Here is a 288,358-nt window from a genome sequence, read left to right as displayed (position 1 = left end):
TGGAAAAATGTGTGATCATATTAAATACTGCATTGTAATGCATATGTATGAGTAGGACAAGATAAAATTGTAAGAGATTGTACAAGCAACTGGAATCATGGCATTTGCTAACGTCTGAGTGCTTGATCTTGCAAACTTAATTGCCTTTTAATGCAGTGTTCTGTGTGTAATAATAATATGTAGGAGGTCATTGAGCTATCCTAATTTATCCTCTCATATTCAATAGAGTTAAAGGCATAACATGTGTATAATCAAAACAATAGAACTACCTGTCAAAAGATGTTATTGATTCAAAGAACTTAGAGCTTAAAGCTTAGAGAGAAGGGGAAAAAGCATGGTTATAATCAAGAAATAAAGATGACAAATCAAGAGAGTGGAATCTCAGTCATTGTGGTATCTCAATTCATTACTGCATCACAGAAACTAACTGGGAGATTCTGAATATGTTTACTCCATGCACATCTTCAGTTTTGTGGCCAGAGTCCTAAAATTATGTGATGTCACAGACAGATCTATACTTTTGAAAAGAGGGGTGCAGATGGTGAGATGCATCATCACATATAAAACAACACATTTTTCTTCAGTTAAAAATAAACTAGGAGTTTTACTAACATGTTAGGAGCCTAGGGATATATTATTCAGTTTAAGATTGAAGTAAAAATAAATATAACATCATTGGAATAAATTTAAAAAAACAATCCACAGGGCTGTGAAACAGGAGTTTGATTACTAGAAGCAGCTAACAGACAGCAGAATGGCAGAACAAAAAATAGCTTGATGATGGAACATCAAGACCATTAAGAAGAGAAAGGGCTATTAACACCTGTGGAATGAAGTGTTTAGAAAGGATCAGATAGATTATAATGAGCGGTGAAGTCAAGTAATTCCCTCAACACTACCCGACTTGAAATACTGCTGCCACTCCCAGGCAGTTAGCTTGAAATTTTGGGAGGAATCAAAGTGGGGGGAAGGCAGGAAATGGGCACCAGTGAACCCCGCTGGATCATCCCCTATGTGATGATATAATCAATTCATTTAAACTCTTATTACAGCATCAGTTGTTTTGTACTTAAATTTACCTGTAAGATAGCAAGCAAGCTATAATCTGTCCTGAAAAGCAGACAGTTTGGGATGTCTACAAATCAAAAACTAACTCCAGTTCCATCCATTGTGCTCTAAGAAAGAATTCCACAAAACCCAAAAAAGGGTTCCTGCTTTTTCAAGAATACCTTTTACTTTTTGTCAGTTATATCCCTCAGACAGGGAACATCCCTTAAGCTTCTGCATGATGGCTACTCAACAGAAATTGATGTTGAAAAAATTGATGTTTGTGGATAAATCTTAAACATTTTCTGTAAAGATAAGCAGATTGAGTTGGATAAATTCTATCATGTTAGAAACACTGCTATCGCTCACAACTTAATTGAGAGCTTTGCAATAAATATTATTTAACTTAAAGCTGAACTCCTACAGTCTTGTGGCCATGTGAAAATCTCAGTTTTCATTTAAATAAAGAAAGCATTTTTCTAGACCTCATGGTTGTGGAGAGGTAGGAACATGCTCCCCAAAAACTAAAAAACTGAAAAGAAAATAAACAACTGAACCCTCATTTTTTCAGTTGTCATGTTTTTTAAGTTTTGAGTGCATCTTGACTCATGATATTTGAATGTATGACTTGAATAATATTGTGCTAGATCTTCAAGCTAGTCCAAGTTAAAGTGTGTTAGGATGTTGTTAGGTGCTACAACATGCACATACTAACTTTAAGCAATGTTTGACAGTACTAAGATTAGCACCTGCCATGAGTTAAGAGTCAGTACCCTCTCTAACATGCACAGCCCTGACTTGCTGCTAGAGGGCTGCTGAGCAGAGGCATGGCTAGGAGCTCCTAGGTCTGCCCCATGGCTGCCTGGCTCTCTAGCCCTCCAATGGCTCCCTGCTCACCCACCCCCTCCCCATGAGTCCCTGCTCACCTACCATCCTCACATGGCTCCCTACTCACCCACCCCGCTCCACCCCATGGTTTCCTACTCACTTGTAAGTACCCAGCTTTCACTGGATCACTGTCAGTCTGGGGCAGTAGAGTTCTGGGTGATGGATTGTACACATGGTGCATCCTGGGATACTGGAGGACCACAAAATGCTAGTAATGACCCTGTGGGGCAGATTTAAGTTACTGCAACATGAACTACCTAATACCAGCTGGAGAGAATCCTGACTAGGAACAGATATTCAAAAAGCTGGAACCTGAATTGATTCAACCTTTGCAGGCTAGTCTAACCTGCCTAGACTGAACCAATCTGCAACTGAATAGACATTTGCTGTTAACTCTGAAAATGCAGGCAGATGCCTGAAGTTGCTCAGGCCAGAAGCCAGGGGATGCTAGAGCCACCCTTGGCTGCAGGGAAGCTGTACTGAGGTCAGGGGGGTAAAGGGTGTGTGGCCAGCCCCGGCAGTAGCCAGGAGTGAACTGGCCAGGGAGGGGGCCCTCCCTGTTCCATCAACACAGACCTGAGCCAGGGTCTGCCTGGCACTTCTCCCTCTCTGCTGCAGTGGTGAGGGTGGGGGCATGGCCAGATGCCAGCCAGCATGGCTCCTGAGACAGGGGGCAGGGAGGGGGACTGCAGGGGGGTTCTTCCACCACCCTCTCTGCCCCTAGGGGACTGCAGGGGGGTCTGCCAGTCCCAACTACAACTGCCAATCACTCCCTGTGCAGGTTGAGCAGTGGGATAAGCCCCCTCCTACCCTTCTGCCAGATACCAGAGGGAGGAGGGAATAACCCCGCTCCCTGCCCCCTCACCTAAGGGAGACCTGCCACCTGGCCTCTGGCCATGCCCCCACCCCTGCCACAGGAATGGTAAAGGGCAGGAACCATGATGGAGGCAGCATCCCTTGTCATGGTGTCCAGGGAATACAAGCCTCTTCCCTGCATGGGGGGCCATGAGTGGAGGGTCATGGCTGCCATGGACTGTGCGGCACGAGCAGCAGCACTGGGGCTCAGAGTTGAGGGCTATGGCCAGAGTGGTGGGCAAAGCCCCTCCCAGCACTGCCACTGCTCTCCCTTCAGTCTGCAATAGCTTTCCCTGCCCTGTAGCCCCTGTCATCATCATTGCCCCCTCACTGCTCCAGCAGCAGGAGCAGGGGTGTGGCCAGATGCTGGCCAGAATGGCCCCTTAGGTGGGTGGGGGCAGGGAGAACATTATTCCCCCTTCTGCTCCCAGGGGACTGCAGCTGGGATTCTGCCTACCTTGACTGCTGCCACCATGTGCTTGCTCCCTGTGCAAGACAAGTGTCAAGATAAGTTCCTTCCTATCCCTTCCTCCAGATGCCAGAAAGAGGGGGAAATAACCCCCCTCCCTGCCCCCTTGTCTAAGGAGCCATTCTGTATGGCCTCTGGCCCTGCTGCTGGAGCAATGAAGGGGGAGTGACCATGGTGGGGACTGCAGCCCCTGTAAGGGTGTCCCAGGAATGTGAGCCTCTTCCTGGTGGGGGAGAGAGTGTGCTGCAGGGTGGTCACAGCTGCTGCAGGCTGTGCAGGGTAAGAGGCAGTGGTGCTAGAGGGGTTTTGGGGGTTATGGCCCCCTCTGAGCCCCAGTGCCACTGCTTGCCCCACACAGTCTGTGGTAGCTCTGACACCACCCCCATTCATGGGCCCCCCAGGAAGAGTCTTGTGCTCCCCAGACACCATGACAGGGCGTGCTACCCCCATCAAGGGTGCTTGCCCCCTCACAACTCCAGCGGCAGAGCAGGGGTGTGGCCAGAGGCTGGCCAGCAGGGCCCCCTTAGGCAAGGGGGCAGGAATGGGGGTTATTCCCCCTCTCTCTGGTGTCTGTTTGGGAAGGCAGGAGGGGGGTTATTCTGCCACTCACCCTGCACAGGGAATGAGTGGCAGTGGCAGCAGTCAGGGCTGGCAGACCACATCTGGGGTCAGAGGAGGAAATACCCCTCCACCCCTTTGCCTCATGGGGCCATGCCAACCAGCATCTGGCCACACCCTGGCCACTGCAGCAGTGAGTGGGGAGCGCCCAGCAGATCCCAGCTCAGGTTCACACCAGTGGGACAGGGAGTGGGGAATTAAACTCTCTCCCTAGCCAGCTCAGGGCTGCCAGGGCTGGCCACACTCCCATCACTGGAGCAGTCAGTGGAAAAATGCTTGGCAGGTCCATGCTGGTTGAACTGGGGAAAGAGAGGGTGAATAAACCTTTTCTCTGCTCCCTTGTGGGGTCAATGTCTGACTGGCCCCTACCCTTGCCAATCCCTTCAGCTAGTGGGCAGAGAGGTGGAGCCATCCCTGCTTCACTGGAGCAGAGAGCCCAGCCCAGAGAGCATGATGGGATGCTGGGGGACTCTGGTTTAACTTAAACGAGGAAGGTGTCTGGGACAGAAATTGCATAAATCAGTTTAAGCTCAATCAGTTAAGTACAGTACTACATTCAACCAGGTTTATCTCATACTGATTTCGTCCATTTTGAAACTGGTTTATGTGCACTAAAGCTTATGTTCTGTTACAGGTTTAAACCAGTTTATGTGCAACTTCTGTCCCTAGCCAAAGAAGCATAACTTTGGGATGGTCAGAGGGCACTTAATCATCTTTTCCTGCCTTAACTTGCAAACGCTCCTGCCCCAAGATATGAGAAACGTAATATCTAATATAACATGCTTAGGACGTCTCCAGACGAGTGCGCACATGCTTCTTGTGGTGTCTCAAAATCACGCACTCCCAACACTTTGAGGGGTAAATTCACCCTGGAGTAGTGACTTACACTAGCATAGAGCTATATACTGTGCATCTACTCCAGATTTACACCACTCTAAGTGTGTTTTGTGTCTGTACTCAGAGATGTCTTTCTTTCCCGCATCAGTATCAAGGACTAACAGTAAGTTTCTGGTAGACTCATTTAAAATCCTGTACCCTTCTCTTTGGATTAGCTGACAGTCTCCTGCATTATCATTATGCTAGCTCTCCAGTCAGAAAATCATCAAGACTCAAGCTTGTAATGAAACTAGTGACGGGGCAGGGTCAAAACTTTTAAAGGTCAGACATCAGAAAGCAAACACACAGTACAAACCCACTTTTTCTCATTCAAGTCACTTTGAAGCTCCAAAATACCTTTCTAGCATACTCATATAGAAAATGAAGTCAAACGAAGGTGACGTTGCATACAAAGTCACATGTGAAATCTATGTATATAGTTGTCCATCATTTCAGCATCCAAGTGCTTGGGTCAGAGTCTGAGCTAAGAAATAAGCAGCCAGGACTGTCAGTAGGAGTGTATACAGAAATTGCTTTTTTTATCATTTAAAAGCACTTTACTACCATGACTTAACAGAAGTGTACAACTTTACATCACTTTAAAAATGCATACCACACTTTAAATTAACCCATGTTAAATGGGGTATTAAATTTAAAGCATTGTATTTTAAAGAATTTTAGCAACCTGCAGTGTTTTAAATAACTTGTATATGCTAGTCAAATGTCTGGCCAGGGGAGAAGCCCCAGGAGCGCACCCTGCCTCCTAGCCTGGAAAGGGCAGGAAGACTCAGAGTGCCCCTCACCTCCAACCAAGCACTGCACCTCTGTCATGTTTAAGAGTGCTGTAACTTAGTGCTATAAAAAGTGTTCTAAGGGCACTGACAGATGTGCAGCTCCCCACTAACTCATGGCACTTCCCAGAAGGCACCAAAATTTAGAGCACCTCTCTCCACCCACCCAACAAACCTCCACTCTTGGGTCAGGGGGGTTGGGAGGCTGAACTCTACTGAACTCTACTTTGGAGCTGATCCAGGAGTAGCTTCCTGTCTGCACCTTCTGGAGGATGGTCAGGCAGATTGGAGCTCCCCATCCAAGGCAGGCTGCCTTTCTGCAGACACCCCTGCTGTTCCTGTGCAGGGATGCATAGAAGTTAATGAAGGTGCTCCACTTTGAAGTGCCTTCATCTGAACCCTTATTAAATGATCATTAATTTGTTACACAATTGGGCATTTTTAAAGCACTCTGCAACCCTGCACTTCTGTCAGGGCATGGCTGTAGAACACTTCAAGAGGCCCATCATGAGACACACCTTTTACCAGGAAGTTGCAAGCTTGAATTTCAGTCCTATGCATAGCTATTCTGTGAGGTAATGCAGTGGTTCTCACCCGGGATCCCAAGATGCTATGAGGTCCCCATCATATGTGTCATTGTGGCAGCAGTCAGGTAAAACTACCTCACATGCTCCCCTTGCACTAGGGCTCTCTAATCAGCCTAAAGCAGACAGACAGCAAAGCTGCCTCACTCTGTGCAGCGCTTCTTGGTCCACTGGTCCCTATACTTTTCCCAGAAACCACCATGGGTAGAAGTGTCCCATCCACTTCTGTTTCTGGGAGAAGTGTAGAGGGAACCAGACCACATAGGGTTATACAGCATGAGACAGCTCCTGCCTGTTTTAGACAGATTAGAGAGCCCTAATGAAGGAGGAGTGCATATAGTTGGCACAGACATTCCCAGGCTGGCTGTGCAGCAAGCAGGCAGGGCAATTTCATCTAGAGGTAGTAGAACTTGGCTGAGAAATGCTAAGGTAAAACAGGGAAGCATCAAGAATGGTTCTCAGCTGGGGATGAAAAGTGGAGGTGGGGTGCCTTGATTCAAAGTTAATGATTTTGTTAATCAGTATTGTATTACAACTGCATCCTCCCCCTGGCTTTTCAGAAGTTGCAAATCAAAGCTAGCTAATGAGATCAGTTCAATCAGTGCAAATGTTCTTTGCAGTGTTGTATTTATCAACTATTTTTCTACATAAAATCAATGCTAAAGTTGCAGTTGAATATATGCAAAATACATTCTTGCTTCACCTGATGGTGTGAGTTTCTAGAGCAAACTTTTATACTATAAGCTTATTTTATGTTAAGGTTTTGTTGATAAATTTTAGCAGTTTGTTAGCATCATTTCCCTCCTACCATGCAGTTAAAAAAAAAAATCCAAACAAAAAACCCCTTAAAACCAAAAAGTAGCATAGGAGAATTTGCAATGCATATAACTACATTATGACTGGAACTTCTAAAATAAACTGGCATTTATTTATTCATGCACCACACGTTTTATGCTCCCCAGGGAACAAAGATGTGTGTAGATTAAGATGCATTTAAGAGAGGAGGCCTGTTCAGTAACAACATGCTATCATATAACTTTGACTCAATATGCACATACTAATATTGGTTCCTTTGTTATAAATAAGCATTTCATCTATATTTTATGGATAAAAATAAGTGAGATTTGTATCTATATAGGATCTCTCATCACCATTTTTAAAAATTGGGACTATTATCTTTTCATTCCATTGCTTAGGATAAATTTCTTCTAAAATAATTACATTAAAAAGATTTGCCAAAACTGGGCACCAGCAAACAATGAATTGCACAAAGATTTCTGGGAAGAAAATCAAGTCTAAGGGTCTTTCCATTACTCAATAGCGATATATAATCTTATTTGAGATTCAGAGATGAGGTACTGATGACCAGTTCCACTCAGGAAGCGGCCATCATTTCTCTCATCAGCAGGCTACAAGTAGGTTGTTTAACTTATTTTAAAACAACAAAATCCATGTTTTTGTCTGAAGAACATGTATCAGGGATTATTTTGGGGTTGGGGTTTTTTTTGGGGGGGGGGGTTGTCCTTTTGGTTATAAATGCTGATTCTCTTTATTTTTCCTTATGTCTATCAATTGTTTCCAAAGCCTCATTTGCTACTATTTCCTCTTTCTAGTAGTCTTTTATAATTTGATCAGATCATTTGATCTGTTTTTATATCATCATATATCATGTTCCACTTTATTTTTTTAAACTGGTAGAATGTGTAATCTTATGGTATGCTTCTACTAATAATCATAAAATATATGATCTTATTATTACATATATATATAATTGTCAATTTTACTGCATTGTTTTAGTAGAAGTTTGAAATAAACTACTACTGCTACTACAGCTATGTGCACATTTTTCTCCTCCCCTGGGAAAGAACTTTATAAAACATTTCAAGATTTATATAGGATTTGTACAGCTCTTTCCTTATTCAAACAATTGTACAGATATTAACTAGTCAGACTCCACATTTGCAAGATCTCTGTGCTTACGGGAAATCCCATTTAAGTCAATGATGCTCCAGACATCTGCCTGTAGAACTCATTGTAGGACCAGTGCTGCATCTTGACAACTTCCCACTAAGGAGACGTATAGGTATGATCCTTCCCCTTCATGTGTAGGGAAAGTGGGGCAAAAACAGAGTATGAGCCTTACACGGAGAAATTAGTAGCACAGCCTGTTACAGTTTATGACTTCTTTTCCACCTCTACCATGGACCTACTGTTTCCATTTGAAAGAAAAGGTTTGAAGAAAAACAATTTATAAATAGCAGTTTGTTTGGTTTTAAAATTTACATATAAGCCATTTTGAGGAACCAATGAAACCAAATACACCCATGAAAAGAGTACAATGAATTACTACCATGCAAATAATTCCTTTAATTACTATTATTATGAAACAGTGTTCATAGTATGAAAGATACACACCCCTAAAAAAATCTATATTTTGAGGAAAAAAAGAGAATGTTAAGAGGAAAGGTAAAAGAGGAAGAGTTTCTTCAAAAGGTGGAAAAATTACATGCACAGTATCATTTAAATATGCACTTGTTATAGCAGTGATCACATTGTAACTAACCCAAAAGAATACTCTATCCAACTTCAGAGGAGCAGCTTCACCCAGCAAAGACAAAATGCCAGACACTGAGAAAGGTGACTTTTTTTGGACAAACAAGGAAACTTAATGAATTCCCCACTCCACAGACGGCTGTGGTATATGTTAGCGCACCTGCTGCAACTCACTTCATATCACATTGCGGTTATGAAAAATAGTTTGCTATTTTGGAACCCCCTGGCAGCCAGAGTGAATCACTGAGGGCCCAAAGCTCATTTATCTTGTGTCAAAACTGAAGCCAAATGAATGCCATCTTGCCCAGCAGCTGAAGAATGGCGGGGGAGGGGGAGAACCTCTTCGCAAGTAAAAATAACCAAAGGAGTACGCAAGTGCTACAGAGACAAGCGACTTCTGGCAGGTAATATAAAGCTTTTCACAACTCACTCAAGCTTTTTAGACCACTATTTCTCAACAAGCTCCTGCCAAAAAAAAAACAAACAAACTTGTTTTGGGGAGATGAGGGAAAGTTTGATCTGTGATCATACATGTCTAAAATATTTGGTGAACTATGTGGTTCACACTTATTAGAAATACAATTTTTTAGCTCTAAATTCCATCCCCGACTTTGATATCAAGCAATGGGGACAGCTTTGAAGTGTTGTTATTAGATCAGACTGCCTAAGCAGTACTCTGACCATGCCGAATGCTTCCTCTTTTCCCAGAGGGTTCCTACCTCTTCTGCTATGACCCTCTAGTGGCTACCCATCATCCAATCCTGCCTTCAGCCTAGGGTCCATCAGGGAAATTGGATATGTGCAGTGACTCTCAGTTGTGAAGGGAATACGGGGACTGACTTGTAAAGGGGTCATGCCCCCTCTTTCATAGCACTGCTTAAAAATTCCCAAAAGAAGCTGCCTATCAGGAATGGCACCGGACCTAAGCTCTCTCCTCAATCAACCCCATACATCAGTTAGGAGCAGGGTAAGAGACCTCCTATAGACCTGCCATTCACTCAGCTTTTTACATACACGCACAGTTCTAGCTCCTCTGCCCCACATACGGTAGGTACAGTGTGTATTGTTTTAAAGTATACTAAGAATAGGCTACAAGCTAATAGTGTGACTGCTGCAAGGGGGAAGGGGGAGGGCAAAAGCCTCGGTTGCCGCCTTTCTGGGAAGGATGCAAAAAAAGTCATTGTTGCAATATCTGCTGATTGCACCACTACAATTCGGCATGGCAGAAGCTGCTGTTGGCCTGGCTGCCAGGTGGCTGCCCTGAGCATACAGCTGCCCTGCTACACCTCTGTTTTAGGTTTTATTTTCCACTAATTCATGGAAGAGATTTAGGAACAAGTAGGCACACCCAGTATGCAACTCCAGTCCATTCTTGTTAAAGACTGAATGGGTCACACTGGAATTTGTTACTTCAAAATGCCCAAAATTAGGGACACAACGAAGAAGCAAAAGAGCACTGAAATTGTGTAATATTCAAATAATCAACAGTAGCAAAGTTTTCATTAGACAATGGGAAGTAGCAGCAATGCCAATGGCACTACCATATGTACTGTGGATATAGTCTTCTAAATAACTTGAGTTACTTGATTTAACAAACTAACAAAAGAACCCTGTACTACACAGCACTTCTAGGGCATCTGGAATGAGCACGTCCTAATCCAGTGATTAAGCCCTGTTCCACTGTCATAGTGATAGCGTTGTCATATATCACTTGCACAAGAGTAGACAGTGATAGAAATTAAGGCCCTGTTACTGGATAAATGTTTGGCAAAAATCTTTCAATAAACAAAGCAGTATTTCACAAATGGTAGGAAATCCTGTTCAATAACATGCTCCAAAGGAAGAAATCTAGTCAATCCCATTGACTGAAATTGAAATTAATTCATGTTAGAACATAAGAATTCATACATCACACTTCACCCTATAATATTTTTATAATTACCACCGACCAGTGAAATATAACCTTACATCTCTCTACCAGAATCCACTCAGATACTTTGGCTACTGCAGCTCTCTACTGAAATTTGTTCTTTTACCACAAAGGTGTTGGCTTCTCACAGACTTGTTGTACCCTCACACAGTGACTTTAAACAGTGTTCAGAATAAAGTGGCAAACCTGTTATATATGTCTATAGCCAACAGTATCACATCAATACATATGTTTTTATTTTTGAATATTTACTGTAGAACCTATATCTGGAAAACTCTGGAAAATGCAAACCCTATACATTGTTCTCTGGGCAGCAGGTGGGGAACAAATAATGAGTTCTCTGGGTATCAACCTTTAAAACATTTTTTCAATTAAAAATATATTGCAATTTTTTTCTTTCTTGTGACAAAGTGAATGTGTTTAGATTTAGTAGCCTGCCATCTGCATTTAAGTATTTATTTATTTATTTTGTTTTTTCCCCCAAGGTGCCTGCAATTAAACCATCTAACAGGGTACATTACTGTGACTTACAGTGACATATTTATTTTTCTTTTATACTTCCTTTTAACAGTTATAAGATAGTATCTTAATTATTTTCAGACCTAGATATAAAAGCATACTGATTTACTGGGGGATCCAGGTAGGGCAGCCATGCTTTACAAGCTCTTCAGTAAAAACTGGATAACATTGTGATATTTCTTCCTGACAGCAGAAGGCCTCTCTTATAGTCTCTAGAACAGGGGTGGGAAATTATTTCAACCGTAGGGCCACTTAATGAGTTTTGATGAGTTGTCAAGGGCCTCAAAGGTAGCCCCATCCCTTGACAGGTGCCCCTCCCCAGGTTGCCATCTTGGAACCAGAAGGCCCGCCCCGTAACCCCTGACCTTTGCCACCAAAAATCCCTCCCCTTGTCCCTAGAAGTACTCCTTTGTTGGGGGGAAAGGTTGTCTTCTTGGAACCAGAAAAAACCCCAAATGTGTGCCACTGTGGGGTAAGCCCTGTGCAATGGAGCCAGTGGCCACCACATGCAGCTGCTGAGACTCTGCTGCAAGTGGAGGGAAGCCCCACCCCATGCTTCCCAGTGAAGTCCCAGCAGCTACACATGGCAGCAGGGAGCAGGGAAGACCACTGGCTCTACGGCACAGGGCTTTCTCCTGGTGGTATGCAAGTGCAAGGAGTTGCACGTGCCTGCCTGGCTCCACTCCCTACCCCAACGTGCAGCTCCTGGAACTGGCCAGACCTGCACGCTGCAGAGTGGCAGCACCTGTGTGGGCCATGAGCACCCTGAGGGTCCGCCTGCTTCTGCTGGTGGTGGTGGTAGGAGCTGTGTACCATGGCAGGGCATGTATGTGTAGGGGGGTCCCCTTACACTCCCCACCCTCCCTCACACCCAACAAACCCCATACACCCTCACCCTACCCACCTGAGCTCCATGCTTCAGCCACCCCCCGAGCATAGGCTCCAGGCTCCATACTCCCACCCCGCTACACTTCCCTACCTGTTGCCTGGAGTGAGCACTGCGGCAGGGACAGGAGGAGGAGCTGCTGGAAGGTGGGGAAGCTGAGCTGGTTCCTCAGTGGCTGCAGCAGTGGCAACAGCAGCCCCACCAGGAAGCTTTTTGTGCTGGCTGGGCCAGGCCCTTCTGCACACAAGGGTGGAAGTGAGGGGTGGGGGCTGGGCAAGGTACAATTAATTGGTGGGTGCCCGTGAGCTGGATGAGATTGATTGGCAGGCCAGATGTGACGCACGGGCCATATTTTGCCCATCCCTGCTCTAGAAGGAGCAGAATTAAAACAGACTTGCTCCAAAGGCTTTATCTTTTGCCTCAGATAAGACTGAAGGGTATCAACTGGTGGTAGAATCACGATACTTCTGACATCCATGATTATGATTTCAGTACAGAGCGGGGTACAAAATAAAGAACTTGTACCACGAAGTTGCTATCTTTACTACTTTTACGTCTTTGCAGAAGAGTTTGAATAAAGTTGTTTAGCTGCATTACAAAGGACCACTGACCACCAGCTAGTACATTTAGGCCTGATTTATTTCTTGACTCCTATTGACTTCAGTGAAAGTCAGATTGGGTCTTTTAATTAGATGCTATCCTTCATCACTCCCAATTTTATATGACTTTAAAACATTTGTCATTCTAAAATATTCCTTTCTAGTGATGGTGACTAACAATTTTATTCTCATTGTACTAAAAGAGCTCCACAAGATGGAAAAAAAATTCTCAGAAGGGGTAATACAGTAGCAACAAACAAGTGACAAAGCATAATTATAACTAATAAATAAAAACAATGAATACTGAATTATAATCTGCAGATAAGCACAACAGAAAATCCTGATACAAGTACACCGAGGACTGCTTTGATATATTCATGATTCATTGTCCTTTATGAAATCAAGGTGAATGTGGCATGTTTATGTTTATGCCAAATGAACAAAAAGAAAGACTGTCTCATGGCACTGAACTCTTCATGAGGCAGAATCTGCAAAAAAACATTTAGACAGCATCGATGGTCAGTGAAATCCTACATGCAATGGCACAAAATTCAAAATTAATTAAATGTTAACACTGAAAACCAAAACAAAACACCAGTATTGTACTAAATGATCATTCTTTCTATGTAGTGCTTGAAATAAGCAAGGCAGGGACTTTGGGAAAAAAATGTTTCTCTGTACCAACTTCTTTGTTATACAGATACTACTACAAATCTACAAACCTGAGCTAACAGTGACCCAATAATTATTCCTCAATCTGGATTCTCCTCTGGTCAAATATTCTGACTCTACCCAGTTTATCCATATATCATGCAGAAAATGGAATGAGCAATGAAGTAGCAAGCTAAGCAATGACAAAAATGCTTTTTAGGATTGCATCTATTGGAGAAGCACATGAGGAAATATAGAGTGACCTAACTACACTAAGGGTTTGTGTACTGACATTCAGGGAGGTTAGAGGGATTAAAAATTCCCATTCAGTCTAAGATAAATTGGGATGGGAGGTTTGGGGTGGGGGAGGTCAGAAATGGGAGCATCTTGCAGGATGGGATGTTTGGCAGGCTCAAAGGTGGGGCTGGCTGGTCTGTGCAGGGTGGTGGGGACAGGTGTTGTGTATTTCAGGGAGGGGTGAGTGGCTAGGGAGCTAAAGATTGCCCAGTACCGGGGGGGGGTAGGTAGGAAAAGTACAGCCTTGGAGTGGGATTGCACTGGGTACTATACAGAAGTTCAGCCAGATCTTTCTTGCCTGCCTGGTTTAAATTAGACTACCTCTGAGGTACAGTTAACTTAGATCAGGTTGGCCACTTTTAGACTGATGTAAACATCTGGAACTTCTGTACAGTTCGCACTTGGATCCTTAGTTAGGTCAATCTAAGTTAAGGTCTGTACCTAGGCAAACTCAGTTAGATTGGGTGGCCACTTTTAATTCAATCTGACTTCCCCTTAAACCTCCCCAAACATCTCTAACTAGCCTCACTGACAGGAGTGGAGATTAAATTTAAGTACAGGTAAATGAAAAACAACAGACAGTAGAAAGATAAATTTGAGCTAATCAGATACCAGACAGGGTTCTAAATTAATCACATAGCCTCAAAGGGGGAAAAAAATATTGGTGCATAACTGGGCATAACATACTGGGATCAAAACATAAAATAAAAAATTAAGATACGGAAGACTTTGAATGGAAAATATCTTGGAAAAATATTAGGAATTCCACTTATAGCAGCATACCACTTTCATCTAGAATACTGTGTTCAGTTCTTAACTCCTCAAGAAGCATATAACACTAATAAATGGGCACAACTGATGAGTGGTGAAAATTATTAGAAATATTAGAAATGTCTCCTGTGAAGAAGGAATTGAGAGATGATGAAAGTATATAAATACAAATAAGTGCAAAATATAAATGCTATAAAGGAGAGGGATAAGAAATTTCTATTTATGCACAGGAACAAGGTGATTTATTTTCTTTTTACCTATTGTGATTTTATTTTCTACAACTCTCAATTACCCTGGGAAACTTTGGGCTACAAGATAGAAACCAAAGACCTTAGCAAAATTCAAATAAGAACTGGAAAAATTACACAAACAAAATGATTGGGACTTTTGGAACTGACATCATCATCACTTCAAGACATTGGCCAGTGCCTAATTATTTTTCCGCAGTGGTCATTTCTTATACCATTCTCTGAAGTAGCTGCTTGAAGCCCTGTCAGAGATAAGACATCGGCCTAATCCAGTGTGGCAAGCTTCATGTACAGCAAATTTTGTTTCTAGCTTGGTAACAGACTTCCTATGTCATCATATTGTGTTTGAGCCTCAGGTTTTTCTAATAAAGATAATCATAATAATTCTCTGCTTAACATGAAGTTGTGAAAATAATTTCAGCCACTTCTGCAACATATTTATCAATACAGTGCCACAGAGAAGATAATAAATGAAACAACAGATTTCACATGCAACCCAAAGGCTGTCAAAGGTAGTTACAGCAGGTAAAAGTACTCACCATACTACAGATACTTGTTGAGGTTCTATACAGAGACTGAACTCTACTTCAGCTTTAATTTTCTCTGCCACTGTCTTAAATCCTTATAGCCAAGATGTTTCTAATGTTGAAATGTATACAGAGCATGTCCTGCTATGAGGTAACTATTCCTGTAGTGAATAGCCAGATTTAAAATTCCACTGCAAAAGCGTAGTTAAACAGATAAACACTAGGGCTTTGTGATGCTTCAGCCCCTGATTCTATTTGGCAGAGATTTGGGCCAATTTGGTGGCCAAATTTCCAAGTCCGAATCGAATCAAAGGACCCTTTAATCTCTCCAAATTGAGAGATGCTCTATCTGCCCCAGTATTGCAGTGTTCATGAGCTGCTCCTGGTACCTCGAGTTTGTAGAAAAAACATTTAAAGTTGTGTCTACAGCTGAATTGCTGCTTCTCTGAATTGGCATCGAATCTTCAGATTCAGATTCAGCCAAATTGAATCAAGGACAGTGATCTGAATCAACAAATCGAATCACTGTCCTTGATTCAGGCCAAATCCGAATTGAATAGGACCCGCTTTGCACACCCCTTCGCACACTTAAGAACCACCAAAAACACCAAGATCCAGGAAGAGCACACACAAACTGCAGATGCTTCCTCAGCCTGGCAAAGGGTATTTAAACTGAAAGCTTGCTAAGAAGAATTTTTCCAACTACTTGAGCTGGTCTAATAAAAGATATCAGATTGACCCAAAGAACCTTGTCTGCCTATGTCCTTAGACCAACATGGCTACAACCTACACCCCTAAGAACCACCAAGGAATTTTACAATTAGTTTGCAATTTTCTCATGTCCTTTAATACTCTGATTACTAATTATCCTTTTCCATTTGATGACTATAGCCCATTTACAAACAACTCCATCCTCTCCAGGTTTTTTTTTTAAAAGAACTTTCCAACATTAAAAAGAAATTTAAATACAAAAACAGCTTCAGGTTTAAAACTATACAGAAAAATACCTTTATTTTTCATGGACTGATGGCAAGTGTGCCTCTTGTAATTGTTAACTGTATTGTTAATGGAGGAAGCACAAAGCAAGACTTAAAATTCACTAATTTCTCAACTATAGAAGTGATCCTTAAGTCTGAATGAGTATTTACACTCCAAATAGCCGCCGTTATCCAGTAATACTGAAGTATGTTAAGTTGAAGACTAAAATTTTGAAGGTCTCTTTATAGCTCATTGGAACATACAGCACAAGCCTAGACAGGTATATACACAAAGGTGGCATAAAGTAAGGGGCACATCCTGTTGTGCGCTGTTGGCAAAGCAAATCATGGGTTGAGGACTATTATAACTTTCACTTTCAGATGATGGTATACTGCAAGAAGGAATCTGTGTCATATGGGTGAGACAGTTTGTTTTCCCCCTATTATTTCCATCTGAAATGTTACCTTTAAACCAGACATGTGATGCTATAGATAGAGATACCTCCACTCTAACACAATTTGTTAATGGAGAACTTTCTAGTACCTACTCAGGCTCTCAAAGGAAGCCAACTGAAGCAAGGCAATAAAGTGTCAATAGACTTCAGACGAAATGAGTTCCTCGAGGTCCCAATAATCTTTTTGTTTACACATACTAAGGTTTGTTATCGGTGTATTCCATGATCGTTCCTAACTCTAGAGTGAGTGAATTGAGAACTGTTAATGCACAGACATCTTCCAGCCACTGAGTAAGTTATGTTTAAGGAATTTACTGGGATGTTTAACCACCGCTAGACATTTTGGACAGAATTTTCAGTACCGTTATGCATTGGGAGAGTGAGGGGAAGTCATCTATAAGGAGAAAGAGAACCCCAAAATAATTTCAACCGCTATTCTTTGTAGCATACAGTCAATAAAATGGGGGTTTTATTTATTAGTTTTTACTGTATCTGGCATTCTCATACTTGATCACTCTGTAGGTGCTTAATTTACACACAGTGCCACCATACTTCCCCACCACCATTTTTAGCTAAACAGCCTGAAAAATAAGATGTTTTTTCCACAGACTTTTCTATGATAACATTCATTTTACAGCTGTTTTGGAGTTCTAGAATTAATATGCATGACCTTCCCATAAAACAGGTATTTTTCATACTGAAAATATATAACATATTCTGTGTGTATTTTATGCTAATTGATTTTATCTATGTACAATAAAAGCCTTTTCTTAGGGCTTTATTCTAAAACCATTTAACATCCACACTCCACTCCAGAAAGAGGCTGGAGGATGAGATTTAAATTTGCTTGGAAAATAAAGCATTTATTCATTCATGAAACAACTTTTAAAAAATATCTTTAGTAAGTCAGAATATGGCAAATATTTGGACAGGTAATCTTGATCGTAAAATGTTTAAGACATTTGCTATCAATACACCAGAAGAGTAATAAAAATACCAAGCCACAGTTAAAGAACAGATCAGAAGACATCAATACTTATCCTGTTAATATAGTTATTTGACATGGAGCTCAATTCAAGGCAATTCACAGCTATAGTACATGGGATTTTGCAAATTACATTCTGTGCATGTGGAGAGCATAGCAAAGATGAAAAATCCATTGTGCTACTAAAATACTGAAGTTCTTTCACATGCAAATATGTCGGGCAGCAGTGGTACCCCAAGGGGACATGCAAAAACAGCAGATCAAACAGGTGGAGTGAGTTGTTTAGCAGAGGCCTGTCCTCATCAAGAGGGCAATTGAAAAAGATAAATTTTTTAAGGGATGCTTGAATTACACTGTGTGCTGATAAGGAAATTTTCAGACACATTTTTTTCACTAGTAAGTGCAGATTAAGTCAAAACCCAAACGTTTTGAAGGAATGTTGCACAAACGGTGGTTCGTTTCCCTGGAGGCGCGCTGAGATCACAGACACACAGACATCAGTCGGCACAAAAGGATGTATTTGTTTGCAAACAAAGGTTAGAGTGGAGCAAGCTTGGTGCTCAGATCACCTCTAACGAACTAATTGTGTTTGCAAGTGGCATTTATCTTCTCTCTCCTGGGCACGTGTGCAGACACAGGAGTTCCTGCAGCCTACTTCCGTTTCATACAAACATACATGTAACTACATCATCGCATACATTGCATGTATAATATAATTAGCTATTTGAGTATACGGGGCGGAGAGGTAAATATGCAACAGCTCATTAAGCATGCTCAAAACCACAAGAGTTCATCAAAGGTTCATTCCCCCCCCAAGGCCATGCAGTTTCTGTAATCAGCATGAGAAAGACTAAGGAGGGACTGGGGGAGAGAAGACTTGGACAGTATTTCTTTCTTATCAAGAGCAAGATGTAAGCTGTGCAATTCTAACAGGAACATGCCTGTTTTATCAATATTTTCACTGGAAAAAGGGTTTCTCATAACCACAAGCAAATTTGGCATTTACCTGGGATGCAGGAAACCTAAAGATTTGAATGAAGGGCTCCCATACTTCAGGTGAAGGCCCTGACCACTGGGCTATTGGCTATTTTAGTGAAGTGGGGGTGTCTCTTTCCTTGTGAAAACACTGAAAGATCTCTTTGATTCTGAAAGTTTTTTCGACTTTGCAAAAATAATTCCCCTCACAGCCCTCCCCCCACCTCCCCACACACATGAACCTGTACAGAATAATATGTTGTATGTTTCTTGGGAATTTAAAAGATTGGGAACACAAGGTTCTTTGGGTAGATTAGACCAACTGAGTATTAGACCAACTGAGTAGTTGGAACAAAGTTCTTTGCAAGCTTTCCTTTCACCATGGGATAGCACCACAAAAATGCCCTCCAGAGAAGGGCCCATCTACACAAATCATTAGCAAACACTATTACTCTAGGTTTCTATATAATTCCTTAGCAAAGGATTTCAAAATATTTCATGAACAAATAAGTTAGGACTTCAGTGAGGTTAAATTAAAGCCACTTGCAAGCAAGAAAAGTGAAGTAGGAAGAGGCTAAGTGACTTATCCAAAGATACACAGGAAGTCCCTAAAGGAACCAGGAGCAGAAACTACAAATTCATAATTTCCGATTCCATACTTGAAACACAAGGGCTTTCCTTGAGTACTGCATATATCTTAGTTTGTTGGTAGTTGTGTGGGCAGGGATTCTGGTTTATGCTGTTTAATGTTACTCTGTCGCTTTCTCCTACAGAAAAGGCTTTTTCTCAAATGGTTTTAAATACCAAACATCTGCTGGACGTGTTTCTCATGCCAAACAAATGTCATATCAAGAAGGTCACTAACATAGTGCTAACACCTTAATAAGTCATTCTTTCTTCATTTGGCATGATGCTCTAATACTTAGAGACGGTTTGAAGTTTTCCACATTATTAACAAGCAGCTTGCTCAGAACTACAGAAGTGAAGGTTACATTGAATATGTCCTTTTACTTTCCAACAGAGATCATGTGCAATACTCCAAAGCAGTCTACGAAGCTCAGCCCTCATTAATCTAGGTTTCGACTCTGAAGGGAGAAAAAGGAAGAAAAGCCTTTCAATACTGCATTTTGCCTATACTCTTTAATATCTTTCCTTCCATTGTCTTTTTTCTCCCCCACTGTAACTTTGTACAGCATTTCGGGAAACAGATTAAAATAGATACTTCTAGATTCTGACTTTTGGGGAGGGTGGGAGGGCTTAGGATTTTTCATTTTTTTATTCCCCCCATTTTTATAATGCACATTTTTTTAAATAGCATATTGTAAGCAAGGGAGAAAGCAGAACTATAATGGTGGGGGAAGGGAGGGGAACAACTGGGTCCGCAGCAGCAGGCAAAGCCTTTGTTAAGGAGGGAGGGGGTTGCAAAAATAGCCATCATCACAATAGTGGGGCTATAATCAGCACGGTGGCAGCCTGCACTGCCCTGGGCATCTATGACTGGCCCAGGCACAGAGCTGCCCGGGTTTGCCTATGGAAGAAAGAACTGGCTTTATATGAATTTGTGACAGTCACACACAGGTTATGTTGCAGTGGGGCAGGCTATATTCTTAATGGCATGGAAATACTTCCCATTAAGTTACAACACAATGATCCATGATACATAAAGTGAATAATTTGGCATCCTGTTTTGTTGAGCTGGCTCTACCTACAGAATGCGACTTTGAAACACCACCCTGGTGGCTTCACTGGGCTTTATAACAGCACAGACAGGACATTTGGAGAACTTTCTAGGCCAGTAAAGTGAGAGAGAGAAAAAGTGATACAGGGCTACCTCTAATGAGGTAGTATACAGCAGGGTTGCAGTTTCAACCCTCTCAGTGGGTAAAACTGGAGAAACTGGACTGTAATACCAATGCCGAGGGGTAATGCTGAAACAATCACTCAGTCAGCCATTCCAAGGTGAATTTGGGTAATTGAGGTTTTAATAATACAAAGACAGTTTCATATTTCACAGAGCAGAGCCCTACCTGCCTAATTCATAAAAAACAGTGGGTCCTTTAACAGGAACTAAATCTCTATTATGTGGGAGAAAATGATGAAATCAGCTTAAGTAAATATTAGTATTAATATTAACTATTAACAGTAGTTAATTTTTTTCTCAAAAAAATGTTAAGGCATAGCAATTTCTTCATATGTGTGTACCCAACTCCCACTGACTTTGGAAGGAGTTACAGAGTAGGGGTGTGAGAAATGGGCCATATTTGATTCGGATTCAGCCCAAATTGGGGACAGTGATTCAAATAATTGATTTGGATCACTGCCCCAGATTCAATTCGTCTGAATCCGAATCTGAAGACTTGATGCTGATTTGGAGAATCAGTGATTCGGCCATAGGCACAGCTTTAAATGTTTTTTCTACATAACTTGAAGTTCCAGGCACAGCTCGTGAATGCTGCGATGCTGGGGCAGATGGAACATGCCACAGGAGCGAGGACCCCCACGTACTCGGTGGCAAACCCAAAAGTGGACTGGAAGTATTTCCAGTCCACTTCTGGGTCTGCCAGGGAGTGTACTGGCTCCCCCCCCGCAGCTTGACAATAAGCTGTGAGAGGACCCTGGGTGCCCCTCAGACCCAGGAGGCACCAGTCGCAGACCCAGAGGGGTGCGCACTCCCCAGTGGACCCAGAAGTGGACTAGAAGTGCTTCTGATCCATTTCTGGGTCAGCTGCCAAGCGTGCTGGGGAGCTCCTTCAGTTCCTGTGGGATGCTCCATCCACCCCACCATTGCAGCACTCCCGAGCTGCCTAGTACCTTGAGGTATGTAGAGAAAATATTTAAAACTGTCTGTCTGAATTGTCGAATCTTTCTGAATCTCTCCAAATTGATTTGGATGGCTCCACTTCAATTCCAAGAGATTAAAGGGTCTCCTGATTCAGTTCGGGTTCAGAGATTCAGCCACTAAATCAGGCCAAATCTCCACCAGATCGAATCAGGGACCAAAGCTTCGCACAGCTCTATTACAGAGGTGTTATTTGAGAGCAGAATGCCTTTCCTGCCTTCTGTCCTTCACTGTCCCCACATCCTTACATTAAAAAGGACTGTATTTTCCAGTAAATATATGGCGTATTATGTTAGAAAGTAGCACTTTGTACCATTATTGAAAAACACTGCAGTATTTTCAAATACATATACAAATATTCTTATTTTTAATTTACAGTTTTCTTGTTGGCTTAAAATTGAAGTTTATTATAGCTTATCTAAACAGTGATTGTTGCACGTCACAATTCATTGCTTTGAAAACATGAATTTTAATTAGTTTTTTAAAAGTTAACATGATCTAATAGAATGACTATTAATAGGTATGGGGGAAAAAGCAAAAATGCAAACTACTAAAGAGTGAAAAAAAAGTAAAAGGGATCAAAAATAAAGGAAAAAAATCCCAAGATACAACTTCTCTTCAAAGAGACTGTTTGAAGAAAAGGCTTTCAGTTCCCATAAATACAAACAGAACTCAAATGAAAAATGGCATAATATGTTTATTATTTTCATAACTATAAAGGAATTAAATAGGAAAGAAGACTAACATATTTTAAAAGGAATGTTGCAAGAATTCACTGGTAGCAGTGGTGGTAAAATACTATGTATTACCTGTCATTGGTTCATAATTAAAGTTAGCTTTATGTGCAAGAGGTCACAAATCAGAACCCCCTTTTGGACTGTGGGAAGGGGTGGGGGAAATAGATTTGGGTCCAAACAAATCTATATCTGTACTTCTCAGCCAGCCAGGGATGCTTTGTACTTCTGGAAATATTTAATTCCTTGTTTAAGAAGCCAATGGAAAGATCAAGGATATTCTTAAATACGTATTTTTAATTAGCATTCACTTGTAGTGAACTGGAGACACGGCCAATGTGAAGCTTATTAATACCATATGAAACAGGAGACTTGCTTTGTTTATTTGTATCAGCTTGAAAGCTATGTTTTGAATGCAGAGGATTTTTTTTGTGCTATCTTTTCCATCCCAAATGGGCTAAAACTTGTTAAAGGTCACAAGAAACATAGGAATGAGGGTTACTTAGCTTTGGTAATCATCTATTCAAGTGAAGCACCTTAGACAAAAGGGATAGCTACTGTCCAGACAAACTGGTGTTTTGAGCCTGAACTCCATGAAAGGGAAATAACAAATCAGCTGATGGGGAATTATGATCACCTGACAAGGGTGATTAAAGAGTCTTCTGGCAAAGAGAGCTTAAGGTTCTATTTTTAAAGAAAAAGGTCTCACTGCCCATGTTAAAGGAGGCTTCAGGAGGAAGGCACTGACTTTAAAGATTCAGAAACAGAGACTGCAGGATTTAAAGGAGAAGTTATACATAGGGGAGGACTCTTTCTCAAGTCCAAAGTGCTTTTAAAGATACTGAAGCAGGGAAAAGAATTCTGGCATTTGTTTTGTCTGCTTCTATATATTTCTTGTGCTATCTAGGATGACTGGGTTCAGGAACACTCACACAATCTATTTGGCTCTTTGTTTCCCCCATCCTGTATCACTGAAAAGGTAAATGGTAAACCAGAGTGCTCACAGGTTTGAAATTGTTGTAAAGAACGTTCTTCAGCTATTGGGGGGAATGAAGAATCTCTAGTAGTCCTAGGGACATTGGGGATCCTATTTCTACAAAGGCATGTATCTGCTCTTTTAGGTACATCGGCTGTTGCATACACAGACAAAGGGAAGCTTCACATCACACAGCTCTAAGCTCTTGGGGCCAGCAAAGTATCCTGAGGACTGTCCTGCTTAGAGACCTCTGCCTGGGCTAGGTTAGCATCCTATTCATTTGAGCAGAATTGGTTAAATGGTAAATGCCCTTATGGATTCCACAGACATGGCCTTAACTTCCAGAACATCACCTATAGTCCAGCCTTCATCCAGGCTGCATTTCACACCACATCCCACATTAAACTTGTACGATTTGAGACTACAGCACTGCCGAAGCAAAAAAAATATTCCCTGGTAAGAGGATGTGCTTGGGCTGGCACAAACCCACCCAGCTGTGACTTGGCTAGTTTAATATAAAAAGGAGCTTACTTTAAACTCCACCACTAATGTATGTGAAAGTAACTTCTGCTTATGAAACAATCAGTTAGATAATGATTGCCAGTGTTCATTATTAAAATGCCTAATGTACTGGAAGCCTGATTTTCCAATGTTATTAAATCCTGTCAACTCCAGGGTCATTTACTACATAGTCTTTTATCTAGTTCGGGTGTTGGCAATGTTTTTGGGCAGAGTGCCAAAAACTCCCGCATCCTCAGCTTTTAAGCTGTTGGTGTGCCGGGGTTGGACGACAGAGGAGCTGCAAGCGGCCCAATTCTTGTTGTGGCAGTGCAGCCCCAGCTCCTTCCCTGCTGTACGCCCCGAGGCACACGTGCCAAGCAAAATGCCATTGTGCGCCACACTCTTGCGCCCGTGCAGGGGTTGCCTACCCCTGATTTGGTTGTTCTACAGCAAGACACACCCTGTGAAATAACCATTAATATCATTAACTCATTTAATATCTATCATTTTTGCTACAAGAACGTAGGCACTTGTGTCTCCTTTTTATAGCAGTTTTTTAAAAAAATGCCGTTTCTTGGAATTACAGAATGGGTCCTGGAGTTACAAGGATCCAGTCACCCTTGATAGGTTACCTCATAACAGAAGGGTGTAAAAGCAGTTGTATAGGGTAATAAAGGCACAGTTTGGCCAACTGCTGTTCTATTAGAGATGCATGCATATAGTAGCTGAGCTAATCTGCCCTTTGTGCAAAACTCTTATTGACATTGAAGGCTCTACACACACGGAAGAGTAGCACAGAGTACAAAAATAAAGCTCCACTGTCTACTGAAGTTCTCTGTTTTCTTGAGCATGTCAAGGCTTTGTTACCTGGCAGCTTTTCATACAATATTTATTATGGCTGCAATTTTTCCCTATTAACATGTTTTAAGCCAAAGAATGTCACTTTCACTTATTAATATACAAAGTCTGACATTTTTAAGTGAGCTTATTTTTGGTAGATCTTTTTGTTCTAACCCTTTGTGGGGATTTTTTAGATACTGCTTGCATCCTCTGATGGTGTTCCTTTGATGTCTCTACATATTCCCTGCATTTGGGGTCTATGCGGTACACAGATTTTCACAACAGACGGGAAATCAGAGTTAGTGCTTAGGCCATAAGCCATTATTGTTCAAACTAAAAATGAATAAAACACTTCTTCAGTAATATCAAAGCTAGAACAAGTCATATATCAAAGAAATGGGTCAGAGCTTACTTTCTTACTTTGGGCAGCCTAGATTCTGTCTGGTGTATCAGCATTTTGAATTAGCAGGTGCACATGTGTGCAGTGTATACAACAAATTGGTTAATCTGCTGTTTGATAGACTTGATATATTAGCATTTCAGTCACTTCGCATAAACATAAGTTTATCATTTATTGTACTACATATGAACTACGTTACAAGCAACAGAGGGGAAAAAGACCCACAAACATGCCATAAGAATTCTTTCAGACTTCACCAAAAGGCAATTTCCTCCAACTATTATTTCTTTCCTGTCACTTTTTTTAAAATAGTCAACTCAGACAAACTGAAATTTGTATCTGCTCATCTAGAGCTCCTGCCATGCATCAGAATTGAAAACATAATTTTCATTCCTTCTACATGAACAGAATTGTTGTTATTATCCAGTTTTCCAGATGTGAAAATCTGTCATCTCTGTCAAGTTCTGTGCATCTAAATTTATATTTCAGCAGTCTGGCTTACAGGTCTGAAATCATGCTGTGCATCTAAAAGGAAAAGGTAATGTCTTTCCCTCCTACAACAAATATCCCATTGTTACAATCCAATTCTTCTTCATGAATTTGTCACTATTATTTTTTTAATTATGCATGTAGTGTATCTAATATACCATGTAGTCTTGAATTCCTTTCCTACGCTATACTATTTGATATTAGAAATATGTGATTTATCATTTTAATCATTAGCAGAGCTGTCTGGATTGTTCACAAGAATGAATTTTGCCCTATTAAAATGTTGTTTTCCAAGACACAAAAGGTTTGAAATGGGAAGAAATGTTAGCAACATTTGCAATTCCTTAACAAAAATTTCACAAGGAAAAATGTACCATTAATAAAACTTACCAAACTGAGGTGACATTTTTAGGCTTGCAAAATAGTCAAACAGACAAAAAAAAAAATCAGACTTTAAAAGAAGAAGCTCCAGCTTCTGACACTGGCATCTCCCAGAGTAGAAGACACTTTTCTCCAGTTTTAGTGTTCTGAGTTTTTGAAAAATGTCTCTATTGTTAACATTTCCTTTAAACCAAGGAAGAGCTTTAACTGAGTCTACCCTAATCAGCTTTTTTCTCTGCGCCAAATGTAGTTTGGCACAATGAAAACTCATTCACCTGATAAACACAAACCAAATTCTATTTACTACAGTATTACATTTTGTAGTTAAGTAGAGACGTTATGAGATACAGGGACATTTCAATTGTCTCTTGAAAGTTCTCGGGACAGCACATGAAAATTAGATAGTGCTCCATGGTATCCCAGAAAGAAAAAGCTGGAAGTACATGGACAATTATCGATGTAATCTCACTCTGGATCCTACCATTCAAAAAAGAGCCAATCCACCTTCATGGGGTTCCATCTACTGCCAATGAGGCCCACAGGCTTTTTCACAGCACTTCATTGGCAACAATATCCAAGACAGCTGAAAGAAGCAATAAACTCCGTATGGACACATCTCTGCCTATAGCAAGGAGGAGATTATTCAAGAATTCCACTAATACAAATTCTGTCCCACAGCCAGCTGTCAACTCAGATTGACCAGAGTCAAGGAAATCCGAATGCCGAAAATATGCTTTGCCATCTCTTTTCTCTGTATCTTTCCCCATCGCTAGATATTTCTGCTTTGCCCGATAGCTGGTGAGATATTCAGCATAAATTGGCAATTTCTTGCCATTTCCTTCTTGAGGACACCTGGTACCCTGCTATCAGACAAGGAGATGCTGATTGTCAGACCACCTAGCCCCCATTTTGGTAATCTCATTCTTCAATCTGGAATGTATATTTCAAGTCTTCAAATCTAAGGGAAATGATAATTGGCAGAGATTGATACCTTTAGGGATTTATATCTGGAGGGCTTACCCAGTACATTGACACCTTCAACAAGTCACTTTAATTTGAAACAATTAACCATTGAGCTTTTACATAATGAAAAACTTATCTGTATTCTGGTACACCTAAAGCACCCTAACCCTTCCTTACATCTCTCATTAGGAAAACCTACCTATATCCTGCTCCTACAAAATCTCAGATTTGTACTGAATAATGTTTGGATACCTGCTTATGTCTTCCTGGCACATTAACACTCTGCATAATGAGACTATAAGCAAAACATTTCTCCTAAGGAAGGGAAAATACCAAATATTGAGCACTCTAACAAGATCTTCAGGGAGTCCCAAACTAAAGACTCAACAGTTTTTAATTATTGTAAAAATTAATTGGTCTCCTGGACACTGATGCAAATTAAATCTATAGACAATGATGAGAGTTGGCAGGTGGGGAAAGAGCTATGTAATTCACCACACTAACTTTGTCTAAGCCTTCCAATTTTTCCTAAAGTTCCGTGATGTAATACAGTACTAGTAGGAGGAGCTTTCTGACTAGGAGGGTGATCAGGTATTGGAAAAGGCTACCGGAAAAATTAGTGGATTCTCCAAGTTTGGAAACTTTCAAAAGCAGGTTAGACAGACACTTGGCAGGGATGGTTTATTCAGGGATGGTCCTGCCTTCCTGCCTTATACGGTCTTTTCTAGCCCTAGTTTCCTATGATCCTATTTTATAGCATAAGCTTGCAGCCATTGCCAACTGCCCTTGCATGTTACCAAATACCTCTTAAAGAAATTTGGAAGGCGTACGTGTCATGCCTACATTTAAAAGCAGAGATCATAATATACATGACTTGTAGAAAATGCAAGCAACCTCAAAAGACAATCAGAACATTTCAGAAGATGCTTGGAACATGGCAAGATTAGATTTAACTGAACAACTGTCCTATTAAAACTTTAATGCAGATGCATCCAGAGTAGATTTCATTTACATTCTGTGGAAGAATCCATATCCCTTTATTCTGTATTTACTTAGAAGAAAAAGTTACCCTCCATTCTTGCTCCTCAGTTAGTCAGATGTTCCTTGCAACTGGGAGATAACACATGGGTTTAACGGTTAGCCTCTGGCTGCAATACTGATTTGGCATTAATCTCTCTTTTCCCAGCGCTGCCATTAGTAGAATGGGTGGGTGCATAACACTTAATTACCAAACAAGAATGCTGGGAAACTTATTCTATTCATAGATACATGAGTGAGAAAAGTCAGTATAAAACTAGGGGTCTACTCAACTAAAGGAGACAGCCGGTCAATTTCAAAGGGAGTTCACAGGAATGGACACCATTTTTGCAGACTGATTATGGTAGCCCCCCCTCCACATGCACACACACCTCTGATTGGCCAAGGTGCCACAATGATCCTGCCCCTTGCTGCTGATTGGTTGCAAGGGCTGTCTGTCATCAGCCCCCCCCCTTCCCCCCACCAATTGGTGGAGAGGGGCGGGGTCGCACAACAGGGAATCCTCTCAGGCAATCAGCAGTGAGGGGCAGGCATGGCAGCCATCTTGGGTTCTCCTTCATGCTGGCAGGCCCCCTCCTGCTTCCCTCTCTTCCCCACTCCAGCAGGCTGTGCAGCCAGACCACAGCTTTATGAGGACTGCTGGCTTCCTCTGTAGAACCAGCATTTGACTTTCAGTAAGTTGGGTTTTTTCACAGATTTTGCAGGCATTGCCCAATGTCACAGGCAATGTTAGATTAGACAATTGGAAAAGGACAAACATAGTGCCCATATTGAAAAAAGGGAATAAGGAAGATCCAGGGAACTACAGATCAGTCAGCCTCACCTCAATCCCTGGAAAAATCATGGAGAAGATACTCAAGGAATCCATTTCCAAGCATTTGGAAGAGAATACAGTAATTAGGAATAATCAACATGCATTTGCCAGGGGCAAGTCATGCCTGACCAACCTGATTGCCCTCTATGATGAGGTGACTGGCTCTGTGGATGTGCAGAGACTGGTGGACATGGTGTACCTTGATTTCAGCAAGGCTTTTGATACCATCTCCCACAAGATTCTCATAGGAAGCTAAGGAAGTATGGGCCAGATGAATGGACTGTAAGGTGGATAGAAAACTGACTGGATCATTGGGCTCAGAGAGGAGTAATCAATGGCTTAGTGCTTGTTGGCAGCTTATATCAAGTGGAGTGCCCCAGGCACTGGTCCTGAGACTGGTTTTATTCAATATAGTTTCATAGTTTCTAGGGTCAGAAGGGACCTCAGCAGATAATCGAGTCCGACCCCCTGCCTTGGCAGGAAAGAGTACTGGGGTCAAATAACCCCAGTAAGGTGTACATCTAGCCTCCTCTTAAAGACCCCCAGGGTAGGAGCCAGCACCACTTCGCTTGGAAGTTGGTTCTAGATCCTAGCCGCCCTGACCACCTCCTGATATTTAAGCCTAAATCTACCCTCTGCCAGCTTGTGACTGTTATTCCTGGTCACTCCTGGTAGTGCTCCGGGGAACAGCAACTCCCCCAGTGCCTGCTGGTCCCCTGTGACTAGTTTGTAACAGGCCACAAGATCCCCCCTCAGCCTTCTCTTCTGGAGGCTGAACAGGTTCAGGTCCCGTAGCTTCTCCTCATAGGGCCTGCCCTGCTGCCTCCTGATCATGTGAGTGCCCCTCCTCTGGACCCTCGCCATGTTGTCCACATCCCTCTTGAAGTGCGGCGCCCAGAACTGGATGCAGTACTCCAGCTGTGGCCTGACCAGTGCCACATAGAGGGGGAGTATCACCTCCCTGAACCTGCTCAAGATGCATCTGTGGATGCATGACAAGGTGCGGTTGACCTTCCTGACTGCATCCCCACACTGCCAGCCCATGTTCATCTTGGAGTCAGTGATGACTCCAAGAACCTTTTCTGCCTCTGTACTGACAAGAAGGGAGTTCCCCAGCCTGTAGGTATGGTGCCGGTTGTTCCTCCCCAGGTGCATCACTTTGCACTTGTCTGTGTTGAATCCCATCCTGTTCTCATCCGCCCACCCCTGTAACCTGTCTAGGTCCGATTGCAGCCTATTCCTCCCTTCTAGCATGCCCACATCCCCCCACATCTTAGTGTCATCAGCAAATTTGAACAGGCTGCTTTTTACCCCCTCGTCCAAGTCACTGATGAAGATGTTGAACAGTGTGGGCCTGAGGACCGAGCCCTGGGGGACCCCACTGCCCACATCCCTCCAGGTCAGAAATGACCTGTCCACCACCACTCCCTGGGTGCGGCCTTCCAGCCAGTTGGCGACCCATTTGACTGTGTAGTTGTCGACACCACAGTCCCCCAGTTTCTTAATGAGAACGGGGTGAGAGACAGTGTTGAAGGCCTTCTGAAAGTCCAGAAAGACTATGTCCACTACTACCCCTGCATCTAACGATTTGGTGATCCGGTCACAGAAGGCCACCAGGTTGGTCTGACAGGACCTGCCACTAATGAACCCGTGTTGGTTGCCCCCAGGTATAATCTCCCCTGCTGGCCCCTTGTGGATATGCGCCAGAATAATTTTTCTCATAAACTTGCCCAGGATCGAGGTAAGGCTAACTGACCTATAGTCTCCTGGGTCTTCCTTCCTCCCCTTTTTGAAGATGGGAACCACATTGGCCCTCTTCCAGTCCTCTGGCACCACGCCAGAGCACCACGAGTGCTCGTAAAGCTGTGCCAGGGGTCCTGCAATGACCTCAGCCAATTCCCTCAGTACTCTAGGGTGGAGATTGTCCGGACTAGCTGATTTGAATACATCCAGTCCCTCCAGAAGTTCCCAAACTAGTTCCTCAATAACCCTTGGCCTAGGTGCGCCTCCCTTAGGGTCTAAGAGGGGTGCAGAGGAGGGGGTGGCTGTTCCGGTCCCTGCTCAGGAAAATGGAGGCAAAGAAATCGTTTGCCTTTGTCATCTGGTGTGACGACCAAATTTCCTAACATGTCCTGCAGGGGTCCCACGTTACCCGGAACCTTCTTTTTGCCCCCTATGTATTTAAAAAAAGGACTTCTTGTTGTCCTTGATCCAGGAAGCTAGTCTGAGTTCCACCTCCGCCTTGGCCTTCCTGACTTCCCCCCTGCATCCCTGAGCAACTGCAGTATAGTCCCCCTGGTGATGGCCCCTCCCTTCCATTGGGTGTACACCTCTCTTTTTGCTAGGAGACGTTCCCAGATGCTTATGGTGAGCCATGGGGGCTTATGTGCCCTCCTGCTCTGTTTGATCTGTGTTGGGATTACCTCCCTTTGGGCTTGGAGGATTGTCTCCTTAAGGAGCGACCACTCTCCTTGGACACCTAGCTCCCCTCCCCTCCAGGACCTCAGTGCTTCCCTGACTATTCTCCTTAGTTCATTGAAGTAAATGAGTATCTTCATCAACAACCTAGAAGATGGCATAGAGTGCACCCTCAGCAAGTTTTCAAATGACACCAAGCTTGGGGGAGTAGTAGATATCAGAGCAACCTAGACCAATTGGATGACTGGGACAAAAGAAATCTCATGAGGTTCAACAAAGACAAGTGCAAAGTCCTGCACTTAGGACAGAACAATCCCATGCACCAGTACAGGCTTGGGGCTGACTGGCTGGCCAGTATGTTGTGTGAAATGGGCCCTATTCAATTTGGATTCAATCTGTTGATCCGGATCACTGTCCCTGATTCGATTTGGCTGAATTGAATCCGAATCTGAAGATTTGATGCTGATTCAGCAAATCAGCAATTCAGACACACGCACAGCTTTAAAAGTTCTTTTCTACATATCTTGAAATACCAGCACCGCTTGTTATCGCTGCAATGCTGGGGTGGATGGAGCGTCCCACAGGAGCACAGAGGGTTCTCCAGCATGCTTGGCAGTGAACCTGGAAGTGGACCAGACATACTTCCAGTCCACTTCTGGGTCTGCTGGAGAGCATGCTAGCGGCCCCCCACCCCCCAACTCAGCAATCAGCTGCAGGGGGACCCTGGGTGCCCCCCCAAACCCAGTAGGCACTAGTCGTCGAGCCAGGGAGGCACGGGGAGGCGGGCCCTGCATGCTCTCCAGTGGACCAGAAAGTGGACTGGAAGTGCTTCTGGTCCATTTCTAGGCCTGCTGCTGAGCATGTTGGGGAGTCCCACATGCTTCTGTGGGACATTCCATGAGCCCCAGCATCCCAGGACTCGTGAGCTGCCTGCTACCTAGAGGTATGCAAAAAAAACATTTAAAGCTGTATCTACATCCAAATTTCTGAATCTGTCCAAATCTCTCTGAATCAATTTGGAGGGTTCCAATTCAATTCGGACAGATTAAAGGGTCCTCTGATTCTATTCATATTTGGAGATTCAGCCACCAAATTGGGCCAAATCTCCACTGAATACAATTGAGGACTGAAGCTTCACACAGCCTGACTGGGCAGCAGCTCTTCAGAAAAGGACCTGAGGGTTACAGTGGACAATAAGCTGAATATGTGCCAGCATTGTGCCCCTGTTGCCAAGAACTCTAACAGCATACCGGGCTGCATTGGCAAGAGTGTTGCCAGTAGGTCAAGGGAAGTGATTATTCTCCTCTATTCAGCACTGGTGAGGCCATATCTGGAGTATGGTGTTTAGTTTTGTCCCCTGTTTCCCCCCCCCCCCCCCCACACACACACACACACTACAAAAAGTATGTGGATAAACTGGAGAGAGTCCAGTGGAGGGCAACAAAAATGGTGAGGGGGATGGGGCACATGATTCATGAGGAGAGGCTGAGGGAAGTGGGCTTATTTAGTCTAGAGAAGAGAAGACCAACAGGGGATTTAATAGAAGCCTTCAGCTACCTGAAGGGGGGTTCAATAGAGGATGGAGCTAAACTGTGGTGGCAGATGACATAACAAGGAGAAACGGTCTCAAGTTGTAGCAAGGGAAGTTTAAGTTAGATACATTAGGAAGAATTTTCTCACTGGGAGGGTAGTAAAACACTGGAAGAGGTTACCCAGAAAGGCAGCAGAATCTCCATCCTTTAAGGTTTCAAGACCCGGCTAGACAAAGCTTTGGCTGGAATGATCTAGTTGGGGATGGTCCTGCTTTAAGGAGGGGGATGAATTAGATGACCCCCTGAGGTCCCTAGCAACCCTAATTTTCACAATTTCTGTGAAAACCACAAAATCATGATTTCAGTAGCTCCCTCCATATAATGCTTGGATAGATACACCACCTCAAGAGGGAAAAAACAAACAAAATATAGTGCACACCAAGGGAAGATGACCCTAAATTTGACTAAGGTAAAATCCCCAAAGTCAGCTGTTACTTACAGGTTTCAAATCTAATAAATAAAGTCAGAGTCCTAGAAGAGCGTTTAACTTTCTGGCTAAAGATGAGAAATTTAGCAAAAGGACAGTGTCAAGTCAGAACAGAGCTTGGCACAAACTTACCCCAAGTTCATATATTAGAGGAGACTGTGATTTATATCAACAGAGTCATGAATCAAAATGATACAAACCTACCTCTAAAAAAGTTGGTAGGAAAATTCAGAGGAAAAAGCCTCATCAAGATTTTCACATCCGCAAAAATTAAGACTGTAAATAGACACTGTCTTTGGAGTGGCATCAGTTGTGCTGGGATGTGTCCCACCACAACTGATCCATTTTGCTGGTATCTACAGAAGACACTGGGGCCCTTGTCTCACAGCAGCCCTTGTCTTACAGGTTCAGGAGCCTGATCCTGCAGGACAATAGTCCTGGGTATTGCACAGTGACTTGGGGCACATGTTTACAGTCAGAGAGATCCCCATGAGGGTCCCTTGCTCCACATAGTGAGCTGCCACAACCCATGGAGGTTGCCCGACCTGCAGACCCCTACCCAGAGTCAGGGGGCAGGAGCCTAATACATGTGGTGTGGGAATCCTCTGCATGGGGATTCCCATGATGCACAATCAGCAAATAGACACCCTCCCATTTAAGGCATTGCAAGCTGTGATTACCTTTGGTTGTGGCAACATTTTGGGGCATTTGGAGTGTGACAAGAGCTAGGACATCTGTTTGCTCTCAACTTGAACAGCCATAAAAATTTTCATGTTGACATAAGGGTGATGATGCCTGTTTACACCATAGAAATACCTGCTCCCTCTAACTCACACTTGTCAAGTGTGGCTCATCACCCCCCTCTAGGGGCTAGATAAAAGTATAGAGCTTTATGAATCTGCTACTGTCAGAGAAAGCAGTTGAAGTTCATACTTTTTGACCTCTCAGTCCTGGGTTCAGTTATTTCAAATGATACAGCCAAAGGTCATTGTTATCACACAAACAGGCAGTCTACAAAACAGTAAACAATAGGAAAGTCTGTAGGAGCCAGATTTAGTGTACTGTAAAAGGACAGATGTCAAAGACATGAAAAAGATCCAGAACTAATGGATGAATCAATTACATCACAGTCAGCACTGTGACGCTGCTCTTCATGCCCTACATTTAGCTAACCAGCTTTATGAAGTGATCTATAACAGCACCACTCAACAATATCACAGACCAATGCAATATATATTGCGTTAGAAACATATATTGTGTTTCTTATTCTATTACTATTTACACGTTTCTACTCCATCCTTTGAACTGGTGGAGCTCAACCTCTTAGAGAGCAGTCTGGGTGCTTGCAACTGAATCTTGTTCATGTTGCACTTCCCTTTGAAAGGGGAAAGGAGAGAGGGGGAAGGGTGGTGGCTGCCAATGTCAGAGGGAGAGGAAGGAGAAAGGAAGGGAGCTCACCTTCAGCTGCAGGGGGAGATCATCAGCACAGTGCAGGGCAGGGTGGGGAAAATGCTGGGATTCGCTGCTTATGACTGATCCCTCACATGGTGCAGGCTGGATCCAGTCACTCCAAGATTTAGATCCAGCCCACAAGCCATAAGTTGAGCATGATTTCTCTAAACAGTATGTAAGTAAATATGTAACTTATTGGCTAGGCTTGAGATGCCATTTCACCTCACATTTCCTTCTCAGTCTGTGTGTACATAAGATTCTTTACTGCACAGTAAACTAATCTATTGCACAGTAAAGCATCACCATCTACATGAGTGCAGCATGTACTGCACAGTAGATTAGTCTACTGTATGGTTGCCTACTACCTGTAAATACAGGCAGTACAGGCAGTCCTCGACTTAAGACATTTCAAGTTACAACAAATGGCACTTGCAACGTTTATAAATTGACACACCATTTGAATTTCTGACCTCAGTTTAGACTTTACAATGTTCAATCCAATGCCACATCGTGCCAGGGAACAAGTTCGCTGCATTACCCATCTCCCTGGAGAATATCTGTCCAAACTTCCTTGGACACTTTTGTTAAAAAAGACGACAAGACTCCAGAAAAACCTGCAGCCAAGACTCCTGAGCAGCCAAGAACCCTTCAAAAAGTCCAGCAAAGTCACCTCAAAGAAGTTCTTTCAAATCAATATGATTTACAATATAAATACATTAATGTAGCTATATTACTCATCTATAATTGATTGAGTACAAAATTCTGGGTTATTTTTGGTGAAAATAGGGTATTGGGCCTTGGTTCAGGAACGAATCCCCCATTTAGAACATTGTTTCCTACGAGAAAAATCGGTTATGAGTTACAAGATTTTGACTTAAGATGCAGTTTTCAGCAACCAATTGTGCTGTAAGTCCAAGGACTGCCTGTGGATTAACCATGCAATAACTACCGCATGGTACTGCACATGTAGACTGCTGAACAAGAGCAAATTGCTCCTGTCAGCCCAGATAGCAGTGGGTTAGGAAAATGTCCCCTCCCCCAGCTGCTGCTTCCCAGTTCCATGTTCTGATTGGGGCATGCTCCGATCAGGGCATGAAGCTGAGAAGCAGCGTCTGGGGGTGGGGACATTTTTCCAGAGCCAAATCCCAATCTGCAGATTGGGGCACAGGCCTGGGAGGCAACTGCCCTGGAGACAGGACAGCTTCCCCCACCCCGATGGAGACAAGGGCCTGACTCCAGTGCCCCCTGTCAACCCAGGACTGGCACCCAGGGGTGCCTGAATCTCCCCCTGGATGTATGGGGCAAGGGCTGGAAAGCACTGAACTGCTCCCCCTGGAAGCAAATTTGCTCCCAACCGATGCGCATACAGACGTCCTGCTGGGGAAAGCTTACTGCACAGTAAGCTTACAGCACATTAATAACATACGTAGGTGTGCCCACTGTCATGATAACTTTTGACTGTTGTGTTTGATCAGTACTAATATTGCAGGAATGTCCTATGCAGATGGAATCCTTTGTATAGCATGGCCACAGGTTCAGGGATCTCTGTAATTGTCCAGAGAACAAATAATTGATATCACTCAATAACTTCCATCCTAATGGTACCAATTTTGTCCTTGCCCTTACTCCTGATAGGAAATGACATGTTGACACCCCACATAACTAAGCTTGCAGAAAAATAGTGATGGAGAAGGGGATAAGGGCATTCACAGGAATTCCTGTAATAGAAAAGAAGTACAGCTAGAGTATGGTTGTAGGAAAATGAAGTATTATTTTGTTATTATCCAAAATAGAAACATACAAGTACACAATAGGAGTACACAACAGTATAACAAAAAAAAAGGTTTGAGGACCACTAGTAGAGTTAATTAATCAATATCCTTGCTTAACTTTACAGATGTTTTAACTCAGCATTTCAAAGCCTGCCCTTAAATATGGAAAACAGCTTTACTATGGTTAATTTTCCACTATAAATATGTTTTAAACCCATTAAACATTCCACCTGGGTCAGGTATTTTGTCCACCTTTTCTATTCAGAGGATAGGTTAGGGGTGAAAGGTGAGGAGTGATGGCATGTTTCAGGTTAAATGGTTAAGGTACCCTAAAGGTAACATTGGAAATCAACCTTGCACAAACCTGCTCCTCAGTTGTGATCTTGGGCTCCCTCTACACTGGCAAGTATGGTGCAATTGGGATCTGGTCCCCAGTCCCAAAACTGCACATCCTGCCATGCATTTGAGGCGTGACAAAAGGTGCAACTGTTGAGATCAAGACTTCATTTTACCTTTAAATGAATGTCTGCCGGTGGCAAAAGACCCATGTCCAAAAATCAGGACCCTTACAGGCTAAATACAATGCTCAGTTAATTAGGAATCAGGGCTCTGGGAAGCTGTAGGTAGTGATTCAATTCAGAGGAGATTCGGCCTGATCCGGTGGCTGAATCTCCAAAGCCAGGGGTGGGTCAGGGGGCCCATGACAGTGCCCTGACACTGGAGCAGTGGAGGGCAGCAGGGGTTGCCCCCCCAGCCCTGCAGCACCCAGTGAATTGGGGCTTTTTTTTTTTCCAAAGAGCTGGGGCAGGCAGAGCAGCCATTGCCAGGCTGGGAGAGCAGGCAAGGGATGGAGCCCATCAGATTCAGGGCTTCGGCAGCAGCTGAATCACTGAATCAGATTCAGCTGAACTGATTCAGGACAGTGATTTGAATCACTGTCCCCCAAATCAGCCAAATCCGAGTCTGAAGTGAATACTAGTCACTTTGCACAGGCCTATTAAGAATGCCTAGCAAGAACAGGAGCCCCTAGGTATACAAGTACTGTAAAACCTATCTTGCTTCAAAAGTGGTTTGTGAGGAATCTTGTAGGATACCCTAGGAGTTTATGAGGTGGGATTTCATAATAGTCTTCAAATACCTGAAGGGCAATTATATAGAGCAGTGGTTCTCAACCTTTTTCACACGGGAACACATTAGCATAGTTAGCAGTTAGCCACAACCCTGCAACCCACAACTCCCTGGCTCCAACCCACACAGTCAGTCTGTCAGGCTGTCTCTCCCTCCCTCACCCCGCTCCTCTAGCTGCTGCACCCAGCCCCCTCCCTCCTTCTCCGGCTCCTGGGGCTGTTCTTGAAACCCTGCGTGCTTGTCACACCAGCTCCACATAGGCTGCCAGTGTTATAGCCTGCATGGGAAAAAAAGTGCGATTCCCTGGGACCTCCCCACAACCCTTTATAAAGTTCTTGCGACCCATTTTTGGTTCGCAACCCACAGGTCAAGAAATGCTGATGTAGAGGATGAAGCTAGACTTTTCTCTGTGGCTCTAGGAGACAAGACTAGAAGCAAATGGTCTCCAACTGAAGCAGAAGAAATTTAGATTGGAGATTTGAAGGAACTTTCTGACTCTGAGGGTGGTCAAACACTGGAGTAGGCCACATAAGAGAAGTTATGGAATCTCCGTCCTTAGAAATTTGCAAAAGCGTGTTTGGTAGACACTAGAAATTCTTCAGTCTGGGAGCAAGGGGCTGGACTAGAAGACCTCATGAAGTCCCTTCCATCCCTACTTCCCTATGAACAATTCTCTTCAATGCCAAGAGCCCTCATCCATGGAGTACTGTGTCCAGTTCTGGGCGGCGCACTTCAAGAAGGACATGGAGAACCTGGAGAGGGTCCAGAGGAGGCCACTCATATGGTTGAGGGCCTCCGTGGCCGGCCCTCTGAGGAGAGGCTGAGGGACCTGAATCTCTTCAGTCTCTGCAAGAGGAGACTGAGGGGGGATCTTGTGGCTGCCTACAACCTTATCAGGGGCCAGCAGCAGGGACTCGGGGAAAGTCGGTTCACCAGGGCCCCCCTTGGAGTCACCAGGAACAATGGCCACAAGCTGAGGGAGGATAGGTTTAGGTTAGATATTAGGAAGAACTATGTCACTGTAAGGGTGGCCAGAGCCTGGAATGGGCTTCCCAGAGAGGTGGTGCTCTCACCTTCCCTGGAAATCTTCAAGAGGATAGGCACCTGGCTGGGGTCTTACGACCCCTGCCACCCCCAGTGCTCCTTCCTGCCCGTAGCAGGGGGTCGGACTAGATGATCTGTCCAGGTCCCTTCCCACTCATTGATTCTATGATCCAAACTTGCCTTACAATTTTGAGTCCTAAAGCTAGTTCAGGCACTCCTAGGGTTGTGCATGTTTTGAACTGGAATACAGTGGAACCCAAATTCTATACAAAATATTAACCATATATTTAATATCCTTCTGCAGTTATCATTTTCTAGTCTGTTACTTGTTACTGTATTTATTTATTCTTTTTATTCTAGTTATAGTTCTTAATCTTTATTCTTTGGGCTGGGCTCTAAAGCAGGGGGAGGAGGGATTTAGACATTAAAAAGCAGAAAGAGGATTTCATCCATTTCAAATGAACCAAGTGCTTACAGCTGATCAAATCCATTGTCTTTGTTCAGCCAAGGGATTGTGACTGAATCCCTCACTTGTTCTTAACAATGCTTCTTTTCTGTTCTTGTTGTAAATTAAAATCTGTTTGTTCCTCTACTTCTTGGGAAATCATTTTAAGAACAAGTACTTACATTCAGGATAAAACATGTACACAAACATTTTAATACGGTGCTCACCTACCACCCATCATTCAGGTTATTGAAGGATGTAGATACTTCATCACCTAAATTACTGAATATCAATAACAATCTGAGCCTGTTGTGTCACAAATGTTACATAAAAACACATTAGTCTCGCTCTTCAGCTCAGAAGATTAGGTAATTAAAAATCTACTCCAAGGCAAAATAGGGAGTAAAATGTCACAGCATTTGAAGCTTCACAATAACATTTTTACATGTACTTAAGAGCAAGTATAGTCTAAGCTGTATTAAATTACATATATGTAGACATCACCAACATATCAGCTGTCATCTTCCTACAACATGCACATTATAAGTTAAAGAACAAATAAAGAACAAATGAACAATCTCTCTTGCCAGGAAATAGCCAAGATGAAAAATCACCGCCAGCTTTATGCTCTACCTACTGCAGAACTGCACTCAAAATTAAAAAGGTTCTAAAGCTTTAGAATTAAAATTCCAGGAAATCCAAGCTGAAATTCAGAGCAAGACTGAGCTAGATTTGTATTTACTGAAAAGAAAAATAACCACCTTTATTGTTGTTCAGCTTGTTAGCTGAAAGATGACAATGCTCTTGCAGTGATCAGAATACAGGGCCGATAATATAATAGCTCCCTGAAAGAGTTTACTACGTGGATGTTGTTTCAGAGGAGATGTAACTCAAGGAATAAGCTTATGGACTCTGCATTTTTATTCATGCAAAACAATGTTTTAAATAAGCAGGCAAAAATTTTTTGGATTTTATTGGACCAACCAGATGACTGACTTAGACAAGCTTCATGGGTCTTTGGGAGAGAAGCAGATACAGCAAAACTAAGTAGCAGATGGAACAAAAGCTTGGATAAGCCATTCAGTTCTCTGTTTAGAAATAGGAAGAGCAAGTGAATGTTTTGCAGACATTAACCTGAACTGAATGCTTCATGCATCTTTTTTCATTTCCTATGACTTTGCATGCACAAAAAAGAATCCTCATAGCCTTCCTCTAGAAAGGCCACATTTTATAGCATGAATGCTCAGTCAAGCATCTAGTTGAAAAATTCCAGCATCCACAAGGCATGTAAATAAGCAAGCCCCCAAGAACTTCTAACCCTCAAAGTGGGCACATCTACACATGTGCTTTAATGTGCAGTAGCCTATTTTAGAATGTTACAGCAAAAACTGTGATAACACACTAACAAGCATTAAAAATAGTCTACTGCGCAGTACACATCACTAAAAAAGCATGTGCTTTCACTACTGTGAATTAGAGAAGCCTAATGTACATTTAGTTAGTACCTCACATTAGAGGGTGCCTGTACACGAGCGCGGAGGCTGCAATAACATGTTGTAATTAATTGAGTCTGCTGGAGCATGGTAATTACCGCACTCCAGTAGCCTCCAGCATCTCATGTGTAGTGTTCCTACACTTAAAAATGTCGAAAAAGCTTTAGTTCAAATGCCCCACCACCATTTTTAAGCACAGGGGCACTGATACACGAGATGTTGCGGCGCTTTAATTACAGTGGCTCTTTAAGCTATTCTAAATCAAGTGTCATTCCCCTCCCCGCAACCCCTGGAGCATATGTAAAAGTGCCCAGATGCACTCAAGTTAATGCACAGTAGCAAAATTACATTAATATATGTGTAGACACACCCAATGATTCTTCAGCTGCTTCTAAGAGGGATCTAAGGAACTACCCTATGATTAGAGCTTCTAAAAGAGCCCATTTAAAATCTTAAGTCATTAATGACTGAACATTTGAAGCCAGTATGTAGCAGTTTTGATTAATGATTGAATTTTAAATAGTTGTGATTGATGTAGTATAATTATGCAAAAGACTGTATGTAGTACTACTTGTCATATGCGTCTCACCAGGACACTGCTGAAAATGAGATATCACAACTGGTTATATTCTTGAGCTAAAATATTGTAAATTAGAGAGAGCAAACTATAACAAAAAGGGCCAATTAATTGGTTAAAGGCAATTCAAGATGATTTTCACAAATGAAATATTAACTTGGCTACATACATAGGTCAAATCTGATATTTGCAACATTCTAACAATAGTTGGGTCTTCATGCAAATACTTTCAATATGTTAGTGTTTCTTTAGCAAGCAGGACTGGAAGTTTGCTATCCGTTATTCAGCAGTTTAAAGAGTTTCAATCAGCCAATAAGGGACCAGATTCTGTCCAAAATGCTTTCAGTGGCCAATCACACTACATGCTAAAGCAAATGGCAAGTAATTTAAAGAGAACTATTTTTCCAGTTATTGTATCATGGGCATTATTTTTCCAAACATTTTGCCAATAATTCTTATCACCCTGGCTGGGATGATTCTTAGGGCTTTGGATCATGATTCAGATTTGAAGATGATTCAGATGATTTGGAGGCCGAATCTACAAATCTGAATCAAATCTCAGGAAGCTTTAGGCTTTCTGAATTGATTTGGAAAAGATTCAGAGATTCAGTGATAGGGTATAATGGGGAATCAATGAAATAGCTATAATTTTTTTGTCGTTTGGCTGATTCAGATAAAACTTGTAGGAATAGTAGCCTCTGCTGAGAGCACAATACATGCCAAGTTTCAAGGTGATTGGTGCAGGGGGTTCTGAGAATTTTGCAAAATTCTGAAAGCAAAAAACTCACGTCGTGTGTGTGTTAAGCCACAGTGGGGTGAAAACTACAGGGATGGTAGCTCTTGCTGAGGCCACAAAGCCTGCCACATTTTAAGTAGATAGGTGCAGGAGTTTGGGGGTGCTAAGTTACTGTGTTACCAATCAATCAGGTTTCACTCAGGGACCACCTCAATACACAGTAGCTAGGTAGTAGCTACTAGATAATGAATTAATGAGCAAGGATTAACACCTACAAAACCACAGAGTAAGGAGAGGAAATAATCCATTCAGAGCCGGGAATTGCTTCTCCTCCAAGACAGAGACAGTCAACTGCATAAGCACCCATGTCATGAGCTTTGCCTGTCAGGAGATAGGGGTGCAGGGCCCCAGAACTCAGAAGCCCTGCACTGATCTTCTTGACAGCTGGCAGACTTCATGGCCACAGCAGGGGCTAGCGGGCCTGCAACTTTCACCCTGCTGCACCTTAACACACACAGTGTCACCCATGTCACAAGTTTTGCTTGTCTGCAGCTTGAGGTACAGTTTCCCCCAAACCCCTGCACCTATGTCCTTGAAACTTGGCAGGCTTTGTGGCCTCCTGCAGTTTTAACCCCACGGCATCTTAACACACAGGGTCCTCTATGTCACGAGTTTTGTCTGTCAGCAGCTTGAGGTGCAGTTTCCCCCAAACCTATCTCCTGGAAACTTGGTAGGCTTTGTGGCCTTACCAGGGGCTACCATCCCTGCGGTTTTGCCTCACTATGGCTTAACACGTACACGTGACATAAGTTTTGCTTTCAAGAATTTGGGGTGTATTTTCCCCCAAACCCCTGTATCTTTCTCCTTGAAACTTGACAGGCTTCATGCTCTTAGCAGAGGCTACCATCCAGGCAAGTTTCATCCAAAATGGACAAAAACCAACAAAGTTATAGATATTTCATTGATTCCCCATTATACCCTGTGGCCGAATCTCTGAAAAAGCTCTGAAGCTTCGGAGCCAATTCGGCTGAATTGAAGCAGGAAACCGATTCAGAGCTCTGAATCGAATAGCTGGCATACGAATCAGCGAAATCCAAACCCAAATTGAATAGTTCCCTATCTGCACAGGCCTAATGATTCTTTGATGGATCCAGAGCAATGGCCATTCAAGTGAGCACAAGAGGGACAACCCAAGAAGGAGAGGCTGGGGCAATGTTATATGTCTCCCCTCCCCCATCTTTCCTTGGTCTTTCATAGATTTCATAGACATTTGGGTTGGAAGGGACCTCGGAAGATTGAGTCCAGCCCCCCCGCCCAAAGGGCAGGAAGTCAGCTGAGGTCATAAGATCCCAGCAAGCATCCAATTTTCTCTTGAAGGTGTCCAATGTAGGTGCTTGAACCACCTCCGAGGGCAGGCTAGTCCAGACCTTGGGGGCTCAGACAGTAAAGAAATTCTTCCTCATGTCCAGCCTGAAACGGTCTTGCAGTAGTTTATGACCGTTCGACCTCGACATCCCTTGGGGCGCTCTGGTGAACAAACGCTCCCCCAGATACTGGTGGTCACCCTGATAAATTTATAGGTGGCCATCAGATCACCCCTGAGACTGCGCTTTTCCAGGCTAAAGAGCCCCATGGCTCTCAGCCTGTCGTCGTAAGGTCTGTTTTCCTGACCTCTGATCATGCACGTGGCTCTTCTCTGGACTCTCTCAAGCTTCTCCACATCTTTTTTGAATCGTGGGGCCCAAAACTGGACGCAGTACTCCAGCTGCGGCCTCACCAAGACCGAGTACAAGGGGAGAATGACATCCCGGGATTTGCTTGAGAAGCATCTCTGGATGCAAGCCAGCATTTTGGTCACTTTACTAGCCACCGCATCGCATTGCAGGCTCATGTTCATCTTATGGTCAATGATGACACCCAAATCTCTTTCTTCCATAGTGCTAGCCAATGTAGCACTGCCGAGCCTATAAGCATGCTGCAAGTTTTTCTTCCCAAGGTGGAGAACTTTGCATTTTTTGGTGTTAAACACCATCAGGTTCTTGTCCGCCCATTTATTGAGCCTGTCCAGATCAGCCTGGGTCACGTGCCTGTCTTCTGGTGTGGATGCTTTGCCCCAACATTTGGTGTCATCGGAGAACTTGGCCAATCTGCTTCTGACTCCAGTGTGCACATCATAATAAAGATGTTGAAAAATATGGGTCCAAGGACAGAGCCTTGGGAGACCCCACTTGTCACAGGGCACCATGATGAGTGACTTCCACTAATTACTACCCTTTGGGTCCGACCACAGAGCCAATTTCCCAGCCACTGGATCGTGGTGGACCCAAAGCCATAATTGGCCAGTTTCACCAAGAGGTGGTCATGGGATACCAGATCAAAGGCTTTTTTGAAGTCAAGATATATGACATCAACCTCTTCTCCCTTGTCCAGGAGATAGGTCACCTGGTTGTAGAAGAAAATGAGATTGGTCAAGCAAGTCCTACCCACAACAAACCCAGGCTGGCTATCCCTTAGGAAGTTGGCGTCTGCCAGTCCATTAAGGACAGCCTCTTTAATAAACTTTTCTAAGATCTTCCCCAGGATAGAAGTCAGGCTAATGGGCCTATAGTTAGCTGGATCCACTTTCCTCCCTTTCTTGAAGATTGGCACCACATTGGCCTTCTTCCTGTCTTCGGGCACTACACCAGTGCCAGGAGTTTTCAAAGATCCGTGCCAGAGGCTGGGCTATGATGCTTGCCAGCTTCTTGAGTAACCTTGGTGTAAATTGTGAGGGCCAGCTGACTTGAAAGTGCTCAGCCTCTCAAGGTGTTCCTTCACGAGGTCAGCATTGATGGAGGGCAGGGGATCTTCCTCACCTGGACCTCCCTGTCCCATAGCGGGCATGGGTGTCCCATGGGACTCATGAAAGACCAACGCAAAGTACCCATTTAATAGGTTGGCTTTTTCCTGGGCGTCAGTTGTCAGTTGCCCCATCTGGTTCAGCAGGGTCCAATGTTGCCCTTGCTTTTTCTCCGGCTCCCCACATATCTGAAAAAGTTCTTTTTATTGTCCTTGATGCTCAAAGCTAATTGGAGTTCAGTTGCAGCCTTGGTTTTCCTGGTTTGCTCCCTGCAGGACTGGACCAGTGCAGAATAATCCTCCTTGGCGGTGAATCCCATGCTCCATCCTTTGTAAGCCTTTCTTTTTAGCCTCAGGAGGTCTGCTAGGTCCCTGGAGAGCCAGGGGGGCTGCTGTGCCCTCTTGCTGCCTTTCCTCCAAGATGGAATAGACTTAGTTTGTGCATTGAGGATTGCTTCCTTGAGGAGCAACCACTCTTCTTGAACTCCCCTCTCCCTGGGGTCATGGTCCCTTAGGGCCTTGCTGACCAACCTCCTGAGCTTGTCAAAGTCGGCTTTCCTGAAGTCAAGGACTTCCGTGTTGCTGACTGACTTGCCAGCTTTACGGTGGATAGTGAAGATGATCATCTTGTGGTCGCTATCACCCAGCTTCCCATCGATCACTAGGTCACCGATTAGGTCATCCCCAGCAGCCAGTACGAGGTCTGGCAGCGCTTTGCCTCTTGTTGGCCCATAGACTTCTTGAGTCAGGGGTGCCCATCTCAAGTGGCAGTTAGGTAACAGAGACTATATCACCACTTCTTCTCCCAAGAGAAAGCAGCATCATGATGAGCCAGATAACCAGCTCTTTCATGCAGAGGTGGAGGGAGGAATGGCTTCTGTTCGCTTTTGCTAGTAACAAACAGCCCTTCTGGGCTATTTGTTCTTGCTATGCAAGTGTACCCATTTTGAGCTCTGTTGCAACCTCATGTTTATTAGTTCCTAGGTCTATTATGTTTATGAGGGTTAACCTGATTGACAAGTTTTATTTTATGTGTTGAAGGGATTTCTCCCTTATGGAACCACTGGCAAGGGTCTTCTCCCTCTCTCTCTCTTTTTTTTTTTTTTTGGCCTTCCATTCAGCATCCTGGAGGCTTCTTCTGGAGGGTATAAATGATGTTGTCTTAACTTCAGTGTGTGTACAAGAATCTCACATTAAGTCCCTGTAATCCAGGGGTGTCAAACTCAGAGCCATGGACTCCTCATTTCCCTCCCTCACCCTCACATGCCACATCCACTGCACATAGCACCTGCTCTAGCAGTTCTGGGATCTGTGCTGCATTTGGCACCCACTTCAGCTAGTTCAGGCCCTGCACCACACATGGCTAGAACAAGCACCACACGTGGTGTGCATCCTGGGCCCTGCCCGTGAGGCAGTAGCCCTTGTGGGTCAACTTGGACTAGGGGTGGACAATTATCTGGGCTGGAGGGTGACTGAGGGACATGTGGTGAGCTGTTGCAGACCAAGTCATCACCCTGCACTTCCCTCCATGCTGGGGCAGCACCTCTCACCCCCACCACCCCACAGCCTGCAACAGCTTACCAAAAGTCCCTAAGTGGTCCATGAGTGCCAGACAGAGCAAGCAGGCAGGGTGTCCATGGAGACCAGCCCAGGACCCCCATGGGCAGGGTGCATCAGCAGGGTGGATGGAATGGGGCTCCAGGCAGGCAGGGAGTAGTGTCCAGGAGCAGGATGGGTAGGCATGACCAGGATCATGGGGTGGTGACAGCACAGGGCTGGATCTGGGGCCCAGGGCAGAGCCAGAATCCACTCCCTGAATGACCCCATGCTCTCATCACTGTCACCCATCCCATGTGTCCCATCAAGCTATGCCCTGACTGTGGGGGTCCTGGGCCAGTCACCGTGGAGACCCTTCTCCCCCCTCCTGCTCTGTCCAGCACCCATAGTAGAGGGTGTGGAACAGACAGCCCAAGGTGCCCAGGCAGCTGGGCTGGATCCAGCAGTAGCAGCTGAAACGCTGGCAACAGCAGCCAGAAGGAGCCTCCGCCACCAGGGCTGCCCAGAAGTGGAGCCCAGCCACCACACTGCCCCAGCCCCACTGCACACACAGGGGTGACAGGACCAGCCACATGTGCCACATGTGCCACAGCCCAAGCTGCCCCCATGCCTGGGCCAGCAAGGCCTGAGGGACTCACTGCAGGCCAGGTAAAATCCCTTGGTGAGACAGATCTAGCCCACAGCCTGTATTTTTCCCACCTCTGACTTGGATCCAGGAACCAATTGATGGGGCTCCATGGGCTGGACAAGGCCTGTAGGCCTTATCTTTGATGCCCCTGCTGTACCCCAATGGGCTGTTTGAATTTGAATGCCACTGTAAAATGAGAAGGTGTGCTTCCAAATATTGTGCACTGTGCACTCATTTCTTATCTCCTACCTTCTGCATGCAGAAGGGAAACAGGTTGGAACTCTGGCTTCCATCCAGGACCTTAAAGGTGAAAGGAAGCTAAAGGAGCATCATCCTCCCAACTTTCCCTTACATTTTTAGAACATGGGGCTATTGGTGCCTGCTTGACATTTGCCTTATACTTGCTAAGGGACTTTAGGTTGCATCATTCCTATTTAACACCCTGCACAATACATGTCTCATTATTTCTGCGTCAATAGATCTGTTTCTAGAAGTCAAAATTGGTTGGCAAATAGCTTACATATCAATAAAGGGGCCATCTATTTGTTCTTTTTAATACAAAGCACAGAACAATGAAGTCTAAGTCCATCAGACAGGTAGGAGCTGTTATAGTATATTTTTCATGGGAAGAAAGCTTTTGGATCAAAAATGTTTATCCAATCAACTTAACTCTCTATTGCAAACTAAACTACAACGTTCAAATCAATCTCAACCTCCACTTACCTACACACATTAGAAAGTGCATACATTTCATTCCTGTTTTTACTGTTGCAGCTTTTTTGAAAGACTGAAGATCAGGCGTTAAGTTGCTTGCATCACAAGCTTTAACTCAACTACTATTAGTCTTTATTTCTGTATCACCAGGTGTTAATGAGAGCCAAAAGTCTCATCCAGTTTCTCTATAGCTTTGGTGAGTATGGAGCTTCTGAACAGATATTTTATAGCTTCTTGCACCAATATATTCAATATCTATTTCCATCAGTATTGGTAGGAAACTACCAGTATATTTTCCCTTTTGGTTCACTAGCAAAAGAAAAATATTGTAAGCTGTGCTAAGCTGCAATATTATCATAGAATCATAGAAGTAGGGTCGGAAGGGACCTTATAGATCTTCAAGTCCGACCCCCTGCCAGGGCAGGAGAAAAAAAACTGGGCTCAAATGATCCCAGCTAGCTAGGCATCAAGCCTCCTCTTAAAGATCCCCAGGGTAGGAGCCAGCACCACTTCCCTTGGAAGTTGGTTCCAGATCCTAGCAGCCCTAACTGTGAAGTAGTTCTTAAGGATGTCTAATCTAAACCATGTAATCCAATAACTTGTGACCGTTATTCCTTGTTATGCCAGGGGATGCTAGGGGAAACAAGGTCTCCCCCAAACCCTTCTGGTCCCCCCAGTGAGTTTATAGACTGTCACCAGGTCCACCCTCAGCCTTCTCTTGTGAAGGCTGAACAGGTTCAGGTCCCGCAGTCTGTCATTGTAGGGTCTGCCCTGTTGTCCCCGGATCATGCCGGTGGCCCTCCTCTGGACCCTTTCAATGTTGTCCACATCCCTCATGAAATGGGGCTCACAGAACTGGACACAGTACTCCAGCTGTGGCCTGACCGGTGTTGCATAGACGGGGAGAATCACCTCCTTGTCCCTGCTAGAGATACATCTGTGGATGCACAACAAGGTCCGGTTAGCCCTGCCAACCGTGACCTCGCATTGTCGGCCCATGTTCATCTTGAAGATCCCTTTCTGCCTCTGTGCTCTCAAGAAGGGAGTTTCCCATCTTACAAGTGTGCTGCTGGTTACTACTGCCCAAATGCAACACCCTGCACTTGTCAGTGTTGAAGTGCATCCTGTTTTTGCTAGCCCACCCCTGTAACCTATCTAAGTCTTGCTGCAGTCTTTCCCTCCCTACTAGTGTGCTCACCTCACCCCAAATTTTGGTATCATCAGCGAATTTAAACAGGGTGCTTTTCACTCTGTCATCCAAATTGCTGATAAAGAGATTGAACAGCGTGGGCCCAAGGACCGAGCCCTGGGGGACTCCACTGCCCACTACTCCCCAGGTTGAATATGACCCACCCACCACCACCCTCTGAGTGTGACCCTTCAGCCAATATTGATCTATATCAGAAAAGCTCAAGACTTGAAATGCAAGTTCTAGAAGTTAGACCAAGTTCATTTTTTGTTTTAATTCTAAAGTTATTTTCACTGGGATAAAGTTTCTTATACATTAGCCTGCAGTACAGTTTTAGATCTGGGTTGGAATCCATTAGGATATTGATTCACCCAGCAGGTCCTAACATGACCCAAAATATTGAACAATTATAAATCAGAGTGATGCATCTATTCATAATCATCAGAACTAAAATTCTTTTATTATTTAAATGGTTCATTCAGATTTTAACATTTATCTGTAAGAGTTTTGTCAATTTTCAAATACATTTATCGATATTCAGAAATTATTTTCTTCTGTAATAAGGAATATATAAGGATAATATTCTCCAATGGTGTCTATAATATCTGTTCTTTTTGTGTAGTATTAAGACTGGGGATTTATTTATATTTAGGTTTTACCCAAGAGAAAGATTCTTGTATAATTCAGTGCTACACTTAGACAGCAAAAAACCTCTAGGCCACAATATGTGGTTAATATTCAGAATTAAGTCAATTTATTATGCATCAACTGGTAGGTCAAATTCAGCTTTGTGTGTCATAATTTATAATACAGCTTTGTGCCCAAAGCTATATGGAAGCCCTAAAGCAACACTGTGAATTATTACAGCTAAATCTGAACACTACCTGCCAAAATATATGCTGTTTCTTATACTTCTATTGCATGCAGACTATAAACATGATTTCAGATAGTTCTATGCTGCAAGGACATCTAAATAAAATATCAGTTTCATGACCAGTGTCAGCATTTAGCAGCTTACTTCCTTTAGTCTTAGGTCCTGCAATCCCAACTGCTTCCGTTGATTTAACTACTTGAGAAACTGTAATTTAAGAATGTTTATAGCTTTCTAACAATTAACATATTTTTCTTCTGTAATGGTATCAAAATTAAAATCTGCTTAGACAGGAATCTTGAATGGAATATTTTATAAGAAAAATATGGGGAATAAATATTGCTTTCAGTATTTGAACTTCAGTAACTCTCCGTATTTTAACTTGTTATTATACTTCCCTCTATTATGCTTTGTTAGACTTCAGCTTCTACCCAGGCTTCAGCCTCTATCCAGAATGGGGAAGAGGAAAACAATGGGAATTGGCCTGAGGAATCTAGGCCTTTCTGAAGGATAACTCTTAAAAGGCATCAGGAGAACCTCATCTCTAGAGCAGGAATCATGGAGCAGTTACAGTCTCTCTCCATACACTAGAAGAGACCACTATTCCTTTTCTCATACAAAGGCTTGCTAAGTAAATTTGGCCATACACTGGCCACTCAGACAGCCTGCTTATAGCACAATTTGGACTGAGCAATAAATGTAGCATTATATACTAACTATATCTATTGCCTCCACTGTGCTAGCGACTGGACAGACTGTGAATTGTAAACATTTAGAGGCCTGGAATCCTTCTGCAAAATATTTGTGACAGGAACACCCATTGCGAGGATACCTTCCAAGAGTCCCCAGCTGGAACATGTTACCTGGAAAAGTGTTTCTTTTCTATCATTAAGTAAAGAATGCGTGTACCTCTGACTGATCTAGCTATTGCATGTCTATTAACTGTAAATACTATATTACAGAAATATAAGAAAAACCTGATTGTATGATCTCCCAATAATTACATTCTGTATATGGAAAATTTGATATACTATTCCAGGTATAGAATCTAATTATTTGGAGGCTTGTCTTGAATTTGTCCCTCTCCCACTACTACAGGGGGAAAAACAAATCTGGAGAATCAGGTAGCCCCTGTGCCATCTTCCCTCCACCCCCAACAAATTCTTCCCCCGGCAGCCTCTTCCCCCACTCCTTACTCTCAGACCCTGCTCCCCCTGAGCACATGGAAATGAAGAACAAGTCTGAAAAAAATGACCTTGAAATAAACATAGCTATAGCCATGCGTGACTGGTGCTTCCAGAGTCTGGGGGGGCACCAGATTGCTGATGAGGGGGAAGTCCCCAATGTACAAACTATGCATGATATTAGTCCAAAGCCAAAAGGCTGATTTGTGATTTACCACATAGTTAATTGGGTTTGGCCTCAGCAGTGTGGCAGGGCACTATGTGTGCCTACCACTTTAAGGCCCTGGAGCTGGCTGCCTCCAGGTGCCTAATGAGGGCAGCCATTTTAGGCTCAGGCCTGCCTATATAAACAAGGCAGTTTGGCTGCCTGGAGAAGAGGTAACAATATTGTTTGGCTTGAAGGTTGTTGAGTTTCCTCTGGAGGTAAGGGAGGTGCTGTAAGGGATGGTAGGAGGCTCCTGGTCCTGGGTACGACTGGAATCTACACCCTGATGGGAGTGGGTGGCCTGGTGGGACTCCCAGTGGTGCAGGAGCCCCCAGGAAATACCAGGCTAGTGATCATCCTGGTGAAAGGTGGGTTGGGGTGCCCTGACCCCTAGCCCTCACCTTATGGTGGGTTGTGGTACACTGGAGGTAGTTGTGGGGGTTTGAGACCCTGAGGAGGAGAGGTGGGGCCAGGCATGGTTATGGCCACCTGAGCCCACCTGTGGAGGGAAGCCCTGAGACCCTGAGTAAAGGGCTCCCTTCCCCCCATGTCGGGGGGGTGAGAGAGCTGAGTCCATACCCTAATCAGTCCTCCAATGCTGGGAGGCAGAGTTTGGGTCAAATATAATATCTGAGCCCCAGTTGAGAGGAGGCCAGTGCTGTGGAACCACAGCAAGGTGGAGGGCAGTGATCAGAAGCCCCTGAGAGAGGGTGATGTGAAGCCCTGTGAAGGGAGAAGGGCTCAGCCAGAGAGTGAGAGCTGAGCCCTGACCCCAATAAGTCCTCTACTGTTGGGAGGTAGAGTGTGGGTCAAAGATAACATTGGTTGTAGCACCATGACCTGCTTCCCAGGGGGGGAGTGAAACTCCCCTGTGAGACCCTGAGGCCTCAGTCATGGTGTGAGGTACCCCAGCTCCCCATGTCTGTAAAGGAGGACCCAGAGAGGGGGACCCTGGGATAAGAGTATGGGTCATACATCAGGACCTGTCAGAGCTTCCCCTGACTGGCCCAGGTGGGGGCCAGGACCAGGAGGGTCAGAAGGGCAAGGAGGCCCACCGAGAGGGACACCCAAGAGCCAGGGGCCTGGGGTCCTGACTGGCCTGGAGGTGGGCTGGGGCTAGTGGGAGCTGAAGGTCCTAGTGATGGGACCACACCTGAAGGGGAACCAATGGCAGGGCAATATATGGCCTGGTATGATGGCAGCAAAGTGTGCCTGAAGGGAGGAACTTGGGGGGTGGTCATACAGCAGGATTCTGGGCCCCATTGTGGGGGACTGGTTCATATGAGAACATCATGATGTCATCAGTGAGGCTTGGGCTGTAATGTAGAGGAGGAATAGAGCTGCAGATAGCTCCCCCTAGCAGCGGGGCAGAAAATGGGCAGCCTCCTGCCTAATTACATCTATTAATTAATCAATTAAGACCAAGGCATGGCAGTTGAGAAGGTGGCCCAAGAATAGGTAGGCAGGCCTCACAGAGATGGGCCTCAGTAGCCCCCCTGTTACAAGTAGAGTCAACAGCATTTCAAGCCATGGTAAACCTATGTAGTGAGCAGATAAGCACTGCTCAGTATCTGTGTATATTCCAGACCCGCGCCCCCCCAAAAAAATCTGTGTGCTAATTAGCACCCCCAATCATGGCTGGAACTAAATGTTCCTGTCATGAGTCCTGGCATCTCCAAAAAATTGTATGCAGATGAAGTACAGGGCAACCATACCTGGCTTCACCTCATGGAGGACAGGGCCACACTAATCATATGTGACAGGCCAAGAGAGGGGGCAACAGAGGGATTCTGGGTAAACTGTTTGGGGCCCCATTTGGTGATGTTTACCAGAAACTGAAGGCTAGTGAAGAAAAAGGAATCATTGTAAATGGGGAAAGAAACCTAGAACTGAGCTGTGAGAGTGAAGAGGAGGTTGAAATGTATGCAATGTAGTGGCTCACCATAACTTGAAAGCATAGGAGATGAGGGGGACTGTGCTCAGTGGGCACTACTATACATCTTATTTAGATGAGCTGCACTTATTGTCCTTGTGGTAGGTTCCTATCAACATGTTTGCCCCATATGGGTTACATACTTTATAGTCATGCTCGGTGTTAACTACATTTAATCAACTTCATAGTTGGCTTCCAGTACTAAGCATATGATACTTCCAGCAGCAGTTCAAAAATAGGCAATGTATTTAATGCAGCTTCTTTGTATGTGAATGTAAGCTGAGGAGGGGCTTTTTATCCTTGGGTTGATTTTTTTGTTTGTTTGTTTGTTTGTTTGTTTGTTTTGGGGGGGGGGGGAAGGGACCTCATCTTGTATTTGAGTAAATATAGTAGCTTTTTCCTGTTTCAGTCCCAGTAACTGCTTCCTTATTGTTTCCTTGCTAGAACCCCCAAAACACAGCTTGTCACAGTGTAAATCTTAAGCAAATTGTAAAACTAGAATTGCTTACCATGTGATATTGGCTAGGTTCAACTGGTTCCCAACACTTGGATAGCTTACCTAGCAAGAAGCCAATGCATGACTGTGCACATGACAATCCTTACTCATACATTTCTTACAGCAGCTTTTTGCTATTTTAACTACAGACTTCATTATTGTAGTCCAAGAGTTCAGTTACACTAGTTTGAGTGATCAGAACCAGTCCCAGTAGGTTTAGACATTACCTAAATTAGCTCTCATTGTGAAAGAATTTGAAATCAAGCTAATTGGGGAATAATTGGCTAATATCTACCAATTAATTCATGTTGGGGGGGATGTTGTAGCTATGATAGGCCAAAAAAAATATGAGATGAGGACTTTTGGACCAGTTGTATAGTTGGAAGGGACACAGGCAAGCTGTTGGTTAGTATGGTACCCTTCCTTATTAATTAGGGATTATTCATTGTTTACATAAGGCAGTGCTTTGAAGATGGACACTGTTTTATATGTATTTTGGTCAATTAATACCACTTCAACTGCTCTATGACAGCTAGAGGCAAAGTGATAGAGGAGTGAAGGCATCTTGCTGTGCCTCCAGGGGCTCTGATTTAAGCCTTATTTTGAACCCTCACCAAAGTTCACACCAGTCAGCTCAGCTGTAAAGGGGTTACTTAGGAAGCCAAAGGAACCTGGCCATGCCACTCCTTTGTATGTTGTTGGCAACAGAAGCCAGCATGCAATAAGTTTGGGCTAGTAGACTTGGGCAGAACTTTGAATGGTTTTAGTGTCCATCTCTGACATCCTACACCTCCTACATCTAAATTCATTGTTCTGTGTGCCCATTGGCAGCAATTATATACTGGACCATGCCATCTCCTAGAATAACTCTCTGGGGAAAAGTGTACTATGTACACATGCTCATCTCAAAGCTAGACCTGTAAAAACAGAGTTCCCCCTCCAACTGGGGAATCACAAGGGACATAACAAAGTAAATGGTTGACCTTATTCCTAAATAATTCCAGAGGGAGCAGGGTTCTCCTCAAGGCTGTGATCTTCCACCCCACCCCCACCTCCAACTCTGCCTTCAGAGGGTCTTCTCTCCCAAACATCAAAACTAGACAGAGTTAACCATATTTGTACAGAAGCACCTATTCTGTAGATATATAGGTATGCATATGCACTTTTACCTAAATTTTCCATTTTAATTCCACTTGGATAAAATATTTGTATCTTCTTGCCCTTAACTGAAAGCAAACAGACACTATCTAAGAGCTACTTGTGCAGCCACTTTTTGGGAGAACACTTCTGAGGTACATGGCAGGATGTCTGTATCATACATTTGGTATAACATTTATGAAGTATATTATATTGTTTTATGAATTCAAGTTATTCCCATTCCCATTTTTCAACCTAAGCATATGGTTCCATCTCCTCTTTGGTGTGTTTTCTAATACTGAGCAGTTCATTAGCAAGTTCTGGGTTATAAAATAAAAGCTTTGGTCCAGTTTGTAGATGGAGAGAAGGAAAAATTCTCTCCATAATTAAAGTTGAAATGCAAAATGCTTGCATTACTATTCCCATTTAGAGCATAAATCAGGTGAAAGGCTTTTAGAAGAGTCACCAGGACAGTGCAAGTTAATAACCTTCACTGAGCATGTACAAGGTGCGTCTACATGTTCATTAATGCACCATAGATATTGTGCATTTAGTTTAGTACTTGCTTAATAAAGTACTAACTAAATGCACAGTAACTAGAGTTACTATGCAGTAGTGCCAGCACGGTTATTTTGTGATGCTTACTGCTCATTACCTTAATAGCACTGTTATTAGCATGGTTTTTAACCACCACACTACTGCACAGTGGTATTAGGCTAATGTTCAATAAGCATCTAGTGTAGACACACCCACAGATGTGGAAAACCATATAATTTAGTACAAAATAAATGATAAAACAATGGTTAAAACAATTTTCCAGGTTTATAGACTAACCTACCAATATGCACCAGCCCACAGTCTTAGTATAAAAAAAACCTCACAACAATAACATTACAGCGAAATTATGCTGAGCAAATATAAGATGAGCCAGTACTGTACTAGACTTTAGAGAAGGATCTGGAACAGTTTGCTGGAAAAACAACCTTGATTCTTCAATATGAGCAAGAGAAAAACTTTGTGGTAAATAACTTTGCCATAGGAAGAAAGCTCTGACATCCAATTCCTTCCCCACCAAAAAAACTCCAAACCAAACCCTCGAGTTCCAAAAACAATGGAATTTCAAGTAAGACAAACATACTGATCAGTGATTTTTTTTTTTTTTAAGGACAATTACAGGTCAGAAGTAGATGATAACTAAGAAAAGCTGATCTCATAGAAGATCTACACATGAGCAACTACTGTCCATCAGGCCTCTGCAGTCCCCTACTCTGTTTCCAAGTTACAAAAGAAAAAATATTGCAAAATAATAATGAGAGACTTTGTATAACTCACTCAAAAATAAGCTCCTCAGCTATGCTTCTGAACTTTCCCTCTTGCCACAGGAGAGCTCATGACTAGCCCACAGCATACTGTAGTTAAGTACCACTGGGAGTGATTAACTGAACCAATAAAATCTTTCAGGTGGTTGCAATTTCCACAGATTAAAACAGTTATATCCTCCTGACAGTTTAAGACCATTTCATTTCACTCTTATAGGAAATGCAACAGCTGGGTGCAACAGTTTTTCCTTCCTAAGCTTAAACAATGCAAACAATAATTGGGCAGACCCAAAATGGAATTTCATTTTGTTAAATGAATACAGGTTCAACAACATATTTAAAATGCTCTACTCATCTGGTACCTTGGCATTTTGTATGAGAAAATATTGCTTATACTTCTTGTAACAACAGAGGCAATGGCTGCTTAAGCTACTTAGTGGAAGCTAGACCTCACAAAATAAAATAATTCCTTGCCAAACTCTCCTTTTATGAGCCTTTAAACCTTGCGGACGGGGATGGGTGAAAGACTGGAAACATCCATGATGAATTTTGGATGTGCATACAAAAGCTAAACAATTCAGCCCATGTAAACCATATCCCCTGTTATAAAACAATATTTAAAATGCAAAATAAAAATATTACTTATAAGCATACTTGATGTAAAAGACTTTTGGCTCAGTTGTTCCTTGTTGATTTGTGGGATATGTCATTCATCTTATTCTTACTCTCATGTCCAACAAAACTGTCATTATAACTCACTGAGCTTTGCAGTGTCTAGACTGTGCTGACAACGATTTCAGCTGCAATTATTGCAAGGGATAATTTGAACAAAAAGGCAGGTTTTGACTGCATTTCCTGGCTGGTTGTGCCTTTTTTGTATCTGCTTCTCTCCTTTGGTTCAACTTTGCAGGCAGAAGTGGTTCCCTTACAATAAACTAATTGGAAGCAGCAAAATATGTACTCCCTCTGCAGCAGTCTCCTCTGTACCCCCAGAACAGCTGCTGAGTGTGAAAGTTTTCAGAGTGCAGATTTTTAAGAGCTTGATTTGTCTTCCTCCAAAAAAAACACTGGGTTTCTGGTACCGACTTTCTATATTGTTTCCAATACAGGGCTGTATTTTCACAATTTTTAATTTCTTCAATTAAGTCTACTTGAATGGCTTCTTTCCCCACACAGTCATAACTGTGAATCTCTTTGTCTTGCTCAGAGGAGCAAATCTGGCAGCTGAGACATCAAATCCTCCTGATACAGAATGTATTACCCTGGCGATGGTTATCTGTTTCCATCACTCATGGATCTCTGTTACCTAGGTGCTTTGGAAGTTCGTGCCTGGACCTTTTCCGATTTATTTTCTCTTGTATAGAATGCCTACTTCCGGAATACTTAGGATACTACTTTCCCAATCTATACACACCTGATAATTTTCTTGAACAATGCTAGATGGTAGCATTTGCCCTAAATGTGACCACATCCATATCACTTCAATCACATGCAGCCTCTTCACTGCAAAGTGGGCAATAAGTTTTACCTTTTTAAATCTTTCTCACCATAGAATTCCTAGGTAATACATGATAGGAGATGTGTATAGTTTTAAAGTATTTCTCCCAGATCTCTGAGTTCTCAGTGTCTCTGATCAATGCATCCATCCTGTAAAGGTATGGAACACTTGCTGTGCACATGATGAAGGTCCCTTCTCCTTGGTACCTGCTGTAAAAGTGCACTGAAATTCAGCTGAAAAATACAAGAATTCTCCAATATTTATCTACATTAAAAACCAGTTTTCTACAGGCACACAATGCATATGAGCAAGAAGTTTTATGGAAATCAAGGCAGAAGGAAAATGGAATGCAAGTCAATTCTTCTTAAAAAGAAAAAAAAAAATGTAGCTAGCCTGTTCATTTTTTTTTAAAGAACCAGCATTATTTATCCTGACTACTAGTGCTTGGGGACATCAGCTGCCATCAGCTTTGCTTATTCTATGGCCTGATATGACATGTAATAAGAGTCTTTGACCAAAAGTACCCATAGTGTTAATAGGCAGATTGCCCAAAAGGTAAGAACAAGGAGAAATGCTCATTGTGCAGACCAAGAAATATGACATACAGAGAAGAAGATATTTGCCCACTTTTGCATAAGGAGTGTGCATCAGATCCAGAAAGAGTCTGGATTATCTGAAATCCAGTCCATGGCCTTACCCAAAAAACTGTCATGCCTCCTTGGCCTTCAACAAGTCCATCATTACCCATAATTTATGGGTTACAACTGATAAAATATTCTGAAAAGAAACAATGTACTAAGTAATACTTGTAATATGCTGGACATTGCATCCAGTGCACTAAATGCCCAGATGGAAAATATGTACAGAGAAATCAAGCAACAACTAAGTACTAGGCTCGTGTGAAGCAGCTAGTATTTGCTTCAGATTTGGCTGATTCGGGGGACAGCGATTCAATTTGGTAATTCGAATCACTGTCCAGAATCGATCTGGCTGAATCTGATTTGGAGATTTGTCTTCCACAGAATCAGCCAAATCTCTGAATTGGCCCCATCCCCCACCTGGCCCCAGCTCTCGGCTTTTTTTCAAAGCCCAGCACTCACTGGCTGCTGCCAGGCAGGGGGGCAATCCCTGCTGCCGCACTCTGTATGGGGGGCTCTGTCATAAGCCCCTATCTCCCACCCACTCTGGTAGGCCCAGCTCTTTAAAAAAAAAATGCCCCCACTCACCAGCTGCTTCCAGGCAGGGGGGAAATCCCCACTCCCCACACCATGTAGAGGGCCCTGCCATGAGGCCCCCCAACCCTGCCTGCTCTTCCAGCCCCTTTCCCCTCCCCCATGGCTGCCCCACCCACCCCAGCTCCCAGATCTTAAAAAAAAAAAGCCCCCATTGACCAGCTCCTGCCAGGTGGTGGGGGGAGATCCCCACTGCACTGCACTGCACTGGGGGACTCTGCCATGAGCCCCCAGAAGTCCCAAGGCTGCTGCAGCAGTCAGGGAGTGCAGGCCTTTTTTTTTGTTTGTTTTTAAAAGAGCCAGGGGCTGGGATGGGCAAGGCAGCCATGGTGGGGGCTGGAAAAATGGGATGCGGTCAGGTGGCTTGTGGCAGAGCCCCACATGCAGTGTGGGACAGTGATGAGTGTCATGGAAATTTTTGAGTATGTGCTGCCAGTACAGAAGAGGTTAAACTGACATGCGCGGTTTGAAGCTGTGAGTGGAAATTTCCAAGGCTCACCCAGTCCTTGCCCCCTGGGTGACCTGCGGAGCTGTCAATCATTGCTGACCTACTTTCCCCACAGACGCATGCTCAGACTGTGTCAGCTCCTGACTGAGAGCATGCTCAGTCAGAACCTGACATGAGGTAATCGGACTAGAAATTTCTCTGCGGAGAGCACGCTGATTGGCTACCAAATTGATATAAAAGTTCTGTGAGCCCCTCCCTCGGGGGGAGATCGCGTGGACCAGAGACAGAGGCTGCTGCTGCAGGGACTGTTCTCTGAATCAGGCTTCAAGGCCTATTGATCTCCTCCTTTGGCTCCGTGGCTTAGTTCTTCGTATTACTCATTGTATTGCGGTTTTGACTACGATCATCTGGCTCCTGACTTACCTTTTGAACCGATTAACGGCTTACGATTTCGGATCACCCTCTGGACTTTGTTTAACCCGGTTCTGGATCATTGACCTCGGCTTTCTTCACCAGCTACGACTCTGCTCATCCCTCCAACTGACGTCTCCGCTGCTGCATCTTCTGGCTACTGACCTCGGCTTTTCGTACTTGACCACCCGATTTGTCCATTGCTGTGGACTGGCATCACGCGGTTCATCATCACCGTGTTACAGTTCGTTTTTGTTGTTTGTGATCCCCATTTATGAGCTGTTGACCAGCCCTGGGACTAGGTCTTCGGACTGAACCTCGTGGGCCAACAGACCCCTTTGTTGTTAATTGTTTGTTTGTGTTCCAACTGTAACTGAAGACCTTTCTGCCTACGCCTGAAGCGTAAGTCAAATAAATTCACCTGTTTTCCTCAACCGGCTCCGAGTCCCTAACTCCAGACTCTACACCGCTAATCCCACCTGTCCGTATCTAATTGCCACCCCGGCCCACCGTGACCTTGGGGCCCGATCCTTCGGTTTTCCCCGACAATGAGCAGTGGGGATTACCCTCCCCCCCCCCCCCCCAACCGCCTGGCAGCGGCTGGTCAGTGGTGGCTTTTTTTTTTTTTTTAAAAAGAACCAGGAGCTGGGACTATATGAGGCAGCCATTGGGGTGTGGGGCTGGGACAGTGGGCAGGGGTTAGTGGGTGCTCAGGGGGGCTGGGGGAGCAGGTAGGGGATGGGGGCTGGCACAGCTCCCCCCATGGTCCCTTCCCTCCTCCAGCCCTCCCTCCCCAGCCCCTACTTACCAGCATGGAGTCTGAGTCCAGCTCCCTGCTGCAGTGGGCAGGGACTGCCAAATCTCCTTTTCTGAGTAGATTCAGAGAGCTTTGAATTGAGTGGGACCTTTTAATTGTCTCCTGATTCAATTCAGATTTGGAGATTCAGCCACTGAATTGGGCAAAATCTCCTCCAGATCAAATCGGCACCTGAAACTTCACACATCCCTACTGAGTACCAGAATGAATGCACACTGAAAAATCTATCAGTGACGAGAATACCCAATTACCTGTAAGGGCACATTTTTCACAAGAAAACTACTCTCCCCCCAATCTCTCAGTTCTAATCTTCAAAGGAAATTGACAAAATACCTTTTGCCTAACATTTGATCTGATACCCCAGATAGCCTCTCTACTATTTACCAGCTACATCTTATCACCAGGTCTACATTTCCCTGCCCCTTGTTTCTCACCTATGAACTGCTTTAATTTGCATTTTCACTGACTAGCATTCTTTCATACTGGCCTCTGGCTTCTATTCTATTTGAACCCATCCAGGAAGAGCAAAGAACATCTGCAGATACTTCCTCAGCCTGAAGGGTGTTTGTACTCAAAAGCTTGCAAAGAAGTTTTTCAACTATTTTATTTGGTCTAATAAAAGATATTGGATTTACCCAAAGAACCTTGCCTAGGTATGTCCTTAGGCCAACGCAGCTGCAACCAATATGAGCCACCAGTAAAATGTCACAGCCGGTAAAGCAAGGAAAGCTCTGGCTTGATCCATAGATGCTTCTCAAGCAAATCCTAGGATGTCATCCTCCTGCTGTACTCAGGCTTCGTGAGGCCACAGATGGAGTACTGCATCCAATTCTGGGTTCCACAATTTAGAAAGGATGTGGAGAAGCTTGAAAGAATCCAGAGGAGAGGCACATGCATGATCAGAAGGCAGGAGAACAGGCCCTGTGATGAGAGGCTGAGAGCTATGGGACTCTTCAGCCTGCAAAGCACAAGCTCAGGGGTGACCTAGTGGCTGCCTATAAGTATATATGGGGTGTATGCATTATAGGCAGCCTGTTCACCAACGTGCCCCAAGGGATGACATGGTCAAACAGTCACAAACTCCTCCAAGACCATTTCATGCTGGACATAAGGAAAAACTTCTTTACTGTCCAAGGCCTGGAATAAACTGCCTCCAGAGGTGGTGCAAGCACCTATTCTGGACTGTTTTAAGAAACATTTGGGCACCTATCTTGCTGGGATCCTTTAACCCTAGCTGACTTCCTGCCCCTGGGAGAGGAAGCTGGACTCAATGATCTTCCAAGGTCCCTTCCAGCCCTAATGTCTATGAATATCCCTGGACACTTCTCTCTCATACCCAGTCACACATGTCTGCCTAAGTGTCTCGTGATACAGGTCTTAAAGTAAGGGTCTTTAACTTGCTCCAAGTAAAAAACTGAGGTTACATTTGTAACACCCATGCACACTTGGCTTTTGTATGGTAAAGTGTGTGTTTTTGGTGGTTGTGTGTTGTGGGTTTTTTTGGTATGTGTGTCTTTTTATGTAGGTAAGTGGCCCCTGTTATTCTGGCCATGTGCTCTACACAAACAGCAGCAGGTATATCTCGGCAAAATATGTAAAATTCTCGGGCCTCACTGGCCTGAGGAAGCAGAAGATTGTGGGGGAGGTGGACATGCTAGAAGGGAGGGACAGGATACAACTGGACCTGGACAGGTTACAGAGGTGGGCAAATGTCAGTATTGAATCCCATCCTATTTACAAGTGCAGAGTACTACACGTGGGCAGGAAGAACCTACCTATAGGCTGGGGAACTCCCGTCTTGAAAGCACAGTGGCAGACAGAGATCTTGGAGTAATTATCAATTCTAATATAAAAATAGGCCACCAATGTGAGGATGTGGTCAGCAAGGCTAACTACACCTTGTCATGTATCCACAGGTGCATCATGAACAGGTCCAGGGAGGTGATCCTCACCCTCTACGCGATACTGGTCAGGCCACAGCTGGACTACTGCGTCCAGTTCTGGGCGCTGCACTTCAGGAGGGATGTGGACAGCATCAAGAGGGTCCAGAGGAGGCCGCTCACATGATCGGGGGCAGCAGGGCAGGCCCTACGAAGAGAGGCTAAAGGGACCTGTTCACAAGAGAAGGCTGAGAGGGGATCTAGTGGCCATCTATAAACTTACCAGTGGGTCCAGAGGGGAATGAGTAAGACCCTGTTCCCCTGAGCACCTCCCAGAGTAACAAGGAATAACGGCCACAAGCTGACCGAGAGTAGGTTCAGACTAGACATCAGGAGGCACTACTTCAGAGTCAGGGTAGTCAGGATCTTGAACCAGCTTCCAAGAGAAGTCGTGCTGGCTTGTACCTTGAGGGTCTTTAAAAGGAGGCTTGATAACTGCCTAGCTGGGATCATATGAGCTTAACTTAACGGGGGTCATACGAGCCCAGCATTCTTTCCTGCCATGGCAGGGGGTCAGACTTGACGAGCTGCTCAGGTCCCTTCTGACCCTACCAACTGTGACTCTATGAAAGTTTCTTCAGAAAATTGAGTAAGAGAGGATGAAGTGTGGCACTCCCTAATTGTACAAGGCTTGGGTGATGTCACACCAGGTATGCAAGAACAGCTCACCTAAGGTTTCTCTCTTTCTTTCTCCTAGGGCTGCTTCATGGCTGAATTGGGAGCCAGAAAAACTGCTCCCATTGGTGTGGGGGGGAGTCCTCCCTCCACTCCTTCTTCACTACAAAGGTGAGTGAAAGCCATGTGAAGGGAAAGCCTCAGGTACAGGGAGAGAAAGTCTGTCTCAGAGTTTGAGACCCTCTTTTCCTCCCTCTTCCCCCCACTATTTTGTGAGTGAAATAATACTGTGGGGATATTAATACCCAAAGCAAACTGATCATGAATGAAGTCCTGGCAGTTTTGGCCACACAGGTCTTGCATGGAATTATACCATGAGGCTATTAATCCCTGCAGCAGACTGATGAAGAATGGGTCCTGGCAGTTACTGGCCACATGGGCAATATATGACCCCCCTCTATTTTGTAATTGTAGTGACTCAGCAAGTGGTACAGTGGCTACAATCATAGGTCTGGGCCCTTTTTGCTGTTTCACAGCTCCTGCGTTTCAGCCTAGCTGTGTGGCTAAACCCCAGACATATGTTTGGCTGGCAGATTTGGATCAGGGTAAAGCCTGGCATGGTTTGAGCCAGGGTGAGACCTGGCACTTCCTCTTGTTAATCCAGGCCTCAGTGCAGTATGGGCTTAGCCTGCTTTTTCTGCCCAGTTCAGGCCCAGTGAGATAGTCCTGGGCCTCCTTTCGTACTTTACGTAGCCAGGTACACCCAGGGGGTGTGCCCTGTCCTCTGATCACAGTGGTGGTGGTCAGGCAGGGTGCTGAGGACGGAATCAGCTACTAGAGCAGCTTTCTTCCCTCGCTGTAGAGCTAGGCTGAAACCAAATACTTAACTATGTATAATTCATTACAAAAATAAATACAGACAATATAAAACATAGAATATTTACAAGATTTAACATATAATACTATATATAATATTCCACAATTCACATACAATACCAAATATGAACCAAATAACATACAACCTATACAACACAATTAATACATGGGGATATTAACCTATATAACCCAAGTAAATTAACAATAATATTCCTTTAAACTTTCACAAATAACAGTACCAATACACACATTGACACATTAACAAATAAACCATATAAACCCCCTTAAAGAATACCCCTGCTACATAGCCTTTAACACAACAACCTCAAAATAGGGAGTGCACTCAGCACCTCTGCAAGGGGTTTCCCTGAAGCCCCTCCCCTTTAGGGCCCTGGGATGTGGACACACCCCTCCCTAAATGGAGGGTGGAGGCAGCAGACCCTCCTCACCCATGTCAGCCTCCCCTGCAGGGCCAACTTCCCCAGAAACTCATGCTTCCTCTCTGGAGAAGTCAAGGCTTGTCCCCTGATGGCCAAGCCTCTCCCCAGTGGCACCTTGGGCTCTCCTCAATGGCCTGGCACCCTGCACTAGGCACCCAGGGCTTTGTCTGTCTCACAGGAATCAAAGGCTCCCACTCTCCAGTCTCACCCCAGGGGTTCTCCCCTTTCCTGGGCCCTGCTCTGGGCACTGGGGCTCTTTTAGTTAAAAAAAAAAAAAGTGGGGCTCCAGTCACTCGGCCTAGGACCGGGGATAATGTGAGCAGCCACAAGCTGCTTCCAAGGCAGTTTTCCATGTACCAACCTGTGTACCAGGTGAGACCCGAGCAGCTGTGAGCTGCACCCAGGGCCAGCTCTCCATGTGCTGATCTGCACATAGACTGCCCAGCCGCTTCCTGGGTTTGTAGGCTCAAGCAGCTCCTAGAGCCTGATCCCCATGCGCCAATTCGCACACTGCTGAAGCTCAAGCAGGGTCCCAAGGATGGCTGTCTCTGGAGCTCCTCTCTCCTCACCATCCCTCCCCAGCCTGCTGAGACTGCTCCCCTTTTACAGTCTTCAGGGGCTCTGCCCCTGAAGTTCTCCAGATCTGTCTGGTGCAGATCTGTCTGATTCAGGTCCAGCTACTCCTTGCCTCCTCCCTTTGGAAAAGAGTGGGGCATTGATTCCCTTGTGCTGCCTCTGGATTGCTGGGTGGGCTCCACCAATCAAACAGCAGACCCTTGATCCTGGGATTCAACCCAAGCTCTGAAGATGTACGCCTGCTACACTTATGTCCAACCAAGTGTCTTGGTTGGGTGCTAGTTGTAGTTCAGGCCCAAGCCAAGATAACCTGGCCCTTCCTTTGAGTTCTTTTGTAGTGTTCTGCCCAGTAGAGCTGGTATAAATTTATGGCGTACCCTGAAATGTAAACCCGGTCCTTTTTGCTGCTGACTGGTGCCTAGCAGAAGGGTTTTTACATTCATGTTAGTCCAAAGCAGAGGTTCCCAACCACTGGGCTATAAAGGGTTGGTTGCCATGTCATGGCACGAGCCTCCCACTTGGACCCCCGTCTGTCTACCCGGGCAAGTGGCTTCTGCCACTGGCAGTCACATGTGGGGTTAGAACTGGATGGCAGGGCCAGTCCATAGTATAAAAAAGGTTGAGAACCACTGCTTTGAAGTCACCACTTAAGTTAAAAGCAAAGAAACAGACAGCTCCCTCCCCCTCAACACACACACAACACATATTCAAAAGAAATTATCCCAAGGTTTGTCCTATGGCTGGGACATCTCTTCCTGCAGAGTGAGGGAAGTTTAATTGCTCTCTTTTTAAGTCTAGCATTGACAAAGGCCGAACCAGCCTGTAAAAGTCCCATTCAGAAATGATTTTGGATTGTTTATGTATTCTTTTACCAAATTTGTATGAAGGACAATCTTGAGCCATCTGGTGCCTATTTAATTTTTAACCACCTCTCACTTAGAATATTTCTTTCTTTATACTTATTTTGTCTTAACAAATTGGCCATAAGCTAAACTGCACCATCTGTGACTTCCAGTAAATACAACTGTTGCTAATGAAATTACCCAGCTACATCATTTTGATTTAAATGCATTGCCTGCTTTTTTCTATGACCTTTCATTGCTTGCCATCAAATCACAGCTTTCACACATTTAGATACACACTCATGTAGGTCAGGCTTCAGGAATAAATCTTATCTGTAAATCTGAAGAAACTTGGCCAAGCTTGCTCAGCAGGTTGGCATGAGATACCACAGCCAGAGCCATGCTAAGAAATCATTACAGCATTTGTGACCATCCAGCTTAGGGGCTGAACTCAGTATGCATCATGCTCTGGGGCAGATCCCCTGCCATGTGACCAATTGGTCACTGTTTCTTGTTTCCTCTCCTCCCATTTGTTAGACTGACTACATTAATGATTCTGGATGCTGAACCCCATTCTTCTGGCTACTCATTCTCACTTTCAATCACAGAACTAATTTGACTGGGTCAAACAAGGGAAAAAGCCATAATAAAGTTTAGAAAGCTCACATTGGAAGGAGTATGCTATTTACACCAGAACTAGATAAGGGAACATATGTTTTAAATGAGTGACATAGGATTTAATCTAATTATTTCATGGTAATTTTCATATCTAAGTATTCCAGTGTAATTAATATGTAATCTTATGTAATGCATATGTAGGAATCAATTCACCTATCCCCAGCAATGCAGGCATTTAATGGGTGGAAGCCATCAGTTGTCTAACAGTACATAAATAACTATATCTGAAATTTAGAACAGGAAGTGAACCCATGGTGGGAATTTATCAAAGTAATAATGTAAATTACTCAAATTGGCACTTGGCCAGGACATGCATTTAAAATCCTTATTTTTCTGAAGAGACGCACTAGGATTCTGTAATGAACTACATCCCAGTCTTCTCTCTCATCTGAATGAGAGAACACTAGCAGTATTGTTATTCTTGTTAGAATCTATAAGTGTGCATGGTATTAACAAAACAAAGTCCAAATCCCAAGCCCAGAGGGATTTTAAAATGCTATTAGACGTGACAAAGGAAGAAAACCCTCATATAAGGGTCATGTTTAACAATATAGCACCCATCCAGAATCAAAGAGTCACTTGCTCCAATTCCTTCAATTTTGGGGGCTATCTGTGGCGTATGCGTTCACCATTATAGTATAGATCATTGATTATCATGTGACAGATCCTGAAATCACCGCCTGGATTGTCATGACTGCTGACAGATATTTTCATCTACTCACATCTAGAGATACACATTTCTACATAGCATTTAAAATCAGCCAGCTACTGAAAATTATTTTGTGGTTCATGTAACAATAAGTGATAAGCACAGCACATGTCCCCCCCGCCTCTCCCCCCCCCCCAAAACACAGCAATGCATTGGCAGCTATTGTCTACACTGTCCATTCTATACACAGATGGAGCAATCGCACATGGCTTCCCACCTGGATATCCTGGAGTCAATAGGCCAGATTCTTAGAGAGGATAAATATATTTTGGTGAAGACAAAACAGCTACACAAGCTTACACCGATAAGGATCTCTCCTCACCAACAGCAGCCTCCAAAAATGCAATACAACTCATAAAATCAGGTGCAGGAACAATGGAAAAATAAACTGGAATACTCATTCTGATTGCTCTTTCAGATACCAGGATTAAGGTTCAGTACCAAGGCAAACTAAATCCACTCTATATTTTAAATCCAGGCATAAGTAATGGAAGAAATTAGCATGGTAAATGTATCTCTTTAATATTAGCAAAAAAATATTTAGAAACTTACGACTCTCACAAATTTAGTTAAAATCAATTGTTGCTTTGAAATTTGGCAACTTCCACTCTGAAGCCATGACAGAGCAGATATACAATGTTGTTTTGTAAAGTGGCATATACACAACAGTTGTCTTCTGTATGATTTTCTGTTGCCATTAGCAGATGCCAATTGCAATAGCTACAGTGGACCAAATTTCTAGAAGCACATTTAAGATTTGCATATCCAAGAAATAGACACATAGCCACTCTGTACTTTGTATATATACGCACGTCTATTTCACTAAAGTTTCCCTTTTATTCAACTCCTAATTGGGTTCATTTAGTGATGTCACGTTCTAATGTTTACATTACTGCTGGTCTGATGAATGCATCATGATGCCACAAAAATGTTATTTGTACCAATAATGACTAAAGCTGGAGAGCTCAGCAGGAAGTAGGCAAGTTGTATTTGTACAGAACTACCTTGGTATCCAGATGGAAAAGGGCAAACTTCATAACAGCAGATGGCAATTATTCATGGAGGTTTTTGATAAAATATGAAAAGTTTGTGAGGTTTGTCAGACTGAGACAGGGCTTGTGTAAAGAATATGTTTAGCACTTTCTTCCCTTCAAGGAAGGTGAATCACCTCTGTAAGGCTCATAGGATCACAGGAAAGTAGGGCTGGAAGGGACCTCACAAGGTCATCTAATCCATCCCCGTTCTCAAGTCAGGATCACCCCTGACTAAATCGTTCCAGTCAAGTGTCTGCCTAACCTGCTTTTGAAAGTTTCCATGTATGGAGATTCCACAGCTTCTCTAGGTAGCCTCTTCCAATTCCTAACCACTCTTTGTCAGGAAGTGCCTCCTAAGCACAGCCTAAATTTGCCTTCCTAAAGCTGGAGCCATTGCTTTTTGTCCCTTACAGCCACAGAGAAAAGCCCATCTCCATCCTTTCTATAATCATCCATCAGGTGTTTGAATACTGCTATCAAATCCCACCTCAGTCGAATCTTCTCCAAACTAAGTGTCCCTAGTTCTTTCAGTCTTTCCTCATAAGTCTTGCCTCCAAGGCCCTTAATATTTTTTTGTTGCCCTGCACTAGATTCTTTCCAAACTATACATGACCTTGATGTGTGGGGCCCAAAACTGGACCCAGTCCTACAGGTGAGGCCGCACCACTGCTGAATAGAGAAGAAGAATCACTTCCCTTGATCTGCAAGTAAAACTCCTACTAATATAACCCAGGATGCTGTTGGCTTTCTTTGCAACAAGAGCACACTGTTGGCTCATTCAGGTTATGGTCTGCTGCAAATGCCAGTTCCTTCTCTGAAGTATTGCAACCTAACCAAACTTTCCCCAGTCTGTCTATATTTGTGCATGTGGTTATTCTAGCCCCAGTTCAGCACTTTGTACTTGTCCTTGTTGGATCTCCTCTTGTTGGCTGTGGACCATTTCTCCAATCTATTCTCTCTCCTCTGGAGTGTCCACAATTCCACCCAACTTGGTGTCATCTGCAAATTTGTTATGTGTGCACTCGAACCAATCATTCAACATTCAGATCGTTAATTAAGATGTTGAAAAATACTGGATCCATAACAGACCCCTGGGGAACCCCACTTGATACCTCCTCCCAGGTCGACAGAGCCATTGAGGATTACTCACTGGGCATGTATACACATGCATTTACTGCACAGTAAGCAGGAATAGAGCAGCGTCTACATGTGCAGGCAACCTGAAACCAGATTTAGTCCCAAGTCAGAGCAGCCTGCCATGTGCCTCTGTGGCCACTGGGTGGGGGAGCTCCAGCCTCTAGTCATATGGTTGCCAGAACTTGGCAGCCATCTTAAAAGCAGACCCCTGCCCACTGATCCCTGCCCAGCACCTCCCCTACCTGGGAGTTACATGCTTAGAGCAGGGGCAGCATACAGCAGCTCCTTCTCTTCCCACCCTGCCTCCCTGCACCACAGGTGCTCCAGCCTCTACCCCTGCCAGCAACAACCAGCACCCTATGCTGCTGCTGCCATGGTACTGGCCCTGCTTGCCTCACCAGGCCCCCCGCTGCCCAGGCCCCAGGACAGCCATGCGCCTGCCAGCTGGGCCCAAGGCACCTGCTCAGGAAGGCTTTGGCTGACCCCCTGATCCTGCACTCCCCACTCCAGCTGGCCTGCCCTGCTACCCACACTCCCCTGACCCTCTGCCCACCCCCAGCACCACTCCAGGACACACACATAGGACAAACTGTACAAACTTTATTAATACAACAAAAGCCCCCTACATCCCTCCTCCCTCCACATTCAACAGCCAGCCTCCCTTCCCCCTGCCTCCGCGCACACAGTGACTCCTCCACTACCACCTCACCCACCAAAAAAACAAAAACCCTTTCCCCAAAATTAAAAGGCACTTCACATGTCTGACCCCATCCCCAAGTCCATTTTTGAGAGACTGAAGGATGGAGCCACCCAGGATGGACATCCTGACAGCAGGCAGCCAGCACCCCAGCTGCAGACAATTCCCCTGTGGGTCTAGAGGCCAAAGTGAGGGTTGGGAATGCTTGCAGACAGCAGGAGCTGCAGTACCGTCTCCAGGGTGCTGCTGAGGGCTAACAGGTGGGGCCATGGAAGGGGGCCAGACATGGGGGGGGTATGGGCACAGCCTCTGCCAGGTGACCCAGGGCAGCCAGCAGCTACTCCAGTGGCTTCAGGGTGACCAACTTGGCCTAGTGCGTCTGGTATGCCCAAAGTTGTACCTCCTCCTGGGTGACCTCTGCCTGCCATGCATGCTGCTCCACCACCCAGTCCTCCACTGCAACCACCAGCTCCTGGAGCACATGGGTCCCCTCCCAGCTGTGCTGCTCATGCAGCTGGTACCTTTGGGCAGCTCCAGCATTGCGTGGCAGCAAGCTTTTGCCAGCAGTCCTGTGGGCCCCTCTGGTCTCTCCCCCGTGTCCTGATGTTGGCTCTGAAGAGACAAGAGACAAAAGCCTTGTGTGTGAGTTTGCAACATTTGAGAGATAAGATGCTCTGGTCCAGGGGCCCTGCGCTGCCTGGTCTCAGATTAGGGGTCAGCCATGTGCAGGTGCCCAGGGACCATGGGCTGGTCAGGCAGGCTTGGGCTCAGATGGATGACACTCAAGTCCCCCATCCCAGCTTTTTCCTGAGGGCTGGCCACAGACCTCCTGCCTCCCCACTTCCCAGGATGGGCCAGGCCAGGCTGCTGGCTCCAGTTCCTGCAAACCCCACCTCACCCCTGCAGACCCACTGGTGTACTGTGCTGCCACCTAACCCCTGGCACCTAGTGCCAGGCTGCATGGGGCTCACAGACACCTAAGACTAGGGGCTGGCTATGCCCTCTCCCTCCCTGCTGGGGGCCTCTCCAGGGAGCTGCCCCAAGGCTGGACCCCACCACACCACCACTGCACCCCAAGTGTGCCCCTGCTGCACATGCCATGGGCAGTGCATGATGGGCTGTTTGTGCAGGCAAAGACCACTATGCCTTGCTGATGATTCTGCTGGTGCCCCGGGCACACCTGCACTCCTGGATCAGGACCCTCCCGGGATGCGGGACCCACCTGCTAGGATGCTATAAGGCACAATCCCAGCCTGATCTAGAACCTCTGCCACTGTCTGGAGGACCATCTGTTGCAGTGCTATATCTTCCTTCCCCCAAAATGCTGAGGAGAAGATAGCTGCTGGGATGGATGCCTTCCTTGACATGAGAGGCCTGCGCCCACCCAGCTGGGGGGACACAGGTTGTTCAATAAAGGTCTGATGTGTGTCCCACCTCTGTGTGCTGGAGCGGGGGGCGAGGGCTGTGGGCAAGCCAGGAAAAGGAAGTAGGACAAGGGCCAGGGCCAGGGGCAGAGGTGGGAACTGAAGATGGGAGGGCCTGCCCCTGCAGTGCAGCACTTATTATGACTCCAGAGCCAGTGAGACTGGTGGCTCAGCATGGGGTTCCCTGTGCCAGGCAGCATCTTGTTCCACCCAGTGTCTGTGACCTCCAAGTGGGCTGGGGGACACTGCCCAGGCAGGGGCCCCTGCCATTGAGGATCTGGTGCTGCTGGCAGCAGCCTCACCAGCTGCTGCTTATAAGCAGCTACAGGTCAGGGATGAGGCCAAGAGAGCTGCTAACCAGGGCTCCCCAAGATGCCACTTGACAGCGGCCAGGGAGGACTGCATGGCAGGGCACTAAAGGCCTGCATCCAGCTTACTAAAGGCCATGTCACTGGAGGTGTCAGAGTGGGACACAGGTGCAGGTTCCCAAGGTGCCAGAATGTGGGTCAGCTCCCACATGAAGGTAATGGTCCTAGATGCCCCACCAGACTGACAATTGTGGCCCATCATGGCCATCTACTGGGCAAACTGCCTCAGGACATTGTTCTCATTCCAGAACGCCATGAGGGTTCACACCTCCTCCCAGGTCCAGTTTGGGCCTCTGGGGCTCTGGACAGGTGGGCATATATAGACAGGGCTGGGGCTGAACAAGGGGGAGGAGGAGGATGTCATGCTGGCCCTAGAGGGCTGGCAGCAGCACTCCCAACCGGGGCATAGCCAAGGAGTCACAGCTGCATGGCTGAGGCACTTCACCCTGGTCTTGGAAAGAGAGACAGGTGTAGGGGGTGAGCAGCAGTGGGGAGCAGGTGGCACAGCCTTAGGGGGATCTCAGGGCTGGACAATGGACACAGCCAGCTGCAGCCCTTTGCTGCATTCACCTGTAGCCAGAAAGCAGCTTGGGAGGACAGTACAGGCACACAACCAATGGGCTTTCCAGGGAGCACACAAGGCCTGATGGGCTCCTGGACAGAAAGAAGCTCCTTCAGGCTCCCTACGGTGTGTAGCCCAAGGGAAAAAATGGCTTCAGGATTTTCTACCCTGCACCGAAGTGCTGTCAGAGAGCAGCTCAGCTCAGCAGCAGGGGAGGGGGCCAGGCTTGAGTCCTGGGGCTGGGCTCCAGCTGGCCCCCTAGTGGCTGGGCAGACCCAGCCAGGAAGCTCCTGTGCTACTGAGCAGTAATGTGTCTACAAACGCATTACTGCATAGTAATTAATCAGCTATAAATTTACACCCAAGTCTGTGCAAGTCTCCATAGTTAGTTACTGTGCAGAATGGGAGCACACATGTAGACACACACCTGTACTGTGCAGTAATTTTCAGGTACTGTGCAGTAACCTAAATTACACATGTGTAAACATACTCACCAAGTATGATGATCCAACCAATTATGCATCCAGCTTACAGTACTTTTATCCAGTCTGTAATTCCTTAGCTTGCCAATGAGAACTTTGTGAGAGACATGTCCACTGTTCTCCCGTCATGCACAAAGCTTGTCACTATCATAAAAGGAATCAGATTGGTCAGGCATGACTTGCTTTTTCCGAGTCCATGCAGGCTGATCACCTTGTTCTCTTCTAGGTGTTTCACAGTGGATTCACAAAGAAGCTTCTTCCTTTTGCCTATTTTCAGGAAAATGTTAATTGCTTAATATATAGTGTGACAGTCTCCAAATCTGGCCCTTATATGTGACATTTATTACTTAACTGACAACAAGGGGGGGGGGAAATCTTAAGAAATTTTAAAGTTAACAGTAATTAATTGCACAGAAATCTACAAGCACACTTTTCTGTTACTCCTGGTATCCCAAATTACTTTACCAAGGATGCTGGAATATGTTTTCTGGATACTGGAATAATACTGGGATTGTGGATTTCAGCAACAGAATATGATCCAAGATGTCTGAAGGCATGGATATTTTTAAGTGTCAAATCTAAACACAAAGATGAGACTAATGGGAGGAGCATAACAGGTGTTGCCCATTTAGAAAGATTCTGGAGGAAAAAAAAAAAGTCAGTGGAAGGTTTAGCATACAGAACATGAGAAGAGTTAAGGCTGGCCATAATAAACAAGGGCTACATTGTCCTTGTGGCATAGACTGGTTTTGGATATATCTGAAGAAACCAAATGCTAACTGATCTAGAAAGTGAGAAATCAAGCAAAAAAGAAAGCCAGAATATGCCTCTATCAAACTTCTGTTCACACATCTTAAATATGCAATATTTAAATTTTGCATACTTACTTTGACAGACAAGGTTCTTTGGGTGAATCTGATATCTTTTATTAGAACAACATAAATAGTTGGAAAACAATTTTTAAGCAAGCTTTCAGGTTCAAAAACCCCGCATCAGACTAAGGAAGTTTCTGCAATTGGTGTGTGCTCTTCCTAGATGGAACAGAAAGTAAAGAAGCCAGAGGCTGGGCTGGTATGCATACAAGACAGGTAGGCAGTGAAAATGTAGATTGAGCAGTCAATGGGTGACAGACAAGCTGGGAAGGGGGGGAACCTACAACTACACCCCTACATTCCTCACGGGAGGAAAAGCAAGGGCAACATTGGACCCCTGCTAAACCAGATGGGGCAACTGACAACTGACGCCCAGGAAAAAGCCAACCTATTAAATGGGTACTTTGCATCAGTCTTTCATCAGTCCCATGGGACGCCCATGCCTGCTATGGGACAGGGAGATCCGGGTGATGGGGATCCCCTACCCTCCATAAATGCTGACTTCGTGAAGGAACATCTTGAGAAGCTGGATACCTTCAAGTCAGCCGGCCCTGACAATCTGCACCCCAGGGTACTCAAGGAGCTGGCGAGCGTCATAGCCCAGCCCCTGGCACGGATCTTTGAAAACTCCTGGCGCTCTGGCATAGTGCCCGAAGACTGGAAGAAGGCCAATGTGGTGCCAATCTTCAAGAAAGGGAGGAGAGTGGATCCGGCTAACTACAGGCCCATTAGCCTGACTTCTATCCTGGGGAAGATCTTAGAAAAGTTTATTAAGGAGGCCATCCTTGAGGGACTGGCCCAGGCTAACATCCTGAGGGATAGCCAGCATGGGTTTGTTGCGGGTAGGTCTTGTTTGACCAATCTCATTTCCTTCTACGACCAGGTGACCTATCACCTGGACGAGGGAGAAGAGATTGATGTCATATATCTTGACTTCAAAAAAGCTTTTGATCTGGTATCCCATGATCACCTCTTTCCCAAACTAGCCAGTTGTGGCCTTGGCTCCACCACGATCCACTGGCTGGGAAATTGGCTCCGTGGTCGGACCCAGAGGGTTGTAATTTATGGCAGTCAGTCATCGTGGTGCCCTGTGACCAGTGGGGTCCCTCAAGGCTCTGTCCTTGGACCCATATTGTTCAACATCTTCATTAATGATGTGGACATTGGAGTCAGTAGCGGACTGGCCAAGTTCACTGATGACACCAAACTTTGGGGCAAAGCATCCATGCCAGAAGATAGGCGGGTGATCCAGGCTGACCTGGACAAGCTCAGCAGATGGGCAGATGAGAACCTGATGGTGTTTAACACCGAAAAATGCAAGATTCTCCACCTTGGGAGGACAAACCTGCAGCACCCTTATAGGCTCAGCAGTGCTATTCTGGCTAGCACTACAGAAGAAAGAGACTTGGGGGTCATCATTGACCACAAGATGAACATAAGCCTCCAATGCGATGCTGCAGCTAGTAAAGCGACCAAAACGCTGGCTTGCATCCATAGATGCTTCTTGAGCAAATCCCGGGACGTCATTCTCCCCTTGTACTCGGCCTTGGTGAGGCCGCAGCTGGAGTACTGCATCCAGTTTTGGGCTCCAGAATTCAAAAAGGATGTGGAGAAGCTTGAGAGAGTCCAGAGAAGAGCCACGCGCCTGATCAGACATCAGAAAATCAGATCTTACAATGATGGGCTAAGAGACATGGGACTCTTTAGCCTGGAAAAGCATAGGCTTAGGGGTGATCTGATGGCCACCTAAGTTTATCAGGGGTGACCACCAGGATCTGGGGGAACATTTGTTCACCAGAGTGCCCCAAGGGATGACTAGGTCGAATGGTCATAAACTCCTGCAAGACCATTTCCGGCTGGACATAAGGAAGAATTTCTTTACTGTCCGAGCCCCCAAGGTCTGGAATAGCCTGCTATCAGAGGTGGTTCAAGCACCTTCAAGAGTAAATTGGATGCTTATCTTGCTGGAATCCTATGACCCCAGCTGACTTCCTGCCCTTTGGGCAGGGGGCTGGACTCAATCTCCCGAGGTCCCTTCCAGCCCTGATGTCTATGAAATCTATGAAATACTTACTTTTACACTCCATGTGTGCATACATATTTACAGAGCAGTCAAGATCATGAAAAGGTTCCATGGCCCATTCCAGGCCTGAGGCTGTGGGGGAAAAAAAATAGGGCAGGAGCCAGGCAGGGCAGGCAGTGTGAAGTGCAAGTGCTGGGGACAGTGTGGGGTGGGGGAGGGAGGCAGGCAGCAGGAGGCAAAGTGTGGGGGTAAAGGGGAGGAATCAAACTGCTCAACTCCCCCACCATTGAACCCCCCATTACTTCCTTCCCCACCTGCCCCCCAACTGTCTCCACCACCTCTACCTCGTCTGCCTCCCACTGTCTGCCACCTTGCCACTGCTTTCCCTGCTGCAAGGGTAAGGGGAACAAATGGAATATGGACCTCCAATAATTAGATTCTAGACATGGAAAATTATAACACATTTATACAAGTTCCATGTATATAATCTAATTATTGGCGAGTCATTGTAAATTCAGGATCACCTTGGATTTGAGTAAATATGGTGATGGTTTTTAAGACTGCAAAGTAAGACATTTTAATTTTAAATAGTATGTTTGATGTGGGATGGAATGCTGGGAAAGGAAAATGACCAAACAATTAACTTGCAAAAACCTAGGCACAAACACAATTATACTCCATACAGTGAAAGTTATGAAAATCCTTTCTGTAATTGTGTGCTATTGTGGCCAAAATTAGGGTCTGGGTCTACGCATAAGGATGAAGACACTATGGTACCACAGGACAAATGGAAAGTGGGTTACCAAGTGAACTGTGAGTGACCTTGCCTCATGAAAGATGATGCAAGACCCCTGAAAGAGGTGTTGTGTGAAGATTTTGGGGCCGAGTACAGAGCCACCTAGGTAACGTGTGCACATAGCCTATAAAGGGTGTGTGTGGGCAGAGCTCAGTGCATGTGTCTGGGTCTGCGCGTGGTTTTGAGCGTGTCTAAGCATCTCTAAGGGATTGTGTGTGGCTGTGAGGTTTTGGGTCTGCGTGTCTGAGGGCATGTGTGTGTAGTGTGGTCAAGGGAGTGAGACTGATTGAGACCTGTGTCAGAGATTGACTGAGATGTGAGAGCATAGGGAGAGACTGACTGAAGGAGAGGACAGGCACTCGGTGGAGGTTGTGCTGTGTATACTCCAGAGGCTCAAAGTCTCTATGCACTTGTTCCCCTCCAGATCCATTTCTATACCAAAGTAGATAGAGTCGGCTCCCCAGACTTTTCCTCCTCGGATGTATGCGTCTTTGACAGAGAATGGCCCTTTTACTTTATTAGTAAGTATTGTCTCAATCCCTCCCCTCCTTCTGTTCTTTTGTTAGTTAAGCACCCTTGTTCGAAAGGCAGCAAGATGGGAGCTAAGCCACCGCTGACCTGTACTGGAGGACGGATCGCTGGTGACTGATCAGACAGCAGCAGGAATAAATAAAAGTACTCTCGCCTCTCTGTAATATAGTCCACTCCTTTCTCCCTGTTACAGGTAATTGATTAATGTTTGTTTATTAGTAGTGGTTAATATTACTTGTTAAATGTTGTTAGTTGCTCTTGTTATTAATAAACCGTGTTATTCATTTCAGTGCTAATTGCATGTGTGTGGTAGTTAACACAACTTCATCTAATTGCCTGGTAAATTGGGTAGTGATAGATATACCCTGGCTTACCAGCTAATTGTCTCAGGGCCAAGAAACACCTCCCTTTATGTGAGTGGGCAGTATAAGGTACAGCCCATTGAGCGACCTCATTTAATTAGGCACTTAATTAAGTCCCTGCATAACAGTGCCAATGATTATAGTAGCAGTAACAGATCATTTCAATACAATTTGATATTAATGAAATGTGATTCCACATAACATAACATCTTCCCAAGCTGCTCGTTAGAGCAAAGGTACACATGTGTACCTGATAATTTATGAGGCAGTCATATGCATTTCATATCGTATCAACATGCTATCTTCAGTATAAGATATCACATTTAACTTCATTCAACTTCTGTATCTTAGAGCTGCAAGCATTTTCTGGAAATGCTTTTGGCAAAAGGTGTTTACAAAATATTGAACAATATTAATCCGGTTTCTCTCTCTAAGGTTCAAAGTCTCATCTTCTTCTTCAAGATAACAAACTATGTATGTATGCATGTAGCTCTCAATCTAAGAAGAATAAAATAAAATTTTATTTTTAATTGTTAACCACAGCTAAGATGTCACTTATAAATATCTGAGTATCAAATATGTATAGAAAAATGATCACAAACAAGTATGTACAGAAAAAAACTTCAGTCTTGTTCCAGAAATTTGAACAATTTATATCAGAAAGTTGATTTCTTCTATTCTGCAAGCCAGAATATATTGATATCAGACTTAACTGATTTGGATCAAACCGGTTTATGCAATGTCTGTCCCAGACCCCCTCCTGGTTTAAATTAAACCAGAATCCCCCAACTCCCAGATGCTTTGCAACTCTAGGAGAGGCTCAGTTCTCTGCTCCAGCACAGTAGGGCTCACCCCGCCCCCCCCCCCGCCCCCCCGCTCCCTGGCTGGAACTATGACAGAGACAGCAGTGTCTTATTGGCTTCCTCCTGCTCCCCCCCAACACTCCCTGCTCAAGCAGGTATTTTCCCATCCCCTCTACCTTACACAGACACCTCTCACCATTAGCTAGCATACCACATGCTGGCTATGGTCTATTCTGTGGGAGACGGGACAAAGGCAGACATCACGGTGTTGACTTAGGGCTTGTTGGAGCTAATTAACAGATGGCTGGTAATGTCCCTCCATTCCTTTCTTGGAAAAAGCTGTTTAAGATCTTGAACAAATGAGGGAGACTTTGTTTTGTTTGATGGGCTGATGATAAACAGCTTCCTGTGCAACTTCCTGATGTATAAATAAATACTCTGTTATCAACCGTGTTGGAGGGCACAGATCTCTCCTTAATCATCGTCCTGCCTGGCCACCCTTCCCCACCCTCTACCCCTCTCAGCTCAGCACATTGGAAGGGAAGGGAAGGCTGCTCTAGCAACCCCCAGCTTCTAGCCTGAGCCACTGCAGGCACGTGTCTGCATTTTTTTCAGTCCAGAGGGGATGTCTTTGCAGTTACCAACTGGTTCAGCCTAGTCAAGTTAGACTAACCTGACAATTCAGGTTCAGTCTTTTTGAATGTCTGTCCCTATCCACAGTGAAATAGTGGAGAGTTGGGAAGAGAGGGAAGAGCACTGAAGAGATGGAAACTGGATCAGTGATGATTCATGGCAGAAAAAAAATGTTCTCCAGAAGTAAAGGCTAGTCTATCCCTAATTTGCAAGGTCCCATCATTATTTTATCACCAACAAAATCACCACCTAAATTCAATGGGCTTCCAAATGAAGTACATATTATACAGTGACCAACTAGTATTGTTTTATCTAGAACTCATTACAGTAGAGAGGTTTATAAAGAAATAAAGATGTTGTAAAGCAGAACAGAAAAAGTGGGCAGACCTGATTATTTATAGCTGAATGTAACAGTATGACAGGACTCCTCTATTGACCAAGCTTTTAGCAGGAGCTGAAACCCTGCAGAAAAACATTAATTGATTCTACTGATCCATTGAAGCAGGTGTTGCATATTAACTCCAGTCTGAGCTTAAGAGGATAGGAGTGATTCATTGGCTGGAAAGCTTAGATTTATAACAGAGGTTTTTTTGTGGAGCAACTATTAAAATCAGCTAAGCTGAGTGAGTACTGTAACTTTAAAATTAAGTTTTCTTTTTAGTTATTTGAGATATCAATAAGGAGAATCCTAAACAAGGGTAGATAGCATATGTAGAGCATTGAGGGTAGGAACTCCATCTACTTACAATTCTAATCCCATAGGCAGTAAAAAGGCTCCTGTTATTTTGGTGATAATTAGTAAGGTAACAGCATTTGGAGAAAAGCTGCATGTCATCTCTAGCCCGTCTAAAAATGTCTACGCAATTTTAATGACAGTATGTATATATATAGGGTAATTCATTATTCCCAGCAGCTTGTTTTTCTGTATTATTCAGGTTAGCATGGTTGAGTTCAAGTATTAGCTTGGCCAGTACATGCCCCTTTAACTTCTGCTCTCTGTTAAAAGAACCTAAATTAAGAAAATGGAAAGCTTCCTAATGTACATTTTCAGTGTTTAATGAAAGCTAGAAATGGTACCACAGTGGCTGAATTGGCATTTAAAAGGGTAACAACCCTGACCTTAAATTCAAAAGCAAAATATTTTCTTTTAAAGACTAAGAACATGAATTACTACATTAGCATCAATTATTTTTAATAAGCCAGAATTTGTTTTAAAATGCATCATTCCTAAAATTTGGTTTCCTAGTTTTAAAACAATGCATCTAGCTCCCATTCATATTTTGCCCCCCACCCCACAAAAAAACCCCTTGAATTTAAGTATAAGAAAACTTGTTTATAATGTTAATGTTTTCATTACTAATTCTAATAGTATAGTTTTGTTTGTATAGTACAGTTCCACATTCTGTGGAAGTGGTGTTATAATTTGAATCTTGACATAGACAACACAGAAGCAGCAGGTTCTCTGCTCCACCTGGCACTGGCTACAGGGGATGACCTAATATGCAACCTAGTGATCGATGGGAAGTTGGGTGATAGCAACCACGAGCTGATCACCTTCACCATCCACCGTAAAGCTGGCAAGTCAGTCAGCAACACGGAAGTCCTTGACTTCAGAAAAGCCAACTTTGCTAAGTTCAGGAGGCTTGTCAGTGAGGCCCTAAAAGACCATGACCCCAGGGAGAGGGGAGTTCAAGAAGAGTGGTTGCTTCTCAAGGGAGCGATCCTTAATGCACAAGCTAAGTCTATTCCATCTTGGAGGAAAGGCAGCAAGAGGACACAGCGCCACCCTGGCTCTTCAGGTACCTAGCAGACCTCCTGAGGCTAAAAAGAAAAGCCTACAAAGGATGAAGGACTGGATTCACCTCCAAGGAGGAATATTCTGCACTGGTCCAGTCCTGCAGGGAGCAAACCAGAAAAGCCAAAGCTGCAACTGAACCCCAACTAGCTTTGAGCATCAAGGACAATAAAAAGTCCTTTTTCAGATATGTGGGGAGCTGGAGAAAAAGCAAGGGCAACAGTGGACCCCCGCTGAACCAGATGGGGCAACTGACAACTGACGCCCAGGAAAAAGCCAACCTGTTAAATGGGTACTTTGCGTCCGTCTTTTATGAGTCCCCTGGGACACCCATGCCCACTACAGGACAGGGAGGTGCAGGTGAGGGAGATCCCCTGCCCTCCATCAATGCTGACCTCATGAAGGAACATCTTGAGAAGCTGGATACCTTCAAGTCAGCCAGCGCTGACAATCTACACCACAGGGTACTCAAGGAGCTGGTAAGCATCATAGCCCAGCCCCTGGCACGGATCTTTGAAAACTCCTGGAGCTCTGGTATAGTGCCCGAAGACTGAAGAAGGCCAATGTGGTGCCAATCTTCAAGAAAGGGAGGAGAGTGGATCCAGCTAACTATAGGCCCATCAGCCTGACTTCTATCCTGGGGAAGATCTTAGAAAAGTTTATTAAAGAGGCCATCCTTAATGGACTGGCCAACACCAACATCCTAAGGGATAGCCAGCATGGGTTTGTTGCGGGTAGGTCTTACTTGACCAATCTAATTTCCTGCCCTGAACAGGTGACCTATCACCTGGACAAGGGAGAAGAGATTGATGTCAGATATCTTGACTTCAAAAAAGCCTTTGATCTGGTATCCATGATCACCTCTTGGCCAAACTGGCCAATTCTGGCCTTAGGTCCACCACAATCCGCTGGTTGGGAAATTGGCTCTGTGGTCAGACCCAGATGGTAGTAACTGATGTCAGTCACTCATCACGGTGCCCTGTGACCAGTGGGGTCCCCCAAGGTTCTGTCCTTGGACCCATATTGTTCAACATCTTCATTAATGATGTGGACATTGGAGTCAGGAGTGGACTGGACATTGGAGCCAAGTTCACTGACGACACCAAACTTTGGGGCAAAGCATCCACGCCTGAAGACAGGCGGGTAACCCAGGCTGACCTGGACAGGCTCAGCAAATGGGCGGATGAGAACCTGATGGTGTTTAACACCGAAAAATGCAAGGTTCTCCACCTTGGGAGGAAAAACCTGCAGCATCTTTATAGGCTCGGCAGTGCTACGCTGGCTAGCACTATGGAAGAAAGACTTAGGAGTCATCATTGACCACAAGATGAACATGAGCCTGCAGTGCGATGCTGCGGCTAATAAAGCAACCAAAACACTGGCTTGCATCCATAGATGCTTCTCAAGCAGATCCCGAGACATGATTCTCCCCTTGTACTCGGCCTTGGTGAGGCCGCAGCTGGAGTACTGCATCCAGTTTTGGGCTCCACAATTCAAAAAGGATGTGGAGAAGCTTGAGAGTGTCCAGAGAAGAGCTACGTGCACAATCAGAGGTCAAGAAAACAGACCTTACGATGACAAGCTGAGAGCCATGGGGCTCTTTAGTCTGGAAAAGCGTAGGCTCAGGGGTGATCTGATGGACACCTTTAAGTTTATCGGGGTGACCACCAGGATCTGGGGGAACTTTTGTTCACCAGAATGCCCCAAGGGATGACGAGGTTGAACGGTCATAAACTACTGTGAGACAGTTTCAGGCTGGACATAAGGAAGAATTTCTTTACTGTCCGAGCCCCCAAGGTCTGGAACAGTCTGCCATTGGAGATGGTTCAGGCACCTACACTGAACACCTTCAAGAGCAAATTGGATGCTCATCTTGCTGGATCCTATGACCCCAGCTGACTTCCTGCCCTTTGGGCGGGGGGCTGGACTCGATCTTCCGAGGTCCCTTCCAGCCCAAATGTCTATGAAATCTATGAATTATGAAACTGTGTGTTATAAACTATGGGTTATGTCTACAAGTTAGTTATGTGCAGACTACGAGTTATGTATTGAGAGAGATGCAATTTTCAGTGATTAACAATCCACATCAATGAATCAACAAAAAAAACTCAACTCTGTATGCTAAACTCAAATCAAATCGTAACACCCTATCAAGTCTGCATAAAGGTCAGACCCTATGGACAGCAGTATATATTACTGAGATAAAAATAGTTAGGAACCAGAATAGAATCAGGTTTTCAATTGTAAATATGCAACAGCAATTCTATAAAATCCAACCATTAAAGGAGATTATTAAAAAAGGGTCATTTATTAATGTGTAGTTACATGGGTGGATTTTAGATGTAGAAAAGGGGGATGCAGGTTGTACGGTACATCATCACATATAACATGACATTTTTCTCAGTTGAAGAGGAACTAGAATGTTTACTAAGCAACTAGGGGCCTAGAACCACATTATTCTGTTTAAGATTGTGAAGGAGCGGGGCCTAGGGGCGGCCGTGAACTCCCTAGCGCCCCCTACCGTCACGTTAGGGTGAACTTAGCACCCTCAGAATCTCGCCCGCCATGACTTTGATGACCAATAAGTTGTATGGGAGGCTGCCTTTGTTCCCCAGTTGACAGTACTGATGTTCCTGCCCCTACACCTAAATAGGGTATCTATATGCGCCCTGCCTTAAGGGCTATGCGTGCCTCCAACCTCCCCTTCAGCACGCCCCAAGCCTCGCAGCTGTTCTGGGGGACGTTTGTATGGTCCCTTGCCCCTCGGGTGCCCTCGTTCTCTCTCTCGGGCACCCTGGGCTCCTCGCCCACCTGGCGCCCCCTTGGGCCGGGCTCCTATCTCCAGCCCGCTCCCTGCACCCTGGACCTGTCTCGCTGGCATCCAGCTAATCGCTGGCGTCCTCTGGGTCCGGCTCGCTAGCGCTGCCTAATACCGGTGCCCTTGGGCCGGGTTCTCGCCGGCATCCAGCTAATCGCCGGCTCGCTACTGCCGCCCTAATCCCAGTGCCCCTGGGCCAGGTTGTCACCGGTGTCCGGCTAATCGCGGGCACACCCTGGGTCTGGCTCGTTACCGCGCTTGTTCTGCCCCACTCTGGGGCCTTGCCCTCTCTAGGGCCGACACCGCACACCTCGCGCTCCGTCTCTGCCCCTGCTCTGGGGCCTTGCCCTCTCTAGGGCCGACACCGCGCGCCTCGCGCTCCGTCTCTGCCCCGCTCTGGGGCCTTGCCCTCCCTAGGGCCGACACCGCGCGCCTCGCGCTCCGTCTCTGCCCCGCTCTGGGGCCTTGCCCTCCCTAGGGCCGACACCGCGCGCCTCGCGCTCCGTCCCTGACCCGCTCTGGGGCCTTGCCCTCCCTAGGGCCGACGCCGCACGCCTCGCGCTCTGTCCCTGCCCCGCTCTGGGGCCTTGCCCTCTCTAGGGCCTTTAACGCGCTCCACATGCTAGGGGGCACAGGCGATCACCACCGTGCCTGTCCCCTTGACCCTTCTCTGGGTCCGGTTGCCCCACTGGGCAAACACCGCCCTTATGGGCTGGGGTCTGCAACCCCGCACCTTCCTGGCGCAATACGGTGCCTCTCCGGCACCGACAATAGTGCCCGCTGGCACTGTGCCCCTACTGGGCACCGGGAACCCCCAAGCTGCTGGGGAGCCCCCTTGAGGCCTCCTCGCTCCCCTACAGCCTCACCTGGTCCTCCAGTGCAAACTGTAACATAAACTCAAGCCATCTGGCTGCAACATAAACACAGAGGCTCTGTACGCCTAACCATAACTCCAAGCCCCACCAGGGCTCTCAGTCCTACCTCCCTTCAGGGCGATCTTGTTCCCCGCATCATCACAGCCAGTTAGTGTGGTACGGCTGCGACCACTAACTCGGGCCACTCAGCTCAGCCGCAGAGCTCCTGCTCCTGCAGCAGCCAGAAGGGAACTGTGAGGCAGGCTCCGGCCTAAACTGTTTATAAAGGCCTGGCCCTGCCCCCTTCTGGCCACATGACCCGCCTGGTTGCCCTGGTAACCGGCACCTGAGCTGCCTGGATGATTGGCAGCTCTGCCAATCATACTCACAGTCACGGGGCACTTACGTGACTCCGTGACAAAGATCAAAGCAAAAACAAATGGAAAGTGCACTAATTTGCTAGATTATATATAGAGAGAGTTTAAAAATACAAGAAACTAGACTAAAAATATGTCAGAATAGTCAAATGATAATGTGCCATTAGTCCTGTAGTTATTATAGTAAAATGTACATCTCTGATTCAAATTGGTAAAATAAAATCTAGTCTCCTTGAGAGTCTTGACAGTAACTCCAATATCAACATCAGCTATTTCTACACCCAAGTTAATATTGCTACACGTAAGATAAGATAAAGTTGCTAGCAAGAGCTAAAAATGGGCTACAGGGCTCTGAAATACTACCACAAATGGCTAAACAGCAAAATTGCAGAAGAAAACATAGTTTAGATAATGGAACATCAAGACCAGTGAAGAGGAAAGAGGTTCATTAACACCTACAGAATGAGGACACATTATCAGCAATCATGTAAACTATAGTGAGCCATAAAGTCAATCAACTCCCTCAGTGTTGCCTGAATAGAAATGCCACTGCATCTCCCCAAGTAGTTGGTTTTAAAGTTTGGAATAAAAAGCAAGTGCAACCACATCACTGCAACCAGCCTTGATCTGTCTATGTAGCTATAAAAAAAAAAAAAACCACATGGGAATTGGACACAAGAAAAATTCAAGAGCACTCTCAGATATAAGCCAAAACCTCTATACCACTTTCATATCCACCACATACCCCTGTTCTGGAGAAAGAAAGAAGAAATTAAGCAGACACTGTACTGAAACGTCATAGTTAAACCACTGACATCTCTAGACAAAACTAAGACATGGGATTTTCAGTTAATGCTGAAGTCGAGGTTTATAGTTTTAATCCACATATATCAAAATTAGATGTAGTCTCTCTCTTTTTTCATTAGGCATCTAGGGGCTAAATGAGAGTCAGCTATTCATGTGCCTAAGAAACATGGCAGCTCTACAAAAGGACTGCTAAATGCCTCAACACTTTTGGTTTAAGTGAAATACTAAATAAAAACCTCTGCTCAGCTTTTTGAATTGCCTGTTTTGTACTTAACTGACCTGTTTCTTAGCCGAGTACCCAAGTGCATGTGAGACAACAAAGGCACACTATGTACTTTGTTTCTGGACACCAGATATTTCACTGATAGCTGCAAGGTCCCTACGCAAAGGTGGTTTGTTGCAAGATGCTTAGAACACCTACTACTGTATGTCGTTTCTGAGTTTTCTGTAGGCAAAATGCATAAGGTGAACAGTATCATCTTCTCTCAGATTCAAACTGTCATGAATAAGTTAAAGAAGTTTGCAGTAAAAGTCTGTTTTTGCAAATCTTCTGACAGACCGCTAATGAGTGTTTGTTATGAAGAATATTTTCACCTTGTACCAGGCTAGCACTTAATCCCGTGAAATGGCAATGGCTGTGAGCCAAAAAATCATCCCTAGGGAGGTGAGAATTTGTTTCCCAAAGGTACAGTATTAGCAATCCAAAGTGGAAACAATAGTGGTGAATACTTGATGAGTCAAGTGCACCAAAAAAGATGCACATATGTGCATCTTTCCCAATTTTATCTGGAAAACACCACACCTGTGACAGTAATTAACCTAATAAAAATACCTAGGATATGTTCCGATTTTCTACTGCAATAAAAAAGTTTTAACGAACTCAGCTCCTTAATTTTTAAATACTGGGGGACTCTTAGGATCAATTGCTTAATAGTGAGGGTTGCTCAATGGGATTTAGTAAAATATGAATCCAAGTATAGCTGTCTTACAATATACCTGGCATGTTGGTACTGCACTGCAAGCAAAAAATAACACTTCCTTGATATAGAATCATACCTGAATGTTGACATTTCTGAAGGAAAGTTTTGGTTGTTTGCACACAAAAAAAAAAAAAAAAAAAATCAATTTTTGATTAAATTGTCAAATTTAATATTACTTTTTGTTCTCACAGCCAGTGCCTGTTTGTAAGGCAACGTTAGTTAAAATAAAATCATTAAACCCAACACAAGATTATTGATTATTTCTTCCTCAATGATTTAATATCAGGTTAATTCAGTTTATAAAACCAAATATATTCCTCCTCTACGCCACCCCGCCAACTTGTCAAAGCCAGAGTGCTAAAAGATTTTGCAATACTAACTAAGCTACTCTATGCATTAACATCAGCTCTTTCCTAATATTTTCTCCACAGAATGAATAGCATGAAAAAATAGTTTTTTTCATCAATAAAGTAAGTACCTATGGTACAGGATGTTTGTGAGTTTCTTCTGTCAGACCTGATGAAGAATGCTTGCATTTGAACGCTTGTCTAACTTTATCCCAACCATGCAGTTGGTCCAATAACAGATATCATCACAAAAATCCTTGTTTCTTGCAGAATAAATGGGCCATCAACTACAATATTACTCCAGTACTACTTATGGCAAGTCAGTGACAGGGTTTGGACTCAAATCCTTGTACCCTAGAGTCCCAAGATTATAAGTAAAACAATAATCGAGGCTAAGTAAGGAATAAGATGGGGATCTAGTCAGCCAACTGTATATCCACTCAGGAAGCCCTTTGTTTCTTAATTCGCATTTTCATTCTCAGAAAATTGAAAGTAGTTTTTGAATTCTCCAGAAGTTTAAAGAAAAAAAATCTATATATCTAGTGTTAGCCACTCAATAGTTAAAGCAAGATGAGTGGTTACATCAAAGATCTCAACTTTGGAGATGGATGTAAATTTAGAAGAGATATTGAGAGGAGAGGGCCCACCGGGGCAGGATCTCACCTTGCTGTGCCCTACTCAGTTCACTGTCTGCCTCCTCCTAACCACTGGTCTGCAGCGCAGGGAGCAAGAGCAGCAGGTTCCTGCCAGCCCCAGGAACATGGGAGAAGCTGAAGGGACAAGCTCGGCTGCAAAACCTAGCTCCCTCCATGGATCTGCCTGACCACCTGTTCATGGCAGTGTGCTGCTGGGAGCCTGGAGGAGGCTGGTACAAGGACTGCCTGGGGGCAGGGAGCGGTGAAGGAAGGCAGCAACAGCAGTGGCAATCCCAGGGGAGCAGCCACAGGTGCCACTGGAGTAGCTGGGACAGGTGCAGCGTGCCAGATGGGAGAGGAGAGCATTTACCTTACAAGGGGATCTCGTGGCATATTTCTGTTACTCTCATGGCACACATCTTTTGGGAATCACTGACTGAAAGAGTATTTTGTTTAAGCTCTGTCCCTCTGAAATAAAGGTCAGCATTTATTTCAAAATTTTAACAACTGTCAATTTAAAGAATTTCTGGGCACTCTGCATGGCTTTTCCATTTACATTTTAACAGTATTAGAAAAAAAGTAGTCAGTCTTTTACAAAAGTAGCACAGGACATTTGCAAAGGTCAAACGAAACACAAATGTAGTCATAAAGCCAAAATTATATTTGCTTTCTGCCTACAAACCTATGAAGATTGGTGGGAAATTGTTAGACTTACAATAAACAGGAATGCAAGTATTTGGCCCTCATTACTACATTAAGAAAATTAAATCCAGATCATTACATGAATAAAAATGGAAACATTGTACGTGCTTTGAGAGGGGAGAGGCTATACTACCTGACCAAAGAATTTTTATTGTTAAAATACGTAGACAGACACACATTTCATCTGCAGGGACCTTGCAGGTTTACTGACCCTGTTTTGCAAATAGATTTCACATTCAAAATTTATGCCAGTCTCTCTCCAATTCAATTTATTAATCAAACATAGACAAACTTGTTTCTTTCAATCTTTTTGCTCATGTTGGATATAATTTATTTTTTTTCTCCATTCCTCTTCCAGCGGATCATAAATAGCATAAGACTGTTGAGTTTGTCCCCCAGAGTCCCAACTACAAATTAATCTTTTCTTTTACCTCTTTGCTATTAATTTTTTCCAACAACATTTGTCAAATGCCATAGTTAAGTAATCTAGAAATACATTGTTTTTAAAACATAATTTTCACAACTAGGCTACCAGCTTATTCCATATTCTTGTCTTTATATGTAAAGGAAGCAGGGCTATGGACAGGATTTTTAATTCCCTGCTTCTCAGAGACCTTAGAAGTTCTACATCAGGTTGGGGTGGGTTTTTTTGTTGGTTTTTTTTTTGGGGGGGGGGTGTTGTTTTGTTTTTACCTTTTGTCTCTTAAATGTCAGGATTGTCTAGTAATTTTTTATTCTGTTTTTCTGGGCACATATTCTACCTAAGGTACAGAATTAAGGTCAGGTAGGCAAAGTGCCTGGTGCTATTCAAATCACTAGAGATGCTGATTAAAAAGGCAGGGAACAAAATCCTAAGCTAGTCTGTTAAAGATGTATTATTAGTACAGTTGGTAATTATTTTTCTTTATTATCTGTGCAGCACTAGTGCTGGAATGGAACTAGTGCTTGATATGTAACATGGGGCTCCATTCACTCAGAAGAAATGTTTCTTTTAAAAATTACCTTGTACCAAATCTATCCATGTTTTTATTTCAAGTTACCTATAAAAGAAATTACTACCAGAGTTTCCAAGCACATGACTTGTTACGAATCAAGTGAAAAACTAAGACAAAAACAATATAAGAGAAAGACAGTAAGTCACACCTGCTACTGGGCACTTCCTGCTGCAGCTTCCCAGAGCCTATGCTGTACTGGGCTGCCCTGCATCTCCACCACTGTCGCTGCTGCCTCTGGGCTGCCCAGCGGGGGAACGGTGGCAGCACAGAGCAGACCAGTGGGGGCTCCAGTCTGCTGCAGCAGGAAGAGCCCAGCACCAGCAAGGGGGAGGGGCTGTGTTCCCCTGTGCTGTGCAACAGCTTCTGTCCCATGGTGCTGCTGAGCCTAGGCAAGCGAGTCTGGAGCAAGCATAGGGTAGGGTTGGGTGGGGCAGTGCTGTGCATGCAGGTCTACACTGGTACCATGGGGCTGGGGCCAGTGGTGCCACCTGAGTTGCCCAGAAAGGTAGTCCAGATGTGGAGCCACCCCAGCCCCACTGCATGCCAAGGGGGCAGCAGAATGCACCATGAGTGGGTGGTGCAGAGCTGGTGCAGGGCAGGCTGGGGTTGAGACTCTGCCCATGGGTTACAGCTGATCCACTCCAGCAGAGGCAAGTCCAGAATGGGTGTGGGGCAGTCCAGGGGCTGCAAGCTGTTGGCAGTGATGGAAAGGTGCCACAGGGCACATGGGCTCTGAGCTGTTGCGGGGCAGGGGTGCGTGCTGACTGAGGGGGGTGCATACAGGGAATCCCAGGCACACCCGCCTATACCTACAAACCCTCCCCCCAACACAACTACACACCCCACAAACACTGTACCCACCCATGCCCTATCCTACCCCACACCCACACTCCTTCCCAAATGCACTCCCTATACACACACACACCTGTACATCCTTGGGAGCAGCCCTGCTCACTGCTATGCACATGCATCCTACCACACACATGCATCCACACATACATCCACCCCCACAAATCCCTAGCCACTGTCCCCCTACCACCCACCCCACACACCCATATATCCCCACACACTCCCCACAAACCCTCCATACCCACCCACCCACAGCCCCCCACAGTATACAAGAGTAAGACTTCTTTTTGAGGTATTATGCAATCACCTCTATATATGCGATACAACACGCACACAAATAAGGACAAAAATATTTTTTAAATAAAATTAAAATATGTTATTGTCACCATTTGATTTTTAGTATACAATTCAGTGAGTTTTTTCCCCAGTTCCAAGTTGGCAAACCCCCTTCCCAAAAGGAGTACTTCTGCTGGCAAGGGGAGGGACTTTTGGTGGTAAAGGTCAGGGTTTAGGGTGCAGGACTTTTAGTCTCTAGATGGTAACTAGGGAGCAGGGCACCTGTCAAGGGGCAGGGCTACCCTTGTGGCCCTCAACAGCTCACTAAAACTCGGTAAGCAGCCCTCCAGCCAAAATAATTACCAGCCCCTGCTCTAAAGTGTAGCCACTCAAAACCTGTACCAGAATCCAGAATTTCTAAGCCTCAGCATTCTCTTCTGTGAGCAAAGGACTGTGAAATCCATGGACATAACAGATAGGTATGTGGCCCACATAGATTACCATGCACTACTGCTGTTAGTTACTCAGTTATCACAAGACCTTCACCTAGTTGATGAAGGATGTAGCAATCAATAGGGTTTTATGCGATTAAAGCCTAGGAAATAATCATTAGAAGAACATTTAATTTGTAAAGTCAAACACTCAAGTTAGACAATACCAGAATTAAGATCGGCTATACAACTTTAATTTGCTCCCCTTCCTTACGTGAAACACTATGACAGTTTCTAACTGCACGGTCACAAACTATTTTTCCAATGGACCCCTGCTTAGTTCAGTATACTGGTTAGAGGGCACTCACAGAATTAATCTGAATCAGATTATGGGGAAAGCTGTCAAACATTTGACACCACCATCCCCCTGCCTCATTTGCTAAGAAAGTGGGAATGATACAGGAGCTCAGAAGAAGAAAAAGGATAGATGTGCATGTGAGGCGGCTAATTTCTGTCCTTGAGAACTGGATTCTATTCTTGACTCTGCAACAGATTTCCCCTGCAATGCCAGCCACTTAACTCTAATATTTTCATGATCCTGAATTGTGTTCCTCATTTTAAAGCAACCTGATTTAAGACACATGGGCCACGCCCAGATGAGTGCACATGTGCCTCTTGCCCCATCTCAAATCCCTTTGAGATGGAGCAACAGGCCACTGCAGGAATGAAAAAATATTCCCCGCGCTGCAAAGATCACTTTTCTGCCTGGCCCCTCCCCCTGCCAGCTCCCCCCCCACCCCCCCAGAGGCCCATGGTCACTTTTCTGCCTGGCCCTTCCCTCTGCCAGCCCCCCTGAGCCCCCAAAGTCTGCCCTGCCTGCCCCCCAAGTCCCCCCACCCCATAGTTAAAAAAAACAAAACACAAACCCTGGCACTTACCGGCAGTTGGAGCTGCCATCTGGCTGAGTGGGGCCCTGCCAGCCCAGTGCGGGGCAGAGGGAAGCCCCAGTGGCCCCAGGCCCTGCTGCCCCCACTGTCCTGTGCTGCCTGGGGGGCGGGCTCTGCCAGCAGGCCCTGGAGCCCTCCCACCCCTGCTTCTAGAGTAAGTTGAGGTGCTTTTTCCCTTTTTGTTTTTCCTTTTTTTCTTCTTTAAAGTGAAGGTGCCTGGGACAGTGGGGAGTGGGGCAGCAATTGAGGGCCTGGGGTGGGGCATATGGGCCTTGCAGTGGGGTGGTAGCCCCTGTGAGGGCCATTTGGCCCCCATTGAGGGGCCTAATCCCCTGTTGGGGGGCCAAATCCCCTGTTGGGGGGATGTAGGCCTTGTGCAGGGGCCAAATCCCCTGTGGGAGGGCAGCAAAATATATATTCATGAAACACGTATTTAGAGTTCACTTTATTATTGTCAGAGACGTGCCTTAACACCATAAATATATCAATAAAACACTGTACAACTGAATGCTGTCTTCATCTCACTCTCTCTTTATAGTGGTCTTTTGTTTTACTGGTGAAGGAACATAGATTTAGGGGTATTTTACAGAGTGACTGGGATTTTTTTTTTTTTTAATCAGGGATTTTTCAGTTTTCCAATAGGGAACACCAGAATTCCTGCTGGCAGGACCCTACCTACTCAGAACTGGCACCTTGGATCCAGCTGGCTGCGACCGACCTCCTGGCCAAATGGGGCCAGGAGGAAAAGCTTTGACAGTTCAAAGCAGGCCACCACACCTGGAACATCTTCTGGGTGATAGCTGCTCAGATGGCTGGGCAGAGGGCACAAATGGCAGTAGTGCCACACAAAGGCCAACCTTGCAACCACAGTCCACTAGCACCTGGCCCAAAGGGGAAGATGCCTCTACTGGCTCTGCGGTTCCCATCCGAGTCTGCCAAGTGCACAGCAGACCACAGCCAGGCAGCAGCCCCCACTGCCAGACTGCTGCAGTGGGTAGAGGGTGCAGGGAACTCTCAGGGCTGCTTCAGCAGTCCAGCTGGCACAAGGGGTAGTGTCCCCAGGTACCAATTGGCTGGGCTCCAGAAGCTCCCGAGAGCTAGTAGCTCTGAGCTGCTTGCCAGGGCAACTTTTCATACTGCTGGGGCCAGGATAGGTGCTGGCCCCAGGCTCTGGCTCCCCCCCGGCTGAAGATTCAGGAGGACCCAGGCAGCGTTATTTTGCCCCAAGTGGCACAATTTGCTCCACAACAAAGTGCATGTCCAAGCACGTGTGCTGAGGCAAAGAACCCCAGCTCAAATTTGCACCACTTCTATCAGCTGCTGCAAGTGCACGTGCTTGCATGTGTGGATGCACCCATGATTTGCAACTGTTAAGCCTCTCAGTTGCAACTGAAAACTGATTTAAATATGCCCCAGGGATGCAGGATCGGGCAAGGGGGAAGTCTCATCCATAGGCAGACCCCAGATGAAAGTAAAAGAAGAAAAAAACCTACCTGTTGCAGGGCTCCAGAGAAGCGAGGCGGCATGCCAGGGAAAACCACCTGGCACACCTATCTCCAGCTGGAGCTGGGTGATGTCATGAAGAGGCATTAGCTGGCAAAGATAAAAACTGGCCCTGGGAGTGCGGGAAAGGGGATGGCAGAGGAGTGGCAGGGAACCGCCAGGCAGAGCGCATCCAGCCACTGCAGATGGCAGTGGCGGCAGCAGCAGAAGCTGTGGGAGATCCCCAAGCTGGAGACTACTGGCAGGGATCAAAAGGGCTGGCAGCGAGGCCGGCAGTGGCAGCAGCAGGAGCTGTGTGAGATCCCCACACTGGGGAAGACTGGCGGGGATTAGAGGAGCCAGCATTGAGGCCGTGAGCAGCAGTGGCAAGAGCTGGCGAGGGAGCTCCTGCTGAAGGTGGCGGGTGCCACAACCCCAGGGCAGAGGCAGATCCTGGAGGAGACGAGAAAAACCCCAGCTGGGGTGAAGGTGCGGGTCCCAACCCAGGGGACGCACTAGTCTAGGGTCATTAGGGGCAAAGGGAGCATGGGACTCTCAGCCCCGTGGTTTCTCCTCTTCTCTTTATCTCATTCTTCTCGTAGTCTTGTCTTTAGTTCCTTTTCCTTTCACTTTGGGTTATTCACGTGGTGTGGGGTTTTCTGGTGGTGAGTGTTCTGTTTGTGTCTTTTTTCCTTGGTCAGATCTATTTTAGTTCCCTGCCTAAAGCAAGTTAGCCTAGCACACCATACCAGGTTTGGGGAATTAGAGACCCCATTTGAAGATGAAAGACCACGTGAGAATGCGGCGACGACTGACAGCATCCGTCATAGAATGCACAGGGCATCAAAAGGCAGAGTGTCACCAGACCCTCCGGGTCTGGCCAGAGGGCAAGGCACCCGTCTGTGAGAGAGGACACATGGGAACCAAGGAAGACATCAACAGGGGCTAGCCACAAAAGATCCTGAGGCTCGTTTTGAAGGTTGGTGTATGGCCAGGGTATAGGGGAGGTTGGAGCCCCATGGACATCCGCCAGGACACGTGACAACTCTGGAGGCATCCTCAAAGGGGACCCCCTTCACGGAAGGACCATCCAAAGTTGTGGCAGGTGAGTTTGGGGGACACCCCAAAGGTAAATTGAGGAACCCTCCAGAGTCTACATGAGGTTCCTTGGAGAGCAAGACCAGCTGCCCAGGCAAAGGCAGCATGGGAATGAATCATCAAGCAGAGACTGGCACAAAATATGTAATGTTAGATTTACTACACTAGTAAGAGTGCCTGTAGACATGCAGGAAGGCTGCTTCAATGTGCTGTAATTACAGAGAGATTAATCAAGTCTGTTCATGTGAATTAATCGAATCTGCTCATGTACATTAATCTTTAAATAATGAATTGACAGATAAATCCAGTCTGCTGGAGCATGATAATTAGTATGCTTCCAAAAGCCTCCACATCTCATGCATCAGCATCCCCATGCTTCAAAATGGTGGCAAAGCACTTTAACTAAAGCTCATTAGTGCCCTGCCTGCCATTTTGACGCTTGGGGATGCTGATACACAAAACACTGCAGGCACTTTAATTAAAACAGTTCTTGGAGCTGCTCCAATTAAAGCACCTTCCCCTCACCCACCCTCAAAGCACTGTAAAATGCCCTAAGGTTCTACGTATCTCAGAATAAATACCAAGATCAGAGTATGTGTTTGACCTTAATCTTCCCCAGTTCCTCATCTGTAAAGTGGGAACAGTGCTACCACCGTCTTTCAGTAGTGTTGTGAAGATAAATTCTTCATTGGGATTAAAGAATGTTGACACTATAGTTTTAAGTGCGATAAAAAAAGCCCCAGAGGAAATTTAATAATTCTGGGGCTTGAATAGCATGCAGTAAATAAAGCATGACCCATATACTGTACAACTAAGGTAAAACAGATCACTGAATAACTGCCCATACAGTGAGCATGATGCATCCTGGATGAAGCACAGACCCACAGAAAAAAAAGAGCATGTAATTTTGCTATTAAACACTGTCCCATAGTGCATGTGCATAAGATGCATAAGATGACCATATTAAAGTTGCATAGGTAATATTTCTGGCATTCCCAAATGCAAATGTTTGGCTTATCCACCTTAATGATTCTAATGTGGTTTTTGTATTAAATTAATTCTATGTATTAGATCTGAAAAGTTTTCCCAAGTTGAGGGCATGGTAATTGCAGCCTCTAGGCCAAGTTGTGAACTGGTATCAATTGGTACAACTCCACTAAAGCAGACACATCTATGCCAATTCACATGAGCTGACTATCTTACTCTATTTAACTATATTAAAAGTGAAACCCATATAATGGACACAACTAATATGCCAACTCAGCAGTATTTTTAAAGTTTGGTTTTAAAAAGGCTGTAGCTAGTAAAGGGAAGTGAGGCTGGCAAGAATTATATATTGCTCAAGGCATGCACAGGTGGATGGAACTGCAGGCCAGGTCACACACACAAGACAAAAAAGAAGGGAAAAAAAGATTTATGTTATGTGCAAAGGAAAGGGCAGAAGAAAAATAGCCGATCGGGCTGGGCTGCACTGAAGTGAATGAAACAGCTGTTCATACAGGGAAGGAATGGTCAGGTAAGACAGGTTGGAAATAATAATCATAGGGCCATCTGCTGCCCTGGGACTATGCACCCTCAAGGTATGAAACAAATTTTGTCCTCTAGGAGCTCAAGCAGTGCAGCCGTTACAAGCCTGTCAAATAAACAATGCCTGAATAAGGCATTAAAGTTACATGAGCTCCATGTAAAAGTTGCTCAGCTATAGTTTAATTCAAGGGAAAATAATGCCTTCTCAAGCTTTCCATTCCGTACAGATGAGACTAAACTGAAAAGATGGTGCAAACAATTTGTTAAGTGACCCTACCATTTCTGAGCCTTGCTTTACATCATGTTCTGGGAAGATAAACAAACAACTGCCGTTTCATCTCTTGAGAAGATAATTGCAAAAATCAGTCTGACTTTCTATTTTTGGCACAGTTTTTTTAAAAGACTGTGACAAGCATGTATGGTTCTATCTGCATGTGTGGATGCACCCATGATTTGCAAGTGTTAAGCCTCTCAGTTGCAACTGAAAACTGATTTAAATGTGTCCCAGGGATGCAGGATCGGGCAAGGGGGAAGCCTCATCCATAGGCAGACCCCAGAGGACAAATCTGGAGTCCTCAACCCAAGTATCTTCTTGACCTGAGGAGGTTTGTTTCTGGCCTGATTTTAGTGCTACCTCCATCATTAATTTAATGCAGCTCTTAGATGAACTCATAGGTTTCATTCAAATGAAGGGAGTTTTGCCACTGACAATAGAGGGGCCAGGATTTCATCTCATATGTCCATGTGGATTCCTTAGTTACATTGGCTGCTTTTGATATCCCTGAACATGCCCATAGCAGTGGCAAAACTATATGCATTTCAGGGGGAAATAAAATTGCATGAGTGGCTCTAAACATTTCTTTCTGAGAGGTCCTAGCACTGGCCAGTTGGTCTTCTAGCCCAAAGGCTCTTCCACATGGGATATCATGGGCACCTGTTTCAGTCGCTCCTCAAGTTTAATAGATAGATGCACAAGGATGCCAGTGAGAAGCTGAGAGCCCAGGTGCTTGTGATACCTAGGTCTGCTTCCACCTCCTCTGACCAAACGGGAGCATGTGAAGGTTTTACTCTCCATCTGGTTCATATGGGCAAGTGGAAGAGGGCCAGCAGGCTAAGGCTTTAATAGAGGCCTGGTTGAGACGGTGTTTACAAGATGTGTAAATCAACTTGTGGTATTTATCTCAGCTCTTCCTGGTAATAAAACACACTCGCCTTCTATCACTCGGGTTCACTATATGGAAGGTGTGCTGTTCCCAGAGCTCAGGTGCTGAGGGCAAGACATCTTTTTCACCAGTTCTTACGGGGAAGCTAATCTTTCATACACAAATCTCGCTGCATTCATATTAGATTAATCTAATTCTGCGTGTTATACCTCAAGACCATTTGGAAAGCTGGGTTAGTGTAGAACATGTTACATATAGATTAAGGTGCTGAACCTAAGTGGAACACCTATAAGCCTATGAAGCTCCGAGGTCACTGCTAGTGGCTGCCTACCTAGCCAGCTGCTCCTAAAAATGGTGGTAAAATATTTTCAGCAAAAAGTCTTCTAATTTGGACCAGAATACAGAGCCAGAATTGCAAAGGAAAATTTGTTAGCCTGAAGGACATACTGCAAAGCCCATCAAACTTTACTGGAAAAGGTTGGATAGTAATCTTTTTCTGCTGCGTTTAAAGTATGAATACTCAGGAAAGGTGGCTTTAAAAGAAATAACATTAAACTACGACCCTGAGTGAGCTGGTTACTATTATTCATAGACTGCATTGTTTAATATTATAACACCACAGCACATCAAGTACAACCAAAAGGGGGAGTTGGGTTTTTTTTTGTTTTTTTTTTTTAAGATGACTGACTGGGGCAGGCAGCAAGATGGGGAGAAATGAAAGAAGAAAAAGGGAATGACCTTGCATTAATGAAGAGCACACTCCACTGGAACCGTAGCCAGCATTAGTAGGGGCTTTGCTCTAAGGAAGCCTGCAGCAGCTGAGTCTTACCAATACTAATGAGCGTCATTATGGCCTTTTGTAAAAACGAGCCAAATTTTAAACAAAAGAATAAAGGGAGAGGGGACTGAGGGAGAGATTTATATTGTAATCATAATATACAGAAATGAAGACAAAATGTCACCTCAAAATTGCACTTACCAACTGCTGCAGCCCTCAGTCTGAAACAAGGAGTTCAAGGGAAAAACTCCTCAATTATTATGATTAACAGTAACACGTCAAAAGCGTGCTGTGATCCACACAACATAATCCAGCACAACAGCCCAGGTTAGGAAATTGGCCTATCGTTCAATGTCTTCCTCATCTGTCACTCGATCCTTCCAAATCGTAAATGCTTGATATAAATATTTTCACAAGTGTCATGCAATGATAGAAAGTTAAAGGAACAATTTGGGCCAACGACTCCATTCGTTCATACGTAGAAATCCTCTAGCACTTTGATGGGCCATTAATGTTTGCCATACTGCAAGGAAATACACACTATATGATACTTTAGAAATAATTATGCAAATGAAATACCAATCAGACTACAAAGAATTTGAAAGAAAAAAAAGCCAAACCTATAGCCTATGTCAATAACCTGGCAGAACCTGTGCGTTCTTGATTGCCCAGGACTTCCATTTCATTAATCGCTCAGTAAATAGGCTATTTGGAATTCTGCAAGAAAATGAGGTAATAGGTTTAATTTAATATCCTCAGATTGACTGTATATGCTTTTTGGAGCATAAATGTTCCAAAAGCCTGGTAAGTGTGTACTCCTTGGATAACTTCTGTTTGGACAGTCTTGAAGCTAGAGTTAAACCTGCTATGGGCACCATGCAATGGAACGGGGTTTGGCATGCCGAACCAAGTCCTGCATCTTTGGGCCCCAAAGCCTATCTGAGCTCTGCTTGGAGCAAGGAGACAGGCTAGGCCCTTTTCTCTCTCAAACTCCCTAGGCAGGATGGCCCGAGGGGTCATGATGATGCTTCTTCCCTGCCTCAAAAAAACTGGCCAGATGTGGGAAAGGCTCACCCAGAGGTGACCAGAGGCAGCCTTGACCTTGTCATGTCCTACCCTAAAACATCCAGCCATGAAACTACTGTGGATTATAAATTGGGCTAAACCTCAATTAATGTTGCAAATTTAAACGGTGTTTGCCTTATTTGCAAGAAAAAAAAATAAGAGAGCCTGAAAGCAAACTATAGCACATACTACTGCCTAAAATAAATGCAGCCCACTTAGAAATCTGAGCCAGGGGGCTAAAGAGTTTTGCTGGGGTGGGGGGGAGAGAGAGTCTTTAGTTCATGTGGAAGAGCCTTGGGACTATCAGGACGGAAACTGTTCTCTATGGTCTGATCCCTGTGTTCACACAGATAGGACTGTATACCTTCCTTGTAAATAAACAAGACTTCATCAGTGAAACACTTGACCCAGCTTCCCATCCTAAGTCAAACAACTGACAACAAATTAAACTTGAACTGATAACATCAGCAGTTAGAGAGAAGAACCAAGAAAAGCCCCACCACAGTCAGACCTGGAATCTGTACAAAAGAGATTCCTCACGTCACGGATCATCATTCCATTTGCAAAAAATCTTGATATTTTATAAAACCGTATGAAATACATGGTTTTGATATTAGCCAGCAGGAAGTTACTCTTCCTTTCCATCCAAGTCTATTGCTTTTTCACACACACTCAAGAATCTAAACCAGAACAGATTTTGCGTTTCATTTAAAAATGCATCTCGTTTACTGTGATTCTGTAAGGTCCAGCCAACACATTTATAGGTGTAGACCTTGATGAGTTTATGCAACTCTTAACACTAAAGGAAAATAAATCCTTTCAAGATATAATTTTGGTGTTTCCTTCTCTTTAAAGATGCAATGATTTATTCACGGTAAAATCAGAAATTATTTACTGCTCCTATATTACAGTAATTTTTTCCTCTCCCATCTTCTAACACCTGATTTTTATAGAATTTATTTTCTTAAATATCCTCTCCAAGCAGCTTTCCACAAACTCCAGATATCCAAATCAGACTTGTAGTTTGGCCACAAGTTACAAGTTGTGGTCAAAATGCAAACCTGCCAGGCTGCAACATTTATAAGCATATCATGATTAACATTTACATTGCATTAACATTTAGAGTTCATGCATCAATTTTGTATGCGCAAATTTTGCTTGTGTTGTAGGTACCAGTTTAGAATGTAAAAACTGCAAATGTGGTCTTTAATATATCTGGAAGTGAAACAATTATCCACATATGCAAAAATATTTTGTATATATTTTTAAACAGAAAAAGTACAGGGCACAAGTTAAAACCAGCCAGTTTCCTGGGTACTGTCAAAACTCATCTTACTCACTAAATTGATCTCATTTAGAACAATATATTTCAAATATTTTTTGTCTTAATCTGAAGTCTAAATCGTCTCCTGTCATTCCCCACATGTCACAGATGTCTGTACTTTAGTGTATACTTCCCCAACTTTCACATTTTTTCTTAAAATCATCTCTGCCAACATTTCTTCAGTATATGATGGGTAGGCAGTTAATGTGCTATGACCAGTGTATCTTATACCCACCATCTGATTGCTACTCTATATTCCCCACCCATGATTGTTCCAGCCTGGCCACATGTTCAATTTAAGGCATGGTGGGAACCAGCCACAAAGTTATTACACACTTTCAGAATAATAAGTTCGTGGCTTATTTCTTGTTCTTGTTTCATGCCATTAACTGCATTTACATGTGGCCAGGGGCCTTATATATACATACCTCTAATCCCATTTTATACATCAGTGGCCACCACCACTGCCACCACCAGTGGCTCAAGGTGCAGAAACTGTTTGTTAAGCCTCTGAAACAAGTAAATAAAGTACAAATATAAATGAATCACTTTGTAGTGCCACTGAGCCAAAAAAAAGATGTTGTTCTTTATCTCTACTATGAATATCTGAAAGAGCGGACCTTGCGAATGAATGCTTCCTGTGGTGAACCCAGTCTAAAGGACATTTTTCCAGGAGTTTGCCAGAGTTACATTGATTGTCTACATGTATTTTAAAAGACTTAGGTAAAAGTTTACGAACCTCCTAAAAGACCAAGCAGAGCTCCTAAACCTAGTACATTTGAAAACTTTTGCAGAATTCCTGAATTTTGTCCTGAATTTTAAGTAAAAAACTCACGAAAAATAGAAAAAGTGTGGGGGCTGTTGTTTGGCTTTGTTTTGCTGTGGGAGATGGACGACAGTGGTTTCATTTTAATGGCAACAGAAATTGTTTCAATAACTGGAAACAATTTCATGCTCTAAACGTGTTTTGTTTAATGTTATGTTAAACCTAACTGTCTACTGTTTAATCTTAGGAAAAGAAAGAAGCACGTAAGCAGTGTTAGTTGCTTCTAAACAGCAACTGCTACTGTTCAGCCTTTTGAAATATCGGTCCCCGGTTCTTGGCTAACCCAGAAATTAACACATGAAGAATTCTGTTTCAGTGGCAAGATCAAAGTCATTGAGCCTTGGGTCTGAAATAACTAGCATCTGCACCCTTCAATTGTTATTTTATGCATCAGCTAGTCTTAATGCATACCACTCCATTACTCAGGAAATTATTCTACATTAGGTTTACAGCGCAAAACTGAGTCAAGTTGCCGTCTTTATATTGTCTATATATCATATTGTCATACATTGTCTTTGCCCTGGCATATAAATCCAAAAATCATGTTTTTCATGAAAAAAATCTCCAAGTTCATTTCTTATTTAACCTGAAGTGTCTTCTCACTTGCATCATTTTTGTTGTCTTGTATAGAGTAACTTGGTTTTACATCTCCTGTTTTGGTTTTAAGTAGCTTAATCAAATCAATAGTTAATTATTACCTGAGCATTTCAAGTCTTCTGTAAAAGAACTTTTAGCATCTCTTTTTGCCCTGAAGGTTGTTCATCTAAGAGGCAGAGTGCTCTTCCATATTATAAAAAATTTAAGGGAGGTATTTGCAAAAACATTCATATTGAAAAACATTGTGTTCTTTTTTGTGCACCTAACCTGGATTGCCTAGTCTTTTTAGTTCTCTGAAAATGCTTGGAAACCTACATGGAGGATTTAAAATAGACAAGGCTTATGCAATTCAGCTAAGCTAGTTCCTTTATTTTAGCTGTTGGAGGCCACTTGAGCCTTTCCCAATACTTGCTTAGGTCACTGAAACACAGTTTCAAGCCAATATTATTGCATTTGCTTTTATTTCCATAAAGAAACTGGGTTTTAATTCAAAGCAAACTCCATTAGCTTTTACCTTATTTTCCTGTTATTGTGCTTTACACTTATTTAGAACCTTTCATTTGAGGCTCTTAAAGTACTTTGGACCATAACTAGTCTGTATACCCCATTTTAGCTGTACATTCCCAGATTTTAGAGACTGGTCCCAGCTGGCTGTTGGGAATTAGAATGGGCGTCCTAGAAATGCAGGGGCACAGGGCACAGTCTAGCGGGAGTCAGAGAGGTGCAGAGCGCTGCTCTTTGCAAGTGGGCAGCTAGGCACCACGGCCTGCCCGGCATGCAGCCTCGCCTTCACTGACTTCTGAGAGGTAGAAGGTCAGGCAGGTGTCCTGGATTTCCCAGAGGATATCCCAGACTTCTGGGATTTCCATAAGGTCAGCCTATTTTTAGGCCTCAGAGACATCCTCTCTAACTCCTCTTCCAAAAAGAATATAAATCTAGCTGGCAAGTTGGAGGCTTCCCCCTGCCCTTTCTTGCTAGCTCTTTTGACCCCAACTCTCAGTTAATATTAGGGGTCTTGAGGACTGTTTCTGTTAGGATAGAAAAACTAAATCCAATGCTTCTTTGATAAAATCCTGTCTCCTTACAAAGAACTGATGAATTCCTATTTATTAGACACAGCAGGAATCAAGCAAGAAGAGCTTTCCTTACTTACAGTTCTACTGTTTTAGGTAACAGCTTCACCCAAGCTCCACCTACATAATGCATTAATGGATGAGTTCTGCTTTATTTTCACCCTACCATATGCAATGCTTATGAATAATCTCTGTCTATCCGTGATGCAAGCATAGGCATTTCCTTTATAATCTGCTGACATACTGTCCTGGGGATTAGAGGGCATTCTGATGCGAGTCGTCACTTTGGGAAGAACATGGTAGCTCAAAAAACAGCTGACTGCACGGCCAAAAAAAGATTTCTGGTTCGTAGTCCACAAACTGTAGTTGGTCTTCAGGAGCCCTCTGAAACCAGAAAGAATTACTGGTTCCATTATAAATCAGTAACAACACTTACCATTATACCACAGGGTAAGTTACTGATAGGGAAACTAAGGTAAGACTACAACGCTTCTTTTTATTTGTTTCCAAAAGCAAGACTTCATTTCTGGTGTCAAATGTACTAGTTCCAAAACATCACTAATCAGTAGCCAGCCCTTTTCAGGACCTCAGATCTAACAATTTAGTCTTATTCAGTGAAATTTAGGACCTTTTCTTGCCTCTAACTTACCATAAAAATCACCAACTTCCACTCCTGTGAACAGTTTTAAGCATTAGTTAAAAACCTGATTAAGGCTTTTTGTTGTTAAGTAGCACATTTGTTTTTAGATTTAGTTCAGAAGTGCAGTTGTGATTTTAACTCCACCTGTAGTAAGTTGAGACAGTGATGAATGTATGTTAATATCTTTCTGCTGCTGTTACTGTACTGCAGCTCCGCTGGGATTGGAACATTTTTGTATAAATGCAGGGTCATTTCCCCTGCCCTGAAATAAAAAGCATATCTTAGGTTTTCTAGTCGCTGTTATATTGGCATAGATTACTTATCAGAAATGCAGCAATTACATAGGACCAGAAATAATTCAGAAAAGTCACTGAGAAGAGGACATTTTAAATTTGCTTTCACTTAATTACTGTACAGTAACCCAACAGTATCAGAATAAGACAGACTACCTCCGTTATGACAAACAATGATATGGGGGGTTTACTCCTAAAATAAAATAAAAAACTTTTCACCTGCACATTGCCAAAAGTTCACACCCCAGTGAGGCAAATTATGTGCAAAAAGTTACTTCCATCTACTTCCACATGATCCTGCTTTCACTTAATACAAAAATTAGCTATAGCTTAAATTGGAAGTAGGTTGCTAATGCCTATTATTTAGATTACATGAAACAAATATGCATTCACAATACAACACTCTCACTATACCCATTACCTCAGTAATGAAGCCAAAGAATTAGAAGGTGGAAAGTTACTTTCTATAGAAAGATCCCTCCACATCAGAGCTAATCAGATCTACTGCCTGGGGCAGTTTTTTCTGTTATAGTTTGTAATGCATCTGCCTTGTGGGTAGTTCTACAGCATACCTCTATATTACCACTCAAAATATCCCCCAAGTATTTTTCAAGCTATTTAGATACTGAATAACTCAAATATACAGTCTAGTAAACCTAGTGGTGAATTGTACAACGTGTAATATATAACAAGAGAAGGCGCTATTGTCCACTGGCAAATTTCTACAATTCACACCAATCTTAAATGTCACACAAAGCAGATAGCACCTGAAAGAGTCTCATCCAGTGAGCAGCAAGAAACTTCATTCAATCAAGACTGAAATAATTAAGGGCAGAATGGACTATGGTAGGATTTAAAGCAGAGGATTCAGGGGATTATGTATTTCAGATTGGAAGCTCTGCCCAGTAAACTATCCTTTCTGGAGAAACAGCTCTATAACTGCTAAGCCATCACATTTTTCAAGCAATAAATTCAGTAAAAGAAAATTTAAACACATTTAAATAAAGCAGTCTTTTACATCTTAAGAGATCCATTCATAAGGAGCTTAAGGGTGTTCCTCCACTTGAAAAATTTGCACTGGGCATCATTCTCCCTGAGACTAACATAGGACATCAAACTGCAAATTACCATGCCCATGATTAAAGAAATTAGGCTTCAAAAAATCTAGCATAGGATGACATTTAAATGCATTCTTACTTTTTTTGTTTTCAGGTAAGTGAAAAGCAGAGATGACACCTGAAAGTAAACAGAATACATTACAAATACAATAATCTTAAGCAGCTTCAAGTAATTAATAGGTTTTCCCTATGATGGTAATGCTGATTATATCTTCTCCCCCCACCCCCAAGAGAGATGACAAATAATATTTACAAATAATTATTAAATAATTATTTATTACAAACAAATAATTATTAAAAAAGCAGGTCTAAAACAAGTTATAGTAAAAATGCATTAAAGCTATCTGACCACCTTGCAGAGTATGGGTAGGGGGATAGTTATCCAAATGCCATTTATTTGAATTCTCACATGGTTGTAGCTTTGTTGGTCTAAGGACATAGGTAGGCAAGGTTCTTTGGGTAGACAAGATATCCTTTATTAAATCAACTAAATAGTTGGGGGGAAAAGTTCTTGAGCAGCAGACTCTCCCTATGCCTGAAGAAGGGTGTTTGTACCCGAAAGCTTGCAAAGAACTTTTTTTACCCGACTATTTAGTTAGTCTAATAAAGGATATCTTATCTACCCAAAGAACCTTGCCTACCTATGTCCTTAGACCCACACAGCTACAACCAACAACCCTGGAACATTTTATGTATTTTATTACCACATGCTTTATGAATCATATTCTTTAGGGCTACTTTATGTGGATTGACTCATAATGGAATCCTGACTTGTGGTGTGATAAATGCAATTATGATGATATGCTTAATCTTGTATCCCAAGCAGAAAATGTTATTAAAACAAGGAAAAAAGGATAGAATGTATTTGAGGAAAAGGTGGAGCTTCATTTTGCACAGTAATAGTTGGACTGGCACTCAAGAAGCTTCCAAGGTGTAACCATACAGCCCAATTCACTCCACGGATAACAGTCATGTGTTGAGGAACTCTATTGAAAGAGTTTGTGCTAGCTCTTAGGATTTCACCTAGATTTCTTGCATGAAATGATGGGTGATGTTAACATCACAGGCTTTGCAAAAAGTATGTAGACATGGCTATAATAATGATACTGAAAACTAGTACTCACATCTCTCATGCACATCAGGAAGCCCTAATTCTTCTTTTTTCCAGAAAATACAGGGGCAGAGAAAGCATGCATATCGTGGAAGAAAATATAGGTGATGAATCTAAAATAGGGACATTGCTACTCATGTTAAAGAACTGCCCCATCTTACCAATACAGTTTATAAATCAATCATTGTTCCCAATAGACAGAAAGCTTTCTTAACTACAGACCCTTTCTGTGCCCTACTCTTCTTCCAGTAGGCAGATTTTGTCAGAATTGGAAGACAGCAGTAATGCACAGAAACAGTAATTCATTGCCATCTAACACCTTGTTTGCAAGTCTACGAATGGTTCTTCTATGATAACACTTTCTGATGTAATACTGCATGTTCCTTAGGTCGCACTGGGGTGAAAAATGCTGCTAAAATGCATAGTTAAACAGTACATCACCTTGTATAGACATCATTTTTTCCATATTTTTCTACCTCTTTTAGACTTCTTGACTGACTTTTCCTTAAAATTGTGCTTTCAGCTATAAACTTGCCTTTTTAGGAGATGTAAAAATGGAAGCCACAGCGTTCCAGGAATCCTTCTGTCAGACTCTGGCTTTTAGTATATAGGCAGCCCTCGCCATTCACGGGGGATATTCTTGAGATCCCCGCAAATGGCAAAATCTGCGAATACAGCACTACGTTCAAGAATGTCATGAACATAGTACCCACGGTGGCTGGCGAGGGGGAGGGTACGGCTGAGCTGGTGTTGGCGGGAGCTGGGCAGCAGCAAGCGCGAAGCTCCTGAGGAGCTCCTGTAAGCGTTTGCAAATATTTGAAACCATGAATTCCGAACCCCCGAATAGCGAGGATTTCCTGTATATAATGTCAAAATTTGTACGCGAAACCGTCTTCCTTAGTTTTCATTTCCTAAATTATTTATAGATCTATGTTGACCAAAACCACCAATACATGGATTACACTGCTATATTATTTTAGTAATGAAAAATAACTTAAAAATGAGATTATAAAAATTTCAATGTTTCCTTCTTTTAGGATTTCTACCCTTCACTATCCAAACTATCAGCTGAATTCTTTTTTACATGGAGTTTACCTAAGCCACTCACATAAGGGGGGCAAGTTTGTTTTTTATACTTAAAATGTTTCTGTTCTATTGATGTGGAATAACTAATAGAACATATTCTAACATTTTAGAGTCATACTGATGCTCATACAAGAAAACAGCTATACTCACTTATATTGTTCTGTACTACAAAGTACTTTTAGCAATGCTAACTTTGTGAAAAAAAATTATAAGATAGTGCTTGAAATGCACAATATATTAAGAATGCTAAACTTATACTTAAAATATTATTTTAATATGTCAAATGCTTCCAAGGTTTGAAGATCTCAGCAAGATTGTAGGTAACAGCATACTGTAATACTCTACAAATGAAAGCTAAAATTACTTTGGGGTTTCAGTTTAATCAAGTTATCTAGTACTAATACTTTTCTCTTTTTAACCTTGATTTTATTGTGTATACTTTTGGAGTTACATCAGTTGTTCTCAACCTTGTTAAATGGAAAGTTAGTCTAACCCCACATTAGACTCAAGCTCCTCCCTCTCCCCCTCAGAAAATGCCAGTTCCTAGCTTTCACTTATTATGTGACTATATAAAATAATAGAGCAATTCTTTTGTTGCAAAGAACTCAGACCACAACAGGTCAGAATCTTGTTGAATTACATATAGGTGTTTGCACATCTAACAGTGCTAATATAATCTTGGCCACTTACTGGGTGCTTAAGTTTTAGGTTCTGATTTTTAACCTGATCAATACATTAAATATCGTATATATGTCTATGTAAATTTTCATAGCACTTTACACAGAAATGTAAGATGCCCCAAACAGCCTTAATCAGAACCATTATTGCAATAGTAACTATTAACCAGTTGTCCTATGACACTTCAGCCTTGTATAAGAGTGCTAGAGAGGGGAAGACTACATCCCAACACTTCTGGATTTCATTAAGTAAGCAGAAACTAATAGAAACAATTTCCTTTATGTTGATTTACTTGTTTAAGAACTAGAAATATATAGGAATATCTTGCACATAAACTTAAAAACAATACCCCCCCCCAAAAAAAAAACCCCCCATAAACAAACCTCCTGATTAAACACCAAAACAGGAACCCTGTTACAAATATTTTTATCCTGGCAAAAAGCTCATTAGCTTGTACATAGGTGTTTTCATCTCAAATGCAGCTGGCAGGTTGCTTTCTCCTTGGCAAACTTATATTTGTATTCTAATAATACCAAACATGCAGTACTTTTCATCTGAATATTTTAAGTCTTGGTAAAGGAATAAAAATATGAAGCCCCATATTTTACAGGCATGGCTACTGAGGCACATGCAAGATATGTAGCTAATGTAAGGCCATTGGTGCACCAGCTTTTCAGCTGAGATAAATCACCACAGCAGTATGTAAGAAAAAAGAATCAGGAGCACACCCAAGGAATCAAATGTCAAAAAAGGAATATAGTCCTGACTTCTCTACCTACAGACCAACTAGATATACTTCAACCTGAAGTTAAAAAAAGGAACCAAACCTAAATGGTACATGAAAGCCTAATATCAGTTCAGACATTCAGACCCAAATGCTCAAAAGGTACATAGGTGTTCATGTACCCTGCTGACTTCAATAGGAATTAGGCATCTAAATATCTTTAACAATCTGGACTTCAGATTCTTGAAATCATCACATCCCAGCAATAAGTAAAGAAGACTGCTTATATATGTGCTTGTTGGCATTCGAATTAGAACGTGTCAGAACAGCCTCTAATAACCAAATCTGCTCCACATTCAATTTAGAACCTTGTAACAGCGCCATAGTATCATGAGTATTAAGTCCCTGCATGTTTAAATATGGTTGTGGGGTGCTTTAACTAAACCTCATTGGATGAGGTTTAGATAAAACATCCAACAACCATTTTTAAACACGCGAGGACTTAATACACAAGATGTTGCAGTGTTGTAATGAGCGGCTGCCTGAGATCATTTTCTGTTCAAAACCCCTACAAAAATGTACTGTTGCCAACTCAATTTTATTACAAGCCTCATAATATGTATTTTTCACAAATTCTTAAGGCCATGAATCTCTACTTTCACTGGAAAAAAAGAAACAAACCACTAACCTTCATGGTTGCCGAGGAAAACTTATAAAGTTTTCTAATGTGAACCGTAAATGTACAAATACAGAAAGAAAATAGAATCCTCTAATTATTGATTCCTAACATTTCACATCTTTAAAGCCAATTTCAGTTATTTCTGGGGGCAGGACTTTTGATATTTTTATGCTTGGGTTGGCTATACTGCTAATGGTCAGTTTAAGTTAAAATACAGTCTATTCCATTTTTAAGAAATTCACAAATTAAAAGTTCTGTTTCATTCAGAAACATTATGGCCTTAGGTCACAGCTTCCTCCTGGGACCATCAACACAAATACTTGTCAGACTCTCAAAATGTAGCTTCTGTACAAGGTCAAAATACATACAATGCACAACATAAGCTAACGCCAAAGGAGAACTGAACCCAAAACTCATTGTTCCATCTTCGTTGCTCCTCACATGCGCTGTTCAGAGAAACAAACAATGGCAACTGCCAGCTGCCATTGATCACTGGTTTTATGTTTAGACTGAATCTTTAATCAATGTCTCTCTGGAAAGAAAGAGAAAATTGAGATGGATACTGGAGTGTCAAAGGCAGGGATCTTTATAACTGAGGATCTTTCATTAAAACTTTTGAACTTAAAAGTCTACCAATGCCTGTTCAAACCATTTCACTTTCAAGTACCATGATGACTCATTACTAACAGGCTTCAATACTCTTTGTATTCAGGAGACACATACTAGATTATGTATTTTTTCCTGGCTACAAGCAACAGCTTTATACATTTTTGTGCATTATCAGAACAATTTTCAATTCTTTGGTAGCATACATGAGATAATAGGTTACAATAGTGCTCAAATTTGACTTTGGGGTCAACTGACAGGCATATTCATCATACCACCAATTGGCACCATCCACTAGCAGTGGTCATGGCAGACAGTAGTTCATTTCAGTCTTTTTTTTTTTTTTTTTTTTTTTTTAAATGTTTAAGGCATTTTTTTCCAGTGTATTAAAGAACTTGTTCTTGCTTAGATCTACCTTTTCTAGAGCCCCAAAACAGAAATCAGAACACACAAAATAAAAAAAGACCTTCTGAATTTAGCAAATACTACACATCTTCAGTGCTTAGATTTACAATCCTCCTAAAGTACTTCAGCAAGTTTCCAAGATAAGCTGTTTATCCGCTCTCAAATGGAAGGACTAACCATTTGAATGGACTCTCTAGATTACACCTTTCTCATTGCAACTGTACAGAAAAGCTTCTCAAATAAGAAAACAAATTTTAAATAATTTTGCTGTCCCTACAGGTCTACAGATTGCAAATTCAAAATGCATAAATACTCACTAGTTCTAGGAGAAGCATAACATCAGTATCTTTGGTATACAGATATGTTGAAGACAAGTCAATATTATCTGGTCTTCCCCATGGTATGGTGTAATTTACAGCTAAAGATTTATTCATGTAGATAATATTTTTATCTAAGGACTTAATCTGACTCCTGTACAAGCTAGAAATAGTAAACAGTTTGTACAGGGTTCCTATTACATGAGACAGAGATGGGGCCCCTGCTATAATGCTGGGACCTAGTCAATGGAATGCACTGGTGACAAGAAACCAACCTGCACCAGAAATTCACCTGTTTCATCAGCTCAGAGAGAAATTGCTTCTCTGCCTCATAAAAGTTTGATATTTCAAAACTTTTCCCACTCTACTTCAGGACAGAACTTGGGCTTTTTGAAGTTTGTTCTAAACCAGTGTGTTTTCATGAAAAGTTTTCCTTCCAAAGAAAATTTTTTCAATCATAAAATTTCCAACCAGCTCTAGTTTCATCTGAAGCTATGTAGACTTAGTTATAAGAGGCAAGGAAAAAAGTATTTAATGTATTTGAAGAAAGATAGAGAATTAGTAAACATGGAGGAGAAAAAAAAATTCATGGCATAAAATGGAAAATCCAAAACGTAAAGAAAAAAGCAGCCAGATACAGGTGACAACAACCCTCTTTCCTTTTGAAACGTTGTGACCTTCCATTAGTCAAGCTATCCTTTGTTAAAGGGATGGGCATATAGACTTCTAGAAAGTTTGGGCTGGAAGCAGGGATGCACCAGTGGAGATTTTGGGAGCCGATACTTGAGGTGGCACATCAGCCGATACTGATCTGATTTCCGATACAGCTGCCAGCAGGTGGTACGTCCGGTGTGGTGCAAGGGGAGGGGGGAGGACGGGGTGTGAGGGGGCAGATCGATGTCCCCCACAGTGAGGGAGGGGACGGGGGGGTGGGGGCAGCTCCCACTGCTGCTTGCATCTCAGGAGGGTGAAGCATGCGCCCCTAGATCTGCACAGGGTGTGTGTATGGGGGGGCTGTGCTGGAGGGTGGAGCCAGAGCTGGGGCTGCACAGGGCTCTTCTCGCAGGAGCTGGGCTCGGAGCAGGCTCTGGCAGCACTGGGAGGAGGCTGCAGCCACCCCAGATTTTGCCACAGCTCCACTCCCAGACCCGCGCCACCACCCGGTGCAGCTCCAGCTGAATGCGCTGCCTCCAGCCAAGTGCCAGGAGAAGCCAGGGCTGTGGTGGGCGGTGGTGCGGGGCTGGAAGCAAAAATGAGACAAAAGCTGGGGTGGCTGCAGCCTCCTCCCAATGCTGCCAGAGCCCGCTCCGAGCCCAGCCCCATGTCTGGCCCACCCCGCACAGATCTGAGGGCACCCCCCTCTCTGCCCCCACCCTCCTGAGGTACAAGCATCAGCAGGAGCTGCCCCCACCCCACAAGCTGTGCCTCCATCTGGCACCACACACACCCTCCCCCCTCACTGCCCCAGCTGGGCAGCGCCTGCCCCCAACCCCTCCCGCACTGCAGGGGGCATTGATCTGCCCCCTCCCATGTACCTTCCCTCCCCTCTCCCCTTCCAACTGAACAGCTATAGGCAGCTTTCCACGCTGCTGGCTCTGCTCCATGCTGTGCACAGCATGGGTATTTATCAGCCAAATTGTCGGCCCCATCAGGGCAATATCCAATATAGAAAATTATCTGTATATTGGTACTGATCCAATACACCAGTGCTCCTCTCATTGAAAGGGACCTCACCTAGTGCTCAAAGCAGAACCACCCCCAATTAAATCGTCCCAGCCAAAGCTTTGTCTAGCCAGGTTCTGAAAACCTGCAAGGAGGGAGCTTCCCCCACCTCCCTGGTGCACGGGGTTGACCTGTCCCCGTGGTTTACTACCCTCCTAGTGAGAACATTCTTCCTCATATGTAACCTAAACTTCACTTCTGGCAACATGAGACCATTGCTCCTGTTCTGTTGTCTGCCACCACTGAGAACAGTCTAGCTCCATACTTTTTTGAATGCCCTCTTCAGGCAGTTGAAGCCACCTATTAAACCCCACCTTAGTCTTCTTTTCTCTAAATAAGCCCACTTCCCTCACAAGTCATGTCCCCCAGCCCCCTCACCATGTTTGTTGCCCTCTGCTGGACCGACCGTCTCTAGTTTGTCCACATCCTTTCTGTCATGGGAGGCACAAAACTGGACACAGTACTCCAGATGTGGCCTTACCAGTGCTAAATAGAGGGGAATAATCACTTCCCTCCATCTGCTGGCAATACACCTACCAATGCAGCCCAGTATGCCATTAGCCTTCTTGGCAACAAGGGCACACTGTTGGCTCATACTCAGCTTATTGTCCACTGTAACCCCCAGGTCCTTTGCTGCAGAGCTGATGCCCAGCCAGTCAGTCCCCAGCCTGCACACTGGTGCACAGGATTGTTCTGTCTTAAGTGCAGGACTTGGCACCTGTCCTTGCTGAACCTCATAAGATTTCTTTTAGCCCAATCCTCCAATTTGTCTAAATCGCTCTGAATCCTAGCCCTACCCTCCAGCATATCTACTATTCCCCCCAGCTTGGCATCATCTGCAGACTCGCTAAGGGTGCACTCTATGCCATCTTCCAAGTCGTTTATAAAGACATTGAACAAAACTGGCCCTAGGACTGACCCCTGGGGCACTCCACTTGATACCAATTGCCAACTAGACATCAAGCTATTGATTACTACTCTGAGACCAATGTAGCCAGCCAGCTTTCGATCCACTTTACAGTCCATTCATATGGCCCATACTTCCTTAGCTTGCCTGAAAGAATGTTGTGGGAGACTGTATCAAAAGCTTTGCTAAAATCAAGGTATACCACATCCACCAGTCTGCCCACATCCAGACAGACAGTCACCTCATCATAGAAAGCAATCAGGTTGGTCAAGCATGACTTACCACTGGAGAACCCATGCCAACTCTTCAACTCCTAGGAATGTTCTCTTTTCTCCATTTTCACAGTTCTGCAAATCGTTATAATCTTCCACCATGTCCCTTTCTCCCTGAGGCCTGAAGAAGAACACAGTGCATTTGAAAGCCTGTCTAAGTCTACCCCAATACAGTTGGCCCAACAAGAAATCCTTGTTTCACCCACTGAAATCCTTGCCTCTACTACAGAAAATTAGTGCTAGGCAGCAGCAGCTCTAGGATTTTACAAGTGGAGATGTGGGAGAAGTGACCAGCACTGCAGGGATGGCTGACCCCTCAACTCCCAGCCTTCTCCTCCCCATCCCACCAGAGCAGGCAAGCCACACTGTGCACATCTATATGTGCCCCTACAGCAACGTTGTTACTGTGCTATCATTTAGTACTTCCTTTTGGAAATTTATATACGAGAGAGAGAAGGGGGAGAGAGAGAGAGAGAGAGAGAGAGAATTTTCACTTTTGTCTACAGAATATACATATAGTGAAAATAGACATATATAAATGTCCAATAAACCTGGTCCAACTCTTCTATATAGGTAGTGAAGTTAGACACACGCATTAAGGGTCTATACTACTTACCTTTATATAATATAATTTAGTTCTAAGAACTCTAGCTGTCTCTTGCACAAAAGTATGTTACATAAGGTATCACTGGAACTGAAACTATAGTTATCCTCAGTTCATTGGTTGTAGCCTCATTGATTTAAGGACATAGGTAGGCAAAGTTATTTGGGTAGATATGATATCTTTTGTTAGACCAACTAAATAGTTGGAAAAAATGTTCTTTGCAAGCATTGTTCTTGAGGAAGGTTGTTTGTGCCCAAACGCTTGCAAAGAAGAATTTTTCCAACCATTTGGTTGACCTAATAAAAGATAATACCACATCTACCTGAAATACGTTGCCTGCCTTTTAAGTACTTGTATGGTTCCTAATATTGTAGCTTTTGAGCCATTTTCAATTTTTAGCATATTTATTCTCACATCACCTAAGTAAATTAGGAAAGTACTCTTATCTCTATTCTAATAGGTGGGTAACTGAAGCACAGAGAAACCTAGAGTGAAGTTTTCAAAAGCACCTAAGTGACCTCCCCAAGGTCACAGAGGAAGTCTATGGCAGAATCCAATATTGAACTTCAGTTTCAGGCTAATGTTATAAGGCTACTCTTTCTTTCAGTGAACTGAAAAGGCTTCTAAGTGAATAAGAGTTGTAACTTTGTAGGGGAAAACTTTTGGGCAGCGAGCATAGAATTAACCCAAGTTGAACTGTAGAGTGAACCTAAGCACACAAATCAGCCCCCAGTTACGTCTATTAATATTTGGTTAGGTCATATTGGTAATTGCTATCTTTCCCCTGTAGCACACTTTGCTATTGTTACTGATTTAAGAATGTCTCAAACTTCTCTAATTCCTAAAAATGCCCAAAATCTATGCTCTGAAGAAACCAGAATTTTGGCTGTTCTTTGGCAAACTCATCTGTAGATACTGACTCATCTGTAATCTGTTTGTGAGAGTTGATGGGATCACAAGAGATCAAGTATTTCAGTTTTAAAATTTCATAACTAGCTTCATACTTGTCTATTGGGGATGTGTGAAGCTTCAGGTGCCGATTTGATTTGGAGGCGATTCAGTGGCCGAACGTCCAGATCAAATCAGGAGACCAATAAGAAGGTCTGAATCAATTCAAAGTACTCCAAATCAATTTGGAAAAAGATTCAGAGAGCTTTGGAGATTCAGGCATCCCCACTCACCACCACAGGGAGCTGGACCTAGACTCCATTCTGTTAAGTAGTGGGTGGGGGACAGGACCATGGGGGGGACCCCTGCCTGGCCCCATTCCCTGCCTACCTGCCTGCCCCTGAGTGCCCTCCAACCCCTGCCCACTCAACCAGTCCCTCTTCCCCCCATGGCTACCCCACCTAACCCCAGCTCCCAGCTCAAAAAGCCCCACACTCACCAGGTGCTTCAGCTACCATTGAGGCCTCTGGGGTCTCATAGCAGAGCACCACCCCATGCAGCACAGGGTAGTGGGGATTGCCCCTCCCCCCCAGAAGGATCCAGTGAGTGCAGGGCTTTTTATTTTATTTTTTAAAGAGCATGCAGCTGGGACAAGGCAGGGCAGCCATGGGTGGCGGGGGGAAATAGGAGAGTGGGTGGGGGTTATGGAAGAGCCCTGCATACAGTGTGGAGCAGTAGGAATTGCCTCCCCCACCCTCCCTACCTGGCAGGAGCAACTGAGTGGGAGGGGTTTTTGGGGGGGTTTTTTGAGGAGCCAGGAGCTGGGGCTGGGAGAGTGGGTGGGTGGGAGATGGGGGCTCATGACAGAGATCCCCCACACAGCATGGCCCAGCAGGGATTCCACACCCCCGCCACCTGGTAACAGCTGACCACAGCCAGGCTTTTTTTTTTTTCTTCCAGCCAGGAGGCTGGGGCTGGGTGGGGCAGCCATTGATGGGGCTAGAAGAGCAGGCAAGGGCTAGGGCCCATCAGATTTGGAGTTTCATCTGATACAGTGGTGGCTGAATCTCCAAATCAGATTCAGCCGAAATCAATTCAGGACAGTGATTCTAAATCACTGAATTGATTCGCTGCCCCTTCCCCCATTAGCCGAATCTGAATCCAAAGCAAATACTAGCCATTTCACACAGGCCTACCATCTATTGCTTAGCAAAAATGCCAACACAGGAATAACCTATAGCAGAACTTTTGTACCCTCATCCTTCACCTTCAAACTTTTCGAAAAGTCCCTGTGTTTATATATTTTTTCCACAATTCAGCCTTTCCGCTAATTACGTTATACCATAATGGAGACTTTGATGAAACTCCAGAATAGCAGAGATGGGAAGCATCATTTTAAACACGATAGGGATAAGTTGCTCCTGGATAAAATTCTTGTGCCAAGTTATATTCCATAGTGAGTTTTAAGAGCAGAGGTGTGTAATGGAAATGCTCATGCAATCTTAATTATAAAAGTTTTTCTCAGATGGAAATGCATTGACCTAGAAGACTCCATTTCTAAACCCTTCTCACCTGTAATAGAATATGCCTAGTGGAATAGTTCAAGTAATATATTATGCATTTACTTATCTTGTGATCTCCAGCTGGGTGCTTTAAAAAGGCACATTTTCTTCAAAAACACCCTGGTATTAGAAACACTCAACTGTGTTACAGGACAGTGCTGTCATTCTATTCAGTGTCGCTTTGCATTTCATATTAACTGAAATCTATTTCAGGTTCTACTGAAAATGCAAGGAAGCTTTCCTGACTGGAGTACTAGGAATTCAACTGGCCTCCGTTCTGAGACATTCTGTGGTCTCTCACCATCTTCCCTGCATATTTATAAATTTGAAATGTTAAGAGGTCTTCATACAAAGAGCTCCTTGCAAAGATTGTTCTCTCACAGTGATTAGGTAAATGTTCAAATCCCACACATACAGATGTGCTTGTAACGCTGTCAAATTCAGCCCCTTTCAGTTCCCTTTTTGTCAAGTGCCACTATTTTGGGGTCTTGCATCCTGTCCAGTTTCTTGCATGTTGGCAGATTAGTGACTAAAACAAGATAGGTTTTTTTAATGGAGAGCTGTGAACCATGCACTTAGCTGCTTGCTTGTTTCCTGCTTTGCTGACCTGTCAATAAGCTTCTGTGAAAATACTGCACACTTCCTTATATAATGGTAGATTGATTGCCCCGCCTGCCTGCCAACAAACTCTGTACTAAAATTGTACACCATCTCCTCCATTCCCTGCTCCATTCCTTGGAGTACCTTTATTGACTAATAATCACGTGCCTCAGGGACATAAGTATCAACATCCCAGTGACACTGAGATTACCAACATGATAACCTTACTATCTGTATGAGTATTCCTGAAGCTAGAACTTGCCTCTTCTTAAAATGTCACTAGCCTTGGTTCTCAAAGAGCATCTACAGAAGATGCTGGCTATGCAGTAGCCAGGAAATGCTGCACAGTAGTGCATCACAGCATGGCCAGCGCTACTATGCTACTGCATAGTATTATTAGGCTACTGTGAAGCAGTGTCACCTAAAAGACATTTGCCAAAGCTACTGCACAGTAAGTTCAGTTACTGTGCACTTATTTAGCACTTGCTAACACATAATACAAGTACTTAATAAATGTGCAGTAACTACTGTGCAGTAGCATCTCATGTAGACATGCCTAAGATCTCTCATGAGAATTTAGTTCCAGTATTTTTTTTCAGAATATTCTTTTGCTCCAGAATGAACCTGCACCTCATATTTGTCCACTTAGTAGTTAAGTTCTACTACAAAAGTAGGTATTGCTGCTTTATCTCAGTTCCCCCACATTTTAATCTCAGGCTTCTTGATTGAGTTGTTCTTGCTTTTTCTGAGTTTTACCCATTAATGTGACCTCAGTTATTCAAATCACAAATAGCTTCCAAGTATCAAAGGCTTGAGCCAAATACTTGTAAATACGTTATGTCACAGTTCAGAGTTAATTTCCTTTGACTCTTTCTCCCCATGGACAACAGACTTGCCACCTGTGCTTCATTCACAGAAAAATCCTGTGATTTACCCCACTTTTAGACTCGGTTTCCAGGCAACTGCGTTTCCTTAGTAGGACCAACTGGGTTGGGCACCAGCCAAAGTCTTCCCTTCAGAAGCTGTAATCATTAAGAAAATGTAATGACACCAATTTCTTCAAAAGATGATTTTTTATTTGTTTGTTTGTGTTTTTGTCATGCATATGAACACAGTAATCAGAGAAAAAAGGATTAAAACAAAAGGCCCATACACAAACTTTACACAAGGCTTAGTAACCTGCTCAAATATTATACAAGCCTATCTTATCCCAGAGAAAATGATCATGTGGAAATGGAACCTGTTTACTTCCCTCCAGATCTGTTCTCTCTGTCTCAACTTCAGGGCCAAGGCTTTTAAACAATTTAATTCTTTGTTCAATGTTTCCTGCCTGAACAGTCTGGGCTTGGTTCCTGGCCGTGTTCTAACTGGGACAGAGGCAAAGCTTCAAAGTCCTTGACATTTGTTAAACTCCATCTAAAACCGTTAACTTCAGCTCTTCCAAATAGCCAAAAATCACTGAAGACTGATTTAAAGATTTAAGTACTCTTTAGCTAGCAACACTATAAGCATCAAGCTGTACGTATGGATAAAATCTGGCATAAGGAAAATACTACTTTTTGCACTGATAAAATGTAGTCCCCATCTATTTAAAAAAAAAAAAATGGAGATCAAAGCAACTTGCAAACTGCTTATCAAACCTGATTACAGAGGTACTGTTTAAATTGAAGAAGTCTTTTTGAATACTCCAAGTGATAATTTTTTTCTAGGTCCTACAATTTTATACTTTTCTTCCCCACAGCACCAAGGAATAGCATTTGGTACAGTAATCATGGTCAGGTACCTTCATATCCATGAATAACAAATTTAAAAAGTGCCCTGGTAGGGTGATGCCTCCCAGACTGCTCTTTATTCCACCCCTCTGTGCAAGAAGAGGGTTGGCTGGAAAGCTTGGCATGCACAGAAGAGAAGCATGGACCAACCTGAAGAGCTCCCATAAGGCATTAGTAGTATCATTTTAGAACAAAAACATTTCAGCTCCTAGCTGAAAGCCTGCACTCTGTTCTAGCTCATTACATTTTTGACAAAAATAGAAATATATTCCATGAAATCAGACTTCTCTAATCCTCATTTACTAAGAAAAGTTTACTTGAAAAAAAAAAAATTCTTTTGAAACTTTTGATAGATAATTTTTAAATCAGTGATTATGAGCTCATGTAAGATATGAACCACTAGTCAGTGGAGGTGTGCTACCAATGAAATTGTGTCCTGTATTAATTCTCCTGTCATGCTTGCTCCTGGTTTCTCTTTATATAAACATTCTCTCCAAAGCCTTCAAGGCTTTTGATGGACTCACAAAAACAACAACAAACACATTGATTTCTCTACTTTTCTGGGAACTCTCCTCATTTCCTTCTGAGTTTCTCTCGTCCAATACAAGATCAAACCGAGATACCCAAACTTGCATTTCTTATTTGACATGAGATACAATTTTGTTTTAAACAGTTTTTAAATAAATCAGCAAAAACAGTTTACCTCTGGACAGATTCAATATTGGATTATTCTGTAGCATGTTTCAGCATGTGTATTAAAACACTTGGATGGAGGCGGGGGGAGAAGGGGAAACTCTCCCTAGGCCAGGGCCATTTGAGGCAGGAGGAGGGGGTGGAAGTCAATGAGCAGCTCAAAAAGGGTCTGTGACAAAATTTAACCATTAGGAAAATGCAAAATCTCCTGCATTTAACCCCTCCCAGAAAACTGCTGAATGAAGCACAAGTCCAAGAGCCCTAGACCTGTGCCCACTGAGTAAAGGGATGAGACACAAATGTCCCCCCTCCCTAAAGCCCTCCCAGCACACTTCAGGGCAGCCCCCGACAGGACTGTGCTGCCAGTACTGAAGGGGACACACTGAGCTGCATCACCAGCAGCTGTCTTGGGACAAAGCATGCTGCAGGGCATTGTGGGGCAGTGGGGAGGATTGAATAGTGGCTGCAGATGAGCTTGGGGCACTAAGGACCAGCTTCAGAGAAGTGGCATGGGAAGGGACAGGCACTGAGGGAAGATGGCCTCTGCTGTGACTAATGCAACTATTCGATTCCCCTCAGCCTATGCCTTTTTGGGGTGACATGCAGAGGTGGCCAAAATGACAGTGGGAGAGACCCAGGAATGAAAGTCACTAACACACACACAGAGGCATGGGCCTCTTGGCACCTGGGCTCTGAGGCTTGTGGGCTTCAAGGGGCATTCGCAGCGTGCCAAGGTGCCTGAAATGCCAAAGCTTGTTCTAATACAAGCCAGGAGCCACATAGACCTGCCAGGCTCATACCTGTCCACCTCCAAATGAATTGCTGGAATTCAGTAGTAGAAAAACTGAGGCTGCTTACAGAAAGGATGCACAAAACCATAAAAGACCATCTCCTTATGGAAAGTTTTGTATTTGCTAATTGGACACTAAAACTGCAGTGAAGTAGACTGTGCTTTTCAATTATTTCCTCTGAAGCTGTTGTCTACAATTGGCAAACTTCATAATGTTCTTTGCTATAGAGCGACACGTCCGTCATTAAAACATTCCTCACTGACTGAGCTCAGCATTTTGGGCTCATGCAAAACAGCCACAGCAAAAGCAAATGTTTAAGCTATGGCTCCACCTTGTGGGAAACAACTGAAAGAACAACTTAGGGCACCATTTTACAAAGAAGTGTGCCTTCATACACACTGATACAGATACAACAATCACTGGGCATGTTCAGATGAGTAAACACGTGCACTTTGTGACACCGCACCCATCTGCAGCACCACAAGCCACACATGCTGCCCATGCACAATGTCACTGCACTGCTAATTTGCAGTGCAGCAGGGGTTTTTGACACTGGGATATCCCAGTATTGAAAAAAACCCACACCAGAAAAAAGTGGGGTGGAGTATGTGGCAGCAGCATGCACCACCTAAAACAAGAGCCTGGCCAGCCACAGCCACACTTTGGCTGTGGGCCAGGCTCTGCACCCCCAGATCATGGCTACTGGAGCCCCGGGAGGCCCCCAGAACTGCAAGTAAAGCTGCTGGCCCCAGCATCCCCTACCCTACCCAGGGCAACTTGCTGTGTGCCAGATTGCTTGTGCAGGGGCATTTCCCAGGGACAACTAGCAGCAGCATAAATGTGCACCGCTGTTAGTTATCACCAGGGACACACCCCTGGTGTTAGTGTCTACCAGGTTTTTTTTATTTGCCATTTTATGACTAGTGGGAAGTGTTGGCCTTTCCAAATCCCTGCAGTAGACTCCAGTTTGCCAGGGCCAGTGCAGTACAGAGGCTTTGTATTGCTCTCATGCTGGTGAATCTGCCATTAGAAGTTGAAATACGCAAAATTAATGTTCATTAGAAGTATTGCACAGTGGCTTTCCTTTTATATTTCTTAATTGGCATTTTGTTTCGTTTTTTAAAGGAAAGCTCCTGATCAAAACTGTTTAAAGTTTGAGTACAAACCAGCTGGTTTATAAAAGGTGAAAAATAGGTAATCAACACCACAAAAGTAACTCAAAATAGACTACCTCCAGGCTGTACCTCACACCATTAAATAACCATAGTTCTGGTTACCATGTACAAGGATCGCATTCACTAACAAGACTCACTTCAGTTAGTTAAGATGTCTCTTTACATTCGCTCCCTGTACAAAGCAGAGCTAAGAAGGTTTTGGCCTCTTAACTGCAGCAGATAATATATCACATTAGACTGTTACCTATGTAAGGTCATGCCTCAAAACCAGTTCACCTCAAAAGGGGTTATACCATGCTGTATCTCCTGCCTATCTAAATTTCGGCTTTTCTTTTTTCTGTAGCCCATGTTTACCATGTTAGGCTTGGGAATTAGCAGAGCAGTGCTGTACTAAACTAAGCCAAGCTTTACTAAACTATTCTATAGTATATACTGAACCTCATTTCCAATGTTAACTACGTTTTTAAACCTGGGACATCAACAAATATAAACCACAACCTATCCTTAACTATGCAAATTCCTTGATATTCACTATTCTAACCCTAGATGCTTAGTATGCTGAAGATGGTGAACTTACATTGTATCTAATGAGAAATTTGAACCCACAGGCTGGCTGGTAAAAGATGCATTACACTCTCTTTGTTCATTACAGCCAAGAAAATGGTCTCCCTAGATATCTTGCAGAATCCTATATGTTCATTACGTATATCTGCAAAGATTATTAAGGGAAGTAATTTTATATTCTTGAAGAGGCAAGACAGTATTTAAATATTTGTGAAGCTGTCAGTTAAAAACTCAAGATATTTTCACTATTCCTTCTGCGGTTTCAAGAAGTGTGACTTTCACTTGACTCACCACGCATAAGTGCCTGAATTTCTCTGGTAAAGCCACACATCCCCATCTCCCTATAAAAGGAAACTGCTTTAACCTTCTGCATTAGAAAAATATCAGAATTATTGGTACAGCTTCTAAAATTCTTCCTGTAAGTGGATAGTAACTATCCAGGGCCCCTTAAAGGTTACCTTTTAATTTTAGAAAGGGCTACATTGCAACAGAAATTAACTGTTTTTGACAAGGAATTTACATATTTTGAGTATCTGTAGAACTAATTTATATCCTACTAAAAATAGTATGAGATATATAGGCAACTCACAAAAACACACTGATGTGATATTTCAGCAATAAATGCTGTACCATTTCATTAATCTCGGTTTTATGAGAAAGCCTCACTTCTGTTTGGAGAGGGCTCCAAAATTCAGATATTCATTTGTATTTTCTGGATCCATGAACAAAAATAGTAACCCCTATATTGATATAAAAAAATTCTGAAATTAAAAAAAGTGGTAAGTACTTACAAATAATGCAACTGCAAAGCAATCCAAAGTAACGTACCCTTCTTTTTGAAGGAGCTGGTTTCTAGAAGGTGGTACTACAGCCTGCCTGTCAATAAGTTGTTACTTGAACTTTGCTGTTCTAGTTCAGAAATAAGCTTGGTTTCAAAACATAAATATATATATATCGTAATTAACTTTTTAAAAACATGTCTTTTCCTCAAAAACTCTCCTCCTTCCTGCTTTAAAATCATTCAGCTCTCTAGTTCCAAGGTAGGTCTGAATTACCAGGTCTCTGTCAAATATAGTTGACACGTTCTCTTTATCTTCTTAAGCTCATGTCTCTCTGAACAAGACAGTTTAAGGTACCCTTCCTCCCCTGCCCTGCTTTCTGCCTAAATCTCAACTATCACAACCATCATCTTCTCCTTAAAATAATCCACTCTTGGGATGGACATAGGATTCATTTTATTTTTGCACTGAACAATATTTTGGGAGTACATTTTTTAAAAAAGTTTAAGCATCTTAACGTCACTGCAAAGTAACCTTCCATTGTTAAACTGCAGCTTGCAGTACCTGTCGTTTTGAACATCACTTAGTGGGAAGTCCTAAGCAAACTGCTACTCACCAGGACATTATGACTGTAGAACGTATGGCTGCACTTAGTCGCATAGTTAAGGACAGAAGTGCAAGCATTCATGTACAGGTGGCTAGTCAAGTTACAGAAATAACTCTTAAAGTTTAATAAGCAAAATAATTCACCATTGAAAGTAATTTCACAGCTTGAACACGCTGCTTCCAGAAAGGTAAAACAAATTACAGCTAAATAAGAAAACCATATTGGACTTCTTATAAGAGAAAGAATAGCATGTGAAAACAAGCACTTCAAAAAGCAAGACATTGTATTTTTAGTATTTGATAGGTGGACTTGAAAGAAAAAGAGCATCGTATTTCAAAAATACATTATATCCCTTGAAAAACAAGGTTATAATAGTGAACTCAGTAACCAGAATGGGTATTTGTATAAATCTGAGAGAAAGGCACACAATTCCAGGCTTTTGGAGGGGGAGGAGGAAAGGGTTGTTTGGGTTTGTTTGTTTTTTAATTTGGGTTTTTTTGTTTGTAATTTATTTATTTTTACAATTGATGTATAAATATTCAAATCACTTGAAAAACTTTACCTTTTTCATTTTTTTAAACAGACTGTCATCTCTAATTTTTCTAAATTTAAAATGCATACTCATTTAAAATGCATGTTCGCTATACTTGGAAGAATTTTCTGTTGCGATTTATCAACTGTTAGTATAAAAGTCTCCATTTCTAGAGTCACAAAATTCCTTTGGGGGAATTCATTGTTTGTATGAAGCAATCATCTATCTGATCTCCAAGCTTCTGTGCTACATGAATAGGAGCATGACCCTTACAAGTATGAAATGTATCCTCAAGTCGGTATGACTGTTTCATGTACTATTAATGAAGGTCACCACACTATTTGGTGACACATGAAAATCTTACTCAGTTCAAGATTAAGAACGCAATGAAGTAATAATATAAAAATAGTTCCTGGAATATGTAATGCAGCAGAAGTTCCATTTGCATTTTTTTTTTTTTTTAGTTTGCCATACTTTCAAAATGTTTTAATACTTTCCCCTCTTTTACAAATTTAAAACGTAACACAGATTAAATCCTGGCACTATTGAACACAGTGACAAAATTCCTATTGGTAGAATTTTACCCCCATATAAAATCATTTCCTCCACCTCAGTGCTGAAACGTTTCAGATTAAACTGCAGCTGAAATGAGGACTCCTTTGTGCTAGGAGCTATATAGACAGAGAATGAAGCTCCTGTCCAGCCGACTTTATGAATTACTAGTAAAAAGCAAAAACAGACAGACTTGGTCACAGGAAATACATTTTGCAGGCAGGGAACTGAGGACAATGGAGAGTTACATGACCTGCATAAGGCCACTCAGGATGCCTGTGGCATAATCTAGGTCCTCTGCACCCTAGTTAAACGCTTATGTCCCAAAGACCATCCTTTACCCTGTACTGTTGAAATGTTCATTACAAAGCGACAAAACAGTGGAAAGAATAAAACTACATCAGTAAAAACTAGTACTTGCCAAGAATAAAGGAAGGTGTCATACACCAATCTGAATATTTTTCATTTTGAGCTTGATCTGTTAGATTTAAATTCTGAGCTGGAATTTTCACTGAAAATAAATGGGGAAATATGTACAATCTTACTCTCTTGGATCATAATGAGAGATTTGACAAAACATAGTTGCTTTAACCCAAAGTAATGAAGATCTCCATTGTTTTTTTTTCCTCCATTGCAGTGAAATAGCTAGTCTTTGCAACTTTGTTCCATAATAATTCTAGAAATATTTTCCTTCTGTTCTTCTGTCTTTGCTCCCATGACAGCCCAGAGGGGGGGCCTAACTTTTTGGTAGGCATGTTATAAGGTAAGCTTCACATCCTTCCCCTCCTCCCCCAACAGTGCCACTTGTAATCACCTCTCCCTACCTGATTTCTTGCTCTGCCTTCTGCCCTTTGTTTCTGTATTCTCTGCTCCTCCCACAAGCCAGATAAAAGCTGCCCATGCTCCTTGTGGCACAAGTGATGTAGGCTGACCACTCAGCTATGGCCTATGCTCCGATTAAAAATGGCTGGATTAAGGGGCCCATTAAAAAGTGTATTATTGGTCCTAGTTTGGGCTAGCATTTGGGAGAAAAAACTAACTATTTTTCTGTGACTTGTACAATAAGTTGTGCACATTTTTAATGCTACACTGAATTTAGTTTCATAGGTGCTTCCTCATTTTATTATTGATTTTTTCTACTGATATACTGCTGATTTAAAGGGGCCAGAGTTGAGACTAAACCTGGTTAAGTCATTAAGCAAGCTTTTTTGTTTTGTTTTGTTTTTTTTTTACTCGCGTGTTTCTGAATGAACGCATGTCATCGTTTTCCATTAGCCTAACATGGATTCTCAGGGACATCTGAATAAAGCAGTGTCTTGCTCAGTGGCACAGACTGCACAATCAAGAATTTATCTATAGTGCACTAAACCTGGAACATGACAGAGACCATGTTGCAATTCAGACAAGCCCAGCTACAACTACTTTCTCAACCACAGTGAAAGAAACAGATATAACTAGAGGACAAGCATTCATTTTCACATTCAGCAGCCTGAATATCTATGGAATACTGAGACATTTTCATCACATTTGCTTAAGTAATTACTATTGAAATTAAACTGTCCTACACTTTCCAAACAACTTTATAGTTTTGATAAGCAAGGAGATATAGGCAATACACCTATAAAGTCATTTCACACCAATCCTTTTTCTGATCACCACAGATCCTGGTCATCTCCGATGTAAAATATCACAAATTCTCTGATAAAACCCCCAAAATCTGAGATTAAAATGTAATACTAGTTAGAGAGAGAGAGAGAGAGAGCGAGAGCCTATCATATATTATTGGCATACTATATATCAATGAAAAAAAAATTGTGTTTGATACATATGCATGCACACACATGTATGTGTGCACACACGCGCGCGCACGTGTGTGTGTGTGTGCGCGCGCATCAATTCAACCCAATGTTTTATTGATATACTTGTAAATTTTAAAGCAATTTGGAAGCCTACCAGTGCCTCAATCACTATAAAAAAAAATATTCTAAATACCCATACATTTTGGTTTGATTTTGGGTTTATTATGGAAAAATCAGAGCTTTCCCCTGTCCCCTTAGCTCAGAATGCAGGCCCAGGCTCCTCACTCCCAAGCCACAGCCCTGCAGCTCTGCTAGTGCCCCTCACTCCCTCTCCCACCCCACAACAGTCCCCTGGTTCTGCCAGTGCCCCTCACTGCCCCACTACAACCCCCTGCTCTCCACAGCCCTGCCACAGGGGGCCCTTAGCCGCTAGGGCTAGAGGGCCAAGGACCCAGGTTATTAATTGTTGGTCTTCCAGAAACTAAAAAAAAAAAATGCATCATTGAAGACAAACATGTATCTACTCATCTTTAAGCTGCATTCTGGTTGTAGCTGTCCCACAGTGGCAACCTTGATTATTAACAGTCTAGGTATGCACTTCTATGTAGACTTTCTTCTGCCCAACTTGTAATTTCAGGCGATTATGCACATGGTGAAGGAAGCTATATCTATCCACCTACAGGCCAAAGACGAAGCTTCTCAGCATGCTGCATCCTTCAACTGAGAGGCAATGGGTATGAATACAAGACCATTTAATTTAGGCAATATAGCACTGCAGAAGAAGAAATATGTGAACAGAGAAGTGATTAAAAATGGCAACTCTCCAAAATGAGAGCTTTGCTCTTTCAACATAAGGAAGTATCAACTTAAAGGACAAATGTAGTGGGGTTGGGACTCAAGGTTCTCAAAGAAAGTTAAATGAATGTATATTAGCAAGCACTGCTGCAATGGGTTTACTCACTTTCCAAAAACTGTCTTCATACCTCTGTGCACATAGCATCAAAATGTGTATGCGATTATGCAAGTCTCTTCCCCTTTCCTGTCCCACATCATCATTCCAAGACTACAGACTTGGGGAATAAGAAACTACTTTGTACATCCATCACTTAGTCCCATCAAACACAAGAGTATAATTTTAATTTCCACACCATTCCACCTCAAACACATCTGTATCCCAGGTATTAACTAATCATTCTCTCCTTCCCAGAGTTGTACAACAGAGGATGAAACTTTAAGTGAACTACAGTTTTAACTGAAGCAGAGGCTAGAAATAGTAAATCTGGCAATAGAAAAGAAAAAAAAAAAAAAGATCCTCACCAACTCAAAACACCGCCAGAAAAAGACAGCCAGGTTCATAGAAGTCACGGAGCTTAAGTTGTAACTGCATATGTATTGTTCCCATAATCAGAAAGTGCATTTTTCATGTTGACTCATGTAATGAAAATTTGTGTTAGCAGACCCTTGGTAGACATTTTATATCAGCTCTTCTTAAAATGAAAAGCTTGAGTCTTTTAGAACTATCCTGTCCTTCCTTTATTTCTTCATCTTGACTTCACTCTCCTCATTCTCCCCCACCCCCACCAGTTGTATATATCAAGGCCTTTTGGCCCAAAAAGACAAGTCTATTATTTGGAGACTAAATTGGGACAGAGGCATTGGACACGCTCACTGAAAACTGTGTAAGCAAAAACATACAATCGTCTTTCTGGGATAAAATCCCTGCTGACCTGTACTGAAAAAGGAAGGAGAGGATGGAATGAAATAAAATGAAAAGGTTTAACTTCACACATTCTTTTTGACAGGTTACTTTCTCTCCTTTTGGATATTTTCCCCCTTTCACATTCACTTAAGCTTTTCTGCTTCAGCTAAATCAAGTGAACAGATTAAACTACCATCTTAGCTGCTAACAAACAACTTGAAAACTCCAGACAGGAGCAAATCAGAACAGAGAAATTATAATAGCTTGACTAGGGAGATTTGCATATTCATTGTGCACTCATGCAAATAAGATATCCACAGTCCAAGAAAAGGAATGGCACAACCAGGAAGCATTAGCAACAGACCAGTATTCCTGCACCGAGTATAATTTTTTTTTTTTTTACTATGTATTCAGATGTGAAATAAATGTTTGAACTATTTCAATTTGTCCTTTATGATGCACACATATATAAAGTCTCATTGTTAACAGCAGCACACACACTATGGGGAACTGTTGTAAAAGAAAATCAGTAATTGGTTTATTTGAATGAAACCTACATTGACCTAAGCAGTGCCATATGATTTAAGGGCTTTCCATGTCGTTTCTTACAGTATTAACACTTGGCCCATTTAAGTTAGTGCTGTATTGCCATCTGTTTGGAGAATTCATGTTCAGGTGTTAACACAGATGGATACTTTTTAAAAGGAGGACAGAATATAAGACTTGGACCGTATACTTATTGAATACATAGTAGTTGTTGCAAATTATCATTTTCCTTCTTAAATATTACCACTTTATTCCAAGTATATGAAGAAGGTGAAATGATACAAGATGTCCCAGGAAAGTCAATCAATGGATGCCAACTGAAGATGCACGTTAATATATTAAATACTGACATTTAGTAAAATATTATGCAATGAATAGTAGGAGACATTCACTGATTTTTACTCAAAATATAGATAAAATTCAATAATTATACACTTGCTGAAATAGATTTGTTTGAAATGCATATTATAACAAAACATTATTATGTTAGTAGTATTGACAAAGTTACCACATTATCACCTGCTACTCATCCCTGCTGTGAAGTTTAAACTTTCTAACTGCAAGAATTTGTAAGATCAAGCTCTTTTCTTCTCCAGAAGTATATCAAATTGAACAATGTTTTATTGACAAAGACACAGTGGGTGTCTCTCTTAGCCACTCGCACGTCAAGTGAATAAAAATTTGGCACCTTTACTGCTCAATTTATCTCTCTGAATATACAGTCCTTCCTATATGAAGAGATAATATTTTATTATTCCGTACGATTAAGTCACAATCACTCACATTCAGTGTCTATGGTCAATGTAAGTTACATTAACAGAACATTTAAGTTTTAACAAGAAATGCAGAACTAACTCTTCGTTCAGAGATGATACATTTTATTAGACCAACTAAGAAACTGCAAAAAAAAAATTATCTTTCTATGAAAGCTTTTGGACTCATGTGCCCTTCCTCAGGCTTAGGGAGAATTAAAAGATGTTATGTATTATGATGAATATGTATAAAATAATTACACAATTAACAAAACTGGAAATAAAGTTTCAATTCACCCAAATAAGTCAGCCCAGAGTAAAGTATGGTGGTTCAAAGGAAATTAATTTGGAAATAAGTTTTCCATAAGGGATAGATCTCTCAACTCAGATGCAGCAACTGTTTTGAGTTATATCACCTCTGCTCTTAAAAGAATAAAGAAAATTCAACCAATCACAATTCTACCCAAGTTACTTGCTATTCATTTTTCATCTTTGTCCGGGAAGCTTTTTAAAGCAGGAGGAACTGCTGAAAAAAAGAGGTATCCTTCCTTTTACTTACTTCAGGGTAACGGAAGACCACCACAGATGTGCGCAGCAACATGTTGCATTTTCGGAGTGTATGCTTTGTCTGGATTGGTAAAAAGGGACCCGTGCTGGGTACTTCTAGCCACGGAGAAGGGCAGCCAGAGAGAGACTCCAGCATTGAGAGATCAGAAATGCCAGGAAGCTCTTTTCCTGACACCAGCCTGTGGAGGATTAGGCAAAGCAAAAGGCATAGGGAAGAAGGCTCAGGAGATTGAGGGACCACTGCTGGATGAAGTGCCCATGTGGGAAGCTAGATTGACAAAGAGCAGCAGGTCCAGGGCCACTACCAATAAGTAGGTGCCAGGAAGGGTAGGGAAAGAAGATCGAGAGCAGTTTAGGACCGTGCCTGGTTTCATTTCCTTTTTTTTTTTTTTCCTTATTGCCACCTCATCTTTTGCCTCAGCTGGTATCTTTTGCTGAACTTAGACTTATTGGTCTGCCTCTAGAAGGGCCCAGGAAGGGGTTTGTGTGTAGACTTAAAAAGGGGCGGTGACCCCTGTGGAAGACTGGCCTCAGGGAGGTTAAAAGGGCTATGCACTCAGCCTTTCCAATCCTGGGACAGGGGACAGAAATAGCTCTGCCTAGGAGAAACAGCCCTGAGTGACCTGCTCTGGAATTGATGTCTGGGTGTGGTAAGGTTGGGGTGCAAGGGAGGAAGAGCCCCATGAAGTGGTCCCATCAGGTGGTCTGAGGTGATTCTTCCCCAGGGAATCTCCTTAACCCACTTTCACATGGGGAAGATGCCAATGCACCAATGACCTAGGGCCTATAGCACCTACCAGCAACAATCTTGAAAAACGAATAACGACTGGGTTTTAACAGAAGCCTTCGACAACATCTGCAATAGAAATTAAAAAACTAAAGTGAAAGCATCTCTGAGTATCCATATTAAAAATAAACAGTTTTGTGAAGTGAGGTGGGAAAGGGAATGCAATGCGTTCAATTTCTAACAAAATTTGTCAGATTTCTCTTCCACAGGCTCAGCTCAGGAAGCTTGGAAAGAAAGATGATTTGTGCAATATGCAAGTTGGTAATCTAAATTTACTGGAGTACTCCTTTCCCAATATACCAACATCATGTCTATAAAACAGTAACATTTCAGAACATTTATACCTTTAACCCAGAAGTTGAAGCTTGTTTTATCATTTGATTCAAGCCAGGGGTAACTGCATATAAAATTTTATTTTATCAGTATTTTAAAATACAGTATTTGAAAAGTACAGAATAACAGGCAGGTCGTTCTGTTAATTGATTACACATTAGGTTAGAAATACACATTTAAGAGAAGGTTTCTAGACTGCATCCAAAACCTAAGGCCACAGTTAATTTTTTTATATTGTGCTATACAGAATTACAAACTGTTCATGGACAGAGTGGCAGTAAGTGAATCAAAAGCTCAAATTTCCTTTATATTTGAAAGAGACATTTTCAACCATCTAAAATGCGTTTCATTTTTTTTCAAAAGGAGACAGAATGCTTATGTACTGACCAAGAGTAGAACTCTAGAACCCAATAACCTTTGTATGTTTGGGAGGACTTTAATTCTAGCATAGAAATGTGGATCCTCCATGGAAGCTCAAAACACTGAATGAGAACACATCTATACAACACCACTGCCTTTGCATCATACTCTTATCCTATCATAGTTCATTTGAGCAGATATTACTTTCTAGTGCAAAAATGAAAAATAAAGACCATTTATTGTGGGGGGGTTTTTTCACCTGAGAAGTTTAAAAAAAAGATGGTTTACAGAAGGAAGTATATGTACGGCACACTCTCATACCTGAAACCAGAAGTGGCAGCCCTCAATATACCAATTAGTCATATATGCCTTAGTCTGGAAAGATGAATAACCATGTGCCTAATGCTAAGCATGACTCATCTCCACGAAGTCAACAGGAGTAGAGGTACTCTTACGGATTATGCATATGCTTAAGCACTTTGCTGAACTGGACACTCAAGCAGTAGTCAAGATAAGAACAGGGACAGACAAGATACACTTAATAAAACCACCGCTTTCAGATGATTATTCACCTTAAATGGCACATACTAGACAAGTCAAATATGTACAACAACATGGACACATTTTATCAACTTCAATATATTGTCATAAAAACTGTTTTTGTAGGGAAGGAGAAATACAGCCAATATTAATGTGAAATCTATTTATTAAATCCTTCCTATTTTACCTACAAAAAGATATAACACAACAAATACGTTTTTAATTTTTTTAAGGGATTTACAGCCTGCTCTTTCACTATAAATGAAATACTAATTTGTTGTTTCAAAATACACCTACCCACATCCTTTACATTACTCAAAAGTGCAAGATTACAAAAAGAGTCCCTATAATTTCTTCCAGGACTGTTACATGTGAAGTAAACATCAAAAGTATGTTTAAGCATAATATTTTTTAAACTTCCTAATTAAATTTCATTATAGCTACATATACTAATTTTTCAAAAAAATAAAATTATTATTTTTGCGAACTCATTTTTAACATTTATAGTGCAAATTCATTTGCTGAAATGAAAGTGTGGCATAGCAGCTACACCCTACAGGAAGACAGTAAACATTTTTTATTTTTTTTCTAAAACGAATCCAAGTGTCTTCTTCTAGCCTCTTTTAGGGGTAAGATCATATACCACAGGTTAAACCAAATGCAAACCCTGATTGTTGCTATTAAGGTAATGCCTGTGGTTTCGTCAGTTTCAATGATGCTTGCTTCACCAACTTTTGCTGTTGTCTTGTTGCTTGGGCTTCACAAATAGCATGGTATATCCTCTGTTAAGCAAATGAAAAACAATAAAGAAAACGTTTTGACTCCTTTATTAAAACAGTTGCAATATACTGAATTATGGGATTTCTGGAGAAGTCTATTTCTGAAAATATCATAAATCTACAAACAGAATCATAGAAAAATCAGTGTTGGAACAGACCTCAGGAGGTCATCTAGTCTAACCCCCTGTTTAAAGCAGGTTGCCAATACCAGCTGTCAATGTGACAATTTTTTTTTAAAAAAAATTTTTAAATGAAAAACATTCACCATTTAATAGGAATTAGCACTACTGTAGTACCAGCAGCATATATACACTTCGACCAAAATGTTCTAATTAGTATGCCTGAAGCAAGGCATAGGGGCCCTAAAAGAATAAGATGGTTTAGCACATGTACCCAATCATCTACTTGTGAACAACCCATTGAAGTCACTGGGTGTCCTCATAGTTAAAGCAGATAAATGCCCTACGAATGAGACTGAGCAATCTTGAATGGGTAAAGTTGGGCATACCACTTCAGGTACTCTGCTGAATCTATATCCTATGGAACTGGCCTGACTTCTAGATAGCCAAGCATGTGGAATTTACCATGTTCACAGTTAGTTCATTTAGATGTTCAGCCAAGTTTAGGCACCTAAAATTCTACAAGATTTAAGACTCAACATAGTCCAGCGGTTTTCAACCCTTTTGTTTAAGTGTACCTTTGGAGGCCGGACATGGACCAGTGTACCCCTGGTAGCCAGCGGGGGGAGGGGGGCAGCTGGTACATAGGATAGTGTGGCAGCACAGGATGGTGCAAGCTTCCCCCCCGTGTCTGCCGTGGGGGGCAGTGCCTGTGCGGCAGAGCAGAATGGTGCGTGCCAGCGCTCCATCCCCGCCTGCCTACACATAAGCCATAGGGCCTTCTTGCATACCTCCAGTTGACAACCCCTGATATAGCCAATACCCAAGTGCCTGGGGAGTGGGGAAAGCGGGGGGGGGGCACACAACTATTCTTTTGGACAAGATGCATGTATCAATGGCTCAGTCAAAATGAAAGGGCCAGGACAGATTGACCCACTTATTATTTTCATTAACAAAACAGTACATTCATAAATTTGCAGAGGACACCAAGTGGTAAGGGACTGCAAGCACTTTAGAGGACAAGACTAGAATTTAAGAACAACAAAGACAAAAATAAGTAGTCTAAGAACTTTGAAGAGAGAAACCACAAAGCACAAATACAAAAATGGGGATTCATGGTCTAAGCAGCAAAACAGGAAGAAGGAATCTCAGATGAGTTATGGTTGAGGCAGACTGAAGGAGCCAAATGTTATGGCACTGTTGCATAGAAAAGTCTTGTGCTGGGAAGTCATATGCAAGATACAGGTGGAAAGAAGTCTGCTCCAGCAGCAACTCAGCCGGAAAAGCACATACAATTTTGGGCACAACTTTAGAAAGTTCGAGACAAACTGGGGAGAGTCAAGAGAAGAGAAACAGAATTCAACGCGTTTGGAAAACTTGACATTAGAAAAAGACTGAAAGATCTGGACAGGGAGTCAGAGGGGAGACATAACTCAAAGCCCTCTGCAGGCAAGTGGCTCAAAGTGCCCGATGCTGAGAAGTCCAACACCACAACTTTCAACAAAATAAATGGCTGTCAATGGGGACCTGGTAATAAAATGGGAGATCTTACATCTTTTCTGACAACAGTAACCCTTCGTGGGCAACCTTCCTTGCTCCTCACAAGAAGGCAAGAGTTCCAAAGTCAACCATTCCTTCATACCAATTATTAATGCTGCAGTGCATTCCAGCCAGTTCTCAGAAATTTAAAACTTCTGGGGAGGGACCTTGGGGGTCTTCTGCTTCAAAATATATTCTTGGATGTCCTGATCCATTTTTATCAGTATGTTTTGAATTATAAGAATTCTCTCATGCAGCGAGCAAAGTTCTATGTTTGGTATTATAACTTCAGTAACTTTAGCGAGAAGCTGAATTACAACATTAATAGTGACAGGAAAAAAAAATCCCTGAAAACCCAATCACAAACTAAAACAAGAATTACCTTTGCTGTTGCTTCATTCTGAAGGTGAATTGCCTTCACACATTCTTGACCTTGGCTATCTCTTTTGTGGAATAACCTGTGATCCTGTTAAGGAGTAACAACATTTCAGTTACTGTGACTTGCAGAATGGAGACCAATATTGGGTGTTTAAATGTTTATTTTAAATTACATCACCTTGCACATCTATACAGATCTATATTAGATTACACAAAATTGATAAGTCGCTTCTCCAGTAATTACTGTGTTTTATTACGAAAGCATCTGTGTTTAAAGACAGATATAAGCATATCTTTTTACATATCTTTTACTGGTAAATTTCAGAGTGTCAACATCATGGAACTGGACTAGACAGTAGCAACCTACAGTCTGCAGGCATTCTCTCTATGATGCCTTGGGGAAAAAGTAGCCATGGTGACTAGTTCTTAGTGCCTGGCCGCTTGCCTGTCTCTGACAAACCAGGTCACACCAGCCTGGAGTCTTAAAATGTTACCAACTAGTTCACTTGATAACTTAACACTACTGATTAATCATTAAAACATATCCCTATTCCCATAGTTTGCAGGTAAATGACTAGTCATACAACAAAAAGTCAGTTCTATTCAAAAACACAGTGAAGGGTTGAGCACAGAATACTACAATTTAAATATGGGTGTCACCATTTTATTGCTCAAAGACCCAGTTTTTAAAAGATCAGTTTGTTATAAACATAAGCTTTAATAATCTTACAAGTTTGTTTTCTCATATATACCATTCAAACAAAAGATTTTACAAAAGGCAGTCATCACAACAGAACAATCACTAAATGCTTTGACAACTTCATACATATAAAGTCAGGGGCTGGGGATACAACAGAATAAGTACTGAATCAAAATTTGGTTACATAAAAAACAAAAACCCTAACACTGGAGATGCAAATATTTTATTTACATGAATGCATCTTACCTTAACACAGATTTTTAGAACATTTGCTTCATAATAAGGAGGCTGCACAAAATCTTCAAATAAGTAATCCCACTCTGTTGTTACATGACCCAAGATCTCCACTTCTTTTACGTGCATCACCCTCCTGTTCAAAGAAGAGCAAGCAGCATTGATTAACACTGAACCTTTCTCCTGAACCAAGATTTTGTCAAAATAAAGCAACCCTAGGTTTGGTACCGTCTAACAAAATTAGTTATATTCAATCTGAGGCTATGGTTGTAGGTCTGTACGAGTCACTGGGCAGATACTAGGAACTACTTACAATTCGAAATCAAGATGCGTGCAATGAAATCTGAATTTCAGCCTGGTCTACAGAAGCAAATGAGTAGAGTCTTGATAAAAAGCTGGTTAGAACCCCCTTTCGTTACAGCTGAACACCAATGGCTCACCAGTAGGCCTAAACCTAGACAGGATTAAGTGAAGGCATGTTTCTAAACAGCTTAGCTACTAACCACATGGTTTGCAGCATGGAATGACTGGATTGGCAGCTGTTGACAAACTCAAACTTATATCTTAGTAACTTTAACTGCATCCAAACTACACTATCAGCTCAAGTCACCAGAACCCTAATTTCAACAGATGATTTGAGGGGTCAACTAAATGTGGGTTAGAGCTGTGTGTGCATGGACAGGCATCTGAATAGAAGACACTTCAAGGGTATACCTTGAATTAACTCTGCAATGAAGACGAGCATTAAAGCTCCACCACTAACCAAACCTAAGCAGAACTTTGAACAAATCCTTTCTGTTGCATTAAGGATTTCAAGGTGGACGAGTGTCAGTAAAACTAAAACAGGCACATCTGGGTCTCATAATTGACAAGTTGCTTCATTTGATCACAAAGGTAAGAAAGAAATGTATTTTGAGCGTAAGAACACAATTCACATGCTTTTTGAGCATGTCTACATTACCTCTGCACTAGAACCAGGGCCACTGCTGAGGCACACCCCTGACTCACTGCTACTCTGCACATGACAAGTACTGGAAATGAGACAGCACAGCCATCTTAGGAAAGCTCTGAGCATTTTGCTTTCAAGTGGCACTAGGGTGAGCATTCAGAGCTGCTGTAAGCAGCTACACTACCTCATTTCCAGACTTTGGTGTTGAATGAGAGGAAGCATCACGTGTGCCAGTATAAACAAGCCCTTTGCCTCCATTTAAATGTTTTCAACCCACCACTGTCTCCAAGACTTAGACGGTGACCTAAGAACTTGTGTCCAATTCCCCAATTTGCAAGGCATACAGTTTTTTCTCACGTTTGATGCCTCAACTAGAAGATTAACAGAGTAAGGAGACTGGGATGTCAGAATATGGGAGTAAATAAGTGCTATAGCAAATAGTTTTAATTAAGAACCAAGGCGAGAAATCCTCCTGAATTTTCAACAGCTTCATCTTTGCAACAGCTACAATTTTGATTTCAATATAACCTAAAATTGAGGGGAAAATATTGTGAAAGTCATCAGCAAAATCTTGAAGGAAAAAAAACCCTTGTCATACCGCGTCCAATAATTTAGCATAGGAAAAATTAACTGTTCCTTGTGGCTGTTCATTTCATTTGAACATATAGAGAGCTTCCCAGTCCACTATAATCAGATGCAAAGCGTCACAAAACAATGACATTAAGATGTTGCATCAGAAATGCATCAGTAAGATTTGGCTCTCATTTAAATATACTTATTCTATCAAAATGTGAGAAGAATCTAAAAAAAATAAAAACCAAGGAAAAAAACAAGAAAGATGAGCAAAGAATAACAACTGTTTTACAGGACAACGAATAATTGTGTTCTGTTCTTCAGATACCAAGAAATAGCTCCCGAAAGCAGCTGTTACAAGACGCATTAAGTTTTGTAATAGTAATACCTATTGGTAACAAGGAGGTTTGCTTTCTTGCTTCCTGGAAGTGCACAATGGTATCGATAAATCTCTTTTTCCAACTTTCTGATATGTGAATTCTAAAACAAAAACAAAAAAGTATTTATTCAATTAAAGTACTTACAATATTCAACTCTAAATTAGAACCTTGAGCACAAAAATTAAAAAGCTAGCTGCTGTTTCTGGTTCTTTAAAGATACCCCTCACAGTATTTTCACTCCCAGAGCAGAGGTATTTGGGAAGTCTATTCTGCTTCTTCCTCCTACAAAAGGTGGGACATAATCACTGTAGTGAGATGCAGCCCTCCAATCCCCAACTGTATTTTCTTTTTTCTGTCACTTAACGCATTGCATGCCTTCCGCTGGAAGCCTGAAGGCAAGAGTGAGGATCCTGTGAGAGTATCTTTAAAGAATATACCTGAGCATGACCCAGAGAGATGTGTTCAGTATAAGAAACTACCAAGTTGCACATACTCAACACATCTCGGGATTGGAGCATTTATTTCAAAATACTCACAACAGAAAGGGGAGACATTCATTGAACATATAGGCTGAGAAAGAAGATGCATATTAAATCCAGCATCTCATCAATGTGTTTCTGATAACTGGCTATGACTTCCTCCAGATTACACAAGGCTTCCAATTATGGATCTGGGATTTACATGCAATAATAGCAACTTTTCTTTCTGAAACACCAGAGGAAGTTATAGATCTAGATAAAAGTTGACATCTAATTAGCGCCAAAATCCTAAAATGATCCAAATTCACACCTCCACTAATTTACATAAATGGCTAGTAGTGTAAACAACCATAAGATTCTTGATGATCTGACAATATGGTTAGAGGAACAGGGATGCAATGAAGCTAGATTACAGTAAATAATATCAGTGTGAAACAAATAATGCATTCTAAGCAATGAAGAAGTCGCATTTAAAACACACAAAATTAATTCCACAATTACATATGCAGATGGAAATTCACACACCTTGTTTTTCACACTATGAGATAATCATGCAATGATCAAAATCAAGGTCTTTCCTGTGTTACTACCCACTTTAACCTCTGGGCTTGGGAAAACACAGTGAAGGTTGGTAATCTCCAAGAGCTAAATTGGGGGCAGAGAGGTAATTAGCCAATAAGTGCTGGGCTCAGGACATGAGCTGGAGCCTGGCTTATACTTACCTACAATTGAAACATGCATGACTGGTGAGGGATTCAAATCAGCAATCCAAACAAATATACCATAATTGTGGTTTGTTTTTTTCCCCCCCAAGAAGGGCTGCCTATACAAGTGCTCATTCACATTCTAATTAGAACATGTTAGAACAAACTATTAATTGCTCCAGTGTCACCTCATCATCACATGCATTAAGCCCCTCGTGCACTTTAAAATTACTGTGGGGGCACTTTATCTAAACTTAATTTAACGAGCTTTAGATAGAGCATCCTGAGGCCACTTGAAAATCCACAGGGGCTTAATACATGTGAGAGTGAGCTGTTTTAATCAGAGCAGCTGTCCAGGAACCACTATAATTAAAACACCCCCTCACCCATGTAAAGTACAGAATTGTAGCTACTTTGGGAATCTGTGCAAGTTTTATGTATATAGTTCCAATCTTTTAACATACTGGCATTGGCTGACTTAATCATGTTACAATACATCTAGATGATGCTACAGAATGAACAGAATTCGGTAATACCTAAGGCTCATGTCAGGGGCATTCCCTTAGGACACTGGGGTGAATGAAGAGAAAACTTGACACTGCCTAGAGCACTGTTACTCAGCCTTTTTAGACTCAAGACACCTAGAGGTACTCTAAGCAACTTTTCTGAAATAAGAGGCATCCCAGTTCAGAACCACTGGGTAGAGGAACACAAAAGCAACAGCATTACTTTTTTCCCCCCCTTTCCTTTTAGTAGTCTAGATTTCAAGTTAAAATATCTATTTAAAACTTCTCAAAAATCCTCTTTTTTTAAAAGAAGAATTATTACATAAACAGTGCTTTTAAAATTGTTCACAGAATATGCCTGGGCAGCTCTGCCTCTTCCTAGCCTCCGTTACAAATCAGGGTGTCCTGTGCTACTTGGGGGGGGGGGCTAAGCAAGTATACAGCACTAGCCAGCATAGCTCAGCTCTAAGAATCTAACACCGTCCAGGCCTCACACCCACAGCTGGGGAAGCAGCACTCGTTCTGCCAGTTGGAATGGTCCTTGTCAGAAATCCCAACACATTAGGCAGGGCCTAAAAAGGCAACTACAGGATTCTACCCTTTTAAGTGTTTTCTTGTTGTTTTTTTTAAACCACCTTTTTGATCACTGTGGCAACTTAACTCTGACTTGCCTGCAGAGTGTACATTCCCCTCATACTTTGCAGCTGGTGGTGCTGTGCAAAGCAGAGGGCATTCCTGCTCCTTCTTTTTTACCTCATTGTACCACGGTAAATGAAGTAACTGGGTTTATACCAGTGGTGCACACCATCTCATCCTCTTCTCACCTAAAAGAGTTGTAGCACTCCTGCCAGCTCTGCCTTGAGGTATGTGCAACTAGGACATCCAAGGTACCCTACAGGGAGCAGACTGGGAAGTCTGCTGTCCTCTTCAACTTCTACAGCTCTTTACTCCTTCAACTAAGACTGCCTAAAAGGGGCAGCCTACTGAAAAGTCACACATGTTAAAATTAGGGGTGGGCAACTATTTTGGCTGGAGGGCTACTTAATGAGTTTTGGGGACTTAAAGTGCAATTTCTATCTCTCTCCCACTCTTCTCTCTCTGTCACCATCTCCCCACCTCTCTCCAGAACCAAGCTGGATCTGTAGTTTGCCAGAAACCCCAAGGCTCAGCTGTGGACCCAGATGAGGACTTCTGCTGTGATAGGTGTGCAGCAGCATCAGCTGCGGGCACAGCCAGCAAGTTCTGCAGCCCCAATACAGAACCTGCTGGCAGTGTCCATAGCTGACAGCTATTCACCCAGCATAGCAGAAGCCCCTGCTTGGATCCACAGCTCATACCACCAGCAGGTTCCAGGTCAGCTCCAGATGGGAGTTTGCATTGTGCTGGAAGGACAGAGCATCAATAGTGGATACAGCTGGCAGGTTCTCCATTGGGGCTCCAAACCTGCCAGTGGCATCCACAGCTGATGCCTGTCAAGAGCTGATACTGATGGGTGGAACTGGTCACACCTGCCCACCCCGCGCAGTGGAAACAGCCCCGCCTACTTGCCTACCACCACAACAAGAATGGAGCCCAAGCTACCAGCTGTCCACAGGCCAGATCCAATGAGTTGCCAGCTGCTCACCTGCAGGCCAGATCCAATCTGATGGTGGGCCATATTTTGCCCATGCTGCTTTAAATAAGTAAATGAAGTCCTTCCTTACAACAGAAACAGCTGTAGATTGGAAACCTGGGATGATTAATTTTTGATCTCAATTCCTCTGCACAGTGTGACCTGTTAGTCTGTCTGAGCTCTCTGCTCTCTTACCCTCCTACTGCAACCACTTCCTCCTCTGTTCTAGGATGCATCTCCTGAAAACTGAGGCATGCAGAACAGTTCACTTGTTCAGTTGTACAATGGTCACAAACTGACAGAGAGCAGATTTAGGCTAGATATCAGGAAAAACTTCTTCCCTGTAAGGGCGGCCAAAATTCAGAATGGGCTTTTGAGGGAGGTGGTGCTCTCCCCTACCTTGGGGGTCTTTAAGGGAAGGCTAGTTAGACAGCTGGCTGAGAACATCTGACCCCAACACTCTTTCTTGCCCAGTGCAGGGGGTTGGACCCGATCTGTTGAGGTCTCTTCCGACTCTAGCATCTATGAATCTACGAACCTCACTGCTGGCACTCTCCCTCCCTCCTTCCCAACTGTAAGAGGTAGTGGTGAGGGGGACAGAAGGAAAGCAGGAAATTATGCAATTCTGGAGGTGCAAGAGATCCCTATACTACTACAATCAACTATGCAGGCATTATATACAGGTTTGTAACCCTACAAGGAACCTCCTTTTTGAAAAAGCACTACTGTTTTAAAGCACTTGCACCCTTTTCGTACCACTACAAACAGCTCAACTGGTTATTCATGCTTTTTCTAGCACCAAAGGTATATTTAGTGTTACAAATGTAACATCTGTCCATGGCCGAGTACGTGAATTTCCACAGAAATAAGATTCAGTGGTGAAAATTAAGTGTAGAAAAGTTTGGGTTTTTTAACATTCTAATCCACACAACTTAGATTTAGGAAACTGTAGGGCTAGGGACAGACATTACACACAAACTGGTTTAAGTGATCAGAAACTGGTTTAAACCTGTAACAGAACAGCTGTTCAGTGCACATAAAGCAGTTTGAAAATGGCTGAAACCGGTTTGAGATAAACCTGGTTGAATGTAGTATCAGACTTAACTGATTTGGCTCAAACCGGCTTAGGCAATGTCTGTCTCAGACCCCTTGCTGGTTTAAGATAAACTAGCCTCTCCCAGCATCCAGGCACCCTCTCTGGGCTGGGTGGGGCTTTCTGCTCCACAGTAGGGCTGGCCCCTCCCCTCTGCTCCCTGGCTGGAGCTCCAGCAGTGACTTGCAGGCACAGAGCTCTGCCTGGCTTCTGCCTGCTAAGCAGGGGTTATTCCCACCACCCCTCTGTCTTACACAGACACGTCAGCATTAGCTAGCAGACCACATGCTGGCTATAGTCGGTGCTGTGGGAGACTACAAGGTCAGATAGACCTTTTGGAGCTAAATCAACAGGTAGTGTAATGTCCTTCCTTGGAAAAGCTGTTTAAGAAAAGCTTGGAGAGAAGCTCTGTTTTCTTAATAAGCTGATAAACACTGAGTTAGGGGTGATAAACATTTTCTGCGGAGATGCTTAGGAGGGGGAGAAATAATTAGAGCTGCCTGCTGGAGCCTTGCCACACACCCCCCAGCTCAGCCCTGTGGAAGGGAAGGGAGAACTACTCTATTGCCCCCCAGCTTCTAGCCTGAGCCACTGCAGGCATGTGCCTGCATTTCTAGAAAGAAAAGGGAATATCTAACCACCTCCAAAATCAGTTCAAGCTTTGCAGGTTGCACTAACCTGCGAAGGCTGAATCAATTCAGGCTCAGGCTTTTTGAATGTCTGTCCCTAGCCTAGAAGTGCTGTATTTATGCACAACACAGCAGCCTGTTTTCAGTGTGCACTACTTTTTCCCTTTTTCATGTAACAGGCCAGGAAGCACAACAATGCACTGAAAAATATTTAAGCTGAAGAATAATATCCACCCTAGAACCTGCATTTCTACTTAAAAATCAAAGCAACTTAATACAGATACATTAACGTTCTTGTCAATATTTTAGTGGCATTATAAAACTACCTAAATGTTAACAGTTTGAGGGGAGAAAGGGAAAAACAAGCTATTTTAAATATTAGCCAATCAAGATGCATTCAAGTGCCATGATATAAGCCCAACGGTAGTTTTGAGTACTAATTCTTCTTATAAAGGATTTGGACAAATGTCAGGTCAGTTTAATTACCTTAATATGGGACAGCGTGTAAAAAAACAAAATAAAACCTTGGACTAAATCAGAGGCACAACTGCCCAATACAGTGCCCTGGATGGCAGCGATGCATATTGTAGTGTTCAGAACTTTGCCATTGCTAGGAAGAGTTCACTTTTTTTGGATGCCACTGTGTGTCAAGTTGCCATTAAAAACACCAGTTCTTAGGGGCTATGAGGAGGTGACATCTACCCCATAAGCAGTGAGGAGTTGCTGCTTCTCTGCTCTACACACAGCTAGAGCCAAGAGTCACAGGGGGACAGGGGCGAGATCTCTCTTGGTTCCATTCCAGCGCCCCTCTGTCCTGGGCAGAGCCCAGGGCTCAGGCCCTGCTTGGCCAGCCATCAGTACCCTACTGGAACTAGTGATTTGTTGCCTGTGGGTTTGACGACTTCATTTTCATAATGTCAAACTGCTAATCTAAAAGAGAATGACAACTTCACTTAATTTAAAACTGGTTGGTATTTACAGACAAAGCATTAAATAATACACTGCATAATAAGGAATACAAGAGGTACATCAGTGGGGTAGGAGAGGTGTCAACTGAGCACACTACTCTAAGATTCATATAATGTTTTTCAATCCTTCTTTAAATATCGAATGGAATCATGGCAGCCAGTCAGATGTTCAAGAGGGAGACCTATGACAGATTATTTAAGCCATGAATAAAAACATTTTATTCAACCTATTTAGTTTTATGTAATTGATGCATCACAAAGTTACAAGTAAACAGTTTTATAAACAGAAGAAAATTTTATTCTACATCAGTAGCCACACATTTTATTTGAAATGCTTAAGAGTCATATACTAACCTCCTCATCCCCAAAATATTCTGACTAGCAACTGAGTGAATGATTGCCTAAGAGACCATGTTTTTTTGTTAAAAGTGATCCCACCCAAGTTCACTGAAACACTTCAGTTCTTACCTCCACTGAATAACTTAACACATTAAAAAGAATGAAAATAAAATTTTCCTATGTTAATCACCTTCCTTATTGACCATTCTTACAAGGGAACTGTTTACACAGCTGTGCAATTTCTTGTTTTGAATCATGAAACTTAAATACTGTTTAGGTCTCTACATGCAGGTTTTAAACAGAAGTCAATGAATTATGGGTTTTTTACAGAATCACATCCTTAGTTTAAGTACTTAAAAAGCAGATCAAAAGAGAAAGACGATGAAGGAAATCAGAAAGAAATATGGAAAATGTTTACTCCACTATTCCAGTTCTTGCTGCGTATGCAAGGAGAGAAAAAAAAAAAAGAGGAAAAGTTAGAAATATGCAAGGGGATCATGAGTGGTAGTTGATATCTAGAGGAGATAAATGCAATAGCTAGTAATAAGGCTGTCAGTTGTCACTTTTGAAAACAGGCATTTCAAATCAGTTATCAAAAATCAAATCTGATTTTTAATATAAGACCAATTACAGATAAATCTTAGCTAGTGTGTTCTTAAAATGTTCTCTGTTTCCTTCTTTTCACATTCACCCAAAATTAACTAGATTCAAATTTGAGTATTTAAGAAAAAAAAAAGACAAAAAAAAATTCATCATGAATGTTACCCACATCTAATGTCATGGTGATAAAGCAGATTACAAGATCTTCTATAACTGTGGGTCTGTTACCATTGAAAACCATGTCAAGATCAACAGATAAATATGAGAAAAAGCTACTTTTAGTGAACTCCTACTAGTTCACTAAAAGTGAGCTTCCGGATCCTCATTACGGAGGTTTCCTATAAAATGGGGTGTTACTGCTGGTCCATATATTAGTTCATTATTCTTCAGATACTGACATCATTAATGAGAATTAGAAATGTTATTGTTGGCATTAAGTCGGTCAAATAATTACACACAATAATGTTTTACAAGATTTATATTGTAACAGTGCCTTGCTTGTGAATCTGGGTTGGTTTGTTTTTGATAATTACAAGTAACAAAATACCCCCAAATATTTTCTACACAAATTACCTCACAAACCTACTAAGTTCACTTAATTTTTAAGTAAGGGTCATGCTCCAATATAACAGAAAATGAACAGATGAGCAACTAGTGAGTATAAAGCAAAAATTTAAAAGGTTGTGTAGTATTTTCTATATACCATATATTTTAGACAAGCCTGCATTGAACAAATGCTGGATTGCTTATTTTATCATCTTCCATGAACACATGCACCTGCTTGAAAAGTAACCTTCTTGTTTATACTATCCTGTATTACAAGTTATATAATTTAACCTCTATTGAAACTGGTGCAATTCATACCTCAAAGAGATCATAACCTTCCGCTTCACCCCTGTCATATGGACGAATGATGCCATCTTCATGAATTAGACGAGGGGGCCGGAGATTAGATACTTCTTCAGTCGACTCTGCCACTCTGTCAGAGAACAATTCAAATGTGTTCAAAACTACTACAGGTTTCTTTGTACTACAATTGTTCATTACTTACATTCCTTTCTGCTTCTAGTAACACAATAGCCTATTTAACACATATCTTCTATTTCCTTAAAATTTAGCCCTTCAGCACACACAACCTGCTTTTCCTCATTCAGACTCCATGAATGATACAATACAACAGACCTCACAGCAGTCAACAAAACCTGCCATAGTACGAGTCAATTATGAAAGACCATACGTATGGGAGACAGTTCTTCCTAGTATTAGACAGCTATTGACTTTTCTAGTTTACAGAGTCACAGTTTTTAGTAGCAGTTTTCAAAGTTCTACTGACAGCAAGTCCTACCTTGCACTGTTAAATCAATAAGGCATTTCTGGAGAAAAACCCCACCCTTCATCTCTGATATAGCAGTGGTCAAATTATTACAAAAGAGTTAAACAAGTGCACCTCTGCATTCAGGAGCAGACAAACAGACCCAAAGGGAAGTTTCAACATTATGCTTTTTTAAATGTAGATTTTAATTGATAAACATGAAGCACCATTTTCATTATTGTTTAGTTTTTGCTTGACTAGTTTATAGTCTCCATAAACAGTATGGAGTACAGTGAAGCCATGGACAGTCATTACATTTGTAGCATGAAGTTCACCTTTGTAGGGCTACAAAAATGAAGCGTGCAACTCTTCAGGTTGTTCATAATACTGAAGATGCCAGAAGTGCCACAATATTGGCATTTTCAAAGAGGAGCTTCTCAGTTGGGCTTAGCTTTGTAGTGCTATGTGTAAATGTGTTCCTTAACAAGAGCTGCCACCCATGCCACAGGAAGTGAAGGAACATCACCAGTTTCTGCAGGGAGAAGCTACAACAGTTGTTCCCTGCCCCACAAGTCCAAGAAAAAAAAAAAAAAGTCACACTTCCCACACTTCCACACCTGTTCTTCTGGCTGCCACTGCCTTCATGGGATTTGCCTGAAGGGGCAGCGTGGCAGAGAGCATACTCCCTGCCCTCCATGGGTGGTTGCAGTTGTGTTTGACAGCCCAGGTTGTTGCCCTGAGACTGATTCCAGTCCTGGGGCCACAGCTGCAATCACAGACCCAAGCCTTTCTACAGTTAGGGAGAGGAAGTAGGAGTATAGAGGGATAAGGGAAAGGTGGCACTGAAAAAAGGGATTTTCTTTTCCCCTGTGTAAGGTTAGGTCAGGGAGCACGCCCTACCTCCCCCCCAGGCACAACCTCAGTTCACCAACAGGGCTATCAGGGGCAAGAAGAACACACCCCATCTCTCCCTTAAGTCTTGGGGAGCTGTCCCCAGCTGATGCCTATGTGACATCTGAGACAGCCCCTCTACCAAGGTGCGTAGGGCCAAAGGAACAGTTCCCTGTTGCTTCCTGGCTGGACAGTTCACCTTTGAGGCAACTTTCTAGCCAGAGGGCTGAAAGGTCTGTAGACCCAACAATGCTACATTTTTCTACTGCTACAAAGTAGTAAGACCCTTTGTAGCATCACAAATTAACACCTGCCCACACCCTTAATTATTAGACAGTATCCATCCTGAAGTTATAGCACTATTCATTCAGCCATGCTTTGGCACATTCTTAGGCAAGTACCCTGTAAGTACTGCAAACATCCTAATGCATCTAGTATTTGATGCATGTTAAATGGCTAACAAACACATCATTACTGGATTTCCCTAAAACACATGTTCAGTGCAAGATTAAGACAGCAAACCCTTATTTCCTTCTTATTTTACCTTTGGATTCCCTGAAAGGTACTGCTTGCCATATCTATGATGCCACCTGTTGGACGAGCCACAACACCAACAAGCCCCTTCCCAATTCCTTTAAAGAATCCAGCTGCTCCTTCTTTTTTAGCTCCTTCAGAAAGGAAAAAAAATAGTACTGTATTACATACCTGAAGATCTAAATTTAATAATTCAACCACATACTATTTTAAATATTAAACTGGAACTCAAAACATTTTTAGCTAGATGACTACGTGCAACTCAACTCAAAAAAAGGACTGATAAAAAGGGAACTTGCCTCAGAGAACACCCTGCTTGTGATATTACTGCTCAGAATACATTTTACACCTCAATAATCTATGCAGCTGGGATAACAAACATGAATCTAGTTCTTTATATGACCAACACTTGACTAAAATGTTAAGTTCTTAGATCTAGTTGCACTAGCATTTCTCATATGACAATGCAATTTTTCCATAGGTATGACTGAAAAAAAGAAGTGGCATTTGAAAGTTTTGTAGTTACACGGGCCTAACTAAGGTCAAAATTTAGTTCCTAAAGTCTTGAGTACAGGTGACAATGGATTATTAAGAAAAGAACCACAAACTGCAATTTGGTTAATTTATCAGAGACCAACAAGTTAGGTGAAAAAAATACTGCAATTAACTAATATTTAAACTGTTAATACGCTAAATATCAGGAGATCTGGGATAATTGTACAACATTCTTCTCGTACTATCCATCACACTGATTAAGCAGTAACCTTAAAGTAAAAGGGTAGATGAATAGCAACCATATCTATATCTGAAGGTAAGAGTTGCAAACAACTGCTTTATCTGCATGACTCTGCAGACATGCAAGACCTGGCAAAAGGTCTGCAACTAATCCTGCTTCATTCAGGGTCAAAGTTGGGGTGATTCAGCTAGCTTGTATCACTAAAGTATCATGAAGATAAAAAAAGATGGAGCTTAAGAGCTGATTTATGCTCCCAAGCAGCAGCTCCTCCTCCTCTTTTGAAGTGGCTGAAATGCATGTTTGTTCACGACCAAAGACAAGCATAACACTCAGCATAAAACAAACCAATTATGTTTCCTTAAGAAAAAACAAATAATGAATTGTAATGGGTTAGGACAATGTCATTGACAAAGCCGCTAACAATGCTGAACAGTTAGTATCAAAGTACTGCTCAGGCTGTTCACCTTTTTCTCCCAAACCCTTCCTCCAGCTCCCACAAAGATGAAAGATTCTAATTGCTGAAAGTTCATACTGCTGATTATCTCTTTACCATAAACTCTAGTTTTCCAGTTTGTTTTACACTGTTGAAATCATCATAGAAAGTCAACTGAAATAGTTTGCAAAGGTAACAACAACTTAGGATTTCCATTTAAGCTGAAAAGAACTCTGCAAATGAATATCTAAAACACTTTAGACCTCAGCATCTTTATAAAAGAACAATCTTTAATAATCATATTACTTGAAAATAATCATCTTATACTTGAGTGCCATTAAGTTCTGTTCACAACTTTTCACCAAGAAAGAAAATTACACATCAGTAAAATATATTGGCCTTCCAAAAAGGCATGTATTTACATTCATCAATGTAGCATAATCATTTGTCTTACCTTCTACAGGTTTAGTGATGATGCCAGTTACACCACCAACAACACCCTGAAACAAACAGAAAAAAACCTCAAATAAATCCACACTTGAGAGCTGGGGATTCTGAAGTCTTATTCAGCCAGTAGATGGCTCTCTTGCTTTATTTTAAAAATTAACATTTAGGTGAAATGTTCAAGGTAGCTTTCAAAAGCCTTCCCTCTCCCTACTTTCTAAAAATTAATTCCTGGTGACACTATAACCAAACAAATAATTCTTAGAATGACTAGAAAGGAACTAATAAAATTGGCCACACAGGTTATCATCATCTTCTTAGCAATAACCCTCTCTGTTCACATCACAAACACTCTGATCACAATGGACAGAGGCACCAAGAACTTAACATTAGAACAACCATCCATGTAACTTAGCCTGAGTATTTCTAATACTTAGCTGAAAAGTGCAGACATTTGGCAGGTGGTAAGAGGGCCAGGGATTAGGTGGAGGTTAGATCACATTAAAAATAGTGACCTGATCCAACTTAGTTTTCCCAGGTGCAGACCTTAAACTTAGACCCGATCTAAAAACACACAAATTGGAAATCAACCTAAACCTGTAACAAAACAGAAGCTCCATGCATACAGACCAGTCTAAAAATTGCAGAACCTGTTCTAAAATAGACCAGGATTAATGTACACTCAAACTTAATTGATCTAGGTTAGAATGGTGTGTTGAACTTCAGTACAGTTACTTAGGAAGCCCCAGAGAGGGAAAGCCAAACCTCTCACCCCAGTCCCAAGGCAGTGCTTTACCTACCCACCACCCTGGCACATACTACTTTTAGCCCTCCCCCGTGCCCAGCCACAGCCCTGCTGACCAGCCAACACTCCATCCCGCAAGCTGCTCTGGGTGCTGGTTCCACCAGTGTTCGTGGATACCAGGATGCAACAAAGCAAGCAAGTTCAGTGTACATAAACCAGTTTCAAAACAGCTGAAATTGATTTAAGATAAGCCTGGTTGAATGTAGCATCAGACTTAATTCGGGTCAAACCCATTTACAGAACTTCTGTCCCAGACCCTTACCTAGTTTAAGTTAAACCAGAATCCCCCAGCTGGGCTGTGCCATTTGCTGCAGCCAGCACTGCTGGCCCTGCCCCTCTGCTCTCCAGCCACAGCAGGGACATGGCTGTGGCCAGATGCCAGCCCAGCCTGGCTCCCTAAGGCTAATGGGACAGGGAAAAGGTTTATTCTCCCCTCCCTCCAGGGACTGCAGCCATGGTCTGCCTGGCTGGGTGGAGCAGCCCCTGTCAAGGTAACTTCACCCCACCTTGCCACTACGAGAGTGGGGGCACGGCCAGAGCCAGCTGGCAAGGCTGGCAGATGAAGGTGGGCACAGAGGGGCCAGAGCCATTCCCAGCCAGCTGTGGCTCGGACTGGGAGCTGTGTGGCCACACCATTCCCAGCACCCCACACCCAGGCTGGGTGACACTGTCATGAAGCCACAGCCAGCTGGGAAGGGCCTGGCAGGGCTGGCCCACAGGGGCAGGACCCTTCCCAGCTGTCTGTGGCTTCATGACAGCCCAGCCTGGTGGCATGAGCAGGGGCTGGCCAGGCAGCAGCATAGAGGCCACACCACTGCAGCTGTGAGAGGATACCCTGGCACCCAGATGAGCTGTACCCATAGCTGCTGAAGCTAGCTCAGAGGTACCAGCAGGTCTGGAGCCCAGCAGCTACCAGCCATGGGGACTTTTGCACCTGCAGCCACCACCACAGCACCTCCTGTCTGTATCTATGCACTGGCTGGAGCCAACAAGGCTTTCTGCCTCCCTCACCTCCAGTTGCCACTGCCACCCCTGCCACACTGCTCTGGGCAGGCACGCAAGAAACTTCAGCCCAGCAGCTTCTGCCCAGCACATGAAGCTCTGACTACAGCTCCCGGCTGCCTTCCATCCATTCTGGCCATTCACTGCGATGAACAGCCCCTGACGGTCGGTGGAGCAGGTGAAAAGCAGTCAGGAGCTGGAAGTGGGTCTCCATGCACTGGGCAGCAGCCACTAGGCTGAAACTACAGGTTGAAGCTTCCAAAATTAATTTCCAGTTTTCTGTCATCTATATATTGTAGCCATTGTCCAGTTATTTACAGTTTTCAATAAAGCTACCTTTTAAAAAGATAAAATAGACTTAACATGGGCCTCATTTCACAAGAGGTAGCTACAAAAGATAATTGTTACATCTTCAGTGTATTTATGTTAAGAGTAATAGCACTTAGTATTTTAATATACTATAGTCCAGTAAAAAGTCAAGTAGAATTGGGTTATCCTATCCTTTAATCAGAAATAGGCAGACAACAAAATTGCCCTAATAGTTAACTTGATTAGTGGAATGACCATTAAAAAGGAAGTGTTAACACCCGTGTAATAAAAAAACAAGGAGTCATTACCAGGCCACTGACTTCTTAGCTACCTGAATAGTAATACCAGTGGTGCCCCACCCCACCTCTGCCTGAAGTAGCTTAGGGAGTACTGGAAAAAAGCCACATGCCTGTCCTAGATTTCACACTGTACTATGTAGTCACCCTAAATCGTAGGTTGAACTAGAATTTCATACACGTAACAGGCCTTTTCCTCCTTTGGCAAGACTGTCACCAAAGTCTTTAGGCTGACGACCCATCTCCTCTCTCCGCTTCTGCTGGTATTCTTTGTCCATAGTAATAGCAGCTAACCCTTTTCCAACAGAACCAGTGATCCGAGATACCACTCCAGCTGCTCCTCCTGTCCACCAAGCAGAGAGCAAAATATCAGTGCCTTTATAATTTGATAATCAGCAAGCTACACTAGGCTATGAAATTCAAGGAAAATGTCTTTTTATTATAGTTGCCAATGTGATAGTAAAACAGTCAAGTATACTCAATGGATATTTTTGAAGTACCGAGCTTCAAATCTCAAACTTGTTAACTTGCTAAAAGCAGAATTTCAAGACATATCATGTTAATCTGAAATATTTGTAATAGACTTCGGTTTCATTCTATTATAAGTTAACAAAAGAAAGCTAATAAAAATAAAATACAAAACCCAATACTGTCTTGGCTATACTATTCAGTGGTCCAAATTGTTCTGGCAGTTTAATATCTACTAGAGCTTCATCTATAAAAGCACTGCAAGGTGAAGGATTCATGAATTCTAGAGTTGTATCTTGTTGCCTTTCCTTATTTTGAAGTACAAAAGCTCTCAAAAGTCAATCACCTCAATGATCTGGAAACTGAAAAACCCCTACTTCCCAAAAGACCAAATGGGCAATTTAAACACCTGCCATTATTTCCAAAGTCGTTTGGAAAATTAAGGTTTGGAAGGGACCTCATCTAGTCCAACCCCCTGCTCAAAGAAGGACAATCCCCAACCAGATCGTCCCAGCCAAAGCTTTGCCTAGCCAGGTCCTAAAAGCCTCCAAGGATGGAGATTCCACAACCTCTCTGGGTAACCTGTTTCAGTGTTTCACTACCCTCCTAGTGAGAAAGTTTTTCCTAATATCTAACCTAAACTTCCCTTGCTGCAACTTGAGACCATTGCTCCTTGTTCTGTCATCTGCAACCACTGAGAACAGTCCAGCTTCAGCTCTTTGGAACCACCCTTCAGGTAGTTGAAGGCCCCTATTAACTCCCTTCTGTCTTATCTTCTCTAGACTAAGTAAGCCCAGTTCCCTTGGCCTGTCCTCATAAGTCATGTAAATATACGGGGAAAAACACCTCTACAACAGATATTACCTCACAGTACAAAAAGGAGAGAGATAGGTTAACCCAAAACACATTTGTCAGAATAGTGATCATTTAAGTACACAATACATACCAACTGTGTGACCAAGGAGACTCCTTACACCAATCACAAAACCTTCAGCAAATTCTTCTGGTCCTTGAACAGCTCCCTAAAAGTTGAAAATTACTATAAAACAAAGATTGCTACTGACTTACTATAAAGGCTGTACCACTTTCCCTGCTAACGCTCTTCCAAAAAAACAAAAACAAAATAATCAATTAGCAACTTTAGTACATTGGAAACAACTGGCTCATTTAAACAAGCTGTCTTTGACTAGCAAATATCAATCCCCACAATTCTTCACCAAATTGCAGAAACCCAAAACAAATGATCAATCTTTAGCTTACTATCAAAATAACCAGCTAAATAAAGAAAAAATAAATAATACTTTTACCTGGAAAGGTTCATAAAAGAAAGCCTCAACACCTTCAGACAAGCCTCTGATCAAGCCAAAAGGATTTCCCAGAACATCTAAACCCAGCACAAGAACATACATCTGCTTCAAGAACTAAATAAAAACAGAAGTATACAAAGGTCACTATCAAGTGTTGTTACCTATATCACCCAAATTAGAATAAAAATATAAGTATAATTGCTTTTAAAATATTTTTTTAAAGTGAGATAAATGTTAAACTGCTAGTTCAGCACAGAAGCACTTAAATAACTCTGTTTAAGTCATTACAAATGGACTATGGCAAAACATGCATGGTAGGTAGAAATATTTCCATTAAAATATGAATTATTACTTTAATGCTGTATTTCACATGGGTAGAAAAATAAAAGCTGAAGCTGTTGAAAAAGCTAAAACCCTTTTCAAGGAGTAAAAATGCTGAATCACAAAATCATGCACTTATTAACAATGGGTCTGCAAAACAAATCTGTTCAAGTATGAAGACAAATAAGGTTTACCCATTTTTCCCCCCAAATGCTAGGTGATTACATGTACCTAAAAATATATTTTGAAAAGAAGACCTGTTTAAACAAACTTACTTGTTCACTGTAATGTCTAACAGCTCTCCACATAAGCTGATCTCTCTTGTAAAACTGATATTTAATTTCGAAGAAAGCAAGTCTAAAAGTAAGGCAAAGAACAAAGTTTCAGAAGATAAAAATTCAATATTGTCTAATAAAAATAATAAAACCTTCTGGGCAACCCTCTCCACTCCTTTTTATATTCAAATTATAGCAAAAATGCAAATGAAATAATGAAGACAGTATTAAGCTGCATAATAATATCTAAAGCTCTACCAAAAACCATTTGATAGCCCTCTTCCCATTTACCTTTTTTCTTAAGCTAAGGACACTATTCATTCCTTTAAAACAAAAAACCTCCAAATACCACATTCATTTGTGGACTGCAAATCAATTACATTCTTCCTAAAACAATTAAGCTGTATTTGCTATCAAATAATGGGCAGAATGCAAGGATAACATTTATAAACCAGCACTATTGGCTTACTTAAATATAAGATCATCCACATCCGTCAGAGTAGCCCCAATACTTTTCAACAGCAAGTTGACAGAATGGATAGTGATCATTTCTTTGTCCCTGTCTGATGCTTCTCCCCCTGAGCCCAGAGACAGACTCAGATGCAGCTACAAGACAGAAACATTTAAGAGCAAAATACTCTGTGTGAAATCTAACGTTCAAGTCAAATATAAGAATTAGTTACTGAACAGTTACCGTGGAATATACTTAAAAGGCTAGTAATAGAATTTCTCCAACATTTGTATTCTTCCTGGTATACAGATCTCCTTAAATTAAGTGTCTTCATTCAAAGAACTGCTGGATTGTTATAATGCTTCTTAAGTTACAACTATATCCATCAGTTAGTGAGACAGTAAGCCAAAACAAATGTGACAAACCCAGCTACTGACAGAAATTTAGTATTAGTGAAAAACAGCTTCTTTCAACTATTACTATTACAGATCATTAGACAGTGTTTTCAGTTGAACTGCAGAGATTCTATAGCATTTGCATTTAGTACTTTAAGCTCTGGGTCTCTATAGCATTTGCATTTAGTACTTTAAGCTCTGGGTCTCTTCAGATAACTATTTCCCTAGCTCTTTGCAAAGCACGTCTACATTTTATTTCCCAACTTGGACGCAAGGTAAGAACATCTTTTTTAGTTCACTCATAATAACCAATGTACTCCATGACTGGGAATATACAGCAGATGAATTCAATTTTGAAGCTTCTCATAGTCTTTGCATATTAAAGTTCTTTCTTCCCAATCTTATCACTTCAACTAGTTTCTGAACCATGCCTTCATCTATTTTATTTTTTTAAATAATGGGACCACTCAGATGAATTAAAGAGAAGGCTGTATTGCCCTTCTCTCAAACTTATTGACAGCATCTTTAAATCCCTAAAAAACAACATTTAATAGGGCTAGAAAAATTGTAACCATCTCTGAGCTACATAAAGATCTATGACCTATTTCATAAAAAGCTCTACTTAAGAGAAAGCAAGCAGGTAATTTAAAGAAAAGTGTTCCTTCATCAGTCAAATCACTGCAGAAAGAGTACTACAGCCAAATTCAGAATTAGAATACAACAGTTCTACTCCAAAAGGAACAAAACACTAGTAAAGAAAAAAAGATGAAAACTGTTTACATCCTTGACATGAAAATCTTGATTAACAGTATTACTTTTTAAAAGTTAGCCTCTTCCCTATTTATATAACAAGAGACTATATACTTTATGCACTTCCTTGTTTGGACATCCATTCATTATACCCTGATATTTAGGAAGCAATTTTTACCAATTGTAGATCAAACAACACAGATATTTTATGATGAATTCCAACTTAAGCAAGAAACTTTTCTACTTGATAATAAGGTATTTGACTAGGCCAGGGGTGGGCAAAATGTGGCCCAGGGGCCAGATGCAGCCCATCAGGCCATTCTATCCAGCCTGTGGGGCCCCTAAAAAATTTAGAAAATTAACATTCATCTGCCCTGGGCTGCTTGTCATGTGGCCCTTGACAGCTTACCAAAACTCATTAAGCGGCCCTCTGCCCAAAATAACTGCCCATCCATTGACTAGGTCTAGTGTCCTACAAGCAATGAAGACCAGCATGAAGGGCTGTATTACTGTTCATTTAAGTATTTAGTTAAACCAAATGTCAGGCATAATGCATTATCAATTGAGAACTTAAGAAAAAAACAACGTTCATCTCTGCCCCACCCCTACACATACCTTGATTGGAGATATATGAAAATGCTCAAAGAAGCTGAGGGCCGACATGTCAGATAGAGAAGATTCCATTAATTCAGCATTAAGAGCATCCACATCTTTCTGGATTAATTTAGTCTGTAAAGCAATACAGAATTATTCAAAAACCCAAAATAAAGCCAACACTCATTTCCTTGGCTTTTAGATAAACTGAAACAGGAAAAGACTGCTTTGATAAAAGCAAAATCAGTAGCTACTCAAAATGGTTATAGCACAGCCAAGTCCTCCAAATCAGGAAGCATCCGTTGCATTAAAATGTTGATAGCTATGCTAATTCCTTCTATCCAATGGAAATAATCAATACCTTCTAGATAATTCTGTGATACAGTTTCTCTTGCAAAGCATAAGTTTTATTCTGACAGAAGTGAACTTGTCAAATTTGATTTCATCTTGCTTAAAATTTCTCATAGATTACTGTTCTACCTCTGCTTTCAGAAATGAGGTACCAAATATGGCCAACATTTATTTGAAGTGTTCTTCTCTTTAAAAAAATTTCAGGGCTACTCCCCTAAATTAGACAGGACTTTCAATTTTATCTGGGAGACAAAAAATATACAGAGTAAACCAAAGGATTTTATCTTCATTCCTGAGCTGATTAGGTTGGATTTTGCTCCTTCTGAAGAGGTACAGATTCTACAAAAGTCATTTATCCTCCCATCTATTCTTCAGGTTCAGTTGGAGGCCCACCTAACTACGTATTTCTTCCTTTAGAACCAAGAAATTCTGCCATTCATTCTGCTTCAAAACTGCCCGTGAGTTTAATATGGTAATTAAGCACAGCGCAAACAAGTAGTCCAATAACATGCATACCCGTTACCCAAACTCCTCAAAGCTAATGCTAGAACTCCCTTAAACCCAGCACTTGGGTTTAACTTAAGTTAAACTTAAGTTTAACTCTAAACTTAAGAGAATATTGAGGACTCCCTATGGTTATAATTATAATGCATTCTAATTAATAAAGGTTAGTATATGCATATAATTCATTTTAATTAACTAAGAAAAAACCCCCAACACAAAAAAAACCCCCACAAATATTCATCTCTCCCCAACCCTCAACTAACATTGAGTGTTCTGGTACAGTTACAAATTTGATGATTTTTCTGAAATTTGCTTAAAATCTGGTCTTCAAAATACAATATTAACTAGGTAATAAATACTTTTTTTAGAAGTCTACAGTACCCTTTGCCTTTCAGTTTCTGGGTCTGTAGATGGTGTGAACAGCTCAAAAACTGCTCCTAGAAAACCTTGATCAATTTTCAATGCCATTTCCTGGATTAGAACCATAAAATACCTGAAAAGGGAGGGAGAGAGAGAGAAAGAAAGAGAGAGAAAGGAAAAAATATTTAAAAAAGCAACAGCATGCGCCTCATATGTCTTAGATGAAACATGCTTGGTACTAGATTCTTAAGGACTTGTTATGGAAGGTTTGTAGTGCATCATGGGATGTTTTTAATAACTTATGTCAAAGCAGAATATTTTTATGGAGGGGCAAATTATTGATTTCTTCTCTGACCCTCTCTCCTCCTTCTCTAGCCAGTAAGTTATATTCACAGACATAAAAGAAGGGAAAGGAGGTAGAGTCTGGAGAGCAAGGGGAGAGGGGTGGCAATGAGATGGAGAAGGGAAAGTAGGGGAGGGGCAGAGGCCATAGAGAGCTGGTGACAGGGCGGCAAGAAGGCTGGAAGGTCAAGTGGGAGGGGGCAGAGGGCAAGGGGACCACCTGACACCCCTAGCCACTGCTTTCCTACTGTAAAGGGCAGGGGAGAAATGTATTTAAAAAGACAACCCGCCAACAATTAGATAAAAATTTTCCATATACAGAATCTAAATTATTGGAGGGGCATCTTAAATGGTCAACTTAGATTTGAGGAAATATGGTAAATCAAAGACAAAATAAAGCTCTTGAGGCCAACAGTTCATAATTTAGTTTTAAGCAATTAATGCACTATGCAAAATACCTTCTGAAATAACACAGCTCAAGTCTGAAGAAGTAATCTGCATTTTTAGGGTAACAGACATACTTGTCAGCTCTGCTTACCAAGGGAGGGTAGCTACTAGGGCTGTGTGAAGCTTTGGTCGCCGATTCAATTTGGCAGAGATTCAGTACCTGAATCTTCGAATCCAAATCGAATCAGGAGATCCTTTAAGTTCTCCGAATTGAATCAGAACCCTTTGAATTGATTCAGAGAGATTTGACAATTTGGACACACACATGCTTTAAATGTTTTTTCTACATACTTGAAGGTACAAGATGGCTTGTGACTGCTGAGATAGTGGGGCAGATGGAGCATCCCACAGAAATGCAGGGGGGTCCCCAGCACACTTGGCAGCAGACCCAAGTGAATCAGATGCACTTCCGGTCCACTTCCAGGTCTGCCAGGGAACACACAGGAGGGTCCCCCGCCCAGTGACGGGTGCCTCCTGGGTCTAGGGAGGCATCCAGGGCCCCCCCCACAGCCAACTGCAGAGCTGGGCCCCCCCGCACACTCGGTGGTGGACCCAGAGTACTTCTGGTCCTCTTTCGGGTTCATCACTGAGCACATGGGGGGCCCTGCCATGCTCCTATGGGACACTCCATCCACCCACCACTGCAGCAGTTCACAAGCTGTCTGGTACCTTGTGGTATGTAAAAAGTATTTAATGCTGTGTCTATAGCCGAATCACCAATTCTCTGAATCAGCATCAAATCTGCAGACTGAGATTTGGCCAAATCAAATCAAGGACAGTGATCCGAATCAACGAATTGAATCACTGTCCCCAATTTGGGCCGAATCTGAAACGAATACAGCCTGTTTTGCACACGCCTAATGGCTACCACAGCAGCTGAAGTAATGCTATCATTAAGGGAATTTTTACACATGCTTCAATGCATTCAGATTAAATTAAAATCCAGTCTGCTGCTGAAGCACTCTAATCAGAACATCTAATCTAATCCAGCACCTCAAACATTCAGCATCCCCATGTTTCAAAACGACAGCAGGGGTGCTAAAGGTGGTCAAACAAGCTTTAGTTAAAAGTGCTCCCATTGCCATTTTGAAACACAGGGACACTAAATACACAAGATGTTGCAGGCATTATAATTTGAGTGGCTCCCGAGAACCGCTCTAGTTAATGTGCACCTCCTCCCAGCCCCGGAGCACACGTGAAAGTGTCCTAAATGACCTCATTTTGCTTGCTTGGGTAACTAGCTGAGACAGCTTCGGAGGAAAAAAAATCCATTTATGATAGAAATATCCTCTAAAGATGCTTTTATTAAAAAAAACCCAAAAACCCTCAAACCAAACTGACTAACCCTCAAAGTTCAGTATCAAAACTGGGCTTGTTTTAATGCTGGCTTTGAAACATAAGGTCTTTAACTAAATCTAAGGTTATTCAGAGGTATTAACTCCATAGGCATTACATTTAACTTACTTGAACTGGAGTACTTTACTGTACTCATTGAATCTGGTAATGATACTGATATCAATGAATGGCTTTGGCTCTGACAAGGAAAAAAAAGAGTACAAAGCAATTAGTACATTCCATTCTGTGGTTAAATACAAACATTTTATGTAGTAACAATGTAGTGAAATTTTCCAATCTTTATTTACCTGAATCTAAGGCAATTGACTTGGGAGGGGCCACAGGGTGAAAAGCAACAGGAAACATTGAACCCGGTAACTGGTTATCAACCTGTAATACATTCACAAGAACGGAGTAGTGTTTCGGTAAAAGTAAAGGTGAAGTAATATTTCCACATTTAAACACTTTCAGAAACTTAGGTTTTTAAATAATTAGAAAGAATTCCTTTTTTCATCTGTTATTTTCTCTTTGCATTAAAATCTGAAGCCATGTTATTAGCTAGCACAACGATTCTCAACCAGGATCTGCAAGATGCTTTCAACCAGGGTGCTGCCAGAACCTTTTCAGGGTGCCACGGGGTACAAGGAGATGGGCACACGCTAATCCATGCCTGGCCCTACATGAGGGGGTAAGGACTGTACTAAATAAAATTATTTTTAGAACTGGAGCAATTTAGAAGTTATGGAAGGCATGCCTGGAGGCTAAAAAAAGGTTGAGAATCATTCATCTAGTGCAGGGGTTGTCAACTGGGGACATACATACCCCTGGGGGTACTTGGGACAGCCCCAGGGGATACACATGGCAGCCAGACACGTGGTGGTGGCGTGAAGCGGTGAATGGCAGCAGTAGCTGCCACGTGCATGCTCTCCACCTCCTGTTGCTGTCATTCACCACTCCATGCCACCACTGCAGGCCACCAGCTTCATGTCTGGCTGGCCATCAGCACCCCCCACCCCCAGTCTGGAAGGGGGTACACTCGAGAAGGGGTACATTCCTTTAAAAAAGGTTGAAAACCCCTGATCTAGTGCATAGGTTAGTTGATCAGATTAACTGCTCTGATTAGAAACAGAACCTCAGAAAATCATAACTAAATAAGGGTTTACTTAGTATTTGGGGGAAGGAAAGTAGGGGAAAGCAATGCTCTCTTCCATGCCCTCCTTACCCCCAACCTCCTATTTCCACATGCATGCATCCATGAAGAGCCACATTTTGCAAGATTCCCCTACTAGCGACATCTCTTTACTTCAGAATCTATGAGACCAAATCAAAATATTGTCCTGTCTGCAGACTAGGGGCATACCCAATTCCTACAGGTATAGGAATACCTAGATACACTGTTATGATTAGAGTGCCTGACTAACTAAAGAAAAAAAAAATGAAAACCTAACTTAAACTGCAACTTCTCTTTCTCCAAAGCAACCATACTGATACACTTCCCAGTAACAGAGCACTCCATTATAAATGACTAACAACATAATCATTGCAGTTAGTCTGCCAAATTATAACGAACCTAGTAAAGGACAAACTTTTCAGTTGTTTAGGATTTTACATGCAATTCTGCAAATAAAGGGCACTTTTAAAATGTGCTTGGGTGGGGAACAGCACTTCAATTAGAACGGCTTTGAGAGCCACTCCAATTCAAATGCCACTACATCTATTGCATCAGCATCCCCGCATGTAAAAATGGTGGTGGGGGTGCTTGAACCAAAGCTCATTTGACAAGCTTTTCTTCATGCGACCTGTCCCCCTTCCCCACCATTTTTAAGTCCAGAAATGCCGATACACAAAACATAGGAGGCTGCTGGAGCATGGTAATTGCCACATTGAGAGACTCGGTTAAATTGAGTCTGCTCTGACATGCTGAAATTCCAGCGCATCAGAGCAGGCTCCATGCTTGTGTATTGGCACCCAAAATTACTAATAAGAACACATTTACTTGTGGTCCCAAGGAACAACTCCAATTCCAGATTTTAGAAGCAGCAACTTTCTTATGAAAATTATAGCCAGGGAGTTTTGTTTTTCAGAGAGATTCTTTTAAGAAATATTTTTAAGCAGTACCACACATTTTCTTCCTTTTCCAATCCCTATATTTTATTCTCTACTATTGTACCCTTCAGAGAACACCATTGCATGCTTCCTTTCTTTTCCAGAACGAAAAATATTAAAAGTAGGTAAAATATATACAATCTAGGTCTGTAGGTGGAATTCAATAGTTGATATAGTGCAATAGCCATATTTCTCCTTTCAGAATACTTCAAAAGATTCAGTTTTTGTTCTTTCCGTTTTGTACCAAGTACTGTCACATGTTTACAGGAAGCACTATATTCCTAGTTTCACAGGGACAATATTCTGTGTTGTGCAATTGCTTCTTCACACAAATACATGAAAAGTCCTAAACACCTTCAAACAAATTCCACCAGACAGTCCTTTCAGCTTTAGGTTAGAGAGGAAAACTGAAAGATGGTACCTGAAGCCAATTCAATTGAGCCCGTAAACTTCTTTGGTGAGGAGACTGTTTGAACTCAATCTGAATTCCTGATAAGTAGTTACGCCGAATGTTGCACTTGCTTGGAAGGCGCACTTCCATTGGAATTTTACTGAAATTCACCTAAAAACGTAAGTATATACTTAAGCTCTGCTTAGTTACCCTTTTTCTCCTAAACTTTATATTGAACAACCCTTTAGAGGTAATCAGATATTCAGTTGCAAGTAAAATAGTCTTATTTTGATCCCAGCCATTCCTGCCACCTATATATTTTTCCTGTGCATTAAAAGATGACAATTCTACAAAATAGGGCAGGCCATCACACACAAAGCTTGCTTTTATATCCATCAGTACTTAAATGAAGAAACTAAAGGGCCTCTAGTTAGCAAAGTGCCGACGTTTGTTTAGGCAAGTGTTTAAATAACAAACTATAAATACTACTGCAGCAAATGAAAAGCTATTGAGTCCATATTTAAACTGTAAATCCAGAGTTTTGTCACTACTTATGACCACAGATTCCAAGAAAACATGGTAAATAGAACCTCATCATCAAGTTCAAGGTGAATGCAACATTGTTGTGCCCTGTAAAATGGAAGTGTTTTAATCCTTTCATAAAGACAGTAATTCAAGAAAGACTTCAGGGAAGTAGAATTCAAGGTAAGTATAGCTCAAAACATTTAATAATTAAAATTCAGAAAGCTGTTTGACTCTTGAAAGAAGGGTCATAAACAGTATACAGTTACTAAATAGCTGAAAATCAGTCTTACAGAACAGTTCTTATTAACAGCTACTTAGACAGAAATGCTTGTAAAATTATGCAGATATATAAAAAGAGCAAAAGCATCTCCTATACAAACTTTTCATGTGCTGCCTAGATAGACTGTAGAGGTAAAAGAAAAGGTAACAGTTATACAATGTTTGCTAGTGAAATTGTTTAAATGCTGAAAAACCACAACCATACCTCAAAGTTTTCTAGTTTAACCCAACCTGGATCCTCCATAGCACCTTTAGCAAGATATTTTTGATAGCCCTGCTCCAATAGGTTAATATGCTTTTGATTAAATGGTTTCCATCTCTGCTTTGGTTTAAATTCCCACACAACACCAGAACTGCAAGATAAATGAATGAAATTAACTTATTTAAGAAGTTACATAATTCTTCCATGTATACAAATCATATACAACCACATATTTTTGATTTTATCTAGCTTGTCTTGTATCTCAAGGCACAGTGCTAAAACCAAGTAAAGCTGCACTTAGAGATTAAAGAAATTGGGTTACTAGTCTAGGAGAAACGAGATGAAAAAATAAAGTTTCTTGAAATATATACTCCCTTTGCTTTCTCTGCAACACAAAATAAATTAAAATATAACGCCCGCACCACAAAAAGTGTGTGCAGACTAAATGGGGGCCCTAAATTGAAGCAGGGTGGGTTTAAAAACACCTCTTCAGTTTAGGGACAATTAAACCCCCATGCCATGCACATACAGACTTACCTGCCTCTCTGGCAGTGGGGAGGGGCGAGTGAGCTGCCAACAGGGAGAGCAGTCCCGGGGGGGGGGGGGGGCGCGGCCCTGGTGCCCAAGGCAGCACCAACCTGCAGGCACTGAAGTCATGGAGGAAAGCACCTGGCCCCCACACAGCTCAGGCGGGCAGGCATGCATGCAGGCTCCAGGGGAAATAAAAATTAAAACACAACCCAAAAAACAAAAACAAACCAGGCTTGCAGCTTTTTTTCCCCTGCCTCTCTTGGGTGCAGCCTGCATTCCCAGGCTGCCACCAGGCTTCCTGCAGAGCCCCTGACCCGCACGGAGCCCAGTGCTTCGCTCCACGGCTGCAGGGACAGCAAAACAAACTCCTCGGAGGAGTTCCAGGTCATTTAAGGTGCATTATGGCACTGAATTTCCTGCAGAAACTGGAATTAATACGCAATATGCCACTAAGGCATGCAAACACCAGCACCATTGAAGGGTGCAAGAGCATTTAGCTCACTTTAAAGAGTCGTGCACACACACCACTCATTTGGTCTACACATGGCCTAATAAGTCAGATTCTAGAGATCATTATCCACCTCAGAAGGACAACTATGGAGGTGAATTACACTTTACATCTACAAAACTATTTGATCTATTTAGATGGATACTTCTCTTTTCCATCTAGTACCTAGTAATCCCGATGTAAGAAATTTCTTGTTTATTTTCATTGTTGACTAGAGAGAGTCCAAGACTATGAAGTGATAAGTTTATTTCTTGATCAGGCTGCTCCATCTCCTCTGCTTGCCGTGCTTTGGAAACTAATGCAACATCATCTGTAAAAAGTAATACTCTTTGCCGTCCATCCAGAAAGGACACCCAATGTATCTGGGTGTTTGGATTGTAAGAAAATTGGCCACAGTCATCCTGTGTTAGAAAAAAACCTGACATACGTGAACTGGTTACAGAAATAAGCAAATTACTTCTTATTCATTGCAACACTTAGTAGTCAAATTAAAAAGAAAAATTAGAACTTAATAATGGAATTTAGTAAGTCCCTTATGATGTCCTGTACCAAATTCAGTGCAAAGTTGATGGAACAGTCATTCCATCTTACAGGCCATATAAGTTTTCTTCTAAAGATCAAGTAAACCAATGATTGTGTTCAGCCAGATACTATGTCTAATAAAATGAAAACCTCAGCAGCAATAGGAGAGTTCAGAAATATTTTTCAACAAATACTGATCCTTAAATATGTAAGACGACAAATCATTAGAAGTGAATTCTATATTTAAAAACACACCAGATTCCTTTCATAGTAAAAGTAGTTCTGAATGAAGGAACAAAGCTATTCAGGGATGTACGTTACAAGAGCCTGAGTGATACCAAATCACAGGTTCACGCATGTATGTAAAACTTAGAATGCTTTAAAATAAATACAAGAAGCTCATTTTCAGTTCACAGAAGTGTTTCATAAAGTGCTTTAACTTACGTAGCACCATCACTGCTATATAAGTGCCACATTCAGCTAGCAGTTCAAAATAGAAATAATAACAACGTTTGCTGTGTACACAGGCTTCCTACTCCAATAAAATGGCCATCTTCACGTTCTCACCTCTACAGAGGCATGTCTGATGATGCAAGCTTCTACTCTTAACACAATAAAAATCCTACCCTTTCTCTTTATGCAAAACATCATTAGAGCTGACTGACTGTTGTATAAAAAGCAAATTGAAAGTCTTTCTTTGATGACAGTGTCATATCTCCATCATTTCCCACACGAGACTGCAACACATGCCCAAGTAGGAAGGTCTTATACATTATCCATGGACTTATAACATATCCAAAGTCTGCCTAAACTCCAGGGCATCACTAGCTGATTACTAGCTTGGTTCAAATTCTCCAAGCTTTGAAGATATACCTTAAGCAGATCATGTTCGCCAACAGTCTGTGCATAGTTCCAGATTAGTTTTTTTATTCCAGTTGGATCAGCCCACGCAAACAGGCATACCTCCTTTGGCTTTAAATGCATTGCATCCTGTAGTCCACTGCAATTAAAAAAAAAATCAAAATTCACATTTTTTTGTTGTGTTTTTTTTTTTTTTTTATACTCTTCATTACACGGCCTTTGTCAAAGAGAAGAGAAAAATGCCCTCACTTTTAACACTGGGGGTGCGATAGAAAATAATAAAGAACTTAGTAAAAAACAAATAGCAGAATTCTTACTTTTACATACCTCTGGCTATATATGAGATTGTCCCATGGAGTGTGGTTAATGATAAGAGCTGGTGCAGCTCCCTCATGGTAATCTGAGAAGCTTATGACAGTTGAGTAGTCAGAAACATTCACATCTACAAGGATGCCTCCATTCTATTGGAGAAAGAATGGGACCTTTATATACAGCATAAACCAGCACAGGGACTTGCATAAGTGAAGATCCAGATGCTCTGCACGGAGTTTAACCCTTTATAAATGAACAGTTTCACTCCTATGATTGTATTCTCAAGTAGCATGTATTATGAACAACCTCATGGTCTTTTAGGGGTGTACAAAACAGGCCATATTTGATTCAGATTTGGCCGAATCTGACACTGAAGATTCAATACAGATTCAGAGAAATCAGCAATTCAACTATAAACACAGCTTCAAAGGTTTTTTCTACATGCCTTGAGGTACCAGGCATGGCTTGTGAATGCTGTGATGCTGGAGCAGATGGAACATCCCACAGGAGCACGGGGAGGCAGGCCTGTGTGCTCGGCAGCAAACGGAGAAGTGGACCAGAAGTACTTCCGGTCCATTTCCAAGTCTGCTGCCAGCCCCCGCAACTTGGCAATCAGCCACAGGGGGGCCCCAGGTGACCCCCCAGACCCAAGAGGCACTAGTCACCAAACCAGAGTGCAGGGGAGGCTCCCCTGCGTGCTCCCTAGCAAGCCTGGAAGGGGACTGGAAGTGCTTCTGGTCCGCCTCCAGGTCTGCCGCTGAATGTGCTGGGGACCACCCCCCCTGCTCCTATGGGACACTCCATCTGCCCCAGCATCTCAGTATTCATGAGCTGTCTAGTACCTTGAGGTATGTAGAAAAAAACATAGAAAAAACATTTAAAGCTGTGTCTAGGTCCAAATCACAGAATCTTTCCAAAATCAATTTGGAGGGTTGCAATTCGATTTGGAGAGATTAAAAGCTTCTCCTGATTCTGAGATTCAGCCACCAAAAATGGGGCCAAATCTTCATCAAATTGAATCAGTGACCGAAACTTCACACAACCCTAGTCTTCAACTCAAAAACTGTGCAATTAATATTAAGATTAAACTTCTATAAAGTATGCAACTTAGTTACAACTGAGTGGCATCTGGTTAAAAATTCTGAAATAGTTTTTGTATTAGCAGAAGTATATTTACATCTAACGCTTATTTTAAATACGTTTTAGTCTTCATGTATTATATAATTCAGCATTCTCCACTTCGTTTCAAGTTAACTTTGTTGAAAGTTTACCGCTTAAAAAAAAAAAAAAAAAAAAAAAGAATACTTCTGCTGCTTCACGTTTCAAAGAGAGACCAGAACTATCTTTTTTTAAATTACTTTTCAGTATACAGTGTAGGACAGGAAAAATAAATCACTAGGCAGGAACAAGCTATTAGCCAACACATCCCAAATAGATGAGACCTAGTCTACCAGGTTTCAGAAGCTGTGCTAACACTCCAGGATTTATTTGACATCTACTAAAATCTTTTCAAGGTAATATAAAGCTAAATCCTCTTATTGGAAGAACTGGAAATGTGGCATGATGCTGATTTTCCCCCTTCAACTTCAGTTTCTGGAGACAAAGGATGGTCAAGGAAAGGGGTACAGCCTCACCTCAGACTGTAGGACAAGTTAAAGGTGCCTTCAATTTTTCAGCAAGAATGACATAATACAAAAAAAAATAATATTTGTAAATAGGTCAGGACCTACCAAAGGCATGACCATGACACATTGATATTTCATGTTATTTCTTTTAAGTGCCTCACCGCCTAGACAATTACGGTAACTTAATAAGTATCTATAAATCAAGAAGACTGATATTCTTAATTATCTATTGTTTTGGTTTGAAAATAATTGTGCAGTCCACTGTGACGCACGTCAGTTTTCTAGTCCTGTATATCCAAGAAAAAAATATTCTTAAACAAGGGAAAACCACCCTCCCAACTTGCACATTTAGCCGTATTCAGGAGCATTTGCAATTTATTCAGCACTGCTCTGCACACAACTGACATCCTGAATTAACTCAGAGTTATAGTACATAGCAAATAAGAAAAGCCTAATGAAAAAGACATTTAAAAGTGTATGTGTGGGTGCATATCAATGGGGCAGGGGGGGGGAGGGGAATCACATCCTCACCAGCTCTTCCAGAGCCAACAAAGTACCATTGTCCTGGCTGTTATACAAAAATGGTTTGGATGAATTTTCACAGCCGACCACCCGTACACACAGTTTACCCGACAAGTTTTCTGGCCAAAATGGAAGACACTGAAAAAAAATAATCAAAATTAGAGGCATGTAACATCTTACCAGAGCAGTAATTTTGTTACACAGGTTATCCATAAGAATAGTCCATATCTTATCAATAATAAACCCATCCCAAATTTTAGAAGCACCTATCTAAGCTACATTTCATTAAGTTAAACTCTCCCCAAGTAACAGACTATAATGCTTTGCTAGTTTCCACCCCTCCCCTCCCCCAACTTAATCAGATTGAGGTGATGAACAAGTAACACAGAACTAAGTATTTAGTTGTTAAAAAGAGTTTCCCTACCTACCAAAATAAAAAGAATTCTTTTATCTTGCCTTCAAAACATATAATACTATAGTTGTATAAAAATAAAAAAAATGTTACCTCTGAAGACGAGAAATAATTCCATTTGTGAGTTGGCAAAGAACCATCAGAAGCAATTTCTCCAACTTCCAGCTCCAGAGAAGACTTGTTTGCTATGGTGTAAAATGGAGTGAAGGTAACTATCCTGGAGAGATTGAAACTACTCATTTTGATGCTAACTCCAATCTGTTAAATAAAAATGAACTTGGTCAAACTTAGCTTATTTCAGTTTTCCTTTTCATCTGTGTGACTAAGATTTTATTTGTCATCACAAGCGTTAAAGTTATTGTGCAAATTAAAGCAGTACTCAAAGGCCAACAGCAACTGGGCATGGGCTAGGACAGTAACAGTACAAAAGGAAACATTCTATCCAACTCAAATAATGTACAATCTAGAACAAACAAGAGCAAAAGTCCAACAAAAAAAAATCTGAAGGAAAAAACCCAAGGGTAGTATTCATAGTTATTGCTATTATATCAAGTAGCTACATACACGGCTTGATAGCTTTGAACATTCACTATAAGAAGTTCAAATGGGATGCAGTGAAACACAGAAAGGTGCTGAAAAAAATCCCAACAGTACGAGATGTAGTAAATACAACTGGTATAGAAGACTCTCTCAGATGCTATATTTTATATTGATGTTAAAAGCCAGAGTAGAAGAGTTTACTATACTTGATCTAAGCCTGATATTATTATACTATCCAGATGTTAGCTAAAGATGGTATGATAAAGAGATTAATAATAAATCAAGAGGAAGGAAAAAAGCTTTTAGAAATAGAATCGGCAGAAAAAGTGTCAGATTTAGACATAAACATGATGCAAATGGCAGGAGGTGAAAAAAGAAAACATTCTGGAAAATGCCATGAAGCTCATCAATTTAAGCTGTTCGCCAAAAAATCCTAAAAAATTGTGAAGAACAGGAATAGGATGTCTGCACTTCGTATGCATACCCAAGACAGTACGAGTATCTTAAAGTACTTAAGTCATATATGACTATTTTTACAAACACTTACTTATGCCTGTTGCCAAAACTCTGGGACACTAGAATGCCAAATTAAACTAACTAAGCAGGTTAACACATTTAAAGTAACAAAACAGTGCACCCAGGAAATAGTTTAAAGTATCCTATTGCCTTCCCTTTACTCTTATATAAAGCAAAAGGCATTTTATGATGACTGTTACTACCATTACTACTGCTAGGCAGATCTTACCAGGTAGTCCATGTTACTGGCTGGGCACTTTACACATCCATAACTTCCTACAGTATCCAGGGAGAAACTACTGGACCATGAACTAGTTGAAATGCACAACTGGATCTATGCAAGAGAACACAATTTTAGAGGTCCTTTAAATAAAAAGGCTTATAAATTTAAAGTTTACATGCTGATAAGTATAATAAGGTTAATATAAGGCATAACAGTTTCATAACACTACTGGGTGTATTTTTAAAAACATGCAAGGAATATGGAAACCCTTCCCACAGTATATGGCTAGCCATATTAGTGAATTTCCACTCTCTCACTAAAGGGGAGGTGTCAAAGAGGTGAGGGGAAAAAGAGGGGCATTGCAGTGTAGGATAGGCAATCAACAGGAGCACATGCTATCGAATGAATATTTTCTTCCATATTGCCTGGTGGTCCTTGCAGTCACCATAGAAAAAAGAAAAGCAAATACAGAATTGTGGGTTTTAAAAAAAAAAATTAGGGTAAAACCAAGAGATCCACTCAAGACCAACTTTTAAAAATTATTCCTAGAAGCCAGAATGGGTGCTGGAAAATAGAAGATTAAGTTTTCAGTAAGAAACAGTGAAAGTTTTTGTTCTGGGTAACCTCAGAATACAATGCCTTTGGCAAGATGATCCCCTTTTCCCACATAATTCCAGGATTTTGAACAAGAATAACAATAGTCCTAACTTGTCTCCTCAAAAGAAAGGTGAACTCAAAACAAAAATATCTACTTGTTTTCGGTCACTGAGATTAAAGAAAAGGTTAATGTTTTAAGAGAAAGAATGTTCTTTGAAAATTTAAATAACCCATCACTTCAGGATACTTAACACCCCCCCACCACACACACACACACAAATGAGGTTACATACCTTGTTTTTACTAAAAATGTTCTTTTTCTTAAAGGAGAACAAGACAATATCCCTGTAATCTGCTGGGTGTTTCACATGGGTATCTTCAGCACGATACTGGAGAACTCGGGAAGTTTTATTGATTATCCAATAAGGACTGAACACTGATAGGATCATACGGTTACTAACTCGCCCGACGTGTACATAGACATCTACTGTCATCATATCTACAGAATTTGAAGTGAAACACACTGGAAAAAATTCAGGCAGCCCACCATGGACTTTAAGATGTCCATTCCAGTTTTTACCCTGATATTTTATCAAAACTAACTCCATTATTTCTCCACTGATTCTTGAATGAAGAACATCAGCAGCACTCCCTTCTGGCAGTTCATGAGCTTCTGCTGTTCCCTAAAATAAAAACAGGTTAACTTTTATGCAGATTGCAAGAAAAACAATTGCTAGACAGGAAACAGGGACCATTTAACTGAACTTCTGTAGAGTTCTCAGTGAAGCCCTCAGACTAGTAAAAGCCTAGGCACTGGCCTCAGCCCCAGGATTGTATTTTTCCTACACCAGCACCAGGATATTTTTAGCCCCCCGGCCCCTCCCTTCCCTATGGAGCAGCCAGCCCTCCCCTGACCCCATTCCCCAGCCTGGGAGCTGCTCCTGGTGCTGGTTTTATCATTAATTTGCCAGTGCTAGAAGTTGAGGTAGTAACTCAAAGTGGGGGAAGGAACAGGAGGGATGGAGGGGTAGGTGGGAGGAAGGGAAGGGGGTGGGTAGGGTCAAATGTTCTAGAAAAATATCCCCTGGTCCCAGGGAGTAGGGGAGAGAGCTCCCCCATCCCCTTCATGGACCCCACTAGCCCCCATGATCCTGTCTAAATTTCCTGGACTCAACCAACCCCATGGATTCTGACTGTCCCGTCCCCCCCCCCACCTCCACCACAGAGACTACTTGCCCTATATTCCCCCCTAGCCCCTCCCCCAGATAGTCCCTTATTTTAAAAATACACAATTAAAACACAATACCTCAAGTAAATACCGCAGGGAGTACGGTAGAAGATTCTTCACAGTGAGTGTTGGATAAAGGTGGATAATATAAGCTGGATCCCAGTCCTCACCATCCGTTGCAATAAAGTTTAGTTGGTCAGGTACTGCAGTTGTGTTGACTATGAGAGGCAAGAAGTTTACTTCAGCAGATGGACACTGCAACATGCATCTCACTTCATTGCTCCGGTGTAGCTCTTCTCTCCAGGCAATGTAAGTTGTTGACTCTTTAAATTGACCTTCTAAGATCCCTGTCGGTTGAATAAACAGATGGCATCTATGGGATAGATAGGGAAAATGGAAAAAAAAAAAAGCCTAAATTTTAACGGACTCTTTAAAACAGCAACACAAATAGACAACAGTTTTCATTTAATTTAGTTATTTATTCACAGATGGAGATAAGCCCATGAGAAAAAAGCTCCAAGGTTATAAAAAGACGTAATTTAACTTGAGAAAGGCTGGTTTGCAGTATACCTGGTTGAAATGTATTTTTTGTTGTAAAAAGGTCATACATCTCAGTTTCCCCAACATACATGGAGGAAGAGAAGATTAAGAGACAGACAAGCTACAGTTGCCTGCCTTACGTAAAATGCAGACACATCTGTTAATAACAAATTCAACATTGTGGCTGACACCTCAAACCTTGGAAAAGTCCACACTACATCCATGGTCCTACAGATGCCCACAGCTTCATTTACACCAAAAACGTCTTTAACTTTATTGTAGCACACTAGAGTTTTTGTTCAGAAATTAAAAACACTCTTGAATCTACATGAATTATGAACCATTTGTACAACAAAAGATACCGATTCTGAATTCTGATCCTTATAAAGACAATGTTACATTTAGTTTGTTTTGCAATCAGCTGTCAGTTTAAAATTATTCCACTGTCTAATTCTAGTTAGGCTTGTTTGCGCAGAAGTTTCACTGATCAAGTATTTTACTGGGCTGAAGGCAACAGATTAAAAAAATTAAAGAATATGTAAGGACATCTATAGACCTAAAATTACAGCAGTTCTTGTGCTCTGTGTTTCTGCCTCCTCTAAAATCATCTGCCAGGTTTGTTAATTTCTACTCAGAAATGGTCGCAGTTGTAACAAGTACAACCGCACTTAGTCAAAATTCCACTAACATGCATCTAGAAACTTTGATTTTCTCTCAAGTTTCAGAAGCACTGAAATTCACAACAAACAGCAATACATAACTATCAACATGTAACATTGTAAAGGGAGGAAGGAATTTAGAAACAAAAAAGGAAAAAGGAAACAACCACAACAGCTATATTAATTATAATAATACGGATAAAGAAATAATAGTTTTAAAATGAAAGGGAAGAGCCAGTGTCCCAAGAAAAAGAAAATAAATACTTCAAATATTCCTTTTGTTACTGAAACACCTGCAAACAATATGCATTTAGTATTCAGTTAGTTCATTTTATTGTTTCCAGTTGGATTCTACTGTGCAATGGAGTGCAGTTATACTATCCCAATCAAAGGGAATCAGGAATTGTGGTCTTGGATATTTGATGCACTAAGTTATTAAAAATTTCAGGCTTAATATGTAAAATTGTTAGATGGACAAATGCACACAATATCCACAAAAAAGGGGTAAACATTACTACCATTTTAGAGGTCTCTAAAATGTACTATAATTATTTAAGAAAATAAAAGCCACCCAATTTTTGCCCGTTGAACCAGAAAACAATTCTGAATCCCCACAGTAGTACTTAATAGGACTGAAATGGATGCAGACAGAAAAAACCCAGTTTGATTACAATTATTTCATCTTGTACTTGAAGATTGTTTAACAGAAAAAGACCATACCGGTATGAATCTAAAGGAACGTGGAATTCCTCCTCTGGCTTGGATATGCCTATGGGTTCCAGCAGTCTAACATTTCTAACAAATTTATAGATTTTAAACGGTACAGAGAAATGATTCTTGATCTATGACAAAAACATAAGATGCTGGTAAAAGTTTTTGTAAAACTCCTAAGTGAAAATACAAATTACAGTATACACTACATTACCATCTACAAAAAGTTGTATAAACAAACTGTTTTACCAATTATAGGTATGTGTCTGTACATTTCAGCTGCTTTAAGAGGGAAAAGGGAGCATGCAGCAGCTGTTTCAATACAATGTCTGCCTGATCCTGTAGGAAGATTTAACCAACTTGTACTGCTAACTTTGACCCTGAATGAAGTAATTAAAAAGTCAGAATAGTTTTGCCATGCATGTTTCACTACAGATGCATACAGACAGTTATAACAATTCTCAATGCATTATAAACAGTCTCAATGTTATCTACCCATATTAATATTGTTATATAATCTATTTCCTGCAACTTACATTTGCCCTCAAAATTAGTATGTTCTTAGAAAAGGACCGTGATAAATTAAATTAAATACCTACAATGGTTCAACTTCTGAGTTGAACCATTTAATTATTATTATAGTATTATAGTAAAATATTATTATATTAATAACGTAATAATTATATAAATATAATATTATATTATAATATTTAATTTCATTTTGCAGAACCAAGCTACATACACACACATATACATACATACACCGATTGTTTTTACTACCAGAAAATTACCACATTTACCACAGAATACAAGACTATTCTGATTATAAGATGACTGTCCAATAAATAGATTCTGTATAAGAAAAATTTAAAAAACTCCAATAATTAGATTCTATACTTGAAAAATTCAGATTTGCCTTGAAAGTGTCCCCATCCCACTGCTACAGAAGGCAAAATAGATTTGTGGGGAGGCGGGGGGAGCAAGGAGAGGAAAAGGAAAGGTTAGGTAACCCCCTTGCCTTCTGCCTCCTCCCAACTTCTTCCCCCTGCAGCCCCTCTCCAACCTCCCCTTCCTTCAGACTCTACTCTGCCTAAGCATGTGAAAGTAAGGAATAAATCTAATAACATCAACCTTGAAATTAAAACAAAGCCATAGTAGTTTGCATGTAATGTACAAATGTACAAGTTTTTTTTAAATATATTTAATTTCAAGGGCCAAATCAGTTCCAGATTCAACTAGCTAAAAACTAAACTCAAGATCTAAAATTCAACTGAGCAGAGCTCAATTGTCAAGTCTATGCAGTTAATATTGGGCAAGCATCCTCCCATCCAGACCCAGCAGTTTGGCCACCGTCCTATGTGGAAATCCCAGGGCCAGAGGCCTTGGGGTTCAGATACCCCCAGTTCTGCTTGATCTTAGACCAGGGGTGGGCAAAATGTGGCCCGCAGGACAGATCCGGCCCGTGAGGCCATTCTATCTGGTTTGCAGGGCCCCTAAAAGAACATAGAAAACTAGTATTTCTCTGCCCTTGGTTCCTGTCAAAAATGACATGGGGATAGCTCACCAAATGAATCCAAGAAAGTCTCCTAGCTAAAAGGGAGGCGTACACCCAATGGAAGGGAGGGGCCATCACCAGGGAGGACTATATTGCAGTTGCTCAGGGATGCAGGGGGGCAGTCAGGAAGGCCAAGGCAGAGATGGAACTGGGACTAGCTTCCCAGATCAAGAACAACAATACATAAGGGGCAAAAATAAGGTACTAGGTAACATGCAGCTCCCGCAAGAAATGCTAGGAAATTTGGTAGTCACACCAGACGACAAAGCTAACCTATTTAATGACTTCTGTGCCTCCATTTTCCTGAGCAGAGACTGGATCAGCCCCCCACTGATGTGGGCACACTAGAAGGGAGGATTAGGCTACAAATCGGACCTAGACAGGTTACAGGGGTGCGCAGATGAGAACAGGATGGGATTCAATACTGACAAGTGCAAGGTGATGCACCTGGGGAGGAAGAACCAGCACCATACCTATAGGCTGGGGAACTCCTTTCTCGTCAGTGCAGAGGCAGAAAAGGATCTTGGAGTCATCATTGATGCCAAGATGAACGCGGGCCAGCAGTGTGGGGATGCAGTCAGGAAAGCCAACCACACTTTGTCATGCATCCGCAGCTGCATTAGCCAGTCCACCATATGATGCATCCTGAGCAGGTCCAAGGAGGTTATCCTCCCCCTCTATGCAACACTGGTCAGGCCACAGCTGGAGTACTGAGTCCAGCTCTGGGCACCACATTTCAGGAGGGATGTGGACAACATGGAAAGGGTCCAGGGGAGGGCCACTCGCATGATCGGGGGGCAGCAGGGCAGGCCCTACGAGGAGAGGCTACGGGACCTGAACCTGTTCAGCCTCCCAAAGAGAAGGCTGAGGGCGGATCTAGTGACCTGTTACAAACTAATCAGAGGGGACCAGCAGGCATTGAGGAAGTCTCTGTTCCCCCGAGCACTACCAGGAGTGCCTAGAAAAAAAAAAAAGGTCACAAGCTGGCAGAGGGTAAATTAAGATTAGACATCAGGAGGTGCTGCTTCACTGTCAGGGCAGCTAGGATCTGGAACCAACTTCCAAGAGAAGTGGTGCTGGCTCCTACCTCGGGGGTCTTTAAGAGAAGGCTAGATGAACACCTTGCTGGGTTCGTTTGATCCCAGTACTCTTTCCTGCCATGGCAGGGGGTCAGACTTGATGATCTGCTCAGGTCCATTCTGACCCTACTAACTATAAAACTAGAAGATGAGAGTTTTCTTACCATGCCAATTGGAGATAAAAGCCTCATCTTGTATTCCAGTAAATACAGTAATCTGAAGCAGCTGACGGACCGCATTTAAAAGGATTACTTATCAAGTCACATAGTGTACGTATTCCTTCCATGCATTCTAGGCCACTCAGGTTAAGACAAATTTATTAGAACAATATTTATTGTAATGTCACTGCAAATCCTGCTATGCACTGAAATAGCAAAAACTAAAGTATTCTTAATGAAAAGCAAGTACAGGTTTCTGGCTGTTTAACTATTTTTTTTTTGGAAAAGGATAAACTTACTTAAAAATGTATTACTAAAAAAAAGCCCATCTCTCTCTCCAGAAACAAACAAACAAAAAATCTGTAACAACTAAGTTCCAGTTCTAGGACTACATAGCTGTATATATTATTTTAACATTTTTACCTGAAGGGGAGATCGTATGGTAATAACTTTGTTCCCTTCCACTGCATCCATCTGTATCAGAACAGAGTCCAAGCGGTCAGCAACAGGATTTCGTACATTGTACAGTCGTCGGCCTGGTTTTGCTATAGGGATGTTTGCTACTTCCAGGTATCCTTGAGGTACTATTTTATAAAATACACAACACACATTGTGATTCCTGAATGGAGTTACTTTTGAAGACTTACAAATGCATATTATTTAAATGAAGTAAACAGTGTCATTCACTTAAGTTTGCCATAACTACAACAGAAACCTTGCAGGTTGAGTTCCTAGCCTTCAAGTACTAGAGAATATTTAAAAGTAGAAGGAAAAAATTGAAATAAGGCTTTAATAAATTAACAATTGGGAAACCAGGTGTAATATGAGATCACTGTCTACGTAATAGCTTAAGCCAGTGAAATACACTGAAATGGTGCACTAGAACAGCAACAAGTTAAATATGTGCTCGTGAGGAAAGAACGGGAAGTTGGGGTAGTACTAGTTGCTGCACTACTCTCGCTTCAGAGAATCTAATGTCAAAGCTGACTACTCAGGAACTTTCGACCGACTAAGACAGACAATCTGGCACAAAAAGCAAATGGTGACTGATTGAGCACCCACTACAGGCACTAGCAAACCAAGAGAGGTACCAGCAGTCCCACCTGCTTATTACACACTCCTACCAAGCCATACATGTATTCTATGTCCTTTGTCTGTCTGTCATTAGCCTCTCTTTCTTTGAGTGGGGAAGTAAAGGGAATAAGACTTCAAAAGGTCTCCACTGCTCTTTGCAGTCTCTCAGAAGGTAGATTGAGAAAACAAATAATCCTGTGTCTTATGATATTGTCCAACAGTGGCTGATGTAACAAAATTTGGAAAGAATTAAGCTGCTGGGCTTTGGCTTCTCGCCTTGGACAACTCAATTTCCATGCTCTCATCTGAGCAATTAGCACCTGGCCTCCAAATTACCACAGTAACTCTCTCCTGCATTCCTGCAGCAAAACACTTCTAGCGCAAGCAGTTATCTCTAGCACAATACCTAAGCTCAAAGCGAAGAGACAGCTTTCTTGTCGATGCAATGCTGATAACTTTCCTCGATGCAGCGGTTCAAAGACAGAGTAGTCCAATTCCAGATTCTGGCCAATTTCTATACGCAAAATCTCTTCTTGTAAGGGTGGACCTACCACCCGAAGATTAGAAGTAGGATACACTTTCAAAGGGACACCTAGTGCATTTTTCACAGTAAAAGGTGCCCTGTCTTTAGAGGAATAGTCAAACGTGGATGCAGTACCTTCTGAGAATCCCTGTAATAAAGTATGAAAGATAAAAATTAAAAATGCAAATGGTCACAAACCTAACACGCTGTTTTGATTTCCTAACTTAAAAAAGTGTGCACACTCCGATCTAGGAGATACAATAGTACATACTATATACAGCAGGTTTGGGATAGTTGTAAATAAATTCTATTAAGACAGAAAGACCAACTTTTATGCTGCTTTAACTTCAGCTTCTCCAGACTAATAGCCCTAACTTCAGCTCAGAAACTTCTGCAGGCCTTCTCCAGCAAACTGGTCTCTCTCCAGGGATTTCTCATCAGATCTCTGAAGCACCAGACAACACCTAGTTACCCTTCTGCTTACTATTTTTTTGCCAATCTCAAAATAAGGACTCCTAACAAACTCTATCGTCTCTTCAAGAGATTATTTATGGTACTTCCAAGTAGTAAATAGCACTGTCTAATATTGCTTGCCTCTCGCTGAGCCTCTGATCAGGTTACTCCTCCAGATTCAGGTGGTCATGGCAAAACATTCAGGTACTTAGTTAATAGTATTAGTACTGGGAAAAGTCCAAAAGGTCAGGTATCTGAGTGGGCTAATCTGTGAACCTCAAATACTTCCAATAGGCACATATCCAACAAGTTGTCTCAGAGAGCAAATATACCAAGCAGCTACTCGAAACATAGGATTCCCCTCTAGGCTAGGGACAGAAGTTACATAAACTGGTTTAAGCAATCAGAAACTGGTTTAAACCTGTAATGGAACAAAAGTTCAGGATATATAAACCAGTTTCAAAATGGCCAAAACAGGTTTACAATAAACCTGGATGGATGTGGTATCAGACTTAACTGATTTGGGTCAACCAATTCATGAAACTTCCTTCTCAGACCCCTTCCTGGTTCAAGTTAAATCACAGTACCCCAGCATGCTTTTCAGCCCTGGGCTGGGCTGTCTGCTCCAGAGAACAGGTCTGGCCCCACCCCTCTCCTCCCTAGCAAGAGCATTTTCACTGCTCCAGCTGGCTGAGAAGGGGCTAGGGAACTGCAGGCACAGCAGCATCTATCTGGCTTCTCCCTCTCACCACTCAAGCAGAGATTCCACCCCCCTCCCTCTGTCCCCTCTCCTACAGCAAACCCCAGCCAGCACTTTGTCCAGTCACACCACCCCTGTGCTAGCTAGTGCTAAGAGGTGTGTGTGTGTGCATGTCTCCAATTTCACTAGGACAAAGGCAGACAGAACAGTGTTTCCTATGGGCTTTTTTTTTTTTTTTTTTTTTTTTTTAATACTCCAAAAAGAAAGAAATCAACAGGTCATCTGGTAACATCCTACTGTTTCTTCCTTGGAAAAAGCCGTTTAAGAAGAACTTGAACTAATGAGAGAGGCCTTTGTTTTCTTTGATAGATTGATAAATACTGCTTTATCAGCTCCCTGCTGGCTTGCTTGCAGTTTGCTGCAGGCAGTATGAAGAAGCAGAGAGAAGGAGATTGAAAAGCTCAGTATTATCAAGAGATGCATGCAGTCCTCACAAGCAGTCCTTCCTCCCTCCCACCTGCCTTGTCTCAGAGTGCTAGCCAGTGGCCAGGGTCTGGCAACACTCCCTGCCCCTTAAGCAGCAAGCAAGGGAACAGCCTGGCAAGGGCTGCTTTCCCCTGGGAACTGTCAGCTGCTAACTGTCAAGGCAGGGTCAGGTTTTAAATCCCTCCCTAATCAGAGCATCATGCTGGGGCCTGGCCAAACCCCCTGCTCAGCACTACAGAAACGAAGGGAGGGCTTGCACTAATGCCCTCTGGCCTGCATTTCCTGAATCAAAAAACTGTATGGAAACAGAACATCTATCCACTTGCAAATTAGTCTAACCTGCAGAGCTTGAACCAATCTGCAAAACTGAATCAATTCAGCCTCAGGTTTTTTGAATGTCTGTCCTTAACCTGATAGACTAGACTAAACCCAACCCAACCCAACCCCTCCTATGTTAAAAGGCATACGTCTAATGCAGGAAAGACTCAAAACTTTGAGGCTTTAAGTATTATTATAGAGACCATGTAATATTTTCCAGGGTTTCAAACAAGTTCAGCATGAACTAAGGATTTTAAGAACTATCAACTCATTGATTGGATGATTAATATTATGTCCTTCTCCCACAGGCTGTAAGGGTCAGAGTTGTCCAAATTATCCTATCCTCATGTGAAAAAACAAACAAACAAAAGCACAACAATAGCATACATAGCACCAATGAACACTGATAAGACAGAAGCAAATAACACGTAGCACCAATGAACAATGCATACACAGCACCAACAAAACAGAAGCCAAGAAAAATCCATTCACATGTGCATTTACAAGTGGAATCCACACCAATATTTACAAGTGGAATCCACACATCAGCTCTAACTACCATGTTTACTGAAACGTCATCTCCACAACTCAAGAACAATTTCAATAGGACTCACTTAGTGTGTCAGATGACAGATATATACATCCCATGTAAATCAACCATTTTTTTCTGTTGTCAGGCTCCTGTGACCAAAATCCATACAAGTCATTCACCTGGATTTGGATGAGCACTCTCACTTTGGTGGAAATAAGCAAGTTATGCCAGTTGTCTCCTCGAATTTGAAGGGCCAGCACTCAGAAAGCAACTTTTCCTAGTATATACCTAGTTAAGGCAACCTGACCATGGAGAAATTACTAAGAATTAGACTGTCTTAAAAATTCATACCTCCTGGCACTAAGGCTGCTTCTTTGTATAGCCATTATTTTTATAATATTCCAGGTAAATTTTTAAGAACACTGCCTAATATACTCCCCCACTTAAGTCCTATATTCACTTGATTTATAAAGAACAGAGGTGCTAATAACTAGATTCTTTCAGAGCACAATCAATACCACTCTTTCTAGTAAGGCTCAAATTTTTCAGCCAAATAGTCTATCCCCAACCAGTTATCTGGCACACAATCTGGGCTTTGTGACTGGAAGAGCAAAGCATTATCAAGAGTACAGGACCATACTCCAAGTGACATGAATTCAACACACATTCAGTATCAAGATTACCTTGGCTAAATTACTGAAAACAGCAAGACAACATTTGGATATTGTTATATTCATTGTATCCTTTGAAGAGATGTTAACAGCAGTTTGTGGCTCGGGAAGAAGAATAAAATCATCACCAGGCATTAAGCTTCTCTCCTGGACAGGGTTAGTCTTCATCTAAAAGAACACGCACAAAATGTTCCCATTATCTCACCTCATAACAATGAACATATATGTTTATTAATGTTACGTAGATTTACAATAGTCTCTTAAATCATGCTCAGCAAAAAAGTGTTTCGTTTCACATACAAAAAATCATTAGCTAAATTCCACACATTTAATCTTACAACTATTATCTGCCAGAGCACTATTCTGCTTTTAATACTGCCAGGTATTTTATGTAAATGTTCTGCTCATTCTTATAACCCAATACTGCTGATTTCACTCTGGTTAATACACAATACCACCTTTTACTTATTATGGTAGGCAAGGCTGTTCTTCCATTATAGGAAGTTTTCCAGCTTGTCTCCCGCAATTTTACTTTGTTTCAAAAGATGTGTGAAATGGCACTTAATTATCCTCCTTTTTCAAGATTATTGTATTTATACAATTGCTGTGAGCTTTAGGGAGCAGGCGATGTCCCCAGCAGATATGGGAGCAGTTGGAGCCCCAGAGCCACTCCTGACCCCACCCTGCAGAGACCAAATTGTTCAGGAAGCCCAGCTTAGCTGGGTACAGTAGCAACCATTGAACGGTTCTTTCCTTCCACTGCCTACTGCCAGTCAGCACAGGAGACATGGGTATGGGAGGGGGGAGGAAAAAAAAAAAAAGTCAGGCAGGGAAGCAAGCAGCAGAAAAAGAAAGCTGTATGCTGCTGCTACTGTCCCTGGCTAAGCTGGGCTCCCTGCACCATGGGGCAGAAGTAGGTCTGGGGCTTCCCCTGCACCCAGATCAGCCAGGAGCAGTAGAAAAGGGGGGAGGGAGGGGGGGGAGGGCAAGACAGGCTGTGAAGTAAGGGGCGAGGGTCAGACCACCTTCCCTATGTTACTTCTCTCTCTGCCCTGCCATACAAAGTGGTAGAGGGGGTGGAGAGGTAGGGGACACATTAAGAGATGACCCCCCAATAAGTAGATTTTTACATGGAAAATAAGAACATTTATCATTTCCCATGTATAAAACTGAAAGATTGGGGGGGTAGTCTTGGATTTAGGCAAATATGATTACAAGGATTTCTCCTTTGGCTGGAGGGTCACAATACAAGTGCAAAGAGGAAGATCCCTCTTCAAAGTCACTGCTAGTAAATCATTCTGTTCTTAGATGTATTATCACAGGATAAAAGAAAAACACATGCACGAAAAAGTGAGAGCAAAAAATCTAGCACCTTTCTGTTGCACTCCATTTGCAAACTGATAAGGGAAGTTCAGATATGCTGTTACCATCAACAGTCCCACTACCAGCAGGGAACATTTTCTTTCCTTTCTATTTGGTTAGTTTTACATTCTACTTTCACTATTTGAGTATTTTTAAGAGCTGCCCCAAATCCTACAACCTTTTCATAATATTGCTGAAAAACAGATATGTTGCTTTGATCTTTGCATCATATTTTGCTAGTCAAATAAAGAACCCTTATTTTTATTGATTTTGAATGCTAAATCTCATCTCAAGAGGGATAAAACCTGTTTAAACATGTCAACATTCAATGGAATCTACAACTGCCATCAGCTGAGGGTTATTAAATGTACTGAACTATAAACATTAAAAGTGTAGTAGCATCTACAAGTGATTATCACTGCAGTAGCCACAAGCCTAGTATATAGGTCATCCAACTAGGGCTACCAGGATTACTAGAAGCCTGGAAAATTACATTCTCTTCTCACTACAAAATATTCCAAATGGATTATTACTAGGAAAGCAAGATTTCTTGAGCTTTCTAGAGGTAAAACTTAAAAATTCTCAGCCCCACAGGGCTACAGGTCAAAGATGACCAGGTTGGAATATCATGTGTCAATATCTTACTGCATAACTTTGTAAAATGATATATGTATATTCTCAATGATTTAAAGTAATGGTTCCATACTTCAAGCTTTAAACTCCATTGCTTCCTTCCCCCATCAATGCGTTCAATAAGAGGCTCCCACACTGCATAAGTTTCATTATAATAGTGAACCTGGAAAAGACCAATAAAATTCATTTTGAAAGCAAAACACCAGAATAAATAAAAACATTAGAACACTTTTCAGGCCCTCAAGTTATAATATAACCTCTTAAAGAACTATGCAAGCTTCCTTAAAAAACACCATTTAACAGTTCACCAAGTTCAATGCTAAACCATTACTAAGTTTAAAACAAAACAAAAATCCCAGGTATAACATGCTGAATACCAGCTCTACACATACAATTCTTAACATGCTAGATTTCTCCGAACCTAGGATTTGGAGAAGCAATTTTGTCTAAGTCTGACCAATGTTTTGCAGGAACTCTCTCATACTGTCCAAGCCATATAGCAGGTTTGTTTGACAATCAGAAATTTGTCCAACCTGCGTAGCATCAGTGCTGTGATGCTAGCAGCCCCGAAAGCAACTAAATGCCATCACATTTGAAGGCTAAACACTGAATTCAAGTCAAGTAAACAGCCTTAGTTAATAAGAGAACAGCTGACTACAGTTTGTTCCTGAAGGAAGAAAACAAGGAAACAAACTACCTGTAAAACTTAATTCACTTGACGTGTTACCTCTAAAATATTGTGAAGAATGGAATTTGGCAATTGCCTAATGCCACCTGCCCAATTTAAAAGACTGTTTGCATCATCCATGACCACCTTCAGTGACGTATACAGCAATTCAAAAATATCTATTTCTGGTTGATGTTATGCACCCTCTCTCCTTCCCACAGTTGTAGTTTATCAAAGTCTTGATACTGAGAAGCCTCCACACCATGAACAGTTCACCACAACTCTTGTGGTGTTGGTAATAAATTCCCAGGTTGGGTATATATGGGAAAAGCAAGCAATCAAGTAGGTTTAGTAAATAACAGACCCCAAATAGATCACATTTTAGAGTCTTAAATGCCAGGGACATCTAACACATGTATGTTTAACAAGAGCTCATAATTCCCTGTGTAACTATGCACACCATTGTAGGATGCAGGGACTCATTTACCCAGCACCGTGGATAACCTTTGGGGGTCCTGCTGACCTCCCTATTCCATACGAGAATGACTTGGTCCAAGGGAGGATGCGTCTGAAGCAGTAAGCAAGGTAGAAAAGAGATCCTCACCTATTTAACTTTCTTAGTTTGTCTTTAAACTATATGCAATAGGAAAACAGTTTAAGAAACGCATGATATATGCAAACTATCCTTATTCAGGACTGCTTTGTTCACCGAAGAGGGGAATGTGTGTAAATATTAGGGAAGCAAAGAGGCTAGAGTTGCTTCATAGTTTTTTTTGTTTTTTTTTATGTAACAATGGCATGAGAATGCCAGATGCGTAACAATTTTCACTGTATTCATGCATGCTGTTTATCCATGAAACCATTTACCAATGATCAGTAACGCCTGGCACGTGTGCCAGAGCATGTAACACAAGGCCATTTTCCTTGGCACACCACAGCCAGCCAAGACTCTAGGCAACTGCTGCCAGCCATGGAGCCTACGCCATTTGCAGCAGGCAGCCAGGAGAATGGAAGCCCTGCTGCAAGCAATCCGGGCTCTTTGGCAGGCAGCAGCTGGCTAGAGCCTGGGCCAGCTGCAGCCAAGAGGCTGCAAACAGCTGCATGGGGCTCCACAGCCCCAGCACCAGCTCCATGGTGATGACAGCTGCACATGAGCCTCAAGGCAGGCAGCAAGGGAGGGGCCAGAGTTATGCTGCCCCAGGCCCCTTCTTGGCCATGAGCCTGAGGTGCACACACAGTCACCACCACCATGCAGGTGGTGCTGAGGCTGCAGCAGGCAGTGGGTAGACTGCAAACCGCTGCATCAGGCTCCAGAGTTCCAGCACCAGCTCCACGGCAGTGGCAAGTGCACATGAGCCTCACAGCACTGCAGGGCAGGTGCCAGGGCAGCACAACCCTGGCCGCTTCCTCACTGTCCACCTGGAGGTGTGCATTCTGCCACCACCAGCAATGAGGATTAGGCCCCTTGTGGCTCCCCCACCTCTGGCATCCCAAGTCAAGGCATGGGTGGAGGTAGGTGTTTCTGGCACTCCAGTCAAAGACGTTGGCCGACTCCTGCCATATACCCCACTATTATAGTTGGTTGTGACTGGCTTCTTCCTTATTAAAATAGGATATTTTCTGTTTTTGTTTTTTTTTTTTAAAAGGTGTAAACAATGGAAGCCCAATACTGACTGAGGCCTTAGAAAGGGAGAGACTCTAAAATACTAGAAGATAATTATTTGTAACATTCAGTCCATTTTCATTTCGAAGCATTAACTGACCAGCAAGTATTAACATACCTCCAGGGTCACATCGGCAACGGCACCCATCAAAGAGGACCAGTTTTTAACAGTTCCAGAAAATGTAGATTCAATGAGCAACAAAGGAACAGTACGATGTCCCAAACCACATTCCAAAGTGATCTGAACAGATTTCACCACAATGTCAAAATTCTCCTCTTTCAGACTGTGCTCACTGTCTCTGTAAGATTCAGTTGCTTCTGTGGCTACATCAACACCAAGAAACCAAGCACTGCACTGATTTATAGGCTTAACATGCCACAAATTTCCCAATTCATTAGGTGCACCTTTGGTATCCTCTTCCTTCACCTTTGGTTTTATTGCAGTTATGATAGTCATCACAGTATTCAGAATTATTGGTGAAATCTTGAAAAAAAAACCAAACAACCATTTTTTAAAAGTAGTGCATAGATTTAAAAACTTAGACTAAATAGTAAATTTGATATAGCAAATGTGTGGGTTCTTGTTACAGGAAATAAACCAATTATGAAAATACCGATTGGCAGGGGAGCAAATCTGAACATTATCTGAAGTAACTTCATTTTCTTCTAGACCATGTTGGTTTTTGTTTTTTTTAATTACTACAAAACTAATAATCTGATAATCCTAATTTATAAATCCAAAAAGCTGATCAAAAGAAGTGCTTTGATATACCAGCCAATTTAAATATAAAACTTGGTAGAGACAAACCTGGATGCTTTGGACAGAGAATAGAAAAAAAAAAAAAAAAACAAACACACAAAACCAGGTTACCTTTCTAGTCTTTGAGGAACAGTGCAAGATTTTGTTATGAGGCCCTAGCCCTGCTTTAGGTCTTAGTGCATTTATTCTACATAAGCAAAGTTACCTCTGTTAGTGGATAATGAAAGTATTATGCAAATCATTTTTCATTTGGTGAAGCTAATGCCAGCATTTCATTATAAAGGTCAATATGTCAACTAATTCCAAAATTTTAAAAAGCCACCTAACACCAGAGATGAAAGTATCACCCTATTGCTATTTAAGAAAAGTTCTAATTTTTCTGTCTGGAACACCAGACTTAAGACTCCAAACAGATCACCAGGCAGAACGCCATTGAGTCACAAATTTTAGAAAAGATAATATTGACCATATTTGCACGCATGGGTGTCATATTCATGTAAATTTTCTTTATGAAACTAAAAGGCTAATTAGATAAGAATAAAACCAATCACTGTTTAAATATCAAGGAATTAACAAGGAAATTAGCAGGGAACCATATTATTTAAAAAAAGAGGATAAATGCCAAAGCAAAATTCAATGGAGCTCACCACTAAGTCCTGAGGTTGCTTATATTCTTTCTTCCCAAGTGGTCTACGTTCCCTGGTCTTGTTAGACATCTGGGGTCATACTACCTTGATCGCTCTAGCTATTAGCTTTCTAATAAAAGAAGCGAGTTTCCTGGCAAAAGACAGGCATGCCTTAACTAGGCCTGTGCAAGTAGGCAGCTATTTGATCCGGCTTCAGATCCAGCTGCTTCGGATGCCAGGGATCCTATCCAGAGCGCTGGACCGGGTTTCCGCTTTAATCCGGCCAAAGCAGCTCCGAAGCTGCCTTGGAGATCTGACCATAGGGTATAATGATGAATCAATGAAATATCTATAACTTAGTTGTAATTTTGTCTGATTTGGATGAAACTTGCAGGCTGGTAGCCTTTGCCGAGAGCATGAAGCCTGCCAAGTTCCAAGAAGATTGGTGCAGGGCTTTGGGGGGAACTGCACCCCAAATTCTTGAAAGTTACACTCACGTCGCATCTATTAGTTACACCACAGTGGGGTGAAAACTGCAGGGGTAGTGGCCCCTGGTGAGGCCTCAAACTTGAAACTGCCAAGTTTCAAGTTGAAAGGTGCAGGGGTTTGGGGGGAAATACACCTCAAGCTGCAGACAAGCAAAACTTGTAACATGAGTGACCCTATGTAAATTAAGGTGCAGCGGGGTGACAAGTGCAGGGATGGTGGCCCCTGTTGTGGCCATAAAGCTTACCAGCTGTTGAGGAGATGGGTGCAGCGGGGTTCTGGGGCCCTGCACCTCTAGTTGCTGACAGACAGAACTCCTGACATGGGTGCTTGTTCAATTCGGGCAGCTGATTGTCTATATTATTTCCTCTCCTTAGTCTCTGGCTTTGTAGGTGTTAATTGATGCTAATTAACTAGCTACATTAGCCAGAACTGTGTATTGAGCTGGTCCTTGAGTGAATCATGACTGATTGGAAACTGGTAACACAGTAGCTTAGCTGCCAGGCCTGTGGTAGTCCCCTCCCCTGCACTGATCTTCTTGAAACTTGGCAGACTTCATGCTCTCAGCAGAGTCTACCAGCCCTGCAATGTTCATCCAAATCAGACAAATCAACGACGTTACAGGTATTTCATTGATTCCCCATTATAGCCTATGGCAGAGTCTCCAAAAGCTCTGAACCACTTCGGAAAGCCTAATGAAGCCAGAGCTTTGATCCAGACATGCTGCTTCGGACGCCAAAGCAGTCGAAGCTTTTCTGGATCTGAAGCGTGGTCCAAACCCTCGCATAGCCCTAGCCTTAACCTTTATTGCAGAAACTGATCACACAACAAGGAGAGAGCCTTGTCCTAATCACAGGTATCAGGGCTTTCACAACAAATGTAGTTGTTCTTCTTAAAGTTGGGAAGTTTACTAACCTTTATAATAAGTTCTTCCATAACTATTGCCATGGTCTGTACTCCTGACACATGCACCATATTTTCCATAACCAAAGAACATGGCTGTAGTACCTACGTGGAGAAATTAAACATTAGTTATTAAATTAAATATTCTTCTACTCCATGAATATTTTTCATAATGCAAGAGGCTTGACAGGAAGGATACAGCACGACAGAGACGTTAAGGGAAGAGCCACCTCCCATATAGCTAGAATGATTACAGAACTGTTTGTTGGTGGCATGCCAGGTTCAGTTAAGAGCTCCAGCATACAGTGGCTTTTAAAATATACATAGAAGTTTGCAAAGTGAGGTTTTGCAATACAGCAGGAATGGATTACATAGAGAATACTGGAGGAAAAAAGAAATTTACTTTCTAGGTAACCACCCAGTTCATATTACAGGTTAGGCTGAACTTCTGTTTAGCCCTTAGTGCTCCACCTGCCTCAGAATGAGCAGTCAAGAAGGTAGTGCCCCCCAGTAGTTTCTAGTCTGGCACACTTCTGGGCTTAGCTATGCTTGTTTTTCCCTCCTCCTCCCCTGGAATAGTTTACTAAATCCTTGTATCAATATCGCTTCCTATCTGTCAGTCTTTTTCGCTTATGGTTTAAATTTAGCGATGGGGACAGTTTGAAGATTTGCTCACAATTTCCTCTATGCATGCTGTTGACTTAGAGCAATCCCACCTGGAGCCAAAAGTCTGCCAGCTTTTCCTCAAAGAAACCCTTCACTGATTATGCTAATACTCTGTATGATTACAAACTTTTTCGTAGAGGACACTGAGTTGCCTTATTTGAAAAAAGAATTTCCCATTTTTATTGTGAAATGATGAAGAAACCCCGCCCCCCAAAAGTCTGGGAAACAATTCTGGAGCTGAGTCTCATTGGCTTGTGACAGATGGTGAAAGAGGAAATAAGTGATGCACAAAAACTTGATATATACATGCCACCCTTACAGCCAAGCTTTTAAAGCTATTTATGTCTGAAACGGATATTATTAGTAGAGGTGATCAAATTGCAGTTATTTTGTTTCTAACTGAAATAGTAATAGCATAGCAGTTTAAGTTACCCTATCACTTTTTGAAATGGCTTCATCCCCTTAGGTCATAATAGGCCAAATAGGTTATCACTTTATGTCATGCCGTAACTACTCTATTACCTGTCGATCTATAAACCTGGATCTCTATTTTGGTGTCAGCAGAGAGTATGTCAACCAAACAGGATGCAAAATGAAAAATGACAGTAGTTTTCTTACTGTGGTAACAGACTTGTCTTGATTTTCTTTGAGGAAAGCACAGGCCAACACTTTGAAACCCTTCACTTGAGCAGTCATCCTTTGTGCAAGCTTGTCAGATGACAAAGAAAAATCACACTGAAATGAAGCTTTTAATGCAGGTGCATCAGCCTTGGTCAAATTTGCAACAAATACAATTTCTGGGTCCATAATCACTGCCTTTACTTTCATGTTTGACTGTAATGAAGCCTCTGTAGAGAGAAAGTAATGTGGTAAATATTCTCTGAATAAATCTTAAGCTTCAGCTTTCCACAGTTTCTGTTTTTCTCATCAATTAGAAATATTATCCAAATATTATCCCCTTCCCCCACTCACTTCCTGAGAAGTGTGCTGTTTGTACAGTAGCATGGTACAATAAAAGCAGGCTTACTTACTATTTGTTTTAAATGCCTTGCCTATCAAGACACGAACTTGCAGGGAAGAGAGAGGAGGGCTATGGGAAGGGGAGTTGCTTTCTTTTGTATACTATGCATTAACTGGCAATATTCCCAACAACAAAACTGACATTTAAGTTTATCTGGGGACTCAACATTGCCCTTTTATATACTGTCTTAAAAATTATTAGCAAGGTACACAATTCAGTGTGCTTTTCCTTCCTGTACAGAATCTTTAAAAAAAAAAAAGCCAATTTATTTTTTGCAAACCTCCTTCTGGCTTGGTCTTTCCAGAACCAATGTGCTTTAACTGAACCTGGGTAGATCTTTCCAGTGAAGTCGTTGGCATTGATTTAATAAAGAAGTCTGCAACTATCATCAGAAATTCCATACTAGCACACATGTATAACTTGTCAAGAATAGCCACTACTTCAGTCCCATTTTTGTTTTGCTTGTAGTTTACATCTAGCATAAAGCTATCAGTTTTCTCATCTTTCTTGCCAATCATTCTGGAAAATAAATAAAATAGGCATTATTTTAATTAATCTGGAAGGATTAACACATAGAAGGAATTGCTAATAAAATATATTTTAAACTCCGTTTCATGTATTTAAAAATTTGAATCGTAAATTTACACACAGTTTAATTTTTGTAAGAAATAAAACTACTAAAGAGATGTAGAAATCTCTCTTTTATGGGCAAAGATCCCCTTAACATATTATGCTATAGCATTTCAGCCCATCTGAATAAAGTGCCAGTGCCCAAAGCTTTAAATCCAGTTAAACTACTCGGTTCTTCTACATGGCTTCCTGATCTTCCAGAGAAGCTAGGTACGGAGAAAGAAAAAGCCTAGCTGTACTCGAGGATTTTAATAAAGTCCCAGAAAATGCTCGTAGCACTCAGAAAGCAAAAATAGGCAGGAAACAGGAACAAGGTTCTGTATTTTATTGTTTTCTTTAGTTATGTATCACTCCACACACCATCTGCAGTGAAATAGTGCTAAAAGCCTTTGTCAAGCCTGTGGATTATGTGATTCAACTAGCATGTAAGGCACTAGAAACTCCCAATGGAGAGTGCTCAAAAAAGGCTAGAACTCAAGGGAAATCTATACTTAAAACTGAGGTAATTCAAGTAGGATTTTCAACTGGCCCTGATGGTCTAGGACCGCTTTGATCACAAGGTCCTCCTTCCACAAACAGGAAATATTAGCACAGACTGAGAAGTGAAAGAATGAGAATGTTTCCAACTTGAGAAAGCCTAATGCACACATCCAGCATGGAAAAGCCCCAGTATGGCAGTCTGATGAGTCTCCTGAAGAGAAATCTTGTCCGACATTTAGGCTAGGGACAAACATTCAAAAGCCTGATCCTGAATTGATTCAATCTTTGCAGGTTAGTCTAACCTGGTTAAGATGAACTGGTTTGTAACTGCACCGACATCCCCTCTGGACTGAAAAAATGCCACCACATGCCCACAGTGGCTCAGGCTAAAAGCCAGGGGAGGCTAGAGCATCCCACCATTCCCTTCCACAATGCTGAGCAAGGGGAGGGAGGGTGGGGGGCAGCCAGGCCCTGGCAAAAAAACCAAAAAAAACCCACAAAACACTCAGATTAGGGAAGGGTCCTCCCCATCACTGGTCAGCAAGGGAGCCAAGGATTTGCACAGCATTTAGGTACACAGCAGAGAGCATTTATCAGCCCATCAGCAAAACAAAAGGATCTCTCATTAGTTCAAGCTCTTAAAAACAACTTGTTCCATAGAAGGAAAGGAGGGACATTACCACATACCTGATTAATTCCAAAAAGCCCTATGCAGCACTGTGCTGTCTGCCTTTGTCCCGTCTCCCACAGCACAGACCATAGTCAGCAGGCAGTATGCTACCTAATGCTGAAAGGTGTCTGTGTAAAGGAGAGGGGAGGGAGGGATCCCTGCTTCAGCATACAGTGGTGAAGGGGGAGGGTGGGAACAGGAGGAAGCCAGGCAGATGCCTTGTATGTGCAGTCTCTGCTGGAGCTGGAGCTGCAGCCAGATAGCAGAGGGGAGGAGTCAACCCAGCTCTCTGGAGCAGAGAGCCCCACCCAGCCCAAAGAGCATGCTGCAATGCCAAGGGAGTCTGGTTTCACTTAAATGAGGAATGGGTCTGGGACAGACAATGTGTAAACCGGTCTGACCCAAATTAGTTAAGTCTGATACATTCAACCAAGTTTCTCTCAAACCAGTTTCAGCCATTTTCAAACTGGTTTATGTGCACTGAATCTGTTCTGTTACAGGTTTAAACCAGTTTCCGATCACTGAAACCAGTTTGTGTGCAATGTCCATCCCTAGCCTTACTGCCGAGTAGCTTTTGTGGCATGCCCCCTTGTCATTATTCTAATCAATCAGCTTAAACCCCACACAATAGATGAAATTTAACATTTATTCATAAAAATCTCAGTATAGCTAACTCAGTAGATCCTTTCAAGCAACATACAAACAAAACAACACACTTTCACTGCTGTAATTCATTTGTGCAACATTAACACTGACCTTGCAGTTACATTCTGAATTCCTTCTCTGCAATCATCTAGGGTACATGTCTTGAGTTTAAGATCAATGTCCATTGATCCATCTGAAAAAATCTTCCCCGATGAAGCCATCAGTTGCAGTCTAAGTTCACCAAGGCATAAGTTTTCAGTATGCACAGAAAATGGAGACTTGTGAAAAAGAATAAAGGAACAATAAAATATAAATTTCCAATAATTCAAAGAACGGGAAGTTAAATGTAGTAAGCACATCTCTGGTTACATCAACTATTTAACAACTTACAATTTGCAATGTGGCAGAAAAGAGTTTGTCTGTTGCTTTCAGCAGTAACTGAAATTTGACAGGTAAAGCAGTTTACATGAAGCAGAAATAGCTCCATTATGACCAGACAAAAAATGGGGCATGTTTCTTTACTACAGCTGTGCACACAACCTAATAAGCTGTAAAGGAAAAGAAAAAAAAAGTCTCTCATTCCTACCATAGTATTAATGTGCCAGTAGCCTATTTTCAATGGATTCACAGTAGTTACAAGCAGCCAACAGATATAAGGCCACCTACATGAAACTTTAAACTAAGTTGATTTCTAAGAGAATATAAAACAGTAGCATTTCTTACCACAAAACCAAACATCTCAAATTAATACTATCCAAAAGAGTTTAGAAAGTCAAATGCATTGTTTGTTTCTACTATAGTCAGTCAAATATTAAAAACGGAATTATTTAAAGTTATGGGCAACAGTATCAAAAAACCTATATATTCTGAATATATATTTTGTTATATATTCTGTGGCTTTTCTACTCTGTTACATTTGTCGTCTCGCACTTAAGCAAAACATTTAATTTTTGGGCTCTGAAATGAAACTGCAAAAAGCAACAAGCAGAAAGACTATGAGCAAGACATTTAGATAAAAAAGACCCAGTATGAAAACCGTTCCATCATGTATGATAATTTTACTAAAGCTTTAAAGGCAACAGTCATTCTGTCTGTACTACACTATAAACTAAGCCCGCTGGGGAATGGGGGGACTACTGCCCCTGCTGGCCCGCTGAAAGGCCCTTGCAAAGCCAGCGGACCAAGGCACTTAAGGGGGCACTAAAGGGAGCCCACCCCTGCCCCAGCCCTGGCACAATCTGTGGGCAAGGCAAGAGCCCCCAAGGGCACACTTGTCTGCCTGTACACTAATGCCAGGAGCCTGGGCAACAAGCAAGACGAGCTCGTCCTCCTGCTCAGTGCAAAGAAATATGTCATTGGGATAACAGAGCTGGTGGGACTCCACCCATGACTGGACCACGGGTATAGCGGGCTATACCCTATACAGGAGGGATCGTGTTGACAAAAGGGGCGAGGGCGTAGCTCTCTATGTGAAGGAAAGCTACATGTCCCTGCAAGCTGAGGTTGGTGACCGGCATGGACAGCTAGAGACTCTCTGGGTAAAAATTCGTGGGGAATTCAGCACAGGGGACACAACGGTGGGAGTCTACTACAGACCTCCCACTCAAAGTCCCGAGCTTGACCAGGAGTTCGCCCGGGAACCGACTGAGGCCGCTTGCTCCAGGACCTTGGTTGTCATGGGTGCCTCCAATTACCCGGACATCTCGTGGGAAGATCACTCAGCTAAATCTGAGCGGGCGCAAAGCTTTCTCTCGTGCGTGGATGACCTCTACCTGACTCAAGAAGTCTATGCAACGAGAGGCAAAGCGCTGCTTGACCTGGTACTGGCAACGGGGGACGACCTAATCGGCGACCTAGTGATCGATGGGAAGCTGGGTGACAGCGACCACGAGCTGATCACCTTCACCATCCGCTGTAAAGCTGGCAAGTCAGTCAGCAACACAGAAGTCCTTGACTTCAGAAAAGCCGACTTTGACAAGCTCAAGAGGCTAGTCAGTCAGGCCCTCAGGGACCATGACCCCAGGGAGACGGGAGTTCAAGAAGAGTGGTTGCTTCTCAAGGAAGCGATCCTCAGTGCACAAGCTAAATCTATTCCAACACGGAGGAAAGGCAGCAAGAAGGCACAGCAGCCCCCCTGGCTCTCCAGAGACCTAGCGGACCTCCTGCGGCTAAAAAGGAAAGCCTACAAAGGATGGAGGATGGGATTCACCTCCAAGGAGGATTACTCCGCGCAGGTCCGGTCCTCCAGGGAGCAAACCAGGAAAGCCAAGGCTGCAACTGAACTCCAACTAGCTTCAGGCATCAAGGACAACAAAAAGTCCTTTTTCAGATATGTGGGGAGCTGGAGGAAAAGCAAGGGCAATGTTGGACCCCTGCTAAACCACATGGGGCAACTGACAACTGATGCCCAGGAAAAAGCCAACCTATTAAATAGGTACTTTGCGTCAGTCTTTCCTCAGTCACATGGGATGCCCATGTCTGCTATGGGACAGGGAAATCTGGGTGAGGGGGATCCCCTACCCTCCATCAATGCTGACCTCATGAAGGAACACCTTAAGAAGCTGGATACCTTCAAGGTCAGCTGGCCCTGACAATCTGCACCCCAGGGTACTCAGGGAGCTGGCGAGCGTCATAGCCCAGCCCCTGGCACGGATCTTTGAAAACTCCTGGCGCTCTGGTGTAGTGCCCAAAGACTGGAAGAAGGCCAATGTGGTGCCAATCTTCAAGAAAGGGAGGGCCTGGCTAACTACCGGCCCATTAGCCTGACTTCTATCCTGGGGAATATCTTAGAAAAGTTTATTAAGGAGGCCATCCTTGAGGGACTGGCCCAGGCTAACATTCTATGGGACAGCCAGCACGGGTTTGGTGCGGGTAGGTGTTGTTTGACCAATCTCATTTCCTTCTATGACCAGGTGACCTATCACCTGGACAAGGGAGAAGAGATTGATGTCACATATCTTGACTTCAAAAAAGTTTTTGATCTGGTATCCCATAATCACCTCTTGGCCAAACCGCCCAGTTGTGGCCTTGGCTCCACCACGATCCGCTGGCTGGGAAATTGGCTTCGTGGTCGGACCCAGACGGTTGTGATTGATGGCAGTCACTCATCATGGTGCCCTGTGACCAGTGGGGTCCCTCAAGGCTCTGTCCTGGGACCCACACTGTTCAACATCTTCATTAATGATGTGGACACTGGAGTCAGGAGTGGACTGGCCAAGTTCGCCGATGACACCAAACTTTGGGGCAAAGCATCCATGCCAGAGGACAGGCGGGTGATCCAGGCTGACCTGGACAAGCTCAGCAAATGGGCAGACGAGAACCTCATGGTGTTTAACACCGAAAAATGCAAGGTTCTCCACCTTGGGAGGAAAAACCTGCAGCACCCTTATAGGCTCGGCAGTGCTACGTTGGTTAGCACTACAGAAGAAAGAGACTTGGGGGTCATCATTGACCACAAGATGAACATGAGCCTCCAGTGCAATGCTGCGGCTACTAAAGCGACCAAAATGCTGGCGTGCATCCATAGATGCTTCTCGAGCAAATCCCGGGACGTCATTCTCCCCTTGTACTCGGCCTTGGTGAGGCCGCAGCTGGAGTACTGCGTCCAGTTTTGGGCTCCACAATTCAAAAAGGATGTGGAGAAGCTTGAGAGAGTCCAGAGGAGAGCCACGCGCATGATCAGAGGTCAGGAAAACAGATCTTACGATGACAGGCTGAGAGCCATGGGACTCTTTAGCCTGGAAAAGCGCAGGCTCAGCGGTGATCTGATGGCCGCCTGTAAGTTTATCAGGGGTGACCACCAGGATCTGGGGGAACGTCTGTTCACCAGAGCGCCCCAAGGGATGACGAGGTCGAACGGTCACAATCTCCTGCAAGACCGTTTCAGGCTGGACATAAGGAAGAATTTCTTTACTGTCCGAGCCCCCAAGGTCTGGAACAGTCTGCCAGTGGAGGTGGTTCAAGCACCTACACTGAACACCTTCAAGAGTAAATTGGATGCTTATCTTGCTGGGATCTTATGACCCCAGCTGACTTCCTGCCCTTTGGGCAGGGGGCTGGACTCGATCTCCCAAGGTCCCTTCCAGCCCTAATGTCTATGAAATCTATACACAGCAAGCTACGTGGCATTCAAAAACACATTGAATATTCTGCAGGCAAAGAAGAACCACCAGGCTGGTACAGCAACTGAAGCCTGCGTACTGGACAGAAATGTCCTCATGTTTGCATGAAGCCCAGTGCCACATGGGGCCCGACTGGTACCTTTAATATGCAATAGTTAAGTTGATTCAGGTTGTAAAAACTTATTGCCTTGGTCTACAAATCAGTGTATTACTAAAAAATAAAAAGCTATAGCAACTGGTCGGCCAACAATTGTATGCATTGCTTTGTCTAAACGACCGCAATTAGCATGATTGGAAAACCGTTTTGTTCCTCTATCCTAGTTTCCCTCCTCTTCAGATATTACAGGACTTCAACACAAACCTGACTTGTGTCGCTGTTGTAGAGTATTATTGAAAGCGACTCAAAGTTGAAGTCAAACTTAAGAGCTGGATAACATTCTGCAGCAGATTCTGATGTAGAGACATTTTTTTGTCCTGGAACGGGAAATGGACCTGCAAAGCAGCAAAGTAGTAAATGTTATAAAATTCAAAATGCAATAGCTTTTCTTGATGTTACAATAAACCTATTAGGAAATGCTCCAAGGAACAGACAGGGTAATTTCAAGGTGAGAAAAAGTATCCAAACAACTTAAGTAGTTCTGCATTTTATTTAAGAAATCACAGAATATTTTATTAGTATATAATGTTTTCTCTTCATTATCTTTAGGTAAAGATTTCATTTAAGAAGAAAGGGGTTTTTTTATTACAAGTATTGAGATAGAACCACTGATGTAATTCACATGTCTGTTCCTCCTTCTAGGTGTACAAAAATTAGAACTTAGCAACTGATGCAAAATAAAAAGCATTTTTTTATATTGTCAGCACTATTAGATCGTGGACCCAAAGTCTTTTGTAAGATCCACCGGGAGTAACAAATATATAAACAAACACTTTATCCAACATATGAATCTTCCATCCACAATCAATGGAACAATTATTTAATACCTTTTTATTACCAACCCATATAAAAAAAATATGATTTTAGGAATACTGCATATGCTAGGGTCCACAAAAATTAACATGGGCAAACTGCTTTTCCAATCCATTAGTAAGAGTCGTTTCCTTATCACAGAAACCTTTAGTTATTCTCAGACAGGTAATTCATGTCAAGCTTAAAATTTAAGGGCATTTATACACGTGCTCCGAAGGCAAGGAGGAGGGGAGGGTCTAATTATAGCCGCTCCGAGAGCCACTAACTAAAATGCCCACAGTGTCAACATGTATCAGCACCCCCCACTGAAAAATGGCAGTGGGTGTGCTTTTACCTGAAGCTCATTTGATAAGCTTAAAAGCACCCCCCCACCACCATTTTTAGTGCAGGAACACTGATACACATGACACTGGAGCACAGTAATTACCACTCTCCAGCAGACTCTTTTAGTTGAATTTGCTCTGACAGGTGCTGCAACACAGGTGTACAGGCATTTTAAATGTATATAGCTAAACAATCACGGTGTACCTATCAGTTTGCTATTTAAAAGTGAGCTGATTACACAGCCCTCATGCAACCTCACCACATCTCAATTTATGCTGTGCTGCATCAACCTGCAGCCTTGGAGCCTATGGAACTCCCCCTTTCCACTCATATAAGCTTGGAAGAACCAGTCTCATTACAAACACCTAATGAAGACTGCCCTTTCATCATAAAATGCGCTAGTGACAGGATCTGGATCCTGTCCATGGATATTAGGCTTATTAATGAACCAATGGTGGGGAGGGGGAAATAAAGTAATATTTAAAAGTTAAGCTGCTCCTTGTAGAGATGGTAAGAAATGGGCAGGATTTCCCCACCTCCTTTTAAGTTATGCATCTCATACTTCTTAAAAACAGGTTCAAATCATGAACTTAATTAACAAGTGGGGTTTTTTATTTTATTTATCAGATTGTATGCAGCCTTTCATTAGTTCAGCAAATTACACCCATGGAATCAAGTTTATGATATTGACTTGACACTTAACTATCTACCACTGAAACAATGTTTTAAGGCTTTCAGTTAAATACTCTCCACTTTTCTTCCAATTCGTTGAAGAGAAGCTAGACTATTAACTACAGATTTTGTTGTGATGTGCAAAGTCCCCATAAATCATGCTGTGAATTAAGAACAAACCAAGAGCAAATACCAGTAGCTATTAGGGAGCTGTTAATTTATCAACATTATTTCTCCAAAATAAAAATATCAACTGAAGACCAGATCATCTTTCCTGAAATCTGAACAGCTTATCTATTCAACTCTACCTTCATGAAAGCCAGAAGCACACTGAACTTCTTCCCTTTTAGTTTTCTGAGCCTCTTGTTGTGTCTGTTGTGTAGCACCCGACTGAGAAGCAGCTTCTCCAAGATTCTCTAGCAAGATTTTCATGATGACAGTTAAGTCATCTTCACTGAGTGCAATCTGTGAATAGACAAAACACACTATTGTCATTAAAGGCATCAGTAAACATTACGAAAATAGGAGAGGATTACTAATATTTTTTCCATTAAGTAACATTCATGTTAGCAAATACAAACAATAGTTCTGATCCTGTGTTAAAGGACTTCAAAAAGACAAATCAGGCTGAGAAGAATTATTCTATAAAACCTTTTATTATTAAGTTGGTATTTAGTAATAAGGAATACAAATAAAAATATTCATATATACTATGATTTATTGTTTACTACCTTATAACTGTTGTAAATGAAGTTGCCATTAATAGAACCACCAGAAGAGCTCTAGAAACCTGTTTAGCTTTTCCAAAATGACTAACTATATTAGACTCCTTTGCTGTCTAATGCAGACCTATCCAGTATTGACACAAGATAGATCCTAAAGTGATAAATAAGATAGCCCTCTATACCAAATCTCTACTCCCTGCTAGCCAAGGTCTAGGGAAAGGTAATCCCTACTCTGCCATGACCCCTACCTATCTGAATATGTTGTGGGAGGCCTTAAAGCAGCACTATTGCTGTGAAGATCAGGGCAGGAGGATAAGATATATACACAACAATTCTTGTTTACAGTACAAACTCAAAGACCTCCACTACTGAAATCCATCCATTAGCTGCCTATTACAAAATGGACAAACTAGCCAATTTTATAATCTAAGGTCTAGTTTCTGGATTTTTTAAGACAGCATAGTTTTCTTTCATGCTGTTAAGCAATATACATAATTGAGCAACATGACCACATCAGTAATATTTTGTACGCAACTGCAGTAAATAAATTCATGCAAGCATATTTTTTCAAGGGGGATCCAAAAAGAACCCCAAGAAACAAAACCAAAAAACCCCCCCCACAAAAAACAAAAGAACAGAACAATCTGGACAGCCTGTAGCAATTGCTCCAAGATTAAATTTCATCACACTTATGCACGCCCCCCCACCCAATAAATAATTTGAAAAAAAAAAAAAAAAAAAAAATCACTAAGCATTATACATCCTGCTACACAGCTACAACCTAGCACAAAGGTAATCATATCTGGAAACAAAAATCAAAATTCAAAGTGTACATGCTGCTATGTACCCAAAGCACGCACACATGCACACACACTTCTTTTAAGCATTGAGAATTTAAACGGTCAGTCTGACTGAATCTGTTGACTAATCCATACATATAACCACAACTTGAAAAATACATATATATTTTATAAAATTGATACAGCGTTACCTCCATAGATTTTAGGTCTCCTTTGATTCCAATTGCTGGAATTTGATGATACCAAGTTGCTGCTAAATTTCTCTGGACTGATAAAACCAGATTAACTGGCTGCAAAATTTCAATATCTGGTTGAGAACCAGTCAATGTAATACTCCTATAAGAATAGGGAAAATTAGAACATCTACACAATCTGGCATATACTTCTGTTTCCACTTCTTCACAAATAGTTGAGGAATTAGGAGGAAAAGCAACAGGTGAGAACCTAGATATCTGTATAGGAATTTATTATTAGCAGATTAAGATACCTTAGAGCATCCTTCTCCTTATTTTGAGGGAGTACAACTTCTTGGCTTTCTTAAATCTGCTTCAATATTTTAAGCAGTTTTATTTTAATGTTGTTAGTAGAAGGATACAATGGTTACTATTAATAAAACATTTCCATAATCATGCAGTATTAGATACTGTGCAAAAAACGTTTGCTTTCTGCCAGCAAGCCGTGTGGTCAGGCCAACATACAGAATGCATGGAACAGCCAAGTGAACTGGATTGTGGTTTGAGAAGAGTGCTGGTTTAGACATGCGAGCAGACAGATAGGGCCTGTGAGTTCGACTGTGACGTGTTTAGAAAGTTGCTATAAATGGTGGGGCCTGGAGTTCCCACAAAGGATCAGGGCCCTCCCATCCTGGGTGCTGCCCAGACAGAGAAGGCAGCAACCCTTCTGGGGAATACTTAAATCTTTTTACGTTGATAGGCAGTAGCGAGCAAGAAACATCTGCAATCAAAGATTGTGAAAATTTTCTTTACAAGCGCATTTTGAAAAACTTTAGGCTCTTTAGTGTGACCCTCTCAATCTCTGACCATTATCCTCGAGGAAAGCAGCCTTGGAGTTAAAAATTCAGGAAGTGTAAGTGATTTGAAACTGAGGGCTGTGGTTCTGTGGAACACTGGGCTATATTACTGTGGAAAAGAAGGCTATATACAGGCTGCCAATGGTAATCTTATGTAGCGTTTAGATTATGGCTTTTATGGAGTGGTTTGGAGAAGGATGATCCTGCCTCCGAGCAGGGCACTGGACTAGATGACCTCTGGAAGTCCCTTTCATCCCTGATCATAGAACAGTAGTCTCCAGCATTCCTACTACAAAGAATTCTAGTATGAAGCAGCATATTTCTTTGAATTTTACACACATAAAATACATAAATGTGGCTGTGGTACATTACTTTGTTGAGCAAATAGTGATTATGCTTATAAGATTACAAGTTAACCTTACATTAATACAATTTTTTGCCACAACGTGCAAGAACTCCAAAAACTTTTCATAAATTTCTTACCCACATAGAGCACATCCACACAAGCACGTACGTGTGTTTTGCAGCATCTCAAAGCCCTTTCAGATGCTGCAAGAGTCATGCGCAGGAACGAGAAAACGTTCCCCACACTGCAAATTTGCAATACGTGGGCAAAAATCAGACCCCTGGATATAGGGGTCAAAAAATCACAGCGGAAAAAAGGGCAGGGCACAGTCCCACACCATGCCCTGAGACAACTGGACACTTGGTTCTCCACAGAGAAGTTCTGGTAGCCAGCCAGAGCGTCTCCGTGGTTCTGCCCTTTCCCCAGTGCTGAAGCACGCTGCCTGCAGCAACTGGGACCTGGGCTCCATACCAGGTAAGTAAGGGAAGCTGGAGAAGCAATGGGGACTACTGAGAGTGCAGGAGACCGTGGAGGGGCAGCTAAGGAGGGGTGGGTCTACTGGTTGTCCCCCCACATGGATCCAGCCCCCCACTCACCTCCCTGATCAGCTGCAACCCTCTGCTCAGCCTGCACCTGGCTCCAGCCACCCAGCTCAGCCCAAGACTGGGTGCAGCCCCCTGCTCACCTCCCTTGCAGCTTACCAGCAACAGCAGCCACATGGTGGGGGGTGTAGCATAGCTTAGTCCATCACCAGATATCTGCACAGCCTCTGCCACAGCGTGCTGCTGCAGCCCAGCTCAGCATGGTGCCGCACAGGGCCATGTGCTTACAGGCAGCCCCAGCCTCTCACCCAGGGCTGCGCACTGCTCACTGGCCCGGATCCTGCATGCATGTGCACTGCGCTATCTGGCCAGGCCACTTCTGTGCGTGCAGGACCCAGGCCAGTGTGGCCAGCAGACCCCACAAGCAGCACGCAGACCTGGGTGACAGTGTGGATACTTAGCCGCACTACCCGCTGCTGTGCAGGGGGGCTGTGCCACAACACCAAGTATGCGGCTACTGTTGCTGATAAGCTGCGGGGCGGGGGGGTTGCAGCTGAGCAGGGAAGTGTGAGGAGGCTCCAGCTAGGTGGGAGGCATGCAGGGGGGCTGGAGCTGAGCAGAGAGGCAAGCAGGGGGCTGCACGTGATCACAAGCCGAGCAAGGGGGCTGGAGCCAAGCAGGAACGGGGCTACATCCAGCTGCAGGCCAAGCAGGGAAGCTGGAGCTGGAGTCACGCAAGGGGGCAGCCGACGGACTCACTCCTCCCGAGCTATCCCCCATACCTTCAGTAGTCTGCACACCCTCTCCTCCAGCTTCCCTGCACCCCCTACTTACCTGGCACAGACCCCCGGTCCCATTCGCTTCAAACCCAGTGGGGGGCATGTAGACCCACCCCTCCTGAGCAGCCCCACCTCAGTCTCCTCCACACCCACACTCCCCACACCCCCAAAACCCCTTCACCTACATTCCTGGTCCTGTGGGGCAGGAGTGAGGGAAATGGGGCAGAGGGTAAGTTGTGGGTTGAGAGCAAGGGGCAAGGGCAGGAGCAGTGCAGTGGCATAAATCAGTGCTGCTCAACACTGCACATCCTGGTGAGCTAAGGGGGTAGGGGCAGCTCTGATTTTTCTATCACAGAGAAGCCTGAAGTCAATGCCAAAAGTGTATAGATAATTAGAAATTATTTTATTATGATAGAAGCACTGGTAGGCTTCCAAGATGCTTTACACATGTAAATATATCAATAAAACATTGCCCAACTGAACCATCTTATCTATCTGTCTTTTGCTTTAAATTGTGGAGGAACATGGATTTGGGGGCTATTTTAAAGAGTGAATTTGGGATTTTTTTTTTCAGAGATTTTGCAGGTTTTAAATAGGCAACACCAGAATTCCCACTAATGAGACAAGTAACAGGAGCCAGGAAGAGGAGCCTGCTCAGGGCTGGCACCTGGGACTCAGCTGGAGGTGCCCGACTTCCCAGCCACTTGGGGCCAGGAAAATGCAATTTGACAGTTCAAAGCAGGCCATTACATGCTACCCATACACTACCCATACATCTTATGGGTGATAGCTGCTCAGATGGCTGGGCAGGGGCACACATGGCAGCAGTGCAGCACAAAAGCAACTGTGCAGCCACAGTCCACTGGCAGCTGGCCCAGAGGGGCAGGTGCCTCTACTGGCTGTGCAGTCACCATCCAGGTCTGGCAGGCGCACAGCCTTGGGGCCACATGCTGTCACCAGTGGCAGCAGGTCACAGCCAGGCAGCATCCCCCACTGCCAAACTGCTGCAGTGGGTAGAGGGTGCAGGGAACTCAGGGCTGCTTTACCTGTCAAGATGGCACAAGGGCTAGTGCACCACATCCCCAGAAGGTGCCCTGAGCTACTTGCCTGGGCAAGTTTTTATACTGCTGAGGCCAGCACAAGTGCTAGCCCTAAGCTCTAGCTCCCCCTGGCTGCAGATCCAGGAGGAGCCAGGCAGGATTATTTTGCCCCAAGTAGCACAATTTGCCCCACACCAAAGAGCGTGTCCAGGCACATGTGCTAAAGGCAAAAAGTCCCAGCTCAAATTTGTACCGCTTCTACCTGAGCTGCTACAAGTGCACATGCTTGCATGTGTGGACACACCCATACAGACTACAATTTTTTCTATAAATTTACTCCTTTCAGGAAACCTAGAAATTCCAGACTTGTATTCCCCTAGAAAGCAGGCTGAACTCTGCCTTTTGTTGACTAGGACCTACCCTGTCCATATAATAACCATTTAGAAATTGCATTTTGCAAGGTAAAAGCCTTTTCCTGTTGCACACTGAACAGCCTGCTAACTTCTGAACTTAAAAAGTTTTCCAGTATTAACATCAACCCCAAATATAAATGGAAACTCAATAATTTATACCTTGATAGTTTCAGATGAGTTAGCTGCACATCCATGTTGTCAATGACTGGAGGAAGAGAAGAATTATCCATGGAGACCAATTTAAATTCATTCTGAACTCTGATTAAGCCAAGATCAGCTAGCAAAGCGTTACGGGACACTGAGGACTCAGGGACTACGATAACTGGAGCTTTCAAGTTGATGTCCATTGAAAGACGGAAACTCTTCTTGGCAAAATCTTTCATGCTAGAGGCAGCTTTTTCAGCAGCCTGGACAGTGGCAGTACTTAGGGCTTCCTTTGCTGCTTGGAAATTGTTTAGGAAATTCTGTTGGAAGACGATAATGTCTTATACAACAAAAAAATGGCACTTCAGAAACTAACAACACAGTTTAGTAAGAAATCTGCAGCATACTTTAATCCATAAAACAGCAAAAAAACAGGTACTTACTCTGGGCAGAATAGGAAGTAAAATAAATGAACCAAAACAAAATAAACCAACCAAAAACCCACAACTCTAAACTAAGGAAGAAACTGTACAGAAAGCATTAGAAGAAATCTTCACTTCCTAATGAGTTCATTACAGCTTAAATTATTAAGTAGATTAGTTTTTAGTCTATGATGTGTAGGCCAAAATATAATCAATACAGCATACAGTCAAAGTTCTTAAAAACGTACCTAGTTTCACAAGACAATGGCCTAATACAATTTTAGCTTTCCTATACTCCATTTCAACAGTAATGGAAACATTCAACTAGAGCAGAATATGTTGTTTATATTCACAAATTACAAGTAATTATTTTTTTTTTTTGCTGACTAGATATCAACACAAACTGTTTGTGACAAATTTCAAGGTCAAATTATTTGCTAAACTGCAAAGTCATGTGGTGTTACTTGCAGTTTCTCTCAAGTCTTTCCCTCTTTGTTATTCTATCACTGAGCAGTTACAGCTTAAATGCCATCACTTCTTGGTGATAAATTTCTGTTGGATATTTCTATCACTATGGAATAATTACAAGTAATTAACAGAAACTGAAAATAAACATATACCAAGTTATAGTAAATGCTGATGAAAAGAAATAAAAGCTCAAGTCTTACCAAAAGTGACATGAAGAATTTGTGGAGATATACTATCTGAATGCAGCCGACTTTCAGAGATACTTTGCCATCTACCTTAGACATATCAGTATATGCTTCTCCTGCAGTAGCATCAGGATAAAGGAACATTTTGAGCCGAAACACCTCATCTCCCATTATGGAGACAACCTGAAAGAATTAGATTAACCTACTGTATTACTTCTATAAACTTAGCATTCCTCTGAAATAACTTGCAACAGTAGACTAGTAATCCTAGAGTATTTTTTCAAGTTCTATTGCATTTAAAGCATCACATTTATATCAGAATCACTATTTAAAGTATTACAGTAAAATCTCCGCTACCTGGCAATTATCTGGAATTTCCAGCCGGCTGCAGAGAAATGTTTACATGCCACGGCAATTGCCACCACCCACCACCTTGTGCTGCTGCCACTCTATGGGCAGCTGCCACCACACCCCTCCCTCCCCAGCTCCATGTGCAGCCACCACCCCCAGACCCTCAGGTCATCTGAAAACCTCTACTGGAGGTTTTTAGATAACTGGAATTTTTACGTAACTGGCAATCCCCTTACCCTGGACATACCGGATAACAGAGAGACTTTACTGTACATTTGTCTTCCATAAACCATAATCAAATGCATTAAGCCTGACTCAACCCCCAGTCCACAGGCTCCACATCATCCAGACCATAGGGCTCCCCACTCATCCAGAAATTTGGCTGCAAGGGGAATGGTTGCACGACACTCCTACTACCAAATCTCTAGAACCACGGAGAGCCCAGGCCTTGCATGCTGGATCTGGCAACTGATTCCAGCACACACAGCTGGGTGGGGGCAGTGCATAGCTCCTTAAGATCCAATCCCAGTATGCGGGAGGTGGGTGGCACACAGAGTTGGGAAGTGGCAGTAGCAGGCCCCCAGAACCCAAATCTGGCCTGAAGATGGGCACTTTGCCACTTCTGGCCCACACAGCCAAAAAGGTTGAGCACCACTGCATTAAAGTGACGGTTCTCTGTAGTTGTATTAAAACTAGTTTTGTTTCACTATTTACATTGTAGAAGTCACCTTTTTATGAATGGTACTTGGATCAACATTTGTAATGATGATGTCCTCAAGTCTGGAAAAAACCTTTATTTTTTTAGTTTTTACAGAAACTGATGCATCCATTCCTAGGGGAAAGGAGAAAAAGCTCAAAGTTAATTCAGAGTAACAACAGGTTGTTACTATGTTGCAAGAAACATACTGAAGTGCTTTTTGAAATCCTTTTATATTAGAAACTAGGGATGTGCAAAGCTTTGGGTACTAATTCTATACTACTACTAATTCTAACAGTACTCTTTCCTGCCATGGCAGGGGGTCAGACTAGATAATCTACTCAGGGCCCTTCCGACCCTAAACACTATGAATCTATAATTCGATTCAGAGGAAATTCAGCCCAATTCGGTGGCTGAATCTCGGAATCAAATCAGGAGACCAATTAAAAAGGCCTGAATCAATTCAGAGCTCTCCGAATTAATTCAGAAAAGATTCGGAGAGCTTTGGCGATTCAGGCACCCCCCACTCACTGCATCAGGGAGCTGGATCCAGACTCCACGCTGGTAAGTAGAGAGCAGAGGAGGGAGGGGACCATGGGGGGATCCCTGCCAGGCCCCATCCCCTGCCTGCTCCCCTGCCAATAAGAGGGGGCAGGGGATGGGCCCGATTCAGAGATTTGGATGATTCGGCAGTGGTCAAATCTCCAAATCAGATTCAGCCAAAAAAAAAAAAAAAGACAGTGATTTGAAAAATTGCCAAACTGAATCACTGTCCCCCCAGAATTGGCCAAATCTAAATCTGAAGTAAATACTAGCCACTTTGCACAGGCCTACTAGAAACTCTTAATATGCAAGTGCATTTCTTACTGAGTTTTAAACAGAGGAAAAATGCTTCTTAATTTACTCTGAGCCTCTTGCCTGATCATTTAAGCATTAAAATGTAAAACTAACTCTGCAGAAGTATACTGATCCAAAAGGTGCTAACACCTGGGTTGTCATCCCTGGCTTGTCATCCAGTCTGTGGAGCTCCCCACAGGTCTGTAAGCATGCACAGCTGTAGTCCTACATGTCAGAACCAGCACTTGGGGAAGTATGAGGCCCAACTGCAACACACAGAGCCGGGGGGGGGGGGGCGTGGGGTCCCAGCACACTGATTGCAGCACATGGGGCTGGCTGGGGACAGCCCAGTTTGGATCCAAGCCTGCAGGCCTGATCCTGGGACATGGAATCTGATTTTGCCTACTGACTGACCCTGCTCCACACATTTGACCCAAGAGCCAAAAGGTTGAGCACCACTGTACTAGTCAGATGACAGAAGTATCTCAGTATTTAAAAAGGCTTAAGTCTGACCTACTTCTAATAAGTGAGTGACTAGATTATTTGGTTTTGGTTTTTGATTTGCTTAAATAGATGAAAATCTTGTGCATCTTTACTTAAGTGGTTTCCTTCCTTACATGCAACTTGGCTGCCTTAAGCATTTCATTTATGTCTAGTTCTGCTGTGTCCTATGATGGAAGTTAACAGATATTGAAACATTCCTATATAGCAACTTTCATTGTGCATTACAGCTGTTACTTTAGCTCTTCAGAACTAATGAGGAATAGAAACAAAAATAAATGTATATCTCTATATTCAACTATTTGTAGCACTAAGTTCATAACTTACCTTTTATTCTAATATCTGCAATGTTACAGTTCTGATCACAGACAAAAACACTGAATGCATTCAACTTTGCAGTGAGTTTCAAGTCATATGCATCATCATGGGATGAACTACTAGATACTGAATAGCAAAAAACACAAAACCATAATCAGAGACCACAGGCATCACAGCAGCATAACAGGTGTTTCGTATGTATGCACTGCTCAAAAGTTATCTAGTGAAACCTTTGAACAAAGTGACATTTAGCTTTTTTAATAGATGCAAGCATTCTATACAGTCATGCTAGTGGGAAACAATATTGAGGCAGGCACTTATGAAAAGTGCAGTATTAGGCCAAGGTAATCTGTGACAAGGTTTGGTGCAACAGCTGGAACATCACAATAATTATGTATTCTCTCTGCAACACTGATAAGTTACAAAAATTAACAACTTTGCCCTTTAAAAATTTTCACAAGGTCTAAGTCCCTGAGATATGAAAAGTAGAAAGAATGGTCTCAAAGCGCAGTTGAGAACATTTTCCCATAATTTACTAGGAAAACACCTACTTACACTTTATCAAAATACTGCTTTTCGTATTTCTAAGAAAGGAAGTTGCAGAGAAACTCATGTTAATCATGTGAATCGTCAATTGGTTAAGAAGTTATCTATCTGGCTAATGGAGAGGATATCCAAGTGCAAAGGATGATATAGAACTTCATTAATGAATTACCTTAGGTCTAGTAAAGCAAGGTTTAGAGTTTTGATGAAACACAACATAGGGAAACTGCAAAATGAAGATATTTCTTCTAGAAAAATTACTCAATGCAAGTAGCTACAAAATTATAAAGTGTTTAACAAATAATTAAAAATAGCCATCTTTAAAACAGTAATTACTGAGAATGTGACCTTTCTACACTTAAAATATAATATTGTTATTTAGGTGGGGTGTTTTTTTTTCCCCCCCACATGTAGCCAGCCCAGGAGTTCTGCTTTGCTAACAAGAGTACAACACTGTTGCTTAATAACAGCAGTGATTAACCAAAATCTAGTGTTATTAAGCTACCAGTAACAGATGAGGAATTGCTATAGTCACTGTACCTGGTTTGAGAATATTGGTTTTTTGATCACCTATTTGAGGTCTTTGAACAGATGCTTTATCAATGCTGGGAAGGCCACTTGATGGAACACTGTATGTGAAAAAGTTTAAAATAGAAAGCAAGGCTTCTGTGTGGAGTAACAGATCCAGACATGAGAAGGACACCTTAAACATGGGAACAAAGGAAAAAAAATATGCCCTCTTACAATTTATGACATTGGTCCATTTTACATTCAAAGAGTTATTTCAAAATTATCTTCACTGAAATTAAGAGAAAATTACTTCCTGTATGTAAGGCGCATTTCTGGATATAGAATGGTATGGTAAATGCATACAAAAGAAAGGGACCAAAATATTACCATCCTACTTGCCTTACCAATCACTGTCAGAACAGTGAGGGAGAGACAAGCTCAGTCAAAAGATGAAGTGTCAGTGAATATCAGAAACACCAAATCTAAGCCCACACAGCTTTCCCTATGCTGAAGCAACTGCTAATTCTATTGACAGCCACTGTCCCTCTGTCTTTACTATCACTGAGGTATCCCCTATATAACCCAGTAACTGCCATATGGCAAGTTGGGTGTGAAGCAATAAATTGCTTCAGCAACTATACCTTTATAATAGGCAACCTTACACCAGTCCCTGTTTTCTAACAAGGAAAAGCCTTGCTTGCTTCAAAAACAAGCTAAAAGAGGGCAGTGAAAACAGCTATAAACAAGGGATGTTAACAAGGTACTTAACAATTTTCACTTGAGTCACATTTTGGGAACAGAATGTTTTCACAATTGCAGATATCAGTTCCAGTTAGCTCAGTAATTTGGTGTTCCATCCCATATCAAAACGTTGTATCAGAGTATTAAAGACTTTACAAATTTGGGAATTATTTCTTATACTTACATTTATTGCTTGCTTGGTATTTTTGTAAGTTGTGTTAAAGTCTGGTCCATCTGCATCAGCCTATTGAAAAAATAGAGATAATCAAGACTGAGGCACACAAATTCATGTTCTTAAGCAGATGAAGTAAAATTAAAAACTGGAATTAAGATGCAAGATAACAAGCACAAGCATAAGCAAACATTATAATATTATTATGAAAGTAAATCCTCCATTACTTGAAGTCTGAATTTTGAAGACTGTGTCTTTCTAAAGAATATGTTTTAGTGCAACAGATAAATGGGTTCTATCCATTGAATTCAATGAATAAACACTGATGAAGTTGTGTGACCCCTGCACTTGGGCAACTAAGTGAGATAGCATTTCATATACCCATGCTGCTTAATAATACCTAGTACCTCCCCAAAGGATATTTGAACTTCCCTTTTTGTAAAGTTTACATTGTCCGTCTATCCTTTCTAAAAGGTTACCTTAGTCTATTCTCTACAATCTGTTGGTGAGGCTGAGCCTGTGCTACAACTACTACCACTCCTTTGGGATAAAAATGTTCCATCCAAAATATTTTTACTTGAGAAGACTGAAGATCTTTGTTCCCAACAAAAAGGACACATTCAATCATTTTGAAAATGGACTGGTTTCTATGACTTCAACTGACCTTCTGGTCAGTGTGTACTACAAACTAATAAGCAGGATTGGAATAAGGAATATCATCAAAAAGTACCCAGCACAGGATTTTGTGATTTAGCCCTTAATCCTGCAAATATTTCTGTTTATGGTTAAAACTGAATGATTGTTAAACATTTGTAAGATCAAAGCATAAACTTTATTTAAAAACTTGTCCAAGTAAAAAAAAAAAAAAATAGAACCTTTATGTATTCCATTTTCAGAAGATGTTCAGCAGTTTCATTTGCAGAGTTAATAATATAAAGAGGCTCTCCCCTTGAGTCTGTAGAGGAAATGTGATGCATACATTTATTTTATTTGAAATCCCTTTAGTCTACCACGTTTTACATATCCACAGAACTGATGCAACTGTGATGTGACTAAACTTTTTAAAAGTTCAAGTAAAGCATCATGAGAAACAAGGACAGTAGTACCCTTTTGGTTTAAAGCAGGCAGATTAAAGAACTAATTAGAAAAATAATATTCTATTTAACTTCTTAATCAAAACTAAGTGTTGGCCATAAAAAAAAATTTACAAAATAAAAAAAGTTTAACTGAAAGAGAGAGGTATGACCTTACTGATAGCCTTCCACCCCATTATATCTGATAGTAACACAGTACACATCTTTTTTTTTCTTAGCAGAAAAATGCAGTTACTTCTTAGGTATTTCAGTTGTAATACATGTATATCTTTTCCAACCTAAGGCAGGCAGAGGGCAAAATTCTTCCTTCCCATCTTAAATTTAATCATTATTTTTTCCTTTTAATTTAAGGAACACAAGCGGAGGCTAGAATTTGAAACTGCACATGTAAAACTTTTACAAAGCAATGTTGTGTTTGAAGGTGTTGGAAAAAATGGATCTCATTTTTTTTCTGAAGGAATAGAACAAAAGTATTTTTCTTTGCATGCTTAATTGCCCAAAAAGGTTGTATAATTAAATGCAAGACTGAAGGCTTGTTTTTCATTGTTTCCTCAAGCAACAGTTCAAGTTTCGCCTCCAACACCACCCACACAAATGTCTCTCAACATAAGTTATGCTTACACTCAAACTAGATGAAAGTGCATGCAAAGCTCTACTATAGGCCAACAGTCTGAATTACAGTTCATGGGCTACTTAGGGCCGGGCGGCCGAGGCACTTAGGGTGCTGACAGACGTGCAGCTCCCAGGTCTAATTCATGGTGCTTCACAGAAAACACTATGAGTTAGACCAACCCTCCTGACCCAGCAGATGTTCACTGTTGAATCAGGAGGGTGGAGCATGGAGCTCCATTTTGGAGCTAATTGAGCAAGAGAGGCTATATATCTGCAGCATCTTTCCCTAGCACCCCACCCTCCCCCCCGCTCTGGTGCTGACTCAGGATGGAAAGGGGAGAATGAAGGGGAGTGAGGTCTATTCTGGGGTTTATGCAGCCTGTGCTGCCGGGGAGGATTGCAGCCCCCTTACCTGGGACTAGACAAAGCCCAGACAAACTCCCTACCCTCCCTTCCATTGTGAAGACAGCACTGGGGATGGGACTGGGCTGCTTTAGCCAAGCTCTGCTCCTGGTCTGCACTAAGAAAAGTTAGTGAAGGCACTCTGCTTCTGACTTCCATTTAATGAGGGTTCATTTGCCGTGTGATCTGGCACTTTTCAAGCACTTTACAGCCATGAACTTCTGTCAGGGTGCAACTGTAGAACGTGGCCAATTGTGCAACAAAATGTCATTTCTGTCAGCACACTCAATCTGTAAAGGACAAATATTTTGCAATGCAATAACTCCAAGTTGATCTACACTGACTTGGATAGAATAAATAAACAGTGTGTGGTGAACTCAATAAAGCAATTGTAGCAGTAAAAACAGCATTTTAAGTAACATAACCATCATCTCTTGCAACACCATTACATTGGGGTAGAATCACTAAATTAATGTTCTTGCAATTTCTACCCATATTCTTGCAAGTCTAACCAATTTATGCATTTAATGCTCAACTGTCCCACCTTACAGCTGCACTAGCCTGCTAGGTATAGCACTAGATAGCAGAAGGTAACTTTTCTTCAATGGTGAATCTTGCAAATGGAGTCAGTGATAGAACCATTACAGGTATCTATATTCCAGCAGTTAAACTTAAGTTTACGAGTTGAATGACTACCTAACTTAATTGTAAACGTTAAGCTATAATGACCTTACCAGTAAATTCAAGGCACTTCATAACGATTTTCCTCAGATATGCTGTTGCAGTCAAATCATGGTTTCTAATTCTTGTTTCAGTTCCAAGCTGTAGTACAGTCAGGGTATGTAAAGGAGGCCCCTTCTGCCCCTGTTTCATCAAGTTTACTACAACCTTGTAGGGGAGGGAGGAAAAAAATGTACTATCATCCAGTAAATTAAGACACTCTCAATATTCCCCAACCAGCCGTGCCAGCCTTAATGCCTTGTTCCTTTGCTTCAAACAGGTCTATGCCCATGATTTTCTACAGGTACTTTGCCAACCCTGTTTCAAGTCAGCATCTTTAGATTTATATTCACTCCAGAAAAATAGGTTTACTGCAAGTCTGTAACAATAATCAAAGAAAAATCTTTGTTATCCTTTTATCTGACACTTACAATGAATCCCCATCTTAAAAGATATTTTAAATTAGCTACTATAAAGTAGAGATTTCGCTCTGCTGAACAAATACTCCCCAACAAGACAACAGCACCTAGGGCAAAGAGAACCATTAGTAAATCTCGAAAAGAACACTGATTCACCTACATGGGCAAAAAGTTCCTAGCCCCTGGCTGGGGGCACTGAGGCACTCATATAGCACAGGAAGACCTACAATAAGTCTTGGTCTCAAATTCAACAGTTGAGAAAACTCTGGGGAAACTATCAAGGGGCAACAACTACTACAGCCATCCCTCTGGAAATCCAGCCTAAGTTCCACAAGGGAACATATCTGCTGTACAATACAGTGAGCACCTTGATCAGGGGCTGTAACGCTATGGGCAGAAGTTACACATCAACCAATTCAAGATGATCAGAATCTGATTTAAACCTGTAACAGAACAGAAGTTCAGTGCACTCAAGCCGCTTTAAAAAGTGGTCAAAACTGGTTTAAGCTAAGCCTGGTTGGGTGCAGTATCAGACTGAACTGATTTTGGTTAAATTGGTTTATGGAACTTCTGTCCCAGATTCCCACCTGCCTCCCCCCCCATTCAAATGAACTCAGTCCCTGGGCCTCCCACAGTGCTTTGCAGCCCTGGGCTGTGCTTCCTGTTCCAGCAGAGGTGGATCAGCAACACCCCTCTGGAATCCCGCCAGGACCTCAGGACCTCCCTACCCAGAGCATTATCACTCTTCAGGCCAGCTGAGAAGGTTGAGAAAGGGTGGAAGAGGCAACCCACTCCCTCCCCTACCCCAGCACCAGAACCCCAGCCAGGTGCTACTGGGGACTGCAAAGGTTTAAAGGCATGTGCTGGGCAGCCAATTAAAGGCCGGGGTAGCCCGCAGCTGGCAGAAACATTCTATTGCCCCCCGGTTACTAGTATAGGCCACTGCAGGGGTCTGGTTGCCTTGAATCCAATTAGCCTGGGGCTTTTTGAATGTCTGTAGTTAGCTTAAATGACCTGAAATTACTCTAATTTGATGGGACTAAAGCTAAAATAACTGTCCTGGGAAGCATATACATTATTACATATCTGAGGAAGTCCCACTCTCTCAAAGTAAGCAATAACTTGGGCCTAAACTTGTATAACCCAATTTTAAATTTCCAAAAGAGCAAAAGAAGTCAGCATTGCAAAAAGGCTTTCTTTCTCCTCTGGGGATAAGAAATTATATTTCACTTTAACAGCCTACATAGAAATACCCCTTTTTGGGGGAGTCGCATCCATGTTCACCTAGGAAAGTGACAAGATTTGTTCTTCAGAAGAAAGTAATCTGAGCGTTTTGTACAAATACTACAAATATCCATCCTCAAGGAAGAAAGAACAAATTTTTCCACCAAGTCCTCATGCATCTGTTATGCAAGACTGTACACGATTTCAATATTATTTTGCTTGGGGAAAAGGTTGTAGCTACCTCTAAATTAGTCTGTGTTCTCATTCTACTTCATTTATTTTACTTAATTTGGTCACAGAAAGAAAAACATGCTATATGCAACCAAACACTCGCTCTACTTGAATGAATGGAACCTGTGAAGTCCATTAATGCAACCCTACCCAAACACAGATGACCTTACTGAAAATCAAGTATGTGGGCTTCATGGCTAATCTGCGTTAGTTGATGTAACCTGGTATAGCTGCTTTGCAACTTCTGGTGCACAGAGATAAGCAAATCTTTACATTGAGATCCATACCTTTTTTATTTCAAAATTAAGTAATACATTGGTAACATCTTCATGTAATGCTACTTCTGCTGTACCAAGCAAAGTTTCTTCTGGAGTGCTCTGTGTTGACATTGTGGTCTCAGTTCCTCTAGTTTTTCCTGCCATTTGCAAATGATAGTAATATTTCTTTGAAACTACAATTCATATGTACAAAAACCGTCTATATATATTTCTATTTAAGCTGTTTAAAAAAAAAAATGGGCATCAATAGCACTAAATAACAGAAGGTAACCTTTCCCCCGCCCCACCCCCCCCAATGGTGAACCTTGAAATGGAGTCAGTAATAGAACCATTACAGGTATCTATATTCCAGGAGTAAAACTTAAGTTCACCAGTTGAATGATTCCCTAACTCGATGTAAATTTAGTTAAAAATTACCAACTGCTGCTTCTCATATTTTTACTTTCAAATGACCAAATATAAAACAATGTGAATACAGGTTGTATAAAGAAAAGGACAAACCCCAAGATAACATTCTATTAGGTAGTGCAAGAGATGTAGACAACATTGAATAATTACTCCTGCTTTTTAAATATCTTTAGTTCTACTGAAGAGTATTTGAAAATAAATACTCCTTTTATAGTTTAGACAACAAAACAGAAATCGTTCCTACCTTCCTTTTGCACTACTGTTTTTGTTTCATTTAACTTATCTGCTTCACCAAGATTTTCTGTCAGTACCTTCAGCAAAAGATCCAAATCTTCCTGACTTATAATAACCTATGAAGAAGCAGTAATTTTTTTTTTTCCCAGCAGATCATGCATTATCAGGTCCTTAAAGTATTCAAGAATTAATATAGGAAAGCAGCATTCATGGCCAGAATATTCTAGGCTGTTATCTACTACGCATCACACTCGTCAACACCAAAAACAAACTAACAAACCAAGTCAAACATCACAATCCAGGTTTCATTATAGTCCTTACAAGTCTTGATATGTGCTCCATAGGAAAGAAGCCTATGCCACCCAGCAGGTTATGCCCCTTAGAACCATGAAAAAACAACCTGGCTAGATATAAATGGGATATGCTTTTACTTACAGCATCTTATTTCTAAAAGACTTAAAGCTCATGTGGCTTTCCTACAAATGTAATACGTGCTAGATTGCTTATCTTAGTATTTTCTTTTGTTTTAAAAGACTATATTTGCTGTATTTTTTCAACGAAAGACAGTTATGCCTATTTACTTCAATTTCCTCTAAAGGTAACAATGCAAGAAGTGTTGTTTGCCCGTAACCAACCTGAAATGTTAATGAAACTCCAAGTCATTCTTTTCTGACATTTAGACAGAAACATTAATCCTTCTCCATACCCACAGAACAAAGCATTAGGTTTCAGTAGAATTACACAGTGTTCTATCTGTGCCTAAAAGCAAAGCAACATAAAGATCACCACTGTGTTCACCGTTACTAGTTAGTTTATTTTGAAATAAACACTTACATTCAAGATATCAAGACACCCTTTGATTTCCAACATGGGAATTGTATGATACCAAGCTGCAGCTAAGTTTCGATTCACAGTCAGATTCAGGTTGATAGGATGAAGTATCTGAATGTCAGAATGTGGAAAACCTGGCTGTACACTTGTCCTAACAAAGATCAAACAAAATTTGAAACAGAACTATAAGTGATATGGTTTTAATATTTAAGAGTCCCCAAGAACATACACAATTTGCTAAGGAAAATAAAAAGAACTGGAAAAATGCAAATAAGTTTCTATATAGTCAACACCTGTATTTAAATGAGTTTCAAGATTCATGCACCTTTCAAATGAAAGGTAAATTAAAGATTGTGACTAATATTTGGTTCCATCACACACAATTCTAAAATCAGAGAAGTCAAGTCACGTAACCTTTGGGAAGCAAAATTAGGCCATGGAAAGGTACCTTATCTGTAGCATTACCCATTCCTGCCACCACTTAAAGTTGCCCAGCAAGAGCTGGGCTTTGGCTGCAGCACAACCTGAGCTTGGCAGGGACAAGGAAAGCAGTTCTTTTCCCCTGCTACCACAATCATTGACATCCTACCCTCTATCCCAAGTTCCCTCAGGGTCAGCAGCTCCCTATTACACCCCTGACTAGAGAGCTTGCCTTTGGAGGTGACTCTAGCACTCCAGGCAAGGGACTGGAATTCCTGTATGCCCACACAGCAACACATTTTCATGTAGTGCCACAAAGTACTTAGATGAACTGTTGACTGTTCTGTTAAACCTTAATGTAGCAAAACGTACCGAGACACCTTGAGCTTTGTGAGCTGCACACACATTTCATCAACAACTGGAGGGAGTAAAGCATCTTCCACAGATACCAAGTTAAACTTGTTTTGTACTCTGATCAAGCCAAGGTCTACTACTATAGCATTATGGGAAACTGAAGACTGAGGTACGACTATAACTGGAGCTTTTAAATCAATGTCCATCGAAAGGCGGAAACTCCTCTGAGCCAGGCCTTTCACACTGGTTGCAGCCTTTTCTGCAGCTTGGACTGTAGCAGCAGTCAATGCTTCCTTTGCTGTTTGGAAGTTGCTCAGGAAGTTCTGTAAATCAAAAAACAGAGAGAAAAGGGAAAAACAAAGCTGTTAGCAGTCAAGAATAAAGAATGGCTATGTTTTCTGGCCTAACTTATCCTACATCAAGAAAACATTTGAAGAGAAAGGAGATAACCTCTGTCCGGCAGGCAAAAAGGTATTAATTGAAATTTTGTATTACTGGGAATAACTGAATTTATATTTGGTCTGTAATTATGCTGTCATTTACTTCTTAGAGTTGTGAGCTTTTTCCCCTCCCCCCTCTGCCTTTAAGGCCCTACAAAGAAGAACATGCACTATAACATTCCACAATATAGTTCAACTGTGGAAACTGTTCTTTCAACTATGAATGGGAGTTGAGGGGTATGATTTCAGAGGCATTTAAATCAATTTGGACTGCTAAATTCTCATTTATTCAATTGCAAGCTGACTAGTAAGACATCTTTGGAAGACTTGAAAAATCCTAGCTCAGACCTAAAGTATAATAACTTCCATTTTCTTGGGGCATTCAGCATTAAAAATACCAGGAGTTAATTCAAACTAGTATCTTGTTTTTTGGCGGGCTTAGGGGTTTTGTTTGTTTGTTTTTAAAAGGACATCATGAGGTGCTTTAGTTAAAACAGAACATGAATACTCTGAAATACCTATGTACCCTTCAGAAATCACTACAACACAGAAAGGAGTGTGGTGTGTAAGCAAATGGAACTTCTGGCCAATTTAATTCTTTAATCATTCAGTAGCAGTGCCTTAAAACACAGTTCTAACTCTGAGTAATTTACAACACTCAACCTCTTTGTTCTGTGTAAGTAGCCAAAATGTAAGATACAGTTTTGAAACATGAAGCACAGGTGTGTGCTATAAATCCTACTTAAAAAAGTTTGAGTCCTGTCTAGTAAGTAGAAGCACTTACTTCATAAAAGTTTTGTATAAAATGGAAGCGTATGCTGCAAATACTTCTAAAAGAAATACTTCCTAGGACTTTTACTTAGGAATAAAAAGGAGGAAAATTAGGTCTCATGAATTGTAGGTCATGGGAAGAGTAACACCCAACTGTGACAATGGAGAACATTTTTAATGCTGGTTTCCATGTTTGCACTGATTTCTAGTTCTACACAGTAAGCGAGGCAGTATACAAAACAGCAAGCTTTTCCCCTCGTAAAAAGAAAATCAAACTCTTAAAAACAAAAATCAATATTATCTTTTGAAATTTAAGCAAGCAGAAATTAATATAAATGCTTCAATCATTCAAATTCCTACTGGTACGTAGTAAGAACCAAGTCTATTCTTCTGTAATGGACACCAAGTTTTCAGTAGCTTGCATGAAGAGAATGTACACAAAGAAGGCTAATTTAGCAATGTAGCATAAGCAAACAGCAAATCTTACCAGAAGCGATGCGAGAAATTTATGAAGATAAACTATCTGGATGCAGCCTACTTTCAGAGAGATAACACCATCTACTTTGGACATATCAACATAGGCTTCTTTCTTAGTAGCATATGGATATAATGACAAGTTGAAACTGAAAACTTCATCTCCTACAATAGAGACAGCCTGAAAGAGATTTACAGTATTTGAAACCACCATCCTAGTAGAAAATAACGTTATTAACTTTTCTTTTTAAAAAGAACAGCAGTCTGCTGGAGGCTTATGAAGTAGGAAAGCAAGTAAACTGAATATGAAGAGTCCAAAGTGTTAAAGTACCAAAAGAGTACTCCTCCTACATTTATTTGTGGCTTAAGTAGTTGTACACATTTTTCAAATATCTAATCAATTCTCAAAATTTAATCTTTACATCCAGAAATCTGTAGTAGTCCCATTCCATGCAAAAGCTATATAGCTTCTTTAATGAATTCCTGACTTTGGCAAATGAATGCAAATCAACAATTGATTGAAATAATGAAACCAAGCTAAGTGTATCCATTCTGAAGTCTATTGACATTTTTCATAAGCTAGGCAAAACCGAAGAACCTTTATTCAAATAAAAGTATGTTTCCAGGTATACAATACAAATCAGTTGTTCAATCAGAAATTCCTCAAACTTAAGGTTAAAAAATTGAAAGCATTTCTTTAAAAAAAATTTTGGATGTACGATGTATGGAAAAATTGTACAGCTGTTAAAATGCCACACCCTGAACACAGAACTCAAATAGGAATGCCTTTCCAGTTCAATAACAACTTGAGGGACGCAAGTTATTTATTATTAGTCCATATTTTCTGCAATCCATGTACAACCTTTTTTCCTTCATTCATCTATGCATGTAACACAAGCCTATCACCCGCATGCAAAATATGATCCCTACACCAGATTGCATGCATGATTCCTCTGTTTTCCAGACTGCTGAATCCCAGCTTTCATTAATCTGGTACTGAAAAGGACTTTCACATCACCAAATTCTCATTCTTAAGTACAAAACCAGGAAGTGATTTTATTTAATACATATACATTCTTTGAGTAAGATATAAACCAACGTTAAACAACTGATGCAATCAATAACCTCTGATTTTTCCCCCCTTTTTACTTATTTATTGCCTTTTCTTGCTTAATTTATGAAAATGTATTATTAGTTCAGAAATGCAAGAAGTTATGTTTATGTAAATTATTTAACTGCTCCTATAACTTTAATGCCTAACCATGCCCACACTCTCAGTAAAAACAATGAAAAGGTAACTGGAATATATTACTGCAAGCTTCTTGACTTGGAGTTTCAAGTCTTTGATGCACATTACTGGTGTTGTATAATCTTTATTTATAGATCTTTATGCAGAAGATCTTATGAAGTTCATAAGAACTTCATTTCTCTGAGAGACTATTTGTATTATTTACAATGAATTGATTTAAATCTTCAGTTTGAAAACTAGAACTCTTATCAGTAGGTCATAACTGCAATAAATTTGATCCAATACCAACAAGTAAATGTGTAGAAAGACTAAGACAACCTAACACCTGTATTTCATTAAACGCTTCCATTTGTAAGACAAAAAACCATTTGCTTTGTTTTCATGCTTCCCACTATATGGAAATTTAGAGTGCGATTTAATACTACAAACCTCTTTTTCAATGATATTCACTTATCTGAATCAGGTATAAGCATCATATGCAATCTTCCAAACCTGGTTCTAGAAATCAGATTTTAAAGTAAGAACCTACACTATATTATCTGTCTACTGGTCCTTGCCTCTGGTCTATGCTCACTATTCACCTAAGAATTTTTATTCGGTACAAAATTGATTATAATTAGTTCCCTGGAATCATCTGTGGGTATTGATTTGTTATAATTTACAGTAAATAAATACATGCACATTTAAAACAGCAGAAAGCACCTTTCCACTCAAGTACTTAGCTCACATTTCAAAGGCTAATGCAGCCATCTTTTTACACTTGTGTAAATAAACTCATACAGCTTATTGTATTTAGGCTTGCCAGGATTCAATTACAAAAATAAATAAATAAATTGGTGAACGCTGATAAGTGTTGATTTCACTTCACTCACAGGCCAACAAAAAAAGTATTTCCATCGTTAACTGAAATACATAGAAAGGAGATGCAAGAAAAATGATGCCGGATGAAGTACGTGAAGACAGGAGGAGCAGTTCTACAGAACCATGCTGCTTGTAGTTTGGACTGCAACTCACAGAAACCCCAGGGGACTGAGAACAAAGAGGAAGTGACAAGCAAATGAGGGGGCTACAGGCAGCTGAAGCCAGGACCGATAGCAGCTCTGCTGCTCAGCAGCCAGCCTTCCTACAGTAGTTATTTATTTGTCATAGCAGTGAATTAAACTACCCAATAATAATGTCATTAATAAACTGTCTACCCCCACACCTCATTTCAAGCAATCTTGAAAGTTTAAATTGATAAAAATCTAAATAAATTCTTAAAAATAAATATTGAAATTATCCATAAAAATTACTTCAAAAATTGAATTCTAGCAAGCCTAGTTGCAGGTGTTTCACTTGCTTGTTCTTAAATATTTTTGCTTGATTCTGTACACAAAACACAAATAAAATAAAACCATACAAAAATCTGTTACCAGGAATTATACCTTTTTATGAATAGTTCTTGAATCAACATCTGTGACAATTATGTCTTTAAGCCGTGCAAAAAAGACAGTGTTACTTGACTGAAGAAAGACAGATGAGTCAAGACCTGCAACAGATTTATATGAATTTACCATTCAAGCTACTTCAGAAATATTGTAGTCTGGTAGTTTGAAAAATAGAAGGGACTGGAATTTTGGGAGATCTTACAAAAGGTAACAGAATTTACATTCTGTAACATTATTACCCCTATCTTCGCCCAAGGGTGACTTCAGCTATTAAAAACGTAACAAAATAAGTGATTTTGAATTAGAAAGACATTTGCATCCTGCAACCCCTTCTGAGAAAGCAGACAATTAAAAAAAAAAAATCAAAACACTTGGCATAAAAACACTGTTTTATATCTAAACTATGTATCACCACTGAAATCTAACTGAAAGAGATAACTATTTATATATCTCCAAATGCCATCTGCCATGGCATTTCTTTAAAAAAAAAAAAATTAAAAGGAGAAACTGGGGTGAAAGCATTTGCATCTAACCTGGTGAATATGTTCAGTTGCTAGTATGCCATTCACATCCATTCATTACTAATTGTTGGATATTTGCTAGCAAGCAAGCCATTAGTTAGTAAAATCCCCTTTGCTCTACTCTGTGATAATGGTCAGACTGAAAAAAAAAAAAAGGTCCCTCATCTGTTAGGGTAGGCAGACAGACATTTTGTTGTAGCATCATCTGATCCCCCTGATCATTATAATTCAACTTCACCTGTCTTACAGTCCTACAGGGCTGGGGCTTCTGAGAGTGCTGGGGTTTCAAAAGGGCCCAGTTCTCAGAGCAACAGCCCTGGGTACCATGCCCCAAGCATCCCCTGTGGGGGATTCCCAGGTCATGGATCTTCAAGAAGGGGAACCTTCAAACATGCAACCTGGGTTGAGAGGCACAGCAGACAAACTGCAGGAGGAATTCCCAGGGCACTCAGCAAGTGAACAGATGTTCTCTCTTATAAAAATGTCATCAACATTGATTAGGTTTGCTCACAAACATTTTTGGGCAACTGGAAAATGACAAAGGGTGGGGACATCTGTTTGCTTGCAACTTGTGCTGCCATAAAAATATTTATGGAGGTACAAGTGTGACATCTGTTTGCACCCTTAAATTACTGACAGCTAATCAGAAATACAAGAAGTTCCAACTGAAAGGAAGACTTCCGGGAAAATAAACCATGAATATACATATTTGGGTGCTAATTAAATATCTACACATGCACCTGTATTAGGGCTCAGTAAACTATTAAACTCCACTGTAAGACGGTGCTGCTGGGATAGTACTAACTTATAGTGAAGCGATTTACTTCACTGAAATGCACGTGTAACAGTCAATAAATTTGGCATAAATTGCACCTCTTCAGCTCAGCCAGCCTGAGGCCTGCTTCACCCCGGCTCAAAATGCTGCTGTTGTGGGTGCACATGTAAATGCTGTGCCCAGGAGCAATACTGTGGCTCAAACTGCTCTGGAGCTTGCATGATGTTAAATTGCACTTGTAGATGCACCCAATGTCTAGCAAGTCGACTCTACATAAAATAGTTATACTTATAATAAACAAAGTCTAAAGACATCTAACTAACTGCATATATCCTGAAAGATATTGGCAAAGACAGTTACTCTGGCCAAAGGATGAAATGCTATTGAAAGTTATTAGAATCGGAGAGAAAGAGGTGAATTTGTGATCCTAAGAACTGGGTCTTACAAAAAGGAGGAAAATAATGGCCATTCTTCATAGGAAAGTTAAAAGATATTCTTTATTATCTATTAAATGACTAGCAGTTTTTTCATTAATTCTTTAACAAAAGCAGGAATTTGTGAGGTAAAGGAGCCAATACCTTGTATCTTTATTTCAGCAATGTTTTTATTTTCATCACAAACATTTACACAAAAGGCACCCAGTTTGGCAAAAAGCTTGAAGTGAAATATGTCCTTATCCTTGGAGGTTTGGGTCACTAGCAAAAAAGAAAATAGTTAATAGTGCAGCTTTTCTTTATATGCTTAAGTATTTAGCCCTCCTCCAACCCTTAAATGGATTATTTGGCTTCCGCTTCTTCCCCACCCCCTTCTTTGAAGCAATGGAAAAATTGCCTGCGATTCAAAATATGCTAGTGCTCCCAAAGGTACCAAAATTCTCAGGTGCCTAGGTGATGGGTCTTGATCACATGGCCAGAGTTAAGCAGACTGCCAGATTTGGGAAAGCAAGGAATATTCCGCCCAGTCAGATTAGCAAACACCACTGCGGTTTTCCCAAGCAAAGCCTAGGAATTTTGGGCTCCTATTACACATGAATGGAACCTACTCCAACGTGCTGAAAATTGAGTTAATTGGGTCTGATGGAGTACAGAAATTGATACACTCCAGCTGCCTCCACATGACATGAATCAGCATCACCATGCATCTCCATGCCAAAAAAATAGCAGTGTGGCGCTCAGAAATGAAACACATTCAATGAGCTTCAGTTCAAAGTGCCCCGCCACCATTTTTAACACAGAGATGCATGGCAGTGCTGTGGGAGCTTTTAATTAGCATGGTTCACTAGTTAAAGCATTGGGTGCCACATCCCGCAGCACACACAAAAAGTGTCCATGTTGTTAAAATGGAAATAGAAAAAACATCAAGCTGAGGCAATTTCTAACCCTGGACTGACTTTACGCTGCTGGGATGACAAAGGTCACAGAAATAGGGACAGCACAATTTGACTCAGCCCTGAAGTATTGAAATCTCTAGTATTAATGCAAAGATGAGAGAAATGGTTGTCTCAGTGGTGTGCAAAGACTGCAATTGGATGATGCAAGTCAATAAACTTGGTACCGATGCTGACACTACACTGTGGCCTGTACCTTTCTTCAAGCTAACATATTCACGTTGCTTTTGCCCTTGCGTCTGTGACAGTCCTTCATCACTAGAATGCTGCCTGCTTGAAGTAACATCTGTTAGAAAGTTGAGAGCAGAGAGAAGCGCTTGTGTATGGAGCAGAAGGTTTAATGATGAAAAGACCACCTATTAAAAAAAAAAAAAGAGTCAATATTATAAAAAGGCCAATCAGAACAGGTTATCTATAATTCATGTTACTAAAGAGTCTGATGTCATCTGGACAAATCAATTTCAAGCACATTCTCAAGAATGCTACAACTTCAAAAATACATAGTTCACCCAATCTAGCAGTAATGGACAAGCTCTTTTCCAATCCGCAAAGGGCAATGCATAGAACAAGCCTCTTCCTACTCCGATCCTACAGAGAAGCTCCAACTAGGTAATTGGGAGGTTGAAGTGAGGGGTATCTACCCTCCCTTGGGCATGGAGGGGCATCTAACATCTCACCCAAAAACCTTAGGTTCCAAAAATCTCCCTTCTGTGCCCAATTTAAACCTGAGGCAACTTCAATGATGCCTTGCACTTAAATCACTCAAAATGCCACACCTGTCAAATGTCTGAAGCGGGGTATTTTTGCCCCAAAGCTTGCAAAGAACGTATTTTCCAACTATTTAGTTTGTCCAATAGAAGATATCACATTTACCCAAAGAACCTTGTATACCCAACAAATTATTTTTTAAACAGTTACTAAAAAGTGATTGTTGCTTCAATAACCATTTTTCAGAAATAAGTTAGTCAGTTTACCATGAAGGAACCGACTCCATGAAGAATCACAGAGCTGGAAGGCACCCTGAAGGTCATTTAGTCCAACCTCTTGCACAGATGCAAATATTTGTGTTATTCCCAAACAAATCTCAGACAAATGTCTAGAAAAGGCTTATTAAAATTAGGTGGGAAAGTACCAAAATGTGCAAGAACAATATAAAGTTTTTTCTCAGCCACCTTCCTCCAAAGTTCTGTATATGAATCTGCATTAAGTACAATAAGCAATTCGGAGCATATCAGGCTTCTGAAATAGAGTACAACCCAAACATTTTCTAACACTTAAAAGAACTTGCATGACTTAGATCAACCCAAGTTCAAAAATGCAAATTTAATGGTTAAACATATCTGAGTTTGATTTGCACTTGACTTGTTTTCTTCTGCAACTCATCATCTTAAATCACCTTCTGCCCTTCCAAGCACTGTTTCCATTAAATTTCTTGAGATCAATAAGTAATGTACACAATCTTCAAATTCCCAATCTGAGTTTTATTCAACAGCCGATATCAAATCTCTGGCTCAAATTCATGTTTAGAAAAACGACAAAACATTTACTTTTCTATCCTAACATTAAGCTCTTTTTCCAATTTAATGATGGAAGGAATAAAGGGCAATCAAGGAATTGCCCTTTAAGTTGACCATGGTCATAACTTAACTAGCCTTACCAATCTCATATTAAGGCCTGTGAAGCTGTAACACTAAAATCTTAATTATGTGAAGGATTCACAAAGCTATTAATGATTTTAACATTTTACAATCCACAGAAGCCAAATTCAGCTAAGTAACTACCAGAATAATAAAAGCCACGTAAAAACCTAGTATCTGCCTACAACAGAAAATGCTTCAACAGTAGCATTCTCCCTAGGACACATACTTCATTAATACAGTCAACATCACAGAAAAAACAAGAAATCCAAGTTGGGCTTAAGCCATGTTATCTCAGACCTCCTCTACACAAGCAGATAAAAGGCACAACTGTATCCAAAGCATGATCCACATAATAGTGCCTCCTGCCATGCCACACATGCATGGCAGGAGGCACAATTGTGGGATTGAGTATTAGCTCCAATCATGTCTTATTGCTGGTGTAGGACAACCCTGAACCAGAGTCTCACTGCATTAGCAGGACAGGCTCCCATGCCTGAGAACTAGGGCTGTGCGCAGCTTCAGTCCCAGATTCGAAGGAGATTTGGCCTGATCTCTGAATCTCAGTCGAAATCAGAACCCTCCGAATTGTTTTTTCTACATACCTCTAGGTAGCAGGCAGCTCGTGAGTGCTGTGACGCTGGGGCGCATGGAGAATCGCACAGGAGCACGGGGGGCTCCCCAGCACGTTCAGCAGCAGATCCAGAAGTGGACCAGAAGCATTTCTGGTCCACTGGGGAACGCACAGGGCACCACCCCCGACATTCCCCCAGCTCAGTGACTGGTGCCTGGAGTCCCCCTGCAGCCAATCACCAAGCTGGGGAGGCACAAGGGTGGGGGGGCCCAGCGCACTCCCCGGCAAACCCGCAAGTGGACCAGAAATTCTTCCAGTCCACTTCCTGGTTCACCACTGAGCATGTGAAGGGCCCCCTGCACTCTTGTGGGATGCTCCATGCACCCCAGCATTGCAGGGATCACAAGCTGCACCTGGTACCTCATGGTATGTAGAAAAACCCATCTGAAGCTGCATCTAATGTCCCAATCACTGATTCTCTGAATCACCATTGAATCTTCAGATATGGATTCAGCAAATTGAATCGGGGGACAGCAATCCAAATCAACCAAACAAATCACTGTCCCTGATTTGGGCCAAATCTGAATAAAATAGAGCCAGCTTTGCATACCCCTACTGAGTACCCCTTTGCAGAGGGAGCTCTCAGGTACAGGGACCACATGGAGCTGAGACCAAGAGTCCCACACCTGATGGGGCTCTGTCCTGGCTGTGCCGCATAGGCAGCCAGGACTCAATCTCTGCACCTGATGGGGTTCTCAGTTGTGTAGCAAAGAATAGGTAAGATTTGTATTCCTGTAGTCAATCTAATGCCTACTGAAAATAACAGTACGTGGTACCTACCTAGGTTCCATGACCTTAACTTTACTGGGGAGAAAGTGCCTTTTTAAACTTGGACTGAAATCTACCTCATGCTAAACCACTTGGTTTCACTCAGCTCAGGCAACTTAATACATGTCACTCCTTAGCATTCATCAGAAAGAGCTTGCAAATCAAACTAAGTAACGGGTAATTCAAATCAATCAAATCAACTTACCCAAACTGTTTGTTCAGTGTCATCAAAAGTTGTCTGAAAATTTGGACCAGTTATATCAGCCTGAAAGGAAATAAATATGACAGCATAGTATCAGTGTTTAATTATGGAGACAGTAACTTTTTTAACAAGATGTTCGCTCTTATACAAACTGCATTTTGAACAGAATGCATCTCAAGCTTGAATCCCATACCTTGATGTACTCCACTTTTAGAAGGTCTAGGCCAGGTTGATCTGAAGAGCTAATCAGATGAAGAGGCTGTTTTTTACCTGTAACATGCCAAATAGGAGCATACTGAAAATACAGCTTTTACAATACTGAAGCCCCCTTTTCAAACCATTAGGTCTCCAAAATTATGGTTCTGACAGAGGGGTGCTCCAATATCCAAAAAATAGTGTCTGTGTTTAGTTGATCTTTAAGCAAACAATGTCATCATTGGGTCCTTTTATGACTTCATACTGACACTCGCTTCCACTAAAATAACCTCATTTCAAGAACAAACACTAGATCTAAATAAACAAGTAATAAACCTGTTCAACTCAGGGGAAACACGATAGACACTTTTCAGTACAAGTTTAAAAAAAACAAAACAAGAAATTGAACAGTTAAAGTGATAAATGAATAGATGTTCAGCTGTTAATAGAGGTTCACCTAGCTAGTGAGCACACCCTCAGAGTTTATTTTGTTTTGGTTCATGTTGCACAGGTTTTGGAGAGGTACACGCACATTCAACTCAGCTACACCCTCCTCCAATGTACCCATTTCAAATAAAAACTAGAACAGTCTCTGAATATAAATATCAAGAATGGATCTTCTCTCTATATCACTGTGTACAAATATTAAGTCATGCATCGGAGCATGAACAAGTGAAGTGACTAATTTTTCTAAAATCTGTGTCCATATCTGATGTTAAGGGACAGATTCAGAAGACAGGTGATGATGCTACCTCCAACTGAGGCAACATCAAAATAACGATTAGCAGATAAGCTAGTAAAAAGAACATGGGTGTTTAAGTGGCATAAACCATGTCCAGAGTTACATGTGGAAAAAACTGTAGTTTTCTGTGCTCACAAAATTACAGCCATAAAAGAGAGGCAAAACTAAGCCTCAAACTTAACTATCAAAAAAAAAAAACAAAAAAAACCTGTGCTTCTCCAGAACATGACAATAGTTATTATAGTTATTATAGCTATTAAGCAAAGACGGTATTTTACTTCGTTTTATTATTTTCATTACCTCCTTTTTCATAGTAATCCAAGCTGATTTTCTTCAAATAAGAAACAGCTGTTAAGCTGTATGTTCTGACTGTGGCTTCTGTTCCAAGATGCATTATGTTAAATAGAAGTACAGTTTCCTCTATTTTCTGTTGTCTGGTAAGCTCTAAAATTACCTAAACGAGGAAGAATTCCACAACTATTAATAATAAGTCTTATCAAATAGTATTTGTTCACATCTAATGTTCTATTTCCTCCAAATTAGGAAGGGGAAAATGAAGCTCCAGCTACCTTTGCTGTCTTATTTGCTTTAGGAAATAGCATTATTGCACCAGAGTCTGAAAAGGAAGAGAGGACTGCTCTAATCTAAACTACCTGAAGCATAAAGGACAGACCCGTTTTTCTCTTCAGAAATTTAAAGAAGGTCAAATGCTTCAGTTCCACCCCCCCCCCAAAAAAAAAAAAAAAAAATATTCTCCATTGCAACATTATCCTCCACTTTGGAATTCTGCTGAACTACATACAGCACTGAGATAAAAAGGTGCCATTTCCCAAGTGGTAGAAGTATTGCATGTAAAAATACAGAATAATGAACACCACACACTACTATCAGACTATACATAAAATTCAAAAAAAAGTAGTTTTCTTTAGACAAAGCAGAATTAATACAGATTTAAAGAAAAATTAAAAGTATTTGCCTCTTTAATTTCAAACTTTAGTTGAAGGTCAGTCAGCTCTTCTTTAACAGCCTCAGGCTCATCTTTTTTTCCATCTCTTTTAATTAAAGCACTTCCAATTGGTTTTGAGCCATCTTCAACATCAAAATATTCTTCTTCAGAGTCTATTAAAACAGAAGTACAATAAATATCCACTTACAAAATAAAGGATGACAACACTATACCATAAAGCAACATACTAATCTATAATAGTCAATTGTATTTGTCTCTTGACATGGTCTGGTCTGTAACAGTCATTTGCCTCTTGACATGCTCTGAAAAGTTATTTTCTCAGTATGCTAATTGCAAGTGAAACTGTAAATTAACCCACTTGTGAAATGATTGAGAACTCACCTCTTGATATATTTATTCATATATTTCTGGACTTAAAAGCAGAAAAACTTATTTGTACATAGCTTTTATAGCATGAATTGATCATCAGAAGAAACAAGTGGTTATCACAGAACCTAGGTGTGTGCATTTCACAACCTGCTTTATTTGAACCAAGAAGCCAGTTGGTTGTGATTTTTCCTTCAGAGGGCACCACTTCCACACTCAGCTGGGGCTCATCCTTGATTGGGTAGTCGTACCCTTTGAAATACATGCGACAGCAGACTGCTGGAGTACCTCAGCTACTCCCATTTAATTCACAAATGTTCAACTTCACAGGGTGGGTAAGAAACCTAACCCTGAGAAGTATCTGGGTTATACTGTTCTTTAAAATTGACAAGCTTAGTACCCATACTTGCCACCAGCGAACTCAATAAAAACTCAGTTTTGAAATTTCTAGATACTCATGAATTTAAAATGTCTACTACAGTCCTTTCAGAAATCAGCAACAACTAAATATAACTGCTTTCATTACCTCAAGTCTTACAAATTTAGAAGCTGGTATCAAAATTTCTTACCCGACTCTGCTGCTTCTAACAATAGTGATGTCTCAAGCAAACCTTTTCTTCCATCTAGAATAATGGGGATAGCACAAGCCTAAAAACAAAAAAGATTGTCAGCCACAGACACTGATCTATTTGAACTTCATAAGCCTTCCTTATGATATTTAATGTTCTCATTAAGAGATCCCCCTCATTTCCTACATACAGTCTTGGAACAGTGAACATAGTCAAATTAACTTGCATTTCCAAGTTAGGACATGACAAAAACAGTTTCTCACCTTCCTTCAGTATGATTAATGATATACATTCACCTGTTCTTACAAAACATGGTGACAAGAGCTGAAGTAGTCCATCTGAATACGATAGCGTCTGCCCTTCCTTTTCCTTCCCACTTTCTCCCATATAGCCTACAGGCTTGTGTTACCTGCAAATATCTTCTTTCTGCCAGCTCAGTATGCTCAAACCTCAGTGTTCACCACTGTCATCTTTTAGCTCCAAGTAATTTACCTTGGTGCTTGGAAGTGACAAGGCTGACTTCTGAGGCAATGGAATGCTATCAACTAGATCAATAACCATCTTGATCTTTTGGTCAGAGAGTCTCACATGAACCAGAGGAAGTCCTCCTGACACTTTGAATCTGAAAAGAGATAAATTATGATAAGGGAATACAATAAGACGAGAGATTTTAATAGGACTGAAGTTAAGCATTAAACACAAGCAGCTTTTCAGCAGGTACCTAAATTAAGTCTACTTTATTTTAAAAACACTTGATTAACTTTTTAAGAACAAGAGTTTAAAGATATCATCTGTGTTAAGTGTTTTGAAAGGCCTTCAAAATTAATGGTAATACATTAAAAACAGTTATTTTATACTATATAGAAGCAGTAATAGCTCATTTCTTCATTTTACTTGCTTGACAAAGGAAGATTAGCCCTCCAAAGTTTTTCTAATCAGAACCACTTTCAAATGCATTCCTTTGGCCTTTCAGTATGGATGACAAAGAGGTATATAGGACAATCTTTGTCCCAAGACCTGGGTGCACTGCTTCAGTATAGAAGCCCAAAGCTGAGTGCTACTGAACTCAGCTTTGAAGTGGGGGTGTGGAAATCAAATATGAATAAACACGCAAACCAGCATATTTCAGACTACTTGTTGAGAAGTTTGTACCATTTAACAAATATGTGAAAGTGGTACTTGCAGCAAGAGACTATACCCAGGAGAATCCCAAGTCAGATGTTCCTCACACTGCAATAGGTCATATACAATAGAGAGTATTGCATGTTTGCTGCCACATTTGGGGCGTCCCTCTGCCCCTCCCGCAGCATTGCCACCGCTCCCCGGGGGCAGGAGGCGGGTCCCGCACAGCCTGTCATGCCCCCAAGCCGTGGGGGCTCGGCAGCATAGGCTGCTTTTCCCCCCAAGTCACAGGGGCTCAGAAAAAACAGAAGTGCCACGGTGGGCAATTCCAGTTTCACTTTATCTTCCAAGCCAGCTTACAAAATGCCAGATAACAGAACTTTTACTGTAGAAACATTTTAATACATGACATACTTAAACATGAACAAATCTATTCTGCCTACTCCTAGCACTTAGAGTAGATGTATTAAAGAGACAAAGCTGCAAAGCCAGTTAAACCAGTCTAGACTGTAGGTAAGTAGTAAACATCAAGTGATAACCTATATGGGGGAATATCAATTACTTCAAGAGTAAATCTGACCATGAAAAGAACATAGCAGAAAGAACTGAATGCTGTAAATCCCAGAGGTCTATTCTTTGCTGCTCACGTATGGCAAGAAGTTCAAAGGCTACAGGCCTGGGCAGAGCAAGTGTTACTTAAACTGTCGCATGGTTCCCGAAGACAAAAAAAAACAAGAATTCCACAGCTTCAGTGGGGCTCAGGAATACGCTGCAGCTACTGAAAGTGGCTGGCTCCAACTCTACACCAGTTCTCAACCCTTTTAGGCCTAAGGCACCGCTATGGAAGTGCCAGCTCTTCATTTTTGTGCTTTTTCAGCCTACAGGAACAAAAAAATCCCCATTTTTCTGTTGCAAAGAATTTAATAAGACCACAACTACTGATCTGAAATCTATAGGCTTACCTTGTTAAACCTAACAGTGCTGATAATGTAGCAAACCACAGCACCCTTGAAAGGATCTTACAGCACCCTAGGCAGCAGTGACACCCTGGCTGAGAATCACTGCTCTAGGCCTAAACCAGCCAACCATATAGTCTAACCTAACTTCACACTCTAAACTTGCTACAACCCCTCTCTTGTGTACAAATCGGCCACCAGAGGGCAACAGGCATATACACTGCCAGCGGTTCTCTCAACTCTAGTGACAGCAGATGAATTACAAACCTCAGTGTCCCAGGTTACACTTCAAATTCAAAGAAGAAGAATGAGTTTTCTTCCCATCTTTTGGCTCATTATTCCCCTGGCTTCTACTTGTACAATTTCCCCAATTATTTCACTGTTGCTCCCACCTCTGGTTTCTCTCCCTTCATTTCTATCAAGCTCTTAATCCTTCCTCATCCCTTTGTACTGACATCAGGTTGCTGCTACTCTTTTCTGCATGGATGTCAGCAAGGTACACGGAAAATCGCAAGAGACATGCTTTCCACTCTGTTTCCTGGTACTATGCTTGCTTTTGGCACTCATCAGCAAAGCCTTGCTCAGCCCCTGCAGCCATTGCATAGAGTATGCTCAGTCACTAAATGGGTATAGTGCATATGGAATTCAGATGACAAAAGAAAAAATCGAGTATGCAACATGCTCAAAGCAGTTAGACTAGCAAGTGTGTCTGCTAAGCACATGCTTACTGATTTATTGACAGTTTCTAATTCTGGGTAGATTTTTACAGGCAACACTTGGCTGATGTTGGGGTTAAATTCTGCTAAACTCCTAACCAAAGAATGAGCAAGCTTCCCAAAAAACAGTAATAAGTTAACATAAACCTTAATTTTTTTCTGCTCAATTTGTTCCAAGAAATAGCGGACCATTTTAACTGAAATTTTAGTTCTCCATCTCAGGCTGAGTTTAAACATGGGAGTTATGAGCCTGAGAAGACCCAAAGTTCAAGGCAACTAAAACAGGGCCTAAGGTGAAAGCTTTAAATACCTACCAACCAAGCAGTCTTCCTTTAAAGCATGCAAGAGGACATTCAAGCTCTATTAGTGAATACAAATTATGACATAGTAAGGCACGTTTTTCCTCCAGAAGTCACAAACAATTAAGCAAAAACTTTTGTTAGTGTTGATACATTACTTGGCCATTCTGATGTCTTTCTCCACCATTGCTTTTGCCAACTGCACATGAATATCCATAGGCTGCAATATGTGCAAAGTGGATGGATGTCGAAATCTAGCCTTCTTCCAGTCTTCACCTACAAATTGGATAATCCACTTAATTTAAAATGTTTACCCGCTCCATTTTGTAACTACATAACAAATCATTCAAAAGATCACACAGATTTAATTCAATGTTAAAATTATCTGTCTAATGAACTACAATATCACCTGTACAGAGTCAAATAAACTCCATTATTTCATAAGCTAAACAGTTTCCAATTCCATGATGCTTATCAGAAGCAAGCTTAATCCAAAGCTAAAACGGTACATCTCATTAAGGAGACTACAGAAGTATGAGCAGTATGATTTTAGTCATACAATTATTTTAAAAATGCTATTTCAGTGTATCAAGTTTTGTACGCACCTCAAAACATTTTCCAAACTAAGTCATCCATGTTAAATTTCATTATGCACCTGCACATACACTTTTGCAGCCAAGCCAAACTACGCAGATCAATATATACTGTCCTTCAATTAAAATGGTATGTGAAACCTCCATCAAAGGAAAGTGGGATACAAGATGGAGAGGGGAGTAGGGGATTGGTATATTACTAAAATTTCTTCCTAACACCTAAATGAACCAGTACGGTACAATGTCAGACAATTCATAGAAGATGCATACTAAAAACAAAAACCAAAACACACACCACAAAAAATTTCCATTACTTTCCATCTCTAATTTTGGCTCTGTTCTTCTTTTAACTATGCTACTTTAAAAACCAAAACAAACCAACCCACCCAACAATATCTTCTAGTACCAAACTTAAACCCCTTTAACTTAATGCTTCATTAGATAGGAACCATACTTCAATACCTGCTCTGCTTAAAAGAAGTTGCACATTTTTGATTTCCACATCAAACTCGTCATAAGCTTTATCCATAATCTCTTCTAAAGATGAAAATCTGGAAGCTTGATTACTACCTTGATTTATACTAGTCAGCTGGTTGAACAGATGAGAAATAAAATTAAATTTCAGTATAGAGCATATACAATATATTGTTTTGCATATTTCAGAAAGCTAAAAGTAGCAAGACTTTACTTTTTTTGTAGTTTGCAATCCGACTACCTCAAAAGTAGATCTTCACCCGCCTGCTATAAACAAAGCTTGTTCTAGTGATCCTTAATATGGATGACCTTCCTATGGCACCATTTCTCAGCTCCAAATACATTACAATATGAAAGCTATATTCTACTTCCATCAGCAACACAGTAAGTTCACCAAGCTGTATTTTGGTCTTTGTAACTTTAAAGAACATCCTTAACTTTACAGGGACTTAGAGCATCTGTTTTACAGAATACCATGAATTAATCTCTTTCACAATCCTAAAACTAACACATCCTCTAAGCTCTAGTTTGATTAAAAATGAATACTAATTTACTAAAACAACACAGACATACAGCAATTTAAATGAAATATATGAACCCAGAAAATTCAACTCTATTTTTTGAAATACTGAAAAACTATGGTTCTCTAAAGAAATGAAGGGGGAAAAAAAGCTCTTATTTTAGGAATTTTATAGCAATACTGTTCACGCACAAAAATCCGTATCTGATGCTCGCTGGTGTATTCAGCACAAGGAGTCTGCAAACAGGTGTGTTTTTTTACAAATACAATAAGTACTGATGTTGTCAGTCTCAGATGAACAGTTGCATCAAATTACTGGGCAATCGTGTGTGCAGGTGGCAGCTTTACAAAAAAGCAGTCAGCTGGGATTGTGCAAGGGCAACTACTTCCCCTTCTACAGAACTCAAAGGAAACTAGTTACATACCTGAAATGTACCAAAGTCCAAAATAAGCAAGTCTGACTTTTCCTGATAGAAACCAGTCTGTGGCACCACAAGGTAAGAAGGTTGTAGGTTAATCCTCAAGTCAAGTACTTTTCGTGTCTCAATAATATGTGCTAGCCCTTAAAATTAAAAGGGGGAGGGAAGGGGTGAGAAAAGGTTATAAAAACTTAAAATGTCAACATGTACATCAACTGACATGGAACACAACATAGGTCGATGTGAAAATTATCACCTTTTACCATAGGAAGTCGCTACATAACTTGTATTTATGTAATACAGTCACTCTTTGGCTAACATCTCTATATCCCAAAATTCAATTGAGCAGGTAAGTCATAGAATCAATGAGTCGGAAAGGACCTAAACAGATCATCTAGTCCAACCCCCTGCCATGGGCAGGACGGCGCACTGGGGGTGGGAGGGCTCATTAGACCCCAGCCAGGTGCCTATCCAGTCTCCTCTTGAAGATCTCCAGGGAAGATGAGAGCACCACCTCTCCGGGAAGCCTATTCCAGGCTCTGGCCACCCTTACAGTGAAGTAGTTCTTCCTAATATCTAACCTAAACCTATCCTCCCTCAGCTTGTGGCCATTGTTCCTGGTGACTCCAAGCGGGGCCCTGGTGAACCGACTTTCCTCAAGTCCCTGCTGGTGGCCCCTGATAAGGTTGTAGGCAGCCACAAGTCAAGCTTCAAAATCTATTGAAAATTATTTTTGGTACTTTATTTATCCTCTATATAGTCAAAGTTGAAGGGAGAGGTGGACAGGCAAGAAGTCACACCAAGTGAGGCGCAACAGCAAAAGTAAAACAACAACAAAACACTACACGCCACAACTGAACAAAGCCCCCTCCCCCCCCAAAACATTAGCAACACTTAGGCCTCTAGACCCTTTACTAAAAATGTAAGGATTTACTTAACACCCATAATTTACCTGTAGCAGTTCTTTCTTTAATTTCTTCCAGTTTAGTCAATGTGGCTGATGTCAGTTGCTCAAGATCTATTCCTTTACTTGTCTGAAAGAATTCCACCATCGCATTTATTGTTTTCTGTTAAAAAGAAGGGGGGGGGGAAGAAGGGAGGTGCATTTCAGTTTATGCATGTTTGTCCAATGCATGCTGTACAGATTACAAGATGGGATTTAATGTTGATCTGAAGTTTAGTTAAAAAAAAGGTCAAGCTATTTTTATACAGAAACATTTGAAATGAGACTGAGCATCAACAATATGGAAACATAACAGGACCTTCCAAAATTATTTCTAAATTCATTACTTACTGCATCATATTTTATTTCCACAGGCTGTGACTTCACTACAAGACTTTGGTCAGCAGTACTATCCTCTGGATTGGTCTCAAATGCTATTGTGAGCAAAGATGATTTACTATCCCCTATGGAAGCCACAAGAGAGGGCACAATGTTTTGCTGTCTCAGACCGGTCACATACCAGTTTTCAAGTTTTGCTTCCACTCTGTAAGTTAGAGAATAAAAACAACAAGCACCCGTTTTTCCATTATTCAAAAGAGCATTATTTGACTCAAGTACAAGCTACTACAAGTTTCACAACAGTACAAATGTGAAACAGAACATTCTCTTACACAAGTCAACATGAGGGGCTCAGGCAAATAATCAAGAGATAAATAGCCTTAGGAAATATCTAAACTTGTAGGTCTTGTAAATTTTGTTTTAGAAATTTAAACATTTTTGGTTTAAGTAACGCATTACATTGACCCCAGTTACATCAAAGTGACTGAAATGAAGTTCCAAAGGAGGCTGGCCAACACTGCTATTCTGTGCAATTGCATACCCATGTTTCAAACTACTTATTTTTACTTTTAAGAAGTCTGAACATTTCCAAGAAAAGTGTGCAATAAGGTTTGTAGACAGTTTCATATATTGCCCAAGAATCACCAATTAGGAGAAATAAGAAAGGAAAGTCTTTTCCTCATTTCCCCCCTCCCATTTGTACAAATGATAAAGAGCAAAATCAAAAATTACTTTAGTGCTTGTGCTCCAGGTCTCTGTGATATTGTAGTGCTTAGATCAATTATCTGTATTTTAAGAGTCTCTGGTATATCCTTGTCTTCTTTAATTGTAAGAGAAGTGCTTACCAGCTTCAGTGTCACTACATGAGCAACATACTACTTGGAAGTAAAAAAACTTAAGTTAGGCACCTTGGTACAATGAGATTCATGTGCATTTAAGTTCCCTTATATTTACCACACACTCTCACTTAAACTTCAGGTAGACCAGTATCCTAACGTAATGCCGTTTTTCTCAAGCGAGACCTCGTTTCAGTTTATTTATCCCCTTTTTGATGGTAAAGTGCTGGATAACAGCTTTTACTGTAATAGTAAACTCTCTGGAATGCTCTATTAACCGGCATCTGTCGTAGATGGCAATATATCTTGCCATATGCTCCCCATAGATCTGTTGTTTATGGAAGCTTCCGGATGCTGCTGAGCGGTGTTGCTAGCGGCAGTATCAACTGTAAATCTGCCATTGTGATTGCATTGTGCTTGTGCTGTATCATGACTTTACCGCTGAATATCTCGCCCATCCTGCAACTATGGCTAAGTATAACTCTCAGATAACTGGCATATTTGATTAACCAGCTTCTCCATTCTCCAAGGATGCCAGATAACAGAGCTTTTACTATATAAAAATTACTCCTCTGATAGAAAATAAAAGATCAACAACAACCAATAGCAATTACTTAGGCTCAAAAAGTACAGATTTTTCAGACGGAAATTCAACATGTACCCATGGAATTGCTCAACAAGGAAACTGCACTGTATAAATCAGAACAGGAATTGAGTTAACATATGATCCTTCTTCCCTTCAATATCTATTTAAAAAAAGTGAGAGAAATTAATGTTTGTATAAATTTTGCACAAAAACACTTTACCTTCTTTGGTAAAGTAAGGTCATGAGAGCTGTCACTATACCCAATAGCAGTAAAGAGTTTAGCCTTTTCCTCTGGTGTCATTAATTCATCAATAGCTTAAACAAAAAACAAAAGCAAGAAAAAGCATTCAAATTTTCATCAACAGTTATAAATCAGTGAAGTGGAAGTAACTGAAATTTAACCCGCATTATTTTTAACACCATATTCTACTGGAGATTTAGGTCTACTATGACTCTCAAAATGGTCTTGTGCAACCTTACATATAGTGACATCCAAATAACAATATGGTCTACAACAGACACATTTACAGTCTTTATACCCACTTTAGCTCCCCAAAACCTCAACTGCTCAGGGCACCATTCTACTACTTAGCATGAAAGACACAAGACTAATCCCTAGCCCAGAGTGCCGTTAGAAAAACACACATTTGTTAGGCTTCAGGAAAAGATTAAAACGTACTTTCAGGAACTGATGATTCTTCATCTTCCTTTTTTCTAGATTCCTTCTTACCCCACAGCCCACTAAACCATCCTCCACCTTTCTTCTCTACATCAGTGGATTTCTTCTTCAGCAATTTTTGCCCTGATCTTAGCACCTGTAGGCCAAAGACATTCCAAGCATTACAGGAGTTAAACATGAAGTATATCAAAATGGGTTCTTTCAATAATAAGAGCAGCTACATTCTAAACAAAAAAAATTAAGTGTTTGAGACTTTACATTTCAAAAGCGCAAAAAAGTTTTTTCCACAAGATCTTTAATCTGTACTGAGCTCTTTTTTCCTTCATAGTTTAACTGCCAAAATAAGTTAAGGAGAGAACTACAAAAGTGGCACAGAGAAGATGCAGCCTTAAATTACTCAGTCACTTGACAGGTTAGCTCTTAGAGAAATCTAGCATTTTAGCTTCTTTCATTCATGCATTTAATGCTTCCCCTCCCAAGCAGCAAAATTCTACAGAAACATCTCAAGTTTAAAAGTTTCACAGTTTCATAGTTTCTAGGGTCGGAAGGGACCTGAGCAGATCATCTAGTCCGACCCCCTGCCATGGCAGGAAAGAATGTGTTTGACTAAATTCTTAGGAGTTGTCAGACAGGAATCAAATGAAAGGTTTATTTAATTCTGAAGGCACGTGGAAGTCCCCTGGGACAAAAGAACTGGCCACAGCCTAAGTTCTTGCAAGTCTGAAAGTAAGGAGTCAGGTAAGTACCTGAATCTCTTGGTGGGGAGCCAAAACCTAGCTACAAATCACAAGGTCAACAAACAAAGCAGATCAGGGGGATTTATGAAGAGATGCCAGGAGCCAAAATACATCTGGACCCAAAAGGCCCTGTTTTAGTTACAAAGGAGAGACAGTAAGCAGTATGCATGCCAGAGGCACTGAAAAGTATCCCTTGATTCACGTAGTTTGTCACTCAAGTACACATTGGACCAGAGTGATGCAACCCATAATATGCTCACTGTGCAAGTGGGAGAGTGCTGTCAGACCTGTAACAAAGGATTAAGTGGATCTGCTTCTGCAGTGACACTTAACTCCATTCAGGAAATCCAAAGGGCATGAGTTTTCTAAGGTCAAGTTCCCACAGATCCTTCTAAACACTGGTTTGGCAAGGAAGCCCAAACCAACAGAAGACCAAGTGGGTGTGGAAGGAAGCGAGCTAGAAATTTCTGTTACTGAATGCAGTTATTCCCCATCAATTAGCTCTCTCAGAAATGTTTTTTGAGTTAGGACAGTACATCTAATTTGAAGTCAAATATTTTCATGAGGGATTTCAAAACAAACAGCTGAATTTTACAGAAACACAGGACTAGAAGGGGCTCTTGGGCCATAGTGCTGTCTCCATCATTTGCAAACAACAATTTGCCCAAGAAGTTCCCAAAACCACCTCTACAAACCTTGACACAGAAATACAAGACAAACCCATGGCAACAGGAACTTCCCTAGAGCATGCAATTAATAAAAACAGGTAAGAGAAGGCACTCCCATTACATTTGTTACTGAAGTAGCAAGGTAAGTGGTTAATGTATGCTCCAAGAATCCTAGGAAGACCATGTCCCATGATACAAAGTAAGGCAAAAATTCCCTAGGGTCCTTGCTATCTAACCTAGCAAAAAAATTCCTACAGTGATCCAAAGAACAAGAACTAGACCCCCTAGCCAAGAAGCTTTGGGTCCAAGTACTAGAAGGAACACTAGTGGCACATCCCAGTCAAATACCTCAACCTTACCTGTGGCCTACATCCTAGTACTGTGACCTATATCCTAACACAAATGAAAACTGCAACTTTCGTAAGTGGGGTTTAAAATCCTTTCTGCCCTCTACAAGCAACTCACAAAAAGCCCTGAAACCTAGGATTACAACTTAATGGAGGAGTTAATTACAAATTGATTATTCCATTCATCAGAGCAGATATGCAAGAGCTACAGAGAAGATCAGGAAGTTCTCTCTCTCCAGTTTGCTTCTAGGATTCTGGAGTCAAGACTAAATAAACACTTTTCTGGAAGTTAAACACAAACTATTTCAGTCAGTCAACAATATTTAGCAGCTTGTATCCGATACCTCAGCATGTGCTTGTTGTCTTGCTAAAACTATGTTGAAAACATCAAGGGATTTTTCTAGGTCCTACAAAACAAAAACAAATCTCAGTTGTACTGCAGAATAAATTAATTTAAGAATATAATTTTAAAAGCTTATTATAACACCTACAAATGCTTTAAAACTTTATATTGAAGGTTAGTTTCTAGTCTATGCATACCCCCTTCCCCCCCCCCCAACATTTTTATAATAGGAAGCTTTCAGTGGAAGTACAGAATGCATACATCTTTTTGTTTTGTTTTAGGTCTTGAAAACAGATGCTTTAGACCAGGCCTGGTAGGCAGATCTGGCCTGTGGAGCATCTTGAGAGGCTAAGCATTCTGGAGTGGGGAGAACATGGATGGGACCTGTTGCCAAAATCCAGCGTAGAGTCCCACTGGAAATGTGTTTTCGCAGTTTGAGGCAAGCAGCAGCTGCATTAACCCACCAGGGCTCCATGACATTGCTTGCTCCATCACCAGATGGTATTTGTTGAAATCTAAGATGAGATTGCCAATCAGCATACTGGGGGAGGTAGGGGAGAACTTGTCTTACACCTGTGTACAAAGTAAAGGGGTTATGGGGCAGGTGGCTGCTGTGACCAACTGGCCCCGAGCCCAGACTGGGGGAGGGAGCCTAAATCTAAAAGGCAACCCTCCAATACTTAGATTCTATGCCTGAATCATTATAAACAAAAATTACTGAATTTTCCATATATAGAAATCAAACCATTGGGGTGGTGGTGGTGGTGGGGGGAAGTCTCCTAAATTCAAGGTAGCCTTAGATTTAAGTAAATACTGCATGTACAATACACATGCATGCATACATACTTGCACATGTAGTATTTGCTCAAATCTAGAGAGAACTTTGAATTTAAGAGACCTGCCCCCAAATAATTAGATATTTTCTTCACTGCAATAGTTCGTTGCAAAAAAAGAAAGATGACCAGGAACAGTAACTGCTTTCTAATAACCCTTTTTTGCATATCCAAATGTGTAAAGCAGGAACTTAAACAACTAAAGAAAATGATGTCCAAATTAAGTTTTCAGGTGTACTGCAGGAGGGAAGGGCAAATAAGGATTCTCATATTTTAGAAAAAAATTACACTACATTCCCCAGAGCTTTTGGCACACTGCAAGCAACTGTCAACCTTAAGTTTTAGCATATTGAGTTTAAATGGATGTGGGGAAGTAGGTGTCAACTTGCTTGTCTCCTCAGGCCAGATATAGACCATGGGACTCCTTTACCAGTTCACCTTCAGTTGCAAAACGAGCAATGTCAGGCAGCCCTGGAGGGGTTAACACAGTCATCACTAGCCCCACAACTGCCAAAAACATCCCCAGTGTACTTTGTCAGCAGACCCTGTCTTCACTCCCCAACTCAAGTATTCCCAGCCCCTCAATCTGCTTCATGGGCTAAATGACAGTTCTGCAAGTCTGCAAGTCAGATCTGCTCATCAGATGTGCTTTAAGCATGTCTTTTCAGTGCTTTAAAAAAAAAAAAAAGGTATGTGCATACTATGCTGAAATTGAAAGATTTCCAGTTTAAATGGCAAGAACTACAAGTTAACAAGCTTTCCACTTATCCCATATTTAACATTCTGAATTTGAAACATGAGTGTGCTTGAGCATACAGAAAAACCAAAGTGCCATGACAACTCTATTTTAAGTTAAAGCAACATACATAAAAGAGTCATAAAACACCCCTTTTAAAGGGGAGAATCATCATGAGGCCATGTAACTTTTGATGTATAAAACAAGTGAAAATTATTACAAAATATAGCCAAGGTAGAATTTAAAAAATATGCCTAATAGGAAATGAAGTGGTTTTTCCCCTCATTATTACAGTCCAGCAATTAATGATAACAAGCAAATATTTTTTCTACCAGGTTGATAATAATTTACCACACTGATTGGCCAGAGGGATATTACAAAAGAAAAAAAGCAGACTAACCCTCTGAAGTAAAATACAAGCATGTTTATTGCACTAATAAATGCACTACCATAGTAACCTCACGTACCTGAATTTGCCTTTGGGTTTCTTCTAACAGTTTGCTCTGTGTTAATTTGTTCTTGAACACATTTTTGTAACTCTTCAGAAGCTGCCTATGATGTCTTATGTTACTCCATGACCACATACGAGTGTATCTTTTAATATGAACTTCAAGAATGCTATTACCTGCATATTTCCACCTATAAAAAATGGCATTTGCATTAGTTATTTCCAGTTGTATTTTAAAGTACTATTGAAAATTGAACTGTAAAGAAAACAGTACGTCAAGGTTTGATAGTTTTATTGATAATAGGAAGCAGACCATCATCCAAGTAATTGCCCTAAAAGACATGTAATGATTGTTTCTAACACGTCACAATTTACAAAATTAAAATAGAAGGGGAGAAAAAATAAAAAGTAGTGGCTTAATTTTCTAAAAGTACTGCAGTTCTCATTTGCTTTACGTTGCTTAACTTCCTATAGCTACTAGCCAATAAAATTAACAGCTACTGAATTTTAAAAAAAACAAACTGCTCTGTTCTAAAACTTATGTTCTAAAAGCAGATTAAATAAGATTGCCAAGGACCAAGTGCAAATTTACCCATATCACCCACCACAACAGCATTACACAAAAAAAAGAAAGAATGGAGCAACATTCTGCAAGTTGACTGAAAATGTACTGGTATACCTGTTTAGAAAAGCTTGCATAAAGCACACTGAAAGCAACTGAACTAGAAAAAAAGTCACTGACATCATCATGACAAACAGTTCATCACTGACGCAAGAGAAATCACTACAGCAAGTTACTAGGACTTCCATGTAGCTTCCAGTTGCAGGCGAAGTTGATTGAAAGAGTGTCCTACTGTCATTAAAGTAAGACACACTTCTGAATATTAATATCTTGCCAACTTGTCAAATAAGTTTCTAAAGATGAGGACGTAAGTCTTCAAAAGAAAAGGAAGAAAATAAACATTTTGCCCAAGAACTAGCACAATAATGGACGAGCCTAAATTCTCATGCCAAAGAAGATCATCCAATTCCTCCAAGTGTGCCTAGCACCTGACAAAAAAAAATAAATAAAATCGACATTTACTTAGTTTGAAGGCATGTGGATGGGAGGCAGCCAGTTTCATGACTTGGTCCTTTTGTGTGGGCATTTCTATAAAATAATTTCCCTCACTTTCTTTTAAAATTAATGTCTTAAAATGTAGTTGTTAAAGTAGTACTGAGCCATTTTGTCTACTTTTAGATTACATTAACAGCAACTAAAGATTGCTAGGGAAGTCCCCCAACTCCTAAAAGGGAAACATGAACAACAGTTACAATCCATATGCAAGCTTCCACAACATTTATTACCAAGTAATCCTGTAGCTACATAATTCTTTTTAATTGAATTCTCATGCTTAGAACAACTTACCACTGTTTGGCATTTTTATGTAGAGGTACAGCCGGTCTGAATTTTCTGTATGGTACATTGCGAATCATGTAATCTATGGACTCCAGAAGATCAACCATACTGAGGTACTATATATATGAAAAAATATATGTATACATTTTCTTACTACCATAATTTACATTGATTAGTTAGAAATGATTCATTGTCTAGATTATATCTAATTTATTTTAAACCTATTTCAATCCAACAGAGGACCAAACTAGATTTCCTTGCTGACCAGCAATAATTTCAAGCTTCTGTAAGTATAAATGACAAACCAAAAAAAAAAAAAAAAAAAGAAGAAGAATCAACTGCATTCAAAAGCTTATCTAACTTTATTCCAATCTTGCAATTGGTCCAATAATTTTTTAAAACCCACATGCATGACCAACTGCAAGGCTGACCTAAAACTTAGATAAGCTTTCAGATGCACTGGATGTGAGGGCAATATGTAGCTATCACCCACAAAAATCCAATGGAAGGACACAATTTGTCCTCTGTCAGTCTGCCTGACACTTGGTGATGCAGATTCTCAAACTGTTTCAGTTTTCCTTATTCCAATGATACATAGTCTCCTGCAGGGAATTATCCCTGTTTTTCTGCTCTGCGCTACTGCTACCTTAACTTACCGCCTTCCTTATGCTCTTCCTACTGTGTTTCTCAAGTTTTCTTAGCAAATCTATATGGCTGAGCTGGTCAGCAAGAAAATCTAGTTTGCTACTGTGTACAGCTGGACAACAACCAGACATGAAAATTGTCATTTTGAACAAGATAGTAAAGCTACTGAACAATAATTATACAAATGTAACGAGGATTCGAATTTGTTGCTGTATTGTCGAGATCCAATTCATATACTCCCACACCTATCAGTCATTCAACAGCATAGAAGTCAGGATTGTCAAGCCCACCTTTCTACATCTAACACTAATTATCGTGCACCGTACTCCTCTCCTGCATCAAAGAGTCTTTAAAAAAACCCAAATCAAACAAACCACACATATACACAACCCCCCCACAAAAAACAACAGAAAGCATGTCTTTAGCAGCTGTTCCTGTCAACATTAATGAATTACTTTATGCAGCATAGCTTGATCAACTTAAAAACATCTTGATCACCTCTAAATTAAATATCTTGTGATATATTTTTTTAAATTTCATATGCTATTCAATTTTTTTTGCTTTAATGCAATTAGACTAAAATAATTATTGTTACCCTTGTCTCATGGCGTGCTTATATTTTTACATGTTTTAATAGGGTTGGTGTGTTCATGTAGCCATGATTGTCCAAGGAATGTACGATGGCAATGCTTTTTTTTGCACCATACAGTCCAATAAAACTTAACACAAATATCCTTTGCCGCCTCTGCATTTCTATATCAACTAAAAAAATAAAGAGAATTACCATTTATTTTTGTAGCCAAATAGAACTTGGAAACATTTCAATAGGAGGAGAAGCATGGATGTGAACTTAGGCCTCCCAAATCCTAGGTGTTCTACTAATATGCAGGCTACTTAACATGACCATCAGCTGCATTTCAAAAGAAAAAAAGGGAACCCTGTTCTGTTTCTGTGAGGAATAGCTTTAGCACTTAACTCCAAAAGAGGATTTGGGGCAGTGAATCCCAACCCAACATTTACAACTAAATTCAAGGAGATTAGGATTTAAAAGTCTCCTCTCTCCAACATAGGCTCTCCCATCTTCCAACAGCACATATCCAAAACTCCCCAAACAACATGCAGGCTGTTGCCCCTACTTCTCCCTATGAACTACAGAGTAAGGTTAGGCACTTCACTCAAGACTATTAAGTCCAGTCTAGCAGGTGGGCGCCTGAAGAAGGAGTTAGATGCTTTGACAGTGAATGTCATAAAACTAATCCTTTTGTGAATTTAGTCCCCAGTGACTCAAAATGCAAAGCTGTTTATTTACCCCGTCTTAAAAATGTAAGCAAAGTGTTCAACATATGTAACTCTGACTCGGTGAGAAAAGAAATTTTAACAGGTAGACCAAAGACAAAAGATTTTCCATGAGAATACCTTATTTGTGGAAAACAGAGATTTAAGTGCTAAACATGGATCTCTTACCCAGAAAGCCCACAGATAGTATTGGGTTATAATATCAGGATCCTGTTCCAGGAAATGCCTTATTACACAGGCAGATTAAAAATGAGGACAGATACACTTTGCCAGGGTTGTCATTATGCAGCTTAGATGGCACCATACCAATGTGCGAAGAGAACTAACAGAAACATTTATGTTTTACAAGTTAGAGCTGATATCACCATCCATAGCCAGAGTTTAAAAAAAATAATTAAAAAAAAGCAGCCAGATAACTTACCTGCGACTTAGTGAACTCAATGGCAATTCGCTGCACTTCCATGTTCCAGTCAAGTTTTGGAGTTCTTAATTCCGTTTCAGCATGTGGGTTGATGTACAGTTTGGCAGAGGCTGATACTGGCCTAAAAACTTCAAAATTATATTAATTAACAAAGAAACAGTAGGGATGAAAAATTTCTGATTTTTTTTCCACTTGGGTTTCATCTGGTGAGTCCATATCTAGTAATTGAGAAGACCTAATAAAATATACCATAACTCTTTAAGAACTGCAGGTTCAGGATGTGGTCTAAAATTTTACAGAAAGGCAACTTAATCTCTGTCAAAATGACAAAAATACAAAGACACATGCTTTAAGACGTTTTGTTGTATTCAGTTAAATTTCATAAAAATTATGGGTTTTGTATTATAGATCACACTAGCAGACAAATATTTTAGACAAATGTGTAAGTTATCGGTACCTCTTTATGAGTTATATTTTGCATTAAAAATTAGCAAGAAATAGCAACTGCAGTGCTTGCCAACAAGAAAATGCCTTGATGATTAACATAACTAAGGTTGTGTACACATTCAAATGATCTGGGAGAGATTTCTCCCAAGTTTGTTATCCTGGTAGAAAAATTTATCTGAAGATGCGATGCATGAACAGACCTTCAAAAGCCCAGTCTTTGAAGAGCAGAGAGTTTGCAGTGCTGATGCTGCACAGCCAGGGGGCCATTTTTGCTCTGGAATAAAGAACCTGAACATTTGTATGTTCACAGTTTCTCCTGGAGAGCAGCAGCTCTAAGAGAAACAGAACATCTGTATGTGACCCAACTGTCAAAACCAGTTTTCACATCATTTGGATTTTTAGAAGGAAACAGTATGTTATCCTCTAGCAGAGACAGAACACTTTGGTAAACAAGGGCTTTTAAAAGGCAGCTTAGAACTTGCTTGTTTTTGGAAAAAAAAAAAAGGGGGGGAGGGGGTTGTTCCTCAGTATTTTAAACAGATTTTTCACATTACTTTATTTCCTTATGGAACAGTCCTGCAGTAACACAGGATATATAGTCTCATACATTACACTTAATACATTAACAATAGAGGCCTTAGTACGTGTAACTGATCACTAAGCTATGTGAAGGACAATATTCACTTACTCTACAGACTTATAACCAAGATGTATTTCTTGGAATTTCTTTATACTGAAAAACCATCCTAATTTTCAAAGCCATGCAAATCATAGCTTCTCCAAAAAGTGAAGCTTGCAAATAAAGAATTTTTCTGCAAATATTTAGGTCTAATAAAAGACATCACCTCTGCCATGAGTTCCAATTCTTTTCATGCTTTTATTTTAAGCTCCTAACCTAGGCCTACTTCTTACTTTGTTTCCTACCATTTTTTAAGACTGTCATTAGCTCACTGTCCAAGTCACTTTTCTGTTCTTTCTTAACTCATTAACTAAGCTTCTGAATCAGGGGTGTCAAGCTCATTCGGTCCCACAAGCTAGACGAGTGGCACTACAAGTCCACAGGACAGAGCTGGTTCTACAGGCTAGATAAGGTCCAGAAACTGCTACCCCTCCCTGCCCACCTCACCCCCTCCCACTTGCCAGGTCCAATACATGAACACCAGAGAAAATGATTGATCTGCCATAGGGGACCCACGAACCCTCAGCCCACATACCAGAACTCACTCTGTCTAGTCCAGGACTGTGCCATATGTGATACCTGCTCTGGACAGGACCCATGCTGCATGCAGCTTGCACCAAAGACCAGCCAGAGTAGGCACCACATGCAGCTTGCATCCTGGACTGGCTGGACCATGAGACTGGTGTGGCATGCATCCTAGACCACAGGCAATGCCTGCACGGTGTGCATCCTGGGACCTACACACAAGGCTAGTCTGACAAACGTCAGATTGGTCACTCATGAAACGGAGGCAGCATCAGGGGCTGGAAAAAGGGACTCCAGGAGCTATATTCAGCCCATGGACCACATCTTTGACACCCCTCTTCTAAATACAAATAACTGATATCAACATTATCATGGAATAAAGAACTTGGACTTTCTTTTTATGAAGCCATTTTAATATAATGTTCAACTACCTGTTATAAAGTTCTGACAACAACAATTCTAAAATGAGGGTGGCTTTTGTAAAGGACGTGTAAGGAAGACGCACATTATTTTGGGTTTTTTGTTTGTTTGTTTTTGAAGCATCTATGTCCTTGCTGATCTATGGAAGATAAAAGAACTTGCACTGAATGAAACTCTTCCCATCTTAACTCAGTAAAAAGGTACTGGATTATTCATCAAGAAACACTTCATAAAAAACTTTTCCAAACTTTTGCCTTAAAATTTTAAAATCACCTGAATAAACATTTCCTTTCTTCAAATTTTTCAGGTTCCCCTCTCTTGGTAATGTGCTGCATCATTATTAGGAAATACCCACTAGGAAAGCAGTAAATCACTGGAACAGGTTACCCAGAGTGGCTGTGGACTCTCCATCCCTGGAGGTTTTTAAGATCCACCAAGACAAAGCCTCGGGTAGGATTCATAGATATATGGGTGGGAAGCGACCTCAGTAGATCGAGTCTGACCCCCTGCCCTGGGCAGGAAAGAGTGCTGGGGTCAGATGATCCCATCCAGGTGCATGTCTAGCCTCCTCTTAAAGATCCCCAAGGTAGGGGAGAGTACCACCTCCCTTGGAAGCCCATTTCATATTCTGGCACCCTTACCATAAAGAAGTTCTTCCTTATGTCCAGCCTAAATCTGCTCTTTGTCAGTTTGTGGCCATTGTTCCTAGTTACTCCAAGGAGTTCCCTGGGAAACAGAGCACCTCCTTTTCCTTGCTGCCCCAACCTGACAAATTTATAGACAACCACAATATCATCTCTTAGCCTTCTCTTGCAGAGGCTGAAGAGATACAGGTCCCTCAATCTCTCCTCGTAGGGCTTTGTCTGCAGGCCCCTAACCATATGAGTTCCCTCCTCTGATGATCTAGCTGGGGATGGTCCTGCTTTGAGCAGAGGGTTGGACTAGATGACCCCCAAGGTACCTTCCTACCCTAATTTTCTATGATTCAGTGCTGCCTTTTGCAAGCCTTCCTAATATTATAATCGCCCAAGGAGTGCTTGTACCTTGAATTTATCAGGGTTGTTATGTCACTGTCTTAATGGAACAGAAAATACTTGAAGCCCCCATTTTGCCCTCCTCATGTTATCAAAAAGTATTATTGCAGGTCACAAAAACAGAATATTTCATTTAATAAAATCTGAACCCTGATGTTTACTCTAAAGGTGGATGGACAGAGGAAAAGAAAAGAAAAAAAAAAAACAAAGCAAGATAGAAAACCCAAAAATCATGACAATGAATTCAGACGAGCAAGATAAATTCACCATACTTACTATACTGATAGTTTTGAAGCTGATTGCTGCTACAAGGAATTCCTCTTTTTAGCTGATCCTATAAATAAACATAAGATGAAAGTCACTGTCCCTATACTGATTACGATGAGCTAAGTTCCTGTTTTGAGTTGCAAACCCGAGCCTGAATTTTAAGATGACACATTGACAAGAAAGTTTTCAGTAAAACATGAGTTTGCCTCATGCATACTTCTCTGATCATTAGTCTCAACCTCATGCCAACTTTAGATTTTTGTTCTATATATACACAAGCCTTGTGTTCTCCCAAACACAACCAGTGTAACAGAAAAAAAAAGGAAAGAGACAGACAACTTACACTAATTATACAAAAAAGTTTCAAACACTCAGTGTTTTCTATGAAGGTATATTGTCCATAAAGATATCCAAAACTGAGGAAATATACAAACCAGTCATCATAAAATGGTAATTATTTATGTCCTGCTGGAAACGGGCATTAAATCCAATTGTACAATGCAATGTTTCTCTACAGCAGATGCTCCACTGAGGACCCTGTAGCGGATATATTACCACCCACATATACTGAAATCCCATATCGCATAACTGTCTTCACACCAAGGTATGCCTTTAGGTACTGCAAGTACTTAGGACTTTCCAACAGACCACCACAAGCCACAAACACCTACCACAAGTCTGCAATATCCAAACACACTGCACAGCCCAAAATACTCCCCCTTCACCCCAGTACAGTAAAAGCTGCCTTAGCCGGGACCTTACAAGTAGGCATGCTCTATTAACCGGCATGCCAGCTTGTAAGGTAAAAGCAAAACTGGAGGTGCCCACTGGGGCATTTCCTGTTTCACCAAGCCCTTGTGGCCCGGGGCATAACAGGCTGCCTGGGGCCCACCTCCCTGCCCCTCAGGGCCTGCAGGAGGGCCAGCAACACCCCAGACATGGCAGGAAAAGCGGCAGCTTGAACAGGCAAAGACACCCGTTTGGGCCTCTCAATTAACCGGCATATTTTATCTGGCACCCCCCATTCCCCATGGGTGCTGGATAACAAAGGTTTTGCTGTGTATAAAAACCTCAAGCATTCAGGCTGCAACATCCACTTCCAGTTCCCATTAACATATACAGAATTCACTCCCAGGTGGCTCCTGATATTTTGGAGCAGGGCTTTTCAGCCTTTTCCTCAACATGATCCCATTTAAATATTAGAAACTCTTTATGAATCCAAAATGATGCACTGAGGCCCCAAAAGAACATTAACTTCCTGTAACATACACACCTCAAGTTAGAGCTCCAACTGTTATGCATAGACCCATAACTGTCATGTGCAAGTTGCATATTTATAAGCAGGAAGCATATTCATTGTAATTGGTCAACACTTCTGAGCGTCTTTGTGACCCCATTTTTTATTTTTTTTTATCATTCCAACCCCAAATGGGGTTACAACCCAAGGTTGGGAACCACTACTTTGGAGGACCCACTCTCAGTATATACCAGTGGTCACCAACCACTGGATCTGAATCCAAGAGGCTCTAACATCTACCAGTGGAGTCAATCCAAGGCTGGGATGAGGGGCTGAGTGCCCATGTGCATGCATGCCCCAGCCCAGCAGGTCAATCCATGATGGAGGGAAGAGGCAGGGGCTAGATTGAGATTCCCCATGGTGAGGGGCAGTGCCACAGACACAGGGATAAGTTAATTGGGGCCCCACCCAGATGGGACTTACCTGCTGATGTGTGCTCTCAAATAATTTTTTCTCCCTCTCCCTCGATCTGCCCCCTCGCCCTTCCCACAGACTTACCTGCTGGGCCGGGGGGCAGCACACAGTAGATCTTGGGTTACCTTTAACTGCCAAAGGTGATCTCCTACTTAAAAAAGTTGGAGACCACTGCTATATACATTAATAAGCAACAGTGAGATATAACAGAGTCAACAGTCTGGAAATTATATCCCATGTGTAGCAATGAGTTCTTTGCACTGAATAAGACTACAAACTGAATTAAAAAATGAGGGATTAAAAAAAATTAAAAAAATAGTTACCCAAACTTCTTGGAAAACAAGCAAGATGTTTTTGGCCCTGCAACTATATATAATAGGCATCCTTGTGGGTTAGTAATTTTTTGATCAACGTTCCAGTAACTGACCAAAAAAATTTTTTGGAAAAAATCTAATTGGTCTATTAAAAGATGCACCATATTTCTACCACAAGTTCCAATTCATTTAGTAAATGAACAAGTATTTTTTTAGCTTATCCTGAAGAAATAACTGCACTGCAACGTTTCCATTAAAAATTTTAGGTTTAAAAAAACCAAACTAAAACTTAATGAAGTGGCAATCATACTTTGTAAAAGAAACGAATATATAAGCACAATCCAAAATAAGCAAATTATACTCCTGTGAAGAACTTAAAAGCCAGTTAAAAAAACCAAACAAACAAAAACAAAAAAAAACACAGCTTGGACAATGAAGTATGTCCAAGCCTAGTTATCAAAACTTGGGGTTGGACTCTAGCCTAGTTATCAAAACAAAAACACCATTCATACCAGAGGAACTAGATAACTATTTGCCTACCAGTCTTTGCTAAAGTACAGGGAGTATTTCATACAAGTGTTCATTATTGTAAAGATAACAAGATATCACATTTTAAAATGTGATACCAGGAAAGAATTGTTGTAACAATTTCTTCAAAATGTTCCCCACTCAGTCCCTGCATGTAGTTCATTTGTAATGTCATGGAGGTACTTTTTCTATTCACACAATATTTGTATTTCACCATATTTCCTGTCTGCTGAGCTATATTAATAAAACACTAACTTTCAAATAGGGATATTAAATATACAATAACTTTATCTTGCAAACAACATTACGTTTGTGTTACTTAGAAACCTGTAGCCTGTTGCACCAAAGTGACAGATTGCAAAGGATTGCACAATTTATTGTTCTACAAAACATACTAATTAGCTGCTATCATAAAGCAGACTTAATAATAATGCTTAAAATTAAGACCCAAACATCCTGTTTACAAGGATGAAGTAGTCTTTTGGGAAACAGGGTATACTAAAAAAAAGTGTAAGTTAGACGTTCTTTAAACAGGAAACATTAAAAATTAAAAAGTCTTGTACAAAGGAAAAAAAAAAAAAGAGTGGAGTGGTGGGTTTACAAATCACTGAAAATGTAATTTTCAAACTAAATATACTACTTCTGTTTAAATTTGCTTGATCTGTTTCTCAAATTTTAGGGTCCAAAAACTTAAATAAATAGATAGAAAGCAATTTTACTAGCATTACGAACATTAGATAGTAAGAAATACTTTTCACTTTAACCTCAATTTTTCATCTGCAAGACATCTCTTAAGTGTACTTTCCTCCACTTACCACCCTTGGCATATTAGTATCCTAGCAGTAAAGTCTGAAAAGCAGCAGAATGGGAAGAGTGTCTACATCAAACGTAAAGAGAACTCTTGCTCTTGCTGCCTCTTGACTGTAGCCAATCAACACTTTTTTAAAAAAAAAGAATTTGTTTTATGGGTTGGATTTATTAACAGAGTTGACATTCAGAAATATATCCAATACCCCCAAATCTACACAAAGACAGACATGAATTTTCTATCAACAGTGCTACTACAATGTGAATCAAAGTTCATAGAAGTCTTGTGTTTCCTTCCACTCCTCCCCTCCAACAGTTTCTCAAGACTTCAGTTGAGGTCAAGCCCCTGTGTTTCTTCATCTCCATATAGTAATTCTCCATGTCCTTTTCCCTATAACTGCATAACGCAAGTTTCATCTCTCATCTCTGCTTTTAACTTTAAAATTTGTTCTGAATCCATTCCCAAGTTGTACCACCTAAAACTCGCACTTCAAAATACAAAAAAAAAGTTTAGGGTTTCGAGCAAAAGATTCTTTTGTAGCAAACTTAAAAATTTTCCAAATGAGCATCTTTTTGCCTTCTACTCTGCAGAATACCAACTTGATAGGACATTACTAAAACCTCCCCCTTTTTTTTTTTTTTTTTCCAAACCAGTCCGCAACTCCAAAGGCATCTCATCTCTTCCAGGCTTTTGCAATTGTAGTTCTTGCAACCACTTGAAGTGGAGTGATCAGTTCCAGGACACGATCCAGAGTTCTCAGGAAGGTTTGGAAATGGTTCCCCTTTTGGCTGTGGTTTTTGCAGGATGGAATTTTTACAATCAGCTTTCCTATTTCCCCAAATAAATTTATCTGTCATACTCTATCACTCATCTAAGGGAGGAAAAGTTTGGAATAGGAAATTAGAGCTAAAATACTAATTTATATTGCTGCAATTTTCTCTAACCATGAAATTCCATATTTTGACCAATTTTCTAACTCCCTAAATTCTTTCAGCCAAAGGAATGTAATCATAATTGTGCCAACACTACCATTTTTTAATATGTTCACATCTAAGAATTTTAATGAAGTAGCCATCCATTTATATTTATCGGTATGTATGTGTTCATACATGCACATCTGGTCCTATACCAATCGTCTAGGAGTACCAATTTTTCGTAGTTAATCTTAAATCCTGAAACTGACAGATATTATTAGTTCAGAGAGCATATCAATTAGTTTTGAAAATCTAATATTATAAAAGCCATAGTCTGTCTGTCCGTAACACTTTATTCACACTCAGATTGGCTGTCTTGGCAATTCGACTGCAGGTGGTGTTCGGACTACAGGTGGCAGCGGCTCCAGGGCAGACCACCACCACGACAGGAGCTACCAAGGGGACATGGGTGGGGCAGTCCAAGGCCAGGCCCCGCCCTGCTCCATGGAGGACCTGGAGGCAGCAGCAGCACAAGCTGGGTGGGGAACAGTATTGGACCTCTGGCGGTGGCATGAGGAAGAGAGGAATGGGCTTGGGCCCGCCACAGCATGGGAGGGGAAAAGCAGGACTGGTCATACACCACTAATCTGTCCCATGGGCCAGGCTGGGCCCACAGACCCTCCCTCTCCCCAGTATGCCATACATAGTGCATGCAAAGCTCACCCCTGCCGGTTGAGGACTGGTGCATGCAGTGCTGGTGAGGGACCAGCTCAGGACACATGCCAATTGATCAAGGACCCACACTGCTTGCGGCACCTGCCCTGAACATGGGTCTGATCTACCACACATCGCCTGCAGTGTGTGGGTCAACTCCCATGCCAGGGGACAAGTGATAGGGCTGTAATGACTGGATCTTTGATATCCCTACTCTGACTAAATAGAGGGATTGTCACATTTCCTGGATTCAATTAAACAGTTCAGTTCATTGCTATGAGAGCTTTACTATCAGCACACCTACCACATTGCATATTCTTCTGTACAAAACATTGCTGTATACAAGTCCAACGAGGTCACTGATGCAGCATGGATACCATCATTTTCAGACCTGGGACATTAGGACATTCATGGACAACCTTAATAGTGAATGGCCAGTGCACCACGCTGCAATTATGGTCCAAGAACTCGGGTGCAAACATCAATCTAGCTGCACTGAGCGAGACCTGGCAAGCAGGATATGGGCAGTTCAAAGAACATGGAGGTGATTATACCTTCTTCTGGAAGAGTAAACAGGAAGGAGAAAGCAGACTTCACAGAAATGGTTTTCCCCATTAAGAATCAACTCATAAACCAACTCAACAAAGTTCCCTATCAAAATTAACAATCGCCTCATTGTTTTCCGTCTTAAACTGACAGGGAGTGAATATGCCACTGTCATCAGCGCATATGCCCCAACTCTCAACACTACAGATGAAAATAAGGAGGAATTCTATACTAACCTTAACCAAGTCCATTCTGATGTTCCAAAGCAAGACAGACTTGTTCTCCTCTGTGATTAATACACCAGAGTTAGAAGGGACTCCAACTTCCGGAACAGAATAAAAAAAAAAAAAAAAAAAAAAAAACACCCGCAAGAAAGGAGTAGTAAAGGTCAACTCCACTCGCATCCTCCTCAACCAAGTGCACAGAACATGGACTCACCAATCACTGACACCCTGGTCCACCAGAAAAGCAAGCACAAGACATCATGGCAACACCCACAATCTAAGCACTGGCACCTGATTGACTATGTCATTGTCTGTGCCTGGGATAGCAAAGATGTCTGCATCACCCAACCTATGCTAGGAACTGATTGTTGGACTGATCACCAACTCATCTGCTCAGTTATATTACTCAAACCGGCTGCCAAACAACAGCTGCAGCAGAAGCAATGCCAACAGAAGATCAATGTTGAAGGATTCAAGGAAGCGAGAACTCTTCCACCAGCACTTCAACAACAACAAAAAACTGGTGAATTCTAACCAACAACAAGAGAATGTCAGCAGCACATGGGGTGCCCTCAAGGCCACTGTTATCAGTGCCTGTGAAGAAACACTTGGATTCTCTACCAGGGAACATCAAAACTGGTTTGATAAGAGTAACTGGGAGATCCAAGAGTTAATCAATAGCAAGTGCAAGGACTTTTGCGCTTGGCAAGAGGATACCAACTCCAAGGAAAAAAAACTAAACCTCCAACAAACCAAGGCAGAGGTCCAAAGAAAGACGCATAATATGAAGAACAAATGGTGGGAAGACAGGGCTGATAAGATTCAGCATCTTGTTGACATCCACAATAAATGTGGCTTCTTCAGTGCCAAAAAGGCATCTGCCATCCAGGCACTCAAGGACCAATGCCCTTGAGACCCAAAAATGGAGCAGACCTGATCAAAGAAAGGGGAGTCATCAATGCCCAATGGAAGAAGCATTTTGAAGACCTTCTCAGCTCCATCCCATAACACCCAGTCAGAGATGATCTCAGAACCCTTCCAACCTTCAAACACCAAATGAAGCAGATAAATAACAATAAGGCATCTGGAGCAGATAGAATCCCCAAAGAAATCTTCAAACAGGGAAGAGAGGAGCTTGCATCACAGATTCATGCCCTCATCTTAAGGATTGAGAATGATGCGGAAATCCCAGAGGACCTCATGATCATGACTATCTTCAAGAAAGAAGACAAGTCCAACTGTGGAAACGACGACGGGATCATCTTGCTGTGTGTGTCAGCGTGTCCGTGGAGTACCCCCTCTATCCTCATGCTTCCCGCCTGCCATGATTTGGATCTTAAAGAAATAAAAATAGGGAGGAAGTGATTGTTACCCAAGGAAGTACCTGTAGGAAGCACCATGCTGGAATAACTTGGTTTTCTCCTTTAAGATTTTATTCAGTGCAAGTTTAACAGGAAATTCTCCTTTAAGGGGGGGGGGGGGTTAATCACAGTCCAAAGGGTTAATCCTGAATCCCAGCTGGGTCACTCACTGTTCCAAGTAAGGGGCCAGAGGTCCTCTACTGAGAACAGAAAGTGCAGTGGTGTGCCTACTTGCTTGTCAGCACTGAAGAATCAAGGTCCATAGGGTCTCTTCTTCAACCTCTGCCCAGCAAAGGGAGTCTCCGGGCTTCTCTGTCTTTCCTGAGTCCTAGCCCGCTTCCCCCCCCCCACCCCGTAATTGAAAGAAAGTAAAAAAGAAGAAAAAAAGAAAGGTTTCCTTTTGTTTAATTCCTGCCGCTAATTGAACAATTAGCGGCTTGTTACACGCACACAGCTTATCTTCTTTTGTAGTGCAGCTTCAGCATGCAGGCTCCACAGCTCTCCCACGGTCAGGTCTTGCTTGCTCAGCCCTTGGTATCCCTTTTCCCTCGGGGTCCTGGAGTCACCTGAACTCTTCAGGGGTCTGGGTGGGGATAATCCTTCCCACTGCCCATCTGACTCAATGTCGTCCCTGATCCTGAATGCAGGCTGCAGCTCCAGCCCGCAGCATGGCCCCACTTCTCCCTGCACTCACCGCTGCTCTGGTGGAATCAAGGTAAGATAAGGTGAAGTCTGGGTTCTGCAATCCCTCTGACCCTGCGCCGGGGTCTCTCTTCCCAGATCCTTCTCTCTGGGGGGGATCTCTCTTTCAGCTCCTCCTCTCACTCTCTGGGGTGCCCGGAGGCACCTTTCCTCTTCTTCCTCTCCTTTTTATCCTCCGGGGTTTAGCCACCATTGGTTCCTTAGGGCCAGGGGCTCACCCTTCTCATGGTTAATTACTTCCAGCTGCCCCTCTTTTCCTTAAGAGCAGGGTCTCAATGAGAACCCTGTTACACTGTGCATCACAGGAAAGATCACTGCAAGAACCCTCCTGAAGACCTCCTCTCAGAATCGCAATGTGAACTTAGGGCATCAAGAGGACAAGTGACATGATCTTCACAGCTTGTTAACTGCAGGAGAAATGCTGGGAACTACATAAGCCTTTCTATATGGCCTTCTTTGATTTGAAAGCTTTAGACCTGTCAGCTGAGAAGCGTTGTGGAGGATTCTTCTGAAGTACAGATGCCCGTTAAAATTTGTTACCATTCTCTGCCTGCTCCATGACAGTGGTCCTCAGTAATGGATTTATCACAGATCCCTTTGAGGTTAAAATGAGAGTTAAGAAAGGCTGTGTAGCATCACAGCAAGGAATACTGAGAAGAATGTTGGAGTGATGACATCTGATTACCAACAAGCTTGTAGCCAGAGTGGAGCTAAACTATGGAATGGATGGTAAGCTACTTAAACCTATGCCAACTCCGAGCCAAAACCAACCCCGACCTCATTCACTGAGTTCCAGTAAGCTGATGCTATAGCATGCACTCAGGCAGAAACAAATCTTCAAGCTATCTTCAACAGCTTAGAAAAATGGAACTAACTCTTAACATTCAGAAGACTAAGGTCCTCTGCCAACCAGCTCCTAATGAACCTTCCCCAACTCTAGTAATCCAGATCCACAATGAAGTTCTGGAGAAAGGAGAGTATTTCCTGGACCTTGGAAACCATCTCTCGCAGAAGGCTGCTGACATCAACAAATAAATCCAACAGTCTCAAAAACATGCAAATGCAGCCTTTGGACACCCAAAGAAAAGATGTTCAAAGATTGTGACATCAGATGCAAAACCAAGCTCATGCTTTATCAAGCAGTCATGATCCCCACTTTGCTGTACGGAACAATGTACAAGCAACATCTAAAAGTTGTTGGAGCAGTAAAATACTGCATGTGGAAGATCCTCCAAATTCAGTGAGAAGACACACACACACACACACACTAATGTTAGCACCTTCTTGCAAGCAAAAACCATGAGTATTAAGTTGATGTCAGATGATCATTGCCTTCATTGGGCCAGCTATGTCATCCAGAAGTCTAACTCAAGACTCCCAAAGCAAGTTTTATTTTCCCAGCTCAGCCAAGGGATATGCTTAAGAGGAGGGCAGAGAAAGTGTTTCAGGGATGTCCTCAAGGCCAACTTAAAAAAAAAGGTGCAACAATGTCAACTTGTGGGAGACTATCGCCAAGGACTGCCCCAAACAGAGGAACAGTCTGCTGCAGCAATCTCGGTACTCTGAAGCCTCACTATAACAACAGGAGAGGGAAAAGCAGAAACAGCATGTTGTGGACCTAATCAAGAAGCCAGTGCCACCCACCCCACACAAACACATGTCTGAGCTGCACCAGGATCTGCCAGTCTCAGATAGTCTCATCTGAAGATGGCTGTGGCCTATCATAAAAGAATCATCCTCAACTGCAAGGGCCTGCCAAAGACAAGAGCATAGGAGTACACCTAGAAAACAGTCTACATGAGTAGCATAAGCTGCACTTGAGGCACCACATACCACTAGCACGTTCAGTACATCACTAACAGATCAAAATGAAGGATGATTAAACCAGTTACAAAAACATAAGCCACCCTCTGCATACTATAAAAGAAATAAGATAGAAGATGACTGTGCTTAACCAGTCACAGGAACAGAACTCTTCGCTAAGTCAAGTGTTGATCAGAGACTGAAAATTTAAATTCTATAAATAGTACCTAACACCATCCCACCTTTAACTCAACTTAGTACAAAATGTGCCACTAAATTAAAATGCTGCATTTTAAAAATGCACAAGCCTATCATCTTGCATTAAGTCCAGCAAGAAAATGGCAACCAATACATACAAGGATCTGTTGTCAAGTTAAGACAATCATCATCATCAGACCTGGTATCCAACTTAAGAGTACAGGCAGTCCTCAACTCATGACGTTGAGTTAAATTTTGTACTTACAACATTTATAAACTGACACCCCGTTTCAACTTTCTGACATCAGTTTTGACTTTACAATGCTTGATCCGACACCACACCACATCAACGAACAAGTTCACTGTGTCGCCCATCTCCCTGGAGAACATCTGTCCAAACTTCCTTGGACACTTTCTTTAAAAAACCAGATGAGACTCCAGAAAAACCTGCAGCCAAGACTCCTGAGAAGACTCCAGCCAAGAACCCTTCAAGAAGTCCAGCAAAGTTGCCTCAAAGAAGTCCTTCCAAATCGATATGATTCCCATTCACAATATAAATACATTAATGTAGCTATATTACTCATCTATAATTGACTGAATACAAAATTCCTGGTTATTTTTTGGTGAAAATAGGGTATCAGGCCTTAGTTCAAGAATCAATCCCCCATTACAACATTGTTTCCCATGGGGAAAAAAACAGTTCCGAGTTGCAACGTTTTGACTTAAGATGCGGTCTTCAGGAACCAGATTGTGTCATAAGTCCAAGGAGAGTCCACAATCCCACAAACACACACTTTCAATCCCAGTCTTCCAGGGCACAGATAGCCCTTTTCTGCTTTCTTTGTTTGCAAGTACTACCATAATACCTCACTAAATGACAGCACCATTGCATTCTCAACCTCTCCTTAACAGCAGAAATTCCTGCATACCCCAGAGGGTAGCATCATAAAGGAGAGCCTACATCCCACTTCTAGCACAGGTTCCCCATCTAGGGCCACTATCTGCCCATGGAGTTCCTTCTTGTATGTACAAAACTGTGTCTTAAGTAAGAAATTGTGATGAATGGTCTGACATCACTAATTTTATGGTCCCAGTACTGGATAGCAGTAAATAATAGGCCTGTGCAAAGCAGCTAGTATTTGCTTTGGATTCAGGGGACAGCAATTCAATTTTGCAATTCTAATCACTGTCCCGAATCGATTCAGCCACTGCCAAATCAGCCAGATCAAACAGACCCCATCCCTCACCCACTCTCCCAGCCCAGGTAATAGCTGCCCCACCCAGCCCCAGCTCCTGGTTCTTTAAAAATCCCTGAATTCACTGGCTTCTGCCAGAAAGGGGGGCAATGCCTGCTGCCCCCCAGTACCCTGTGCTGCATGGGAGGGCTCTCCCATAAGCCCCCAGAAGCTCTGAGGCTGTTGTAGCAGCCAGTGAGTGAGGGGCTTTAAAAAAAAAAAAAAAAAAAAAAAAAAAAATGGGAGGCTGAGGCCAGGCAGGACAGCTATCGATGGAACTGGGAGAGTGGGTGGGGGATGGGGGCTTGTGATAGACCCCCCCCACCCACAATGTGGGGCAGCAGGGATTACCCCCCCACCTGGCAGCAGCCGATGAATATGGGGCTTTCCCCCCACCAAACTAGGAGCTGGGGTGGGCAGGGCAGCCATGGGAGGGCTGGGAGAGTGAGTGGGGTCAGGGGATGGGTCCTGGTGGTAGTCCCCCTATGGTCTCCTCCAGCCCCCTCACCCCCTGTACTCACCAGCACAGAGTCCCGGTCCAGCTCCCTGCAGCAGCAAGCAGGACCTGCCTGAATCTCCAAAGCTCTCCAAAATCTTTTCCAAATCAATTCAGAAAGCTTTGAATTGATTCAGACCTTTTATTGGTCTCCCAATTCAATTTGGATTCAGAGACTCTGCCACCTAATCAAGCCAAATCGCCTCTGAATTGAATCAGCACCCAAAGCTTTGCACAGCTCTAGTAAATAACTAAAGTCAACAAGAATACTAAAGGTAACACCAACTGGTCAGTATTACCAGGATCAGCCTCCAAATCATTTAAACGGCTACAGAATATGGATAACTGAAGGAAGAAAAAGTTATCCAAGTAGTTTTTTTTCATGCTATTTGAAGCACAGTGCACACTACAAGGATTTTACCAGGCAGATACCAAGCTATGCCTTCAGTTACCATTTCTACACGTTCAGCCAGCCTGAGTCAACAATACTATAAATATTTAGAAAAATCTTTTCCTGTAAGTAACCCCATAATTACCAGTATTTGTTCACGGGATCCATGATAATACATCTGACTGTCCACATTCCAGTAAGCACTGAGGCTATCAATACGCAAAAGCTGGAAAAAAAAAAAAAGAAACACTTAATTAATTTGACAGCTCACTGAAGTCCAAGTCAGTAATAAGTCAGCTTTCCTTTTATGAATTTTTGCCATCCAAATGTTTTGCACCATTGATGTTGCCTACTTAGTTTCCATATAAATGTATGCTCCAAAATCTGTTTTTCCCTTTATCGTAAAAAAAAGACTATTACAATAATAATACAGGATAAAGGGAAAAAAAAAGTAAGGCTAATTTTGATTCTAGATATGATTTCACTGTTTTGCTCAAAGAATTTTTAGAGAAAAAGAGAGAGAGATAAAATCTTTGTGACTTGTGCTAAATTTTGAAACTGGCTGTGCAGTTGCCTAGAGGAGGCTCAAGCATATTCCACAGAAATAAAATCTTCGGAGGGAAGCAGCTATTAAAAAAAAAAAAGGAGAAAATTAGCATAATATTTACTTTAGGAACATCAAGAGATTTCTAAATCTATGTCAATTTCATCTAACATCACTTCTACTGCCCCATTATATTTTAACTATTTTAGTATAAACATATACACACATAGCTACAACAAGTGTCAGGAGCAGTACAGATTACAGTAAAAGCAGGAAATGGTTACTCAAGCCTGTTATTTGAAAGGTTAATTGTAAATGTATACTTTAATAGGATCCTTGAATTAAGAACAAGCCCTTTTGCCCATTGAGTTGATGATAATGTCCTGTAATTAACTAGTGATCACAGCTCTATGTCACCTTAGAAGTTAAGGGGGGGGGGAGGGGGAAACAGGGCAGGGAATTAACCATTATTAAAAAAAAAAGAACCACAAATTATTCTACTGCAGGCCTCTTCTGTTAGTTTAATGAACCAAAATGTTACACACCCCATTCCAGTTCTTTTATTAGCATGGCATAGTTCAAATTTTCATTCTTTACCTAATGAGCTTTGACATATTACCTTGTAGATGATTTTTGCAGCTTCGTTTAAAATGCAAGGAGTCCAGTTTTCATTGGCTGTCTAAACATTTAAAAAATAGACAGCATCTTTCATTAATTCATCTTCAATTTAAATGCTAGGCATTAGCCTCTGTCATAAAAATGTAGAGCATTTCAAAGTTTATGATGGTAACATAACACTTAAGTAAAAACCAAACACACAAAGAGCAGGCAAATCTCCTGATTGCACACATAAGTTGTAGGCACAAGCTGGTCAAATCTATTTTGTTTGTCTTGAATTTCTGACCCCATAAGTTACTGCACCATAGGTTTCTATCAAGTCTCCTCCCACCAAAACAGACTTTTTGATTTGTTTTACCATAAAATGATTCTAATGCTAACAATGCAACATGGATGTTTATAACTCATTCAGGAATTAAACCAGTTGGTAACAAAAGGTAACACACATCTAAAGCTGTTCAAAAGGATTCCTGCTGTTACGGTCAAGCTGGGAATGATGTAGTACAAATAAACAAAACCAAAAACTGTTCCAACTTTAAAAACAGCGTGATTTTACTACATTTGTATCAGTCGTAGCTTGTCCATACTTAACAATCAGATTGTAACAGCTGGTGTCCTTTTAAAATGTTTCCCCTTTGAAATGGTTCCAAACATGCATGTGATCATAACCTGATCCTGTCAATATTTTGATGACACTTCCAATCTCAATTCTAATTTTGGTGGAAATTTAACTGGTCTGTTTGAATTTCTGTGGACCTCAGGATTCTAGTTGCATTTGCAACTTTTTGTTCAAGTATCAAATGGTTAAGCCCACACTGTTAAAAGCTAAAACTAGAGAGTTCAGACTACAGAGTTCACCAAGCTAAGACTTATCTAAAATTCGGGACGGACTGAGGGAAGCTGAGAAACAGCAACCCTTGCTTCCAAGAAGCATTAATTTACCCAGGGCTCCATGCCCACAGGTTTAAAAAACTACAAGTTTAGACCACATGTTGAGATTACACCTGACTTTGAAGGGAGAACATAGACCATTATCAGCGCTTAGGAGGCATGCAACTGATCCATGCTAGACATATGAAACAAGCTCTTCAGGCCTTCTCACCAAGGCAGGCCTGGAAAAAAAACTCACTGGTCAGCACATTTTGATCTGCTCATGCAGTGAGATTAGGAAGAAATTTCCCTAGACAGGACAGGCATCACTGTACATGGCTACCATCATTTTTTTTTTTTAAGCAGCACAACACATCATAACCATCCTTTTTATCCAGGTTGTTTCAGTACTGGTTGACCAAAAGATCCCCATAGCCAGGGACAAGAGATCCAGAATTTAAAAAGAGAGTGTACAAATGCTCTTAAACAGGTTTTACTAATGTCAGAGATGAAACTTAAAACCTAGGATAATCTGTGGATTACACAGGTCTTTCCTTAATTTTCTGCCAAGCCAAAAGACCAGGTCCCACATCAGCAGTTAACCACGTGCCGAAGAAGTGTGGTATTGTAGAATATTTGAAAATTCAAGTGTCCTATTGCAATATTCATGGGAACCCTTGAACTTCTGCAGTACCAAAAGACTTACTGTAAAGTTTTAAGTGCCTCTGCAAGAAAGTGTCACTTGCACGTTAACATAAATGCATGACACGTCCTTTTGTAAAAGAAGTCTGTGAAACCCACAAAGAAAAATGTGTCCAAGTGTAGATCTCAGAAAGCCTCAATATTAGTAACAGTGTTTGCATCCAAGTTTTCAATTACATGTATAATACTGTAAGACACAGACCCAGCATTATTCTTTTCTGAAACTGTTTAAACCATTTTCATTGCAAAATAAATCAAATACAAGAATGTTACCAGTAAGCTTAGTTCTCCTAGTGTCACACCCAAGGACAGTGGCCGAAGTGGATCTGTGATCTGCAATACACACAAACATTTGATGTAGTGGCTGTTGCATGCATTTTACAGCCTTGGATTTTAATTCTTAAGCCTGCTGTCTGCATTAGTGTAATTAACTACGGCCATTATTACAGCGATACAAAGGAAGAGATATCCAAGAAATCCCCTCTGCTTTAGCTCTCAGGCCTTTAACATCCTGGTGCAAGAGTTCCTTTCACATTCATACGGTTAAATCTGCTGTTCTTACTCAACCTACCTCCATTTTTTATTTTTTTTTTTAATGCACAAATACCTGACTGCCTCCTACCATTGCCTTGGTTTTAATCACTATGCTCCTTACAGATTCCTGTCAAAATATAACCTTCAGAGAAAGATCCTGAAATAAGAACATTTGAAAATAAACTGATGCTGAAAACAGATCAATATATTTTTTCTATTTTTAAAATGTGCATCTTCAATTGTTCACCTCTCACCCAAAAGGATATAGCTTAAAATCCTAGGGCACCTATACATGCGACAGATCTCTGTTCCGATGTGTGCCAGTTAGCATGCACTGAGGGCAACTCAATTAATTGAGTCTATTGCGAGTCTGCTGGAGCGTGCTAATTAGCGTGCTCCAGCAGCCTCCGTGTCATGTGTATTCAGTGTCCCCACATTTCAAAATGGGGGTGGGGACACTTTAACCGAAACGAGTTTCAGTTAAAACACCCCAGAACGAGCTTTAGTTAAAGTGCCCCCCACCACCATTTTGAAGCATGGGACGCTGAATCTCAGAGCCAATCTAATTAAAGCGCCCCACCCACCCCTCCCATCCCAAAGCATGTGTATAGATGCCCTTAGTTTTGTTTTTTTCCATTAAATTGTTCCATTGTTGCTCAAGTTAGTACCAAGTATACTCAAAACTGTTCTTCAAACAGTTATTTTGTTTTTGGCATAGAATGTTAGACATGGGCAGACATGAAAAGCAATCCATTGTCCAAACTGGAGGAAAGTAATCACACCACAGCTTTGTTTCACAATAATTAAAACCCCCAGTATGATTAAGACTTCATAAGACCATCTGATATTATAAGCTTTTTCAAGACTGCTTAAAATCATTTCGCTTTAAGCTACAGGGCACAACTGCATATTGCAACTAAATCACTGTCACATTACTCCTTCACTGAAATTTGGTTTAAGTGAACAAAGCAGAGTACTTACATCATCTTCATATTTAATATGAATTCCTGTGATTTTGACTTGGACATTTTTTATAACCTGAGTTGCCAGCTTTTCCAAGAAAGTATCTTTTTTCTCCTCCTTGGGTTTATCTAAAAGAAAAGTTTTCAAACGTCAGCATTCTTTGCATTACTTTTGTTTTGCTGATCAAGATGCCAAATTTTGCTCAGAACATTTCAAAAACTGCACACATCCTAACATGCAATCAGCATTGTGATTTAAGCTTAGTCTACTCGGTTTAGAGCGCTTTTCAGGATAGGAAATTAAATTACTGAAGCACTTTGTTTTTTATAAATAATAATAAAAACAAAACAAAAAACAAACCAAAATTTAAACCATTTCAAATTGCCAGTTCACAAGAGTAACTGTCTAAATCCAAGCGCTTCACAGCCCTAAGGAGGAAGGTCACAGCAGACTCTGGGGTGCCAGAGCAGAAGCATGACTTCTGTTTATCCCTAGGAAACTAAACCTATTCCAACTAGTCTTCCCAGCTCCCTTCTCCCATTTTTACACATGGGATTATGGTCTTGTAGTCCACAGAAACTCTGCTTATACTGATACTATCAAAATGGGCTTTGGTAGGGTGGTTTGGGGTTTTTTTGCTATCTGTGTGTACTATTGTGTATTACTGGTACACAAGCCTACTTATCTTTCAAGTCCATGATTCAGAACTGATCTATGCCCCAAAAAGTTACTGTTCAAATTTTAAAACTTTACACCGTGGAAAAATAAAAAAGCCAATGCAACTTCTCCACTGTAAGACAGTACTTTAAAAAAGTGCCTCCCAGTTCCAGCAATGAAAAAGACTAAGGGAAAAAAACTAATGCGGCAACACAATTCCCTTCATATAAGTACTTTTGAGTGTGTGAGTGAAGAAGGCTTTGGTTGACCAAAGGCATGGTAGTTTTACACCTCAGGGTACATTTAAAACTAAATTAAGTATACATCATGAGCTTTCTTAAGCCTGAGTTCACTTCATCAGATGCCGAGAAAGCAAACTATACATTTTATTTAGTCAGTCTATCAGGTGCAAATATGACCTACCTTCTGCCTGACTTAAGACTAGCACATACAACCACCTCTTTGGTCAATCAAGCTACAGGAGTGCAAGACACTTGCATAAATTTACCATCTTCCAAGTTAACCACTAAATTAAGCAAAGGTTAAGTGTACAGTTCAGATACAAGGTTGACACAATTACTAAGTGAACTTGGCAACTTTTCAATGGTGAATTCAGAGCTTAGGATACAATGAAACCTAAGATGGAACCTATAAAAACTAGCAACCTATACAAGCCAAAAAACTTCTATGATCCCTGCATGTGTTACAGGGAATTACATATATTTAGTCTCTCTAAGCAAGAAACTTTCTAACATGGAAACAGAAAGGAAGTGTGGGGCCTATTTATACCACCATGTATCTATCACAGAGTTACCACTGTGTACATGTATGTGTATGTATGCCTGCTCACACACACGCAGGGTGTGAACACCAAGCAGAGCAAAGCGGTGGGCAGCAGAGGACACCAAGCAGAGAGGACCTGGGAAGTTCCCCTTGTAGGATCTGTCTATGACAAACTTTTTCCTGGTCCTGTGCAATTCTTAGACTGGTTTCATTGCATCTCTAGACAGAACATTTAAGTGCTGAATAGGTATATTCAATATGAATGGCGTAACTCAGGTATCAAAAACAGTCATACACTGATGTAACCCAGATGGGAAGACAGATGGTTTCTGTTTCCAGTACTCAAAACTAGCTCAAAATAGCATGGGTAACAATAGCCATTTAACTGTTTTGACATGAGAGGATATGTTCACCAATGCCAATTATTACAACCTATATTTTCCTGACATATCTTGTAGCAGCTTTCTGTGATTGGATATCAGTATATTATGCATGTTAGGAAACAGTCTGTTCTAAATAGTTGGAAACAATTGTGGTAATGGACCAGGAGAATAGTTTCCCACCCTACCACAACCACTACATTAACACACATGCCTCTACACAAATTCAAGAACTTCCATGTTGGCAAAACTGTATCACAAGTGAAACCCCTTGAAACTCCTTTTTTCTATATTTACTGGAGGCTTAGATTCAGAACACAGGTTACTCTCCCCTAAGCCTGTTAAGTTTTTCCCCTACACTAAAACCAATAGCTTCTCCAGCTATATACCTGAAAATGAAAAGAATTCAGACCTCTAACTGGCTAGCTATTAAACAAGTGATAAACAACATACTACCCAAGAGGCTTATTTTACCCACCTTTTGAGTGACCATGACTTTTAAAAGGTTTCCTAAAATGCTTTTTGTGTTTATGCTTACGTCCTTCCCAGTGCAAGCAATTGTGAGAAAAGGATAAATATTCAAGTTAGTAAAATTACAAAACAAGCAGATGTAAGAGCAGGAAACATGCATCATGCTTATTCTTTTGGGACTATTCTGTATTGACAGTTCTTTGATCTACATAGTTGCAGATTTATCCACATAATAATATCTCAGTTATCAATGCAACATGTTACTTCTTTTGAGCCAATAATTTTATGGCCATTTCACATTGACCTGAAATCTTCTAGTTTCCATTGTAGAGCTGGATTTAGAAATATCAGTTGCAGTCAAGGCAGCCAAACCCTGATGTTTCCTTACCTCTGCTCCTTAATGCAAGTTTTCAAGAGATGTGGAAGTAAGAAACTACTGTATGAGATGATTAAGCTCTTTATGAAATAGCCTATCAGCTTTCACCATTACTGTGATTGGTTAACAAATTATAGGAGCCATTAATTATCCAGATAGAAGCCCAGATAACACCACAAAAATAAAAAACACCCCACAACTCATGAGTAGGAAATTATGTTATTTTTCTGTAAGAGTTATGACAACCTAGATGCAGAAAACCTTCCTGACAACATTAAATCTGTAGCATTATAATCCACCACACAGCCAGAAGAATCACTACCACTAGCTATGCCATTTAACCTACTGATCACTTATGAAACTGATGTTTTTGTATCTCTGGTCACCAACCTGTATTACTACACAGAGCAGGATCCCAGATAGATTTGGGAATTGCCCTGCTCCCACATCACAGCATCTACTGAAGGCATGCAAGGGAGTGTGAAGTAGCCAGGAGAAGGTTATGAATTAAAGGATTACCTGTGGCAGAAGTTTTGAGTAGCAGCGCCCAATCCTTGGCCTATGGGGTCATACATGCAGCCTGTGGGCCTCCCTGTGGATTCAGAAATTTGGCAACAGGAAAGCAGCAGCAACACTAATTGCTGTTCCCAGGCACTAGATTTCTAGACTTGTGGCATGCAGGCTGAATGATGCGACTCCTGTATGCCAGACAGGATTGGAGCACAGAGGGACTCTCCAGCTCTATCTATTGTATGGGGTCAAGCTGGCATGCAGCCAGATCTGGCACACACATTTGAGCTGATGCACAAAATTAAGCCCGCGGAACACCCTGACACTGGATCTAGCTTGCAAACAAGCCCTGGGCCTCTCATGCAGCCCACACGATCTTAAAGTTGAGCACAGCAGTGGTTTAGAAGGATGGATGCGTTCTCTTTGGGACAACAAAAATAAAGAAAACTTCTTCTCTCTGGGGAACAGCTTTGGTTTGTGTTCTTATAAACGAACTGTACCATGAGGCAAGGGTCTGAAAGAGCATCTAGTAAGACGCTGGTTCTTTTTTAAAACTGCTCTTATCTCAGTACTTCTGTTCATGGACTCCTGATTAAAATTTAGCAAAATTTTCAAAAGAAAATAATTGCATCAACTCACACTCATGTGCATACTTCTACATTCCTTCTTTCCACAACATCAAAAGCACAACATACCTGATGTTGTTTAAATTTATGAAGGCACAGGAGTGGATAATTTATGTATTTAATTACTATTAAGGTCAACCTTAAACTTCAAGTTTCCCCAAGTCGGTATCCATTTCAAAGAACTGAAATCAGGGTTGCCAAATGTCCAAAAGTTTATGAATACTGAAGCAGCAGCAAAAGCATCCGCCACTGCCAGGGCTGCACTCCACCTCCTGCCACCAGGCTGAGCTCCATGGGGTGGCAAAGCTGCTTGGAGCTCAGCCCTGGCTCTCCTTTGCCTCCTGCCACCAGGCTGCTTTGAAATGTTTTGAGTGCTCTCATTTCATTTCAAAGCTATTTGTTTCATTTTGATTTTGCTGTTTCGAGTTCAAAACACATTGAAACAGCTTTGAAATAAAAAACACTTGGTGAAATTTTGCACAGCCCTGTTTTCTAGCTCCCTGCTCAGCATCCCGAACTATGTGCTCTTGCTGCTGCTGTCCTCTGCTGTGGCCAATCAAGTCACAGGTAAGCAGACAGTAGTTCTTCATTGGGAGTCCCTGCTGAGATGGGGAGATCCAGGCCAGCGAGGGCAAGGTTGGGGAGTGGGTATCACAGTTTAGCAGAAAATGGAATAAAACTATTGCTGCAGTCAAGCAGGGTTGCCAATGCAAGTTGGTTTTTGTTTGTTTTAAACTGACCAGGCGATTTTTTTTTTTTTTTTGCCCCCTGACAACAAAATAATTTTTCATCATGTTTGATGTTAAACTCCTAAATCTGAGCCCGGCCTTTTCGGCAGAATTTGGCAAAAAGGTTCCATTTATATTATGTAAGACATGTCAGTAAAAGATGTGTGTCAAATAAATAAGTAAATAAATATTGTTTTATGTTGGTAACCCCGTCTGTAACATCTGTAATTATTTAATGTTTCAGTTAGATGCCCATGGGAACTGCTTTCACCTTAAAAAGCTCAGTAGACATCTCTGCTGCCTGCTTCACATGGACCAGTGATAAAGAGCACACAGAACTGCTAGTTACATGAACAGGACAAAACTATTAAAAAATAAACTAAAATGAAAAAAAAAATAAATAAGTGAGACACCCCACATAAGAGGCCTGTCTACAGAAGACACTTAAATGCCCAGAAGACTAGTTCAACTGTGCATTAATGCGGTGGCAAAAGCCATGCTAATGCACAGCAGAATAAATGTACTGTGCATTAACATCACCAAAAACCCATTCAACTACACTAATGCGCAGTAGCGCCAATTACAGGTACTAAGTAGGGAGCACACTGGGGGGCCCCCCCATGTCCCCCAGCCCAGTGACTAGTGCCTCTGGGTCTGCGGGGGCACCCAGGGTCCCCCTGTGGTTGATCACTGAGCTGGAGTGGGCTCCTTGGCAGTCCTGGAAGTGGACTGGAAGTAGTTCTAGTCCACTTCTAGGTTCGTCGTCAAGCATGCAGCCCTCCCCACTTCCCCAATTGCGCTCCTGTGGGACACGTCATCTGTCTGAAATGGACCATATTCAACTCTGAATTAGATTCAGCACAGCTAGCGAACACTGCAATACTGGGGCAGATGAAGTGTCCCACAGGAGCGCAATTGGGGAAGTGGGGAGGGCTGCATGCTTGACGACGAACCTAGAAGTGGACTAGAACTACTTCCAGTCCACTTCCAGGACTGCCAAGGAGCCCACTCCAGCTCAGTGATCAACCACAGGGGGACCCTGGGTGCCCCCGCAGACCCAGAGGCACTAGTCACTGGGCTGGGGGACATGGGGGGGCCCCCCAGTGTGCTCCCCCCATTTTAAGCTGTGCCTATGTCCAAACTAACAAAATATTTCCCCAGTAGATTTGGAAGGTTCCGATTCGATTCGGAGAGATTAAAAGGGTATCCCAATTCAATTTAGATTTAGAGACTTGGCCACCAAATCAGGCTGAATCTCTGCCAGATCAAAGCAGAGACTGAAGCTTTGCACAGCCCTAGTACTAAACTCAATACACCATAATTATGGCACATCAGCGAACATGCAGATATGCCTACACACATGCATACCTTAACATTCTGATACAGTCACTCTCCAGATTTTTAATTCATTTTCTTAGTTTTAAAGGGCCTACAATTTATAAAGGAAAAGCTAGTTTAATGCTCATTTTCTCTCACAAACCTTACAGTTTTGTTATTGAAAATGGTAAGTGCATGCAAGGTAGAGTTATTTAGGGAACGAAAGAAGTAGAGAACAGCCAAGATAAACATAAAACATAACTGTAAGAAAACAACTTCATTTGGCAGTCTATATTTATTAATGATATATTCCCATTTTTCATTCCATCAGCTTCTCCCACTTCAGTTCATTTCAAAAAGAGTTGTTAGATAAGACTTTAATATGGGTCACCCTAGCTGCAAAGTGGTTATCCAAGAATAAACCATTTCACTCTGGGACAAAAGTGCAATCATACAGAAATCAATGCCCATTGTCCCAAAAAAGAAGTGGTAACAGTTTTTCCAGGATATTGCAAAGTATGTCTGTACAGTTACCCCGGAATACATCACTGAATGTGTGGCAGAAAAGTAGCACTGCACTCTGCCATTCTCTGTATCCCGATCAGAAAATGATATACATACACACCAAAACTCGGGGAGGGGGTTGTTTGTTTGATTCAGGACAAAACACAGGGACAAGTTACCCAGGGACAAATAACTTCTGTCCCTAGCCTTTATATTATAAAAGCCTGAGACCTCCACATTGCTTCACTAACTTTAATAGAGCTATGTCCATTCTACAACAGCTGAGGCCACCTGCATCATTAAATGCAACTGGTTGTAATAATGTGGTGCCACACTGGCCTTAGAACAGCAATTCTGAGCACACTTGATAAATACTGTTAGAATGAAGTCAAGTGATAATTAACAAAGACATTTTCAAAGACAAATATCAGATGCAATATTTCTCATTGTAAAATCAATCCAATTTGGCTGCTCAAATACCATTAGATACTTGAATAATCTCCTTGAAAGAATGACTTGACAGTCTCCAATGCCTTTCTAAGTGCCATTTCAGAGAAAACTATTACGTCTGTTGGCAGTCTTGGCCATTTTCAAGGGGCCTAAGCCAAACTGCAGAAGTGCTGCTAAGCAGAAGGCCCAAAGCCTGTTTCTGAGTAACCAGTATGAACCTTTGATGACAAACTCAAGCTATGCTGGAGCCTACTCACACTCTGTATTGTTAAAAATACAAAATACTGATGACAATTGCATAGTGCAAGAGGATACACATTTTGTGACTGCTCCTTCTGAAAAAAAGAGAGCTTAACTTCCAGCTTAACTTACTATATTCCTAGTGATTTTAAGCAGGCTCCCAGTTGTCTGGTATGTAGCCATGTAAAATGTCTATAATCAGTTAATTAGGATGGTAAATATTTCTTTTGAAATTAATTCATATTTATGTGTTGGATTGACAACAGAAATGCTTGGGAAAAGGTCTGTTACTATGACACAAGGAGTGGGAAGTTGGGGACCAGGTCATGTACTGATCACCAGATATAGTCACCTTTGCTCCCATCCCACCCCATTTGTATCATCACCAAAGCTAACCCCACTGTGCATCAAGTGAAAATCCATGAGGCAAAAAGAAAAATCCAGAAATAGTTCCATTCCTTACAGTTTAACTTCCCTTCCATTCCTTTCAAAAAAATTGTGATTATGCTGTATTATTGATTGGATCCATTAGGCCTGTCCTTTTGTGTTGTTTTCAGGTATTATTGATGTGTGTCCCCTGTATTTCAAAATTTTCACACTACTGCTGGCTCTTATACCCCTGATGCAAGGAGACACCCAAGAAGGAGAATGCCAAAACTTCCACTCAGGCCTACCATTTTATGAGCAAGGCTTTCAGTATTCTGGTACTCCATTATTGTTGGAAATTACCAAAAGCAGTGCAGTGGGCCACATTTAAATCCCAGACACTATATTTCAGAATTTCTGGACTGGAATCTGCCTAGACCAAATCTAGAATTCCACAGTGATGTAAACAAATTAAAGGAACCAGCATACAGTGTACTGATTACTTGATCAGTGCATAATTTTACTGGGTGCTTAGGAATGATAGTTCAGTGTAATGAAAATTGGGCTTATGCCAAGTTGGTGCTTGCTGGCTTATCCAGGTATGGACATAGTAGTCCAAGCAAATTTAAATATAGGTCCAAATAATGAACTATCCTATGGTGCCTATTTGCCCACCAAGAGGTTCCCCACAGCAAGCACAGTCAAGACCTTGTCCTGGAGGCTAACCACCCCAAAGAACCCAAATAACATCCTAGCCTTACAGTTTAAAATTTGACCCCCCTGTTTCCAGTGATTAAATATCCTGATTCCTGGCAACTAAACTGGTTCATGATCCCCAGCTGGCCAATTCTAAGTGTCCCTCATGATCACTAACAATTCTTCTCAGTCCAATTGATACCCCACAGGCTCAACATACTGCCACTTACAATAAGTAACACTACCTTTATGCAAACATTTTTTGTAGTTAGCCCTGACAGGTATTTGGAAATTTTGGGATCCCAATGACACGAGAAAAAAAACACAACTGGCTACAGTGTGTGGAGAAGCATGTAAAATGACAGCAGATGCAGCAATAGTAAAAACAGATGTACAATTAGATGTGGGAATTCAGCCAACTGTCTGAGCAATTGGCATCTCAATCAATTTGTCATCCACATTGATCGAACAAGAAAAACCCCAGTGCTTAAATCTTATATGGCCCTTACAAAGGGGTTGGGGAAAATGGTTAAGAGGTGAAGTCCTTGTCACCACAAAAAAAAAAAAGAAAGGAAGTATTAGCTGACAGTTCCTGCAGCTGCAGGAACTGGGATGGAAGTGATCAATTCCACCAATTCAGAAGTAATGGCAAATAAAATAAGTACCCTAAGATCAATCCTGCAGAAAATCAAGACTGCCTTGCAAAAAGGTTTACGTGCAGGTTAGTCATTTAAAACCGCAGATGGCAGACTTAAGCCAAAGTTTAAGTAATACCCTTAACACTAATAGTGCCAACCTGGCAAAGGCTACCTTGCAGCTAGGAGTGAATACCTCAAACAGCCCTTACATGCATACAAGTGCAACTGCAGCAATACGTCACTGCCAAGAATGGAGTCAACCAAGCCTTAGAGGGGAGATATACCTGAAGTCATCAGAAGGAAATATGCAACCAACCCTTGGGCAAAATTGATTACATCAGCACTCAATAAAGCACCACACACACTAGTAGCTATCCCAATAAATACCCTTGGTACCATGTCAATCCTTTAACTCTAGTCTGGAATCTCATTTTATCACTTAACACCTTTGCAGATGTGACAATTAACTTAGTCAGCAAGTAAAGGAAACAATTAAACAAAGCACAAGGCCTAGAAGGAGATAAGGAAAGACCATATATTTAATAATCCAAACACACTGTATCATAGTTTTATCTGACAGTAGTAGTAGTAGTAGTAGTAGTAGTAGTGATTGATGTAACCAAATGTCTTCGATTTTCTTCTGGTATAACAGATTTTTGTTAAAATGCTTAATTTGTAAAAGCAAAAACAGCCCATCAGAGAAGATCACAAAGCAGTGGTCCCCAACCACTTTATGGTGAAGATCACTTTTTGGCCCCCCAGGATCTACCCCCCCACATCCCCCCCAGGCTCTGACCCCACTCAATTAAGGTAAAGAATAAAACAGAAACAGTATACCAAAATGGGGAAGGAAATAAAATAAGAAACTCTCCCTCTTTCCAAAGGATATAAATCCCAACTAACTGACACCTTTTAAGTCCACAAGAGATCTAGTTCAGTCCAGTTTCAGAGAAACCAAGAAATTTAAATAAGACCAAACAGAGGTCATTAGAAGGTTTAAAATGCCTTCTATAGACATTGGGTATAGGCTAGAAGGAAATTTAGAGAACTCAAATTTAAGAACATCTGCTGTCAACTTGCATGCCACCCTCCTCCTGCCTCAAGTCTCCCCAGTCGGCGTGAGAATCTAAGTTGTGCTGTCACAGGTAGCCAGATAAACTTTGGGATAAATGTTTGTTCTCATGTTTTATGGTGCACATAAATAAAAGGCTGGGCTGTAGACCTGCCTCTTCCTCTTATCAGTAGCCTAACTATAAAAGTTACCTGTAAGTTAGATAACAGGTCATGTTTCATAATTACCACCCTGATTTCAAAAGGTAGCGGTTAACCATTTCCCTGTCATTTTAAGTAACCTCTTACAGATCTGGTAGTTGAAATCATTTTAAGAGTCTCTACAATTTGTCTATTTACCAGAAAATCTGATTAACAAGAAAGTAACTCATGACGGCTCCAATTCTACCTTTAGCTGCTTTTAAAAGAGAAAGATAATTAACCATGCATACCCACCAGGCTTGATGTCCTTGTAAACTAAGTTCTGCAAGCCATACAAGGGGTCTTGTGAATGACTGCCTTGATCCACATGGTAGCAATAATCAAAAAATGCAAAAATTTTGGTTTTTTAAATGAAAAAAGTACTTCAATTTTTACTTCAATTTCATTGAATGAAATGCATGACTTTCAAAAAGGAGTTCAATTTCTCCTTACTTCGAGATCAAAGGAAACACTAAAACTATTAAGTGTATATACTTACTTTAGTTCAGGAGTGGCTAACCTGCAGTATGTGCCACAAAGCAGATCAATGAAGGGACAGGCAGCATGGCAGCAAATAGTACAAGCAGAGTAAAGCAAAGCAGTAGATGTGGCAGAGGAAGGGGAATAAAGTGACACTCAGGAAAGGTGCAGGGCTAATTTGTGGCCTGCCTGCCTAAAAAGGTTGGCCCCCACTGCTTTAGTTACAGATCAAATGTAATATGAACTAACAAGATGACCAAAGACAGAAAGCAGCTTTTCATTGTTCCCATGCAGTTCTTTAGTTCTTCAGACACCTAATACAGACATACATATAATGGCCTGACTCCTTTAAATATCCCCACATTTCATTTTTGTAACTATAGCAGGGGTTTTGAACCTTTTTTGGTTGGGGTACCCCATACAGCAGCAAAACCAGAAGTGCCACCAGCTTCTCCATGCTACTTCCACATAACCCCTAAGGCCTTCCAAAGTAACCTCCCATTGAAAACCTCTGAACTATACAACTACATGGCAATGCTATCTGGGCTCACTTTTATTTTTGGATTCTTTTTTGCAAACTTTGTAGATTCTGTTAACTTATTTAAGCTGGTGAAATTTGCTTGGGCAAGAACAACAAATTCATTAGTCATAACGAAGCTGGTATCCAAGCTCCAGAGATGAAACATGCTAAAATCAAGGCCAAATACCAATGAGATTCCTACCAATGTCCCACAGGGCAACTTAGACAAGTACATTTCCAGTGCCGTTTAAAGTTTCTCCAAGGGGCCTCCCTCCATCCCCAAAAGAGAAGGGCTGGTGAGGATCAAAAAAGGTACAAAAATGTCTTACAAACTCCTTAAGCCTTTTCTCCCCTGACTGTAAGTTCAGTGTTGCATCTCTTACAGGTGCAGCAACAAATTCCTGTCCTAGTCTCTTTTGTGAAAGGCAAACAATCATATTACTAAATTTAAATAAACACATCCTAAGAATTTCTTTCAGCATAAACAAAGCTTTATTGACAGCCACAGCCATGAGGAAAGAGTCTAGCTACAACAGTAGCAGCAAGATATTATCCTCTCTTCTCTCAGAAAAAAACATTCTAAAAGGAAAGTTAAGTATATGAACAAAATACCCAAGTTAAGATTTTCTCTACGTCCCACCATAGTGTGGCTAATTCTATAAGGAACTTCTAAATAGTATTCCAGGAGTGAACACAAATAAAATACAAAATCGGAATTTATAATCTTTGGTCCAAATGGATTTACATAATGGAAGGAGAATTAAACAGTATGCAGCGTTTTCTTCAGTTTTCCAACACTACAGGAACTTGTAAAAAAGAATAAAGGCCTCTCCATTGTAAGTTGATTTAAAACATGCAAATTAAGGCAATAAGGTAATAATTCAGAATGGGATAAGACAGGAATAAAAAAGCAAATCATGAAGCCAATTAGTTTTCTGAAGTGTAATTCAGACTAAGTATACTTTTTAGTCGCTTTAAAAAAAAAAGGGAGAGGAAGAGCTGCTGCTCAAGAATATGCTGCATGAGCCTTCACAGGTATGAGCTGCCTAAATCCCCCTAACTTTAACTTTGCTTTATTCAGGGTCAAAGTTCAAGCAGTTTTGCTCCTCATGCATCGCAGAAATAAAACAATTCCATCAGTATCTTTTGCATATATTGTATACTGGATGCTCAAACGAATGATAGTCAATGTGTCTTAAGTGGTAACTACAGGCTCAGCTAGCAGGATTATCTTTTCATTTTTCCAAGAAAGTGTCATTCTTCAAGGAAGACAAATAGAACCAGCAAATTAAATGTACAAGTTGTGGGCTCACAGACTAATGTCTATCTTATCCAATACTGTGTGGAGTGCTTAAAGCTTTTTCATTAAATCTGTAAATAAAATTACCTTTCGCTGATGCTTTTTGCAAAGCTTCTTCAATTCTTGCAAGTTCCTTTTGTTTATTGTCCTGTAAAAATTTTTCTTCTTTCTCGGCATCATATTTAATGCCTGGAAGAGAGTTTTGAACATATTTGAAATTTTCATGCTTAAAACAACCTATTCTAATATTATAAAAGCCTTAGAATGTCTGTCTGTCCATAACGCTTTATTCATGCTCTGACTGGCTGTTTTGGCAGCCAGAGTGCTCTAGATGGACAGGACAGACGGTGGAGCGCTGCCGTTACACTGGGGACTGAGGGGCCACACCTTGCAGGCAAAGGGGAATGGCGGGAACCAGAGCCCTGCCATAACAGAAGGGACAAAGCTGGAGGGCAAGGCCAGCCGGAGCACCACCCCCTGCCCCAAAACAAGAGCTGGCAGGGAGGAGGGTAGGGGGAGAGGACTTACTAGAAGCTGTGATGCCTGAAAGGTCGAGAACCACTGAATTAACCCATTCCAGGGGGGGAAAGGAGAAAAAGCCTTCAAAACCCCCAGAGTCAGATGTAAACAAAAAGGTCCCTTGAAGCTTTTACAAGTTAAGCCCAGCAATGAGTAACCAATATAGGCCTAAATGCTAGAGTGAAAAAAACACCCCACAAATACTTTAATGTTGTTGTTTCCATTAGGGAACAGACTTTAAACAAGTCAACCATGCTATTTAACAGTTCTATTTTAGTAGTAATTAGTACAGCATATCACATAGTTATGCCTTCACATTTCTAAAACCATTTTTTTTCCGTTATGATTTTAGGATATTACTTACTTGCTCCTGGAACAATGAGTAGATACAAGCTTTCTAGAGATGCAACTACTGCCTCACCATACAAATTCTTCCAAGGAATTTTCAGAGTAAGCTTATCTAAACAGATTAAATACAATATACATTCAGCTTTTTAGACTACAAGTGAATGAATAAACCTAAAGCTTTAGTTTGAAATAAGGCTCAAATACTTGAATTTGCTACCCACAGTCTGAGATTATGCAGGTATTAAGCAGATACAAATTTGGGAAATTCATCATTTCATAAGTACTTCTGACCCATACGTTTTTAAACCCCAACGCCTCAAGTAACAAAGTGCAGCAACTAGACCAAGAGGAAGTAAAAGGTTACTCAAAAGTAAGACCACATTTTAACAACAGGGGCCTGAGATAAGTTTTTAAAAGCCATTTCAGTGTGGAACAATAGCTCCAATACGCATGCAAGTTGTATTTCTGTAGAGAAAAGATTCTAACTTGGACATATAGATTAGTAGAGTAAGAAGCAAAAAAAATTAAAGTGAGAGATTCCAGAAAGCTATAAAAAAAAAGTTATTAAAAAAATATATATAAACGATTTTAAAAAAAGTTCAAAATGTTTAGGCACTTCTATGTATGCATTTTAAATTTCCAGGAGTTGATATATTAGTGATCACTACCAAGAATAGAAATCAATTGGCATGGATGAAACCCCCCACTAGATTTAAGTAGCTTTTACTTTCCCAAAAGAGTTCCCACATTAGTGAGGTCCCTACTGACATGTTTCAGATGACCAAGGTCCTCTAAAACAGGATTTTAAATCATTGAGGCAACATTTTTCCAATTGATTTGTTTATTCCCCAGCAAGAAAAGGACTAGAAAGCATGTGCAAAGAGCCATTTAGGAAAGTTTATCCATATGAAAACAAGTGCAAAACAGTTCTACATTAAGACTTGAAATCTCACTTAGGGCCTTGTTAGAATTTATGCTTTGCTGTAAATGTTAATCAGCTCTGTTGGTCAGCTTAGTAGAACAGTCTCACAGCAAGGCAAAAAAGGTACTCTAGCCATCCTTCACCTGCACAGCTGTGACTTGACACTAGGGCCAGTGACAGACATTAAAAAAAAACTGGAGCCTGAATTGATTCAATCTTTGCAGATTAATCTAACCTGGCTAGACTGAATCAGATTGCAACTGCACAGACATTCTGTCTGGACTAACGAAATGCAGGCACATGCCTAGAGTTGCTCAGGCCAGGAGCCAAAAGGTGCTAAGGCAGCCCTCGAATGCAGGGAAGCTGTGCTGGGGGTGGTACATAGCCAGCCCTGGCAGTAGCTTCAAGTGAACTGCCCAGGGCAGGGTTTAAATCCCCCCTGCCGGCCCCATTAGCATGGATCCAGGCCAGAGTCCACCTGGGGCTACCCCTTTGACACCACAGCAATGGGGCCGGAAGCCCAGCGAAACACTGGCCAGCATGGCCCCCAAGGCAGAAAGGGCAGGGAGGGGGACTATTCCGTGTGGCAACGGTTGGAGTGGGCAGACCCTGCTGCAGAGCCCAGAGGGCAGAGGGGGGAATAACCCTCCTCCGTGCCCGCTTTGACTCAGGAGCCGTTTAGCCACGCCCCGGCTCTGATGCCGCAGTAGCAAGGGGGGAGCACCAGGCAGAGCCCAGTCCATGTCGGTGGGACAGAGGAAGGAGGGGCAGGGAAGTAAACCTCTTCCCTGCTCCCTTCTCAGGGCCAGTGTCTAGCCAGACCCCCATCCCTCCCCTGGTTGGGGAATAGATGGGTGGGGCTCCCACCAGGCAGAGAGTGAGCCCCCCACCATGGCAGCTGCAGCAAGACCAGAGAGACCTGGGGAAGCAGCTTCTCTGGGGCTGTCTGGCCTCACTGAAACTGATATAGCAACTCCACACTGTGCGTGGGGCTTTCAGACTTCAGCCCTGCTCTCAGCACAGAGCTGCCACAGCTCTACAATATCAAATGCTTTCCCCGAGGCATTCTGGTCTAGTCGGACTGTGGGTGTTCCGCACAGAGCAGGGCTATCAGGGCTTAAACCTGGGGGACCTGCTCTCAGTGCAGAGCCACTGTGTCTGTTTCAATTAAACGAGAAAGACTGGGAAGTGGGGGTGGAAAATAGCAGCTTCCCTGGGGCTCTCTGGAACTCATGCAACAGCTCCACATCGAGAGCAGGGCTGCCTCACTCTGTGCAGAGCGATTGTGTCCATTTCATCAAGACCAGAGAGCTCCAGGGCTGCAGCCTTGGAGTTTGCTCACTAAGCACTGGCATCCAATCCTTCTTTCTCCAGAGCTCAGTGCTTGCCACCCTGAACACAACCCTGGGCTGCTGGTGGGGCCAGGCACTGCCTGAACTCTGAGGGACCCAATGTTTTTTCCTCCAGAGCTCAGGTATCGCCAATCCCCTTACACTGTCACCAAAAGGAGCAAAGCCAGTCCAAGTAGCAGAGGGGAGCACCACAGCCACCAAGTCCTTGCACTGCCTAATGTCCCTGGGGGGCAAGGTACCATGCCCAGCCCCATAGGACCCAGCATCCCTGCTCATCCTGAGTCAGGAGGGGCCACTGCATTCTGAGATACTGGAGGAATTCAACTTGGGAGGAACAGCTGGAGGAAGAAGTGGCCACAGAGTACTGGAACAGGAAGAAAATTAGGCCGATTGGAGATAATCCTGCTCTGGAGTGGCATAATTTTGAACTGAATAATAAGTGCTTTAAAAACACTTAAAAGGTGTAAAACATGCAGCCAGACCAAGGGTTAAGAGCTCCAGAAGCCACTTAAGTGTAACAAGGCTCTTACTTTCTCAGTAAACCACTTGTGTAGTGATAATTACTTACCTATCTGGCCAACTTTTACTTTAAAGGGCACATCCAATTCACTCTGTTGGGAGAAAAGTAATTGTAATCATAGTTTCAGAATTACCATCCATTTTATAAATTAACTCATTTTGCTAGATATTATACAAAAGAACTTTAGTCATGTTACACAAAATTCTTCAAGTAGATATTAGCCTTAAACCAAATTAATCACAGAGAAAAATATTCCTTACATTTAAAGTACAAGGGCAGTGATAATCTATGAAATTAACTGAAAATAAAGTTGAGTCAATTAACACTACATACAGAAATACTTAATGTATTTTAGTAAAATTGCAAACTGAGGGAAGCTATTAAAAGAAAAATTAGCTATCCTAATCCTAATAACTGTCTCTCTCTCTCTCACACACACATACATACCCTCTCCCCCAGAAGAAATGGGCATGACTTCATTGTCTACTGTGCGATACCATCATGCCTAACCATAGTTCTACATTATTTTAAGATCTGTGACTTCAAGCATATCAAGCTACTACTGTACATAATCAAGCATACATTTCCAGCAAATGCCAGGAGAGCTCATTTCCAGGAGAAAACACTCATTACCTTTCTTTTTCATATATATATATATATATAAAAAATATGAATAAATAACGATTAAGAACAACTATCCAAATCTTAGAGCTGGGAGTCCACAAAGAAGAATCTGCTCCAATTTCAAACAACTTAAAGACAAAATACACATGTATCTGCAGCTGTATTCTAGACCAGGACGACTGTAAAACTCATAGCCCAGGGGACAAGTGCAGCTGGCAGCATGTTAACTGGCAGCCCAGACTCCCACAGAGGTACTGCTCCCTGCAATGCTCCTGCTGTCTATCCCTTTTGGGGTCTTCCACTGCCTCCTCCAGGCTTCCTTTTTCTGCCCCTACCCCAGGGGGAAGACCAGTGCTGCCTGCAGGCACCTGGGGAACCTACCCATCCTGCATGAAGCAGGAAACAGCTCACACAGTGTGCAGCCCCTAAATACTCAGAAATTGGACAAGCCTGTTCCAGACTATCAGGGCATAGTCAGGAAAACACTTCAGCATTTGTTAAATGTCAGCACGTATTACTCCCTATTGATTTCAATAGGACAGAAGGACTCCATCATGAACAAGATCATTTCACAAACCAAGGACTGTGAATCGCCCCATCACCTGCGATGGCAGATGAGAAGTGGCAAATCAAGGTTCCATTAGCTTCTTTTAAAAGAGAATTAGTTGCAACCAGCATCATAGAAAAATATTAAGTTGTAGTGAAATGCCAGAATGCAAGTAACTTACCCTGCATTAAGAGTCCTTACCCTGTGGACTATGAGCAGATCACTGCATCTAGGTGGATCAGCTTACAGGAACAGCTTTTTCTTTTTTTATAAACTTTCAGAATAAATATTTACAGAAATTCTATCCTGCAAAGAGAATACTGCCTAGTTTGGTGAAAAAACCCTAAAATAACTTGCTTTCAAGTACTCTACATACTTTTAAAATGAGACATTAAACATCTTCCTCTATAAGCCTGCCCTGCCAAGTCTTCATTGTTCAGATGAGAACAAATTGCCATTACCACTTTGTGTATTTACATGGGGAGAACTTTTTTTTGATATTGTTACCTAACTTGCCAGATACCTACACAAAACTCCTCATTAATGCAATGAAGGAACGTTCTACATAACACTCCCTACTAAAATTGTCAAGAATAGACTACGTTCATGAAGCCAAACCATGAAATGACAAGCAGCTAATTCAGACTCTTGGTTCCATTTAAGAAACTGGACCACGCAAGTGTTATCAAGAACACTCGATAGTGTTATCATCTCTGGATTGTAAAGAACCAGTTGTGACAAAGTCAAAAAGGTTTAAATTATACCAATTCTAATCCACTTTAACTAGCCTCAAATATTAAAATTTACATCTCATTATTCTCGACTGAGAACTGTATTTTTCAATTGGCACTTCACTGTACTACACAGATACTCTTATTTCCCCCCAAAAATTTCAAAAACACCTTTGTACTTGGGCATACTGGTTTTAACAAGTCAAATGAGGAGAAAGTATTTTTAAATCTCAAGGATCAAATAAAAACCAATCAAAGTCATCTCTACTAGGGAGACTGGTTTGGAGGCAAACGTCTTAACAGTTCTTAATTTTAAGGAGTGCTAATCCTTATTTCACAAAATCATGTCCCACATGGTAAATGGACACAAGTCAACAATGCTACCCAGTGGCTTTCAAGCTCCTCACACTGGTATTTACATCACCTTAAAATGGCTGAAACAATGTGCTGAAACTACATACACTAAAGTTTCACAAAAAGTTGGTAAGATTCCCCAATTAAGATTGCAATCTTTAGAAGTAAAGAGATTTCCACCAGGTTTAGACATCTTCTGAATTGCGGGTAAAGCAATTTAAACATGGAACATAGCTTATTTTGGACATTAAAATATTAATTAACAGCTTTAAGTAAGGAAAGGAAAAAAAACAAAAAAAAGACAGAAAAGCATCCATCTATATAGGACAGCGAGTACTGCTTCACTTGCAAAGGCTGATGAAAGTACAGTAAAACCCTATGTTAATATTCATTTATAATAATAAATTGAAATCTCCTAAAAGTCTGGACTACTTTTAAAAGAGATGGATGGCTAAGAATGAATTGTTCCAATCTTCTATCACTAGTCTGCTTCTAATATTGTTAGCTCTCTGTAGTTATGGAATTGCAGCTAAGTTAGGTTTTTGTGCACTGTTTTATTTTATATACATATAAAATTTATATTTGCTCAGAAATGGACTCCACAATCTATATACACTCAAGTGATGTTGACTTTCAGTTCTCTAGCTTATATTCTCTTTCTGCCCTTGCTCTGTAACTAGGTAAACTAATAAACATCTTACTGTAGTATACCTTGACTATACATCTTTCCAAAACACTGGTGTCAATAGTTGAATTATAAAAGCAGAAGTTCCATCTAAACTATAATCATAAACTTTAAAGCCACCACAGGCAACACTGGTTCTCAAAAATTGTTTATAAAAAGTACCCGTGTCAAACAATAGGGACAGTTTCAGCTAGGCTAAGGAAAAGCCCATTGGCCTAGTCCTGTAACGAGATCAAAACTTGTAGATGGTAAACAGTATCTGTAGTGCTGTCTTCCTTTTCTGTCTGTAACTGCTCCATGAAAGGCCCTTGATTTGATGAGATCTTTGTATTCAAGTCAACAAGCATCATTAAGATCCCCATCACGGATCAAAGTTAAACCCGAGTAGCTTGTCTACATACTAAAAAAGCCCAAAACAAGAAGAGGATTTAGAGTAGATCTCAAGTTTCAGTTACCAGAGTTTCCCCTAAACCCTCATAAAACACCCAAACACATAACTGCTTCAGAAGAATATTGCAACTTGCATCAAGATGCCTCAATCCCATGCAAACCACAAATAGATACAGTTAGTCACTGCAGCAGAGGCAAAAGAAAAAGAGGTGGAAAAAAAATTGCAAAACAAAGCTCCACCCAAGTCTAAGGGGCCCTAAGTTAGCATAATTAAGGCATCCTAACTTCTACAAAGAATGACACAGAAGGTTCTGCCACCTGACTGCAACCTAATAACCACATGTCCATTCATGGCTAGATATATGGGGGATGGACAGCCTCCCATACAAGTCCAGAACAAGTCTCAAGCTCTTATCTTTGGAAGTATAGCAAAAAAGCCTTAACTGTTCTTCCATCCTGCTCTGGCATTATGTCAGAGTAAGTATCCATAATGACATTACACTTCACAGTACTGGAGGTATGTACTCTAGAAGCATTTAGAAGAGCGCGAGAATTAGCAGTATGTTATAGATCTCCAAGACAAACTTAAGCCATATGAAGAGATACCAGTTCTATCAAAAATTTGGTAGCTGGTTATTTGGTAGATGGGTTTGATTTTTACTATACACTAACCTTTGCAAGTGTAGTTAGTAGGACTGTGCGAAACAGCACCATTTCCTTTCAACTTCTGATTCAACCAAACAATGCTTCGTTTCAAGTTTTATTTTGTTTCGAAAACACTGTTCCATTTCATTTAGTTGAAACAGGTTTGCTGTTTTGATGCTGTTTCAATATTTCGCCCATAGGCTATAATGGAGAAGCACAAAACTGCCTATAACTTTGTCATTTGGGGGCAGATTTGGATGAAAACATCAGGGATGGTAGTTCCTTCCAAGGGTATGAAGCTTGCCAGCTCAAGGAGATAGATGCAGTGGTTTCTGGGAAACTGCACCTCAAGTTGCTGACAAGCAAAACTCGTGGGGGGGGGGGTATATGTGTGTGTAAGGCGCACCCTCACTGGTGCTGGGGCCTCTGCATGACAGTAGTGCGGCCTCCTCCTTTCCTACAGCCTCATCTCAATTCAATACTTTAAATAACAAGAGGTAAAATAACTTAGTCAGCAGGAGCACCGTAGCATCAGCAATATCTCAGGCAGCCAAACTGTGACAGAGCCCTTCTTTCCTCTCCTGCAGGAGTTTTTCCTCCAGCATGTGCCAAGGCACACCCTCACTGTGCCCTTTGTCTCCTCTTCCCCCTCCCTCTCCTTACTTTCTGTTTCCCTGCAGGCAAGCCCAGCTTCAGAACTTGAAATGATTGTCCTCAAGGCTGTTTCAAAACCCTTCATTTCATTTTGATTTCACTGTTTCAAGCTTGAAATGAGTCACAACAGTCTTGGAAAAAAAAAAGAGCTGACAAAATTTCACACAGCCCTAGTAGTTAGTATTGTTTCCCAACTGGAAATATTAGTAATCAGTGAAAAGCTAAAATATCTAAATACATTACAAATATAGGCAAAATATAGAGGGCTGCATTGTCATGCATATATAGAAAATAAACGTATGTAGGTATTTGCAATAAACAAGTCAAAATCAGTTTCCAGCAAGATCCAGAACTGTATCTATTGCCACACAGTACAGCAGCAGTGGCACAGAATAAGTTCTTGGTTTGAACTCTAATATTCCAGTAAAACTCTTTCAATATTATTCAAGTAAATGAAGAAATGTAAAGAATGAAAATGTGGTCACAGTATTTTCTATATAGTTGTAAAGAAGAATATATCTTCCCTGTTATTTCCCCAACCTACCAGTACTACTACCAGTGACCAGTGTGAGAGTTTGTATGTGCCAAAAAAGTCATACAGGCTTAAAGCATTACCGACACATTTTAAAATACTTCATTCAAAGCACACATGCACACACCCTGTAAGCTCTTCTGCAAAAGGGCATTCACTGAGCAGGATCCCAACACCCAAGAAGAACCCCATTCAACAAAACTCCACGAAGAGTTTTGTTGATGCCCACTCTGACCACTGCCACACCAAGCAGTCCCTCAGCTGCACTGAGGATTCAGCTGCAGCTCTCAGTCCCAGCACCCACCGTACAGGCCAGCCTCAAAAGGAGAACCTCTGGGCCTACAACTTCTCACTGTGATTAAAGCCAAGGAGGCTCCACACAGACACAAGGACCCATTAGATATGCAAACAGAGTAAGTCTAAGATTGGAAATGAGCATCCATAATGTTAATGACTTCCTGATGGGGTCATCAAATACAACTAAAAGGTAGCAAGTTTAAAATGAACCAAAGGAAGCAGCCTCTACTTGAAGCGTGGAACTCTTTGCCACCACAGGCTGTGGATGCTAACAGTTCAGCTAGATTCAAAGAGGGACTGGACAAATTCTTGGAGGAAAGGGGCATCAGTAGCTCCTGAGCACAAAAGTTAGGGATACAGACTCTGAACTGGAACTTCCTAGACCTTAAATCCTAAAGGCTAAAAGTGGGAGAGGAAGGGAGGGGAACCCCTAATCATATCCAGGTCACTCTCCATTTCAGTATCCATTCTCTGCCTCCATGACACAAGTCTGGTGCCTGGAGACCCTGGGCCAATGCCCACAAGGAAATGCTATAGGCCTCCCTTAGAAAGGGAGGTCACTAGATAGGCAACAACTGAATGCTTGAGACAACTAGACATAACAGGGACATGAGTGAGGTCAGGTTTAAAAACAGTATGCCAAGGGGAGACACCGAGCAGAGCACCAAGGACAGCACTCAGTGGCCCTCATAGGAGTCCAAGGAGCCAGCTGACGTTGCCCAGTGATGGACCTCATGAGGGAAAGGGAAGTAGCCCAGCAGACTGGACAAGATGGAACTGCAGTCAATGACAGCTCTCACATTTTCCTCCAGCTTGGCAAGAATATAGAAAGGACACAGGCAACACAGTTAAACTATCTCCAGTTCCTGACCCATGGGGGGGGGGCAGAGATTAGCCCCACTGAGAAAGACTCATCATGCAGTTGTACCTGTTCAAGCCTGAGGACAAACAGTGCCCCACGGTTTAAGAAACAACCACTGGCAGTTAAAAGCAAGCCCTCAGTGACCAAGTGAGGAGCAGGAGGCCCCATGGCCCAGCACCTGGGGTGCAAGGGGAGGCCTTGGAAAGGTTAAGAGTCCTGGTGCTTTGGGAACACTTACAAGGGCATTCTCCTTTATCTGCAGATTATCCAGCACCACGTTGCCTACAAGACACAAGAAAGGAGCAGTCAGGTCAGCTGCAAGCCCAGAGGACATGAAACTGCTGCCGCCAGGCTTGCTCAGGATGCAAGGCAGGTTGGGGACTATAATCAGGCAGCTGGCATTAGCGCATGCCTGAGGGTAGGCTCTGTCTACTATGTCTCTGGCTGTGGTCACCACATGGGCTCCAGCACCAACCCTCCAGCAGCTCCTTCCCCTCCCAGCACCAACCCTCCAGCAGCTCCTTCCCCTCCCAGCCGTGGACAGGGCTCTGCATCCACAGTGGGGGGAGGGGGGAAGAGATGCGTGGGCGAGCCCCACGAGGCTCCCTCCCCCACCCGTGAGGGAGACAGCCCTCCGAGGGCTCCCAGCAGGTGCGCGGCGGGGGGAGGGGAAAAGGAGCCGCTCCTACCGCCCCAGATGCCGAGCTTGAGCTGGGACTTGTTGAGATTTTCCACGTAGGCACCCAGGAAGCGGTTGAGCAGCTCCGCCACCACCGACTCCAGCACCATGATGATGGCGGCGGCAGCGACTCCAAACCCCACACCCCGCTCCCGAGGCGCGCGCGGAGACCACAGAAATGCACGCGCGGCGCCCCCCGCCCCGCTCACGTGACCGCGGCGGGCGCGTGACGACTCCGCCGGCCTCGCGCACGCCCCGCCCTCTCCCGTGAGCCTGCTGCCGGGAGCGGCGAGGTGGGGGGGCGGGGCGGGGCGGGGCGGGGGCTGCGCGCTTCCCTCCTCCAAACCCGGGCTGGGCTGGGGCAAAACCCGCCCAGGGCCACCTGCGCCCGCGCGGCTCCGCCCTCAGTGCGCACCCTGGGCTGGGCTGCGGCAAGGAAGAA

At 41.8% G+C, this 288,358-nt stretch overlaps 1 protein-coding gene across 1 annotated transcript; it reads right to left on the bottom strand.

Annotated features, from left to right (window-relative positions):
* Nucleotides 1–130,404: 130,404 nt before the first annotated feature.
* Nucleotides 130,405–288,135, bottom strand: VPS13C (vacuolar protein sorting 13 homolog C). Its single transcript, XM_090030191.1, has 83 exons — nt 287,927–288,135; nt 287,476–287,519; nt 280,965–281,007; nt 278,139–278,234; nt 277,343–277,444; nt 264,981–265,090; nt 263,739–263,798; nt 261,895–261,954; nt 260,877–260,957; nt 248,796–248,853; nt 245,415–245,542; nt 243,062–243,168; nt 241,673–241,844; nt 239,638–239,700; nt 237,542–237,677; nt 237,083–237,177; nt 236,173–236,315; nt 235,453–235,645; nt 235,111–235,225; nt 234,165–234,301; nt 233,208–233,334; nt 232,311–232,428; nt 229,552–229,681; nt 229,060–229,138; nt 228,134–228,276; nt 227,458–227,611; nt 226,414–226,490; nt 226,224–226,283; nt 223,176–223,335; nt 222,171–222,287; nt 220,294–220,397; nt 217,634–217,801; nt 215,954–216,258; nt 215,165–215,312; nt 214,341–214,446; nt 213,698–213,825; nt 211,551–211,704; nt 209,584–209,663; nt 208,721–208,780; nt 207,826–207,988; nt 206,752–206,868; nt 205,118–205,221; nt 204,054–204,221; nt 202,979–203,283; nt 198,861–199,005; nt 197,453–197,609; nt 195,540–195,670; nt 191,169–191,335; nt 188,913–189,151; nt 188,230–188,459; nt 186,958–187,050; nt 184,289–184,654; nt 181,914–182,003; nt 179,858–180,013; nt 176,569–176,833; nt 175,512–175,672; nt 172,306–172,427; nt 170,465–170,759; nt 169,452–169,841; nt 168,568–168,672; nt 167,376–167,540; nt 166,880–167,008; nt 164,739–164,872; nt 164,424–164,550; nt 163,194–163,429; nt 161,993–162,140; nt 161,014–161,154; nt 158,795–158,876; nt 158,616–158,685; nt 156,384–156,495; nt 155,169–155,282; nt 153,427–153,563; nt 152,958–153,039; nt 152,362–152,475; nt 152,001–152,076; nt 150,766–150,929; nt 148,185–148,230; nt 146,572–146,695; nt 144,689–144,803; nt 136,903–136,994; nt 135,005–135,128; nt 134,063–134,146; nt 130,405–132,025 (listed from the first exon to the last, which is right to left on the bottom strand). Exons 1-83 carry the CDS (start codon nt 288,024–288,026, stop codon nt 131,924–131,926), a joined length of 11,148 nt encoding a protein of 3,715 aa, XP_089886317.1. The 5' UTR covers nt 288,027–288,135; the 3' UTR covers nt 130,405–131,923.
* Between the last annotated feature and the right edge of the window lie 223 nt (nt 288,136–288,358).

The sequence above is a fragment of the Crocodylus siamensis genome, chromosome 15 (genome assembly GCF_052110815.1).
Source record: "Crocodylus siamensis isolate JL-2025a chromosome 15, ASM5211081v1, whole genome shotgun sequence".
Classification (NCBI taxonomy): Eukaryota; Metazoa; Chordata; order Crocodylia; family Crocodylidae; genus Crocodylus; species Crocodylus siamensis.
The sequence above is the reverse complement of the archived record's forward strand: the minus strand, read 5'-3'. Positions and strand labels throughout refer to the sequence as shown.

Excerpts from the sequence above, each read along its gene's own strand:
- VPS13C (XM_090030191.1), bottom strand. The coding sequence starts at position 288,026 with ATGGTGCTGGAGTCGGTGGTGGCGGAGCTGCTCAACCGCTTCCTGGGT. Across the intron at positions 234,302-235,110 it reads TAAAGAAAGAACTGCTACAG|GGCTAGCACATATTATTGAG; the intron begins GTAAATTATGGG and ends TTTAATTTTAAG. Across the intron at positions 180,014-181,913 it reads AATGGAGTTTAAAGCTTGAA|ATGAAGACTAACCCTGTCCA; the intron begins GTATGGAACCAT and ends GTGTTCTTTTAG.